Below are 205,948 nucleotides of genomic sequence, written 5' to 3'. Positions count from 1 at the left end.
AGGACTAGACCGTTGAAATTTGTTCAACAGTGCTCCGGCCAGCCCGAAATCCAGCCTGCTCGCATGCACCTAAAAAATAGCATTGAAATTTGCAGGGTTGTCCATGGGACATATTTTTCTATCCCGTCCCATCCTATCCCATGGCAATTTATGCCTGTCCCATCCCGTCCCATCCCATGGGACGTTTCCCATGGGATCCCTATGGTAATAACATCCCTATGGACAACACTGCTGGTACGGCCAAAACAGTTTTCGCACTTGCTTTTAGCAGTGGAAATCTATGTTCATTTTTCCAATAATTTACTTACGCAACTGCAAATTTCAGCGTAAATTTATTTTACAATATCAAGTATCGACTACCATGGGAAATACAAATGTGTGTTGTCCCATCCCATCCCATCCCATGGGACGTTTCCCATGGGATTCCCATTCCTATGGACAACACTGGAAATTTGTTTCCTGAAAGAACAATTCAAGCTGTATTTGAAACCAAAAAAGACTGTAATGAATTAGTTGCACGTTGCATACACTTGTGAACGAAGGTTTTAGCAGTCTCGGAAGTTTTCGACACATTCGTGAACACTGAAGTTTGTTGCCATCTATGTGACATTCGTTGGCGAGCGTGATCGCGTTCAGATACAATGTAGATCGCTGGCGAGGGTCTAAGCAGGGCAACGGTACAACACGTACTTGGCGCCAGTCTCACTGCACCGCCACCGACAGGCAATCGTTGTGTGCACATGTAAGCGAGACACTTGGGGACTTGGACCACTTAATGCGAATACATGATAAACGTCACTTGTCACCCAAAACTTAGCGCTGGCCTTCCAGCTCTTTAGTATGGGGATGGTAGATAACATCCTTTATATATAAAACATATGATGCTTAACTGTATAATGAACACTGAGTCTGTTAATATACAGGGGCAGTCGATATTTTGCAAGGCCAGAACGAAGACTGATACATTAATGTTTAAAGCCACTAAAGGACAGTTAAGGAAGGGGGAGAAGCGTGAGAGATGGGCAACTGGAGAGGAAGCGATATGAAAAAAGTGGGGAAAACGCATAAAGGAAAATAATTAGTTCTTCCCTCTTCTGTTCACAAACTGCACAGATTCCCCATTGAAAAAAAGTATAAATTCTATCAGGAGTGTTATTTTTTCCAAAGACTGGATATTATTTCCAGAAATCAGCATTAATTCCCCCTTTCAGGTTTTGAGACATGCTTACTAAAAGCAGTCTAACTCATGATATCAACGGCTCTCCCCTGATTTACTAATTAACATGTAATTACAGGTCACTCATGGGCTGTATCCTTTTCAACATAAGAGAAGTCCCTTTAAAATAATCAAACCAACAATTTCTGAACCTAAAAAATCCTCTTACCACTGCCATACAGATGTCTCACCAATCCGCAGTAAAAGTGATGTTACTGAATTCTACAACTTGTTATCCCTAAATATTTCAATAAATTCTGACTGAAATTTTCCTACTGAGGGAGTTCATAGCGAGACAACGCATTGCACGTCCACCCAGGGCTATGAGGACAACCCCTGATGTCAACTAGTTCTTACGTGTGCTGCTGTCAATCAGCAGAAATAAAAGGAGAGCCGAGTAATACCGTCAATATTTTAAAATTATTATTTATTTCTTATCATTCAGAGACTTTTTAATTTACCTGGCTACTTTTCAGAAGCAGGGTATCAATATGAGTAGTTGGAGTCTAGTGTTTGCAATCAAAACTATCCTAAGCTTTCTTTTATCCTTTTCTTTCATTTCTTTCCATTTTTTTCTTTCTTTCTTCAAGGGAAGTTTTTTTTTTTTCTTCAAAGGAATCTCCAAACCATCAATTTGTACTTTTGAGTTATTGAGAATAAATTACCACATTGTTATTTTAAAAAATAAATTGCCCCAAAATCGTTTTGGAAAATGACATGCTGGTCTCATAATTGCATAGTTTCCTACAGAGAAGAAATCAGCTTAAGGATGGGAACTGTCATGTTGCTGTGTATCAGGGCACATGTATTCAGACCACGATTTCTGCCTGTAAATTCCTTCTTGGTGTCCGGGTAAGTGTAGCCACTTCACGCTCGCCCGGAGAACAACCTGTGGTACGAACATTACTCACGCGCGTGGGTTAATTTATCCCACGTCATTGGTAATTTGCTCAGACTTCATTAACACACAATCTGTACACGGACGGACATAGCTGGGATATTAGTTCGTGATCTGTAGACTTCATGGAAACGTCTGGATTCTTGTGCCGAACGACACATTGTTCTCAAGCCAGTTGCTTACTTGTTTGTTTGTCTGAGACAGCTGATAGGAGCTGTAGTAAATGCGCTCTAACCTAAAATATAGTGATTGTTTAAAAATAGAATGACAGGTGTAAAAGTAGGTATCCTGTTGAGCAATCACTTCCAACACCTACAGAGAATCCATTTCGACATTGTATTTTGTCTATTCCGTGATCTCAGTGTCAGTCGTGTCTGAAAAGTTTGTCGGTTATGAGCAAAGTGTTTATAAACACATACATATCTTGCTTCGGAGATGTGAGGTACCGGCTGTGGTACGCCTGTTTGCAGAGGGCGTCCGGAGTAACCCTGTATCGGAAACATTTGAAGCATCCTGAAATTCTAAATACTTTAACCATGTGCTTAATCTCAAATTTTTAAAAAAAAGCCTGGTGGCCGTGAAAGTAAGTGGCTCAACGTGTTCAGGGCACGGCTTCATGTAATACCATCTTTAATTTCCCTGATAAAGCAGCCCTCATTTCTGGGTAACAGCTGCTTGGTAGACTTGATGGGAGCCATGAGCTGGAGTAGGCCTCGAACCGGCAACTTTTTTCCCCACAGATACAAGCACTAACCACCAATTTATATCCTCCAAATAGATATAATAAATAGATCAACTGATTTTAAACTTCTGCTGTGTCTTTACATTGTTGTGTAGTATTTTTGACAGCATCGTCATTAATGTTCCCCTCATTTTTTCCGTATATTTTGAGCCGCCTTGTCATCGTTGGAAGGTAGTTTTTGTCTGTGTGGTGCGAAGTTTGAACAATGATCAAAACACAGTTATCAAGATTTAAAATAACATTTACAACTCAACTTTGTTTACTTGCTGCTGAAACTGACATACTGATGATGACAGGATGAGTTGGATTGTGATGGGATGATGGGGTGGGGTGGGGTTTAGGGGAGATACATCACGACACTGAATATATGTCCGTCTATGACATCCGTTGCTCACTGCAGACTTCAGTATTACCCGTTACTCATACATTCTCATATTTTCCCACTTCAGTAACACAACTTTTCAAGCAAGGGTAGAAGGCGGGTCACGAAGTGCACCCTATTTGCTTGCGCCACCCGGTAATGTACCTCGCTTCCCTCCCTCGTCCGTTTTTAGTTTCAAGGAAGTTTTCTTTTCTCTAGTCTTGCTTGAAATCAACTTTGCTTCTATTCAAGGCGCTTAACCGGGTGGAATTAGTAACCAAATAAATGCAATTACTAATACGGAAGTGGATCAGATTTATAGGTGCACTGTGCAGTTAGAAATAGATATCGTTCATGTTATCAGTCATTCTTTGGACGACGATGTTGTGTGTTATGTCGCGTGCGTCCCTGTATGTGTGTTTTGTAAAGTGCCACGGGACTGTCCATAGGACAGGGATATGGAACTGTATAAAGTCACTGAATGATGATGATGATTGATGGATTGATGGATTGATTAAATGAATGATTGAATGATGATGATGATGATGATGGATGGATGGATGGATTGATGGATGGATGGATGGATTGATGATGATGAATGATGATGATGATGATGATGATGATGATGATGATTGATTGATTGATTAAATGAATGATTGAATGATGATTGATGATGATGATGGGTTTTAAGTTCAGAGGATGCACAAACTTATGCCACATATAGGATCACACACACACACACGCACTCACACACGCACGCATCTTGTTTACAAGATGACGAAAAAATTAACCAGGAAGAATGGGAAGATCATAAAATGAAAAAGAAGCATATCCTCGATGCTTAGGAAGCTTCGAGGGTGGAGAGAAGGATAATTAATGTATGTTTACAAGGTTTGTCTCACTGTGTGTCAGCCGTGCAGGTGGCGCAGTGTGTCGTGGAGAGCGGGTGGCAAGGAACGAGGACGATTGTGAAATGTGAACCACGACAGACACTCCCACAACCACGAAGCTGACTTTCGCGTATTTGCGTTGGTGTATCCGCCTGAGAGAGCGGTAGCCTGAGGCAACCTGATGATAAAAATAACAAAGATACAGAAAAACGTGTGTCAGCAGATACAGGTAGTCTCAGGTGACAAGGTAATATCAAGGTAACAATCGGCTCCGGTGAGGAAGACACCACCAAATTCTGCAGATGGGGGAGGAAAAAAAAAAAGAAAATGAAGAAATTAAATTGGGTATTTAGTTTTATATCAAGGCTATGTTTTAAATATTTTCTTTGCTTGGAAAAACACAAAATACACCCACAACGAAAGAAAAACAGAGGGCCAGTTAAAAAAAAAAAAAAACTGAATTGAAATGAAGGAAGAATTAAGGAAAGAAGGATGTTTTTCGATTGTGGACAACTCCATTTGTAGAAATAAACCTTTCAAGCACAGACAATGCGAAATTTCACAATCTTGTGAAGTATTAAAAACTCTATTATTAATTAGCAAATCCAAATAGGGAATAACTGTGCTTTTTAAAGCTTTAGTTGTAAACATTCTCATCCTCCTAACCAAGAAAAATCTGTCTTCAAAATTCCTTGATCGTCAACTTTCCTGATGAGACAGTCCTTTTGCGGACGGAAATTTTTGGTAGGACGTGGTAAGTTTGCTGAGTAGAATTACTCACCACTGACTATAATTTTTAAATATAGGATTTTTATTTTCACGAAGAACGGTCTAATAAACAGGGTACATTCCCTTTGTTAAAATTATACTTGTACGTAAAAAGAAAGAAATCCCCGTTAAACATTATTTAAATGAAAACATCGCTGAACACCTCTAAGTTGTTCAGCCTCAGCCTTTGGAGCAAGTCTGTGTAAACACATTTCAGAGGAACTTAGAGGTTTCAAGTCCCGTACCTTGACAGGGTCTCCACCGGGTGTTTATTTGCAAAAAATGATGGAAGTAAGTAGAAATTGAGAGGGTTTTTTTTTTTTTACAAACATTATTTTTGTGAATTTAGCAATTACAACAGCACTTCTTATGAAAGAATAAAAAAAATCAACGATGTCAGATCGTGTCTATGCAATAATGTCTAATGCTGCTAGGCGTTTGTCTATGATTATTATAATAATCTTTTACGCCGCTGTTTGTGTATTTAGTAAATCACTTAGACTACTGGCTGTTTGTCTAGTTTTTTTATTTGTCTTTGTGAATTTTACTTTTTTTCTCCTTTTCTGTTATTAACACTTTCTTCCACTGTTTCATTCATTTATTCATTTCTCGTTTTTTCCTGTCATGCGATAGAACTATTTTATTTCAATTATAAACCACACACACACACACACAAACAAACAAACAAACAAACAAACAAACACACACACGTCCTCTACTTCCTCGAGGCCTACCCCGCTTCCACCCCTGCACCCAGTTTATCGACTTTGTCGTCAGATTGGTCTGTTGATGATACTGATGTCGGGGGCAGTGGCTGTCGCTGACCTGTTGGATGCGGACGAGACCTTCTACCTGGACTCCAACCTGAGGAAGGCCTCCAGGAATGGAGTTCTGGCCAACAGGACCGTCCGTGGTGGGGAACGAAGCTCCGTCTTCTCCGGCCTCAGCTACTGCCCCTCCAGTGTGTATGGGCCACGAAAACAAGGTGACTGTCTAAACATCATCTCGCATTTCTTCTTTACTTTCATTTCTTTTTCTTATCGTTCTCTCTCTCTTTCTTCTCTTCACTATTTTTCCTTCTCTTTTTAATCTCTATATCTCTTTTTTTTATTTCATCATTTTTTTTATTCTCTTTCTTTTTTCTCGTCCTTTCTTCTCTTCTCCTGTTCTTTTTTCATGAAGCATATCGTATGTCTCTGTAAGTCCAGACTAGGAGAATTAATAGACGACAAAGAAGAAACAGTATACAGATACAGACATAAATATTTCTACAATATTTCTACAATATCGTGTTAGGTTACTACCGACAAGCTTTACAGATTTGTTTCCTTGTCAGAGAAAGAAAGATCAGTACTAAAAATAAAAGAGGAAGGAGATTAAAAACAGAACCTTGCATGTTTTGACGAAGTGACTGACTATACCCGAATAGCTGACCATGCAGTAAAACAACCGGGGTAGTAACTAAACCCGAACTTGATTAGTTCCTTACGTGATGCGGAAATGGAAAAGTGAGAAGAGATATTGCCACTGAAACCCATTTATTTAAAAAAAAAAATCATACAAAGACATTTATGCTACCCACTTTCCTTTTTCTTCTTCTTCCTCTTAGAGCTTGAGGCATAGTCATTTCATACTTGCGTTCGGTTTTCGAAGTTTGATTTTTGTAGCTACCATTAGTAGCAGCATTGCAACTAGAAAAATAGTCACGATCACGATATGACTGCCACTAACCCTGGTATTTTTTTTTTTTCAATCAAACCTCGCCATACTACAGGCACCACCTTTCCTGATGTTTTGTGTGCAGAGAGCATCATGGACGCACTCCCACGGACATCCTCGTGCCCCTGGCAGTGGACGCTGAACTACGACAGTGACAGACAGCCGTCCACCCTCCTGACCGCTACCTGTTCTTGTCACGATTGCCAGAACACTGCCTCAGGTTTCACCTGTTCGCCGGTCTTCTACTACCGGAGGGTGAAGTACATCGGGTCCAAGCAGAAGTACGGGGAAAAACTCTTTCCCATCAGTGTCGGGTGCACGTGCAACCGTTATTCTGTCCTCGGCAGTGGCTCCGCTCCGTAACAGTTAAAGCGCTGGGAGAGGCAGAAACAACATCCCGAGAAGTTGAACAATCCTCTGGGAAAACTTAAGCCACGACTTGAACTCGACAAGAACTGAAATAAGTCGAAAAATTTAATTGTTTGGAAAAATTTGCTATCTTCGTGCTTAGAGCCCTGCTAAATAATTAAATAATGTCTGCATGGTGTTCAGTCTCTTCCGGTGTGGTTGACTTTGCTCCGCGCTTGTGTCACGCACCAGCACCGGAGTATTTAATGATTGGGAAAGATGCAAGGGTATTTTATAAACCAACAAATGAAAAATGAATAAAGGAAAGGGGGGAATTTAAGAGACAAATTTAAACTCCTTCTTTATATTGAGAAGACGTTTTTCCGTTAAATACAAATTTCGTTTTGTGGTAGGAGGTATCTGCGCATGCGTGCTCTAAAGGCTTCTGTGGTTTTCTTCCTATTCTCCTCCCCTTCCCCCACAACCAGCTTCCTTCAGAACATGTATATTTTATTCTGCTCTTTTCCTTTTTGTTTGAATCCACCCTTTCATAACCCAGTCCCGCGGACTTGAAGCCGCTGGTTCCTGTAGGACAAAGATGTCTCAGTGTAGACCACATTGGTCACTGACAGCAGATCACCATCTCCATTTATTAACTTCTCGTTTATTATTTTTAAGTTTGTGGCTCGACTACTTCTTAGTCTGAAATAAATTTAGATTTTTTTGGACGTTCTTTATGAGCTTCATTTGCATAATCTCTCAACATTTCACTTCCTGATAGCGATTATTTTTAGTGGGGTGGGCGTGAGGGAGTACTTGCTCAACGCTGTGACTGCTTTTATTTCATGTCAGGTTTGCTAAGGTTTTCTCTTTACGATGTCATCTGTTCCTGTACATGAATAAATAATCAAAATTTGTAACATTGTGTGGTTTGTAATTTTTCTTTTGTTTGTTTACATAAAGATTTTTTTTTCAATTTGGAGCGTTTTGTGTACCTGTGTTCATGTGTTAACAACACAGGTGTGAACAGAACTGACATACTGTGTGAAAAAAATTCCTGCATGAAGTGAGGGGTCATGCGAACAGGCAGGCAGGCAGGCGGGTGGACGGACGGACGGACCAATGGGCGGGCGGGCAGCCGGGCAGGCAGGCAGAAAAAAGAAGAGAAAAAAGAAAGATGGATGCGTGCGGTGAAAACGCTATGCACATACACGTGCACATGCATTCGCATTTGTCGGGGAACTCGTACATACATAGATACATATGAAGTCTTTAAATTTTTGCATGATAGATAGGCAGGTAGATAGACAGATAGACTGAGAAGTTGAAAGTTGTAACTTCTGTTGTTCTCGGATGTTCACGCAATAAAATTAAGACATGAACCTAAAGCTGCAGACTTGGGTGGGGGTGCGATTGGAAGAAAACTCTACTTCCATCTACTGCAGTGAAGCCAGTCCATTGCCCATCGCCCCCCCCCCCCCCCCCATCGCCCCTCATCGCCCTAGCGCCGTCTCTGGCACAAAGTACATCGCAGGATTAACAATCAGCTATTTTACTCATTTATTTATTATTTTGAATGCAACTCGTGTCGTAAGCAACTTTATCAGCCACAGGTCAGGTCAGGTCAATCCCATGCCCGGTCCGGGCGTAGGGGGGACCGTCTGGCAGCAGCAACAGACAGAATTTTCCACCCGGTCCTGTCTTGAGCAGATGAGAGCAGGTCTGGCATCTCACGTTCGGTCCATTCTTTGATGTTGGTGACCCAGCTTTTCCTCGGACGACCACGACGACGGCTCCCTTCGAGGGTTCCTTGTAGGATCGTCTTGGACAGGGTGTTGTGGCGGGTGACGTGACCGAACCAGGCGAGCTTGCGCCGCTTCACTGTTGCCAGAAGGGGCTCATGTGGGCCCACGATGGAGGTTACGGTGCTCCGTACGTATGCGTTGGTCTTGTGTTCGCGGTACGAGATGCGGAGCAGCTTTCTCAGGCACTTGTTCTCAAAGGCCTGGAGCTTCTTTTCCGTTGCGGCAAGCAGCGTCCAAGTCTCGCAGCCGTAGAGAAGGATGGACACTACGAGGGACTTGTACAGCCTGTGCTTGGTACTGAAGCTGATTGAGTTGCTTCGCCAGATCCTCTCCAGCCTGGACATTGCGGATGTTGCCATACCAATCCTGATACGGATCTCTGCTGTACAGCAACCATCTCTAGTCAGGGTGGCACCCAAGTACTTGAAGCTGTTGACCTCCTCCAGTTTCTGGCCGTTCATGACGATGTTGCTGCTGTTGTCGGTGGTGGAAATAATCATTACTTTGCTTTTTTCTGAGCTTATTTCCATGCCATAGGCCCCGCTCGCCTGGAGAGTCTGTCCGTCAAATCCTGAAGTTCGTTGTTACTGCCTGCCATGAGGTCAATGTCATCTGCAAAGCGTAGGTTGCACAGGGGTCTGCCACCAATGGAGATTGAGGTAAGGTGGTTGTGGAGGGTTTCTTGCATGATTTTTTCAAGGAAGATGTTAAAAAGGATGGAGAGAGTAGGCACCCTTGACGGACCCGATCGTCATCGCGAAGAACTCGCCTAGCTGGTTGTTGAGAAGCACCGCGCTGGAGGCGTTCTTGTAGAGTGCTGCTACCATCTGGATCAGTCCCTCCTCTATGTTGAATGATCTCATGACCTGCCAGAGTCCATCGTGCCAGACACGATCAAAAGCTTTTTTGAAATCGATGAAGTTATGGTATAGTTCACGATGATGCTCCAGGTGTTTTTCTATCATAACACGGCAGTTAAAGATCTGTTCTACCGTGCTTCTTCCAGCCCTGAAGCCAGCCTGTTCTTCTGCCAGCAGTTCCTCTGCAATAGGTTTTAAGCGGTTGAGGATGATTCTGAGCATGACTTTGCTTGGGTGACTTATCAGACTGATGGTTCTGTAGTTCTGGCACTGCTTCAGGTTCCCTTTCTTAGGGAGTGGGATGATGATAGACTGAGCCCATTCTTCTGGCCATTTCTTCTCTTCCCATATCTTTTGACACAGTGTGGTGAAGGCCTTGGTTGTTGCGTCTCCTCCATGCTTCAGCAGCTCAGCGGGTACGTTGTCCACACCAGGTGACTTTCCTCCCTTCAGACTGTGCATAGCTTCTCTCACCTCATCAGTGAGGACTGGCAGGTCTTCAGTCTCTCTTGTCCCAGTCTGGTGATGCTGGAGAATGCTGGTGTCTGGTTCGATCTTGTAGTTGTACAAGTCTTGGCAGTATTCAGTCCAACGGCTCAGTACAGCAGCTTTCTCCGTAAGGAGCTGTCCGGTGCTGTCTTCGATGACTGTGGCTGGTCGCTGCTGAGTCTTGGTGAGGGCCTTCAATGTTTCATATGCCTTCTTGCTGTCTCCGCTTGCCATGCCTATTTCCACGCTGCAACACTGGTCTTCGATCCAATCTTCTTTTGCCTCCTTCATCCTTGTTCTGATCTTCTGGTTGACAAGTCTGTACTTGTCTGCTGTCGTCGGGTCTCGACCTCTCTCTTTCTTCAAGGCTCTCCTTACGTCGCAAAGATCAAGGATGTCGTCTGTTACCCAGGGTTGTTTGCGCTTCCTCTGCTTCCCCAGCACTTCGTCTGCAGTAGAGAGTAGCACTTCTTTGATACTTCCAGCAAGGGCGTCTATGTCGCAGTCTATAGTAGCCAGGGCTACTATAGCCACAGCGAATCAGCCACAGCGATTGCTAAAAAACAAAAAAAATTGTGTGTGTGTGTGTGTAGGGGCAGGGTATGTGTGTGTGTGTGGGTGTGAGTGTTTTGATGCTGAATGGGATTTTCTTTCGGCACGGATGAATGTTTGCAACACAGTGAGCGATGTTACCAGAATTAGAAACTCACCTAACCTAATGACGTCATGATGTCACAGGTGTATTTCTCTCACATTACTATCGTCACACACACACACACGTTCTTACACACACACGCTCACACACACACGCTCTCTCTCTCACACACACACACACGCGCGCGCTCTCTCTCTCACACACACATACGCTCACACACACACATGCTCACACACATACACGCTCACACACACACACAGGCTCACACACACATACACGCTCACACACACATACACGCTCACACACACACACACGCGCGCTCTCTCTCTCCTCACACACACACACACACACACACGCTCACACACACACACACGCTCACACACACACATACACGCTCACACACACACACACACACACACACACACACACACACACACACACACACACACACACACACACACACACTATATTTGGGTCTCGACTCGCTCAATGGCAAATCCACTACAAAGGAAGTATATCAGTCTCTTTCCCACGATCGTAACCGCCCCCTCAGTTTACCTGTCACGTCCAGCCGCAGATTATTTTCATCTTGTTTTTGTGTGAAACGGTCTCAGATGACGTCCAAGGAAAATCATGATCGTGAGATTAAAGTTTGTACTTTCTTTTAATTACATAATAATAATTAATGTAAAGGCTATTTCGACCATTCATGAATTAAGTGATTACCTCAACCGACCAACCAAAAAAAATCCTTAAGAAAATAAACTTCAGAAAACTAACAATGGAGGATGGTGGTGTGCGATTAAAAAGCAAAGAGCAAACAGCTCTTACATCATATAATGTTCTGTGTGTCTAAGCACTAGTCAGAGTAGGAATGTTTTAACTAATCTTAATGACTTTATTATTAACTTCATTCTCCTCATGACCTCGACCTGCTTTGTGTGCTAAGCTTTCACGGTTGAGAGACAGTCACGTGACCTGAGAGACCCACAGAGGGGCAAATGGCAGGCACAAAGCAAAAAGGATAAAGGGGTGCGTGAAAAAAATTGTTTAAATCCTAGAAATAGGAATAAATCTCTGAGTACAATATCACTATACTTTATCTATACTTGACAATTAAAAAAACCATTAAAATTATATTTTCATAACAGCAAATCTGTCCGAAAATAGGAACCGTGTTGCACTAAAACGGTGAAAAGAGAATATTAGCAACTTTTTACACAGAAAATTAAAGGTCTACGAACGACTGCATAAATCTAAAAGTAATGTCTGATTTTTCACCTGTCTTCTTGTAACAACATTGTGTGTCAACAGATGCTACAGTGGACAGTGAACAGTGATCAGTTTTTCAAGGCCATTGAATTACGGCTTTGACGAAAATGTCAACATCTCAAACATTGTCTCGAGAATCCAGATTAATGGTTCAGGCTCTTTCTAATCTGTTGCATTTGTTCTTTCTCTTGCTCGTTTTCGTCTAAATATCCGTCTGTCTCTTTTTTTTTTCTTTGATTATCTCTCTGTTAATAAATTCATTTGTAGATTTACTTAGTTCGTTCCTTTGTATATCCTTCTTTAATCCTTTCTTTCTATCAGTTTGGATTCCCCATCCCTTTTTCTGCGTTTCCATGATAAGTGATGTACCCGACTTACTGACACGTAATCGCTCAACGCCTGAACAGTAAAATCAAACTTGTGAAATGCAGGTAAGTCTTGTAAACAATTTTCCCCTTTTTGTCAACAACGGTCAGAGCGCGAAGGAGACTTTCCGCAAAGTGTACCAAGGGAGATAACGTCACAGGGGAGGATTGCGAGATTGTAGAACTTGGCAGGTGTCTTTCTTGAGAGAGATATATATATATATTTATTAATTTTCGTTCCGCTTTGGACTGTTGGTGTGAGGAATGTGTGCAATGCGAGGCAGGTAGTGTGTCCGTGACCGCCGTGTTTCTGTTTACATATAAACAAAATCTCATTAACACTGACAACACATTTCATTTATCCACAAACTTGTATTAATATACATGTCCGTGATTTATCACGTGACCCCGTACGTCAACGCAGCCTGCAGCAATTATTTCTGTCTGAGGATTTTCACGACTGATGCGTCTCTCCGTTTTCCCGCAGTAACCTTCGTGTTCTTCTACACTTCACAAGTCTTTTTAAGTGTTTTCATGTTCTCAGATTACAGAAGATTCCTTGTTCGTGTTTTTTTTTTTTAATAATCGAGATATACTTGGGTGGTTCGGAAAAGCACATTTTATTTTATGCTTCGCAGCTTTACAGTTGTTGATTTATTTTATTCACCGTTTGCTAAGATCCATCTGACTAAATCACAGTAATGCATAATAATGCATGTCCTGTTTTCATGATGTAAACTTTCAGCCAGAAGAACAAGACTAAATACAAAAAACAACAATAACAACACACACACATTTTATTGACTTAAAGTCATTCCACCAATTGTCATTTATACAAGGTGAGCCATCCTCTCACTCATCCACTCATCTAATCACCTACGCATTCATATCCATTTCATCCCTATCCCACATACTTACATTCTGTATTACACGCGATGTCCACTCTCCAATACCGACAATGTGATTCAAAACACACCTGACATGCATAGCAACATCAGCACATAATATTTATTATGGACAGGGGCTAGCAATCATGCTTCACAATATAGAGGTTCGGTTGTCGCCCTTCTTAAAACATTTGTGGACAAATCATTCTAGTTGTCTCGTTCTTCTTGTATTTCCTCGTGACACTACCTAAACAAGATACTGTTGTTCATTGCGTGGGTCGACATGTGTAAGATACTCTGGAGGAAAGGCTACCTATCTGGGAGAACAGAAAAGAACATGAGCTTCGACCTCTAAAATTTATGCAGAAAGGACATTTGTTTGTATCCGGTACAAAACAATTTTTGTGCTTATTTACATCACTATGTCATAAACAGAAGCGTATTAGAACATTCATGAAGTCTTTTTACTTTTTCATAATCAAAATACAACATTGGCATGAGAGTGGATTTATGAGCGGAAACTTCCGATGTGCCTCGTGTTCGCAACCCATGTTTGCTGAGTGACATCTATCAAAGTTTGAAAATAGAAACATTTTATGATTTTCTACTCATTGGTTTGACCATACCTGATTAAAACTCATAGATTCTAAGGCTATTCTCACTCCCTTTTTTTTTACCCATTTTATTTTGCCTTGTGATTCAAGATTAAATAATTGATACGCTTGCTTGGGCATATGCTTCATAGACAATTTTGTCAGTCGGAGCCAGAATTTGATATTTTATATAACGGCTGACCATGACTACAAATTATTAAAGTTCTCCATGTATCATATATAATGTTTTATGGATTCGTATACTTCTGACACAGTTAAAGATGTATGTTTGCGACATTTCGCTATCACCATGGAAGAGATACACAACTATATATTTTATATATATGACAATATAGACCACAAGCAACATGTGGTACATACACTGCATTTGTTTTGTCAGAGTATGATTAAGCTGGTAGGAAGCTTGTTTAGGTAATCAAAGGGTTGGCAATATGTGTTGTAGGAGTCCCACTTTGACCTTGTACACACTGGAGTCCGTTCTTTGGAGACTCGAGGGAAGGTTGTTCCAAAGAACACTGACAGAATATTTCAGGCTCTTCCTGAACAGGTCAACCCTTGGTATGGGAATATTGAGATTAAGAGACCCTCTTATTATGTTGATAGGGAAGATAGTAGAAGTCTGAGGCCTCACCCAAGCTCCAGTGGCTGAGTCCCACCGGGTGGAAGTGAACTCAATGGTCGACAGGATACAGGCTGTACAGAACAATTACCGAGTGAGGACTTAACGTGTTTAATTATCGAGAGGAAAGAAGTTTTCTGTGTTATAGTTTCGCTTGTGGGTAGGATATGTTGGGACCAAGACAAATTGTTGTCAATAGTAACACCTAGAATTTTACAGCTTTGAACTTCTGATACTTGCTGGGTAGGTAGATGGATTTGAGGAAATGGGGCTGCGAGCTTCTGTTTCTTCTGTCGTGTTGATATGACCATAAATTCTGTTTTGAGAGTGTCGAGTGTCATATGGTTTCATTCCATCCAGGACTGAAGCTCATCAGCACTTTGTTGTAGGAGAGCAGCCAGTGGCTCAGTTTGTTTGTGGCATGCATGTATTATTGTGTGGAGAGAGAGGAAATCACACATGAGGAAAAAAATCATCCAACAGGTTAGAGTTAATGAAAATAACGATGAAAGAAGTCCGACGAGTGATGATTTAAAAGCAGAAAAAGTCGAAGGCTATGATCAAATGAGGGATGATTACTACACGGTTACCTCTTTATACAACTTACAACAAACACAGAAATAGTGGCAGTCGGCACATTTTATTCTTGAAAATATATATTCCCAACAAAGGTGATCATCACTGCTGGCAAGAAATAATTCAATATGATCAATATGCGGAGATTGTTTTACTGAACTTGATTGTTCCAGGTCGGCATAAATGTGTGATATGTACAGCATCATTTGGGAAAACAAAAATAAACAATAACAAAAAATGCATCAAGTTTACAATCCACAAGACCATCTCTAAATCGTCTGACCATTATTTATACAATGACTAGGAATGTTAAAAATAAGCAATAATATTTGAACCAAGAAATCTGAACTAAAAAACAAAAGATTTATTGATTGTTAGGGGTGAAGTGATAATTCAACTTGCAGACATTACACCGATAATTTTAATATTAAAAAATTAAATTAAATCAAGATATAAGAAATAAACGCAAAGCATTCACGATACCAACAAACACTCTTCAGATAAGAATTTTTAAGGAAACAATTTTAAGCTAAAACTCCTGAGAACTAATATAAATCTGTACTATATGAGCAGATATTATTTCACATGTTTTAAATTATGTCACAGAAAAGTACAAATGATGACAGAACCGTTTGTACTCATGCCACCTCACTGTTTCATTTCCCTTCACATCAGTCTCACACGCGGACTTGTAAAGCCACCCATACACGCTCGCGCACGCGCACATACACATGAACTTTGTTACAAATGTTAGACAAGTGTTGTAAGGAACAAATACGAAGGAAGGGCTGACATTTTAAAAAGAAGGGTCTTTAAATCCAATCCAATGGGCTTCATATATCCGAATAATAATAGTAACAAAACAGATATAAAATGCTTGATAGTTATCCATATTATCTAATTTATAACCAGCAAAAAGTATTTACAAGCAAAGCAGTATGAACTTATTCAAAGTTCTTAAAATCCAAACAGCACCAGTTCATCACATGAAAGTCATTAGGAAGTTCCATTACACACTTTACAACCATGGTACAGCAGTGGTCCCCGAGTCTCCGAGAGACCACGATCAGCTAGCAGAGACTAACAAGGAAGATGAAATTAATAATTGCCAAATGGCAAACCAAACATCAATATGATGCAACCACTGGGGACGTACCTGTGACATCACACAAATACTTACACCCTCGTTACCAGAGAGGTTATGGATAACACCTGGGCTAATTTAAAACCGAACCGGAAGGGTTCATCATTTTCTCCCTTTGCAGTCACGTAGTTTGCGCATGCTCCGTGGAGAATTTCGTTGGTTTATCTTTGTGGTTAGGACATTCTGTTGAACTCATTTTGACTGTGTGCTCTTGCAAGCTTTGCCCCTTCGATTGCCCCCATCACGTGTAACGAACAGCTGATCGATACCTGTTCATACACCTGCAAGACAGAAAGAGATATGTAAGATACCACTATAAAAATGCTTGCCCTAAGGTAAGTACACTCTCCAAAACTGAGATCATGGAACTATTTTTAGTTCTCTTATAAATAGTTCACACACCACCATCTTCCCACACACAGTAAGTAATCAAGACTGTTGTTGTTTACCGGTTCATAGCTGTACACTCCAGTTTCTCTATCACAGTTGCCTTTCCTCAAGACCTTGGTGTAGTAGTAGACAGGTCTGCAGGTGAAACCAGTCATAGAACCCCGCTCGCACCGCTTGCACCTGGCCTCCACAAGGGTGTCCGGGAAGCGGTCAGAGTCGTAGTTGAACACCCAGGTGACAGGGCATGGGTCCTGGTTCCTTCCATCAGAGCAGTTCTTCCTGTGGATCATACAGCGTGACCAGCGTTTAGTCCCAAGCCACCTTCTTAATAGAACTCGTGTGGGTGTGTGAGTGGGTGTGTGTGGGGAATCGTGCTTATGGCATACGTGAAAAATCTGAACATCTGAACCTCAAACATATCTGGGAAATGCAATCAGATGTCGTACCCCTCATCATAGAAAGTGCTCAGTCTGGCCCGGTAGCCATCGCTGGACGTGTTGTAGGTCCTGACGGTCTTAAGGAGTTGCGGGAACTGATAAAAACTCTCCGGGAGGCTGGAACCTCCCGACAGGTACTGTGCCAGCTCCTGGTTGGATGGCTGCCTGCAGCTACTGTGTCTGGCCTCCGTCAGCGCCGTCAGCAGCAGGACCACCAGTCCACACATCACACGGGGAGAATGCTTCATCTGAAATCAGTCAAAAAGGTGTAGACGCTGACAATGGAGGTCTGGTAGGGTATTGGGGGATTTTCATGACAGCTGTTATATCTATATTCACCTTGAAACAAATTGCTGATACTTTTGAAATGTTTTCAAGTATCAAAATTTACACAGAAATTAAAAATTAAATGTCCTGGCTGTTTTCGTTAAAGGCAAGGCAGACAAAATAATATGAAAGAGAAAGTGGGCAACGATAGAGGATGAGTGAGTAAAAGAGAGACGGGGAGCTGTAGATCGTGACGAGAGAGAGAGAAAGGGAAAGGAGGGAATAATTGGATATACTGTATAGCTCCGACATTCAGGCCATGTTACAAGGAATGATTTTAAACATTATGTGCAAATGTACCAGAACTTATCACAGATTAATGTAATCACTTAAATCCCACATAGTTGTAACAAAACTTTTAAGGTATTTCAGTAGCTTGAGTCACCATTTGTGCGTGTTTGCGTGTTGGCGAGTGTGTTTAGAGTCTAGAATTTCCACACATCACTGTGCGAAGCATCTAGGCACTTTCTTAATTAGCAATCAGGATTAATGACACTGGAGTAGGGTTGAGTAGCTACAGAAGCAGTGTCAGGAGACTATTTTTCACACGCATTCTGAAACACATACCTGCAACTACTGCTGCTTCTACCACTGGTAGAAAAACAGTCATATTAATTTGTTATATTTCTAAGCAGTAAAATATCCTCCAGTTCCATAGATAATTGAAAACATTATTTGGTTATTGATGGGGATTTATAACTGACAATATACTGCTGCGAATAGAGAAATAAAGTTATCTTGTTGGCCTTTGCAATGTCTCTAGGGAGTGTACTTCTAGTATACACTAACATTCCCCCATACTTCTACAGTCGGGACAAGAGGACCTGTGTTTGGCTCAGTGTCGGTAGAGGGGATGCATTCTGATTACTACCTACATGAACATATTATCGCACTTCGTAAACAGTCTCTTGACAATGTTGTTAATACAAAAATGCTTCTGTTTAGTCAAACGATACCGTGTGTTTCCCTTCCTTTCCTAGCCTGCTACCATTAATGAGCAAAATCAAGAACGATTTATAATGTGCATGTAGATATAAGCAAGTTTTTTCCTCCACAATAAAAAAATAATCACACTAAACACTTGATTAATTTAATGTATAAAATCTAGTGGCGATGTTTCGCATACCTGTGGGTTTTAATGAATTATTACTAGACTTATGTGTGTATATGGTATATTACTTGCTTCTATGGGTGTTGCGTGAGCTGGCGATAATACAAATTATGAAAGTCTGAAAGGTAGTCATAGAAACGATTAGGAAATAACAATTAAATGTAGACAAGAGAACAAAATGTGCAAAAAGAGAAAAATACAAGATGAAATATAAATCAGTTTCAAGAGTCTACATCCTATTAGAATGTTTCACAAACTTACCATGGATGCTCTTCAAACAGAGAAAGGCTTGGGCGTCTGAAATCTGCGAATGAAAACTGTTGACTTGCTGACTTCGATTCTCTTCTGTTGTCTCTTATCACCACTTCTTGACGGTGAGCGCGTTCTTGCTGGCTACCAACAGGTTTCGTCAAGTGACAGCTGCTATGACCCTGGACCCCCAACTGTCTGGGGCTTATATAGCAAGCAATCTGCTCCTCCCGACTGCAGTTAATTAGTAATAGGCTTTCCCGATTCAGCAATGTACATGTACGACTGTAATTGACTTTCCCACTCAAAGGGGTAGCTAGCCGGTAGCAGGGTGGCTCGCCACTGGTTAGCCGGGTGCCGGAACAGGGAGACGGAAGTGTTCGTGTGGGTGGTCGGTGGGTTTTCTTGTGTTCAATTTTAGCTCACAGGCTGTGGTAGCTACCTCGATTCGACATATTTCTTCTCTCTATCGGTAATGTCGAGGCTGAAATCGGAACGCAGGAAAAGACAGCCCTGGGTAGGTACGCCCGATGAGGCGCACCAACACAGATACATGCACACACATTCGTGCACGCATTTGTTTATGTCTGCATCCAACACACACACACACACACACACAGAGTCTTGTGTACTTCAGTTGACATTCCCACGATAAAAGTGTGTACACAAGTTTATGAGGATGACACACGCACGTACGCACACATATACACACACGTACACTCACACGCACGCACGCACACTTACAAATAAAATAAAAAGAGAGAGAGAGAGAGTTCAGTATCGTGTGCAGGTAAAAGTAAGCCACAAGAAAAATTCCATTCAATTTTTTTTTAATCTTAAGCCGCATGGGGCACCTTACATAGGGCAGGGAGGTTTAGGGTGGAGAAAAGGTTTGGGGTAGGGGTGGCAAAAAAAAAAGGCATCCAGTAAAATTGCTTTCATTGCCTCAATGCCGACAGCCAGCGTGTCACTAAATTAAGGAAAACCTATCCTCTTCCTTTAAACATATTTTTTCCAGTGTTATTGTGTTGTCCCCGTCCACTTCGCTTCCCATTGGCCTGTAAAACTTCTCACTTTACACTCCACTCCTCATTGGTCCGCCTCCTCCTCCCCCTTACCGTCTCCGCTCACCCCACCGTTACAGCTGTACACATCCGCACCCCTGGCCCTGTCATCCCGCCCCACCCGCTGTACGACTCGACCCCTGCAATGTCTCGTGCGACTTCGCGGGCAGCAACAGCGACGTCGTGCCACGTGGCAGACGTAACTACACCTGCACCAGGAAGGAGGAGACGCTCCGTGTGATGGCTGTAGTTCACTTTCTCTGACTCGCTCCTACCTTCTATCGTGCAGCTAAATGCCACTGATCAACAAAACAGGGGACGGGGACATAATTTCCTAGGTGTAATCACCAATTCTACCTGTGATTTCCATTCCTATATTAAGCATCGAGCTCTACAGCAGTTTACTTCAAGACACCAATGTCGGACCTTCCTGTGATTCTTGTTTACATATCCTGGGAGGTTATTTATTTTCCTTCCAGTCATAGTACAGCTTGTCAACAGAGTAGTTCTTTGCTGTGCTCCTCAAAGGTAATATAGGAAGAAGAGTAAACAGAAGTCTGGTTATTTTATTATAGTTTTAAGTCCCCAAAATAAGGTTTTATATTTGTTACATAGGGACCATCCCGTTTCAGCACTCCTCAATCATAGTTTGTTTATACGTGTCATCTTTTTCACTCTTTCCAACTAGTCACCCTGGACAGAAGGGGATTCCATTTTTTTTTTTTTTTGCGCCTATCTCTCTTGCAACCCGTTGATGTCTCCTCCACTGTCATTGAATAGTGTGACCTATGATGAGTCTATAGTGTACACAAATCAAGTGATTGTTTAGTTCATTAAAAAAACAATTAGATCATTAGGAAGTGTTTACTGTAAACCGATCACCCCTATCCTCATTTATTGCGGTGACACTGAACGTATTCCAAATCTGTTTGAATGACTGTGACTTTGTTGTTGTTGTTGTTGTTGTTGTTGTTGTTTTTACCCCAGATGACAGAAATAAGCTTCTGATCAATCAGTTTACAAAGGACAGATGAAGGGTCTTCTAGTTCTGGATGAGGATGGAGGGTGCAGGCGAGGGGACGGTGGGAGTGGAGTAGCATTTAGACCCTCGAGCAGGGAGCGGGAATCGATGTTGGCCTAAAACTGATGTTCGTACCCGTCATGCAGATGAACGAAGCACAAACTGTACAGAGAGTACGAGGATTGTAGGGTGTCGGTTTGAACCTACTCGGGCACGAAATGTCGAAGTTGCGAGGTCACCCGTAGGTCAGATGAAAGCTTCTCTGTTCTTTGACGATTACGGGTGCGGGAAGAGGAGGAGTTGATGATAATCTCGATAAAACAACTTCATGAAAAGTTTCACTTGTCGTCATCACTCGGCCTTCCTTAGTGCAAGCAGAATTTCACTTGTGACATTTTTCACTTACATCCCGAAAATGCCTTTTTCTCCTTTCGGGGGCATTTTTGGCAAGAAAATAGGAATTTTGGGTTAATTTTGGCAAGTAGAATTTTAAGTATTCTATCTCAACACCATCTCTCTGCCTCACCTCTATCCCTCTCTCTCTATGTTTTATAAAATAGACATTTTTTCCCTTGCGTTTACATATAAGATAAATGTCGGGTTGCTAGAGAGATATAGAAGGAAGATAAAATATAAGCGTAAAAAAAACCCTTTCATTATTTCCCCCCTACTTCCACCTTTATGTTTTTATGAGCAGTCGAAATCTTTCAAATGGAGGGGAATCGACATTGCTGAAGACCAGGAACGTTAAGGTCAAAGTTGAGTCAAATCGAAACGACACAAGATCAACAAGTTTTATAAGTCTCGTTTGTTGACCTTCCTGCTTCGGTCTCAGCCCCTGTTTGAAAGGTCAGAAGAAAGAGGTCTACCCAGCGTAGCAGCTTTCTCAGCCTCGCACATCCCACAACAAGAAGTTACCCCAACATCGGCCTGATGACGTCACAGAAACAAGTTCATTGACTACCTTGGGTGGCGGCTTGAACGGTATCTTGTGTGATAAACGGGTGGATGAAAGGAGGATAGTGGCTGTGTCGCTTAAGGGATTTTGTAGAATATGTTCGAAGACGCAAGATTCTGTCTGATGTTGGAATCAATAAACGTCAATTTTCTTTCTTTTGTGAATTTGTGAATCGATGGTAGGAGGATTGACAGGAAGCAGCAGACTGTCAATGTGAGGGCAAAACACTGTGAAGTGAGATAGCTAGTCAGAGATTATCTTGAAGATTAGATTAGACATATCAGAAAAAAATCTCGTGAAGACATCCTCTTTTCGTGGTAAATTACTGGCCAGTACTCACGAATCCTCCTTCCATGTTGTCATCGAAATTATTAGCAGCTGCAAGAATGTGCGTGCATATAAAAAAAAATTGCGTATATATCTGTGTGCATGTTCAAAAATATATATAAAATAGTCGAGCGCATAGTAACCAGCTTTATCTACAAGCATGCAGATGACATCCTCGTCCATTTTCTAATTACTGAATACACGAGATCATATAATTAATTATTTACTACAAAGTTTTCTTTATTACACAGCCGTGACTTATTATGATACATAACAAGAAATTTTACGACTGCTAATCATTACTGCAATAATAACATCTTTGCAGATTTATAAGTCTGTAAGCTGCCAATATGGCATACGACATATATATATATACCTATATGGTTAACCGTGCTTGCATTGCTTTATAAACAGACTAAATGCCGTCTTGTGTAACAAGGCAGTTGAATAGGAAGCATAAATCGATTTCCACAGCAGATCCGAACCAGGTTCCCGGTCACTCTACAGGCAGTAGAAACTCCGTATCTAATTCTTGATGGTGTTTGAGTCAACAGATGTTGTGGTCAGTCCCAGGCCAGTTAAAGCTGTCGTTTCCCACGAACACGTGGACAGACTACTGGCTATAGTACCATCGGATTCTCCATTATCCGCTGCGCTGAGCTCCCCTGCTGCCACCGTCAGCAAAGCGAAAGTCCACCCCTCTACAGGCGCACCCCACGGTGATCGGCTCCCACACCTGCAACAGACAACACTAAGTTATTGCAAGCACGTGGGGGCTCACACACACACATACACACACATAGGCGCACACTCAAAGCTCAAACTCAAAGACAGACGGACGAGAGGAGCAACTACCTGGGTATAGTTGTATTTCCCGCTTTGGTCACAGTGACTGCGCCGCAGGACCTTGACATGATAACGGATGGGTTTGCAGTCAGCCAGGGTTTTCCCCATGCAGCCCCCTTGGCACTTCTTGCACTGCGCTTCCACCAGAACCTTGGGGCGACGGTGGTCGTCTACATTGAAGACCCATCTCAACGGACAGGGATCGAAGCTGGGCACTGCTGAGAAATCACGAGAGCAGCTGTTCCTGTAAAACAAAGAAGAATCTGTCGGCTTAGGTATGAGTTCTTTATTCAAACTACTTGGCGTACCTCAGTGCAGGATAGTGATGGTACTGCACCGCAGCTAGTCAATAACACCAATCTGCTCTAGAGATATAGGACTATCCAGACCATTCTGAAAAAAGGAGTCAGAAACAATCACACACACGCACACTCACGACATATGTACTTAGAATCATAACTGAAAGGGATAGACATTTATTGAGATGAAAGAAGGAATAAAAATCGCTTGAACAAAGGAAGCAGATAGCTGAGTAGAAAGAGGAATAACATACCCGTCGTCATATATCACAGAGTGCTTGATTTTCACTTGACGAGAATTGTTGGTCTTAAATGTCTCCAGGGTGGTTGACGTGTTCAGCAAGACCGGCAACTGGAAGAATGACTCGTGAAGCTGGCCAGGGGAGTTAAGCATAGCGTGGAGGACACTATCCGGGGGATCCTCGCACGTGAGGCTGTTGTTACCGTCGTTGAGGATGGAAGCAACAGCTGACGTGGCAAAGATCAGGAGGTAGACGATGAGTACATGTGTTCTGGAGGGCAACTCCTGAAACGAAAGTAGTCGTTGTTATTAGCTCTAAGATTAAGGATTTATTTCCCTTTGGAACATCTGTATGTACCAAAACGCGTTTAGGCGAAAAGATTTGTTCTAGAGAATACTTCCATTCAAAAACAGACATCGAACATATTTGCTATGCATTGGAAGTACTGCTGAGGTGAACAATAAGTGGAGAAAGGGGGAACCTCCAAATTTATTTAGTTTTAATTTTGTAGAGACACAACTTATAACTCGAGTCCTATACTTAAAACAGGGAATGTTTCTTTGCTGAAGCCATCAACCTTTACTGGCTGAAGATCTCAAAGCTTTGCATCAGCGCGATATCTGTACAGAAAACTATAGTAGAATAAAAAAACTCATGTATTTATAAACATGATAAACTGAACTAATGATTTTGTTTTGTATTTAAAGCACAGTACAAAGTTTTAAGAATTTACAAGTGTTTTACACACGTGTTAACACCAGTGATGGGGAAGTTATTGTATATAGAAATATATGTGTGGCTACCAGGGCTAGCACTTAATACAGATAGTACAGACAGCAGCACAACATTCTTTAAAGTTGATCTAACCGTAGGGAACTCGGATAAACTTCAATACAAAATTTAATTAAAAACCATCTTGATATGCCTTGACTTACCGAGGTAGCAAAATGTTTAGATGTCATTGTGCCGATGTAGTTTAGTGACGAACTAGCAGCAAGCAGCGAGAAGTGACTGTCGTGGACGTCAAGCAGGGGTACACTGGGGTCAAAAGGTCACTGGCTGTAGATAAGCTTGGGTCTGGTCGTTGTGACTGCAAAAGCTCTGAAGCTGTATTTCGTCTCTGATGATGTCTGTGCTTCTACGTTCCCATTTTATAAGATCATCATCGGAATGACTTCCCTTTGTCTTCCTCATGTGCCGAGACTTTCCTTTTCTTCTAATGACCATAATAAAGCCTAAAACGATTTTTCACAACGCATGAATATAGGTGTATATTTGGAAGTTCCGAAAAAAGAACCGAGCTACTTTTTTTTTCTGTCCGTGTCAGTCCAAAAGAATCTTTCCGATGTTACCGTTCTTCCTTTTTCTGCAGTTCCTTCCTACCCTCGTACCAAATATGAATTTATATGTAGCATACTTGTTATATAGGGACCATTGACACCGAGCCTATGAAAGTCTAGAGAAGGACTGGAATTAGGAAAAGATTTTGTAATGAGAAGCAGAGGTTAACAAAAACGAAAGAATTGTTAAATTGACAGGAGAGGCGCTAGATAACGAAAGAGATGGATCTTTAAAGGGTGTGACATAGGTCCATAGCGTAAACAATTTAACAAGCAGTTGTTCCGTTTTTTTCCCCAAAACGTTTAAATCATTGGGAAGTGTTTACTGGAAACAGATCATCATTATCCCCCTTTATTGCGGTGACAATGAATGTGTTCGATTCCCAATCTATTTAAATATTTTAAATACTATGACCTTTCTTTTTAACCCCGGATAACAGAGACAAGCTTCTGGTTGATCACTTCGGTTTTCAAAGGACAAAGGGTCTTCTAATATTATTGTGGATGAGGAGGGTACAGGCGAGGGGGGAAGGATAGGGTGGAGTAGCATAATTATAGACCCTTTAGCCGGGAGCGGAAATCGAAGTGATCCTAAAACTAATAATCGTACCCGTGATGTAGAGGAACGCAAAACAACTGGTTTCGGGAAGTGCGAGTATTGTAGGGCGTCTATTTAAACATACTCGTGCACAAAATATCGAAGTTGTGAGGTCACCGTAGGTTAGAGGTCACCCGTGGGTCAGAAAAAAACACTGTTTTTTTTTCTCTGGGTGCACCGTGACGATCACAATGAAAGCCTACAGTTCAAAGTAGTATCTCTGATGTGTGTTTCCTGATCACTATCATCATAAAGGGGCCGGGAGTTGATGATTATCGCGATTAAAAATATATCACAGAAAGTTTCGCTCGTCGTCACCACCCGAGCTTCCTTAGTGCATGCAGAATTTCTGTTGTGGTATTTTGCATACTTGCATACTGAAAATAGCTTATCTCTAGTGTCATAATGATTGGATTAGCATAATTATATATAAGAGTGTATATATACGAGTGTTACGGAGTGTATATAACAAACATGAAAAGCCTAAAAGCCGAGGTGAGTACAGGTCAAGGGGAGCTCTCTCTAGCGAAAGTAGAAGAAGCAGACGGCATTGGCTGACATGACAGTCGAAGGAAGCTAAAATGTTGATGATGATGATGATGATGATGATAATGATGATGATGATGATGATGATGATGATGATGATGTCGATTTGTAATGCGCAGGTATCCATTCAGAAGAATGCTCATTGCGCAGAAAAAACAAAAGAAGAAAAAATAAAGTGAACAAATTTATAAAACACCAGGAAAGTAAAAAATATAGACAGAAGTGTTTCTTGGTAGTTTAAGACTGGTTTGAAAGAAACAGATGGGTTTTCAGTCTTTTACGAAACGTGGTTGGTGAGGTGATGGTGGAGAGTGTGTGTTAACAGAAGCTTAGAATTCAGCGTCTAAGAAGTAATTCCTTTCATAGCCGAGGTAAGATACGTAAACCTATTTGCTATTTATTTTATTTCCGTTTTATTTTTAGCATTGCTAACGATTTAATATGTGGAGTAATAAACGAATAGATAAGACCTAGTAGGCCAAGTTAGAATAACGGATGCGTGATAGACAGAGAAAAGAAATAGAAAATTACTGGGGGTAAAGTTGTGAGGAGTTATTTAGGGGAGAACAAGGAGCTACTGCGTGTCCTGAAGCGAATGATGGCGAGAGACGCTCCAACCGTGTGAACAGATCAACTGTACATCCAGGCGTCGTCTCGTAACAAGTTCCTTCCCGTCAGCCCCCAGATGTCGTCGGCGTAGATCATAGGAGCTAGTAACCGAAGGTATTTACCAAGATTCGTACGGAATCCTCAAATACCGAGTGCCAAGGTGTTCTTCAAACGGACTACCTTCGGGAAGTAAGAGTCAGGTCGGAAGAATACTCCTCAGGGTGTAAACAAAACTTAAGGGGGAAGTAACTCTCGCTCGTTCAAGAATTCCCCAAGAATGTGCGTGTTGAAGCACAGAACTGAGTCGCTTCTCAGTATTAAATGCAATAACCCACGGACGGAGATCCGATAGCGACTAATTAATGACTTCATGTGCTTGGAATGAGATGAAAACATTTTGGCTGTGACTTTGGTCCACAGGACTCAGAGCCTAATACTTGAGAACGCGAGAAGTGTGAGAGAATATAAGATTGGGAATCTTTGTCTTTAAAGGTAGTTTACTCAATTGCAGAGGATATTTGTCACTATGTTATAAGTGGTTGATAGCACAATAGTCTGAATAGAGTCTGCAAGACAAAGTACAGTAAACACATCAATATTACGTATGGCAGTTCAGAGAAGATTGTCAGACGCAACTCTTGCTAAACAAGTGACAGCTGTCTGTCAGTCCACGAACTTATATCCCCTGGACAGCTCGCAGACGATTTTTTTCACTTAACTGCTAGAACGAGGCTCCAGACCACAAAACTTCCGGTTTTTCCACATTTCAGATTAACTACTAAAAAGTGGCAGGAAACGACATAGCTTCCGGTTTATTCACATTCTTTGTTACGGTTCGCCGAAACTAACAGCAGATCACTTCGCAAGAGGCCAAGAGTCTAGGCATACAGACATCAGTCCATAAATACACGTCCATGGTCAGTCTGCCTATTACGAGCTACGCAAGACCAGCGAAATCCATCACATTCTTTCTACACGCGCTACCAACATCTTGTCTGTGAGTTTGTTCTATCCAGACTTGATTACTGCAACTTCTTGCTTGCTGTCTGTCTTGCATTCATTCTTCACAAACTCCAGATAGTACAGAACTCCCCTGTTGCACGTTTGGTTCTTAGATCCAGGAAACCGGACCCTGTCACTTCTCTCCTTCGTTTTCTATCCATCTGTTCTGGCATCCAGTACAAACTCTCCGTACTGTGTTTTGATTTCTTTGCTGGCACCTGCCCTGATTATTCCTCTGAACTTAAATTTTCCTACATTTCAGCCAAACAACGCTTCTCCTCGTCTAATGATCGTCTCATTAATATTCCTGTTACCAGAATAATAACATATGCCCACAGGATTTTTAGTTTCTGTGGAGCGAAACGATGGAACTCTCTCCCTTTCCATATCCGCCACCTATACACTATTGAATCCTGTAAACGTGCACTGAAAACGCACTGAAAACATTAATGCGAAAATATTTTCCAGAATGCTAGTTGTTTTTCACACCCTTCTGTGCTCGTATTTTTGATGATTCTCTCAGTTCTTGTAATTTGGTTCCTCATTGCATTTTCTGTGTTTGTTTTTATTCATCATTAGTACTGTTGTTTATTCTTTTATAGTTATTCGTCATATGTTATTCGTTCGTTTTTCTGTCCCTCGCATGCTGTCGATGTCTCTTGTTCTTAGGCGCTAAGAGCATGCTTCTTAGAAGTGTAAGCATTCGCTTTACAAAGTTTGCATTTTTATTATATTATTATTATTATTATTATTATTATTATTATTATTACTATTATTACTATTATTACTATTATTATTATTATTATTATTATTATTGATTAAGAATGAAAAAGCAAAACAAGGAAGCTAAAAGAAACCGGAAAAAATAAACGCTAATCCAGTATTAGACAAATTTGACACCTTTACTGAAAACCCACAGGCAGATGTTTGTTGTATGTGGATTGAAAGAATGCGTGTCATTAGTGCCTGTGTCTAAGTCTGTGTGCCTTGACTCAGCTCATGCCCCTTTTTGCAAGGTCAGAAGAAAGATGTCTACCAAGCTTATATAGCAGCTTTCTCAGCATCGCACATCCCACATCAGGAAGGCAAAACACTTTCAAGTGGGATAGCTCGCGAGAGATTATCGTGAAGATAAGACATAATCATAAAAAAATCTCAAGTGAAGGCATCCTCTTTTCGTGGTAGATTACTGGTGATTACGCATGAATCGAAACTATTTGCAGCTGTACGAACGCATGCATGTATATTGTTTATAATCATGATGATGACCATTTATATAGTTTTTCCAAAGATTTGCTCAGAGCGCTTTATTTAATTCATAAATAGACTAAATCATCAACAACCATGCACCCACATTCGAATATAACAGACACGTTCACTTCTACAACATTCACTCATACACAAAGTAAATTACAGACACACGCTATGCATGCTAGATGGTCCGCAGGAGAACCCTTTGAAGTATGTCGAGAAGATTATTGATATGCGCATATATATGTGTGTGTGTGAAACAGTAAAGCACACAATAACCAATACCCATGGAGAAGCTAACAATGTTATCTTAGTTACCAGTTGTCTTCATTTTTTTTTTTCAATAAGTCGTGACTTATCATAATAGAGAATAAGATATTTGCAATTGCTAACAATTGCTTCAATAGGTTTATGTCTTTGAACTTCCAATATGGCGTACGACATACATGTATACCTACATGGTTAACCGTGTTTGCATACCTTCATGAACAGACTAAATGCCGTCTTGTTTAACAAGAAAGTTAAATAGGAAGTGTAAATCGATTTCACAGCAGATCTGAACCATATTCCCGGTTACTGTACAGACAGTAGAAGCTCTGTACTGGCTATACTGCCAGTGACGGTTCCGTCGGATCATCCATGCATTACTCCCTATTGGGGTGAGCTCGACCATTGTTGGCATTAGCAGTAACGGGAGAGGGCCCCGAAAAGGCGCATCCCACGGTAATTTGCTCCAACATCTGCAACAGACAACTATGTGAGGTCAATTCAAGAGTTAAGATTCTTTATTCCGTCACCCTCTAAGGTGCAATGAGATATTAAAAATATATCCATTCATGTTTACACACATTTCTATCTTTCTAAAGAATAGTATTTATTATTCACATACACACACTCACTGGTTGGTTTATGACAGATTATAAAAGAAACAAAAAGGCAAAAACAAACCAACAGCAGCAGCAACAACAACAAAAAGAAATAATAAGGAAAAAAGCCTCTTCGTGTATACCTGCGTATGTAGTCAAGTAAACTAAAGTATATGAACACATGCAAACAAATCGACACCAGTAAGAGCCTGTTAGGATCACGAATTACAGCCGAGAAGGGACTCTTTAGGAAGCAGGGTACATTTCCAGATGGATAGGAAAATGTGTCTACAGACAGTAGAATCGTGTGATCAGATCTTCCAAAAATATAAAAATGATGGATAGTTATTAGAGCACGGCCCTCTCAGACACATAGGCTGTGCGATTTAGCGTGGCGAAGCGAACTTTCCCCAGTTGACCCCCCTTTATGTGTGTACTTGACCCCACAGTTATGTGTGTACCTGAATATATAAGCTGTTATGTGTGTACCTGACACCGTTTTTATGTGTGTGCCTGACCCCCTCAGCATGCTGGGAAAGGCAGCGAGGGGGAGGAGAGGGATATCACTATAAAAATGCTTGCCCTGAGTTAAGTTATACTCTCCAAAAGTGAGGTCATGAAGCTACCTTTAGCTCTCTTATAAATAGCACACACCCCACCATCCTCCCAAACACGGTCAGTAAGTAATCAAGACTGTTGTTGTTGTTTACCTGTTTATAATTGTACACCCCAGTGATACTGTTACAGTCGCCTTTCCTCATGACCTTGGTGTAGTAGTAGACAGGTCTGCAGGTGAAAAGACCCCGCTCGCACGGCTTGCACTTGGCCTCCACAAGGGTGTCCGGGTAGCGGTCAGAGTCGTAGTTGAACATCCAGGTGACAGGACATGGGTCCGGGTTCCATTCATCAGAGCAGTTCTTCCTGTGGAGCATACAGAGTGACCCATGGAAATCTATCGGTGGACTGCTGTCTTTCTGCATAGATGATAGACAAACGCTTAGCTTCTTGTTAAGTTCTCGGCTGTTAGTCTCGGTGAGGCTAACATGAATGTGACTAAACCAGTAGCTTTGTACACACCAGCCTCGTTCTAGTCGCTAACTATAAACAATCGTCTGCAAACGGTCGATTTATACAAGTTTGTGGCGTGACCAGCGTTTAGTCAGAGAGGGTAGATATAGAGAGGCTGCACTCCTTCTTTGTTATTACTTGTTAAGAAAAGTTTCGTCCCTTTGAAACATGATGCTACTATAGTGCAGGCTCTCTGTATCTACCCTCTCTGGTTTAGTATTAACTCGACCTTTTCAACAGCACTCTGTGTGTGTGTGTGTTTGCACGCTAGTTAATAGTGTTTATGGCATACTTGTGTACATGTTTGTAGATATATATGTGCGCGTGCATGTTGGTATTATATGTGAAGTAGTTGGTAGTTAAAGAGGAAATATTAGGAGACAGGCATATACGTATAATTATATATTTACTTCTCGCATTTCTTGATCTCTCTTTCTCTAGTTATTTTTTGCACGTGTATGCGAGCGGGTGAGTGTGTTTGAGTGTGTCGTGGATTCACAACAGAGAGGAAGAAAGCGAAAAAAAAGGAAAAAGAATGCACAAATGAATTAATAAAAAAATGGAAGACACAAGAATGAATAAAGCAAATAGAAAAAAACCTTAAAAATATAAAATGAAAAATCCAGGTAACAGAAGAACATCAAATATAACTAGGGAGGGGAATCAGATGTCGTACCCCTCATCATAGAAAGTGCTCAGTCTGACCCGGTAGCCATTGCAGGACGAGTTGTAAATATTGTCTTTCGAGTGGAGTTCCGAGAGTTGATAAAAACTCTCCGGGAGGCTGGAACCTCCCGACAGGTACTGCGCCAGCTCCTGGTTGGATGGCTGCCTGCAGCTACTGTGTCTGGCCTCCGTCAGCGCCGTCAGCAGCAGGACCACCAGTCCACACATCACACGGGGAGAATGCTTCATCTGAAATCAGTCCAAAAGGTTGACAATGGATATCTGGTTGGGCATTGTGGGCATTTCATGAAGAGTGTAATTTATATATTCGTCTTCAAACAAATTGTTGGTGCTTCTGAAATATTTTCAAGGATTAAAATTTACACAGAAATTTAAAAATCTTATGGCCTGGCTGTTCTACACCTTTTTTTTCATTAAAGGCAAAGCGCACACACACAAAGAAAGAGAAAGAGGGGAACGCTAGAGAAGGAGTGAAAGAGAGACAGGAAGCGGTAGATCGGGACAAAGGACAGAGAGAAAATGGAATAGTAGTGAGGATGACAGGAGAAGAGAGGGAAAGGTAAACGAGGAAGTTATTTCATACGCTATATAGCTCAGACATTCAGGCCATGCTACAAAGAAAGATTTTAAACACTATGTACAAATATATTAGAACTCGTTACAGAAATCCAATGTAGTTGTGAATAACAAAACTTTTAAGGTATTTCAGTAGTTTGAGTCACCATTCGTACGTGCTTTGTTGTGTTTGCGTGTTGGCGAGTCTGTCTTGAATGTGTCACCAGTAGAGATCAGATGCTGCTGACGGATCTCCAAATTCAACCAGCAGGAATGTTGGTCTTCTGATCAGAATTTAGCGAACTGTTCATGAAATATATCCAGACCACAAAATCACCTTTCTTGAGTTCATTAGACATAAGGAAGCGTTATGCGAACGTGTATTAGACATAACCCATGTTATCACTGTGACAAAGATCGTGAACTTTGTAACAACAAGTGGGTTCAACCACCGGCAACTGATCTTGTTGTTGGAGGAAGTTAAAGCCGGTGGCTGAGCTTTGAAAAAGTTGTTAAGCGAGTTGTCGGCGAGCTTTGTGAACTCCGAGAAGAAATAATTCTGTTTTTAGATATGAAGGAAAAGACAAACACTGTCCCCGAGTATTGTGATCTCCAATAGCGCACAGGTCTTGACTTTCTTATTGACAACATGCACCATTTGAACAAACTCAGTGTGCCTCTGTAAGGTAAAAACATTCTTGTTCATGAGTTTGAACGGAAACTAATTCTTTTCAACCCAAAAGAAGGAAAGAGAATTTTAACACTTTCTTACCCTGAGCTCATTGAGACTGGGTGACTGCGAAGAAAGAAAATGCAGCAAGACTTTGAGTGCTCTGCGAGTGGAATTTTCGCGACATTTCGCGAATAAAAAAAATCAAACAAAAAAACTAACAATCAAACTGGAAAGTAAGCTGAAAATATTGTCAAATCCGTTTGCCGTTTATGTGTAGTGTCAGCCAGATAGTGTGTAACTTGAGCTGACTGATTTACAGTGAAACATGGTGTTGAAGGATTCTTTAAATGACCAAAACGCTGCTCTTCAAAGCGCCAGGTAAGGACACGTTTCCGAACATTAAACAAATTAACAAAAGAATGGTGGTGATGCTTGCATTGATGTATGTGTGTGAAAAGACTTTTTTGAATATGAAGCAGAGCAAGTCCGACCTTCATTCGCGGATAACAGACGAGCATTGGTCCGCAGTTCTGCTCGTGCGCGAATTTAAAAAGCTTCATTTTTCACATTAAATTTATTTAGTGAACACTACAATATACTATTTTGTCATTCCATTTACACGCGGTTTCTTGTATGTGAATTTGTTTGTTTGGTTTTTGGTCTGTTACCGGCCTGCCGCATAGTTTAGAATTTTGAGACACGCCCACAAAAAGCAAACTTTTGCCCACACCTGGTCCAGAGTCTAAAATTTCCACACATCAATGTGTGAAGCATCCAGGCACTTTTTTAATTAGCAAGTAGGAATAAGGGGACTGTGGTAGAGATGAGTAACTACAGAAATAGTTAGAAGAATGACTATTTTAAACACGCTTCCTGTAAAACCTGCTTACTTAACTACTACTCTGCTTCTGATACTGGTAGAAGGAACAGCCATATTTATTTACTGTATTTTCAAGCAGTAAACCATTTCTATATTCACAGCAGAATATTGTAAGTTAGAAATGTCCATAAATAAGCAAATACATTTTTATTTTCAGTTTTCTATGCAGCTTGAGCAACCTATGGGTTTAAATGAACTATTTATATACTTCTGTGCAAATATTGTATATGTATTTCTCTCTGTATTTCTCTCATATGTATTGCGTAAGCTGGCGAAAATACAATTTATTAAAGTGTGAAAGGCAACAACAGAAGATTACAATAGGAAATAACGATCGAATTTAGACAAGAAAAAATTATTTGCAAAATGGAAAAAAGAGAAGAAGAAAAAAAATTCACTTTCACGACTGACATGGAGTCACCGCCTAGTACAGTGTTTCAGAAACTTACCACAACTGCTCTTCAAACAGAATGGCTTGGATATCAGAAATCTGCAAAATGAAAACTGTTGACTTGCTCACTGTTCGATTTATCTCTGTTATCTCTTATCACCACTTCTTGACGATGAGTGGGTTCTTGATGGTTACTAACAGGTTTCGTCAAGTGACAGCTGCTTTGACCCTGGACCCCCAACTGTCTGGGGCTTATATAACTAACCATCTGCTCCTTCCGACTACAACTAATTAGTAATAGGTTTTTCCGATTCAGCACTGTGCATGTACGGCTGTAACTTACTTTCCCACTTGATGAGTGTGTGTCGTGGTGGTGGGGAGGGGCTAGTCGATAGCAGGGTGGCTCGCCACTGGTTAGCCGGGTGCCGGAGCAGCGAGACGGAAGTGTTCTTGTGGGTGGTCGGTGGGTTTTTGTGTGCTCAATGTTTTTCACGGGCTTTTATAGTTACCTCGATATCTGTTGACATATATCTTCTCCTTGCAGGAATTCAAGGAAAGACAACCATGGGTAAAGGAAGGTATGCCCGGAGGACGCGCACCATCAAGGGCATATGCCCACTCTTCGGTGCATGTCTGCATCCAAGACACACTTACACGGACTCTTGAGTACATCAGTTTACAGCACGATCATGTATGTGCACGATAAAAGTGTGTACAGAGATACCTCGGTTCTCGAACATAATTCGTTCCGGGAGGACGGTCGAGAACCAAATTGTTCGAGAACCGAAGCAATGAAACCCATAAGAAATGATGGAAACTGGATTAATTCGTTCCAAGCCCCAGAAAATGCCTATTTACTGGCCTAATTTGTATATAATATGTAGAAAAACATGAGTCTCAACAAGAAATAAGAAATAAAAGTATTTATTAAAACAAAAAACAAAAAAAATAAAATGTACTGTACAGTACAGTAAATTGTGTTTCATTTACTGTACCTGTACCAAACTTTATGGCAGGAAGGGGGGGGGGGGAAATTGGTGTTTTACGCCGTGTCAGCAACTAAGGCTATATTACGGCAAGCAGCCAGCCCTGTAAACAGATGCCACGTGCAGAGAAAGATCAGCGTGCCCGAGACGAGAAATGAACTCAGGGCAGCCAACCTTCACTGTATTGGTGACAGGCGCTAACAGTGCTAACCGTTGCGCCACCGGACCGCTCCTATGGCAGGAGGGAATGAATGTGGAGGGAGGAGGGAAGGGGGATGGTTATTGTTTTGAAGGGGAGTCCTCTTCAATAAAAGCAGAGGGTAACTGCTCTTCGGGTGTTTCTGTTCTCTGTATCTTTTGCTGAGGAGAATCAGAATCTTGCTCTGCAGTTGCTTGTCTGATTTCTTTACGGAAGAATTTGTCAATTGTTTGCTGTTTTTTTCTCCTTTACAAAATTTTGCGGAAAGTGGACAAAACATTGTCATTAAAAATGTTAACTGCTCTATTTGTTACCACTTTATCAGGGTGATGTTGTTCAACAAAATTTGCGATTTCTGCCCATTTTGCACACATTTCATGAATAAGGCCACTAGAAATATCCTCCACTCTCTCCTCTTCTTCAGAAGAAATTTCTTCCACCATATCCTTCTGCTGCTGTTGTTGTAGGTGCATCAGTTCCTCGGTCGTTAACTCAGCAGCGTGACCTTCCACAAGTTCGTTGATGTCATCTTGTTGAATGTCAAGGCCCATGGTCTTTCTTATGGCCACAATATCATCAACCACAGCAACATCTTCATCAACGACAGGAGCTGACTCAGGTTCTAAACCCTCACTGTCCCTTTCGGGCCAAAGTTTTCGCCATGCTGCATACAATGTGCGATGAGTGACATTACTCCAAGCAGTGTCAATCAAGTTTACACAATTCAGGATGTTGAAGTGTTCTTTCCAAAATTCCCTCAGAGTTAACTGTGTGTCATTTTTCACTTCAAAGCACTTCCGGAAGAGGGCCTTTGTGTACAATTTCTTGAAATTGGATATGACCTGTTGGTCCATGGGTTGCAGAATAGGGGTTGTATTGGGGGTAAGAATTTTACTTTGATGAAGCTATAGTCATCAACTAGATCTTCCTCTAAAGCTGGGGGGTGAGCAGGAGCATTGTCCATCACTAATAGACATTTTAAAGGCAATTTTTTTTCTGCCAGGTATTCCTTCACTCGAGGTGCAAAAACTTCACGCACCCACTCTGTAAAGAATTGTCTGGTAACCCAAGCTTTGGTGTTAGACCGCCACATCACAGCCAATTTACTCTTCATTACATTGTGCCTTTTGAATGGCCGGGGATTGTCTGAATGGTAGACAAGCAAGGGTTTTACCTTGCAATCACCACTTGCATTTGCACAAAACAAAAGAGTAAGCCTATCTTTCATAGGCTTGTGCCCTGGTAGTGCTTTTTCCTCTTTGGTTATGTAGGTGTTGGCTGGAATTTTTTTCCAGAATAATCCGGTCTCATCGCAGTTGAACACCTGCTCAGGAACAAACCCTTCTGCCTTGACATAGTCACAAAATTCTTTAATGAAGTTATTAGCAGCCTCCTGGTTTGCACTAGCTGCCTCCCCATGCCTAGTGACGCGATGTATGCCACTTCTAAGTCTGAAATTCTCAAACCAACCTCTGCTGGCTTTAAACGTGAAAGCACCTTCACCACTTGTACCAGGTGTTTCTTTGTTCAGATCACTGAATATTTGTAGTGCTTTCTCACAAATAACGACCTCATTGATGTTGTCACCTGCTAACTCTTTTTCTTTAATGAAAATAAGGAGCAGTTTCTCCATTTCCTCCATTATCTGAGGCCTTTGCTTAGTTATCAGTGTTACACCTTTGGCAACTTTGGAGGCCTTTATAACAGCTTTATTCCTAAGGAAAGTAGAGATGGTTGATTTTGGCATGCCATACTCAGCAGACAGATCCGAAACACGTGTGCCCTGTTCATATTTGGCAATGATTTCTTTCTTCAGCTCAATAGTTGTTCTCACAGCTTTCCGCTTACCTTTGTCTGCATTACCACTTCTGGCTTTCTTTGGACCCATGTCTAAGGGTTAAATTCAGTGTACAGTACAGTAATTTGCAATACAGTACAGTACACACATCTCATGACTCTCTCCACAAAAACGTCACTCTCTCTCTCTCTGCACTCACACTGATGACGCAAGCAAGGCGCGCTGGGCCGAATGAACGCCATTCGGCTCAACTCGGCTCATCTCGGACGTTCGGATGTTCGAGTTCCAAATATTTGTTCGGATTCCAAGACAAAATTTTCTCGAATTTCCTGATCGAATACCGATTTGGTCGAAAGTCAAGGCGTTCGAGAACCGAGGTATCACTGTACTTGGATTTGTTTATGAGAAGGACACGGACGTACGCACGCACACGCTGGCACGCACACGCATAAACACACACTCATGCCTCCATGCACATAAACGAATAAAAAAAGCGTGATAGGAATCTTTTATTTATCTCAGTACGGTATATGGGAAAAGGTAAACCACAAGAAAAATCCCGATGCATTTTTCGATCTTACGCCGCATTGAGCATTGCAAAACCACCGAGGCTCAGGGTGGAGTAAAGGTGTGGTGGGGGTGATAAAAGAAATCCAGTAAAATCGCTTTCTTTCCTTCAGTGCCGACAGCCGACGTGTCCACAAATTAAGGAAAACCTATTCTCTTCCTTTAAACATATTTTTTCCAGTGTTATTGTCTTGTCCCCGTCCACTTCGCTTCCCATTGGCCTGTGAAGTGCCCCACTTTACACTCCGCTACCCCTCTGTTCCCCTAGGGCCGATTCTACCGGTCGGCGAACTAGACAGTACCTAGGGAGCAGTCACCGGGAGGGGCGCAAAAATGGTCTGCTGTTTTTGTCTGTTTTTATTTGTTTTTTTAAGGGGGTGGGTGGGAGGAGGTGCGATTAATAACGTTAGGGTAAAATATCATTTTATAGAAGATATTTGCAGGACAACTTTCCTCTGCTCGTAGGCTGACTTATCAACGCAAGTTTCTCAGTATGTGCATTACAGAAAACCCCATTATCCGAGAATACATTTAATCTGACCAGCTAACCGTGAATATTTCTTAAATACTTAACTTTCTTTTTTAATCATAAAATTCGTATCATTATCGATTCAATGAGTGTATTACGATTAATTAGTTGTTAAATAGTAATGTTTATTTTTATTTATTTTTTGCTTTATCTAAGAGTGCATCTGTTTGTATGCAGTTTGAACGGATAGCTTGTATTCCTCTATTGAGGAATTTTTATAAATAGTAAGGGCTTATGCTAATGCACTTCTCTAGTTTTCAGCAAACTCTATCTCACGCACAAACAAACGGCCTCACTGTCTATTGGAATGTTTTAAGCAGCACCTGGACACCAACTTTACAATAGTAGGTAAATGAGTCGGCAGTCAGCTAAAGAAGGTTAAGTATATAGATAACTGATACACGTTTGTATGTCTACATGTCAGTATACGGCTTTTACTTTAGCCTATAAAGTTATTTTCCACACCTGTGTTTTTAAGCTCATTGATTTATTGCAAGCACGTTCCCGCTCAAGCACGCACAGACAAGCACACACACACCCTAAGTACCAAAAAGGTGCACACGCACAAACTCAAAGACATACAAACAGGCAAACAGACTGACAGAAGAGAGCAGCAACCTGGGTATAGTTGTATTTCCCGCTTCGGTGACAGTTACAGCTCCGCAGGACCTTCACATGGTAATGGATGGGTTTGCAGACCCATGGACACTTCTTGCACTGCGCTTCCACAGAACCTTGGGACGACGGTGGTCGTCTGCATTGAAGACCCATCTCAACGGACAGGGATCGAAGTTGGGCACTGCTAAGATATCACGGGGGTAATTGTTTCTGTGAAACAAAGAAGAATCTGTCGGCTTAGGTATGAGTTCTTTATTCAAATTACAAGGCGGATCTCAGTGCAAGATAGCGATAGTATTGAACCACATCTAGTTAACAGCCTCAGTCTATTCTAGGGATATAGGACTATACAGATCATCCTGAAAAGAGGAGTAAGAAACACTGACACACTCACGTCACAACAGATTCTGCTGACTTGTTTACCATTAACTGCTTTCGGAATCGATATGAATGCCAAGTCTCGACATTTCGCTTTATTGGTATGACATTCAACAATGTAACACTTGCACCTTTCCATTTTTTTCTCCTATACAAGTAATAAATAGAACCATTCAAGAAAAAAGGTGAAATAAAAAGAAAAAAATTACCTAAAGAATGTATATCTGGTGGTTTTGTCAAGGTCATAGCCGAGTCGAGAGTTTGAACGTCTGCTAATTAAGCTCATCATGGACGTTCGTGACATCTTGACTAACACCCTCCCACTCCTATTTTCCAGGATTTACATTTTTTTTAAATTTGCTGGACAAAAAGACAAAACAATTCTTTGCTATGCATTGGAAGTATTGCCGAGGTGAGCAATAAGTGCAGAAAGGAGGAGTTAAAAACGGACAAGTTTATGTGCTATTCGAAATGTTAACAAGTAAAAACATTATTTGAGGGACTTAGATATGACAACAAGTTACACGAAATTATTCAACACACACATAATACATGACAATAGTAAGCGTTGACCTCAATGTCCAAATCTAACAGAACAGCAAAAGGCGGGAAATAAGTAAAGGTATACTTAAGGTATAGAAAGCTGATGATGTGAGATTCTTTCTTTAAGAAAGAAAAGGTTACATTTAAATTTTTTTATTTTTAATTTTCGAATAAGGTATTTTATAGCGCGACTCCTACAGCCAAAGCAGTGAATATTTCTATGCTGAAGCCATTATTATTATAATTATTATTATAAGCCATTATGTGCACATGTGTGTGTGTGTATGTCGCCAGAATCTATTCCCTTTCATCTCTCACATAATTCTTCCCTCTAGTGTGCTGGCGAGTCATCATACCTATAATTGCCCTTGTGGATGAATAAAGTTGAATTGAATTGAATTGAAATTAAACTTTACTGCCCGATATTCTGAAGGCTTTACATCAGCGCGATATTTGTATAGAAAACTTTTTATTATTATTATTTTACGTTTAAAAGACAGTACCAAGTTTTAAGCATTTAAAAGTGTTTTACATACATGTTAACACCAGTGGAGGGAAAGTTATTGTATATAGAAATATATGAGTGGGCTAGCGCTTAAGACAGATAGTACAGACAGTAGCACAACATTCTTTAAAGTTGATCTAACCGTAGGGAACTCAGCTAAACTTTTATTATTTTAAAAACAAATTTTAATTAAACATTCTAATTAAAAACCATCTTGATATGCCTTGACTTACCGAGGTAGTGAAATGTTTAGATGTCATTGTGCCGATGTAGTTTAGATACAGACCAACTAGCAGCGAGAAGTGACTGTCGTGAACCTCAAGCAAGGGTACACTGGGGTCAAAAGGTCACTGGCTGTAGATGAGGTTGGGTCTGGTCGTTAGTAGTGACCGCAAAAGCTCTGAAGCTGTATTTCGTCTCTGATTGTGGCTGTGCCTCTTCGCTCGATTTTATAAGATCATCATCGGAATGACTTCCCTTTGTCTTCCTCATGTACCCAGACTGGAAAGTCTTTTAATGACCATAATAAAACATAATACGATTTTTCACACCGCACAAATGTTGTTGTATATTTGGAGGCTCCGGAAAAAAGAACCGAGATACATTTTTTTTTTTCGCCTCTGTCAGTCCAAAAGGATCTTTCCAATGTTGCCGTTCTTCCTTTTTCTGCAGTTTCTTTTCCTACCTTTGTACCAATTTTGAATTTATATCTCTCATACTTGTCATATAGGGACCATTGACACCGCGCCTATGAAAGTTTTTGTAATGAGCAGAGGTCAACAAAAACGAAAGAATTGTGAAATTGACAGGAGAGGCACCAGATGACGAAAGATCTACTGTCATTAAAGGGTGTGACATATGATAAGTCCATAGCGATTTAAACAAGTAAACAATGTAAACAATTTAAGAAGCACTTCTTCCGTAAATTTTTTTAAAACAGTTAAATCATTGGGAAATGTTTACTGGAAACAGATCATTATTATTCTCCTTTATTGCGGCGACAATGAATGTGTTCGATTCCCAATCTATTTAAATATTTTAAATACTATGACCTTTCTTTTTAACCCCGGATAACAGAGGCAAGCTTCTGGTTGATCACTTCGGTTTTCAAAGGACAAAGGGTCTTCTAATAATATTGTGGATGAGGAGGGTACAGGCGAGGGGGGAAGGATAGGGTGGAGTAGCATAATTGTAGACCCTCTAGCCGGGAGCGGAAATCGAAGTGATCCTAAAACTGATGTTCGTACCCGTGATGTAGAGGAACGGAAAACAACTGGTTTCGGGAAGTGCAAGTATTGTAGGGCGTCGATTTAAACGTACTCTTGCACAAAATGTCGAAGTTGATTCCTCTTTGTGTTTTCTGTATTTGATTTTAGTCTTTGTTAGTACTGCTGTTTATTCTTTTATAGTTCAGATGTTATTAGTTTGTTTTCTGTACTTTGTATGCTGTCCATGTTTCGTTCTTGTTCTTAAGCGCTAAGAGCACACTCCGGAGGAGTGTGGGAGTGTGGGTACAATATTTGTAAATTTTGCATTTATTTATCATCGTCGTCGTCGTCATCATCATCATCATCATCATCATCATCATCATTAAGTTGTAAGGTCACTCATGGGTAAGATGGATTTTTTTTTTACTTTGTGGGTGCACCTTTCCGATCACAATGAAAGCCTACAGTTCAAAGTAGTATCTCTGATGTGTCTTTCCTTATCGCTTTCATCACGGATCGGAGAAGGAGGAGTTAATGATTATCTCGATAAAAAAAAATATCACTGAAAGTTTCGCTCATTTCATCACCCGGTCTTACTTAGTGCATTCAGAGTTTTTCTTGTGATATTTTTTCACTTGTATCCCGAAAACGCCCTTTCTCTCGTGTCAGAATTCTTAGGTACTTATATCTCATTAAGATGAAAAGCACTAAAGCCGAGATGAATACAGGTCAAGGGGAGCTCACTCTAGCGAAAATAGAAGAAGCAGACGGCATTGGCTGACATGACAGTTGAAGGAAGCTAAAATATGTGTAAACAGAAGCTTACAATTCAGCATCTAAGAAGTAATTCCTTGCGTTGCCAACGTAACATTGGTAAACCTATTTGCTACATATTTTATTTCTGTTTTATTCTTAGTATTGTTAACGATTTAATATGTGGAGAAATCAACGAATAGATAAGACCTAGTAGACCATGTTAGAATGACGGATGCGTGATAGATAGTTAAGTGTGAAGCGAGGGAAAAGGAATAATAAAATTACTGGGGGTAAAGTTGTGAGGAGTTATTTAGGGGAGAACAAGGAGCTACTGCGTGTCCTGAAGCGAATGATGGCGAGAGACGCTCCAACCGTGTGAACAGATCAACTGTAGATCCAGGCGTCGTCTCGTAACAAGTTCCTTCCCGTCAGCCCCCAGCTGTCGTCAGCGTAGATCATAGGAGCTAGTAAGCGAAGATATTTACCAAGATTCGTGTGGGATCCTCAAATAGCGGGTGCCAAGGTGTTCTTCAAACGGACTACCTTTGGGAAGTAAGAGTCAGGTCGGAAGAATACTCCTCAGGGTGTAAACAAAACTCAAGGGGGAAGTAACCCTCGCTCGTTGACGACTTCCCTGAGCGTGTTGAAGCATAGAGCAGTGAGTCACTTCGTAGTATTAAATGCAATAACCCACAGACTGAGCTAAGGACTTAATTCGTTTGAACAGAGAAAAAACATTTTGGTTGAGACTTTGGTCCACAGGCCCTAGAACCTGATCGAGAGTTGAGAACGCGAGAAGTGTGAGAGAATAATATTAGGAATCTTTGTCTTTAAGCATCATTTACTCTATTGCAGAGGATATTTGTAATTATTAATGTTAAAAGTGGTTGTTGATAGCACGTTTTGTTTTGACAGTAGGCAGACTGACTCTTTGCTAAAGCTAAAGCCATCCGTCACATTCTCTCTATGCGCGCTACCAACATTCTTGTCTGTGAGTTTGTTCTATCCAGACTTGATTACTACAACTCCTTGCTTGCTAGCTGCCCTGAATATCTTCTTCTAAAACTATAGACAGTACAGAACTTTGCTGCACGTCTGGTGCTTAGAGCTAGGAAATGAGATCACGTCATTTCTCTCCTTCGTTTTCTGTACTAGCTACCCATCCGTTCTCGTTTCCAGTCCAAACTGTCCATGCTATGTTTTAATTTCTTTGCTTACACCTGCCCTGATTGTTTCTTTGAACTGTTTTCTCCCTTCATCAAAGCTAGACAGCACCGTTCCTTCTCTGCTGATAGTCTCCTTACTCTTCCTGTTGCCAGAACAACATATGACCACATAATTGTAAGTTATTTTGCAGCGAAACAATGAAACTGCCTCTTTTCCGTATCCGCCACCTACCCACTATTGAATCCTTTAAACGTGCATTGAGAACACATCTCTTCCATAAAAATTACTCCTAAACCCTTTCCCACAATGCTAGTCCTTTCCTGCTCTTCATCCTTTTGCAATATCATGATACTCTCAGTTCTTGTTATTTGATTCCTCTCTGCGTTTTCTGTACTTGTTTTTATTCATCGTTAGTATTGTTGTTTATTCTTTCAGAGTTCAGATGTTTTTCGTATGCTGTCTATGTCTCCCTCTTGTTCTTAAGCAGTTTACATTATTATTATTATTATTTAAAAAGCCTAAAAGGAAACTAAAAGAAACAGAAAAAATTAAGCATGAAGCCAGTATTAGACAAATTTAACACCTTTTAATCCAATTACTGAAAACCTACTGGCAGATGTTTGTTGTATGTGGATTGCAAGAACGCGTGTCATTAGTGCCTGTGTCTAAGTCTGTGTGCCTTGACTCAGCTCATGCCCCTTTTTTGCAAGGTCAGAAGAAAGATGTCTACCAGGCTTAGCAGCTTTCACAGCATCGCACATCCCACATCAGGAAGTTGAGCCAGACACATCGGCCTGATGACGTCACAGTCCTTCATCGACTGCCTTGGGCGGCAGCTTGAACGGTATCTTGTGTGATAAACGGGTGGATGACAGAAGATTGTGGCTGTGCTGCTTAAGGGATTTTGTAGAACACGTTCAAAGACTAAACGTTCTCCCTATTGTCTGCATCAGTTAACTTTTCGAGTTTCTTTTTTCTTTCTTTCGCGAATGGATGATAGGAGGATTGATAGGAAGCAACAGACTGTCAGTATTTTAAGGCAAAACACTTTCAAGTGGGATAGCTCGCGAGAGATTATCGTGAAGATTAGACACATAACAAAAAATCTCAAGTGAAGACATCCTCTTTCCGTGGTAGATTACTGGCGAGTACTCGCTAATCGAAACTAGTTGCAGCTGTAAGAATGCATGCGTGTATATATATGTTTATAATAATGATGATGGCGATTTATATAACATTTTCCCAAATATTTGCTCAGAGGGTTTTACTTAAGTCATACATACAGACACACCTTACTTCTACAACATAAACTCACTCATACACAAAGTCAATTACAGACACATTATGCACGCTCATAGTCAGGACAAAGTCACATTGAAGGCGTCGTTCTGAAAATATGTCTTAAATATGGACTTAAAAGTAATAGAATCAAAGTGTCGCAGGTTGACGGGTTCCAAGTTGATGGGACTTTGTAGGAGAAGGGCATCGGTCCATGCTTCTTTGTATTAGTTGGCCTCGCAGAAGCTTGGTGTCAAAAGATGAGCGAGGAGGCCATGCTGGTGTATAGATGGGAGTGAGTTCAAGAGAGATACCAAGGGCCAGTGCCAAAAACAACGGCTGAGTAAGTCAAAGTGGAAAGTTTGTAGGCTATATGGTCCACGTCTGGCAGCCAGTGAACAGAGCGAATGATAGGTGATGCATGTTTATATCTAGATGGTCTGCAAATGAGGCGATCAGCAGTATTCTGGATCCTTTGAAGTCTTAAGGCGATACTTAATGATATATATATATGTGTGTGTAACATAATAAAGCGGACAGTAACCAAAATACACACGAATATGCTAGCAGCTTTATCTACAGCCGAGTTGGCGATATTCTTGTCCTCTTTCTACTTATCAAATACACGAGATAATATAGTAAATGTTTACTCATCAGTTTTCTTTATTTTCTTAATAAACCGGGACTTGTTATAATACAAAACATTATATTTGTGACTTCTAACCATTACTTCAATATACTGATAAGTCCGTGAACTGCCAATATGGCATACGACATATATATATACCTATATGGTTAACCGTGTTTGCATTGCTTTATAAACAGACTAAATGCCTTGTGTAACAAGGCAGTTGAATAGGAAGCATAAATCGATTTCCACATCAGATTCGAACCAGGTTCCCGGTCACTCTACAGACAGTAGAAGCTCCGTCTGTCTTTCGTGATGACGTTTGAGTCAACAGATGTTGTGGTCAGTCCCAGCACAGTTAAAAGCTGTCGTTTCCCACGAAAATGAGAACAGACTACTGACTATACAACCAGTGACTTCTTCGTCGGATTCTCCATACATTACTTTTTGTTAGGCGGAACTGCCCTGCCGTTACTGGCCACCAAGCGATTGTTCGCCCCCCTCGAAGCGCACCCCACGGTAATTGGCTCCCACACCTGCAACAGACAACAAGGTGAGGTTAAGGGCGACACTAGTTAGAGGCTCTTAAGTCCACTTCAATCGTCAGAAGGGACTTTTCTTTAAAAAGCAGTGTACACATCCAGGTGGATAGGTAGATGTATATACAGACCGTAGAATGGTTCCACAGTGGTTGTGCGCGCGCGTGTGTGTGTGTGAGATTACTACCCTCCCTCCAAGCCTCCTCTTGTTCGAATTTCTTCCAAAAATAAAAAAAAAAATGGATAGTTATTAAGGCACGGGCCTCACAGAAGCTTTGGTTGTTCTATTCTAAAGTCTTTTTCCCAGTTGAACCCACTGTTATGCGTGTGCCTGACCCCCTCAGCACGCTAGGAAAGGTAAGACAGCAAGGGTGAGGAGGATACCTCCATATAAATGCTTGCCCTGAGCTAAACTACAGTCACCGACAGTGAAGTCATGGTAGCATGGAACTACCTTTAGCTCTCTTATATATAGCACACACCACATCATCTTCCCACAAATAGTAAGTACGTAATCAAGACTGTCGTTGCAAACCTGTTCATAGTTGTACACCCCAGTGTTATTGTTACAGCTGCCTTTCCTCATGACCTTGGTGTAGTAGTAGACAGGGCTGCAGATGATATTACCCCGCTCGCACGGCTTGCACTTGGCCTCCACAAGGGTGTCCGGGAAGCGGTCAGAGTTGTAGTTGAACATCCAGGTGACAGGGACATGGGTCCTTGAACTTTTCATCAGAGCAGTTCTTCCTGTGGACCATACAGCGTGACCCGCGTTTAGTCCCAAGCAGAATTAGTAATAGAACTCGTTTGGGTGTGAGAGCGGTGCTTACTTGTGAATCGTAATTTTTGTCATACTTGGATATGTATGTAGAATGTATGTGTGCGTGCTTGTCTGTATTATGTAAGTAAAGTAGGCGGCAGTTAAAGAGGAACTATTAGGAGACAGACATATCCGTAAAATAACTTTATTTACTTCCCGCATTTCTTTGTCTTTTTTTTTTCTCGTTATTTTTGCACGTGTGTGTGGTGCAGGAGAGTGTATTTGAGCGTGTGCGTGGAATTTCAACAGAGAGAGAGAAAGAAAGAGAAAAAGAAAAAAGAATGCATAAGTAAATTAATAAAACAATGGAAAACCCAAGATTGAATAAAGGAAATAGAAAAACCTAAAGATAGAAAATGAAAAATCCAAGTAACATCTGAACATCAAACATATCTGGGAAAGGCAATCAGATGTCGTACCCCTCATCATAGAAAGTGCTCAGTCTGGCCCGGTAGCCATCGCTGGACGTGTTGTAGGTCCTGACGGTCTGGCGGAGTTGCGGGAACTGATAAAAACTCTCCGGGAGGCTGGAACCTCCCGACAGGTACTGTGCCAGCTCCTGGTTGGATGGCTGCCTGCAGCTACTGTGTCTGGCCTCCGTCAGCGCCGTCAGCAGCAGGACCAGCAGTCCACACATCACACGGGGAGAATGCTTCATCTGAAAACAGTCAAAAAGGTGTAGACATTGACAATGGAGGTCTGGTAGGGTATTGTGGGATTTTCATGACAGCTGTTATATCTATATTCACCTTGAAACAAATTGCTGATACTTTTGAAATGTTTTCAAGCATTAAAATTTACACATAAATTAAAAGTCTTATGTCCTGGCTGTTTTACGCTTTTTGTTTTTTCGTTAAACACAATGAACACAAAATGATAAGAGAGAAAGAGGGGAACTATAGAGGATGAGTGAGTGAAAGTCAGACGGGGAGCGGTAGATCGTGACAAAGTAGAGAGAGAATGTTGGAGTAGTGATGAAGATGGAGAGAGAATGAGGGAAAGGAGGAAGCGATTAGATATATTGTAGATATTGTATAGCTCAGACATTCAGGTCATGTTACAGATGCTACTGATGGAGCTCCAAATTTAACCAGCAGATATGTTGGTCTTCTGATCAGAATTCAGAAAAATGTTCATGGAATATATCCAGACCACAAAGTCGCCTTCATTACATCTGACATAAGGAAGCGTTATGCAAACGTGTATTAGACATAACCCATGTTATCACTGTGACAAAGATCGTGAACTTTGTTAGAACAAGTGGGTTCAACCACCGGCAATTGATCTCGCTGCTGGAGGAAGCTGAAGCCGATGTCCGGTGGCTGAGCTTTGAAAAGTTGTTAAGCGAGTTGTCGGCGAGCTTTGTGAACTCCGAGAAGAAATAGTTCTGTTATTAGAAATGAAGGAAAAGACAAAACACTGTCCCCGAGTATTGTGATCTCCAATAGCGCACAGGTCTTGACTTTCTTGACAACATGCACCATTTGAACAAACTCAGTGTGCCTCTGTAAGGTAAAAACATTCTTGTTAAGGAGTTATATTTGCCGTGGACACGTTAGAACGGAAACAAATTCTTTGCAACCCAAAAGAAGGAAAGAAAATTTCAACACTTTCCTACCCTACTCTTTGAGCTCATTGAGATTGGGGGACTGGAAGAAAGAAAATTCAGCCAAAAGTTGAGTGCTCTGTGAGATGAATTTTCTCGACGTTTCTGGGATTTGAAAAAACAGCCAAACTGGAAAGTAAGTTTAAAATATTGTCAAATCCATTTGGCATTGACATGGAGTGTCCGCCAGATAGTCTGCAACTTGAACTGACTGATTTACAGTGCAACATGGTGTTGAAGGATTCATTTAATGCCTAGAACGTTGTCCTGTTCTTCAAATCGCTAAGTAAGGACACGTTTCCGAACTTTAAAAAAAAATTTCAAAAGAATGGTGGTGTTTGTTTTGACTTATGTGTGAGAACAGACTTTTTTGAATATGAAGCACAGCAAGTCCGACCTGCATTCGCGGTGACTGACGAGCATTGGTCCGCAGTTCTGCTCGTGAGGGAATTCAAAAAGCTTCATTTTTCACATGAAATCCGCTAAATGGACACTACAATGTAAGTATGCTTTTATCCCATTTTCACTAGGTTTGTTGTTTAGTCACGTGGCGTGTTTTGTTTTGTTCTGTGGTTTTGTTTGTTTGTTTGTTTTTTTTTTTTTGTTTGTTTGTTTGTTTTGTTTTTTTTTTTTTGGGGGGGGTGTTTTGGCATGTTACAGGTCCACAACATAGTTTAGAATTTTGAGACACCCCCACAAAAAGAAAACTTTGCCCACCCCAGGTCTAGGATCTAAAATTTCCGCACATCAATGTGTGAAGCATAAAGGCACTTTCTTAATTAGCAAGTAGGAATAAGGGGACTGTGGTAGAGATGAGTAACTACAGAAATAGTTAGAAGAATGACTATTTTGAACACGCTTTCTGTAACACTTGCCTACTACTACTGGTGCTTCTGATACTAGTAGAAGAAACAGCCGTATTTATTTAATGTATTTCCAAGCAGTTAGAAATGCCTATGAATAAGCAAACATATTTTTATTTTGAGTTTGAGGAACCTGTGGGTTTAAATTAATTATTAATATTCTTATAAGTGTATATGGTATATATTCTTGTCTCTGTGAGTGTTGCGTGAGCTTGAGAAAATACAAATTATTAAAGTATGAAAGGTAGCAATAGAAACGATTACAATAGGAAATAACGATTACATTTCTAAAGGAGAAAAAATGTGCAAAAAGGAAAAAATACAGGAAGAAGATAAATCAGTTTCACGACTGACAAAGAGTCTAGCGCCTATTACAGTGTTTTCAGAAACTTACCATGGCTACTCTTCAAACAGAGAAAGGCTTGGGCGTCTGAAATCTGCGAATGAAAACTGTTGACTTGCTGACTGTTCGATTCTCTTCTGTTGTCTCTTATCACCACTTCTTGACGGTGAGTGCGTTCTTGCTGGCTACCAACAGGTTTCGTCAAGTGACAGCTGCTTTGATCCTGGACCCCCAACTGTCTGGGGTTTATATAGCAAGCAATCTGCTCCTCCCGACTGCAATTAATTAGAAATACTTATTTCCTATTCAGCACTTTGCACGTACAAATGTAATTGACTTTCCCACTCAAAGGGGTGGCTAGCCGGTAGCAGGGTGGCTCGCCACTGGTTAGCCGGGTGCCGGAACAGTGAGACGGAAGTGTTCTTATGGGTGGTCGGTTAGGTTTTTTTGTGTTCAATTTTAGCTCACAGATTGTCATAGTTACCTCTACGTACATCAACATATTTCTTCTCCTTGCAGGAATTCAGGGGAAGACAACCCTGGGTAAAGGAAGGTACGCCCGGAAGACGCGCACCAGCACGGACATATGCATGCACATTCGTTCACGTCTGCCATCCAGAGACACATTTACACGAACTTGTGTACATCAGTTGACAGCCCCGACCATGCGCACGATAAACGTGTGTAAATGGTTTTGTTTATGAGGAGGACACGCACGTACGTATGCACACGCAGTCACGCACACATACGCACACGCAAGCCGCTACACACATATACAAATAAAAAGCGTGAGAAAGATCTTTCATTTATTTCAGTACGGTTTACGGGAAAAGGCAAACCACAAGAAAAATCCCGTTAATTTTATAAATCTTACGCCGCATTGAGCATTGTTAAACCAGCGAGGTTTAGGGTGGAGTAAAGGTGTGGTGTGGGGGTGACAAAAGAGGCATCCAGTAAAATCGCTTTCTTTCCTTCAATACCGACAGTCGTCGTGTCCCTAAACTAAGAAAAACCTATCCTCTTCCTTTAAACATATTTTTTCCAGTGTTATTGTCTTGTCCCCGTCCACTTCGCTTCCCATTGGCCTGTGAAGTGCCCCACTTTACACTCCGCTACCCCTTTGTTCCCCTAGGGCCGATCCTACCAGTCGGCGAACTAGACAGTACCTAGGGCGCAGTCACCGAGAGGGGCACAAAAATGGTCTGCTGGTTTGTTTTTGTTTTGTTTTTTTCTTAGGGATGCATATCGTTAGGGAAAAATATCCTTTTATAGAAGATATTTACATGGACACCTTTCCTCTGCTGATAGGTTGACTTCCCCACGTGAGTTTCTCAGTAGATGCACTACAGGAAAACTTCATCATCCGAGGACCCATTAGCAGTGACCAGCTAGCCTTGAATATTTCTTAAATATTTAACTATTTTTTATTATTATTGGTTCAATGGGTGCGTTACGATTAATTTAATAGTTAAATTGTAATGTTTATTTATTTTGATTAATTTGTTTTATCTAAGAGTGCATCTATTTGTACGCTGCTTGAACGGATAGTTTGTTACGCTCTATTGAGGAATATACTATATGAAGATATCTGTCAATGTCCTGCAAAATATATCTGTGAACTAATGTGCGGGGAAAAAATATTAGTTTCGTAGGAGCAAGGGATCAAGGGGTGAGGGGCAACCGTTCCCTCAAAAAAGATACTGAGGAGGGAGGCAAGAATGTGAACGTCGTTTACTGTCAGCATCGCATTTGACAACTCCCCTTCTCCACCACCATCTTCTTACGCCACTGTATATGTCGACTAGACTGTCCGACACAGAAAAGTGTGAACAAATTCAAGATTTAACAGAGGATACATCCATGGTCGCACAACCACGATCATGAGAGTATGTAAAGATACGTTTGCATGATTTTTATACACTGTCATATAGCTGTATATATTTTATTAACACGATTTGTCTTTCTACCGTAATTATATGTAGGAGGTCTGTAGGTGGGATGGCAACGGAAAAAAACCCAGAGTGGATAAGACTGCCACTGCCATTGTGTTGAAAGAAGAAATGTTACACGTAATGCACATTCACCTAGGTTATCCGTGGTAATTTCTCACCCAAAATCGTTCTTTACGGATCGATTGTCATTGTCTTTTGACCTCGCATAACTGCTCAATGTTTTGCTGCATGTGTGTTTGAGAATGCGAATCTGCTGAGTCCTGAGACAGGCCACGACAATTATGAAATGTAAGCTTAGGTCTGTTGCTTAAATTCTCAGTTAAGAAAATAGAGTTAAACCTAAACGTATAATCATTCCAATATTTTTTGTTGATAAAAGGTTCACTTTTGGGGGGATCTCGCATTTTTGTCTTTCGCCTAGGGAGCAGCACAGCCTTGTGTCGACCCTGCTTCCCCCATCCTTTCCGTGATATCCCCGCCACACACACGTACACACACCACTGCGTTACAGCTGTACACATCTGCACCCCTGGCCCTGTAAGCCCTTTTTTTTTTTGCGTATCTCTCTTGCATCTCGATGATCTCTACTTGTCACAGACAGCCGGAGGTGTAGTACACTGCGTGCACATAATTGGATAACACTTATGACTATAGACTTTAACATTCAACACTTCATTACATTTAAACAGGTTCATCCGCACAATAAATAAATATACATATATGTGTGTAAAACAACAACAACATTTTAATTAAAAGGAAATGTGCAATAAAACAGTACAGAAATAGTTTAAACAATTGTTTGAGATCTGTAAACTTAGCTTTCTGGCAGTCGTTGCATGATCGTGTCCGTAAGTCGCTCACTTTTAATTCCAGAGAGTGAGGACAGTTCACCGCCATAGATATTTAGAATCCATAGTCCATATGTGTATATAATCTAATATTGACTGGTTCATAACAACATAATGACACTTTTCTAACGAAACCCGGTGAACACCAATACTGCCGTCTGTTCCAGCAATCATCCCCGGGACGGACCCTCCTCTCGCAAGCGAGCGATTCGGAAAAGTTTTTTTTTTATTCGGAGACCAAGTTACCTCTTCCTGCGTGTAGTGTTCCTTGCCACCCTTTGTTGTTGGACCCTCCAGCCGGGAGCGGAAATCGAAGTCGTCCTAAAACTGATGCGCGTACCCGTGGTGCAGAGGAACGAAACACAAACTGGTTTCGGGAAGTGCGAGTATTGTAGGGTGTCGGTTTGAGCAAGCTCGTGTACAAAATGTCGAAGTTGCGAGGTCACTCATGGGTCCGACATCACCCGTGGGTCAGATGAAAACCTCTCTGTTCCCCCCCCCCCCCCCGTATCTGCTCATTGACGATCACAACAAAAGCCTACATTGCGAAGTAGTCTCTGTGACGTGTCTCTCCTTACTGCGCTCATCACGGGTGTGTGAGAGGGTAGGTGGGGGGGGGGAAGAGATAATAAAAATCGGGAGAAAAGATCACTGAAAGTTTCGCTCGTTGTTATCACGCGGTCTTCCTTAGTGCACGCAGAATTTCTCTCGTGATATTTTCCCACTTGCATCCCGAAAACGCTTTTCCCTCTGTCAGGGACATTTTGGGGAGCCAAACCGAAATTTGGGGTTAATTTTGGCAGCTAGGAGCTCGAGTATTCTGTCTCAACACCTTTTCTCTGCACCCACCTCCATCCCCTTCTCTCAATGTTTTTATAAAATGTACATTTTTTCTGTCCGCTTTCATATCATATAAATGTGCACTAATGTTGGTGTGCTCGCGATGGAGAAGAAATTAAAATACACAAGTAAAAATATCAAAGGTTAGAAGATAATTTTTCAAAATCGCTAAACGAGTAACCCACCCCCCCCTTTTGATGTCTAGCGCAGCCGAAATGTCTTCAAAGAGTATTTAGCAAAGTAGTCTGTCTTATTCAGAGACAAATGAATACATTATCCCACTTGTTTTAATCATTACACTTCTCGTTTTTTTTTTCTTTTTATTTGTGAGTGTACTGTTAAGTGGGATAGCTAGCGAGAGATTATCTTAAAGATTAGACACATAGAAAAAAATCTCAAGTGAAGATATTTTCTTTTCGTAGCAAATTACTGGTTAGTACGCATGAATCTCCATTCCATGCTGTCATCGAAATTATTTGCAGTTGCAAGAATATGTGTGTGTGTGGCGGGGGAGGGAGGGTATATAATTGTCCAGGTAGATATATATACAAGCGCACAGTAACCAAAACCCACAGAGAAGCTAACAGCTTTATCTACGAACATGATGACATCCTTGTCCATTTTCTAATCGCCGAATATACAAGATAATATAACTGTTTACTCACCAGTTTTCTTTATAACACGGCCGTGATTTATTATGATACATAACAACATATTTGCGACTGTTAACCATTACTTCAATAATAACATCTTTGTAAATTTATGTCTGTAAACTGCCAATATGGCATACGACATATATATATATACCTGTATGTTAAACCATGCTTGCATTGCTTTATAAACAGACTCAATGCCTTGTGTAACAAGGCAGTTGAATAGCAAACATAAATCGATTTCCACATCAGATCCGAACCAGGTTCCCAGTCACTCTACAGACAGTAGAAGCTCCGTATCTAGTTCGTTAGTTGTGACTGCAAAAGCTCTGAAGCCGTATTTCGTCTCTGATGATGTCTGTACTTCTGTGCTCGCATCTTATAAGATCGTCATCGGAATGACTTCCCTTTGTCTTCCTCATGTACCGAGACTTTTCTTTTAATTTCCATAATAAAAAAATAATACAATTTTTCATACTGCACAAATATCGGTGTATTTTTGGAGGTTCCGAAAAAAAGGAAAAAGAAACGAGGTACATATTTTTATAGTCCGTACCGGTCCACAATTATCTTTCTGTAGTTGGAGTGTTTCCTGATTCCTTACCTAATTGTTAATCTAAAAGGTGGGGTATATGTGGCATACTTGGCAAGTACAGAGAGGAGTTAATGATAATCGCGATAAAAGATCATTGAAAGTTTCACTCGTAGCTAGCACCCGGTCTTCCTTGTAATAATTTTTCCACTTGCATCACGAAAACGCCTTTCCTCCAGTCACGGACATTTTGGGAAACAAAATAAAATTTTCTGGACTTTTTTGACATCCCCTCTCTTCGTGTTTTACAAAATATCCATTTTTCTATATGTTTACATGTAAGATTACTGCATGTGAAAAAAAATGATGATTAAGGACTTTTTCAAAATCACTTATAGGGAGCACCTTTTATTATTTCCCCTTGAGGTACATAACAGCCGAAATCTCTTCAAAGCATCTGTAGCGAAATAGTCTCATTTCTTCAGAGACAAATTCTGTATCCCTAAAAGGTTATGGAGGTTAATTAATCTTTTTCTGAAGAACCATCAACAAGCTGTCTTTAAATGAAGGCATAGGATAACCTCAGCAGATATGTAGCGAATGTTTGGTGTTGTTATTATCTCGCCTTAGCGTCTTCCGCTTTGCTGTCATTGCGGGGCTCACAGGGAGGGGAAGACATTTAGTGAGGACCACGGACGTTCGGGTCAAGGTTATATCAAATCAAAACAACACAACATCAACACGTCTTATGGGTCTAGTTTGTTGACCTTCCTGCTTCGGTCTCAGCTCATGTCCCTCTGTTTTGTTTGCAAGGTCAGAAGAAAGAGGTCTACTACCAAGCTTAGCAGCTTTCTCAACCTCGCACATCCCACATCAGGAAGTGTATCCTCAAACATCGGCCTGATGACGTCACATTCCTTCATCGGCTACCCTGGGTGGCGGCTTGAACGGTATCTTGTATGATAAACGGGCGGATTAAAGGAGGATAGTGGCTGTGTCGCCTAAACGATTTTATAGAATATGTTCAGACTTAAGATTCTCCTATTGTCTGCATTAGAAAACTTCTCGAGTTTCTTTCTTTCGATTTTTGAATGGATGTTAAGAGAATTGACAGGAAGCAACAGTCAATATCTGAGGGCAAATTACTGTCAAGTGGGATAGCTCGCGAGAGATTATCGTGAAGATTAGACATAATCAGAAAAAATATCAAGTGAAGACATGTTCTTTTCATGGTAGATTACTGGCGAGCACTCATTAATCCCCCTTCCATGCTGTCATCAAAACTATTTGTAGCTGCAATAATAAATGCGTGCGTGCCTGCGTGTGTGTGTGTATATATCCTTGCGTAATATGCGTGCGTGTGTGTGTGTGTGTGTGATACAATATTAATGCGCACAGTAACCGTATCCTGGACAAGCTAACAGCTTTATCTACAATCATTGACGATATCCTTGTCCATTTTCTAATCACCGAACACACCATATAATATAACTAATAGTTTACTCTCCAGTTTTATTACACAGCCGTGACTTATTATGATACATAACAAGATATTTTACGACTGCTAATCATTACTTCAATAATAGCATCTTTGCAGATTTATAAGTCTGTAAACTGCCAATGTGGCATACGACATATATATATATACCTATATGGTTAACCGTGCTTGCATTGCTTTATAAACAGACTAAATGCTGTCTTGTGTAACAAGGCAGTTGAATAGGAAACATAAATCGATGTCCACAGCAGATCAGAACCAGGTCACAGGCAGTAGAAGCTCCGTATCTCACTCCTGATGATGTTTGAGTCAACAGATGTTTTGGTCAGTCCCAGGCCAGTTAAAGCTGTTGTTTCCCACGAAAATGAGAACAAACTTCTGGTTATACTGCAATCGGATTCTCCATGCATTACTTTTTGTTGGACGGTGCTCCCCTGCTTCCACTGGCATCAAAGCGATAGTCCACCCCTCTACAGGCGCACCCCACGGTGATCGGCTCCCACACCTGCAACAGACAACAAGGTGAGGTTAATGAGAGGCTCTTAAGTCCACGAACTTTAATCGCCTAGAAGGGACTTTTCTTTAAGAAGCAGGGTACTAATCCAGATGATAGGTAGATGCATATACAGACAGTAGAATGGTGTGATTACAGACACCCACATAAAGGTTCCACAGCAGGTTGTTGAAAAGGTGAGCGTGTACTTCACAAGACAGAATAAGATGGCTGCTGATGACTGTTTTGTAGGCAAAGAGTCAACATAGGACTAATATGCTTGAAAGGAAGATATGAGCAATAGTAGATAGAGCAGTAAATGAGTCGGCAGTCATCTAAAGAAGTTAAGTATATAGGAAACTGATATATTTTTGTTTGTCCAACATAGCAGTTTACAAATTTCCTTTCTTTAGCCGATAAGGGTTTGCAGATCTGAACACTCAAGCAACTACCTGGGTATAGTTGTATTTCCCGCTTTGGTCACAGTGACTGCGCCGCAGGACCTTGACATGGTAACGGATTGGCTTGCATTCAGCCTCGATTTCTTTCCCCATGCAGCCCCCGTGACACTTCTTGCACTGCGCTTCCACCAGAACCTTGGGGCGACGGTGGTCGTCTACATTGAAGACCCATCTCAACGGACAGGGATCGAAGTTGGGCACTGCTGAGTAATCACGAGAGCAACTGTTCCTGTAAAACAAAGAAGAATCTGTCGGCTTAGGTATGAGTTCTTTATTCAAACTACTTGGAGGATCTCAGTGCAGGATAGCGATGGTATTGCACCACATCTAGTCAATAACCTCAGTCTGTTGTAGAGATAAAGGACTGTAAAGATCACTGTGAAAAGAAAGACAAGTCAGAAACATTCACACACACACACACACACACACAGGCACACGCACACGAGATGCATACACGAATTTGTACGAAGAATTTTGATAGCAGAAAGGAATAAACATTTATTAGGAGAGATGACAGAAAGAATGACAAAGAGAGATAACAGAAAGAATTAAAAGTACTAGAAGGTGGCAGAGAGCTAAGAAGGAAGGGTGCTAACATACCCGTCGTCAAATATCACAGAGTGCTTGATTTTCACTTGACGAGAATTGTTGGTCTTAAATGTCTCCAGGGTGGTCGACATGTTCAGCAAGACCGGCAACTGGAAGAATGACTCGTGAACCTCGCCAGGGGAGTTAAGCATAGCGTGGAGGACATTATCCGGGGGATCCTCGCACATCAGATTGTTTTTGTTACCGTCGTTGAGGATGGAGGCAACAGCTGACGTGGCAAAGATCAGGAGGTAGACGATAAGTAGATATGTTTTGGAGGGTAACTCCTGAAACAAAAGTAGTCGTTATTATTAGCTCTATGGTAAAGGATTTATTTGTCTTTGGCACTGCATGTATCAAAACCATTAGAACATATAAAAGCATTTTCAGAGACGAGCTTGTTGCAGGAAGTAAACCAATTAATCACTAGAAAATAAACAAAATCAAAGTCTTCTACTAACAAACCAAACCACACCAAAATGTAAGCAATTTTAAGGATGATGTTACTCCTTGAGTGGGTTATCAATATGACTGACCTTCTATGTTTTAAGAATTATATTCCTAAATAGTTTGTACTCATGTTAAAAACAATTGATCCATTAAAACATTTTCTCCATCAAGATTGTAGTGAATGTTACAGTACGTCCGCTGATCGTAGATATATCACTCCCAGTTAAAAGAAAACTTAATTCGGTTTGGTTTCCCCTCCCCCTAAATTCTGGATAGAGTAGTACAATCGATCTCGTTAAGTCACAAGCAGCACCATTGACACAAAAACCTGAACGGAAAAGAAAATAAAAAATCGATCATTTACAAGTATTTTACATACGTGTTAACATAGTGGCATGAAAGTTATTGTATTTGGAAATACATGTGGGGGCTAGCACTTAATACAGATAGTACAGACAGTAGCACAACATTCTTTAAAGTTGATCTAACCGTTGGGAGACTCAGCTAAATTTCAATACAAAAATTAAATTAAAAACCAGCTTTATATGCCTTGACTTACCGAGGTAGTGAAATGTTTAGATGTCATTGTGCTGATGTAGTTTAGTCTACAGACCAACTAGCAGCGAGAAGTGACTGTCGTGGACGTCAAGCAGGGGTACACTGGGGTCAAAAGGTCACTGGTTGTAGATAAGCTTGGGTCGTTAGTTGTGACTGCAAAAGCTCTGAAGCCTTACTTCAGACTGCTTTGTTTCTGGTGCAGTTTGTGCTTCTACGCTCGCATTTTATACGGTCGCCATCGGAATTATTTTCCTTCCTCGTGTGCCTCGTCTTTCCTTGTCTTTTAATGCCCATATATAACGCACAAATGGTGGTGTATTTTTGGAGGTTCCGAAAAAAGAACCGAGATACATTCTTTTTTAGCCCTTGTCAGTCCAAAAGAATCTTTCCAGACTTGCAGCTCTTCCTGTTTCTGCAGTTCCTTCCCTACCCTCTTACTAATCTAAAAGGTGGGGTATATCTCGCGTACTTGCCAGGTACGGAGAGGAAGTCAATGTTGCGTGACCATTGACAGCGCACCTATGTAAGGCCAGAGCAGGAATGGAATTAGGAAAAGTTCTTGTAATGAGGGTTAAAGGTCAACAAAAAAGAAAGAATAGTTAATTGTGAAATTGACAGGAGGAGCAGCAGATTAAAACTTAGAACTTCATTTTCAGACAAAAGACTGGAAACGTTTGACTATGGTCAGTCAGCGCCCCTCTACAGAAAAGATGAATCAGAGTACCACATTATTTCCCCATTTTGGTACTCGATATTCTGCGACTTAATATGTTGTAGTTTTTCTCTTTACAAGTCTCTATTAAAATTCTCAAATTTTCCAGTATTTCACATTTTCTTTTTCTTGGTATTTTGCGTTGCCGTTTTTATTTCTCTGCAATATTGCAGGCTGTCTTTCATTTCTCTCCCCCCCCCCCTCTCTCTCTTTAGTAATTTGGCTCGTCTTTCACTCTAATCAAGTTTTATTTGTTTTGGATTATTCCTTAGCGTTATTGCTTTGCTTTGTTTCTGTTTGATATCTTCGATTAGTCACACCGTTTTCCTCTAGTCTTTAATTAACTGTAGTCATCTTACGCTGACAGAATTCCTTTAGACCTTTTCGACTACTTCGACTCTGTTCCACTTTTGTGCTTTTCCGCCAAACACTGATCGTTCACTGGTCCGTTATTCATATCTCTGTTGTATATTGACTGGCCCAGGATAACTTCCCTGAAAAGATCGCCAGAAAAAGCTCGTCTAGAACCACAACAGATAGCAGAACTCACGCAAACCATTCACCCATTCCAGAAAACCCAGGCTGCTCAAAGAAATTCAAATAGGAATGTAATTTGGGATTAATACAGGAAGTCCTGGAGCTTGTCGATAACATGTAGAAGACCAGACAAGGAAAATTTTAGTGATGATAAGATCAATCACACATGCGAGGATATGGGCAATTCTGAGTGCACATTACTTAGTGCAAAACATGCGTTGGACAGATGTTAGAAGCAAACTGGTCTACACATAGCAGACATCTAAATAAAAACAAGGTTCCTATGTGAAGAAGACTTGATGGACTAGACACTGAGTCCGATAGCTTGACGGACCAAAGGTGAATCAGCAGACCATCTGTTTTATTATTGTTCTTTTGTTCAGACTTATTTTATGAGATGCATGACTAAATTCTGAAAGGTGGTGCGCGCCGTCTGAGGTAGGGCAGCAGTGTAGAGTTGAGTGTCAGCTAAGACATAAGGCTAAACCAACAGAGATAAAGGTTTTGTGTACAAAATAAACAAAATTGGCCCCGATTCTGTCCTCAGAGGTCAAAGGGGAGACTGCTGAGAGCTGCCCTTCAACTACTACAGCCTGCATCCTACTCTAACAGGTAAGACTCAGACAACACTCATGTCACCAACCCTTCAAATATTCTAGTCAAGATCTGAGGACTTGTGTCTGTTCTCTGTGTGTCCTGGTGTCTGTGCGCACGTGTATCATCGTAGGTGTTTTTGTGTTCATGAATCATCGTCGTCGTAGTCGTCATCTTCTTTGTCTTCGTTTTCTACTCTAGTACTATATTTTTCCGTATAATATGATTAGGCATTATAGAATTATTTATATATTTTATCATGTTGTCAAACAGCTTGAACGATATTTTCTGTAGTAGCGACCTACAACCTGGCCACATGAAATACAAATGATATTATAATTCTTTGTACACTTAGTGTTGATCACTAGCTCCCACAGATAAAAAGAGAGTAATTCCTGGGCTCTGGGATGATGATTACAACCGCGTGCATGTAAAACGTGGGAAGGAACAAAATACATCGGCGGTACAGTTTCCTTTTTGGTGTTGAGGAATATTTTTATACAGGAGCCGCGACTAACGGGTGGGCTGGCTGCTAGTCTGATCTGCTATACAAATGATATGAAATGTCTCTGTGATGTTTCCTGTAACACTACATTTTATAATATATCGACAATCCATATAATATATACATGCATACACCATGGCACATGAAGAATGAGAGAAGGAAAAAGCTAACAAAAGACCAGGGCCATGCGTCTCAAACTTCTGTAGAAGTCGGAACATGGCGATACACAGACGATTATCCGCACCACTACAGTTATTTCCAGCACGAGGCCGAGTTTACCTAGTTTACCTGTGTGCACTCCTCAGTCACGCTTGAGTTGTTCGTGGCCACAACATCCGCCAAATCGCTTGTCCTGCTTCTCCTAAATTAGATTAGTGAGGAAATCAAGATTGTCGAGTCAGCAATAATTAAACCAGAAGGATCGGGGTATTGCCCTTTTATTTATGTCATACCCCCCCGCCAGATTGTTTGACAGCACGAGTTACCTTTCTTGTCCCTCTTACGGCCGTGACTGTGAGTGGCTAGACGTGGAGGTGACAAGTAATGGCTCTGCGGCTTGTGCAACGCTTGGAATTCAACCAGGCGTCTCATGATCACGGGACGTCGGCTCATATCGTCTTTCGCGTGCAGTGAACTTTTCTGCCAACACCCGTGTCACGGAAATATACCCGTGCTCTGTTACCCGTCTATTAAATCTCGTAGTCTGAGTAGACGTGGTCGTCTTGTCCTGCACGGATTAGTCACCACCCACCAGACTTGCCCTTGACGTCATCCGTTGTGATTCGTCTCTCTAAGCACGTCATCAGCATTCTGGACCAATCAGCACACGCCATCTGCTAGTTCGTTTGTCGGTTCGGAAGCTTAACTGTCCACTTACTCACACCTTCGTCGCACACACACACACTTGCGTCATTACTCGTGGCCACTGTCGTAGACTATCCATCCCATGAATAGGAATAGCCACAATCGTGTGTGTGAAACAGGTGAAAACGTAGGGGAATCACCCAGACACGTGACTGTGCCGAAGGCTAGCAGTGTGTTCCCTCTCCTACCCAAACACTACGCTTCCTGCACCACACCTTAGTCCGAGCTGCTCCTCCACCTCCTATCACCACTACTCATTCTCTCACCCAGCCACCCGTTGACCTGACACCCAAATCAAACTTGTTTTTTCCACAAGATACTGGACTTTTTTCTTACCAGCCATTTTCTGCCTCTTTCTTGAGTATTTTAGGTATTTTTTAGTGTTGCAAAATAATATCTCAATATTTCCGTACACACATTTAAAATATGGCGAAAATTAGGCAATCACCGAAATCACAAATGTCTAAGAAATTTATTTTTAGTTTATTCTTTCTCTTCCCCTGCATTATCCTCCGCGTCACCTTTGTTCCCCGTCCTCTTATTTTTTTTTCCTCTACTTTTTCCTCGCAATTTTGTTTTTTTGGTACCTCCTCGGTAAGCTTCTTGTTATATCTGTCATACTCTTTCTCTCATCCACTTTCTCGTGTTATTTTTCGTTACTTATTTTTCTCCCCTTCTTCTGTCTACTTCTCTTACTCTCCTTCTCTGTCTCCTTTTCTCTTCTTCTCTCACTATATCTCCTCTCACTTTTTCTTTCTCATCCTTCTCCTCTTTCTCTCCTTCTACGTATTTTTTTATCACTCCTATTTGTTTTCTCCACTATTTCTCCATTTGTTTCTTACTCTCCTGTTTTCCTTTATCTTCTCTTATTGTTTCATTCCCTTATTTTTTTTTCTCATCTTCTCTATTTTTCTCATTTTCCTCTTCATTTTCTTCGTTTTCACTTCCCCATCTCTTCGTTTCCCTGCTTTTCTTTATCAATGTCTCATGCCTGAAAAAATATTATTCATTAATATTTAATAATTGAGGATTATTTAATAACTATTTTAAATGATGCAATTAATTATTTTAAGATTTTTTTCGGGTATGAAAGATTTACTTGACAAGTACGTCGTCTCTTTTCGGAATTTCCGTTAAGTACATGAAGGTGGGAACAGAAATTTCGTAGCTCTGTGCCCCCCGACAAAATGTGAGTAGACAATGTGGCTTACCGTCGGAGGTCAAGCAGAACGCTCTATTTCTTCGTCGGTAGTGGGACAGCGGGGAGTCGGTAATTCGAGTAAATTGTTGTTATTTTCAAGATATAAGTAGAATTAGGCATTGCTTTGGTGTGATCCATATTTTTATAATCTGTCATCCCAACTCCTCTGTGTATCCCTCGCTTTTTGCTCTCTCTCTCTCTCTAACCCCGTCTCTAACACACACAAATGCTCACCCACTCGCTCTGTCCTCGTCACACTCTCTCTCTCTCTCACACACCTCCGTCTCTCACACTACTCGCACTACCCTCGTCATACAGCGCGCACACACGAAATACCCACCTACCTACCCACCCACTCACATAACCAACCCCTCACTCTGTATGAACGTACGTTACATCAAAGACTGGTGACTACAAGAGGAGACATTTGTTTCGACCAGTAGATCGATACCAGTCATTTACTACAACAAACAACAACAACAACAACAACAACAACAACAACAACCAGGACAACAATATAAAAGAACCACACTAATAAATGATAAAGCTGAGGTGCAAGTGTAGTTTGATTTGAACATTTTCAATTTCTTTCCTATTTCTGCACGCTCGGGTACTTGCGACTCGTTTGATTTTTGGGGATGATGTGAGCCAGGGCTGCTTAGTAAACTACAGTCATTCATTTATTGGTGCTGTTGTTGTTCTAGTGATGTAGCTGATCATATTACTGATCAAAACTGCTTTTCTCTACAATTTCTCGTATCATACTATACTAAACACACTAAACTAACACAAATGACACTAAATACTATGGTTACCAGAGTCGTACTCGCTAACGAACGAGTACAACAGGCGTTTCTTATACCTTGAACTCTCACGATGTAAAAACGTAGAAGGAAAATAGAGGTTTCTTATAACAAGAAGGTTGGAAGTCGCCTCCTATTAGACTCTCATTAAACACCAGCTCCACTCTGCTGTCTGTCGTTGCCAGCTGATTCTGTCATTTCGGTCTGTGTAGACAGAAGCTGTAGTCAAGCGGCGAGGTTTCTTTACACGAGACATAAAGAACGGAAAAAAAGAATAATTCACAACACATCCGACATTTCTTACCTCTTTATTCCTCGCTTGACCAAAAAAAAAAAAAATATTCGGAATAAAAACTTACCACTTACACCCTGTACCCGGCTCCAGTCACGTGGTCTCACAAGGGGCTTGAGATCTTCAAGTGTCTGGCGTAGGTGACGTAACACGACGAGTGCATGAGGGGAATTCCCCGGATGTCGACCTCCTTTTTACAGCAGGTTCAGGTCACGATATCAAGTTCGAGTGATTGAAAACCGATCTTCCTAGAGCCGCGTGTGTGTTGATGGACGACCGTGAGTTTGTGGTTGAAAGGTCATCTCGTGTTGTCTGACGAGCTCTGTCCCGAGGCGCACGACAAATGCGCGAGCGACATGTGACTTGCCTTGCTTCACATTCATATCTTGACTTTTTAAAATTCAAATTCACCTTTTTGCCTTTAGCGTGCATGTTGCGCATTAAAATAATATATTAACTAAACTGGTCCTTTTAAATTAATCTTCAAAACTTTGGGTTATTTAAAATGTATTTTGTTTTTCAATTTGGGTCTCACTATTTTTATTATACTACTTTGTTCAGATTTTGCTTGCAAACCACTCGGCTTTCCACTTTTCCAACATGAGGAGCAAAGTTTACTTCAAAATACTGTAGCTATTTCTTTCAATTAAACTAAAAATTGGAACATTTGTGTAATTCTATTACTGTGGACCTTTTCTCTACTCTGGAACAAGAGAGCTATTTAAAGAGATTGTAAAGGCAAAATAAAGCTGCTTACAATCTCGTAAAGAGTGGGATCAGTTTCTTTCGTACTCCGATGATGTCAACTCGACCCCAGTGTGAGCTGATGACAAATGGTCGGACATCTTGATTGTTATCACTAATATATATCACTAATCCAACTAATCAGACTCTTGAGTTCAAATCCTAACAAATTCCTCTAGTTGCGTGCCCATAAATTTACAACCTTCCAAGTGGATTATTGATATTTCGAGTCAGCTCTTCGGCCATTTGATTGGTTGATTGATTGATTTTAGTTTTACAGTCTTGTTATTCTTTCCTCCATCTTCACACATCAGCCCCATTTCATTTTCAAGATGTTTTCTCAGAGACAATCAACAATCAGGAATTTAATAAGTTTTGTTTTATTTCCTCGTTAAAATATCTTTCTGTAGGCAAATAGCTATTCTCAATCACATGGAAAGATTACAAGCATTGCATTTGTTCATTTCACAGAGGAAATATTTCGGTCTATTACAAACATCATTTGCATAAAAAGTATTTACAAATATGTTAGCATAAGAATGCTAAATACATTGTCATCAATATGATGGACTGGTAAACACACTATGTGAAAATGTGTTGTAGTGTTGTGTTTGACAAGCACCTTTGCCTTGGGTGATGTGTAATATCGCCTTCAAGATCACCCGACAACAAACTGCCAACAGAGTTTGCATACACCTTCACCTAGTAAACAGACAGTTAACATAAGCTTGGTCTGATAAACAGGCTCAGTGGTACATAAACATTCCATTTGGCATAAACAATCAAATAGGGCGAAAATATCATTATACCTGCATTACAATCTCGAGGATAGATAAATTCTGTAATTTACAAAAATTATCACTTGCTTGAAACATTATGCGTTATAACAGAAAACTTAAAGTAGTAAATGCAATGTCTAAATTTGGCAGCTTAGCTGAAAGTAAGTCATTTTATTCTCTTCCCCTCCACATCCTTTCCCGTCTGAAGGGCTTTGCCAGAGTGGTTGCCCTCCAGGCTTGGTATCGCACCGTTACAGTAGCTTAGATCAAAGGAATGAACACCAACGGCACGTTGACTAGACTGTGAACACGCTGTCACCAGCGGGCTAACCCTCATCACCGAACCTCGTATGAACACGTGCGCGCAGTGAACGAGTTAAATGTTAAGAAAGAACGCGAGGGGGAAGCAGGAGGAGAAGGATGTTTGATGATGACGTGGAAACATGGAAACCTTTACATCCTGCCATCAGCAGTTCAGTAAGCAGTCAGTCGCTTCTACAAAAATCCCTGCACAGGTAGTCACAGGTCCCCACGACTGGTCCAATCGTGACGTCAACGGGAGGTGGGGGGGGGGTAGAGTCGGTGTGCTTCTTGTGTCCGTGGGAGGGCACTGTGACCGCTCTAGTTCCTGTCGGTTTGCTGGTGGACACGCGAATGGTCTTCTCTGGAAGGCACCCCCTTCGGTAGCCTGCAGGCGCAGGTCAGAGTCAGCGGCTCGAGCACCGGCTCCCAGGTGTAGATGCCATCTTTGCACCCCGTCCTGCGGAGCACCCGTGTGTGGTGCACCAGGGGTTCGCATCTAAGGATGGTCTCAGCGTCTCCGCTGCTCTCATTTATCTGGCATTTCCGACATGAACAATTGGCCTCGAGAAGCGTGTCTGGGATGCGGTTGTCGTCGTAGTTGAGCACCTGGTGGGTGGACACATCGACTTATCCACCTCGGCGTCCCCGCCGGTCTTGCTGCTGTGCGGGAGGTCCATGCGCGCCCTGCGCACGTGCACAAACTGTTTGTCTACGTCTTTCCTCTGCTTGACCAGCCCCAGGAGGCTCGGGATGTAGAAGAAGGACTCGTGAAGACCGTTCAGTCCCCCTTTCAGAAACAAGTGAGACTCCAACTGCTCTCTGGGAGGGTCGTTACACCGCCCGATCTCCTCCGTGGGACGTGCTGGGCACCCGGTGTAGAGGGCGAATAAGATGACGACCACAACTCCACACTGAAAAACATGAAAGAAAACAGTGAGTGAAGCTTCTGCAGTAGGCGGTGGAAATGCATCTGCTTTTTTTTCCTTACTCGAGAACTATGCAAATAAAAATAAAAACAAAAACAACAACAATGCTCTCTATTACACATTACGAGACATGATTAAATAATGATAAAAGGGATAAAAGAGAATCTTCGGATGGAAAATGAAGGAGACTTTAAAAAAAAAACAGTTGCTAACGCACAGATTTGCGTAAAAACAATTAAACGTGTGTGTATGACAGATAGAGACAGAGAGTATATTATATTAGTTATATTAGTTCAGTAATAGCATTGTGGTAGTCTCTGTGACTTATCAATATTATCAATAATGCAAAACAGACAGACAGACAGACAAGCAAATTACGGTTGTTTAGTAACTCACGGAATTCATTGTCTTGATAGACTGGTTCTTAAATCGCTTGCTGATGAAAATCAAGCTGGTCGTAGGAAGGAAGACACCAGAGACTTCACAACAACTCGAGTTTTGCCTCAACTTCTACCACAAATCGTTCGATCCTTTCTGTTGTGCCGATTTGAAATCGTTCAATCTCAGGTGGCTGATCCTGGTGTGGCGAGGTGCAGGGTGTGAGTGTGTCCTTGCTAGGACTACTGACCAATTTTTATACTGGTCGTTACAACAACAAAAAAAAATTACTGATGTGTTGTCGCCATAACTTAAAAATCCCGATTTCTGCATCCAATCATGAAGCAGTATTTTTTGAAATCCTTTCTTCCTGTGCTAAAAATGGACTGGGTGTTGTGACACTGGGGATATCCACTGCCGCGTGTGTGCGTAAGCAGTGGACGCCACAATCACACCCGAGTTTTTTTTTTCCTTGAGTAGGAATGTTTATGAAAATTAATTGTTTGTGTGTGTACACGTGAGTGCATGCATGCGTGTGTGTGTGTGTGTGCGAGCAAGTAAAAAAAGAGAGGAGGGCGCGGTAATCCTAGCCCCCTCCTGTTCACCTTCTCTACTTCTCTTTTCAGACAGGAAGTAACGTATCATGTTTTACCTTATCGCCAACACATTCTCTAGCCCTCAGCCTTTAGAGTGCTTTACTTTTTTCTTTTTTTTTTTCTTTTTTTAAATCAGGTGTAAGTGGCGGGTGCACTGTGAGGTCACGTTAGATGGCGGCATGTTCACTTCAAGTTAACCTCAGTCACCAACCTGTTGCTTTTACCAAGCCCCCAAACCCTAAGATCTCTAGAACAGGTGTAATAACTCCAACGCACGTGTAACAACTCTAATAGTAAATGTAATAGGCATGTGTAGTAACTCTAACAGTGAGGCAAGAGTAAAAACTTAATTGTACACACACACACGTGTGTTCATACGCGGACATTGCTCCGAGAAAAACCTCTGTCGCTCTCTTTTCCTCTATTATCGTTGCTGTCTGTTACATATCCCAAGAGATAAATAAACAATGAAAAATGCAGATCCAGGAACATGGAAGAAAATAAGTAATGGAATAGATGATGATGATTTTAAAAAAATTGTGAACAGGGAGCAATCTCCTATCGTATGCAGACAAAGCCTTGGCTAGAGACCTATTTCCCTCCACCCTGTATGTTGTAGCCACAGCCTCCCGCTGACGTATCACGTGTCCACAGTACATTTCCTGCCATACCCATCTCTGTCCTCCTTAATTCCTTCCTCCAATCTAACTGGGCAGCGGATGAGGTTTATATTGCATCCGCTTGCAAACACACACACACATATACAAACACACACATATACAAACACACACTTATACAAACATACACAAAAACAAACACACAAACACATTTGCATGCCTGCGTGCGTGTACACAATGTCGCTCGCATGCTATGACCAAAAAGTTTATTTCCCGATCTTAAAAAATCTGGACTTATGTGAGCTTTATATTTAGGACGATGACAGCGTCTGTAACTAAACTTTGTCGGGTGTGCTTATTGTCCTCGTTGAAAAGAAATGATTTTAACTTTAAAATGTCTCCAGTCGAACTACAGTTTCTGTGAGGTTGGGAAGAGGAAGTGTAACAAGGAGTCATTCACATCAGACCAGCTGGGGAAAACTTTACTTACCCCTGCATTTGTTATTTTTTGTTTGACTATCGAGAGCCGCAATTCAGTGTTGGGGTGGCGCTGGGTCACAAGATAAGGTACCCGCCCCACCACACTCCACCCATCGATAAGTCAATCAAAAGCATTCTAAGTCAATACAGACGATACGAGCGATCATCGATCTTCTGCCATCTTTGTAACGACTCATATCAGGAATAATAAAGACAGGGGATATCATATTTTAATAGAGTAAAATACTGCTACATGTACTCATCTAAAACCATTAATATATGTATAGTGATACCTGTATCTACATCACTCATCGCTATACCCGAAACTATTCTATGTTTTAGATACTCATCAATAAGGCATGTGTGTGTGTGTGTTTTGTAGTTTTTCTGGTGACAAATTTAACGTCCGGTTTTTTTTTTTCCTTTTACATTCTAAATCATCTAACTACGGCAATCTTGTGTTTCTCCTCGAGCAGTTCGAGGAACTGCAGGATCATCTTTTTCTATTTTCAAAGTGCACGTGCATGCACACGCCCACGCGCAGTCACGACATTTACCTGTAACGGGCACGTGGGTGGAAGGGCTTCCTGCTGTCAGTGGCGAGGATGACGGTCAACGCCACAGCATCCGCGAGATTTCATGCATAAGGAGGCAACTCGCAAACCTCTCAGAGAGAAAAAGAGAGATACCCGGAGTTTCCGTCACAAGGTAGACACGTTTGTCACAACTGTGGGTGATTTTTATTTTTTGATGAGTTGCTTCTAGGTCACAGCCTTCCTGATGTTTCTGTCTTACACACGCTTTTTGTTCGCCAAGGATTTGGCCGAAACGACAATGAAGAAAAGAACCTCAACAAAATAGTGAGAAAAGGAAAGACAATAAAGTCTGAAGACAGAAAAAAATAAAGATGAAACAAGAAGAAAGCATTACGGGCAACAAGAACAGGAAAATAATAATAAAGAAAACAAAGTATGCTAGAAGAAAGTTTCAAAAAATAAAAGAAAGAGAAATAAAGGAAGAAAAGAGGTGGCTCCAGGCCAAGTACGGCAAGGTGAGACTTCCATGATTATTCGGAATGAGCGACACCCTGGCTGGTCCTCCACGGGTGACATTTAATTGCTGTACAACGCTGGCTGGCTGGCTGGCTGTCCAGATGTTATGACAAACTTACAATCAGCTTACAACTTTCTTCCGACAACTATTTCACGTGCTGGTCTATTTATCGCCACACTGCAACTTGCCTAAAGCCTACCTGGACTGAGGTTCCACCTGTCATCATTAACCACCCCGTTTCAGGTGGGCGTGCAGATGGTGGTGGTGGTGGGGTGGGGAGATCAAGTCGTGCACTTTAAAGACTGTTCTATTTTAGTGCTCTCTAGGTTGTTCTCTTTACCTTCATTTCCGGGTTACGCGGGGAATGTCGGCCCTACCCGTTCAATCAGGTTACTGGGAAGTGCGAATTTACAGCCGACGACCGACAGTTCGATTTGTGAGTAGATACAACGACTTGCGCTTTGTAACACCGTGAATATGTCACGTGTGATTAAAGACTAACCTAAGTCCAACAACAACAACAACAACAACAAAATTAACCTCAAGACTGCAGGCAACTGGATGCACTATAATCCTGTCATTAGGTTGTTACAAAAATGCATAGTAAGTTTTTTTTTCTAAAATTAGTTTCTAGAAAAGCCTTGGGTAAAAGTTTAACTACTGACGTCACTAACTGGATGCCCACAGCCAATATTAGAACTTCCAGAATATGTTAATGAGTTAATCAAGGTAATGTCCAATCAGCGACCCGACGTAGCGGAACCTTAGGTTTTAACTCCTTCTAAATCACAGGTGAGAACTGAGATCTTCAAAAGCTTGTGTGTAAATAGTTTTAACCTCAATATTTAAGAAATTAGCCGTTATTATAATCACCCTAATTATTAACCCCAACCACATCAATAACCTTTAATAGTCGACTTGTTTTGTGTGTGAGCGCAGCCGTTAGCACGTGAACGTTGAATCAGCTCAACCGTGACGCTCGTGACGTGGAGGATACGCCGTCTTGACGAGCGACTTGATTGCTCGTACAATCGTTCGTTCCACACGTTGCTTTCAACTACCCGAGGTGACAGCCTATAATAGATTAGAAGACGGAAGCGAAGTAATCTGAGCATTTCAAAACACCTACCGACCTGCTCAGGTAAAGTCCTGTAAGTAGACTAGAAGCTGATGTTTACTGTATACCTCTGAGGAGGTCTATATCCCTAAACAAAATGTCACGTGCCACAGGTGTATGTCGCCAGAGAGTCATACTTCCTCTTGTGCCCCTGTGTTTGTGATTTCGGAGATTTATTTTCTGCGTCACCTACTGTGCTGTGAAATCTCAAGACCTGTGTTCGTTTGTGTGATGAGTGTGTATTACTGTCTATCATCCACTCATGTCACAATACTCCCAGTCATTAGCGAGCCATGCGTCTACAAAGACAGAGGTTAGACAGAATAAACAGAAACAACCAAAGACAGAAAAGGCTGGGAGTTGAATAACGATGTTGTAAATCGGTCTTTTTTTATTCCTGAAATGAGAACCGCATTAACAACACACTGAAAGTCAGTGCGTGTACGTGTCATAAAATTTTACAACGTTGGGTGTATGCAGCAGGCTGGGCGTCGAACACGGTGACTCAAGGTTTTAATGTCATATTTTCGACAGAAGGGGCAATAAAATCCCTCTCTCATAAAAGAGGAGATTTTAAGAACGGTATCAAACCTAGACAGAACAAAAACAAAAACAAAAAAAATTATTTGTGTGCTTTTGTGTTTTTTCTTTCTTTCTCTCTCTCTCTCTCTCTCCTGTTTTCTCTTTCTTTTTTACTTTCTCTCTTTCTGTGTACAATTATACATACTTGAGATCGTGGACAAGAAGAGAGAAACTGAAAAATAAAAATATTTCACAAAAAAGAGAGAGGGTTGGTGTTGAGAGGAGGGAGAGATGGAGGTGGAAGGAAGCTAAGAACAGTAAGTTACTGTGGATGAGGGAGGGGACGAGGGTGGAGAAAGCGGAGGTTATGCATCACGACGGGCAAATCCCCCGAAGTTCCCGCATCCATTGGTCCGGAGTCGCCGGCCCTGACAGACATCCTCCAATGAATAATTAGCCGGAATCTCTTCACTTACTAACACTTATAGCACGACTGTCACATGTAACAACCTTTCTTCTTGTGGTCCCACACGAAGTCTAACTGCTCTTTCCACTATCACGCATAACTTGCATTTGCCACTTCCTTGACCGTTGAATACATTAATGTAACCGTCCTCACAATAATGGCCAGGACTCTCGATCTGGACAAAGAGGAAGGGCAACGGAGACGCCGACAGGGTCACAACTCTGACAACAAATACTCTCCAGCATTTACTCCTTCTCTCACCCAGCCACACTCTGACCAGATACTGGATTTTTTTCCTGACTAGTTATTTTTCTGCATTTCTGCACATTTACTGTGGAGGTATTTGTCAGTTTTGCTCAGAATATCTTAGTGTTTTTGTTTGTACATTTAAAAAATGGCGAAAGTTAGGCAAGGTAGATAAATGTTTGGGAAGGTTCTTCTTAATTTATTGTTTTCTATGTCATACTCTTTCTCTCCTCCTATTTTTCTCCTTCTTCCTCTCTTTCCTTTTTTCTTCTCTTTCTTTCCTCCTCGAACTCGCCTTTTCTTTATCTCTACTTTTCCTTTGTCTTTTTCTCCTCTTTTTTTCCTACCATTTTTTTCTTGTTTTCTTCTTCTCTTCCATTTTTTCCACTTCTTTTTCTCCTTAGATTTTTTCGCCTTTTTATTTCGTTCTCTGTTTTTCTTTCTCAACGTCGTCTTATGAATCACCAAAACATCACAAAAATTAATGACTATTTTATAATTATGTAAGAATTAGTTTTGGACTATTTAATATATATTTTAGAATATTGTTTTAGAATATTTAATAAATATGTCTTTTTTAGATTATATAATTAGTTATCTGACGAATGCTTTTTCGGATATAAACAGACATACGACATCTCTAATTACGAAATTTCCCTTTAGGTGCATGAAGGTGCGAACAGAAATTTCGTAGCTGTGCCTCCTGACAATAAGTGTGAGTAGACAGGCTTGTGGTACACACCTGTGGGCTTACCATCGGAGGTCAAGCAGAACGCTCCTAGCCACCTCCGCTCGTTTTCTTCTGTACTTTCTTTTAAACTAAGTCTTCAAGAGCAGCAAATGTATCGCGGTAGAGGAAGAACGAGGTTGGAAATTTGAGTAAATTATAATTATTTCCAAAATGTTTGTAGAAAGGAGTCATTGTTTGGTTATTATCCATATGATTCATTATTATGTATCATTCCTTCTCAATTGATCTCTCTCTCTCCCCCACACACACACCGTCTCACCCACACACCCATCCACCCACACATTCTACATTCGCTACTACATATCCACCTACCCCTACCCTCCCACCTCTCTACCCATCCACCTACCCCCGTAACCATCAACTCACATAACCACCCACACAATTTTCTCTTTTCACAGGCTCAGCGACACACTATCCACGCACTTACCCACCCACTTATATAAGCCCACTCACTGCATGTTTGTCAAAGACTAGTGACTACAAGACCAAATAAGACATTTGTTTCGTCACAAACGCTTGATTCTAGTCATGTACATAACAACAACAAGGATAACAATAACAAAATACCAACGAATAACAACGCTGAGGTGCAAGTGTAGTTTGATCTGAACATTTTCAATTTATTTTCTGATTTCTGCACGCTCGGGTACTTGCGACTTGTTTGCCTGATTTTCTGTGATGCCGTGAGCTCGAAATATTTCTTCCTCTTTCTCTTAGCAGCCAGGGCTGCCTTATAAACTACAGTCATTCGTTCATTTTGTTGTTGTTGTTGTTGTTGTTGTTGTTCTAGTGATCTAGCTGGCCGTACTATTGATTAAAAATTTTTTCTCTATAAATCTCGTATCATACTATGCTAGACACACTAAACTCACCCAAATGACACTAAATACCATGGTTACCAGAGTCGTACTCGCTAACAAACGGGTACAACAGGATTTTCATACCTTGAACTCTCACGATGTTAAAAAAAAAAAAAAAAAAAAAAAAAAAAAAAAAAAAATACAAGAAAATAGAGGTTTCTAATAACAAGAAGGTTGGAAGTCGCCTCCTATTAGACTCTCATTAAACACCAGCTCCACTCTGCTGTTCCGTCGTTGCCAGCTGATTCTGTCATTTCAGTCTGTGTAGACGAAGCTGTAGTCACCAGCGGCGAGGTTGTTTACACAAGACATAAAAAATGGAAAAAAAAAAAGAATAATTCACAACACGTTCGACACATTTCTTAACCTCTTTATTCCTCGGTTGATCAAAAAAAAAAAAAAAAAAAAAAAAACAGAAAGAATAAAAAACTAACCACTTACACCTGTACGCGGCTCCATGTCACGTGGTCTCACATGGGGCTTGAATCTTCAAGTGTCTGCGTATGGGTGAGCGTTAACACCGACGAGTGCTATGAGGAATCTTCCCGGATGTCGACTCGCTTCTTTACAGCAGGTTCAGGTCACGATATCAAGTCGAGTGATTGAAAACCGATCTTCCTAGAGCCGCGTGTTGTGTTATGGACGACCGTGAGTTTGTGGTTGAAGGTCATCTCGTGTGTCTGACGAGCTCTGTCCCGAGGCGCACGACAAATGCGCGAGCGACATGTGACTTGCCTTGCTGCACATTCATATCTTGACTTTTGAAAATTCAAATTCACCTTTTTGCCTTTAGCGTTTCAGTTTCTCCTTTTTGGCTTTACTTACTGAAGCTTTTCTTTATTAAAATTTGTTGTTCGTTCGTAGCGAGATTTCTCCTACTCTTGCCGCACTGTTTTGTTCAGATTTTGCTTTGTAACCACTCGACTATCCACTGTCCCAGCATGGGGAACTATCTTTACTGTTCCTGTATTATTTACAGTTACATTAAAAATTAGAGCCTTCTGTAATTCTGTTATTGCGGACCTTTTTTCTATTTTGGAACAAGATAGTTATTTAAGTATCTACCAGTCAGTGACAGACCGTGGTACAATAGCGTTTCCGAACACATCAGAGTAAGTATGGATTGAACTCTAATGTCTGTAAAGTTTGGTCTTCCTTCAGCTGGGTGTTTGTACATTTACAAGCTTCCAAGTGGTTTATCAGTATATCTTCAAGTATTTGGCCCTTGTGATATTGAACTATGATCGTAAACCTTGATTTTAATTTACATCCTGGATCTTCTTTCCTCGTCCCTCATCTTCACACAATCAGCATCATCTATTTTCATTTGTCAAGCTGTCTTTTCAGAGACATATTAACATATTTCACTGAATATGAATAACAGATATTTCTTTATATATCCTCTGTAAATACCTCCGCTTCTAGAGGCGTTATTATTTAAATTAAGTCTTATTCTCAATCACATGGAAAGATTATCTATCACGCATTGTCATTCTGTTCATCTTCTTGTGTACAAGAGGAAACTTATTTTGTCTATTATAAACACTCTCTAATTAAAATATAAAAAAGCTATTTGTACAGATTGTTAGCCATAGAATGTAAATCATTGTCAATCAATATCATGGACTTGGTGATAAAAACAACATTTATGGGGGTGGTATAGTGTAGTGTGTAGTGTTGTGCGCTTTTAGATCTAGGCACCTTTTGCCTTGGGTTCGGATGGTTAATACCGCTAAATCGACCCACAATTGTTTCAACCAAACTTGCCAACAGAGTTCGCATACACCTTCATCTAGTAAACAAGTATCTAACATAAGCTTATCTTCGTCTCCTATTATATTAAATGGCTCATGCTACCATAAAACATTGATCTTTGCATAAACGATAATATCAACCGCCTTGAACCACGATTCTAAATTTTGAGCAAATTTTGCTCCCAATTAAAATATTAAATGAGCTGCCCTGCATATAGGCAATCAGGCCGCCGCATTTCCATTTTTCTAGTATGTACATTCTTACAAGTCAGTAATACCTCAGTCCCTAATCTTCTGACGTTCATCCCATAATTTATCCGAAAACATACCTCAGTTTGTTTGGCGCAAAACATTGATGAGATGGCTATTTACAATGAGTAAAACACAACAGGTGTCCAGTGATTAAACAAGGATAAAAATAATTTCACCTGTTTGAAAAATTGTGCATTGTAACAGAAAACTTAAAACAGTAAATGCAATATCGAGGTTTGGAAGCTTCATTCTGAAAGTAATTCTCTTCTTCTTTCTCCTGTCTTCCGGGGTTGGTATCGGACCGTTACAGTCGTTCAGATCAAAGGAATGAGGAACACCAACGGCAGGTTGACTAGACTGTGAACACGCTGTCACCAGCGGGCCAACCCACATCACCGCACACTCAGGTGAGTGAGTGATTGAGTGAAATGTCCAGAGAGAAGGAGGGAGCAAGAAGGAGGAGGATGTTCAACCTCCTCACGAGATGACCGGGAAACCGTTACATCCTGTCATCAGCAGCTCAGTGTGCAGTCAGTCGCATTTACAAAAATCGCTGTACAGGTAGTCACAGGTACCCACGACTGGTCCAATTGTGACGTCAACGGGAGGTGGGGGGTAGTGTCGGTGTGCGTCGTGTATCCGCAGCGGGCGCTGCGGGCGGAGAGTCGGACTGTGGCCGCTCTACTTGCTGCCGGGATGCTGGTGGACCCGCGCACGCTTTCCTACGGCAGGCACCCCCTTCGGGTGCCTACAGACGCAGGTCAGAGTCAGCGGCTCCGAGCACCGGCTCCCAGGTGTAGATGCCGTCTTTGCACCCCGTCCTGCGGAGCACCCGTGTGTGGTGCACCAGGGGTTCGCATCCCAGGATGGTCGGAGCATCCTTATTGGCCTCATCTATCTGGCAGTTCCGGCATGAGCAATTGGCGTCGAGAAGCGTGTCTGGGATGCGGTTGTCGTCGTAGTTGAAGCACCTGGTGGGTGGGCACATCGACCTATCCACCTCCGCTCGTCCCGCGTACTTGCTGCGTATGCGGAGGTCCATGCGCGCCCTGCCACGTGCACAAACTGTTGTCTACGTCTTTCTCTGCTTGACCAGCCCAGGAGGCTCGGATGTAGAAGAAGGACTCGTGAAGACCGTTCAGTCCCCCTTTCAGAAACAGTAGCGACTCCAGCTGCTCTCTGGGAGTGTTACACCGCCCCGGTCTCCTCTTCTCTCGTGTAACGGTGATGAGCACCCGTGTAAGAGGGCGAATAAGATGACGACCACAACTCTACACTGAAAAACATGAAAGAAAAAAGTGAGTGAAGCTTCTGCAGTAGGCGGTCTAAATGCATTAGCTGTTTTTTTCGAGAAATATGCAAAAAAAACCAACCAACCAAACAACCAAACAAACAAACAAAAAAAAAACAACAAAAAAAAACAACTAAAACAACAACAAACACAATTGATGGAAGAGAATCTTCGGGTGCAAAATAAACGATATTTAACACATTTGTGATCACTAACGCACACATTTAAGTATAAAAAATAAATAAATGTGTGTGTGTATGTGTGTGTGAGTGCCAGAGAGCATAGTTGCCATACACGTTAGTGCAATAGAGTTGTAGTAGTCTCTGTAACTGATGTTGATAATACAAAACATACGAAGAGACCCGGAAAGGTTCAAACAGGTGTAACTGCCGTTGTCCGTTAATCTTTTGAGGAAGAGAATGTGAGAGAAGCACTTTCCTCGGGGACAGCTTTTTGGCGAGGACAGTGTCTCCCTCTTTTCGCTTCTTTACCCCCCACCCCAACCCTCTGTAAACTTAGGTACCCTGTACAGCTGGGTCGACAGGAGCGAAGGTTTGTTTGCACCACACGGGAATCGAACCAGTGGTCATCCGGGTGAAGAGACCAGTGGTCTAAGCCACTTCCCTATCCACCTCACCAGAGAAGGTATACAAGTAGAAAATAAGATGACAGGACGGACGAACGGACGGACGACGGACGGACGGACGGACGAAATAAAATTGTTTGGTAACTCACGGAATTCATTGTCTTGACAGACAGGTCCCTTCGATCACTTGCTGGCGAATATCAACCTCGTCCTAGGAGCGAAGAAATCCGAGAGGCGATAAGTGTGATTTAACAACACTTGAAGTTTAGCAACAACTTTTATCACAAATTGTTCGAGCCTTCCTGAGATCGAACTCCACTGTTGTGCAGAATTTATATCGTTCGATCGCAGAGCGCTGATCACTTGGCAAGTCACAGTGCAGGGTGTGAGTGTGTGAATGTGTCCTCGCTAGCACCTCCCTTTATACTGGTCATCTTCAACAAAAAATATGCGTCAACGGTATCGCTTAAAAATCCCGATTTCTGCAGCCAATCAGCAAACAGTGTTAGTGGAATCCTTTCTTCCTGTGCTAAAAATGGACTAGAGGACATGTCGCGACACTGGGGATATCCGCAGCCGCGTGTGTGGTAAGCGGGTGTAATCGTACCCGCCACTTGGCTCTCCCGTAGGAATGTTTGTGTAAGCGTACGAGAGACGTGTACGTGTGTGTGTGTGTGTGTTGTGATTCTGTGTGTGTGTGTGTATGTGTGTGCGTGTGTGTGTTTCGACTGTATTCACGATTTAATACTCTTACCTTACTGTCAGAGCTATTGCATGCGTATCATCATTAGAGTAACTATACTCACATCGTACACTTTTTTTTTTTTTTAGCGTACTTTAAAAATGTTATGGAAGCGTTTGGAAAATGGGTTTGGAAGGCGAGCGAGCGCGTGCACACACACACACGCACATTGTCCAGAGGAAGCGTTCTCTCTCTCTTTCTCTATTATCTTTGTTGTCTATTAAAGAAAAATAAACACTAAAAAATGCAGATCCGGAAACATGAAGTAAACTAAATAAAATGAGAGATTAAACAATGAAAAATCCAGATCCAGGAGCATGAAAAAAAAAAGGATTAGATGATGATGATTAATGATGATGATTTTTTTTTTAAAATCCGTGAACAGGGAACAATCTATTTCCCTCCACCCTGTATGTTGTAGCCACAGCCTCCCGCTGACGTATCACGTGTCCACAGTACATTTCCTGACATACCCATCTCTGTCCTCCTTAATTCCTTCCTCCAATCTAACTGGGCAGCGGATGAGTTTATATTGCATCCACTTGCAAACACACACACACAATATACACGTGATACAACACACACTGTATACAAACATACACAAAAACAAACACACAAAACACATTTGCATGCCTGCGTGCGTGTAACAATGCCGCGCGCATGCTATGACAAACAAGTTTATTTCCCGATCTTAAAAAATCTGGACTTATGTGAACTTATATTTAGGGACGATGACAGCGTCTGTAACTAAAACTTTGTCGGGTGTGCTTATTGTCCTCGTTGAAAAGAAATGATTTTAACTTTAAAAATGTCCAGTCGAACTACAGTTTCTGTGAGGTTGGGAGAGAAGTGTAACAAGGAGCCATTCACATCAGACCAGCTGGGGAAAACTTTACTTACCCCTGCATTTGTTATTTTGTGTTTGACTATCGAGAGCCGCAATTCAGTGTTGGGTGGCGCTGGGTCACAAGAATAAGTACCCGCCCCACACACTCCACCCATCGATAAGTCAATCAAAGGATTCAAAGTCAATACAGACGATACGAGGATCGTCGATCTTCTGCCATCTTTGTAACGACTCATATCAGGAATAATAAAGACAGGGGATATCATATTTTAGTAGAGTAAAATACTGCTACATGTACTCATCTAAAACCATTCAGATATGTATAGTGATACCTGTATCTACATCACTCATCCCTATACCCGTAACTATGTCTATGTTTTAGATACTCATCAATAAGGCATGTGAACTTGTGTGTGTGTGTGTTTTTTTTTCTTGTAATTTTCTAGTGACAAGTTTGACATCCTTTTTTTTTCCTTTTACACTGTAAATCATGTAACTATTAGAGCGGAAAGCTTGTATCTGTCCGTGACCACCTCGAGTGACTGCAGGATCACCTTTCTCTATTTTGGAAGCTGCCCGCCCCTGCAGACGCCCACACACAGGCACGAAGGACATTTACCTCCATCAAATAACGAAACAAAAATATTCCACAAAAAAGGAGAGAGGGTTAGTATTGAGGGGAGGGAGAGATGGAGGTGGAAGGAAGCTAAGAACAGTGAGTTACTGAGTTGGAGGAGGGGACTAGGGTGGAGAAAGCGGAGGTTATGCATCACGACGGGCAAATCCCCCGAAGTTCCCGCATCCATTGGTCCGGAGTCGCCGGCCCTGACAGACATCCTCCAATGAATAATTAGCCGGAATCTCTTCACTTACTAACACTTATAGCACGACTGTCACATGTAACAACCTTTCTTCTTGTGGTCCCACATCAAGTCTAACTGCTCTTTCCACTATCACGCATAACTTGCATTTGCCACTTCCTTGACCGTTGAATACATTAATGTAACCGTCCTCTCCTCTTAAAGAAAAATATTATCCTTGACATTTTAACATCCCGGACTCACACGTGATTCAGACGGTTTGCTCAGAGGCCTATTTGCGGGTAATTTTAGGGGGAAAATGTGACTTGCTATTGTGGTGAGGGTGCGTGTCTCGTGATAATGTGACTTTTTGTGATGTTAATGTCTTTCGTGGTTTCTCTGACTCCAAATTGAGCAGATATATGCGATGGAAACAGAAGGAAGCAAAAAAGTGAACATATGAAGAAAGCGAAATAAGATTTTAAAAATGTAAATATCAAGGAAGAAGATTATGCGAACATAAATGGCATAAAAGATTGCAGGTGGATAAGAATGTTTACACAAAACTGGCGGGTCTAATTGAGGGGAGTTCTTCAGGCTCTTTCGTCGGTGAGAATCATTTAGTGGTTCTGTGCCGCAGACTGTACCACCAGACTTGCTAATATGTCTAATTAACCTGATTAACGGGTGCGAGTCGCTTGCTAATTCAGGTATTTGAGAGCAGGACCTCGAAATGGTCTAGGACAATGGCACTACCTCCTTGACTGGTCACAGTATTTAAAGCGGCACAAGACTGTCTGGTTTGACCCTGTGACCCGACACAACTCGCTGTATGGCGACCTTAGGAAGAAAGGTGTTGACTGAGGAAATGGGGGCAAACAGAGCTGAGTAGACAGACTTTTTACTATGCTGCACCTCAATTAAGGCAAAATTTAGCTTAATGTTAATTAATTTAGCTTAATTAATGTGACTAGCTGAATCCATCCAGTCACTCACCTATCTCTGACTCAGTACAAGTCAACCAGTACATGTCAACCAGTCTGAGTCAAGGACCTGAGGAAATCAACTTAAGGTCATACCTTAGGCTGTATATTTTTTTTCGAAGGTAGATACCATCTGGCTCGAAATCGTACACCACACAAAAAAGGCTGCTACCGCAAATAAATAACACAATTTTAGGACAATAAATGATGAGATCTGGGAAAATAAGAAATGTCGGCAAAAAAGGAGAGGAGGAGATGTCAATACTGTTGCAACAATATGTAAACACGGATGTTGGGCTCTTAGCTGCAACATATTACAAACAGTGAGGGCTGAGAAATGGGATCAGGAAAGTTCAATATTTATCTTATACGATGTCGCAGGTTTGTATAAAAACTTATGCATGAGTGTAGCAACAGCTGCAAAGAATACTTAGCTGTGTGTGATGTATATAAACATAGATCAGCGTATTATGCATAAACCATTTTTTCATAACACGAAAGAAGGTACAATACTGTTTACAAAACGCTAAAATAATATTCTTATTAAATATTTTAGTGCAATTTTTTTTTCATTTACTCGCAAGCCACACATCTACCAATAAGCGACAATACACAAGACATTTAAAGCCTCTGCATGATCCAAAACCGCATAATACACTTGTCATTAGTTAGGTTGTCAAATATTCCGCATCAGCAAATCGTGACATTAGGAGGAGGATATGGATTTTATCCTCGAAAATTTAGCTGACGCAAACTGCTTCTTGTTTTATAAAGATTCATTCAATACGAGTATTTCTTTGCATACTTCTTCTAAACTCAATGAGGAAAAAATACAATCTCTGCGGTGTCACGAATTCGTTGGAATTGTATCTCACTGAAGGGCGGGATGAGGGTCTTTGTGTCAAGATGTTCTGTTATGTTCCTGGTGGCTACACGAAAATGTTCGAGCAGGAACGCAGGGTCATTTGCATCCCTTTTATGGCAGTAATTGTGAGTTGTTAATTAAAGCAGAAAATACCTGTTGGGAGAAAGCCCGGAGTTTTCTAGTCTTGTCAGCTTTAAGACACGATGATCTGTCTCGTAGTGTTTCCTTGAATGCCACGCTACCTTCAATCAGTTTTGTTTTCGACAATTAGTTCTCCTCGTGATCATCAACACCAAAGTAACTATGGTAACACTGCGTTCCAGACATCAGACATTTTTATCTAATCACCCCTTGAGGGGTATGGAGTTTTACACAGAATTATTCACCCGTAAAATTTTCTTTTATCAAATTTGAATAAATGTAAACTTGAATAAAAATAAAATATAAGACAGTCTTATATAAGAAAGCAATAATTAAATGTTATACTAAGCATGCAAAAGATGTTACTAATTTTTGTACTGCATTAACATGTCTGTCAGACTTCTAATTTTGTTATGAAGAATGCTACACTAAGTTTTGAAGTATTTGAATTGCAACAATTTCAAACATGAGCGACCGGCAGAAAAGGAAGAGGTGTTGATGGTGGGTGAGGTGGGTGAGGTGGGAGAGATGGGTGAGGTCGGTGAGCCTGCGTGACATTCAGCAGCAAGTTCTCAGGTAAAGAAAGCCGGAACTTTCACCAGTTTTTACCTGTCAGAACCTCGCCGAGAAAGAAGGATTGACGCAGGGTGTTTCGCTTCCGCTTTACAAAAATAATTTGCTACAACCACTGCCAGTGTCTGCTGTCATGTTATATGACATAATCTCATTTGGGTTTTGTGGGTATCAGAGATGGAATTCCTGTGGAGGTTCCATCCCACTTGCAGCAAACCAAGCCTGTGACCTCTGACCTGCTGTGTGGATTCCTGTATCTGTTACGGGTGCATCACTGTTGGTAGCCACAATGGAATCAACTCCATGCCAGGTCCTCGTGTCTACCCATCTTAAAAAGTGAAATAACGATTTAAAAAGTGGTTTATCGCTTATTTGCGTTAGGGTTCTGTTTCTTTTTTCTGTCACCATGAAAACTTTACTGATACCCTGCTGCTCATATCACATTTGTACAAAATACTATTTATGCAATATATGTTGTATATGTTACAGTTAAATAATGAAACAGTAATAAATATTTTACTATCGTAGTCCTGCAAGTACACATATTATATAAAAATATTTTATAACTCATTTAGCAGTAACAGGAAACTATTGCTACACATGAAAGGACTACTCCGATCATTTGATCATCCCATCATAGGTCAACGAATGTGAATAATAATGCAGTACAAGTAGTTAACCAGTCCGTGTTGGCTAAATTGCTACCTGTATACAGTTCTGAACAGATCGGGTAGGCACGTTCTGTGGAACTTTGTCATTTGCGATTTGCCATCACTGGCTCGAGTGAGCTTTGAACCCAACCCCTGACCTCAAGAAACAGATTTAGTCTAGTCTAGTCACGTGACGAGAAATATCCAGTTATGTTAATTTAAGCATGTTCAAATTAGCCTGACTAGGTGACCAGCGGAAGTCTGATGCCAAAAGTCCGTCAAGCGGCGAAAATGGTTTGGTTTGGTCAAGACGCTCGACACGACACCCGAGGTGGTCCTCCAGGAAGGTGTGGGGGGAGGTGGTAAGTGAAACTAAATGTGGCTGACAAACATCAAGAAGTGGTCAGGCCGCCAGATGGGGAAAAAAGGCGCAGACTAGGTCCTGCTGGAGGGCTTTCACCCTCATGTTCTCTCCCCCCAACACACACACACACCCTACGACTAGTTTCGGTTAAGAGAGGGGTGGGGACTATGACGACCAATGAGCAATCAACGTTCAAACTTGCGTAGATCCACCTCGATCTTAACAGATTGTGACTGTCCTCGTGTATCACATAAAAAACAAAGATAAAATCCTCTCATGCTGTTGGGTGGTTACGAAGCTTCCCCCACTTCATGTTATCGCGAACACAACTCTGTAGCCTCGCGAATCTCGACACCTTATCAGGTGCACGGTGATAGGCTTGCATGGGAGGGGAAGTGACCCAATCGCAGAAATCTTGATTTAGCCCTGTCGGGCTCTGCTCTTGAAAAAGGATTAAAGCGATAAATATAAATAAATGGTCACGGAACACTTCTTACTTCAAAATTTGAGCACGCATGCGTGCGCACACGTGCAGACCCTCGGGTATCTACAAACGTACTCCGACTCCGTACTCTTATACACACTTACATATTTAGTCTTGAAGGAGATAGGAGTGGATTAACTTCTTAATCCATTTCATTCCGCTGACTAGGTGTACGAGAATTTATTGTAACTGAAACGGATTATTCTGCGTGCGCGTGTATCTGAAAGAGTGCGGAGGGTTATATCTGTTTGTACTTTTTGTAAATGATTATCTTCCTAGTGAGTAGACCTCTGTAGTTGAGCTTTAGTTTGTTTGTTTCGATTTGATTTGTTTAAAAGTTACGTGATACACCAATTCCACAAGAACATCGCATCCCTACCTCACCCGCTTTCCGGTGTTGTCGTCATAACGGCTACCCTTTTGTAAACAAAGCAAACCGTCCTACATCGCACTAATTAAAGAGAGGGCACACCCCCAGCAGCTGTAATGTGTTTGTATAAGGACTGTTTTTTAACCCCACATATAAAATTTGCCGAATATTATCACATATTTGATATGTGTCTATGACCATGATCTCAAGTGGCTAGAGCTTTGTACTAAGGTTTTTCTTATCAGGAAAACTATGCACCAATTAAGTTTGGCAAAGATATATCATATTAAGAACAATAAAAGCTTTGTCGAACTAGGTCACACACTCGTATTTGCTCTGCTGGTTACAAGTTTGTTAATTAAAAGTTCTGCAGAAAAGTGCTTTGCACACTGGTTATGGTGTCTCCTGACCCAGACACCAAGTAGGCGATTCTCCTTTTTTATGACCATAATATGGTCTTTGTACTGACAGGCTTGAGCTCAGAAATTCAGTGACGTCCTGCAGAATTGCTACTGGCCCATAGAGTTCACGCTAAAAGGGTTTTGGTTCACACAAGTACAGAGGTTGGCAGCTTTGCATCCCTGAAGAATTAGTTCTTCGGTCTGCTTTGCTTCTCCCATGGGTACACGGGTAGAGGGGTGGCAAAAGACGGAGTTTTCTGTTCATATGATGTTTCAGTCTGTTGTGTCAAGTCTTGAGACTAAGTATTATGGTCCCTCTGTCTGGACAGCTGAGTGCCATGTGGTCGAGTGGTCCGTAAATGGGTTTAACTGTCATCTTTACATCCATCATACACCCAGCACTGTCTTCTTGCCGTGCTTCTACCATTTAGTTTGCTAGTCTGCTTTCTCGTCGTCAGCTTCTCGATCCACAGTGTGAGGGGATCCACTGAAGTACGATTCGCAAGCAGTTGAGATTTTGCAGTATTTGTTTGAATGGGTAGCTGTTTGTACATTTCGGTAAGGCAGGCGTCGAGTCAGCAAACTTAAAACTTCGTATGTGCGAGTTCTGTTCTAGACACCGATGTCCTGAGTGGAGAGCAAAGAGTGCGGTTGGCACAAATACAGGGCAAACACTTCTGGGAGTTAATACAAGTGCGCCTTTGCGTTCTGTTCTTCCTTGTTTACCATTTTTAGCCTTATGTTTATAGGCTTATTCATTGACGCATATCGTACTGGATCTTCCGTGTCTTTCCCGCTGAAGGCGCTATTTAACTGCACAAATGCAGACGAACGTTTGCCCAAGGCTGGTAAATCTTTATATAACCGTCATTAAAAATAAATTCTGGCAGACTTGGACAAACATCCTACAAAAGGGTCTATCAAACAGTTTTATTAAATAAGTCAATGTACGTGAAATACGATGTCTTTCCTAGCTTTTGTTCACTGTTGAAGCTTCTCCGTGAAAATACTGTAGCGCTTCGCTCCACTAATTCATCGCCGACCCAGGATTCTTAGTCGACAAAAGTCGACCTCACCCACGGGTGTGATGGTAAGGGAGACTACTCCTCTTTCACGCCCTTTGCGTCACCGGAGTTTTCGGAATATAATTAACTCGCTTTATCTGGCAACTGACTTCCGTCTTCTCTCCATACTCACTTCTCTCTATATATCTCTCTAACACACACAGAGCAATACTGAACGGGTTTCCTCTAGCGTCTGACACACGGGTGGTTTTCCTAATAACTTGAAGTGTCGACAATTATGTCAAAATTCTGTGTCCTGCATGCCAATCTTTTAAGGGTTTGAATGAGTGTGAAGGTCGGGTGAGTGTGAGAGGACAGGTGGTGGTGGTGGCGGCGGCGGTGGGGTAGTCAATGATTTACTTGCTACTTTTTGCTTGTGGGCAGATATTATCTTACTAGAAAGTTTACTATAGTACATGATAAAGAGTATTAGAGTACAAGTTAATGTCCATCTTAGTTTGGAATGAAGGAGTTTGCCGACGCAGAGCCGGACAAAGAAAGGACGACAGACTGCTATGATCTGTATATATGTAATAACATGTGTCTGTATATATGTAATAATAGGTAAATGTGTGGAAGTGACTACTGAGATTGAGCCAATGAGGGAAGACGCGGACAACTGTATCAAAGACATGGAAACTTGGGTATAACCAGCTAAAACCTAGGAACGGGGTTAGGCCCATTAATCGAAGAGAAGCTGAGAGTTGCCAAGAGGACAATGGAGAGACATTCATTGAAGAATCTGTTTGATGTCTCTCTATATTTTCTCTATATTTAGACTTTGAGAACAAAACTACACACAGAGGTTATAGCGGGTTAGTGCAACCTCCTTGTGGACAGGTGAACTCAAAACCTAGGGTACTCTCTTCATGACAACCACTTTTTCGTTCAGTCACCGAATCACCAACACGCACGCAAGCCCGCAGGCACACGCACAGAGAGAGAGAAACTCGTTCGAGTCACACACACACACAGAAACTCGTACTCGAACTTTTTATTGATTAAGCCTAGTCCAATTTGAAGGGAGGAAGTCAACAACAACAACAACAAATGACAAAGAAAACATGTTGTGGTATTTGTGTTTTTAAAGACTTGCATCTGACATCAAGTAAACACAGTCATGATTAAACTGACAGCACTGGTGCAATACAAGATACAAAATATCAACAACACCAATATCAATAGTCATTAATAGCAACAGTATTCATCCTCGTGGTTTTTACAGAGCCTATCAAGGAGTTACACAGTGACGTCACATCCTGCACTCGACCCAACGAGCGCTGACGTCACTGATCGTGGCTGACCAACGACAGTGAGTTACGCCCCTTGCACAGTAGGCCATAGCTAGGGTGCGATGTTTGACGAACAGCAGTAAACGTTTTAATGAAATCGCAAGGAGAGGAGGTTAAACTACTGGATTTTGCATTATTACATAATGTTTATGAACCTAACCATGCGTCTGTGTGACGTGTGTGTGTGTACGTGCGTTGCGTGCCCCGACATTACTCATTCTTTCCCTTGTGTCTCAATTTCTAGTACGGCTAAAAAAAACTTACTCTCAGCAGTTACGTGGCTTTTTCTAAAGGCCAATCCACAAAAGAGATTAAAAATGAGGTCGCTACCGGCTTGAAAAAAATATTTTTATGATGATCAAAGTGTACACGTATATGATACAGTATATGAATGATTTTGTAATCCAAGGACCTGCCAAGTAGTGAAGCACAAGATCACTTACTCCTACTTCAATCCTATCTCACAAAATCTTACTTCCTCTTATAGACCAGAGAACTTCATTTCGTAAATTTTTTAATTAACATGTTACCCATTTTAATGATCCCAAGATAACTTCTCACATATGTCCCAGAGCCCATGGAATGGACTGTGAAGAAGCAGCCCAAAGGTTTTGTAACCCTAATTTTCCTCCCAGCTCTTTTCAAGCTACAGTCAAAGAATTTTTCCAGAATTACCAAACTAGCAACAATAATAAAATAACTTCTCTTTGAACCCAACATCTTTTAAGTTTGTGAAACTTGTAATAAAATATATCATGAGTATATTTCTAAAGACATACTGATGCCTATTTTGTACTTTTACTGGATGTGTTAAAAATCTGCTTTTTCGGTCACTAATAATTGTATCACTTTGAGAGAGTTTATACTGTTCCTGGCTTCGAAAATGTGGGAACCTCCAAGAAGACGACACCAGTCGTATGTCGTATATTTTAGCCAACAAATGTTCTTACATCGCAGGTTCGCCTGTATATCCACAAGAGGTTAGAGACAAAAACATCTATCAGCATTATTAGAGAGAGGAGGGAGAGAGGGAGCGGGATGGGGAAGAGAGGGACAAAAACAGGTGGAAAAATCTGGTATGGCTGTGCCCGTAATTGAAGTAAAGGGACATAGCTTTTATTTCATGTAGATTGGCCTTTTCCGTAGTAGCTTCCCTTGCACCTTCCGCTCTCTGTTGGTTCTCGTGCACTTCTCCAGTTTGAACTCGGGCATACATCAAAAGAATGTGTAGAAAAATAAAAAACCCGGAGTGAATCGTGCGTCTCTTGTCTTTACAATATGAAGTCAGCACGCAGTGTTTTACAGAGATTCTTACTTACACTGGAAGGAAGCAGACTGCGCATTAGTCAGAGTGACGGCTTGTAAACTTGCCGGTTCGAAACCCGCGGGAGGCAGAGTACTACTGCACCCTATCCTCTTTTCTCTTGACTCATCTATGAAAATGGATAGATAGATAGGTTTAAGGAGGTTAAAGTAGGGAGGGAGTGAGGGTAAAGAGATGTGAACAAAGTGTGGACAGGCCTGACCGTGCTCTGTGGGTGTCAAGAAAAAGATATAAAGGTAAAGACTGAGAGAAAGTCTTCACCAGTGAGTACCAAGATTAAGGGAATGGTAAATGTTTTGTTAAAAACGACTTCAGGCACAACCTAGTCTGGGAGCTAAGGTGCCTCTCAGGGTACTCTCAGGTACGCCACCTCTATGGTTCTCTATCGTCTCTGCTCTCGTCAAAACTTCTTGTTGTTTATCTTATCCTCCAGGGAGTGAGCGGCAGGCTATCTAGAGACCCCTACCCCCCACCTTCCGGGTACACCGGGTTAGTATGACCTTTACGAAGAATGACGCTGCGCAACCGGACGTAACCTCTCCTGTTAAAGGAAAAAGCAAGGGAGATAGCTTTGGTTTAAATGATAGATATCCACGTTTCCGCTCAATGAATTGCGTTTCGAAAGAACTGTTTACTTATTACACTCGTGTCTATAACACAGCTACGCGCTAGTTTTTCGGTGGGCGCCATGTCTCCTACTCTTTCAGGATGAAAGACAAACTGACTCTATGGCGGTGCAATTTGACAAGAAGGGCAACTGTACTTCGATTAGCACTTACAGACTTCAGAGATCATGGAAGTCTATAGCACGACCCCAGGTGTACGGTGCCACCATTTCAACGACCTCGCTCAGAAAACGAAAAGTGAAGGCTTTCGCTCAATGGGTTGCATGAAGTCAGTCGAAAACAAAATGTGGCAGCCATCTTGTACCGTCCCCACGCTGTGTTTGCGATTTTAAGTAAACGATTGCAAACTGAAATTTTTAGCGGAAACGAGCAGAGCATCAGTACCTATTATTCAAGTCTCACTTGCAATTTAGTTGCCTTTTCCTTTAAGCCGAGTCTGTTGCGGGCCAAAAGACCAAAAAGAAAGGAAAACTGCAAATATTGCTTTTTCTATGGTTTGACCACATTTTTACTCCACTTCGGCAATCTTTGATGATTTGCTCAAGTTAAAGTTATTTGCAGGTTAATTAACAATAGTGATATGTGCTTACCGTCAGGCCATGTGTATCAGTGAGTGAAGGTAATGAATACACGAATCTGTTCAATTTTATCTGCTCCGAGTATCATCTGAACATGTCACAGTCATTGGTCGTGTGCTGTGGACTTTGCGGGTGGGAAATGAGCAATAAAGCTCTGTCCTCTATTGGACATCTTGAGTTTTCCAGGAAGCAGCGCAGTCATCAGAATGCTGTAGTAGTAGGAAGAGGGAGGAACCTTCAGTACCTGTAGAAAATCCCAACAGCCTATAAACGGATATCGCATCTAAAAAGAAGTGCGTATGTCCGAGATCTGAACCTAGGAATAACGGATTCTTAGTGGTCACAAGCAAGGGTTTTACCAAATGGATACCGAGCAAATCGATTGTGGAACTTCTTACACTAACTTAGAAATTTAACGATAATGCGCTTAGGACAGCAGATTACTAAAAAGAAAAAGAAGAAAAAAAAAAGTTCCGTAAGGAGTTGGCGACCCGTTAGGAAATGGGTATATACTATTTTCCTTGCGGTTTGATGACGGGTGAAATCACGAGGTTTTGTTGTTTTGGGTGGGTAAATGTATTAGCGATTTAACTAAAAATACTATTCATTTCTTCATAACACGACCATCTAAAAGAAAAAAAGAGTAATTTGAAACAGAAATGTACTTAACCTTCACTGAAACCGAAGTAACCTTCGGTTAATCATAACTTTTAAAGACTAATTTGACAATGATTGGGTCTGTTGAAAACTTCACTTTAATATTAAAAAAACGGTGACATGTATGAACATTAAAAGCGAGAAGGATTTTAAAAGGTGAAATAAAAATGCTTGGTATTCAAAAATGTTTCTTTAGTTTTGTTTGTCTCTTTCTTTGCATCCATCTTTCTTTATTTGACTCAGAGCATTTATGAATCAGACACCGGCTACCCTGTACAATATACGTTTGTTGTATCATGTGCACGGTAGCATATAAACTTACAACAAAATAGTAACACACATTAAATAAAATGTAAGAAAACACTGTGACACACATGTGACACAGGGTGTCCAGTCACTTAATCCCCTAGACTTTTAATCCTTAAGCACTTCATCCCCAGACACTTAATCCCCAAACCAAGCCCTTAACTATAAAAATTATGAAGTCAGCAAAAAATTCAATTGAAATTCAAATAATTATTTTCATATAAACATCACAATAAGTTTTACAATTAAAATAAATATTGAAATACATTAATAATATTTAAATCATGCTATTAACTTCAACGTCATTTGAGCATCTACGACATTAGTTAAAGTTCATATAAGCTAGTAAATTCAATGTTCTTCAAAATATGATATGAAAATTGTTCTTAAGTGCTCGCGAAGTAATTTTTGTTAATCAATATAAAGTCAGCGAAATATTTAATTGAAATTCAAATAATTATTTTCATATAAACATCACAATACATTTTATAGTTCAGGGCTTAGTTTAGGGATTAAGTGTCTGGGATTAAGTGCTTAGGGATTAAAAATCTCGGGGATTAAGTGTCGGGTATTAAGTGTCTGGGGATTAAGTGACTGGGAATCGTGACACAGACATGTCCACTGTTCTTCAAGTCTACTCAGCAAAGTCAATGATTTCGTAAAATTCCGTCCCTCGAAACACAATTTTTGAAGAAGTTTCAAAAGATTGTAAAGAGATCTTTGTGACAAGGAAGTTATAAAAGGAAAACGTGAACGCGAGAAACAGCTGTTGACAAATGACTTATCTGTGTTTATAAAAGATAAAAATGATTCAAGAAAACCATGCTCTAGGTATAAGGCCCCCACGCGCACACAACACCACATCTATCTGAGCTTACGCACAAAATGGTCAACCTGTTGATATTTATGGAAAATATTAGCTGTAAGTTAAGTTTGAAAGTTCCTTGTGCCTGAGAATCCCTCAGTGTACTGACAGGGAATTCCAAACTTCGGGTCCAAATACTTCAGAAAATATCATATCGCAGTGATAACATTTCGTCCGAAGTGTACATGAAGTACATTCACTTGGCTCCAGAAACCCCCCCAAAAAAAAAAAAATCATAAATCTTTCAACAACTGAAAATCTCTCTACAACAACGTTGAAAACTTTCTCTTTTTTTTTTTTTTACATTTAGTAAGTTCTAACACTATATTCTATAGTGGTCACGTGACCTTTGATTACTGCCCTCGTTAACGCTTAACGATACAGATAATCACTAGCGATGTGGTCACTCCTTAAGCAAAAGTCCATCTAACACCTCATTTATGTTCTCATGCAAGATAATACTTTCATTTAGCTGACTAAACTATTTTCAAATTCTTAGATCAGTGTATAAGATAATTAATTTCCTATCTTTTGAGGTCAGCCTTCAATGGATTGACTTCCTTCTTTTTCTCGAGTTCAGCTCGACAGTCGGCGATGAATTGTCTTCGTCATAGATGAGATCGAGGCGCTAACAGTGTCCTTATTGTTATCACCGCTCCTTTCTGGCTGTGGGTCCGGATTACGTTGGTGACTCACCTTCACTCCCGGTGACTCCCAGCAAATTTTTGTCTGTGGATTTTTTTGAGGGGAGGAGTGTAGTCTTTTTCTCTCATCGCTACGTGTCCCATTGATGAAGAGGAAGACGTCCGTCTTGTTAATGGATATAAAAGATGAAGACACTGATGATGCCTTTAGCAAAAACATCTTCGACATTTGGATCTTAAGCGAATTTGTGTTTCAACACTTTAGGCCACATTTACCTTTTTCATCGCCTTGGCACGGAGGTAAGGAACCTGTGTGTTATTTTATAGATTTGGTGAACGCCGTTGATATAGGAAATCATCTATAAAAAATTATGTATAAAACTACACAAGACAAATATACGAGGGAGAGTAAAAAATTAAAGAAAAACTCATTTAACAATGTTAATATGACAATGAAAGTATCACTTGTCCACATAGTTCCCATGCAGGACGAGGCATTTGTCGCATCGTTCAACAAGTTTCTGTATTCATGTGCAGAAGGTTTTAGGTGGCTACCGAAGCCAGGTGATCGCCACATCTTTTGCACACAAAAGTTTAGCACGATAGAGAGCATGCACTTGTTTATGTAAATGTCAAGACAGTCGGACAGATGTGCAGATTGATAGACGCGCAAGCAAACGATTTTCTCAGTATTTATTACGGATTTTTTTTTTATCTCGACACCAGGTCATCATCATGGCAACAGCAAACAATATCTTCACCCTTGGTGTCTACGACAACCTTGTCTTCAAAAGGTGGTTTCGGTTATTCACGACCGCCATCATCGCAGCGATGATGCTGGCCTCGTCAACGACGACAGCCATGCCAGCAGCAACAACAGAGCGGAGGAGCAGCTGCTACCAGAGGAGTACCTGGCCGCCCCTCGCCCTCCGCGACAGACATTCAAGTGATGATCTCCACAGACTGGGCGGCCGCCTGACCTGAGCAGCCTTTCTCACCTGTGCAGCTCGCCTTCTGAACAGCAGACCTGGTCAGTGGACATTTCTCTTCCTACCCCCTCTCTACCACACGCTTTTCTTTTAGGAGAGGTAGTTTTGAAGCTGAGTTTAAAATCATTGCCCCCGTGGCAACCTGGGGAAAATGCCAGCAAGTGTCTTCTGTCCGTAGTTATACAGCGGTGTCCACAACCTTTTTGACCCCTTGGGCTGCAGTCATAAATCAGTGTCGACGATGTCCTGTGGTAAAGTAACATAAGACAATATCCACGAGGTATGGACAATGATTTGTAACCACGGAGACAAGACACTTGCCGTTGATTTCCCCTACTTTAACCAGCGGTAACAATTAACCCTCACTTCATAATTACGGCCTCATGAGGTTTCGCTACGTTTTCTCTACGACCACTGTCAACATCTTTTTTTAAAAATTCTTCAATTAATATTTCCTCCGTTTATCTCACTGATGGTCGGTCTGTTCATCTGTCTGCATAAGCGAGGGTGAATGAGTTTAGGAAAGAGACATCCAATGATAATGACAATTCTTTATTACAGAGGATGATAGTATAAGCAAACAATGTGCTTTTACCCTGTAGAGCCTTCTCCCTGAAATCGGAAAATAAATTGTGTTTTCAACACATTTCACTACGCTCATTACAACTTATGTACATGAAAATTAATTGTTAAATAGAAATAGTAGCATAACAGCATGAAGCACCAAGGAAATGAAAGTTATAATATCGATGCACATTTATAAAAATTCATATTTATTAAGAAAGCGAGAACTTGAGGCTGTTAATCACATAAATAGTATCTAATAAATAAATAATCAAAACAGAGGACGCATTTGCTTTAATTTATATGGTCATCTGCCAACTTACCTAAATCTTATATTTTAATTACACATTTAAAGACAGAGTGATTTTCTTTTGAAGGCGTCCCAAGTGCAACTACTCGGCACCAACAGTGGAGAGCGATACTCCCCTGGAGGAGCGGAGCGCGTGCCGTTGGGACTACGTGATCGAGACGGACCCGCTGCGCATCCCCCAGCAGATACGTCACGCCAGGTGCAGCTGTTCCAATTGCCAGGTGAGCTACAGGTTGTCATGCCTCACTACATTTGTGCAGCTAGAATCCACTGATGAACTGCTGGACAGACCCTGTGCGCTGTAATACAACTTGCTGAAACCACCTCGGAACAAATAATTATTTGATAATTAAGCTGTCAAGTTAGGGACAAATATTAAGAGTACAAGTGATTCACCACTTCACTATCCCAATACTGACACCACACATGAAGAAGTTGAATCACGTGATCAAATGTTGACAATAATTTAAAAAAAAAAACAACAACAACGCCGTGAAGAGTTAAGCGGGAATTAATAACCCGGGCAAAGCAGGATACCCCGTGGTGTCACACCCCAATTGTTACGTATCTGTAGTTTTCAAATCAGAGAGCGAGGAGATGGAGATTATTGTGAAAATTTATTGCTCGGGTGTTCAGTTTGTTAGTATATGCACAAATAAGCTCGCATAACGGATTGAAAATAATTTTAATGATAACAGCGCATTGCTAGTGCTCGTGGATATTGTGACAAAGCAGTCAAATAACACTCCATACTCCACTATCCAATACTCCCGTTCGTACACAACCTATCATAACATTATATCTTAGATTTCAACCATTTTTTTTAAATGTTCAAAAATTGTTTCAGATGCAAAGGGTCAAAGCCCCCTTTTACAATGCCGGCTGTGAGGAGAAGTTTGCGACCTTTCCTGTGATTCGTTGCCAAGAAGCCGTGACGAGTGACAGCAGCCTCGACAGAAAGTGTCGGATGGTCATGCAGCGTGTTGCTGTCAGTTGTGTCTGTGCCTTTGTCAGGCCTCTTTGATGAACTTCTGGAACTCTATACTCACGACTCCATCGCCAGCCAGCAATACCGGATAATGACTCTTACAAACTGAAACGGGTTTACATATACAAAATAATTTATTTATGCAATAACTTATTTCACCTGAAAGCAACTCCACTTTTTTATTTTTGTGTCCCTGTAAAAAAAAAAATAATAAAATGCAGGATCTAATAATGATTCAGTAGAACTTGTGGCTACAGACTGATAGCTAAGTGCGCGTGGCTGTGTGTGTGTGTGAGAGAGAGAGGACCACCGACCTTTACCGTCTACAGACATTCCCACAATGCCTCTGCTAAGTGGCAAACTTCTGCTACAGGCAGAAAGAGAAATATGTGATTACAATACTGAAAAAAAGTTTTATTGGTTGCAAAAATGGTGACCTCATGCAGTACAGTAGGTGCACGAACAGACATACAATAACTTTAACAATTAAGTTATACTTATACGAATTTTGATTTTTTTTTTCTTGTGGGGGGGGGGTATTCTTTGTGAAAATGCAAGCACTTTTCCGAATATACTTGTCGATAAGTGTGAAGCACTTTATCAGGCATGCTAGCTACATTTAAACATTTATTAGAATGATTGTTGTCTTAGTGGGACTCGAAGATTGTTGTCAGAAGAGTTTTCAAAATTACAAAAAAAATCAGTAATCATGTCAAAATTTTATTCTGTGTCCATACATTTTAACTATGAACCCTGTGTTTGTCTTGCTTCATTATCAAAAGTCACAAAAGTTTTTCATTTGACAATTGTGATTGGTTAGTCGCGGCTCCTAACAATCCTAACGCCAATCAGTCCGTTACTCATTGTTGTTCCAGGGAAAAGGATGGAAGTCCGCAAAGAGAATTTTCCTCTAATTCTAGTTCTTACTCGTCGGGCAATCTAGTCTAGTCTAATATACCTCGCAATGTGTTCTTTTTTTCACTTGCTACTCTCGCATTTAGCCGACCTTGGAGTCTTCTCAAGACCCTGTTTTTTCCAAAGAAAAAGAAAAGATGCGTTCTCTTCGATGCGTTGCCCAGTTTCGGATCGGTTAGCTTCTCATTCTCCTCACGTTTCACAACTGTCTTACTTCGCTATTCTACCTTGCACGAGACAAAAGCTACATTCACCTAAGAAATATACGAGGTATATCTGAAAAGTCTCGAGACTGGTGTCACAAACAAATTATTTCGACTCTAAACAACAAACTTCGTGGTTTCCCTTCAACGTAACACCACGTAATGCCTGTCTCTACCTTTCTCCGTCATGCTTCTCTGAACTGCTGGAAAGATTCTTCTTAGATGCCCATTAGCTCTGTGGATACGACCCTCTGCTTCACCCCGACAATGCCCTGCTCACAGCCTCCTGAGCATCCGCCAGTTCCTGGCCCAGAAGAACATCGCCGTACTGGAAATTCACCTGATTCTATGTGACCTTTTTCTTTCCCCTTAGCCTAAGAGGATCATCAAAGAGGCGTCGAGGCCATGAAGATGGCAGTAACGACAAGTGCACTAGGACCTACATCACTACTTGAACATATAAACATATATGAGCGGTTAGTATAATAAAGAAAATTGACGATAAATGATCAAACTTGTAGTATACCACGGAAAAAATAATCCCCAGAGTGAGGAATCTTCCGTCAACTTTTCTTTAAGAGAAAAGGGAAAGATGGAAAAAAAATCCACTGACCAAGGCCGGGCCTCCCTGACAGCCTTGGGCCCGCATACACCCGGGTACCCTCTCGTCAGGCCTGACAGTGCAGTACTTCTCCGTACTCGAAATAAGGGGAAAATGAAGGGGAAAGGAGAGGAATTTTGAGGTACGTGAGCCACTTGACAACGGACCCAAACACGTACACGGTGCATAAGGTACTACCGTACTCAAAATAAAAAGAAACGACCTCCTCGCGCTACAGCGAACAGGATTCAGGCACTGCATTTTTCCGGCTGTTTATACACAAAAACTAGGGTGCTAGGTCACGACCTGCATATCTTGGAAAGGGGAGGAAGGAGGGATGTAGGGTTGAGGAACAACGCACTGTCAGCGGTACACGCTGCCATAAACAAGCGCTCCCGCTACAGTACATATAAAGAAACAATCTCGAAAGCATTAACATTGAGTTAGCACCATTGCATATCAGTAACTATGTCAGTGGATTACAATTATGACAATATGGAGTCTTTTAGTAAGTTGTGTCGATTTATCAGCCAGCGAAGTACCTGCATGTCAATTGAGGTATAGATTGTTCCACAGAATGTGGACCTTTACCTTTCACTGAAAAATCTCTTGTAAAACAGCTTTTAAAATGATACCACCTCACGGATAGCAAAAACAGCCGCTTAAATTAGTCTTGTTTTTGTTTACTCCAAGATAAAGCAAGTCGCTCACGCTCACATACAGTATCACACCTTACGAGCCTCATCGCCTTGATGCTGATGCTCTAGCAAGCGGAGATAACTCCACTGACTGCCTGACAGGCGTCGAAGTGATGTCCCCTAGCATACTATGGACCCGTCTGCTGGAGCTAAACAATCTCAATGCAGTTAGATTCGAAATGTAAGTATAAATAACAAGTAACAGTCCCAGTCGCACATGGCACTATTTTGCGGAAATTGTAGTAGGGACTGGCTATCAGGCCTCGCAGCCTATTTAACGTGCCCTAAAAACAAAAACACTTCTGTCCTGCTAGAAAGAAACACATCATATTATATGCATCCACTCTGGCTGATGCATCGCTGCATGAAAGGTTATCTGCAGACAACTCACTTTGCCCTACTAAGATCTCCGGCCTGTTGTAATATTTTGCATAGCTGTAACATTTCCTCCCTTCTTATCCAGTTTCATTAAAGTTGGGTACAAAAGTAACACATGAGCTTAGTATGTGTTTCAAAACTTCCTGCATTACAAGTAAGGCTTCAACAATTTAATTTGCTTCGTTGTTAAAAGCTTGTTAATTTCTGCTAAACAAAAGCAAGCATAATAGTAGTCTAAAGAAAAAAGTGCTCTTTATCTTTGAGTACATGTATATTCATAAATATTTATATTGTGTGCATACATTTTTATAGGCATTCTTTTGTTTGCGTTATTTGTGTATTTTGTACAAATGTATTTTAATGCAAGATTTTCTTGCATCTTAACTTCATGCAGATAACCTGGAAAACAGAACAATGTCACGTCTGCTGCCCAAATTCACTGTATTAAATAGACCATGGCGTGTTGCCGGTCGACCAGGTATGGCTGCATCCGTTCATCTAACTAACAGTCAATCAGAGGTCGCCAAATCAAATTTCAAGGCTGTAATATTTGATATGGGTGGCGTGTTAATACCTTCACCATTTGAAATATTTCGAGGTAAGTTCTCAGAAAGAGAGAGAGATAGTGTGTATGTACATGTAGATGTATGTGGAGGAAATTTAAGGAGGTGTATAAGCAATAGTACGAGCAGTAGCGTCTGCAAGTATGAGTGTGACTGTGATCAGTATTTGTCAAATAAGTGGCAACCATCATCAATTCAAATTCATAGCGTAATATCACTTGGCAAATAAATGCTTTCTTTTTCTCCTATGATGATTTTACTTGATGTGACTCTGAGCACTGATCAAAAAAAAAAACAAAACTATTGTATCAATCCAAGTAACATGGTGCAATAAAAAATAAATACGTTTATGACTGAGATCTGTTCAGCAGTCACCTGTACAGACGCTTGTAATGAAATGTAGTTTGTTAAAAGGATAGTAAGGATAGTAATACTAAAGAATAAAAGGATAGTAATACTCCGACACAGATACATGCTCAAAAGTGTGTGTGTGGACATAAACATACGTGCATGAATCTGCACACACAAACACATCCATAGTCTGCACTTTGTTGTGCATCTTTGTATTCTCTTTTTACTGCAAAAATAGCATAATTTAGAGGTGTACTTAGTGTGCACATTTTTTTAATATATATATATTGAAAGAGTGGGAGACATATAGAACTGTCTGTAACAAACCCACAGAATCATGCATATATGTATGGATGTCTGTGTTATTTACACATTTCTGTGTCATTAAAAATCTGTAAAACTGTGAAATACCACAAGAACTATCAGTATAGAAGCACTCTTTCTTTTTATTCAATTAATGTGAAAATAATCAGCTTCACAACAACCTCAGTAACCAAGGACTGATACAGATCATTACTCTGTGAAAGAGAGTTTACAAAATTTACAAACTCACGCTTGCTTCATGTCAATGTTTCCAAATAGGTGCATATGCACACACACACACACGTATACATACACACATGCATGCATGATGTCATGAACAGGTATAATTTCTGCACACATTTAATACATGTTATTAAATTTTCATTGTCATCTAGATTAATAACAGGTAATGAACACACTGTTAGACAATATGTTACACTGAGATCAAGTATTAGGCCATTATTTCAGCTTTCTTAACCAGTCCTCACAAGCCAAGTTTGGAAAGCATTAAATTCTCATAAAAAGACAGGTTGTGTACAGCAAGCAGGGGTCTTTGCCAGAAGATAAATAATATGGCATGCACAAGGTTTTCCTTTCAAAATCATGTGAAAAGGGGATAATGTCACAGCTGTCTTACAGCTCAAAAAATTTGTACTGCTGTCCTTTTCGTAAAAGTTACCGGCCTAAGAGGCCAGCACCTTGGTAGAGATATTCATTGCAGACATTTTATTATAACATAAAACATATTTGAATTAAAGCTAGGTTAAATATGTAAGCGCACTGTATACAAATAAGAGGAAAGCCAGCTGTTTTGCCTTGGAATAATATAAGCAGAAGTCTTCTGTTACATGTAAGAAGTGCAAGTACTGCACAGTCATGCATAATGTAAGCAGAAATTAGCCATTTGTTGGGATTTTTTTTAACCTTAGAATCCTGAGACTGATACAAGTTTTCCTCTCGCTGTGGCTTTCTTGGCATTCATTAAGCACTACACAAATGGCCTACAGGTGTGAGTGAGTTGAGAAATGCAAAACCAAAATTGTTATGGCCTTGTTCTCACAGATTTGCATGTTTTGAAGTAGATAACGCTTTTATTAAGTAAGGATCTGTTTTTGCTGTCTTTGTTTCCGCACTCATGAGTGTGTGTCACTTATATTGCAGTCTTCACATATCAGACTAGAATTACAGATACAGATACAGATTGTTACAGATACTTTCTACCTTCAGGTAACCATAGGTTGATTATTATAGAGTTCCATTCAAAATAAACCACCAATAACTCATAATTCACTGAGTGCATCTTTGCACTCACCTGTTAGCGCCCCCATGTGAAAAATTGTCAATGCAATTGATGATTGGTTAGTACAGCTGTTATCATCTGTGAAATTTCACCCTTTTGCACCAACACAAAGTTCTGGTCACTTGGTCAAAAAAGAAATGCTACGTAGTTTAGAAAATAATATCATATTCAAACTGTTACTGTTATGGTTGTTGTCATCAGTGTTATCACTACTGTGTCATACTGCAATGCCACTACTCATGTTCCCTGCCCTTTGTTCAATTGAGGGGACGTTTACAGAATTCCTATTTCCAAGTCCTGTTCTGATTAATCAAACGTCTCCTGCGGTGGCCGCGATGGCGCAATTGTTTAGCGCTATTCTTCAATTACATTATTACAGTGTCACGTGTTCTGGATTTTATACATGCTCTTCTTTTTCAGCATGAGGCATTCATTTGAGGGCTGACCGTTTTGTTGCTGGCTCGCGTGTAACACCACCTCTTATTTCCCCCATCCCCTTTCTCATACCCGCTATAATTTGGCGACAGACCCCTCCCCAACCTTCTTGTGACATGGACTGGCGACTCTTTCAGCCTTGCATGACTACACGTGAAGCCTGAGCACTGCTGATCAGTCGCAGTCGCAATCACACCCGAGTGCGGCGGTGAAGAGAGCGGTACCCGCATGTTGACATGGTCGGCAGGTGTCCCGCAGTTTGCACGTGGCCCCGTGCTGCTGCGGGCCCCGCTTGTCCCACACGGCCCTCCCTTGCTTGCGCTTCTCCATGGCGATGCGGACGGCCTTGTCCGACACGTCCAGGGTGGCGAGGTAGAAGCCTTTGCACACACGCACCCGCTTGCCGTCCACCAGAAAGGTGTACTCCCGTGAGCACTCGCGCGTGTGAGTCATGGTTTTGGCCGGCTTCTCGCGGATGCTGTGGCAGTAGTAGTGCAGGCGCTTGACGTAGGAGTCGAGGCGCCAGAAGTGTGTGAAGATGGCCAGGCGCTGGGCAGGGGAGACGTTCTGCGAGCAGTTGTAGCGACACTTGGAGCAGTCCTTCTCCCGGACCCTTCGTTCGGGGTAGATCCTCCCCGAAGGTGACGTGTACTCTTTGCCGAAGAGGCGCAGCTCTTTGCGCTTCTCCCGACTAGGCGGGCCAGAGGCGCCGTGGAGGCTTGCCTCAGGGGAATCCCCCTGGAGTGGAGTTTCGAGTGCGATGGAGTCTTGGGGTCGAGGGGAGGAGGGCTCCGCGGCGAACGTGGCGTCTCGTGGCACAGAGTCGCGAGCTCGCAGTTTGCGCACGGCCCCCGACACCCGGCCGGTGGCGTCATGGCGTGAAGTCATGACGTCACACATCTTTCGCAGGAGTTCGGACGCCGTGTAGTCCGCCTCCACCGCTGGCAAGGGTGTGTCTACCCGTCCCTGGCACAGTCTTTTCCTAGGACACGCCTGCTTTCGCGCCCTTTTGGCGACGGGATTTCGGTCACTGCCAGCATGGCGGTCGCTGGGCCTCGTGCTGCTGTCGTTCGAGGGCTGGCGAGGCTTTCTCGCGAGAATGAAGGAGCGTGTGGAGTTTGCCGGATCGTGCCCGAAGATGCCCGAGGATTTGGTGGAAGAGTCGTGGGGCTTTCCTCTCGACGGGGAGACCTTCTCCCTCTCCTGCAGCACCGAATGGAGAAACCTGATGCGCTTCCCAGGGTCACGAGGTCCTGCATATGGTGCATCACCGGCCGCCCTCATCGAGGACAGATCCATACTCACCCTACCACCAACAAGGCGTCAACAGGATGAATAGAAGAAAGGGTGGGGGAAATGGAGGTTGTCACGTGACTCAGTAGAAGATGTAGATTGCTACCAAAGTCGTGATCGTCAACACTCGTGCCACCACTGCACCACGATTCTGAAAAGAGAAAAACAAACCCCGAAGGGCATAATTAAATGCACTCAACAGAAAGAGAACGTGTGCACTATTTGAAAATTTTACCTTTTAGTTTCCTCCCTTTCTCAGTTATCGCTTCTCACCTTTGTACACTAAAATCAGCAGGACGCTTGATTTCTCAGTCGTACCTTCTCGTCAGACACCCTTAGCTTTGACAACAGAATATCTTTTCCTTAATGTCCTCTGAAATAATCTGCATACTAGACAGTAAGCTTTCACGTAATGTCTCACCTTGTGTCATATCGGATAACATATGGCTTTCAACAGGACAGCGCGCTTGGTGTATGTTTGAAAGAGTGTACTGAGTGCGCGCTAGTGCGTACGTGTATGTGGAAGCCACACACATGCACAAACACACACACACACTTGCCTCTGCCTACCTACACACAGAAGGGACACCTGCGAAAATATTAAACAACGGAATAAAAAAAATCAGTATCACACTAATATAATTTTTTTTAAAAAAAGGAAAGAAACGAAGCGCGTCAAATGTTATCAGAACTTAGCCAATGACTGAAGTGTTTATGACTAATTTCTAAAAGAGGTCAGTTTCGAGTCTTCGACGATAAACAGTCTGAGGCAGTTTCTTGCACATGCATTTGGGATGATGTAAGGCATAAGACATGCAAGACCTGTGTGAGAGAGAGATGGCAGCGCTCCAGAAGAAAGCAAAACGCCAGGAAAGAAGGGAAAGTAATGAACCACTGAAACGCAAAGTTGCAAGCCGTGTCTCCACCTGGCGCAGGAACGGTGATTTCTAGCCTCCCCCTGCTTTGTCCTCCACCCCGTCTCCACAGATGAGCGGAAGCAAGTGGAGCACACCAGTTCCACTGCTGTATGTGCCGCTGTCACGTGACCTGTTGCATAAAAGGCAGTGTTGTGTGATGCTGATTCGAATCTCCAAGAGTTCATACTGTAAAAAGCTACTTTTACTGCGCATGAGACAGAATGAGAATAACGAGTAAGCGAGCGAGAGAGAGAGAAGGAGGATTAAAAATCGCATCATCTTACAATGGGAAGCGAACCTGAGTCCTTTCCGAATTCTAAGTCTTGGCTAGATCGTCGACATTAAACTGTCGGCAACATGGAGGTCTTCGCCTTTCTCCTACTGATCTATCTTTGTCAGGTCTGCATTTTGTGGTTGTGTTATGATAACCTTCTCATAACTACCATTTTGTCAAAACAACGTGCTATCATTATTATTTAAATCAATGATTATGAAGTTAATTAGTTTCGCAGTCCGTCTTCCCTGCTGACGTTGGTTGGGCCGTTATCGTTCTCTCTCTCTCTCAAAGAAGAAGAAAAAAAGAACAGGTTGTTTAGGAGGCGGAGGCGGCGCTGTAGTTGTCTCAGATGCTGGTGTGAGAAAATGTAATGCTAGTCGTGGTGGTAGTGGCAGAACTCGGTCATCACATTTCCTCCTCCTCAACCACGACCTCTCCACGACTGTCAGCTGCCCGCGCATCGTGGTTCGCGTATCTTGGCAGCGTCGTCAGTCGCGTGCTCGCACACGTGAACCGGTTCCCTTGCCAATCGGCATTGGCCACCCTTTAATATACCCCTCCCATTACCCTGCTGTACTGTGGGTGTGTGACTAGATATTGCTCATTGTTTTCTCAATCAACCAAGCATTACAGTAGTATCTTCGAAATGCAGCCTCAGCGTTGTCTGATGTCACTCAGCCGGACAGTTTGAACTGAGTGAAATGCCTGTGGATTTGCCTTGTTTACCTGTTTATTCATTGGCTGAATAGACGGTCGAGAGATCACTCAACAAGAATACGAGTGATCGTTAGGCATGAGAGGAATGCTTGATACCCGACATGCTCGGTTTGATGATGGTGGAGAGAGAGAGAGAGTTACCGCAGCTCACCCGGAATAGGAACAGGTCGATCAGCTCTGACACCTGCTGGCAGTTCGAACACCCAAAATTTGCGCCTGGCACGCCTCGAGATCGTGACACCCAGGACAGCGCTCGGCAAGAGACAGCAGACCACTTTTACAGTCAGGTGTGTTCTCACACTGACGAACCTGGATCCCAGATCCCGGTTCTCTAGAACCTTCCCTTCTGATCTACCGAGTTGTCGGTAAATCACAGTCGATTGCCACATAAAAGATTTTTTCTCGGTAAGACACAGGTATGTTGGCATACTGCGCCAACAACAACATCAATCAATAAGGACAAATTTTAAAAAATGTTGCTAGTAGGAGTGTGGGGGTGTATTAGAAGGAAGACGAGTCTTCGGATGACCTTGTGAACTTTGGATCAGAACTTACCTTTGTCACATTCAAAGGTTGGATCGTCTGCTTCCAGTTTACCGCGACACCGTCATCCGTTCGTCCGTACGTGCGACTACACCTTGACCTTCGCTCGAGTCCGGATATGTGTCCCCTGTCGCATTTCCTCCCAAAGGTCACTTGTGAACGCGTGTGCACTGGCTTGACCGCAAGCGTCAACCACCAGGCCCACTACAACGACTACTAGGGTTGTTGTTGCACCCACCTCCACCCACCACGATTACCGCCTTCGCCTATATACCGAAGCCACCACCACTTGCTCTGCGACTCTGAATACCGAGTTGGATGCGGCTGGCTCGTGCAAATTGTTCCGTGCTGCTGCTGGTGTGGTTGCTGCTGCTGCTGCAGGCAGAGCTGGCGTGTTCACACACAAACTGCAACGGCAACCACAAGGCGAGTGCAGCAGGACACTTACGCCAAACAACTGGCGGGCAGTGAACCGCACGAAGACAGCATGCGTGTACAGGGAACGCGGAGTGCCACACACACACGTACCCACACACACGTGCGCGCGCGCACACACACACATACCACATTTACACAGGTACCCACACACGCGCGCACACACACGAACGCACGCGCACTCACACACATGCACAAGCGTGCAACATCACTTAAGCCCCCACAGACGCAGACGCAAACGGGCCTACAGCTAGGTTAGTAGGGTTAGTCGCGTGTGCGTGTCTGTGTGAGTGTGGCTTAGCCCAGTTCGATTCTGCTAGGGCTCAACTCGCCAGGGGGAGAGACCTGCGAAAAGTGACGCAGGTTGTGGCTGAGTGAGGAAGGGGGTGGCGCACGCGAGAGAGAGAGATGGGGGATGAGGAAAAAAGCGGTTTGCTGTAAGCAGCTGAAGGGCTCAACTCAGCGCACGCAGGCGCATGGGTGGTGAGGGGTGAGGTGGACGGAGTGGTGGAGGAGAGAAGAGCGGATGGACGGAAGGATGGGTTCAGGTGGTTTGAGGGAGACGCCATGCAGCCAGCGAGCTGGCTGCACACACCGGGCGGGAGAGGCAGTCATGCCGGCCACAGTAACTGCACCGCAGATGGTCGGTGCTCGTGAGGCGAGTTGTTGTAATGATAATGAGGTGGCGGCCAGTCCTCTCTTCCTTTCATTAGGCTTGTCATTATCTCCATGTTGGTGTGTCTGCCCACTAATAATACAGTTCCAGCTTATCTCGCCAAGCCCGCCTGTCGCCACCCTTTATGGCAGAATGGATTTCACCCAAAGTTACCCATAGTTGCAAATCAGATACCCTTTTTACATCACCACCTTTGCCCTAACGAACTGATGGTCCGATGGACTGATGGACTAACGCATGGCAATAATAATTTTTTTTTTAAGGAAAGAACAGAAAAAGAGGGATCAGTGTGTGTGTGTACATCTGCTCAAGAACTCATTTATATAAGTGGAAACAATGATCTAAGAGATTGGTAGGTATAGATGATAAAAGCTGAGCCTAGGGCAAAGTAATATGAAGAAGTGTCCCCAGGGACTGGGCATCACATTGTAACTACAGAAACAAGATGCTTTCGCTTGAGTTCTTGGCTTTGCCCAGGGGAAATGACTTGCTCTTACTTTATAATTACAGCCCTTTGTGACACACGTGCCGCTTCTGACTTCTCTTTCTCTACAGTAATTAAGTTTTTAATTCACGTATGTGTACAAATGATGCATGTAGGTGTATTAGTGTTGTTTACAGTCATTGGAAATGTTGGAGGCATGGATATGTAAATATATGTACATATAGGTGCATTTAAAAAAAAATTCATTATTATTTTCAGCCTTTGAACGCCAAGCGAAAGTGCCACCCGGGACATTGTCGCAGATAATTGTCAAGAGCGGCGATGATGGAGCCTGGCAACGTCTTGAGCAAGGGGCCATCACTCTCTCTGAATTTGCTGTTGTCTTCAGTAAGGAATGCAGCCAAAAGGTTCGATTCATGCTTGTTAACTCTGGGACCTGAGATGATTTAGACGAAGGTTTCAATAGGAGAAACGTCCTTTAGACTACCAAGTTTAGAGGCAGTGAAATGTAAGGGGTTTACTATTTAAAAAATGACTCGTGGAATGCACAGGTCAACCTTTTAATTCCACTGCCTTTCACCTTTAGGTATTGGGGTTTGGCACTGGGGAATTTTCTAGTCACAGGTCAGCTAGGCGAGCCCTGGGCCAGCAACTTTCTGCACCAGTGTTATATGCACTGACCACCTCGATACGGCTTTTCCAAACTGTAGCTCTAAAATATTACCAGCACAGATTATGAGGCATTTTTGTGTTTATAGATGCTGTGATATGCAACTTGCATCTGTTAAGATGTCAGTGCAGCAGCTTGCTTTTGTGTTTTATTTTAATTATATTTTCTCATCTTGGTCTTCTACCTTTTTTTCCCGACATTATCATTACGGCCCCTGTAACAAGACCCGATCGTGTCTGAGGCAGAACCAACGTCTCCTTAAAGTCTGTCCATGCGAAGGGATTTTAAAGATCAACCTGAAAGCTGTTTGCGTATTTTGCAGATATCGGTAGACATAGGCGATATAAACCTAACCTGTAAATTTCAAACCCATCCGTTCATTAATTATCCACTAGCGAAGTACGCGATTCGTACCTGCGATCAACAACGGATGACCCTAGCAGCATCGGAAACCATAAGCTCAAGGGGTCCACCAAGTTTGTCTTGATCCGACTGTGATACAGGGGGTCAGTCTATCGCAATGCTTGACTCGTCTGGCTTGGCGCTGTCAGCGCATGCGCACATAAGCCAAGCTCCACGCTCGCCGAGGCGAAACCAGAGTGTGGGAGATCATGCCCACATATAGGGTCGTGACCCCTAACAATGGCAATGACTCTTCGCCATGGCGTGCTACATACGACCACATGCGTGCAGGCAAAGCCGCCATTTTCAAATTTTTGAGTCTACACTTTTCCCAACAGAAAAGCTTCTCAAGCGGCCAATTTCTATACTGATACATGTGTTCGACGCTTCGATAACAGTACGTATAATTTTTATACTCTATATTAACATAGTTATTGAGATTTTAACTACAGAAATGTCCAAATTTAATGCAGAATATCATTCTAAGAGAAAAAAGATTAAGAGTACACATTAACGCAATAAATGCACAAGTTTTCCAGACAGAGGTAGAAATCGTGCTCAGCAGTTCTGAACGCTTGCATTTGATAATTCTTTAGCCGTTAGCAATGGAGAGAATTTGGAGCTGTCAGAATTTCCTCAAATTGCGATTACGAAAGTGGAACGTGACAGAGCTTCGACAGTTCCGTCTGTTTACTGGTACGATAGCGTTAAAATGCCAGGTTTCTTCGGGCAGTATAATATTTTTTTCTCTTATTTATTGTGGGTTTGTTTTTTTTTTTTTTTGTCTTGCAAGTCCTGGGCTGTGTGTGAACTATGCTGATTATTAGGCTCATAACCTTTCATGTTTATTTGTTCAAGAAGCAGTGTTTGTATGGTAAAGGATTTTTGGTGTAAAATGTACTTGCTTTGTCACATATTGCTGATAATGTTGACAGATTTGGTCCTTTGGACTCTTAACTCTGCCTCTCAATTTTATAACTTTTTAGGCTAGCTTAAACGACTTTTTCAAACACCAAACTTTCCACTGCAGCAGCTAATTAAGAATATTTGTCAAAGAACAGCATAAGGATTGTGTTCCCAGTGGTGAACCAAAAAAAACTTATATAGATAGCCCATTGACAACTGATTGTGACTGGAAGTATCATTTCAGACAACTTTAATGGTCTTTTTCAACAACAAATCATAATAACTGCATAATGGTCAATAATTTATTTTACTGTTATTCTAGATAGCTGGCTGCTGGCATTTTAAGATGAAAGTGGTCACAGGGTGTGCAACTTCCCACTACAATCTATTGAACCAGATGCAAGCTTCATTAATTAGAGCTATAAAGCTGATTCCTCATGTCCTATGCTTCAGTTCTCCTGCACAAGTCATTAAGTAAGTGCAATTTACTTTTTGATTCATAATATTCATAATCCTTGTGCAGAAAGAAAATTTATGAAGCATGTGACCATTAATGGTCAAAATGACTTCTATGTTATTGTGTGCTGCAGATTTAAGGAAGGAGAAAAGATAATACCTGAACTGTTTGAACACAGTCATTACACCACAGATAGTGTAGCTTTTGTTGTGATGCTGCACTATAAGAGTGTGTTATTATTATACTTTTGATCTTGATTTGTGAAATCTTATTTGCCTTCTATATTTATTTCCATGCAGGTAACTACCAAGAATCTAGCTGAATCTGCAAGGGACAAAAATGTCGGAGGTGGAGAGTGATGACAAAAATGCTCCCACTCAACCAAAAAGGATACGGATAACTCCGATTAGATTTCGGTCTGTTTTCATTTCCTCTGCTTAATTTTAGGGAATTTTTTTTGGTGGACATCATGTAGGGGCACAAGGCTGTGTCCTCTTTCTGGTAAAATAGCATACAGTGATAAACAAGTTTTGTACAATAACAATAAAATGTTCTTTAAAAAAATTTTAACAACCTATCAGCAGCTGACAGTTTTAAATGTACTAAGCTGAAAAAAGTTTATGCAAATGTATTCATTTGACACAGGGATGCACAGCTAACAGCGAAGAGAGAAGGATGCCGAGGAATCACTATATGCTGACCATTCAGTTATGCAGCAATGTCCACCACCATTGCCATACTCTTTGCCACTAGTGGTTGGCACCATCTCAAGGGTGTCCCCAAGTAGCAGCTTTCAAAAAAGGACTGTTTCACCTTTGCCTTCACACCCCAGCGCCTTCCGATTCCATTGTCTGGTTTTCAGCCTGCCAGCATAAAGACCCATAACCCCTTGGAAGGTAATTTAAAGCCATTTTGTTTATAATCATTTTAGCTTTTTTTCTTCTTACCCTTGGCCAAGAGTTATGAACAGTGCTTTTATGAGTTAAACTGGAAGCGGAAAATCCCAGCCTTTTGCCATAGTGAAAAAATTTGAAACAAATATGGATCACATATCAAATAGATATGACAAATGGTAAAGAGTAACCAAAATTAATGGTATTTTCCAGGCATTGTGAACTATAGCAAAGCTAGCAAAGATCAGTATTTTACATGTTTTCTGCTATTGTGTTCTTAGGTTAGAACTAAACTAGAGAAAGTTGGGATGCAACAACTGTCTCTTCTGGAAGAGATGAAGAATGATACAAACAACTTTAAAAGGATGTTTACATGGATGGAGGAACAAGAACAGGAAAGGCAAATGACACGGGAAATCTGCCAGAGGGGTTCCAGTCTCCCTTAACAATCAGCAGAAGATGTAGAGAGTCTTGAGGGAGATATGAAGACAGACCCATAAAAAAGGACATGCTTGGTATGTGCTTTATTCTGATTTGTTAGTAGGAGGAGTCAAATCTTTTATCTGATTCCCTTTAAAGGTTTCCATACCATAACATTCATTGTATAAAACTAATGACATGTTTGCAGTACTAAAAAGTAATAAAGGCATTGTTATGGTGGCATTGATTAGAGCAGATAGTAAATTTTCTGTACCCACTTTTGCTTGGTTGTATGAAACTTCCTGAATTGTTGCTGTCTTTTTTTTTGGGGGGGGTGTCTTTAAATACTAGTTGTCATAACAGGTATTATAATGTTGCCCACTGCAATTTTTTTATAAATGATGTGTATTTATTTTTGTCTGTTTTCAGGAATGCCATTCGGTGATGCGTCGGGCTTCACATTAAAGCATGTAGTGAGGGGCATTCTATCTGTGCTATTTTCAACTGAGTTGGCCTGATCTTACAACTTCAATGGGACTCAAGAACCACCCCTTCATTTTACAAACAGTTCAGGGTAAGGATTTAAATATTTGACTCTGTGTGTGTGTGTATACGGTACATTAATACATGCCTGTCATAAAATAGGACTGTTTAAATTGTTTCTTTATCTTTTAGTTATGAACCTTAACCTTTGACTCTGCTAGGTGCAGACAAGAATTTTCATGAGTCATAAAAAAAAAAAAACATGACAGGAAGATAAATCAGGCCTGGAGAACTGTCCCTACCTCATTTTATTGTGATTGAATTACATTGCCAAAATAAAATATGGACACATGTTTACGCAATTTCTAGTGACTGTAGTCCTTTAATCAGCTGGTTAACACTGTGTAGAAAGGAATTAAAATGACAGTTTATAGACATCTTTACAGTTCCCATGTATTGGGATTGTTTTTGAAATTAGAATTTCCAGAGTTTTTCTGCCTATAGAAATTCTAACTGAAATTCAAATGCAGTTCCACTTGTAGTTCCTTTCTGTTTATAACACTTTAAATTTTTATGCCACTTTACATATCAGTATAATTTGCTTGTACCTCTTTTTGTTTCACATTATATTCTGGATTTTAGGGTCAGTAACCTACAATTAAGTGATTACTTTTTTATGCAGACCTCATATTCTTATATTTGTTCTATTTTTAGATGCTGCAAGAAAAAGTTATCCTGAAGCTACGGATGCTGACTTGCATGCATCAACTTGGTTAGCTGGTGCTAGTGATCAAGAGAATGGCAGAAGGGAAAGGGCTGAGCACAGCCTATACGTCAGTTAATTGTTCTGGGGTGAAGGACGAGTAAAGCTGTGCAACTTTCTACCTACAGTTGTAAAATTCTTGTACATAAACCTGCATATACTAAATCTGGATTTATATAATTATATAAAACTGTGCTGTGATTATTATTTACTCTAACCCATTAATTTATCAATGAGGATATTTTCATCCGATCCAATAAGAGGTGTTGTGGTAAATTCAGAATCATTTATATGTTTACAGTTCTTTTCTTTGGTTTCCTTTTCTTAGTGATAAAGGTGCAATTTAAAATTTTAATCTGTTTTAAAAGATTGTAGTTAATACCATAAGCTGCAATCCAACCTAGAACCTTTTATAGTTAATTTCATGACTTTGATTTATTTTTAGAAATGTCTATTAAAGCATCACTCTTTTTTGACAGCAATTCAGTTCATACTTATCATTTGATATATTGTCATAGATCTTTGAACCTTTTCTTTGGGAAAATGTAATTAGTGTTAAGGAAACTGCAATTTAATTTTAATTGTTTTGTCAATGGATACATGGTTTTGCATCGTTCTACAACTTATAATTAAATAACGAATGTTGCATTAATATATCAAGAGGAAACATCTTTTATGTATGCAAACAGACAATGCTTTAAAAAAATTTTATATATTTTTAAAATTATTTTTTTTTTATCAGTTTGCTTTTTATCCTTATTTATGATAACATTTTTACCTTGATAAATGATAAATTGTTTATGTATACAAATGAGACAATGCTTTAAAAAAAATTGTATATTTTTAACATTATTTTTTATTAGTTTGCTTTTTATCCTTATTTGTGATAATATTTTTACCTTGATAAATGATAAATTGTTTATGTATACAAATGAGACAATGCTTTTAAAAAAAATTTTATATTAAAAAAATTTTTTAGTTTGCTTTTTATCCTTATTTTACCTCAATAAACGCCAATAAATGACAAATCATGTTTGTTTTTTTATAACATTTTGCACTTTTGTGCACTCTTTTGCTGCTTGTTATATATATAATTATTGCAAAATACACAAATTATTAATCCATTTGATATTGGTATTTTTTAGGAATTTTGGCATGTCTTGATTTAGAAATATGTAAATCAGGATATGCCGAAATCCCTAAAAATACCAATAATCTGAAGATATAAATAGTGGGATATATAAAAAAAAAAAAGATGGGACGTACCCATGAGCCATCAGGGTTGACTAGCGGTCACAAGGGGGAGAGAAGCGTCCCACGCTTGTTTCACAGGTAAAACCGACATGACCCCGTTGTTACGGCCCGGTTTCACTTTCGCTATGGGTCGGACGCCATTTTGCCACATGGCCCCCGGATACTCAAGACATGTGCCCCACCTGTAGCCAATATTCCTTTGCTGCTGGGGGAGTTTTGAGGCTGAAATTTACAGGTTAGGTTTATATCGCCTATATCTACCGATTTTTGAAAATAAAAATGCAAACCGTTCAGGTTGGTCTTTAAGATTTAGGCAGACACTGGGTCTTGGGTGTTGATGAATGGATATCTTCTAAGGAACAGGTGTCTGGATGGATTTGCAGACATTTTCGTGGCTTTATTTGTCGAAACCAACGCATAATAAAGCGTGAGTTGTATGTGCTTTGCCTTTTCATGCTATTTTAATTTTGTTCCTTGCTTCTCTTATTATTTTTTAATTTCTATACTTTTGTTTACTTTACACGTTTAGTTTGGTGTTGTTGTTGCTGTTGGAGACGAACAGACGCGCAGTGGACGTTTAGTGATTCTTTAGCAGACGATTTAACACTCACTCGCGCAGTGCTATCAAACGAAGAGTTAGCCAATGTGTTTCATCATTCTCAAACAGTCGATCAGACGCTCTTAAGCACAGTACAACCAGTTGCAGACGACAATTCACTTGCTATTATCGATCAGTGAAGAGAGCAGTCAGTGTACGCAGTCTTGTTCTTGTAGTCTGCAGACGTCGACCATACAGGAAATGACCCTTAACAACGGTCATGACCTGTGACCCCAAGTGCATGGTTTCCCGTTTCATATATATATCGTTCCAGTCATAGCAAACATATCGTGCCAGCTCCGAAAGTCAGATCCATCCAGACTCAAAAGACGAACAGATTTTCTATGATAGGAGTAGCTATATTAACGTTAAATATTATCTACAGAGCCATGCGTTTTCGAACAAGTTTAGGTCTATTGTACAAAAATGGCGGCTTTGCGATCCGCATTCGGAAAACAAATGACACAACAGCGCATAACACGATTTTCTTTGAAATCGGTTTTTTTTTTTCTTAACGGCCTTTGTCGTCATTATTATTTAATTTAGAGGCGCATATTAAATGTATCTGCAGACGTTTGGTCAAAATCTCGCAGTGGCGCATAAACGAGATTTAAATGAGTATTAATATTTGTTGTCATTCTTCTTTAGTTTGGAGGCGCATATTAAACTGTTAATATGAAACAGGTGTTCTCCTCGGGCATTCTTTTTGCCTGGGTCTGCTTGATTGGACTTTCGGTTTTAGGTCATGGTCCTTGGTTGAAATGATTGCCCCACACCACACATCAATCGTTATCCCTTTACTAGCTCACATCAGTCGATTATTGTGCTTCATTAGCTATCTTTTGCAGATGAAACGTTTCTGTAAAATTAGTGTGACCGCCTGTTTGTGCTTTATTGTGACATTTTTGCAAAAATCACGCTCAAGGTATGAATAAAACATTGTAAGAAAGTGTCTATGTCTGCCAGGGTACAAGTAGTAATCAATTGAACTTACCAGGACAGTTAATTCCCCATAAATCTTCAGTACAGCCTAACAATGGCAGAGCAAGCATGACCAAGTGAAAGTGAAAAAAACAAACAAACAAACAACCCCAAAACCTTAATGATATGCTTTTTAAGAGCATTATTTCACGACCCCACAAAGTTACAACCCAATTTGTGTGGTTGATTTTAGCAAGTCTTAACTGGGAGGTTTTAGTGTACAGAGAAAATAACATAATAAAAGGTTTTAATTTTGGTGGTGGTTGGGGGGGGGGGTCATGTAAAGGTGCATTTAATAATTTACTGTGCCAGTTTCAATTTGTATTATCATTTGTAAGCTTAACTGTTTTTGTATGAGTATGTCTGCATACATGCTATCATGTGAATATAATCATTGTTGGTTTAAAACATAATTGTCTCTCACAAAGAAGTGCAGAATAATGATAAAGAGCAATTATTGGCATTTAAAAAAAAGTAGGTAGATGTGTGTAGAAGGGCACAAGACAATAAAGCATACATAGTATGGAAGACAGGTGACAGATTGAGGAAAATCCACCAGCATTCTAGTTGTAAGAGAAGAAATGTTTTTAAACTTGAACTGTAGAATTGAAGATACATAATGAAAAGAGACTGTCAACGAATTCAACAGAAGTGAGTGATTGCCAGGTGTGTAAGAGTGAGTTGATGTGCATGCATACTTTTGTTTTTGCGTAGACAACTTAATTATGTCTAACATGAAACCATTGGCCTTTGGTTTCTTTTTCTTCAGGTTGGACGGGAGATAGATGTATCTCCTTTAGTTCAGGCTCTACAAGGCATTAGACAAACCAGACCCTTTCCAGAAATGGTTGCAGCGATCAAGACAATCAAGTCTGAAGGTCTGAAGACAGCACTTCTCACCAACAACTGGTTTACAGATGAGCAGAAGACACAATCGCTGATACCTTTGGATACAGCTTTGTTTGACGTGGTAAGACACTTTGTCTAAATTATTTGAAGTGGGACTTATAGAGGTATGAAGCAAATTACTGTTAGGTGTTTATATTTTTGCACTGCTGGCTCATAATTTATACGTATGTAAAATCTATATGTGCACATTGCATTCACAGGTATGATAAGTGTAGTCTTGAATTTATTGATTTCACTATCAAATTATGACAAACATTTTTAGGTGTGCTTATTAGTCAGTGTTGACATGATCAACAGAATAGAGACAGTGCATTAGAAGTTAGCACACAACTTGGTTGAGGGATGCTAATACTATTGTTCCACAGGTGACAGAGTCATGCCGTGTGAAATGGAGAAAACCTCAGCTTGAGATCTACAAGCATTGTCTGCACAGCCTGCAGGTGGCACCACAGGAGGCTATTTTGCTGGATGACCTTGGCATAAATCTGAAGGCCGCCAGGCAGCTGGGACTGCATACAATTAAAGTGAGTAGATTTTAAAGGGGAAAAACCCTCAAAAGTCTAATAACCAGACGATAAAGTGTGCTGAAATTGCAAGGAAAAGAAAGAAATAGAAAAGAAGTACAGTCCTTTGCAGTCATTCTCAAATTCATGTGTTTATGAACAGGTCTTCTGCTGTGATGTTTGTTGGAGACTGTATAATTGGAAGAGGAATCATTATCTTTAGATCTCAGTGCAGAGAGTGTGGATGGAGGTTAAAAAGGAAAGGTCAGCACTCATTGATTGTTCAGTGATTCACAAATTGCAGGTAGAGTCAGCAGCCCAGGCTGTGCAAGACTTGGAAAAGACTCTTGGACTGACTCTGGTGGGTAAAGTGGAAGGGACGACAGACGTGGCACCGCATCTCGCTTTACCTTTGTCAAGTCTGGCCAAATACCTTCAGTCCCTGCTTGGAGTGCAAGATACTGGCAAGTCCAAGTTTCTAGCCTGTATTGTCTGCTTTGTTTACAGTGATATTTAAAACATTTTCTTGGATTGATTTAATAGGGGCCGTGGTGTCTACAATTTTTTTCTTGCTGCACGTTTGTTAGCAATCAATTGTGATGAATTCAGCATGTTTATTGAGTTTCTTTTTGGCTCTAGGCACTAGAGTTTATTTCATTTCTGTTCCTGTGATAAAACTTCCTTTTTTGTTCTGTTTTCACCCTTTAACGCTCTTTCATAAGACTATTTTAAAAACAGTTGTCTCTTAGTTTGAACGTTTTAACCTTTTACAAGCCAGACTTTTGATAAGAAAATCCTGTGGGTCTGATTCTTTTGTGTTTCTCTGCTTCAGTGCTCCCCGAATGAGTCACAAATGGATGTGTTTTAACAGAATTTTTAGAACCTTGTTGTGCAGCTTATCTATGATACAAAAAATTTATTATAATAGAAATAAATAGAAATAGAATAATATACATATACATTTTCTATATGTTTCTGCAGATTTGTGTGTTTGTGGGCATATGCACTAATAAGTTATTCATTTTCATGAGTGAAGAAATCCTCTTTAAGTTGCTCATCGTTAGTTTTAATACTTTATTTCATATTTTTAAAGCTTTATTTTTCATGTTTTGCACAGGTGAGCCTCTTGTGCGTGCCTTTGAACATGGTCAGTCTAATCCCACCTATTATGTCAAGTTTGGAAACAGACAACTAGTCCTTAGAAAAAAACCAGTAAGAGACTTAGATCATAAGGATTTTCACACTCACTTCGGTACTAGTGTAACCTGCTGCTTTTTTTTTATTATTATTTTTTTGATGGTGTGTGCTTATAATTACTGGTAACACGGTAAAACCTTTTTATTCAGAACTTCCCTATTATGATCCTCTCTTAGTTATGACCTAAATGTGTTATGATATAGTTTTAAGAACTTTATTTCAACATTTAAATAAATGAACATAAATTTATAGGTGCTTAAAGTCATGGTTCATGAAGTGAAACCAGACTGGTTGATCTCCCTATCTTGAGCTCTCTCAGTGATGACCTGATTTTGGTAGATTTTAGCGAGTCTTAATAGGGAGGCTTTACTGTATTACCTAGCTGTCTGTATCCTGGGAATATATTACCTATCTAATCTAGTCCTTTATCTAATAATAGCCTGATAATAATATGTGTTACAATAGCCAGGTAATGTTGTTACATATGTATAGCCTGGAAAGCTGTTGCCATCAGCTCATGCTGTTGATAGAGAATTCCGAGTAATGACAGCGATGGCATCTCAGGGGGTTCCTGTTCCACCTATGCTTCATTTCTGTGATGATAGCAGGTCAGTTATTGTCTTATTTATTATGTATTAAATATTTTTTACTTGCAAAAAGCAAACAAGAAATTGAAACAAAGACTAGCTGCATGCTTGCTGGTCAGAGAACTGGAGAGCTCAAATATTACAAGATTTCATTTTGTGATGAGAAAGGGGAGAAAGCCGTAGTATCTGGAGAAATCTTCCAATAGTGGGAAGAGGTGTCACATACAGAGCCCTGAGACGAAATCTGAACCTGGGCCCTCTCAGATATGACAAGTGTTTTAACCACTACATACTGGACACTCTGAAACATGAAGATCTGAGTAATAAGAGAAAATAATTAACCAAGAAAATATAGATATTGTTGAAAATGTTGCACATATCTGTTAACATTTGTGTTATGAAAACTTTGATCCTGCAACAAAAAAGAATTGTACTCAGTGTCACAGTTATCCAAAGGATTGGATAGATCAAAATGGCACAGAAAAGAGACTTGAGCTCAGGATAGTGGAGACAGAAGGTTAGAATGTGTCTGATTATAAAGATCAAGTAAGAGAATTAGCTTTTGGAAATTTAGAGAGAGGGCCACTAATTTATTGTGCTACTACCCAAGAAGGGGTAATAATGGACACAGTTGCATCAATATGCCATGTATGGCTTCCAGATATTTCACAATAGCCTTGGCTCCATTTGTAGCTTAGTGTTTAAAATAACATTTCTTCACGGTTTTTGTTTAGCATTCTTGGAACCCCTTTCTATCTGATGGAGTATGTGAAAGGCCGCATTTTCAAAGACAGGCGACTTATTAACTTGCCTCATAACCAGCGATATTCACTATTTGAGTCCATGTGTGATATGCTGTGCAAAATACACTCAGTGGATATCAACAAGGCTGGCCTCTCAGATTATGGAAAGCAAGGTGAGGATTGTATCTTGCTCCTTTAGCTCTATGACTTTGAAGTGCAACCACAATTACATTTTTACATATGATTGTAGCTCTGTCAATAAAACAAGTCCTAGGTGATGGCCTACAGGAGACTCCAAAACCTACCACTTGATGCTATTGTAGTAGCTACTTCCCCACAAGCCTCAATCCACCTTCACCTCCCAACCAAGATGTAACGCTACATCAGCTCTATTGTTGTCAATAAGAGGCAGCTTGACATTATCAACTATAGATAGACTTTTCAAGACTTGCAAAATTTTCTTTTATATAAACTTTACAGAAAACACTGTGATAAATGCATTCTTCAGTCACATGAAAAATTGTGGTATAATGTATTGTTGTGCAGCCACAATGTTGTAGTATAATGATGTATTTCTATGCTGCCACAATAGCTTGTGGGATCTAATTTTTTGCCAGGTAACATGTGCATGACATTAGTCATGAAAACTTGCGATTTGTTTCTTTAATTTGTATTATTTCTTTAAAAAGTATGTACTGAAAAAAAAAAATTGATATGTAACCAGATAATAAGCTTCAAGGGAAATAATGGAGAGACTTGGTGAGGTCCAAAGAAGTGGATCTCTGCACGTAAGAGTAATTTCAAAAAAAAAAAAGAGATCTGATGTAATGGAGTCAATAGTTGGAATTTTATCTGCAGGAAAGTTTATGGAGAGAAACTTTGCCAGATGGGCCAAACAGTATGAAGCCAGCAAGACAAGAGAAATTCCTTCCATGACAAACCTTATGCAATGGATTTCCAAACATCTTCCACAGGATGAGAAAGTCACTGTAGTGCATGGAGACTACAGGTGAGAAAATATCATGACTTTATGGTAAGAAAGGTCTGTGACATGATTGCCCACTCAAAAGGCTTGCAAAAAGAAGTTGATATTTGATGAAAATAGCAGAAGTGATAAGATGCACATATGTTGTGCTTTTGAGATTTAAATTAAGTTGGAAAAGGGAAGTAACTTTGTAGCTTTTGAATTGCTGCCTAGCCATAACATACTAAGCTAGCACACATAAAAGTGAAGGAAACAACTAGCACAAAAGTGTATGTAGACTTTTTAAGACCTTTAAAAATATAGAAAGTAAGTCATTGGGTGTGTTTCAGTTTACAGTGGAACTTTTTTTTTTTTTTTAAGATGTATCAGTCTATGTACTAATTTCAAGCATACATGCATTACAAAGTATATGTTTAATATATCTGTTGACACATCTTTTAAGATACCTATTTCTTCATCACCAGGCTTGACAACCTTATCTATGCTGAGGATAGACCAGAAGTCCTTGCTGTGCTGGACTGGGAACTGTCAACACTGGGTGATCCTCTGACAGACCTCGCTACATGCTGCATGACATACTACATGCCTGATGACTCACCAATCAATCCAGGTTAGCCTCCCTTCAGTAAAAGCCTTTAAAATAGGACTTACTGATCCACACTTCTGTCTCAGAACTCTACGCACTTTATTTGTAATAATAACAGAATTTATAAATTGGATTTTTCTTTGTGCAGGCAAGTGCAATAGGTCATGCATACAATGGACAGCTTTCTTTTAGCAGTGTTATTGAAACTGGTGTTCTGTGGTATTATGACTTTGTTAAATGAAAACAGGTTGTCTCTGAATACTCGCCAGATAGCTATCACAGGATCAAAACTAATTTTAGATGTACAAAAGTTTTTTTTGTCAGCACAGAAGTAGCTGTTTACAATTTTCTGCACATACTTTGGGTAGGTCTCATTGAAGATTTTTAAGCATTTTTCTTTTCACCATTATTTAATCAACGGTTTATTCCTTTTGCTTATTTTGCAGAACTTATTCTGTCATTGAGTTCTGAATTCTTTTAATTTTTATTTCATTTGCTTGTATTTTCACCACTGACGTACTGACACACATCTGTTCCCACAGGATTTGGTTCTAACTTTGACTTTAAGGGTGAAAACATCCCAGATGTCAAAGAATTTGTTGCCATGTATTGTCAAAAATTGAACATTCCCCTCATTGATAACTGGGAGTTCTATGTTGCCTTCGTCCATTTTCGCATGGCTGCCATCTTGCAGGGAGTCTACAAACGTGCGATATCTGGTAAGAATATTCAGATTGACAGCATATGTTCCTAAAATTACCATTCTGAGGACACTGTGCAATAGATCTAGATTGTTCTGTGTTGTCTTACTATAATTATAGTAGATATGGTTTAATGCCTTATATTATCTCCCTTGAATTAGCTTCTTATTATTATAACATCTAGTTGAATAATTTACAAATGATGCGTTGTCCTTGTCTTGATAAGAAGTAATTTCTTTTTACAGCATTGTGTGCTCACAACCTTAATTTCTTCATAGTGTTGTATATATGAATGCTATATGCAGTTTTTAATTAATTTTTTTACACAAGTCTGATGCAAAAAAGAAGGTAACATCACCTAGCTCAATCTGAACTATTTCCCAAGAGACTTGCATTCCTTTACAAAAAGAAATTTCTTGTTTTTAAGTTATGGCTAAAGAAAATTGCATATGAACATGATCAGTTTCTTACTTGCTCATTAAAGTGCTAGAGATATTTGCATGCTAAAACTGCTTGCTAGAAGGTGTCATCAGACAGTAGTTGTTGATCAGATGGTTGTGCTTGGTGATAGGTCAAGGGAGCTCAGCAAAGGGAAAGATGGTGGGAGAGATGGTTGAGACTTTAGCAGAAAGGGGTTGGCAAGTAGCCTGCCAGAGTGGCCTTCATTCCATGGAGGCATTAGCAGCCATCAAAGGCAGCGGCATGGATTCTCAGAGACGAAATTTTTCCACTCAAGTCCACCCCACGCAGGTCATCATGAGTCACTTGGCCCGTCCGCTGTCCTCACATAGTCACTCTGAATCTGCAGGTGAGGCAATAACGACATCAAATTTTGGTGCAGTCTGACACCAGTATTTTAGTGCATGATCAAATCACTGTGTTGATCTTAGTAATGGATTTGACCCAGTGCTGTAATTTGTGTCAACATCAGCATTTTGAATGCTTGCACCACTTTAAATAAATTCTGCACAGTTGCAATTAATACAAAAAAAGATTCATGCTAATTAAAGAGAGCATTGATAGAAGCATAAAGTTCTTTCAATTTCTAGTACTTGGTTACATAAGACAACTTAAGGAGCAAGTGCAAAGTGTCTTGGCAAGGTACAATACTTGAAAACAAAAATCTTACTTATGCAGGCATAGTTTTCAGTAACATTTAACAGCGTTTTTTGCAGTGTCAGGGATTAAAAATGGTCCAGTGCTTTACTTCAGATCAAAGCATACCAAACATACTTTCTTACTACTTGCAGATCTTTTTCTTTGCCAATATTATGTTCTGTGCATCAGTAATAATTTATCCAATAGGTAACACATTTTCTTAACAATAGCTAAGTTTGTGTGAGCATTACAAAGTCAAGGTCTTTTGTTTCTTAATAATGCTCAGGTTTTTGATTTCTGAATGGAGCAGGTCTGATGCCAGTGACAGTGTCCGCCCTCTCCTCTCATGTACAAAACATACATCAGCGTGTAAGAGAGATAATAGATGAGCATGTCCTTCCTTTGGAGGCAGAGCTTCTTAAAATTGAGGACAGATGGTCTGTACATCCACGAGTGGAGGAACTAAAGGTAAGTGTAGGTCACTCAGTCAGTCGTCCCTTAACTGGCACCTGTCGTTGGGGGGAGTATATAGATAGAGTTTGTGGTCTGCCAGCGCCCACCACTCTTGTCTATTTTGGGCGATACCTTTTCCTGTACAAAATGACCTGTCCAGTCTTTGACATTCATAAGCCAGTTCTTTCTTTGGCCACTACCCTCCAAGGTGTCTTGAAGGGTAGTCTTTGACAGGTGTCTTGACAGGTCTTGTGGCCAAAGAAGACCAGCTTACGTCACCTGACTGTTGAAAGTAGAGGTTCCTGGTGTCCTATGAGTGTGGCCATCTTGTTTCATACTAAGCCGCTGGTTCTATGTTCTTTATATGAGATCCTGATCGAACAGCCTCATCAGGCACTTGTTCTTGAATGCTTGGATTCTTCTTTTTGTTTTGATGAGCAGAGTCCACGTGTCTCATCTGTACAGCAGGATCGTCACTACCAGGGATTTGTACAGCTTGTACTTGGTAGTGAACCTTATCTTACGGCTATGCCAGATCCTATCCTGTTGTGATCCTGATGCAGACATCTTTATAGGAGCTCCAATCCTTAGAGAGGATGTCTCCCAAGTACTTAGAAGCTGCTTACCTCTTCCTGCTGTACACCGTTAGTATAGATCTCTGCTTAGCTGCTCCTATTGATCATAACTTTGCTCTTTTCATTGCTGATCATGATTCCATATGCATTTGAACTGTCTGTCAGTCTGTTAGTGAGGTCTTGCAGTTCTTTGTTAGTGCCTATGTTGTCTGCAAAGTGAAACTTGCAGATTGGTCTTCCACAAATGGTTATTGAAGTATGATGGTAGTGGAGAGCTTCAAGCATGATGTTCTCCAAGAAGATATTAAACAGTACCAGTGATAGAGGATATTCTTGACGTAGGCCCACTGTGGTTTGAAAGTAAGCTCCTATTTAGTTCTTCAGCAGTACCGTACTTGTTGAACTATTGTATAGCACGTTTATGATGGAACGAGGCCTTCTTCGATATTTAATGTTAGCATGTCATAGTCCCTTGTGCCAGACTTTCAAATGTCTTTTAAAGTCAAGGAAGTTGTGTTAGAGGTTCCACTGGTGCTGAAGGTGCTTTTCTATAAGGATGCAACAGTTGAAGATCTGCTTTTCCTGCAGTTTCTTATTCCTCTGTCGCCCTAGAACTTCCCGGGATGTTGACAGTAGCACTTCTTTGATGTTTGCAGTGAGGATGTCTACATCACATTCCATCAGGTTTAGTGCGCCAGCTGTGCCCTTGAAGACTTCTGCCACATTTCAATCTCGTAGCTTCTCCAAATCAAAGCAATTTGGGGGTGAGGGGGTGTTTAAGAGTCGCTTTGCTTTCAGCTTCAGCTTTAGGTTCATGAGAATGTCATGGTTTCTACCTATGTCAGCGCCTGGGTATGTTCTTGTCTTGGCCTTGTTGATGCTGGATTTGAAGCATCTCAGCAGCAGGATATAGAATATTTTATTATGGACCAATCCATCTAGTGAGTGCCACATGGCCATCCTTGATTTCTTGTGGGGGATGTAAGGTATTGGCTAAGATGAGTCTCTGGCTCTGCGCAAATTCTAGAAGTCTGATGGCCCTGTTGTTGGGCTTCGCGAAGTCCAAATTTGCCTACTGTTCCTGTTGTACCTTTGTTCACTGGTGTAACGTGCAAATGTTCCATGTGTCAATGGATGTTTCCTCTCTCAGCTTAATTTCTGCTTTGGCTCTAGTTGCACACTTCTTGCTGACGATGATGATGATGATGAAGGAGTCTTATAACGCGCAAAATCCGAATCCTTGAGAAACGCTCAATGCGCCGAAATGTTACAGAATGCTGGAGCCTACTGATAGGGAGTGGGTGTTGATGATCCAGGCCTCAAACTGATCTGGCATGTTATCTCTTTTGCGGCGCGTATCCACGGTCCTAACATTGAGCATTATATGTTTGGTAGCACCCAACTCCTCTCCAAAAGAACCACAGCTGGTAGTCAGACTGGTCAAGCTTATGTAGGTGTCATTTATAACTCACACTTCCTGGGAAAAGGATTAATGATTATTCCATAATCTGTTTCTAGGCTTTAATTAATTTATTTTACTTTCACTTATTTGTTCTCTTTTCGGCCATGATTTTTATTTATTATTGGGCAACTTACAGCATTAAATGGTGATTTTGTTTTTGGTAATAGATCACAAACAGGATTATTAACATGTGTCCTTAGCTTTGAAATGTTGTCTGAGAATTAGTTGCACATGGCAAACACATTTCTTAAACATTAAATGTATTTGTAAGAGTCTGCTTAAAGATCATTTAAAAAAATGTGAAAGTAAGTCTGTTTGCTTTTTTTGGAATGTAGCTAGTTATATAGACATCTTAATAGATGAAACATATTTGATATGTAAAAATTCTTTCTGTAAAGGCCATGGCAAAAGCAGAGAAGCTGTGGAATCTCTTTCTTCCAATAGAGACAGATCCAGAGGGAAATATGGAGCAGGCCTCACAAATGTGGAGTATGCATTCATCTGTGAACAGATGGGCCGCTCTCTTCTTGCACCAGAGGTAAATACTAATGAAGCTATAGAGACCACGAAGAAGATTGTTAATCATCCTTATTTATAGCCTTTTTTAAATATAAATCCAACTGCTACCAGAAGTTACTGGTCATCACTGTGAGTGAATTAAACATTAGTTTTAAGTCATTTTGAGTTATTAAAAGTATCTTTTTCCTTTCTTTTTTGATATTGGGATATTCCTGGAACAGGATATTTACCACCCAGATTAGTTTTATCAATTTTTTATTTTTACAATATGAACAGATTTTTAACTGCAGTGCACCAGATACAGGAAACATGGAGGTACTGGTGAAATATGGTACAGAAGAGCAGAAATCAGAGTGGCTGACTCCACTGCTAGAAGGCAAGATTCGATCCTGCTTTGCAATGACAGAGCCAGCAGTAAGTCTCATTAAATGCATGAGAGTATGTAGACCAATAGGTACAAAGTTGTCCGTAACGCAGGTGTTTGTTTTAAATGGATTTTGAACAGAGAAGTAAATGTTGTTGGAAAGGTCTGTTTCATGTTGTTCTTTTCAGGTGGCCTCCTCTGATGCTACAAACATTCAGGCTTCAATACGACGTGATGGCAACCACTACATCTTAAATGGCCACAAATGGTGGACATCAGGTGAGACATACATTAGTCACTACTAAGTAGTAAGTCTGTTCAGTTGCTGCATATCTTCACTTGCTCCCCACTTGGCAGATCAGCATGACCAGTTGCTACCAGTCAAGGGATAAATGAATGATATTTATCTCAAAAACTAGAACATTAATTATGCACTTAAATTTCTTGATTGCAGTCATGCATGCAGACGAATTGTAAGGTAACTTACTGCCCAGCAGTAAAGAGAGAACTAAACAGTCTTGCTTATTAATTTAGGATTGGTTATGAGACTGTATGTCAGTCTCTTTCTTTTTGGAAATATGCATGTGAATGCAGTGCTTGTGCACATGTGTTTTCACACTTAGGTCATTTGAAGCATGTGGATGTTTAGTATAAGCTAAACTTTTGGACTGGATGAAATGAACTGAGACTAAATTTTGATGATTTGCATGTCTGTGGCAGTTCACTGCACTGTGACAGCCTACAGTAACAGTAGACTAAACTGTGGCCTACAGACCAGTAACAGTGCACTAACTGTACAGCAACCTGTGGCATGCAGACTAATAACAATACACTTAACTCTGTTGGTCTGCACACCAGTAAAAAAGCAGTAAACTGTGATGGCTTACATACTAGTAGCAATAAACTGTGATGCCCTGCAGACCAGCTGTAGAGCATTAAACTGTGACTGCCCACAGACCAGTGACAGCCTACAGACCATCAAAAGAAGCCTTTGATTGAGTATCACTTAACCATAACAGGAGCCATGGATCCAAGATGCAAGCTTTGCATTTTTATGGGCAAAACCGACACATCTGCAAGTCGTCATTTGCAGCAAAGCATGCTACTTGTTCCTATGGATAGCCCAGGGGTCAAGGTCATACGACCTTTGTCTGTCTTTGGTTACGATGATGCACCAAGTAGGTGGAAGACAAATTGCCGTTTTATTTCTGTTTTTATTTTGGAAATTAATGACAAATTTGTACCATTATTTTATCCCTTATTCACCATAAAAATTTTAACTATAATGTACTGATAAAACAACTATTTATGTTAAAGTGTCTTGGGGTGTCATTTTTTTTTGTTTGTTTGTTTCTCAAACCATTGAGCTTCACTAGCCCTGTTATATTTTTTTGCTGTTTCTTGGCCAGTCCAGCTAATCCTGTGTGCAAAGTTATTGAATTTTGACAAATCATTAATTAAAGAAAATAAAGACTAACTTAAATGCAACTTACTCCCCAAATCTGTTTCTTTGCACTAGATATCAAATGATGCTTGTTATGTCCGATATGCAGTGCTACTCAAGCTGATGTTTAAAATCATCTGCATTGCTTAAAGTCATAACTTTTTTTTTTTTTTTATTGTCAGGTGGACATGGAGAAGTGGTGTTTGAAAATGTACGTGTCCCAGTCACAAACCTACTACTAGGTGAGGGCCGAGGTTTTGAAATAGCCCAGGGACGACTGGGCCAGGTCGAATCCACCATTGCATGCGACTGATTGGCCATGCTGAGCGCAGTTTGGAGTTAATGCTGAACAGGGTAAGCAGTTCACAATCAAGCCTTTGTTTCACTAAATTTTTTTTCACCTCAGTGTATGTATATATACACATGCTGCTGGTTGGGGATCATACAGGCAGTTAAGCCTTGTGCTCACATGTGCTCTACAGAAGCACGGGATGCTTGGGTTTCCCTTTCCAGTCAAGTGCTTATGCTGGTACAGAATCACTGTTCACTTAGCAAGCAGGTCAAAGGTTCCAGGACTCTATAGCTTGGAGAAGACAGGCGAAAGTGATTCCCAGATGCAATGATATAATACCGAAGCATCTCTTTAAATGTCTGAAAGTACAAAAAGTATAGAAAAGGCATATAACTTTTTTGAAACAAAAGGCACCTTTCTGCATTTGATTTTTGACACCAAGCTATGTTTTCTGCTTGTCTCACAGACAACAACACGACAGGCATTTGGCAAGCCTCTGGCATCACAAGGAACCATCCAGGCTGCAGTTGCACAGTCAAGAGTTGATATTGAGCAAACTCGTCTTCTGGTCTTGAAAGCTGCTCATATGATGGATCTCTATGGCAACAAGGTCAGCCAGAAAGAAAAGACAGTAATGTATAATTTGCATATAAGCCAGGTCAACAAGTATATGCTTAAACAGATGGGTCTATCATGGTAGTACCTTTTGGTCAGTAGAAAAGTGTGTGTCATAGAAAAAGGCAACAGCACCTGCTAGTAATGCAGTCTTGATATCACAACAAAAAATCACTTCAATGCAGCTGCTCCAGTCATCTCCTACATGACCTTTGGTCACTTCATTTTCTTGCACTTGTGCTCAGAATTATTCAGTAAACACCTCAGGTGCGCAAAAATTCAGTGCTAAACATTAAAAACCCCTAGAAGTGGTTGGCAAGGCTCCTGATATCACAAACAACTATCAAGGTTGCAGTTGCACAGTCAAGAAATTAGACTGTGGTGACAATCATGCAGGGATACCTAAGGTTCAGTTTGTCACTACTACTACCGTTAGAGTGGTAGTGTGTGTAGCAGTCACAAATGATTTTACATGATTTTGCTTATGGTTTGTTCTTAGGTGAAAAGTTTATGACTGTATGACATTCTCTTTGTAAAACCTCTTTGTTCTTGTCTCTTTTATATTTTCAAGGTGTTCATTTGGTTGATTTCTTGAGTGCAGGTGGCAGCACCCGAGATTGCCATGATCAAAGTTGCAGCTCCCAGCATGGCGCTTCGTGTCATAGACAGGGCTATACAGGTAAGTCATCAACAGGTCTTGAAAAGCTTTTTATGCCTATTGCACAACCATGGTGTGCTGTGGTGCTTAGTCATATTACAATTATGTTAACCTTAACACCATTCTTCAGTATAAACAACATAACATTTAAATAACACATTTTTACAGCCTACATTTTTTACTGAAAAACAGTAAATTTGGTGTCAAAGAATGGTGTAGATGCATATAGGCTCAACATTGAAATTTGAACTCGATTTTGGATTTTATTTTTGTTGGGGTGGGAAATATATAGCACTGACAATGTGAAAACCTGTCTTTATATATATGTAGTGCATGTTGGGTGAGCTAGGACAAGCTGTTTTGTTTTGATTCACTTGCATAGATTAATCTAAGTTTGATACAAGTATTACAAATTAAAATGTAAAAATGAAAATCCATTGAATGTGCTTTAATTCCAAGATCATATATGGTGTAACAATTGGGATGAAGTTCCGTGGTAGCAGACTTTTGACTTGTGCAGCAATAAGAATCAGAAATGAGCGACATTCAGTTTTAATGTGGTGCCTTATAGCTACCTTTGTTATTAAAAGTTCATAGAATGTGATTATTAGGTCTGCTGTGTTGAATTTTATTTATTTTGCGCTGCTCTTAAATACACTGCTAACTGTTGCATTGCTTATGAAGTTGTATTTCATGTTAATCTAAACACAGCGAAATGTAGTTTATATGCAATTAGCATACATTCCCTCGATGGAGTTTGTACATATTTTAGAGGAATTAGATGTTAATCGATGGCTGGCTTAAAAGTTCAAGTGCTAGACTGGTTCATCTTTACAGGCACATGGGGGTGCTGGTCTCAACCATGACTTTCCAATGGCCCAGATGTACGCTTGGGCCCGCGTCTTGCGATTGGCAGATGGCCCAGATGAAGTCCACATGCAAGCCATTGCACGGAATGAATATGCCAAAATCACCAGAAGCAGATTGTAATGATCTGAACAGGTTATTCGATGTTTGGCATGTAAAGCTAAAAGTAGATGCTGTCTCAAAGCAGATTTCTGTTATCTCACAGAATTGCAACTCAGAAACGTGGAATTATCAAGCGTTGAACAGAACCTGTTTTATCTGTGTTCAGAAACAAAAAACAGTGGGGGCTGAGTTTTGCCTAGTAGAGCCAAGTGCTTGATTTTCTGAGTGAAATTATTTGTGATTTTCTACAAAATTGTAATCTTTGGACTATAAAAACGTTAGTACCTTAAATTTGAAGATTGGGATAAGTGCAGTTTGATGATGTTTGACTTTATTATTCAATAACACAAAAGTGCTACAAATGCACAAAGGATGGTAAAGCAAATGATGAAATTAGCTTGAAGCATTAATGTAGCTGTATTTCATCCTACATTATTTTCATCTTCATGTTATTTACTTTAAAAAGTATAATGATAATTTTTGTAATATTGTTCACATTGCTGGTAGTCTGCTCCAGACCAAAGTGCTTTCATGTTTAACACTGTTGCCTATAATACAAATTAAACAGAAAACAATGTTTTTATTTTATTTTGGTATAATGTATTTTGTACAAATTGTTTTTTTTTTTTTTTGCAAGATTTGTTAAAGCAGTATTTTTATTGTGGAATATGATCACCTTAATTTTAAGAGAAGTATTTTTAATAATAAAAATCCTCTTATTAACTGATTTTTGCAGTGTAGACCCCTTGGAGTGATGCCGAGTTGAATACTTCGTTGTTTCCTCTTTCCTTTTACAAAAAAGTGAACAGTGGCCAAATGTTACAAGTGAAAGAAGGGCAGACTAAGCAAATAGAACAAATGACTGGCTATAATAACTTCCAAGGATGGAGAATATGAACCTGCCCGACTTGATACTCGGGCTATCTCAGACCATCACTAGGGTAACCTGACTGGACTTGGAATCTGAGTTACACAAGTATCATGAATCTAGTATGACATTTCCTTTTACACAAAGTTGGGCTAGCGGCACAAGAAACAACACTGCAGAGTGTTTATGGAGACGGAGCTGGTTTATTTTAAAGTAGATTGTATTATGTAACAAATGTAATTTCCTGGTCAGTCAAAGCCTTACTCCTTTTTTTTTTTAACAAGTGATGCAAAATCTTAAGAAATCTCATGAAACAAAGACTTAAATGACTCGATGACTGAATCACAAAAGTACACATACTACTTCAAATTCTTTGGATGGTTAGTTTGGCAGGAAAGTGGTTCCACCTAGAGGCAATTTTGGACTATGAGAGGGATGGTGATGGGAGAGGAAACCAGAGAAAAACTCTGCCAGCCAGCCCTTCACCCACTCGCACACCCCACCAATAACTCTGACAACCTGGCCTTGATCAGTTAAAATGGAGCTTTGGACTCCTACCTCCACTTCAGTAAGGGAAAGCAGATATGAAGGGTTGAGTTCAACGGATAGTCAACCCCACTGTGGTCAGTGTTCTGCTGTCATTTAGAACAAACACTTCTTTACATGGTTCTTCTGGGGGAAGAAGGTTAGGGTAAGAAAATGCAGTACATAGAAAGGTTACAAAACACTATAAAATGAATGTAAAATCCATTTTTTTCCTCAATCATCAACATTCCAGTTACCTTCCCATAAGTGAGAAGGGCATGTCATCCATGGACATGCAGTAAGACAAAAGCAACTTGCAATCCTGGGATTAGTTTATTTTGACAAGTGTTCCATGATTGATGAAACATTGGCACCATCAAAAAATTAACAGACACATGGATGGACATTAGTGTGGCAAGAAGGTTGGGGAAGGGGGCATCCTACTTGAATAAAGTTATGGTTTCAAATTTCTGTTCATCTAACTCGAAAACACTGTTGTTGCTTACAACAAAATCTATAGTATTTAAATTTATAGAAGTAAAAACCACAAAGACATCACTGTGGTATACAGTAAGTTTTGCACTGATACTAAAATAGATATTTCACTCAATACGAACGTTCAACAGAAAACAACTTAGAATGGCTGTTATCAAGAGGGGTATGCCATTGCATTAAAGTCAGAATTGTGTTGAGATTTCTAAGATGGTACATATTAAGTTTCTGTGTGTAAAAACAAACATTTCCAGTTGTACATTCCAAATGATTTTATCACAAACCATTCCTTCCAAAGTTGTAAGGCTCTGATAAACTTTGGGCTTAACAATTACTGGGTAAATGGTCTGGTCTTGTGATAGATAAGGGGCATTTGGACTGTAAACATTTCTTGTGATCAATTTTTTTTTCACCATTCCTATAACATAAACCGCCAAACATTTGATGTACTAGAAAATGTTTAAAAATTATTTCAGAAATATCTAATTTACAATTTTTTTTTTAGGCTAAATATCTAACAAAACATACATATACAGCAGATGAGCAAAACAATCTTTGCAATAAAAATAACAAAAGATGAGATAGAAATGACTATGAATAGGCAGTTTAAAAAGCAAACATTTGTATTTGGTATTTTGAACAACTTACCTAACCTTTATTTTGGTAGGTCACCAAGGCAAAATATGACAGTTTGACCAACACCTGGAGAATTTAATGACTTACCAGAACAGAGTGAGGAATGATTGATTATGTGTACTACTACAAAGGTCTTAATGAAAAGAAAGTAAATAAGACGATGTCTAGAGTTTGCACATATTTTTTATCTTTGATTTGTCGTATTCTACAGTAAAGTATATTCAGTAAGGGTACCCTTCGAAAGAAAATAACTTACGACCTCCCTCAGAGGACAGCAACACAAATCTTCTACTATAATGATGTTGCTCATGTAAAAAAAAAGAAAGTGGAAAAGAAACTCAAATCACTTCATGGTGGAAGGGTGAAGCTCACATTGTTAGCTTTAGAAGTTCCTGTCGATGTACAAATTTCACCTTCCGTGAAAACCCTTCTATTCCTGCAAAGAACTGAAAAAGTCTTTCTAGTAGCAGGAAAAATACATACCATAAAGACTTTAAGCACGCAGTCTTCACCTTTCAGTTTAATGCATGGAAACATGATTGCAAAGATGATTCTTCAGCAATGCTCATGCCCTAATACAGTTTCAGTATAAAAGAATGCAAGACTTGCAAACAATTGCTTATATATGGTAATCTGTAATGCCACATGTAATGCCTTATTCATAAATATGAATCACTACAGAAATACCTGCTTGCCACACTGTTAATGTCAATAGTTTATGTAACATTTATTTACATTTGACCATCACAGTTACGGTTATGGAACTTTAAAAATTGAAGAGATGTGAACACCCCACCTTTCATAATGAAGATTGGGCTCTGTACAGACATCTAAAGATAATGGATTGAAATTAGAATATTTTTCCTGAACAGTTCATATCACGTTCTTTAAATAATGGTTCTAGCACAGTTGAATAATGGATACTCAAATTATGTTGCACCACACAACATTTGCAATATTTGAAACAAAATTCTCTGAGCGGATATGCTAGCATTTTCTGTAGTGCAAAGAGAGAAACTGCTCCAAGTGTTAGAAACAGTGCTGTATAGCTGCATATTGTTAATAACCAGTGGGCTCACAAAGCAGCACTAAATAGAGATGTATCAACTTCTCTGAAGTGCGACAGCTGTATTATGGTGTCTCTTGCAATTCACAGAAAATGTACATTATTAGAATAAATTGTACATCATTAAAAAAAATTATCTCCCTTCCCATTTTGCCCTGGAATTTCAAATGATGCATCACCAGTATGCACTACAATTTATCCACAACAGTAATATCAGACCACATTGATATATTGCACCTGTAGAACAATATCTGCTATAGTCATAATGTAAAGTTCCCAAAGTCAAGAGCTGGGAAAAAGCCTAAGGCTAAGCCAGAATCAAGAACAGCACTACCCTCAGCCTTTGCATCTTTTCATTTGACATAAGTGGTGGGCACTGGAAATGCCCAAAGTTGTTATCTTGCCTACATATATAAATTTAATGCCAGAAAGAGGTATTAATGCACACTTTTAAAAGCCATCAGGGATAAAGCACATTTAGCAACGATTATCTCAAATCAGAATGCTGAAGTAGTAAGTACTTGAAAGTGCAGAGGCATGTAGTTGGTCAGAAATGTGAGGAGACAGTCTGTGCACGTGTTCATACTATCCCCACTGTGGAAAAATTATTTTGTCAGCCACTAAAGCAGTGATGAGAACAATGACGAAACAAGAAAAAGACCAACAAGGCCTGGGGAAATCTGGGTATCGTAGCTAGCATCTGCACCAGCGAAGAGCTACTCCTGCTACCTACACCATCACAGCAAACAGTTTCAAGAAAGGAAAAGAACTTAAAGGTCTAGACAGGCCTTATATAAGAAAATCAAATTACTCCATCGCTGCGTTATGCCAAGCCATGACCAAGGAGAGCACACAGCACATCTTTGGTACAGATGAATGTGAACAAGACAAATGAAATTGCATAGGAGTCAGAAACTGCTGGTATCTTCCTGCATCTATTCTACTTGCACACACATGGGAGCTGAGGTCACTGTTGAAGTTATTATCAATAGTTTTTAGATAAGAAGCTGTATGTAGGGCATCTTCTGCAAAGTTTGCTTGAAATAAGATAAAACATACACAATGGTAATTGGAAATAAATAGCCCTTTCAAACTTGCTGTGTAAGTGCAGTTTTGTAACAATGGATATGGGTGTCTACACTTTTTTTTTGAAGTATCTATGATGTACTCGTGTTATCTGACACATTCTAATGCAGACATGTCTGAGGGTCCTCCAAGGGTCACATTTGTGCTGTCACGAGGGCCGCAAACGTGAACAGTGTCTTGTGAGGGGCTGCAAATGTGCTTGCAAAGGGCCATGTTTGACTTGCCTGCTCTAATGCCTCTTTTTTTTTAATGACCTAAACATTGATTAAATGACTCGCTGCCAGACGAGGGGAGAAAACTGATGGATAACTGTTTTGTGCATCTCTTTTGCTTCATACAACTTTCTCACCAGTATTACCTTTCTTTGCCTTAAGAGTTTACATGCTATTATGTACACAAGACAATCACTTGAACTTTTAGCATAAACCCACGGGTGGTTAGTTGTGTTTTACGCCGTGCCAGCAACTATGGCTATATCACGATGAATAATCACACGGAAAACCAGCCTTCTAACACAGACATGTGGTGTCCATGCTACATTCAAGTAATGATATCTCCAAACATCTCAAACAACTGTTAACATGCATCACACAATGTCATTTACCAACGTCGAAATTTTTATCCAACAGGTAAAGCAGCTCTATGTACAAATATTACTTCTTACAATGCTCAACATACCCATCTTCAAAATAAAATGAGATTTCTCTCTCTGGAAAAAACCCATGTACACCTTGTTAATGTCACTTTCTGAAAGTTTTCAATCTTTTCATTTATCCCACATTGGCTACAAACACTGGTATTTTTTCCCAAAAGAGACCAATATTTGCTACACCAGTATCCTTTACAAGATATTCCAGTACTACAAGAAAATCTTGGTTGTGCTTCATTCTTAACAAATCTCGTGGGAAGTAAGCCAGTTTTTGTGCTTATGCCACTGAGAGAGGATTTCTTTCTGCAAGCCTGTTTTATAGGTCACTCAATAAACCAGAAAATCATCTATGGATATAAAAACCTTGCCACTAGGCCACACTTTAATGTCCTGAAACTAAACTGAGCACTAAATAAATAAACTATATCACAAATTTTTCTATCAGGCACACCACAAAATAAACAAGCCAAAACTCCATTTGTAGACATTAATGAACTTAATGATCAGCTGCTTTTTCAAGGCCAGCAAAATAACTAGGTGAGCTTCCTCTTGATACTCATGCTGTGTGTTGAGCTGAAGTAGAGAGTAAACGTTTGTTCTCATCTCCTGACTGGCTGAATATGTCTGGTGTGTTGCCACTGCTGCTCAAGTAGCTCAGAATGGTAAGAATGTAAGATTGCACCACTACTAAAGTTACTATCATGTCTAATAAGTATGGTGTTTATGGGAAGGATTAAAAAATAAAAATAATGATAAAAATGGCTGATCGTAGTTTAATGGTAATTTCAATTAGGCAACATACTGCAGCAGTATCTTCACCAGAAAGGAAAAGAGTAATGATTTCTCTTCCACAATCAAAAAATAAAAATCATAAGCAAGAGCAGTAGGGGTTCCTGCCAAGTTTCTCCTGAGTCTGATCCTTGTAAGTTAGCAAACATGGCAAATTTGTTGTTTTAGACTAGCAGAACTCTCAGCTGAGACATCTGAAGCTAAAGTTATTGACAGTAAAGGCACCTCTATGTAGTTAACTTTCAGTGTCAATGTCCCTTTCAAAATCTGTTACAGTGCAAGCAAAGACTAGACAAACTGGACATCCTGAATGATCAGAAAAACTATGAAACACTTGCTGATTAGGTACCAATAGGATGTGACACTGTGTAATGGTAGTTCTCCGTAATGTTTATTTTTTTTAAAATAGAAAATTTGAGATTTCTAATGGCCCGCCCCTACAATCATGTGACTTTTGTTTTCCCTTTAACATAATTTTTATGCAACTACTTCTTTCCTAGTTTTTATCACTCTTAGTTTAAAAAAAAAAAAAATAATGTGTCTGTTCTTACTATACAAAATCATTAAAATCGGAAAATCCGTACAATCCTTTTCTCCTCTAGAAAATTCAAATGAAAAGTAGGATCTTTACTCAAATACACATGTGAGAAGTGTTTGGCTGAACTTTCACTTGACTCGCTGTTTTTAAAGACAGAATTCACGAGTGAAGAAGGCAAATGGAAAATTCTGAGGAAGAAAATGGCTGCTATTTCAGTCTGTTTACTATCTTCCAGGGGCCAACAGTTTTCTAGCACAGTCATCTAGTCTCTTATTTCAAACACTCTGTAAACTTTTGTATGATCTTCATCACCAAGATTTGCAACTGCTTAGTTGGCACCACTCCTATGACATCACTGTCAATTAAATGCCTTTTCTATGTTCGCGGTTCTCTCAACTCGAGACAGGGACACAACTCACATTATCTTCCAAATAACGCTACATGCTCTTTTAGCAAAGCATTCTTCCTTACGTTCCAACATTCTTGACAGTCATGTTTCTTTTAGCCAATTAAAAACACAATGGTGGACATGTGTCTTTCTGGATAGTCTTGCACTCTCCCACAGAATATCATTACAAAATCCATGCTCTTGACAAGGGACCATTTCAACCTGTCAGTGTACTACCTTGCAGGCTACCATGGGAGGTAATCTGATCCTGCTACCTGGTCTCCACTGAGGTGGGGGATGAAGTCATCACACCAAAAGATGTAGGAGCTTCAGGCCACAACAGCTAGACTTTGTTGACCTGCTGATGGGTCTACTAATGGACGAGCATGTATGTAGAAATGAAAGGGCGCATGGAGTGATACACGTGGGTAGTGTCCACATGCATGTTGGAAACTACAGCAACTATCAGGAACATGTTTCACACTGATGCACAACACTGGGTGACCCAAGATTACTTAATCTCCGCTCCACAGATTCTTTATCTGAAAATAAAATTAACATCTGTATAACAACATGCACCCTCTCAAGCACATCTCTCTCTCAAAACTAAGACAAAGAATACCAACATTTTCTGAAAAATACAAATTTGCAAAAAGTTTGTCTTAAACTGCATTTCTCTTGTTACTTTTCTCTAAACCACAGATAAGTGAATATGCTGCATGACATTAAAAAGGATGGTTATATATATCTAGATATAAATATGTTATAAAAAATGTTCCCCTGGGAAAAATCAGAATGGACTAAGGACACTGAAAAGACTTTACATACATTTGTTCAAGAGATGTCGATCCTTGACATTCTGTGTCTGTTGTGCTAGGCTGTGCAACAGAATCTGAGCCACAGTATATCGCCGGAAGCACTGCAATAATAGATGCATACTGTCAAAATCTATAATCAGAATGACTTGCTGGCAATCATGATGTTTAAGCGTAAAGGGATAATATTTAAAATAACTGTTTACTCAGCATGTCTCCTGTCTGAGCAGAACAAACTTTCTAATAATAAACCTGGGGAAAGAAGATACAATGTCTGGAAAAAAATAGATTAAATGTAATCACTAGTAATGTATCTGTTAACAGAAGAAGAGGTCAAAATGTGAGAGAAACTCAAGCAAAATTAAACAGATTAAAAAGGGAATACATGTGGTCTCTTTTGGCACATACAAAAATTTTTTTAGTTTAAACAAAACTGAAAGCAGAAAGTCAGCTAAACCTTCTGTGCTTACATTTTTGTAGCTCTGAACTATAGCAAACACCTACCTCTTTTGGGTTTCCAAACAGCTCGTCAAGTGCAGCAGACTGGCACTGAAAAACAGCAATGATATGGCATGGATCAGCAATGCAACATGAAAAGCCTTTGATAATAAAAGTATAGTATCATATGCTAAGATAGGATATGTGACAAAACATAAAGCAAAATGAATGGAAGGATGATGGCCTGAAGCTTTGTAAGTAAAACAGCATAAATGGGTGGTCTGAGAAAAAGATACTGAAACTGTTACCAAAACTTGTCTAGAAATAAGTATTGTTTTGCAGTTACTGCGTGACACAATCAGATAATGTTGACCCTCTATGATCTAGCAAAATGCAAGACAGAAAGCACACAAAGTTATACAAAATAGTTGGTATACATCCCCTACAATGACCCACTGTCTCCATAGGCACATTGTAACAGAGAATATGTTCCACTGTTTATGTCAGTCATAATGAATGAAATCAGGAATGAAAGGGAAAATAATGCTGTCTTAACATTTCAAGATTATTCTTTCAATTGCAGTGAAATCTTATACCATCAAGAATGTTTTATTTTTACCCCCTACTGTCCTCCTAGAACAGACGTGCATTCAAGACCCTAAAATAGCTACAAACAAAAGGGAATTTGTCTTAATGTAAAGCTTATTAATACCTGCTCCACAGCATAGTTGTAAATGAGCTTATCAGCTGTGTTGACGACCATCTGGGGAGTAAGTGGTGTCTTGCAGTTAGCCCCAAGCTTTTCATGGGTCACACGGCACTGGTTCATACAGTGCTGGTACAGCTCATTCATCTGCATCAACACTAAAAAACATACAAAAAAATACGTACATAAAAAACAACAATGTATGGTTACTAGGAGCTTCATAAATAACACAATGAGGCAGACACATTAGAAAACTAACATTTGTAAAATAAATGCATGGATGAATGTTTAAAACTGATGCAAAGAACTGAGCAATTCAATCTAGGAAATTTCTCACCACTATTAGTCACTCTCTAATTGCAACTTCCAACTAGTCAGCAAACATAAAAGACATAAAGTAAATCTGCATGTGGGTTAACTAATGACAAAATGTCAGCTGCTCACCTTTGCGCAAGGAGCTAGCACTCTGAAGGCGGTCCTGACGCAGCTCATTGTTGGCCAAGGAAATAGAGGATGACAGCAGGTGCAAAGAACGAATGTACAAAACAAGCTGCTCCAGGCGCCTACCACAAAAGCGACAAAACACATCTGACAATGCCTCAAGCACTGATACTGTCTGCAATGCTTAGCTTAGTGGTTCTTTGTCCCACAACCCTGCATTCCTTAATTTCATGGATCAATATTCTAATTGCCCCTGACCTTTAGAGGATCAATATTCTGTCCACTTGTACCTGACCTTTAGAGGATCAATATTTGTCCACTTGTACCTGACCTTTAGAGGATCAATATTCTGTCCACTTGTACCTGACCTTTAGAGGAGCAAGCTAACTTTCCCCCATTCAATTAACAGTGGAATTTACAGCTTTACCATGTATCACCCATTTGGCATTAACTTTGTCACCCTTAGATATGTAAGTTATGAACTCATCAGAGAAACAAGGATAATATTAAGCTATTTAGCATGGAATACATGAAATTATCATATTTTTAAAATAGTAAACAATGACAGCCATTAAATAAGCAAACTTATTTATGAAATAAGTAGAAATCAACTGTTCCTAACTAATCACTCCTTAACCTGCACTTTCATTTTTGTAAATCCAAAAGGAATAAGACATACCCAACAGAATTTTAAAAAAGTGTAGTACACGCAGTCACCCTCTGATAGTCAACCCTTGAAGGTAAGTAGACTTAAATTATAACACAGCACTGTAGTGAGGAACATGCATGACATATGATAATGAAAACTATCACAATGCTATGATAGAAATTTCTGAACTGCTGACCAAAGTCTCTCTTTCAAGATCTAACTGGGACAACTGTAATTGGAAATACTTTAAATAGCATTATTAGTGACTTTTCTGTTTTATATCCAAAATATCAGCGTATAATACCACATACCTCTGTGCCTCTGTAAATTTTGGAACTTGCTCAGCTGGCAAAACATCTGCCTAAAAAAAAGACAATGATTATAAGTATGGTGCATTTAGACACGCAGCAGTACTAATATCATACTATCTACAAATTATAAGAGTTGCTAGAACAAAAAATTGTGAAATGGAGTAAATTTGAGAAAATCCAGCAAAGATCATGGCTAACCTGCTTGGCGGAAACAGATTCTGCCAAAGGATTGCAGCCAGAACCACGGATTTCTGCCAGTTCTAAGATGCACTCCACAAGATCCAACACAAAGCTAAGTTTAGCCATTGTCAGGTTATGCTGCTCCTGTACACAAACAAAATTCACCTATGTTCAGTCTAGGCCTGAAAATGCCAAAACAGTCCTTTAAGTGATGAATATCAGCAGCAAGTCTCAGTTGCATGATTGAGAAACACTGAAAATCAGGTCTTTTATAGCACGAACAATTGTCAATATAAATTTCCTTCCTTGTCAATACAAAGAAAGGAAAAAAAAAAAACCAACCAACCAAACAAAACTGTCAAAACTATTTTAATTCTGAAATGTGGTAAAAGAAATGAAAAAGTTCAGGTACAAGATTTAAATTAAATCTATGAAGACTAATGTAAACATTACTGTAAACAATGGTGAACAGTAACCCAGGTAGCAATCTGTAGTCAGCATGAATTAAAAATATTTTTTGATGAAGTCACAATGAATTTGAAAAGAAATTTTGAAGATTACCAGCAAAATAACCTCACTTACATCCATTAATGTTTCTTCTGACAGCTCTGGTGCAACAAACATGATGGGACCCTCCATGTTGGGAGGAGATGCAGCAAACATGAGGGAGGAAGGAGGTGAAGTCTCCATCAGCATGCTGTTACGTCGTGGAGTTGCTGAAATCGCTCGCTCATGCTCTAAAGCAGACGGTGAGCCCCGCTCCTTGTCAGTGCCCAAAGAAACCAGTCTTTCACGGCTTCCTGACCAGGGAATGATAGTGCCCAGACCAGCTGTTGATATTATTATATACACATAAAGGTTTGCAGCAATAAAGGTTTCTCAGATACACATAACTAGCACTTTGTAATGTTTATTTACATCTATACAGCTCTCCAGGGCAGTGGAGGGGGGGGGGATTGGTGTTTTACGATGTCCCAGGGCAGTGGAAAAGATAAGGAAAAGGAGTAATGATAAAAAAAAAAAATAAAGCATGCAAGAAACAAAATGCAGCTCAGTTTCAAAACTGACGTCTCACTAAAACTCTTTCCTCCATAATTAGATCAATGTCCACCTCATTTACCACTTTTAACATTCTAAATCCAAGAAAACACACCATGAGGATGCTGGTGGGTGCTAAAGGCAGCCCGCAGCATGTGGTGATGATTGAAGGCTTGAGTAAGATCAGGTTCAGTGCCACAACGGTGGCATTGTTCTCGACCCATCTCTGCAATAGTAACAAGCATATTACAATAACAGTACAGTAAATGATAAGGAGAGACCAGCCTAGGTGTGCATATGAACTTATGTGTGTGCACCCTTGCCAATAAACAAACATGTACTTTGTGTATGTGTGTGTGCATGTTATTATCTGTGCACAGTACATACAATAAAACCAAAATAAAAATTTAAATGTTAAATTTATTATGTTTTTTTAAAACCTTTTTGCTATATGAAAACATTTTGCTCCTTTTGTCAAACTTGGCGAGCACTTAATTTAAATACAAATGTTAGGTTTAAAGGAAGGGACTTAAAAATATTCCCATTGCTTAGTTTAAAACAAAATTATAATGAATCATTACAATCAATAATGCTATGACACTAATTTATACAACCGCTTAAAGTATGAACAAAAATATCCCACATTTTTTCTATTCAGGTTGTAATATTATGGAAGTCAAATGTGTACAATAAACTATCCTATCTTCTGCTGCTGCTTTTCCAAAAACTAGGTGAGCTTCCACATGCCAAAGTAAAGAATAAATGTTGCATGTTGTTATCACCTAACTGACTGAATTCATCTGGTGTGTTGCCACTGCTGCTCAGAATGGTGAAAATATAAAATATAAAACATGCACCACAAATGCACAAAAGATGTTATTTTTAAGCAAAGTATCTATCTGGCATAAACAGCCAATGCTGAATATTCGTTATCAATTTAAAAATCAGCCTTCTTTTTTATATAAAGACCAGCAGAGTTCAGTCAGTTAAAATATGAATATGAATATGAAAGCCCCACAAGTCATGCCTTATGTAAATTAAGACATTCCCTGTAGTAAAACTGCAACGTGAACAATTATTTAAACTCAGCATAAGCAGTCAATTCAAAGCTTCATAAGAGTTAGCTGCTACACAGCAAAGGACTACCAGAAAGTTATTCAGGTGTCAGCAGTTTTGAAACGCATGGCATCTATGAATCTATTGATACATAGTACATCAGACTGCATATCAGCATCTACCATTTGTATCATTTCAATGTAGGACAATACCTGGATAGGTAACAACAGCAACGCAGTCTGGCACAGTGGGATATCGGTGAAAACCTGGTTTCTGCTCCAAATATGGGTCTTTGCCTGCAAAGTGGTGGTGGTGGTAGTGTGGGTGATGGAGGTGACAGGTGGGCAAATTTCTGGTAGGGGAGCCACTGATAGTGGGCAGAGAACTAGGGGCACCAGAAAAAGCTGAGGTGTAACGCGTGCCTGGGGAACAGCTTGCTGCAGAAAGAAATCAAGCCAGAGCAAAGTTTAAGAATTTCATTGTAAGGGGTGTTTTTACCTACCCAACTGTGAGATCAAAAACTTTTCTTCTTCATAAGAAGCTTGATTTGCAAAATTATTAATAAAGAAGCAAGCAAGCAGAAAAAGTTAAAGCGAAATCAATGAGGAAAATAATCTGTTATTTTGTTACTTGCCTGATCGACGAAGAGGTGAGCCTACGGGTGCCGAACCAACAGAAAAAAATTCTGCACGCGCTGAAATTGGTGATCCACCAATGCTACTGCGCTTCCAGTTGCTACCAGTTGTAGGTGGAGTGCCAATGGAAAACTGGACTGTGGGCAACAAAGCCATGGGTTACAAACAGGAAAGTCACACACAGCAAAAGAAAGTGTGCAAGTGCATGTATACATGCACCAACCTGCATACACACACAACCTGTGTAAATTTGCAAACATGCTTTACCACAACCAAGAGTGTCAGTAGAAAATATATGGAAAAGTTAACAGCTGAAATATTAATGAGCATTTGTGTGACATGCAGCAAGCAAGTTTTACTGACCTGAGGGTGGTGACATGGAACTGACATCTGGCCCTGACAATGTAGATTCTGGGACTTTTTTGGCCACAGCTTTGTCACTCTCCTGTAAATGCATGGACAAATTAAAAAAATGAAAACTTATTAAATACTGATAAAATGATTTTTTTTCTGGCCTTGTATCCTTCTGTCTAGTATAGTTATATTAAAAGAACAAAAGAATGTAGTAGGGGAAGGGAGGAGAATGGCCTTAAGAAAAATGTGGGTGTAAGAACATACTGTATAAATCTTCAAAATAAGAAAAGTGAGGGTTTTTTTTTTAAAACATTCAAACCAACAACAAAGAAGCAAAGAATTTTTTATCTGTCCAAAACAGAATACCTGAGATGAGTCGGCTGAAGTAGAGCGCTTCTTGGTCCCAGATCGCAAAGGAGATCCTGTGCCATCTCGTATCTGCTGTGACAACCGGGCAGGGGAGGGAACAGGGATTGGAGTAGATGATCCCAAGTGTTGAGAAGAATTCTGGCAGACAGGGGGTGATGGTGCTGGTGATGCAGGGCTCTGCTTAGGATGAGGAGGGAAGTGTGCAGTAGGACTTGGTGGCTTGGCGGTGGGGGAGGGCTTGCGATCATGCTCCTCCCTATGGAAGGTAGCCTTGCCTGCAGCAGCACTGAGATTCACAGGCCGAACTGACTGCTGGGTGCTCTCTCTGTTGTAGAATGATATGTAAACTCACTCAAGACATGAAACTGAGTGCAAATTTAAAAATATAGGCTACCCATAGACAGTCACTCTGCTGCAGCATGACACATGTGAGCTGCTTGCAGCAAATCAAAAAGGAAATCTATTGTTTCTCAAGCAACAATTTAACTTGTTTTTAAGTAAAATGTGTAAATAAGTGGTTTTAAATAGCTGCATGAAACAACGCATAAAATACTGTCTTTTCAGACAATTATTTTGTTTCTGATCATTCTCTAAATGGATACAAACAGCAAGTAAGTTTGCACTATCCACAAGTTCCCAAACAACAGTGATTATGACTTTAAAATTAGAATACTTCCTTGATTCTTGTGGATGGCATCATTTATGATGTGCATAACCATGATATTATAACAAAAAAATTATAAATCTGTAACCTAGAAACTTATCATGCTAAATGTATTTGGCAACAGCTTATGCCCAAAATACAACCAAAAACACATTCTCTGTTCAACCTTATAAGCCTAATGCCAATTATATTCTTGGTCATATTATCACTCTGATCCTCCACTTCGCTTCTTTATTTTCGTTTCATTAAATATACCTTTATATTCACATGTGCATGTTTATCATGAATGCAGTCTCTTATTATTAAAAAAATGATGGTCATCTACTCCATCAATAAAGTGACATTCCCCAACAAATCCTTTTCCATACTTTCTCAAATCCCTAATTAATAAAATGATGCTCACCCAAAAACATCGTACTCCTCTTCAGCTAGTGGGGCACGTAGGGTTTTGTTGGGCTTGCCACCTGTAACGTAAAATGGTTAAGAGCATGTGTTTAATGAAAAGTAATAAAACAGATTATACATAACTTTTAAATGGTCCCTTTACGTAAACAGGGTTCGTCAAAATTATAAAATTTAAATGGCAGAAACCACTGATTCACAAAACAAACATCATATGTGCAAGGCAATTTACAAGACGATGTCAACCTGTTTGCTACTACTTTCGCATGCTAAACTCTATGCCAATCTACTGAAAAAAAAAAAAAAAAATCAACTTAACCATGTCATAAAAAATCCTAATAAATATCACTTGCCTAAATTGTACATCTCACACTGTGTGAGCAGTGTAAATAACAATCAAGTGCCAACACCACAATCATTTCTATCAAACTTTACATTGACTAGACTGTATTTTCTGCCAAGATAAAAGCTTGTTTTTATAGCTGCAGAGCATTTCAGTCAGTAATCAAAATCTAAACACTTAAATTAAATGCAAATCTGTAACACAAAAATATATACAGATACATGTGCCATACCATTCTCTGGGATGTCAACTGCCAAGTTCTTCGGCACTAAAACAAAGTCCTGTGAAGGAAGAAGTTAAAGAGAATCTGTTATGCAGATCAGAAAACGATTTTTATCAAATAATAAGAAAAGCATTATACTATTCAAAAATAGAAGACTGTAAATATCAGGCAAATACAGTGGAACCTTGGCTAGGAAAGAGTCGGGTACCGACAAACTTTCCAGAACAGATTGTGGTTGTAAGCCAAGGTTCCACTGAACAATAATATAATATTATCCCCTTAATCAAGGTACCTCATTATGCCTTAAATAAAAGTAGTAAGACAACACCAATTACTTTTAAGTAGTTTTTTTATCCTTTAACCCCTCAAGAGTAAGTAGTCACAGAACTATGCAACTGTGGCTATTTTACATAAAAGTATGCAACACACTTTCCCCCACCCTGCAGTCTTGAAATATGCAACATGTATCGTGCTTTAATTTTTGGACACAATTTCTTATCAAATTCTTCATTACTGACATGGTAAAGTGTATTTAATAAATGGTTAACAAAATGCAATAGGAAATGATTCTAATCACTCACCTCTGCTGTAGGACTGTCTGGTCGGACAGCAGGTTTCTCAACCTTAGTAAACCCTGTATCCTGGCCATGAGAGTCGGTGAGGGTGCGTGTCATCTCCTCAACTTCCTCTGCCTTAGCCTACCCAAATTTAAACACATACACAAAATAGGGGAGAAGCTTTTTTTGCAATTTTTGCTTCCTTTAACATAAATTTTGTCCTAAGAATTCGGGGGAAAAAAACTTACAATGTTAGTTAATGTCAGTGTCCTTTTATGTAACATTACCGAGATTTAAAAATATGAAAACAACTAAGTGATCCAAACACAAAGCCGTACCACAGATGGAGAAGAGCCAGCAGTTTTGCTTGGTGTCGATCCCTCTGAGGACACACTTGGAGTTCGCCTTGGCACAGTGACTGGGGATGCTGGATACAGGGAACAAAGTAACAAGCAAGCATTAAAATCAGATATCTCTGGGAAAGAGATAGGGATAGTAGAGGAGCAATGTCAAGATAATACTAAATCTTATAGCCACAATTTTTGCAGAGAAATTACTTCCACCATTTTCAGCACAAAAAATTTAGCAGACATTATGTTTTTTCTCCACTAAATTATAGAAGACACCCTTAGCCCTTTGCAACAATTCTTTTTACACAAATTCATTGCTTGTTTTTGCACAACACTAGATGGCACTCACTCCTAAATTACTTACATGTTCTTTTCTTTGACACAGTCTTTGGCACAAGAGGTTTAGCTTTTTGCAAAAATGGGTGCACAAAAAAGTCCTCTGAAACAGTCACAAGTAAGGAAAATTAGTTGACATTAAAGAAAAAAAGAGAAGATAAGGGGAGGAGATGCTTCACATGCTACTAATCAATGGTATGACAATGTCACTTTAAATATAATGACAACAAAGAAGCCAGGACTCACCAAACTCAATTCTATCTTTAGCATTTCGTTTTAACAACCTCAGCAAAAGATCTCTGAGCTCTGGTGACGTTCCTTCTGGTATTCTGGAAACAAATAATACAAAATTTAAACTAAGGTACTCTGTGAGAAACAAATAACAAAGATATTTCAAAATAATTTTACAAAATGTTTTAAATGGTAAATACACTTAGGAAAGATTATTGTGAGCTGGCAAACTTACTTTGGCTGCAAGTCTGCATGTTTCTCATAGAACTGTTTAAGCTGCTGTGGGGTCTGTGCTTGGAAAGGGGCCTTTCCTGTCAGACACTGGAATACGATGGTGCCAATGCTCCACAAATCTGCCTTGGCATCGTATTGCAGAGACATGATCACCTCAGGAGCCTGGACAAAACAAAAACAAACAAATAAAAAAAACTAGTAACGCTTTTTTTCCTCTGTAAGCACCATACACTGACAATCCCTTTCCCTGTACAAAGATAGTACTATTCTGTTGAAAAGTGGCAAACCATTTTATTGTGCCTGCTTTGTAAATAGCATAAAACGATGTAAAATGACATTATTTTTGTTAGGTTACTTAAGTAAAACTCTGTTAAAACAGGCATGTGGATGCAATATAACAAAGTATTTACCATGTACATAGGGGAGCCACACAATGTAGCTGCCATTACACCATCTTGAAGGAATCGTGCAAATCCAAAATCAGCTATGGAAAGTGAAGAATAAACAGGCAAATGTTACATGTAATGCATCATACAAACTTATTACCAAAAACATTATCTCAAACAGAAATCAAGTCTATGGTACTTGTATACTTTTATATAAAGGGGACACACACAAAAATATCAGTGGTTTGTCTTTAGCATAAAAAAGAAAACCGTAACCACACAATGTTACATATAAACTAAAAAATAAAAATAAATATTTACCATATATCTTTAGATTTGATATTGCCCTCATAACTACAACATGAATGCAGTTCCTAAAAGGTTACCCAACCTCTTCAAATTGCTCACAAAATAAATGCCTTTCTATCCTATAGTTTACCTATTTTCAACTGCATCTGTGACGGTGGTGTAGTGGCTTTGGGTCCCTTGCAGCACAACAAAATATTTTGTGGTTTGAGATCTCTGTGCACGATACCTTTGGCATTCATGGCCTTCATGGCCCCAGCTGCAATGAAAAATCATAAGACCATGTTGAAGCCAGATAACAGAGATTAAATAAATCATTTATGTAATGGCCAAAGCCTACATGTATTCTTAAGTGGTCAGAGAAGTACAAGTTTCACTTCTGTTTTGTCTCAGGACATCACACAATGCTAAACTATTGGCCAAATAAAGAAAATGCAGAATGGTGACCTTCAAAAATAAATGCAAACAGAAAAGACTAACCTATCTGGCGTAAAAATGAAGACAAGGTGTCTTCAGTAAGGGTGCCTTGACCTGCAAAAACCAAAGGCACAATTATGAGAAAACGCAATTCCTTGGCTATCATTTCATTCTCAAGCATCTCAAATGCCTTCAAGACTTTTTGTAAGCCATAAATTATTCTCTAACTACACAGAAAGGAGAGAAAGCCAAAAGAAAGAAATTGCAGTAAGTCATTGAAAAAAAAACCACCCAAATACTTGTGATGACATAAAATTCTTGAAATATTTAAGATGAATAAATTTTTAATAACTTTCTAGTTTATAAGTATAAAACAAAATAAGACATACTTGCTAAATATTCTGCAAGATCCCCTCCATTGCAATACTGAAATAATAAAGGTTGTAAATATCAGTGTTTATCACTTTGAACATAATGTAATTCCCCCTCTTCCTTCAATTTCTTTGTCACCCCGAAACAGGAATATAGGCTTGCTTTAAATGAATATGCCAACAAAAATGCCACAGTTTAGTATGCACATGTTAATACCTGTGACCCAAAAGCATTTCACAAAAACTACAGATGAAATGAAAGGGAGGTTTAAAAAAAGACCGAAAGTATAAAAAATCTGCCTAATTCATGTCAATATCAATATGACACAATCGTGTGCACTCAAAAAAAAAAAAAAAATCACAATCTCTTGCCTCCATCCTCCCTCTTACCTCCATAACAAGGTAGACATGATTTGCTGTTTCCTGTTTGAAAGAAGAAAAAACACATAAAACCAAGTCATAAATGAGATACTACAAAATTTACTGTATGCATGTCAACTACAGTTTTAAAAACACACAAATCCCGACTCAAAACACACAGCTGACATTTAAGGGCTATGCATGACTATTTCAGCTGTCACTAAAACAGATGCAGTGATTGTGATTTATGAAACGAGTTTTCTCCCACCCTTGTTCACTTATAATTGTCCCAGGCAAAATATTTCTGAAGTTAAAGTCTTAAAGGGCATATCCCCGACCCAACAACCTCATCAGTTTGGTTAAATCCCAGGCCCACTACTTAATATCACAACATGAGACGGAGTAACCCATAAGAGCTAACTGATTCTCCCTTCTATGTTCTATTTTAGTAACTGACTCATGCCCTGCAAAGATATTTCCCAGCTTGTAAACAACAGATGTGGTGCAAGGGTCAAAGCAGTCCCCATGCAGAAACATAGCCACACCCAGAAAAATGTCATAAATCTAGATAGTGGACACAATTCTTGTATCTTCTTTGCACTCTATGACACAGCACAAAATGAGCTGCTGGGATAACACGGACTGTTTTGGGTGACAAGCAGTTTTATATTGCTTTCAAGGAGGAAAACAGTTACACAAATTTTCACTGTATGGTACTTTGTGCATTATTTTATGAAGAGTAACTTTTTATGAAACGAAAAAGTGAAGACAAGCACTTTTCAGTTTGCAGCCAACCTTTCTGACTAAACACAAAAATGCACCATTCATCAGATCCCTTACTCAAAACATTCTGTAATACGTTTGTGTTTAAAAGTGACCTGTTGCTATGCAGATGCTCCCACTCTCCAACATCTTTAAACACAAAACTCCTGCGTGCAGTTGAGCTGTAAAAACCTATGCAACATCAAGACAGCAGTAAATCAACCTAAAAACACACCCCCCCCCTCTTACATGTGTGCCAATGGGTCAAGTCACATGTACTACAGAAATCACGGTTACCGAGTTTCTCTATACTAATCCTGTCTATTATGACCTCTTTTTTCCCCTCTTCAGCAAATAGAAATGATGCCCACAGCACATGTCTACTGCAAAGGGGTATTAAAGTGAAAACAACAGCTGATGTTTTTAAGTTTATGAGTAGTTCTGTTATGTTTTACAAGCTGTCACTTGGCAGTGTCTTTCCTAGGCATGTCAAACGAAGCATTTGGTATTTTTTTTTATTCTTAAGAGGCTACATGGTTCTTGCTGCTTCTTTTCTCCCTGCTTAACTTCCAGCAGATGATTACCTACCCTTCAGGTTTCATTATGTCTTTAATTTTCCCCTTCAAACAATCACGCAGTTGCTTTGGTTACAACAGACAGTTGTAACCCTTGTGTGTCAGAATCTGGATCTCAGCCTAATACAGGTCTGTGCAAAAGGTATTTTTAGACTTTATTTGAAGAAAAGCTGACAAGCAAACTGATTTACTACCATGGTATGTGCCCTAAAATGACACTTCACTCATTACAGTTTCGAATTTTCTGGTCAAAAGACAAGTCTGTTTTTTTTCAACACTATATTTTCAACTGAATGATAAAATGCTTTTGGCTGAATAAGCTGAGGTTCAAATACTTTGACTGTATAAGAAGAGGAAGAGTTACAAACAGATCACCTCAATAAACAATATTAATAAATTATATTTGTTAAAATATACAGTATATATTATTTTGGATTTTAAACCTACAAGTATTATCAAAATAAATGTTTTTCTGTTTCAGACTGACAGTAAAGAGGTTACACGAAATCAATGATGCCTAACCTCTGTTGCACTGAATGACAGCCATAGATTATACAATTGACATTGCATGCAACACTTGCTCCAATGAAAACAAAGATTCTTAACCCTACCATAACCTTTATCATTGGTATTAAATAACACAGGGACCAATGCTACATAAAAGATGTCCTGACAAGCATCTTCTTGCGATAACATACAACCATCTCCTAACACAGGTATACTATATTTGAGCAAACTGTGGTCTGATACACTAGGACTGGGTCAAGGTTATCCTTTTCATTCTGTTCTCTCAATCAATAACTGAATCTGCTGTGGAGCTCCCAATCTGGCTGGCTGGCACCACCAGTGGATTGGGATAAAACAATGTCCCTATTATATCTGGAACTAGAGACTTACTCTGCAAATGCATGCCTGGAAAATTTTTTTCTAAACCACAAATCCAACAAAGCAAACACTATTAATGACAAAATTTTACACTACTACATATAATACCGATGCATACCCTTTTCCTCAGACAGGTCAATTGACCTTTATTGTTGTTTCTGGACACCATTTCTGACAGATTAAACAAAAGACTAACCAGACAGCAAAATGATTTTCAAAGAGCTAAGGTTAGGTTATGATGAGATATCAATTTCCAAAATGGAGGTGAACAGCTTTGATCTCTTTGAATTCTTCACCTCCTACTAGTTACAGATGGAAACTGTACCCTTTCCAATTTCAGGTCCGTGCAAACAGCTTTTAGCAGACTTATTTTACTCCGATAAGACAGATAAGAAATGCTTATAGAAGTATCTTTATTATTTTTATAGAAGAAGAAATAATTTATTTTACTAGTGACATTGCAAGAGGGATATGTCTTGATGATGGCCATCACTTACTTGACAAATACCAAGCACACACAACACTCACCGAAGCCACCTCTCACACTATTATATGTACACACCCAAGAAATCAAGAGAGAAATGAAAATTCTTCTCCTTGCACCCACACAAAAAGCACTCCTTCCACATACACAAACAAAAAAATGTGAATGAAAATAAACATATAAAAACACTCTTTCTCGTAACACATAATGTGTCTGTCCCTATCATCAGGTCTTTTTATCCATTTTATCTGCTCAAGAAACTCTTGAACTTGAACTTTCATTACATTGTTAAGAAACAAATTGTAAATGCCACCTTAACAAACACTAATAAAGAACTACACCTGTGACACAACTTGAAATATATTTGAAAAAAAAATGCAACATATAAAGACAAAAAAGGCAAATGATGAAGGCATAACAGCAAAGCATAGGAAAGCACCTACCTTACAGTCAAGTAGGGCCACCACGTTTTCATGCTTCAGAGTTGACAGCTCCTAAATAAAAAAAATGGTTGTCAAAAATTATATTACACAAATAATTTTTATTGTACAGATGTAAATTTAAAATTTTAAAAATCTAATCTATCCCTTGCTCTCTAATGATTTTTTTCCTCAAGGGAAGAGGAAAGTTGGCAGACTTAGAAAAGAACAGTAGAGAGCGAGGCACAGGACATCGGAACCACCTAGTCCCAACTGAAGGAGGCTGCCCAAAACCGGGTCTGCTGGCGAGGTGTTGTTGCGGCCCTATGCTCCTCAAAGGAGCAACAAGGAATAAACTAATCTATCCCTCACCTGAAGCTTCTGAGACTTAATCCATCCTGTCTAAAATTTCAAAAACAAAAAAGAAAGAAAATAACCCTAAAAAAAACAAAACTGCATTATCCACTGAAGGTTTAATAATAAAACAGAGAAAATTATGAAGCTGAGTTGCAGACTATATCCTAAAACTGAATCAGGTAAGACAACAGCAACCAGACATGATGATAACAACACATTTAAAGTAAACCCAACAGTTTAATAGCAGGATGATAGATATAGTTTAAATAATTTTCTCCTTTACACATGGTGTATTTTGGCCGAAGAGAAGCCTGTAAAAAACAATACGACCAAAAAAACTGCTTTTCTGCCATTCCTGTTGTGATCTGGTCATTTTATATGAAATATTACAGGGCTTCTGCTTACGCAAAAATTTGCGTACAGTACGCATTAAAAGTTCGGAGGACCCCTCCACTTTTCGTCAATGGGGTCCCCTTCAAATTTGGGCGAAGAACAGGGACCCCTTAAAAATCTGAAGAAGGGGTCCCTGGGACCCCAAAGAATTTAGCCTTAGCAGAAGCCCTGTATTAGTCTTATTGTAACCATTCCATAAGAGTTATAATCCTTTATCCACTTACAGAGAGGATTTTTATCTCTTTGCTTAGCAGCTGCTGGGACTTGGCAATGTTTTTCTTTGTGATGCATTTCACTGCCACTGGTACAGAGGTGTTCTGCAAAACAATGCAATTGTGTAAAACTACAGCTTAAGGCTCTTTAACAATTACAAATCTAAAGCTCACACTGGCTAGTAATAATCCTACACGACCATAATCTAGATTAAGAAAGCGTTATTATACTGTCTTAAGTTTTGTAAATAAGAAAAATACATGTAATATTTTCTAAATGCTGTTATTACTAAAAAAAAAAATAAATAAATAAAATCGAAAAAAGATTCCCAACTGACTTTCATTTACTTTTTAAAAATTTTTAGACTATCCTGTCACTGGGGGAAAAAAAAAATCAGAGCTCAAGTAAGTAGTCAATGCACTCCAAGTTTTGTTGATCTGAACTTGTGTCCTAGTTTTGAACCTGATTTATAATTAGACATGACACATGGGAAGGGTGTATCTTGGACATCTTTATGACAACTTATTATTCTTAAGCATTAAATCAAAGAGAATAAATTTTGCGTAAAATAAGCTGACCAGACATTTCGGGAGTGAAAGTGGGATACACACTGATCTTGGTGTCATCACCTACAGTGAGCGCTGAAAAAAGCGAAAAGCAGGGAGAGGGACCCTGATAGGCGGTAAACTAGGAGACAATTTTGAAATTATTAATCAAACAGCTATAGGCAAAAGCCAAAACCAAAGGCAAAGATACAAATCAATGTACGGTTATCAGATTTTAAAATATAAACGGGACATTGATCGACTTTTAAGAAGAAAGCGGGATATTTTATGAGCAGCCAGGACATGCGATCAACGACGGTACTGTCCCGGCTAAATCGGGACGTCTGGTAACCTTACGTAAAATTACTTTATTTGTTTTAAATCAGTTAAAAGACAGGTTACTGGAGGCCTCTGGCATCAACAATCACTAAAGCATAAACTCATTTTGCCAACCCAGCACCTTTGAGAATTCTTACAAAAATTAAGCACCCACTCTGGCGAAGACCTTTTTGGGACAGCAGTGAAGGAAAAGCTGAATGCTAGCTTCCACATCTAGCTGGTATTTACTTCTTACCTCCTTTTTCATTTGGTTTTATTTTTGTGAGGGGATAAAATATAGGGGATTTTATCGGAAATATGTACAATCTTATTAAAATGAAGTTTACTCGAAAATTCTTAAGTAAAAGTCTATTAAGCCTACAGCTCTTTGAGCATTAGTTATGTATGAAAAATGGAAAAGTTAAACCACTTTTGAACAAAGCACAGGCCATGATTGCAGCCTGGGTGCCAAGAAAAATGTGTGCACAGACCAAATTCATCAGCTTATCTGTACTTTAGTACTGGACCTTTGTCCTAAAAATTCCTGTATGGTACGGGGAAAAGGTACATGAAAGAATGTTGGTTCATAACTTTGCTATGGACCATAGAGGCTATTGTCTATAACCTCTTTTAGAATTGTAGACTCTCCACATTATCACAACGAAAAATGGTGCAACAGTAGTACCAGCTAAGTGACAATCAAATTGACACAAACGACAAGTCACAAGAAAAAGCGCACCCTCACAAAAGGAACATGGATGATGAAATGTGTTTAGCATGTTTTCCTTGTGTTATAACCAGTTCTTTTCGACAGACTATACTTTGTAATACTAATAAGCTTTTTTATGACTGCAGTCATGGTACGGTGTTGCTGAGTATCTCAACCACTAGCACCATAAAAGGATAGGAAAGAATGAAGAATACAAGACCTCAGTGGTTCGATCTTCACTAGTCTCTTTACATTAGAAAAGAACAATTTGCTTACCTCTTTCTTTCTCCCTTTGAACACAATAGCAAAGGCTCCATGCCCAAGTATCTCTTTTCTATTATACTCATAGTCACCAATGACATCCATTTTGTAGCGTGTTGTCATGTCAACAAAAAGGACTTTCAAATACTTCAAGTATCTTCACATGTTCCATCTTTCTCCGGACACAGAACGATTGTTAATCAAACATAATTTACGTTTGATGTTACCATTATGCTGTACATACACATCTGAGACTCTAGTATTGCACAAACAGAGGAAATGACGATCAAACGAATGAAATGGAGTAATAAGACTTCTCTGTACACAAGTTTCGGTCCTGCTTGGGATTGCTGTACATCCACCATCCATAAAGCCTCACCACCTGATTATGTTTGGGTTTGTGCCTTCTCACGCTCTACTTACATCCGACTAAATATAGTTCAAACTATTATCTATATATTTATCAATACTATGACTATTTTACGCGATCATCTGAAAGAAAAATTTCTTTTTAATTCTTTCCATTGATAATTCAATCTTTATATAAGGAACATCAACATGTTGTATCACACAACAATGAAATAATCATAATTCATGATTCGAGGCTCATGCGCGACCTTGAAAGTAGTCCATGAAGGTCTGCAGCATCTCGCGAGACTGACGAGAGAAACCTAACGCACATAGAAGACCACGTGGTGCGAAGGTGAGAATGTCTTGAATTATTACAGTAACCAGACTGGTGGTCTGCCAGGGGCTTGGGGGCAACTAATTCTTATGTGACGCTTTGTAATTTAAGAAATGGCCTTCAAAAATATGTACTGCATATAAACACATGGAACAGTTTCTGTTTTACATTCGATATTGATAATCACTCGATAGACATCAAATTATGCAGAAACGAAAATGGAAGCAAAACAAACGCAATAAATTGTCAGGTTTTTTTTTTTAGAACTGTGTACATCTAGAACTGTTAACGTTTGCTTTTAACAATGCATTGAACGCGTTTTTAACTTTTCAGTTTTGCTTAATGGCACCTTAGATTTTCAATACATTTTAGAAGTTTGATGCCACATGTGCCAGTGACATACGGACTTTGTCATTTTATGAGTAGGGAATATCTCCAAACCTTTGATGATTAAAGCACTCACGATACTAATACTTTTGTCTGTGTACAAGTAGTAACGTAACGACCATTGTAACGTGCACAATTCAGAAAGTTGATTTTGCTTCACACTTCACTGGTCAGCGACACTGAGTAGTTTCACCTTTTTGTACACTACGTTTGTGACAAAAGGTAATAAGTCTCACTAGTTGATAAATTCAGCGTTTTTATTCATGTTAACCATATTGTTTACATTCTGTATATTCATGTAAAAGTCACAATAAGCCATGAAAAGTAATTTTTATAACGTGGAGTAAAGCGGATCCTACAAACCAAACATAACGGGCATAACAGGACTGTGCATCACACAGGCTGGTGTCAAGCTGACTAGTGTGTACTTTCATGTTTGTATGCTGTTGGTCTAACAGCTAGGCTACCCCCTAGGAGTAATGAGTAATGGCTTGAATGCTCTTGTCTGTATTGTCGCCAGTAGAGGTCAAGTTTTGCAAAAGTTTCAATATTTTTGTATGCATCATTTGAGATGAAAGTGTTACATCAGTCTTGGATGGCCTTTAGTGACATCAGTGTCCATTCTTATGAATAAAAGTTCCATATATCTTTCCATCTCTGTTGCAGGTGTCCTGATACCTTGAGAGATGAGACAGTATTTAAGATAACACCATGCATAGTGACATGCGCATAGTTTTGGCCTTCACTGTCCCAGCAGTAGCAGCATTGCTCGGCCTGCTGTGGGTGCTCAACAACAAAAGGCGTCCAAAGGGGGGTAAATCTGATCCAGCTGTTAAAGATGCAAAATTGTCATCCAAATCAAAAGACATTTCAACAGTGTCTGAGCCTGTGGAAAGTTCTCTTCTGAAGAAAAATACAGTGTCTAAGGCATTCAAAGAGAGCCCACAAGAATCCTCTGAAATAGTCAGCCATGATGCAACTTGTTATGAAGGAGGAAAGAATTCTTGTTTGGGTATGATGAATCTTCAGCATGTTCATAACAGACATTTAGATAGCCAAGATATTTTATCATCGATAAATGTTACTGTAACACCAACAAACAGCATAGTCAAGCTGACGAATAGTGGGACATGCTTGCCCCTCCAAATTATAGAGTTGTCAGAAACTGGTTGTTCAAGCAAAAATGAAGTGAAGCTTAGTGAATCTCATGAGCTGAGTGGTAAATCTGTTGAGGAGCCCTCTTTTTCTGTGGGGTCAAGTTTTTCTTTTTCTGAGGATGTTACAGGTCCTTTGAAATCAAACACCCCTGCTATTGCAGTTGAAAAAACAAAAAGTGGAGATGCAGAAGCTTCGGCTCTGAAACAGGAATCTTCCATGGAATCTTGGAATGTTGCACAGTCACCATCATCTGTGACAGATTTGATGATAACTAATGAGGTTGATGTCTCTGAAATGAACAAAGGTTACCCTAGTGACATAGCTGTTGACAGTGACATAAGTCTCTGTCATCAGCAAATGGAAGCAACTTCTGAGGTGATGTGCTTTGGTCCTCTTGATTTGGGAGAAGAAAAGAAAGAGGATGTTGGAGAGGTAGACAGTGTTGTGCAGTCATTCCCAACATCTCCCCATCTTTATAATATTGAAAGTGATTTCAGTGAGAACACTTGTTCAGTTGGTCATATTGCTCCATCCAGCATTGAAACACCTAAACAATCAATCGATGCTTTAGATAGCAACGCCTCATGTGATACAAACACGAATATTGAAACTATGGAAAATACTCAGGAAAAACTTGGGCCATCACTACTTTTAACTTGCAAAAAGTGTGACACTTCACTGGGCATTGAAGATGAGAGGACAAGCATTTCAGAGACATTTCAAGATCTTTCACATGGATGCACTTCTAAAGATGTTGAAAAGTCTGATTGTGGCATGGGCCTTTGTCAGACTGGTGTTAAAGAATTGATGGCGACCACTAACAGTAGTGACCCATCAGTCTCTAGATTTTCATTTATGTTCAGGAACACTGCTTTGTCCCATGATGCTGAAATCACTCAGACTGACATCAGCAACAGTCAACAGGATCAGGCCAGCATAGAAGGAACTGATTGTTCCAGAACATGCTGTGACTTCACATGTACTTCTACAAATGATGTAGTCATTTCTGGAGATGATGTGTCCAGAACTGATACTTCTACAGGTCACATATCTGTCATTACGACAACAGAATCCCCAGCCACAGAAAGCATTGGTAACTATTTTCCCATGGGTGAAAATTCCTGTAAAAGGGAAGTAAATGACACAGATACCATTGTGAATGCTAACTTCAGTGTTTACAATGAAGATGTTACTGTAGCTGATCATCTACTTCTTTCACAAAAACAATTTGTTTCTAACAAAAGCTCATCTCCTCTTGAAAGTAAAGAGAGAGAAGAGATTGTATCAGCAACACCGCCTGAGGATATTACAGCACAGATAACTGGACATTCTGAATGGCAGCAAGATTTTTTATTCTCCTGCACCGTTGATTCATTGGTTTCTAATGAAAGTGCTTCAGCCACTGAAAATAACTTGGGGGCTGGCTGTAAAAATGATGACTTCACTCTTCTAGAAACCAAAGTTTTGCCCCCTGACCCTTTCCATTTTACCGAAAACTCCAGTTTTACATGTTTGGAAAACATTGTTTCAGAGAATGATCTTCCGTTGTCAGAAATACAAGCATCCAGTAGTTTGAAAGAAGCACCAGAGGCCATGTTAAATGACATCTTTGGGACACAATTACACACATCTAGCTCATATGTCGCTGAGGGGTCAGATTCAGATTGTACTACAGAATTGCCTTTAAACGATGAGCTTTTGCACAGGAGAGAATGTGCCAACAATGGACCAGTGCTCTCAATATTTAAAGAAGCATCCTCTGTTCCTGCTAAAACTGTCTCAAGCCACATTATTTCATTAGAACCTGGTGATGTAAACAGCAGTGAAAATAATTTGGATGCATTTAACCAGCTGAGTTCACTCTCTCGTGAGGAGCCTTATTCTGATGATTTATTGAATATTTACCAAGATCGACCATTCATGGATGTTGAAACCAATTTGGAGGAGACTGTTCTGGACACATCTAAACAATTGGTTGCTGATATTTGCGAGACTGAATCAAAGCAGACTGTAACAGATGTAGCTGAACAGGCAGATGCTTATGTTTGTGAAACTAAGTTCGAGCAGACTGTAGCAGACACAGGTGAACAGGCAGTCTGTGATAGTTGTGAAGCTGGACTGGAGCAAACTGTAACAGATGAACAGGTAGTCACAGATGTTTGTGTAGCTGAGTTGGAGCAGGATGTCAGAGACATACAACGACAGATAGTCACAAATGTTTGTGAAGCTAAGCTTGTGCAAATCATAGCTGACACACCTAAACAGGTTGTCACTGACGTTTGTGAAACCAAACTAGAGGAGACTGTCGTGGATACATACAAACAGGTAGCTGCTGCTATTTGTGAACCTGACTATCAACAGACTGTAACAAAGATAGCTGAACAGGATCATGCTAATGTTTGTGAAATCCAGTTGGAGCAGGCTATAATAGACATGAATGGACAGGTCACTGATGTTTGTGAAACTAAGTCTGAGCAGATTGAAACAGATGCAACTGAACAGGTGGTCATCGATGTTTGTAGGAACAGGTTGGAGGAGAATGTTCTGGACACACATGAAAAGCTAGCTTCTGCTACTAGTGAAACTAAATTACAGCAGAGTACAACAGGTACACATGAACAGATAGTCACCTTGGTTTGCGAAACCGCATTAGAGCAGACTAAAACAGACACATGTAAACAGACAGTCTCTGATGCTCATAAAGCTTGCTTGGGGCAGACAGGAATAGGTGAACAAGTTACCGATATTTGTGAAACTAAACTGGATCAGACTGTAACAGACGCATATAAACAGGTAGTCACTGGAACCAAGTGTGAACCGATTGTAACAAATACACCTGAACAAGTGGTCGCTAGTGTTTGTGAAACCAATTTGGAGAAGACTGATCAGGACACATCTAAACAGTTGGTTGCTGATATTTGTGAAACTGAATTAAAACAGACTGTAACAGATGTAGCTGAACAGGCAGAAGCTTATGTTTGTGAAACTGAGTTTGAGCAAACTGTAGCAGACACAGGTGAACAGGCAGTCTGTGATAGTTGTGAAGCTAGACTGGAGCAAACTGTAACAGATGAACAGGTAGCCACTGATGTTTGTGTAGCTGCGTTGGAGCAGGATGTCAGAGACAAACAACGACAGATTGTCACAAATGTTTGTGAAGCTAAGCTTGTGCAAATCATAGCTGACACACCTAAACAGGTTGTCACTGATGTTTGTGAAACCAATTTTGAGGATATTGTAAAAGATGTAGCTGAACAGGATAATGCTAGTGTTTGTGCAACAGCATTTGAGCAGACTGAAATAGACACGTGTGAACAAACAGTCTCTGATACTCATGAAGCTTGCTTGGAGCAAACAGGAACAGTTGAACAAGTTGTTACTGATATTTGTGAAATGAAGTTGAAGTTTGTTTCAGATTCATCTGAACAGACAGTCCCATTTGTTTGCAAAGCTGACTTGGGCTGTTCTCTAACAGACATGCCTGAACAAGAAGTCACTGATACTTTTGACAACCAGGAGAAACAAGAAGCCACAGATATTTGCGAATCATACTCAGAGCAGACTGCCATCAACAAAACTGATGAACAGTCTGTTGTCGACAAACAGGATGAGCAGGCAGCTGTGGATTTTTGCAAATCTGGCTTGAAGCAATCTGTCACATACAAACAAGATGAAAATGTGGTCATGGGTGTACCTGAATCGAAAAAGCCACTTTTAAGCAAACAGAATGATCACGACGTCTTCAGTGTTTATGAATCTAACTTTCTGCAGTCAGAAAAGTTGAATGAAAAGACAGGTGTGGGTATTGCAGAGTCCAGAATGTCCATTATGCTCAGAGAAGATGAACAGACTGTGAAGAGTTGTGAAATAAAGCAGTCTGCAACGGACATATCTGATGGACAAACTGTTTTAGAACCTGACACCATCCAGCTTGCTCTAAAAAACCATCAGCAAGACAAAGGTTTCCAGCAGTCCTTGACAGACACACAAGATAAATGGGTAGTCTTTGCTGTCAGCGAATCTGTTGGACAGCACCACACAACAGATGAAAAAGATGAGCACACAGCTTTAACCATTGATATGTCATTTAAGTTTCATGAACCAAACTGTCCATTTCCCACCTCACCTGACAAGATGAACAGTCTGATAAATCCTCTTGCTGATGGTAATTCTAGCAGTTCAGTAGGTGTACAAGAGTCTAAGCAGCAGACTGTCACAGAGATCGTGAGTGAACATGCTTCTGTGGTTGATGGACCATCATCTTTACAGAGTCTTCTCACAAATTCCTCTTGGCTTTCGAATGATCATTCTCATCCTGAGGGTGATGACAGTCAAGACCAAGGGAATAGTAGTTGGCTTATGGTTGAATCTGAAATCAAAATGGATGTGGAAGCTGATTTGTTGTCTGTAAAAACCAGATCGAAAGATAATCTTTCATCTGGCTTATCACAGCACAAAATGGCAAACAATCAGAGAAAGTCTCAGAAAAAGAAGGCTGCTGGTGCTAGGAACCCCAAGCCTTCTGACCCACACACAGAATACAAAATCACTGGTGGCATCTCATCACCTGTTAGCAAGAGGAAAAAAGCAAAGTCCTCTACAAAGCTGGAGAAAAGCCTTAAAAACTCATCTGAATCTCTCAAAAGTAATGTGTATTCCTCAAGTTCTTCCCCTGGATCTGATCTCAAAGACAGGGTACATAAGGCATCTCTGATGCTGGAAAATAGTCTTCAACCTTTCTCAGGATTTGATAGGAACAATCAGGTGGGTACCTTCTGAGTTACCTTATGATTCCTAATGCCAGTGGTATGTGTATTGCATGACTATAATCAGGATTGTCGGCCTCATCAAATGTTATAAACAAAACAATGTTTTGTTGATAGCTGCATAGTCTCCCCCCACCCACCTCTCCAGTTCCTATTGTGCATTAGTAACATTTTAAAAATTATTGAATGATGTCTTGTTTGTTTTTCAATGGCTTTGATGGTGTCTGTAATGTGTTTTGATCTCTCGGGTGAAGTTAGGCTTTTTCTTTGTTGTAGCATTTAGAAAAAGATGACAGTGAAAATGAATCTCAATCACCTAAGGACAGCATGCAGACAGAGTGCAGCGTTCAATTGTGCAATGGCAACAAACAAACTGACCACTGTTTTCAAGAAGTTCAAGAGGAGCTTAGCGAACAAGACTGGATTGGTGTACAGATCTCTAATGGCTCTGAGCACATGGAGCTCACTGCCACAAACATGGCCTCTTCCAGCTCACTAGTAGCAGCTAGCCTGGTAACTGTCGAGTTCAATTTCCCAACAGATTTATGTGGACGACTAATAGGACGCAATGGGCGAAATGTGCAACATATCAAAGAGCAGTCAGGCGCATCCGTTATTATAACCAGCAACCCTGTTTCTCCAGATTTCCAGTTATGCCGTGTGCAAGGTAGGAACTGATGCTGCTATGATACATTTCCATTTAGCTCAACAGAGAGTAAGCAATTGTACATATGTTGATATTTTTTTAATCATGCTATCTGAAGTATTTAATCAGAAATCCTAGTATTGATTAAAAGTTTGACCTCTAGCAAGCTGTTGCTGGAGATGCAAGGTCTTTGGATAGATAAAACATTACAGTAAACACTAACAAATTTTATGTGATTTGTTTTAGGTCTGCATTCATGTGTGCATGAAGCTCTCATGATGATCAAAAAGAAATTTCCTCAAGTGGATGTCCAGCCAATTCTTGCACCTAATTTAAATCCTCTTATTATGCCAGATATGATCAAGGTGAGCTGGATTGAATGTGCTACACCATTATTCTGTTTGTGCTGGCTTTCGTGATAGCAGACTGATTTCTGGTGATTTCAAGATCAAAATCAAATCAAATCAAAACAGACTTTATTGTCTGCCCAGGAGGACAGAAATTTGTCTTTGCTCACATACCCATACAGACATTTAACAAACAGTTAGGAGTAAAAGTGAGAAAAATAGTGTTGATTGCACCAGTCCATCAAGGCAGTGTATGTTTATCCTAACAACAAACCTTGGGTGACCAAGGGCCTAAAAGCACTGCTGAACAAAAAGAAACATTTGTTCATCACGGGCAGAAGCCCACGACAGAAGATTAGTACATAGAGAGGACCATGATGCTATCCGTTGGGTGGGCAGAGGCTCTACGAGCATACTAGTTAGTCCGCTTTCAGTAGTTTGCCGGTGGACCAACGAGTGTCGACGAGATTGAAACAGAGGTCGAGTTAGCTCTCGCCATAAACCCGATGTGTCAGAATGCGGCTCGTGGTTACATCTTGAGCTCGCTGGAGGGACCTGCCAGACGTCGAGTGTTGATGCTTCCGCATGACGCAAGAGATACGCCGAGAAAGATCTTGGGTGTCCTAGTGGAGGCGTACGGCGAACGGAAGGATGTCGACATCAGTGCCACAGCAACGTGATGAGGTGGTCGACGAATAAGCTCCAGAATTTAAGCAGGCGAGGTAGAAGGCGGCGCAGAGCGTCGAAGTGGCGGCGATTGACACCATCTCGGAGGACTGCAGCCCGACCGGTCAGGGAAAGTGACTGCCCCCGTCGTCCGTAACAGGATGACAGGGAAATAAAGTGTAGCTGGCCTGACTGGAAAGTGTCCGACGGCGGAGGTTGTCATTTATGGCAGTTGAGTGATGGCGTTGCTCGACACCGGCAGTGAGGTAACGACGGTCACTGACGAGTGGGCACGAGGGCACATACAGGACTTACAGCTAAAACAAACTCAGGAGTGGCGGTGGTGGACATGTTTACGGCCAGCGTCTGAGGACGTTCCTATCCTGGTGGTCAAGGACCTGGTCGATGTGGTCACAAGTGAGCGCAGGAGGCGCGTGTCGCTTCTACTAGGGAAGAACGTCCTTGATCAGATAATGGACTCTACCGAAGATGTGGCGCAGGCAGTACAGGCAGCCGTGCATGAAGCTCATCTTGAGAAGACATTGTCAACAAAAGGACTGGCTAGGGCCGCTGGCAACACGCCGTTCCAGGATGCCAATGGGTCTGACGTCCACACCAGCCACTTTCCAGAGGTTAATGCAGACCACCATGCCGAACTGTTTAATTTCAGTCCTTCTTGTGTACCTAGACGATCATTTGGTATACTCCAAGATAAAGGACATTCAACTGCGGGAGGCGCCATACCTTCAGGATGACGACAGTGAAGAGGAAACGCCAGGGTGGTATGCTACTCTTCCAAACCATCACCACAGAACTCTTGTGACAATGCCTGTGGTGCCAGAAGTAACAGTGTCTGTGGTGTCAGATGACAGTACCAGAAATGAGTCCCTATCGTGTCCGAACCGCGCAGATCGCAGCGACTTACCGCGAGACAGGCAACAAACTCGCACAAAGTGTAGGATGAAACAGTTCGTGCGACGCTATGCCATGGCAATATGAATACCATGGATATATTTTTTAGTTGCGGTGATCGGTGACACCGTAGATGACACGTACGCATTGATCAGTTGTTTATTTTGCTAATTGTTCATTTTTCTTCAACTTTACCGCGGCTGCGTCCAGAAAATGTCATTGACAAGAATGACACACGAGGTGATGGCTGACAATAGATGTCAGCACTCACTCTTCTTCAGTCTCTGTTTGATTCCTCCTGAGTCCTTGTGCCTTTATTTAGGATGGTGATGGCTGCTGGCACGAAGGACCTCTGGTAGGCAGCTTTCCTTATGCGTGGTACCTTATAGCGCCTGCCTGAGGGCAGCAGCTGGAAGCTAGTGTGGAGAGGGTGTTTCAGGTCCGAAATGATGTTATGTGCCATCCTTCTGACTGCATGAAGGTACAAGTCAGAAAGTGGCAGCTGTGCTTGACCAATAATTTTATTTGCCTGGTGGATGATTCTGGCCAGCCTTGCCTTGTCTTTGACTAGTAGATGACCATACCAGGCAGCGATGTTGAATGAGAGGATGCTCTCAACAAGAGACCTGTACACAGTCTCCAGCACCCCAGAGCTGACGTCGAAGCTGCGAAGTCTCCTCAGAAGGTACAGCCGTTGCTGGGCCTTTTTGTACACTTGGTTCACGTGATCACTAAATGAGAGCTTTCCGTCGATCACTGTACCAAGGTACCTAAACACAGCAGCCCTCTGCACCTGCTGTCCCTTGATTTGGAGTGGTGGGGAGAGAGGGGTTGTGCCATCTCTTCCTTCGTAGGCTCTTCCAAAGGCCATCTCCTCCGTTTTTTCAACGTTCAGATCCAGAAAGCTGCGGTCAAACCACTCCTCCAGCTCCCCCACACAGGCCAGGTACTGTGACAGGGACTGCTCGTCTTTCAGGCAGCCCACAAGGGCCATGTCATCTGCATATTTAACAAGTTTGAGAATAGCACTGTTAATACTAATCCCATTTGTATATACAGAGAACAGGATGGGGGAAAGCACACATCCCTGAGGGGTACCCGTGTTGAGGATCTGCTCATCTGACAGAATCATTCCATCCACTGACAAATAAACTCCGTCAGACGAGCTGCTGGACCCTATAGTACCTGTCGGTGGAACTCTGAGACCCACCCTCTGTGGTCGGTCCTTCAGGAATGATCTGATCCATAGAACTAGGCCAGTGTTGACATCCAGGTCTAGTAGGCGCTGTACAAGAAGGTGTGGCTGGACCGTGTTGAAGGCGCTGGAAAAGTCCATGAACAGGACCCGAACATAGGTGCCAGAAGTGTCCAAGTGTTGTAGGATAGTATTGAAAAGCGTGAGAGTTGCATCAGACCCCCCTGCGTGGCTTGTAGGCAAACTGCAAAGGATCCAGGCGATCAGCCATGGTGGGGATTAACAATCTTCCCACAACTCTCTCCAAACATTTGGCCACAACAGACGTGAGAGCCACAGGTCGAAAGTCTTTCAAGTTGGTAGCATGAGGCTTCTTTGGCACTGGTATTATTGTGGATGTTCTCCACACGCGGGGACACTATGAGAGTCAAGGGAGAGCTGAAAAAGTCTGGTAAAAACACCACTCAGCTGACTAGCACACTCTTTGAGTATTTTGCCTCTCACGTGGTCAGGTCCAGGGCTTTACGTGGGTTCACATGAGAGAGAATTCTGACAACATCTCCCTCACAGATGGTGACAGTGGCTGCCGACAGTGAAGAAGAAAGATATTTTCTGCTTCATTGCTGAAGTCTCTCACATCAAACCGCGCGTAGAAAGTGTTGAGCTCATTAACAAATGACACTGGGTCATCACACTTTACTCTTTGTGTCTTGCGTTCTCTACCCATCATGGTGTCCAGGCCCTTCCAAGCATCTCTTGCGTTGCCCTCAATTAATTGCTTTTCTACCTTCTTTCTGTATTCCACCCTAGCCGTTCTTGCCTTTGCCCTGAACTCCTTCTCCTTTTCTTTCACTTTCTGTTTGTCTCCTTGCATAAAAGCTATCTTCTTTTCATTGAGACAGTGCTTCAGTCCTTTACCTAGCCATGGTTTGTTATTTGGATAGCTGCAGATCTGCTTGGTAGGGATGACAGACTCTTCACAGAAAGTAATGTAAGAGGTGATTGTGTCTGCCAGACAGTCCAGGTCGTCTCCACAGGTAGTGAAGAACAGATCCCAGTCAGTGACCTCTAGGCAGTCTCTGAGCATCTCAGTTGCTTCATTTGTCCAGGTCCTAATACATAGTGTTGTCGGCTTTTCACGTTTAAGGAGCTGTCTGTATGTGGGTAGCAGATGAACAATGTTGTGGTCCGATCTGCCCAGCGGCGGCCGGCACTTGGAAACATAAGCGGCCGGCACATTACCGAAACACCTGTCTAGCGTTCTGTCGAGGCGGGTGGGACACGTGACGTATTGATGGAGACAGGGGAGCAGCTGACAGACATCACAGCGGTTGAAGTCGCCGAGCAAAAACACAGGCTGATCAACTGATCTTGTTGTCGCTCGATTATATGTGTCTGCAATGTGCTCAGCTGCAAGGTTGAAGTCTGGGCCGGGCACATAGACGAGGACCACAGTGATTTGGCCGAATTCACGAGGTAAATAATGCGGCCTGAAGGACACTGTCAGTATCTCATAATGGGGGGTACTAGTCTGTTCTCGTACTGTGTAGTTCGTGGCCCATTTCTCATTTGCAAGCATACACAAGCCTCCCCCTACATGCTTGTTTGTCGCTTGTGCATTCCTGTCAAATCGAATCGTTGTGTATCCTTCAAGTCCGAATGTCTCCTCCTCTGTTAGCCATGTTTCAGTGAAACAGAAGAGGTCACAGCGTCGGTAGTCTCCATCGAATTTAATGAGCGCAGAGAGCTCATCCTGTTTGTTGTGGAGAGAGCGCACATTCGACAGGGTGATGGCTGGCAGTGGATGTCGGCACCCTCTCCTCTTCAGTCTGTGTCTGACTCCTCCTCTAGTTCCTCTCAGTTTCTTTTTTCTTTGCCCGCCCTGTGTCGGAATGTCACTGAAATTCACAACAGGGGCCTGTGTGGCCTTCTGCCGCAGCGATAGCAGAAAGTCCCGACTGTAGATCAGCATGACTGTGTCGCCACTCTAACACATCGAAGTGTGAAAGTCTGCCGTACAGGCACACACGCATAGACTACACTACACTGCTCATAGCACGATCATGGCAGATCTATCACCGATTCAACTAGGTATTGGGATTGTAATAGATCTACCTGGTAGGGACGATACTCAGTCACTGAAGGGAGTGTTATCAGCCAGATAGTCCCGATTGGCCGCACATGTAGTCCGTTTCAGTCCGTTTCTGACTATCTATAGATCTAACCAACGGTCACAAAATGGACGCGGTATTGGTAAAAGAAATTTCTCCCGTACAGGGACACTCACACGCAGCAATACGGTGCTCCTCACAGTCAGACGTATTGAAGTAACACTTATAACCATTCATGCACAAGCTTGAGTAAGCGAAATTCCCGTAGAATTCAAACACGTCAAAAAACGTAGAGAATGATTGTGAGCCGGGGTCAAGCCACAGAGTAGCGCCCCCTTATATTCTTAATGCTTAAGATGCTTAAGAACTATGGCAATGTGGTATATTTCCCAGTCGTACTAGCATATGCCTGTTTTGTGCATGTCTGGCCATTTCTGTTTATTGTTTTGGGATGATGGTGATTTTTCTTTTGCTTGCTATTTCATTCTGTATCCAACATGATTTTGCACTCTCAGTATAATGAACTGAAGTAGGGAGCAAGCAAGCCCTGATTTTTGTTGCTTCTCTCTTTGCAGCTGAACCTGCCAGATGGGGTGTCTGTCAAGTTGGTGGTCTCCAACATTGTCAATGCTGGCCACATTTTTGTTCAGCTACCCAACCATCCCACCTTTGCATCACTAGACCGTCTTTGTCATTGCATGAATTCATGCTACACTAAAAATCAAGGTGTTCCTCCTTTGCCACGACCTGTAGAGAGTGAGTCAGTGACTTTACAATTAGGAATAGGAGAGAGGGAGTGCGAGTGTGTGCAGTCTATACGGCTGTGATGTCAGCATTCCTTGCACAGTTGCAGACTGGTGGCTCCCAGGGCTATGAAGACCAGTGCCTTGCTAACCACTTTTACTTGCAATGCTAAACCAAAATTATGCTTACAAAACAGTATTCTAGTGCAAGTATTCACCAAAAATTTTTTTGAAATTATTCAAGCAGTTCACGGATGAAATCGTGAAAGCTTTGTTTTAAAGGAAAAGCAACTACAAAATTAATTTTACTATTTTGCAGCGGGTGTTATCTGTGCAGCAGAGTCAGGAGGCTGCTGGTTCAGAGTAGAGATTATTGGTGTTTATCCAGAAACAGATGAATGTGATTTAGCTTACGTCGACTATGGGGGCTACGACCGTGTAGCCTTGTCCTCCCTAAGGCAAATCAGGTGAGAATGTGTAGAGTTTGCTTGAATAGCTCAAAATCAAGTCAAACAGGCAAGTTTCTTTTGCTGTATATGTCACAATGGCTACTTAAAAAAAGTCACAGTAAGTTATAGAAAATGAGAAACAGTGAGCAGACTTTAGCCACATTCATTTACTAAAGGGCAATCAGCGTAGATTGAACATTAAAGACATTTTGGAAGCTCTTCAGAAAACGATTAGTGAGATAGGAAAATGCGAACTACTGACGTTCGTGAACAAGAACAAAGGGTGATCATCACTGGAGTTGATTCACTTGAGATCACTGCTGCAGGAAAACTGTTTTTTGATGATTAACCTTAAAATATGAAACCTTTAACTACATAAGCTATAGATATTGGGATGGTTCAGGGATGAAAGGAATTGTTCAAATAGTATGTATAAAACGGTATATGAATGCATGTACGTTTTTCTACAAAAGCTAAAGATTTGGTGTTTGTGTGCTTAACAGGAGTGACTTCATGACTCTACCTTTCCAGGCTATTGAATGTTACATGGCCAACATCACACCCCTGCAGGGTAAAGTGCATAATTATCTTTACAATTATATGTAAAATTTTCTTACTCAGATTTGTCTACTCAGTGTTTGTTGTTTCTAATACTTGCTGTGTAAACTAATTTTTCTAAGAAAACCATTGATGCTTGGCTACTAATCTAATTTTCTGGAAATGAAATGTGTTGCTGTATGCCAAACAGTATGGGGTTCTTCTGTGTATATTGAGGGTTGTCATTACTGCATTTAGAAATATAGTATAGGGTGGTTTTGGCAAGGATCATTCTACAGAAACTTTGCGCATAGTCCAATAGTAAAGTGCAGCAGTTGCTTAATATTCTTTTTTTTTTTTTTTTTTCAGATGAGGAATATTTCAGTGAAAATGCAAGCAGTGTTCTGCATGAGCTGACAGCAGGCAAACTTCTTGATGGCCAGGTGATCACACGGGAAGGTTCAATTCCTTACATACACCTTTACCAGATATCTACACGTGGTGTAAGTACCCAGAACACATTCCTAAAGAATAACATAGCCTCATTTCACTTCATCCTTACTCTGCTCCTTCAGTGCTGTCAGATTGCCAATACCTCTAAAGGAGCTATTAAATTTAATAATATATCACTTGTACACAAACTTTGCTTACACTGTTCGGTTTATCTGTAGTAAGAGGTGATCATATGCAGGCTGTTTGTATAGAATGTCTAATAAAAGCCATTGTTTAAGATGGTCGAATTTTTGTGTGTATGAGAATGGAAATGAGTCTGTTTTTCAAAAGTGGCTTATTTTTGTTTCAGGCTTTGCTAGTCAACCGTGAAATGGTAAACAGAGAAGTGGTGCGATGGATTGAAATTTTTTGAAAGTAACAAGAATTTTCAAGCTGAGAAAATCTGTTTACTGTTGTTAACCAAAACATAGATCATGATGGAGGAACTGGCATTGTCAGGGAATTAAAGCCTGACGTTGCTGTGCAGAGGCGTTAAATCGTATGCACATTTCAAAATGTAATTTAGCTGGAGAGGGAAACCTTGTAGGTGATTTTAAAAGCACTTCCTGCTCCAAAAACTGATTATTGTGATTTGGATTTGCAGTCTTATTTTGGTAACTTCCTAAAGGTTAAGGAATGCAGCATCTTACTGCAGCAGTGACAGTGTTTTTCTTTTTTTAACTGCATTAATAAAAAGAAACTGACATAAATTTGATTACACTTGCACATGTACAATTTATCATGTGTGATGCTACCAATGCAATTTTTTAAATGTTTGCTTTTGTTAAATAGCAGTTTTTGAAGATGGTGACTGCATTCACCCCTTCCCCCCAAGAAGAATCTTTTTTATAATTAAAACGTTTCAGTTTTGTCTATTATTTTTCCAGTATTTTAAAATTCTTTCTTGCACACATTTTTGTTTTGTCATGCGGAATCTAAACTTAAAATCCTGACAGCTTGAGATGATTCAGTTGAATGTGACAATAGTAAACATAGCTACCAGCACGAGTTTATTGGTGTAGATAGGAACTTTGCTTAGCTTTTCTTAAACAAGAAAAAAAAAACCCAGCACACATACTTATTTTTAAAAGGTAATGTTCTCACTTTAATCTACATTCTAACACTTTTGCAGGCGTTGACTCTTTGCTGTCAAGTCAAACATATAGTTGAACTGTAAAGAATTAAAGTTGTAGTTGATATATACTATAGGAATCTGCTGCTGCACTTGCATAAAGACTATTTAGAGATTAAAAAATAATTGGGACTGCTTGTATTTTTTTATATTTTTGTACCAATTTTTAAAAATAGCAATTGAACATGCTTAATTGGTGGAATCGTGTGAAGTGCATTTTATTGCAAGCATTGATTGGTTTTCTTGCCTTGAGAAAACATTTTTTTCTTTTTAAAAGCCATGTAGCATATTGCTGCCAGAAAATGTCAAGTAAAACTGAAGCATATTACCTCTTTTCATAACTTCAAAATTTTTTTCATAACATGCTGGCTTTGGCTATCCACCCATGTGATGTGGCCTTTGGTCTACTGTCCATTAATGCAGAGGTATATTATGCAGTGGTGCAGCGTGGTAAAATACATTTTCAGTGATTTGCAGTCTTGTGGTTTTGCTCTCCAGTTTACAAAGGTTGTTGGAGGAAAAAAAACTTACTAGTTCTAATAGCATTTATTCATGAAGAGATCTTAATCAGGGCACACTGAGAGTGGCAGCAGATCAAAGTTATTTTTTTTTTTTTTTTTATATTTATGTGTGAATTGATAAAACTTGTACATTCTGAATCCCATTTGTTGCTTTTTTAAAAGCTATATACAGTCATTCAAAACTTACAGTGTTTTCTAATTTACAGATGTTTTTTCTTTTATCATCACATTTACTACTAAATCTTATTCACAGTGATTTATTGACAAGCTCAGGAGGTGGACAATGGCGGTAAACATAATATTAGTACCATCACCTCTTAATGCCGTCTCTACAAGCACACATTTTTGTTTCTTTAGTAATGTAAATTGAGAAAATTGTGCAGTTTTGTTTTTGGGTAGATTAAAAGGCGGTGAAATCTTTTAGGGATCCAATCTTGGTTATCCATGGAAAAATGCAGTGATTGCATTTTATGTCAAAGTTTGTCCCTGTTGAAAGTGTTTGGCCATAATATATACAAATCATGTTCCTTTCCCCATTATTAGGGTGGAAATGATATCACATTTAAAAACCAGACAAATTGGTGCACAAACATTCAGAAATGTACATAAGTATTTAGCAGATTGAATTTATTCTCACTGCCAGCTTGGCCAAGAAAGAATTTTGTTGGTCTTTGTTTAGGTTGCAATAGAGGTTCCTAATAGAGATGCATGCTTTTATGTTGTGTGCTCACGAGCAATGTCATGGAAACGTCCATATTTTTGCTGCTTAACTTTTACTGCTTAATTTGTTTAATTTCTTTGATCGGTTTTGTGTTTTAGCATCCCTCATGTTTGTTAGTGACTATCAACTGAAAAAATGCTAAAGAATTGAGGGGAAGGTGTGAGTTCTAAATTTATATCACTTTATAAAGAAAACCATAACTGATTGGAATGCATATTTATTTTTGTTACATCTATTCATCCGCATTGTGTTTTATATATTTGTAATTGTGATACAAATTGTGAGTGTTACCTGAAAGCTGTAGCTAAAAAACCCGAAAGGATATTTTGGAATGTAAATCAATGTTGTTCGCATGCTTTGGAGCTTTTTTTTTTAAAAAATCCGGTGTTTTTATGAGCGAATCTCCTGTTCGAAGCTTATCTGTATTTGGAGATAAGAGACCTTTCATTTACGTTGTTAAATTTCTAGTTCCATTTGGTGTAGGCTTTGCATAAATACACTTTTTTACTTCTTGCCAGTAGTAGATTTTCTTCCCTTGTGACTGCCTTACCTTAGTGTAAAGTTAGTGAATCTGTTTATAGTAGTTATTTAACTTTAACGTCCAGATTGTAATAAACGATCATAATGAACAGATTACTTGGGGGAGTGTATTTGGAATACATCTAGAGAAGTGTACCAGGGGAAAGAAACCACCTCAAGTAAATATTATATGTAAATACTATAAGAAGTGATTTATACATATGTAAATACAAAATGATTCACACAGACCCATGAGTGCACATATAAATCCTTGGTAAAAGTGGAAGTTGGTATTAATAAAGTACATGTTTGCTAGAACTTCCTTAGGTTATTAGTAATCATTCTTTAAAAAAAACGGCTTTTGGAAAAAAAAAAAAAGCTTGAGAGAATGCAGGGTATCATTATTTCAGAACAAAACCAGTTCTCATCCCAGGTGGATTTGAATAAGCCCAGTAGATTAGGTGTAACATATATTTATTTTTTTCAAGTTTTTATTTCATTTTAATGCACAGCTGCCACTTTGGAGAAAAACATGTTTTCAGTGTTTGAGAAAAACTTGCGGACTTCTACAGCTGGTGGAGACCGTTGTGCTGCCAGGCAGGAACTGGGGATGCAATATGGTCAAGTACATTTACTCACCATATGAAGGTCCAGCTTATTGCTACTATAGTCAGAATTATATTCTTAAGTTAATATCTTGTCTTAGCACACATTTTTCTCTGGATGTGACAACCTGATAACATCATTTGGAGGGAAGGGAAATTTTTGTCTGCCATCCTTTTGTGACCTGTTTCCCCAGTGTTGTGAAATCACTATTAAGTGAAAAGGTTTTCCTTTTAAAATAGCACCTTTCACTCCTTTGTTCTTTTTTCATCTCCTAGAAGACATCTAAACAGTGAAAAATTGCTGATCTAATCTGAAGACATAGTGGTGGCAGATGAAACTGTGGACCAGTGTGCAATAAAATGCCAATAATTTAAACTTTCTTTTTTTTCCCTACTATAAAAGAAAGCTCTACCTACTCACATTATTTAAATGCACACTACATCAATCCTCTGTTCCTAATTCTGTTAGTCATCAAATTTCCATTCTAGAAATATTCTGCATTCCTTTTCAGCTGGCTTTTTATGTATGGCAAAGCATTCCTTTTTGGTTTATTTTGCCTGTCCCTCCTCTCTCCACCCCTGCTTTCCTGCAGGGCAAGATGTAGGCAGAAGAGAGGTGGTGTTCGGTGCTTGCATGCCATTGACAGTTATGCTTCTACTTGATAATCTACTGTTTTGTGTGCTACAAAGGTGCATAATCAAAAAAGGCATGAGCAAATTATTTTTCATATATTTTGAATTGTGAGCAATGTGTGTTTACTTTAATTAAAAAGTGTTAAAAATTGAATCCTGTGCTGTGACTGTTGTTTGGTACCGGTAGTTCCTGCATATTGTGAGCATAAAAATGCTGCACCTTATATCTTCTGTTGTGGCATAATTTAGGACTTATCCATTTGGCAAAGTAATGATTGTGAAAAAAAATTACAGTGTTTTAATTAAATACTGCTGATAAATTCACCCATTCCTCTGTTGTCTTTTTTGCCTGTGAAAGACTTGTGAGAAGCCAGTTGTGCAATAATGATTAGAAAGGAACAACAATGTCCAGGATCGACAGTGATGGAGGTACATGTTATACAACTGGCATTCTGCTATAAGAACACGATTAACATTAGTGGACATGATTTACTCGGTTAACAGGGAACTTCTAAACATTCCGACATTATAGCTGGGTGGAATGTCTTACTTCCGGGTAGCAATGCCTGTATGTGAAAATAAAAGAAGTGATATTCCAACTGGTTTTGCACTAGGAGCGAGCGAAGCAAAAAGTGCCCCTGACCTCCTCTCCTTGCCCCTGGTCACCATCAGTTAAAATACTTGCTGTTCTGTGGACTATAAATCAGTAAGGACTTTAAATGTCTAGTGGGGTGAATTTTATTTTGTTAAAGTTCAATGCAAGGTAACAGTTTCCAAAATAAGGGTAAATCCCCCGCCCCTTGGGTTCTCGAGGTACCTGTCTGCTAACATCAACATGCGCAGACATGTCAGGATGGGACATGGAAACATTGGCGTTGTTAAGGCTATAGTCGGGACCATATGCCAGCTAGGCGTGGCTACATAAACCTTTTAATAAACATACTTGTTGACAGCAGGCTTCAGACCAGGTAAAAGGACAGTTGAGATATGCAACTTCTGAAACAACTTCATCTTCGGGACCTCCATCACAACTTCATTGACTTTAGAAAAGGTTTTGAGTGTAGCACGAGGGCTGTGGCATGTGATTTTCAACATGGAAGACTTACTCGTCATGTGAAGTGCTGTGTAAGAGTTCAACTCAATATTTCTGGATGACCAAATAGCAGCTTTCCTCCACACGACAGTAGGCGTCTGTCAAGATTGCCCCCTATTACCTTCACTCCACGACCATCATACTTCCATTTCCGTCCATGGGAAACCTATATGCATCACATGCCCTGCAGACGATATCCATCTGGTAGGAGGCACCAACAAAGATCTTACCAACAGACAGTTTGAGCTCATGGAATGGAGAACAACACTGACAAAAGTCATGGCCATTGGTTAGAAAGCAAAGAACTATTTGAACAGTGGCTCGAAGAGGTAAACAGCTGTAGGTAGCAGGGTGCCACTTCTCCAAAAAAAGACATCGCCACGACAGATATCGGCATCGGGTACCAGTCAAGGGTGGAATGACTGAACATTGTAACCCCAGTCTTACACTTTGGCATGTAGCATGTTCGTGAGGTGAAAACACTGCCATCATCAGTTCATTAGCAGGCTCTTAAAAAATTAATTTAGTTTTACTCGCTATTTGACGACAGAAATAATTTGACCCAAAGACGATCTTTGCCATATTTCGTGTTTATTAAAACTGGAGAGTACAGTCTTTAAATATATATAATATCAAATTATAGACATGTATATAATTGTGTGGCATTAGACCTGACGGCTTAGTTGTGTGTATAAGCGGAGCAGCAAGTCGTTGGTGGAAACTTGTTCATTCATACTAGTGGCAGTAACTTTAGTTAAGAAGAGAATACCATAGACGATGTACTTGTCCATCTTAACTGAATAGTAGAAAAGTATAGGTAATCTTCTGTTTTTTAGGAGTTAGGTGGTAGAGACTATAATTCTTTTCTCTCTTTTTATTATGGCATTGTTCATCTCCTCTTTTTCGCCTTTCCTTCCCTAAGTTTATCATAGGGTCATATGTTGCTATGACATAGGGTCATGTCCCCTCATTGAACAGCCGGGGGGACTGAGGGAAGTATGCTGCGCCACTTCGGGTATCGAACCTGCTGATGGGTGTTGGTGGTCTAATTCCTCGGTTATCCATTTCGATTCATAGAGGGAACAGACAAATAAATCATGGCTTAAGTAGTTCATGAAAACTTCGCTACTTACCTACTCATAACAAGCATAACAACTCTCTCTGTAGCTGCTGGTCGCCCCTCTTCCCACGCTCCGTACATAAGCACTAAATCCTCACCCCAGCCCCACCATAACCCTAGCCTATCCATAATATCCCCCATCCGGGAAAACAAGACCATAACACCTTGACATCTTGGAGCTGCGGCAAGTACACGCATTACCTGCTGCGTTTACCTGGCACGGTTCCTGTATCTTGGCGCCCGCGCCCACCTGCCCCATGCCTACCTTTGTGTTTCTCACAAGACCGAGCCACATACCCGCTTACGATAAAGTCGTTAGACCAGAGAAACAACAGACGACGGCGGCCATCTAGGAGCCTGGGCACCGCAGGTAAGACAGCTTTCTGTTGCTGGGCCATGTTTTGTGCAGGCTGTGGGTTTTCTGTGGTTTGTGACTTGTCTTGGCTGCCATCTTTTGACTGATTTCTGAGTAAAGAGTCGATCCTGCCTTCCCTAAGTGTTTGTTGACGCTAACTCATTGAGATGTAACTGCTTTGAAAGCTTCTTGATGCTAATTAAACTGGGCTGGATGTCTCTGAGGGAGAGAGAGAGGGGTGGAGAGAGAGAGAGTAGGCTATGAATAGTAACTGATTCTTCTCAGTAATTACAGGTAAACACTGGCGGCAAACTATCTTTTAAATCGTTTGCACCGAGAACGTCAGTTGACGAGATGGTTCGTACTGGCAAAACTCCATCCACCACCACGACAACCCCACCAACACTACATATCTGACATGTTTTTCTTACTGTCAGTTGATGTTATAATCTCGCCTTCTGACACCTCCTTGAAAGTTGAAGGCTTTTTTGAGTTCTGAGAGTTCAGTTTTATATATGTTTATGTCTGTTTAGTTTGGTGTTGAACTCGTTGGGTAAATGAAGAAAATATTTTCAATATTTTTAATAATTATTTTTGACAGTTTAGATGGTGTAGAATTTTTTGCCCGACATGAAGATAAAAGATTCGACAGACTAAAGGGATGAAGATTGGAAGGCGTGAGAAAGTTATTTTAAATCGGTACTATCGTGCAAGTAGTACGTTTATTGATAAAATCAGTAAATAAAGAATAGTCCCTTAATGTTGAAGATGATATGCACACACTCGCACACACATGCACTCAGGGGTATGTCAAGGGTGGTACTACGCTTGCTCGAGCGTCTGGCCAAGACTTGAAAGCACGTGACTACGTGAGCACGCGCAAGATGTGTCGACTGCGAATGACGTAAAGGAAACTGTCGCAGCGCACGCGCGGGTGGTGTGCGTATAGGGGTAGGTGGGTAGGGGATAACTGGAGGAGCACGCTGCTGTTGAGATAAGCATGCTCTTGGCTGGCGAACCCTTGACGATGCAAGGTACACGTAAGCAAGGATAAACAAGGGAACACGTAAGCAAGGATAAACAAGGGTACATGAGGTGTGTGATAGAGCGACAGCCACGAGAAGGCGTATGGCCCACCCTGACATCACCTGACTACGATTAGTAGCGCGTTCTTGATGTGAGTAGCAGGAATCGTCATTCCCCAGCAAGTGGAAAGGACAAAGTAGGTTTTTTCTTTTTTTGTTTGTTTAGTTTTTCGTCTGTTCTCATCTTCGGCAAAGTTCTCTCCCTGCATACCCAGGTGAAGTGATCTTTTACCCGCAAGACAAGTTCTTCTGCTCTGGAAACGGTACCCGCCGATACATCGAGAGATTGTGACGTCAGCACAAGCACGAGCTTTGCCAAAGAGGTCGCGTGCTTGTTGGCCACGTGTAGAGACTGGAACTGCCAGTCAGAGTCATGTTTCTTCTCTCCACACTCCATCATTTCTAGCACCCAGTTCGGGACTTGAGCCAGTCCTGCTACAGCCACTTGTTCCCCACATGGCTGAGTGTTTCATGCACGTGGGGACCTTCGCCGCCATCCTTCCTGCAGTGACAATGGGTGGAGTGACGGTCGGGTGGATGGCGAGAGTAAGACTTTTGAGATAAAGTAGATACATCTCAATTTAGAATTCACAGCGTTTGTGAGTTTGGGATGAATACCACCTGCCGTTGTGCCGTTGCGAGACATCTCCCTGCGCGCGCATGCGCGTTTGTGCGTAACGTCCAACACGTGATCAGAGCATCTTTGTACTATGGGACTAAATTTCCTCTTCTCTTTGACTTCTACCTGGTTGAGATAGTGTGAAGGTGGTGTAGAGTTGGTCTTCCTTGATCCCACCAGCAAGTTGATTCCTCGAGATACCCACACCCTACTCCGTCTGGGTTACGAGTCCATTACGTTGTTTTCCGTGATCATAACGTAGGTAAAAGCACCAAGCTAAACTGGGATGTAAAACAAACCTTGATTACAGGATTTATCAGGTGTAGAACGACCTACGCGCACAAGACAATGATTTCATCATCACATGATCATCAGCTTACGGCGCAGCTCATGCTGTTTGCAGCTGTGCATCCCCCCCAGTGACTGAGCGCGCTGACCTCTGGGAACGCTACCCGTCCTTTTATCCTGTTTACCTCAGGTGTTTGGTTGTAGGCGCCCGTGGCAAAGCTGTTCCAACAGAGATGGGATGGATCGAGCAGATGTGTTGAGCTTGCTCACTTGGACAGTTAAAGGTGTATTGGAGTGCAGTTTTTGAATGACTGGGTAAATCTCAGTGCAATATACGAATTGCCTAAATGCAGGTAAATACAAACCCCTATTGTTCTCGAAACATATGATTTCAAACAACACCATGCACAGAAAGAGGTCAAACTCGTGCCACAACATCTGTGGATGTGTATCTCGAGGACAGAAATAGAGTATTTAGCCAGATTTTTGGAAACACTATCGTGCACTGAAAAGTTAATCATTCGCAAAAAAAAACAACAAAAAAACAACAAAAAAAACAAAAACAAAACAAAACAAAAACACAACATCAACAACAACAACAAAAACAAACAAACAAACAAACAAACAAACAAACAAAGCATTTCACTAGACCTTTTAAATTTTTATGATGCATTTGACAACTTTAGGCCTTGTAAAACACCTGATGTTGAAATATTCATATCAATGTTAGCTCAAGATTTTTAAAATGTTTTATCAAACTCCAAAGTTTAAATATTTTAGTTTTAAATTAGTTTGGGCTGATAGAGAGATTTTGCGATCTCCAGCAAGTGCTTTGTCTTATTTCTTTTAAACGGCTTCTGATCTTCGACCTAAACATTAAATTGGAAATAAAAGTTTTTGTTATTCATTATCATGTGACATTGAACAGTCACGAAAACTTGAAAATAGTCTATGAACTATGACCCAAACATCTGTATTCATTAATGAATATTCAATATACGCTGCATTTTCGCTGATAAAAGTAATAAATAGACAACTAAAGTATATTACTAGCAGGGAAGTAATTCTTCGTTCCTCAGGTCAACCTTTTCACAGAGTAAGGTGTATCGGAAGAGGCGCTGGGTGAGCACGATGTCTCTGACAGACGTGATGGACGATGTGGACTACGAGCGCCAAAACTTCACCCAAAACGAGGCTCTGACGCAACATCCGCTGTGGCTGACCGAGTCTCACTTCGTCTACCACCTGCAGCGCAACGCAGACGGCCACCTCACCTTCAAGAGAGATTTCGATGGGGAACCCATCTGCTCACCCAGGTAGGTGAAAGGTCGACTACACGAGCCATGGGTCCGATGCAGGTTGTAATTTCTTGTCCGCGAAGTAAATGAGTTGAGTTGCCCGTGGGGATGAACTAAGGCTGAAAAGGTCATTAGACAGATGAACTTTGTCATAACTTCGTAAAGGTGAGCCAGAGTCAAATATGAAGGGGGAATACCCGATATTTTTTGTTTTTAAAGACCGCTAAAAGAACTCAGCATGCAGAACATGGTCGCGAAGCCAGGACGCATGGAGTGCCTTAAGGTCCACGAAATGCCCTCTGACCTTTACCCTGCTCTCCTGACAGAGGCCATCTTTCAGAGATCGCTACAGGTGAGCCTTTCCTTGCCATTCCTTGGGTAGTGTTATGGGCTGTCCGTTCATACTCTCTGCTTTCTGCAAACCCCGTTCATCTGAGGATAGATGTCGGGTAGTCGCCAACTTTGAATCATGCATTGAAAGTATTTAATTCATTAATTTTGGGGGGGGATTAAATTTCTCGAATATTTGGAGCTTTGCCGATCTCAGCTATGCCCACGAAAGTATAGTTATAACTACCCTTGAACATCACGTATTTAGACTGCTGCCATTTTCCATTTCGTCAGACTGTGTCTCACCTGGTGTCCACCTGGCCACACCCGGTTCTAGACGTGCGAGGGGTGTTGCCGCCGGAGGAAATATTTCGCTGCGAGCACCTGACCATGCCATTCGACTGCCAGGATAATCTGTCCCTGATGGACTCCCTCATGATCGGTCTGCTAAACCTCAAGCCTCACTCCAGGCTAAAGCTCGTCAACTTTACTGGCTTCAAACATGGTCAGTCTGTTTCGTTTCTCCACCCTGCTCCAGTGTCCCAGGTAGGTGAATGGTATACGCAGTTACCCTTTCGCTGGTCACAGTTACACAGACCTCTGTGTCTTTTATTCTCTACATCGGTCTGTCGTTCTCTTGCCTGTCCTGTCTAGAGTCTGGCATGAGGTTGTAGAAGCCGTCTGTTAATCACTCGGTCACAAGTCTTTGCATTAAGAAACCTTCTCTACACAGGACTAGAACTGTGTGTTGTTGTGTGGGCGGAAATCAAATCAGAAGTGCAGATATTTTGTGCAGATTTCACAGTATACTGATATTTCTCCTAACCACGTGCATGCTTCTTCTTTACTCTTCCTAGACCGGAAGATGGTGCGGGAGTTGGCCAGGCTACCGATCCTCTGGATGAAACCGAGCGACAGACAACCCGGATACATTCACAGTCTACTGCGCCAGACAATAGGTGAGTGAACCACACAGCTACCTGTCTTCGTGTTTGTCTGGTATGGTATGGCTCTCTCTTAGTCTCCTCCGTTTTTCTCGGTGCTAAAGAATCAAAGATAAGAAGAATGGCAAGAGAGAGTGAAGGATAAAGAAACAATGTTGCTTACTGAGACAACGTAAAGACTTTGTGTAAATATTCTGAAAAAAAAAATCAAACAGAGAAGTAGAACATGAAAGTACAAAATAAGAAAAAGCTGCATTCCAATCTTTAGAAAAACTATTTTTGTTTGTTTTATTTTTCAGTCATCAGCAAAGACAAGGTCCAACGTTACGTAAACCGTATCGCTTGTATCTACGCCAACATCGACCTCCAGGTCCGGCATGGACACACGATAGGTATTGTATGGCAGAGTCGATGAGCCATACTTTAAAATATATAGAAATAGTCTCTTTCTCTCTTTATATATATATATTCTTTCTGGTATTCCCTCCTGGGGCAGTTGTAATAAAGTGTGCTTCCTCAGGGAAAAATCGGGAACTGAAGCTAAAATGTCTTGTTAATAATAATAATAATATCGTCATCATCAACAACAGCGCAGTAATAGCAGTAATATGAGAAATGCGAGCCATCAACAAATCTCCTCTTTCAACACTTACACTGTCCTCGACAGAGAAAGAGAGAGGACTATGCGATATGCTTAGTTACAAATGCTCTTGTGCTTCTGTACGCAGGTCCCATCACTATCATGTTCGATTGCAAAATCATGTTTGACGATGTCCCGATCGGCCTGGCCTTGCAGTTCGAGACTCCCTTCAGATACATCTGTCAGAGAGTGTGGACGGAGCCTATAGTGGATGTGACTCTTCCCCTGGCGGTGATGCAGAAAGTTTTGAACCCCAGGGTGAGTTGACGAGAAGGCGATTTGCTCCCTGGAATGATTTGATGAATTTGAAACAGTTCTGAGAATGAGTTCCTGTACTTAACATTACCACACAACATTCTTTGTTTCTTCTCTTCAGTGCATTTCGCACCTGGAAATCGAGGATCCCGACATTTGTTCTGATCTGACCCGCTGGGACAGCCTGTTGGAGGCGCTGCTGCTGCTGCCCAGCCTGCGTGCACTCAGTCTACCCAACACCGTGCACGCGGACCGTCACGTGAATGCCGCGTACGAGCTGAACCAGGTGCTGCGTCCATTGCGCGCGCTGCAGCGCCTCAACCTGGCCTCCTGCAACCTGCGAGACTGCGTGGAGCAGCTGCTGCACAACCTGGACCAGGACCTGAGCTACCTGAGTCTCCGTGACTGCCGTCTGAGCGAGTTGGACATCCAGGCATTGATACAGGTGAGGTATCCTTGGGGATATTTTAAACAGAGTATAAATCTTATTGTCCACCACACCAAGTTCAAAAGGACAGAAACAGAGAGTTATGTGTGGAACGTGAGCTGCATGGAGATTTCAATCAATAATTATACAATTAAAACAACAAGAAATAAAATTTAAGGTACAGTTATCCTGTTCCAAACAAAATTGCTTACTTACAAATGTGCTTAATAGAGATGTTCGCCGTTTTTCGGAAGCTGAAATACAGAAAGCATTGTCAATGTCTAATTGCAAATTACTTATGTTTTCGTTTTCCTAACATTTATTTTGGTTTTGTTGGCAGTGGCCTCTTATCGACGGATTGCGGGAATTGAACCTCAGTCGCAACAACCTTAAAACTTTTGCTGTCCTTGTGGTTGGGCTTCTTCACAAGATGGCCGCCACCATCGTCTGCTTCTCTGTATCGTTTTGCTCTCTCTCCCTCGTCGGGCTGCAGCAGACGGTTCAAAAGTGCAAGGAGTGTCTTCGTCTGAAAATTCTGGGTATCCAGTCGTTCACTCCACCCCCACTGACGGAAATGCGAGAGATCATTGAGGACTGTGCAGACATTGCCACGCTGCAGCGGTGCATTTTGCTCCCAGAAGCCTATGCGTTTCCGGGAAGTCAAATCTCGCAGCGGGCGGCGAATCGCGAGACTATCGCGTTGATGTGTCGCGAGATTCTTGTGCAGCTGGGCAGAGCAGATGTTCAGCTAGAATGACATCATCTCTTAGACGAGGGTTCAGAGGGGAAGAAGATTATTCCCCGGATGCATCGGGGTATCGAGGGTATCACCTTTTTTCCTGTCTTCGTCTCGAAGGCTGAATACAAAATTTGATCGATTGTGATCTCTTTTTCCATAAATTATCTTATTTTTCCCACGTGAAGTATCCCCTTGGTGTGTCAGTCCTGAGGTTAAAGAAGAGGAGACAGTGACCTTTGCTTGTTTGTGGATGTTGACATTTGTTGGCTCTGACATGCTGAAGGTGTTTAGCAGGGTGCTGTGACTGGATGAGGGTTGGCTGGGTTGCTAAGAAACTGTTGTGTGTATGCCTCTATATCTACATGTGTAGATGAGTCACGTGTGGGTGTATGGCGGGGGAGAAGCTGAGCGAGTGTAAAAGTGCTGTGAGTGATGAGGGTAAGAATTTGGAAACTATTTTGTGTAAAATATTTTCAATATGCTGAATGCCACTGAAGAAGAAAAGAGAAAAGTAATAGAAGATTGCAAAAGAAGGATAATAAAATTTATTGACGAAGCGAAGAATACTTGAGAGAATAAAAATAAAAGAGAAAAATTCACGATTGGAAAGACAGAGAGATATTTTTGTAAAAGATTATTAGGAAAGTTTTTCTGTGTGTCTTCCCTTCTCTGTCCACATTCAGTCTACTTCGTGCGTTCCTTCCTTCTCTTCATTTACCCTTGTCACGTGCACACATACACACGTACGCGCTCGTACAAACATGAAATCTGTAAATTAATAACTTTAATGCTTTACTGTATTTCAGACAATACGAGTCAAGTTCTTTACTTGGGTTGTTCAGGAAAACTTGAAAAAGCAGAACTTTCAACGACTGTGTTTGTTCCGCCTATAGAACTACACTCCTGTCTGCCAGACTGTCAGCACTCAGAATGTGAAGCTTTTTTGTCTGTGGTAATTTAAGATAATGCAAGGATATGCTCTTCATCACAATATGAGGTTTATATGCTCACATGCTTTATACGCCCTCACGTGCGCTTACATCTACAACAGAAACAACAAGACAAGAAATAGGAATACAGTTACAACCCGCTTGGCCAGGAGATAATTTGTAAACTTACAGAAATATTTTACAGAAGCTCATGAAAGTTCATAGGGAGTACAGCTCTGAAAGAAATCTGTTTGGAAAATACTTTTGCTAACTTTAGACAAGATTTTTCATTGATGTTGATATCTATAACAGAACTAAGACAGGTCACTTGCAGAACCCAGAGGTTGTAAACAGTCGACAGTTGTCTAATTATGCTGACATATTTTCCTTCTTTCGAAAGCCTAATCCATTATGTTTACTGACAAAAATTGTAAAATAGTCACATTCAGACCCATTTCAGACACTGTCCTTGATATCCACTGAATAAAATGGAAGACGATACACCTGACAATCACCAATTCGTAAAATAATATCAATTATATATCTACCATTGGAAGGTAGATGGGGACTCACACTATTACAATTAACCAAAAGCTGGACCAGAGTAAAAGTCGACATTGTGCAACTCAAGAGAATAACTGTTGATGCAGATTAGAACACACTGAGAAACACAAAGGAAGGATAATCTGTAAAAAAAAACCAAACCATTCAGTGGTTGTCGATCTTTGCTTACTGCCTGGGTTTCCTGGACTTTCTGCAGCCTGCCAGAGGGCTTTGTGAACAAGTTTATCATTTTTCCACTAATCTTTCGGATGCTGATTTTATCCGAATTCTCTTTTGTGTTTTGAGTTTTGTATTTGCCTAACAGGTAAGTGTTAGAACCAATCAGGTATAAAAAGATTGAACACATCAGGGAACTTTGGTTTTTCCACCGTTGATACCGGTGAACAAACATATATATTTTTACACCTTGAAAAAAAAAACAACCAACCGCTATATTAGATGCCTCGCCGGATTGCAGACAAAACTTTGTGGTGTATGACAGGTATTTAGTGTTTTCTGTGGTCTTACTCTATAGCCAGGCGATCACCTAGTAATGGACCTTGCTTGGCCATGTTACGGGTATGTTTCGGAGGAAATTATCAAGAGGAAATCGTTGCATATGTATTATGCTTATTAGGTATCACTTATTGACTGATGCCTTGAATACAACAATCTTGATTGTGAATTCAATGTTTTCTACTCCTCCATGGTGGTCTGTGTTTTCTTAAACTCAACAGTTTGATAGACGATGAAAAGCTGTCAACGATGTGAGTCTTCAAACTTAAATTGACTGCTACAGCTGAATTGATGAAAGTTATTTTCCTGTGATATAATTTATTATTCTTCCTTAAAACCACATATCTTTCACTAAACAATCATATATACATATATGTGTGCGTGCGCGCGTATGTCATCCACACACCCATGAGTAGGATCTAGTCATCAAAATAATTTCTTGTGAAAAAATCAAAACTACAAAACAAAAATACTTCAAATACAGGTATCTGTGAGTTAAAGCTAATACATTTGCTACATGATCATACTTCCTGTCTATTAGTTTAACAAGAACTTTCCACTTCACGATTCGTTGCACTGAGTTTTACAAACTGTCCTTGTCTTTGGAAGATGAGAAATAAAATGAGTTTTTACATCCCGACTGAGGATTGGTGGATGAGGTCTGACATCATTGTCCGATGTTGTCTGGAGCACTCTTCTTCCATAAGGTGAATCCTCCCTGTCACGAGAAAAATAAAACGAACTATTATTGGTGACGTATTGAGTAATTGATTGATCTGTTCGCTTTGGTTTTGTGTTAACTGGCTGGTTAGTTGGTTACATTTGTTTGGTTTGTCATAGTTGTTTGTTTGTTTGTTTGTGTGTTTGTTTGTGTGTTTGTTTGTGTGTTTGTTTGTGTGTTTGTTTGTGTGTTTGTGTGTGTGTTTGTTTGTTTGTTTGTTTGTTGTTTGTTTGTTTGTTTATCTGCCACCTTACGTGGTAGAGGGACACGTCCTTAGCGCCGCAGAGCTTGGAGGCGAAGAGCAAGGTGCACGAGGACATTCCAGAGTTGCAGTAGCAGACGACAGGCTTCTCCAAGTCTACTCCAGCACCTTGCAGAGCTAGACACGAAGCAGAGATAGGAAAACACGTGTCAGAATATTCAAGCAGACATGGCAGAGATATTCAACACATAAGAAAGAGATATCTAAGCACACAGGACAAAGATATGTAAATAGTATGACAGAGATGTAAACAGAGATGGCAAAGATTTGGATACAGGGCAAAATTTGTTTAAACAGATGGCAGAGATATGGAAAACTCATCTGAAAAAAAAATTAAACCAAGTGTTTGTCAAGAACCAGGGCTAGCGCCTTTGCCTGTGTGTGTGCGTGTGGAGGTTTTGTTGTTGTTGTTGTTGTTGTTGTTTGAAAGAACACTTATGGTCGCAGCTTCTGCATCTGTTCTACTTGTATCCCTGACAATGTTCCCCAAAAAATGAAGACACAGAAAGTGGATGTTCTAAGCAATACAAATATTACCAGCTCTGATTTCGCTGACCGACTTCATTGTCTTGGTCTCTTCATCAATCAGGTCGGAGTAGGGTAGGTTGCGCGCGCCCGGCACGTGACCTTAACCAAAACGTACGAGAACGTAAAATACGGTTTGAAATGCACTTTTCATCCCTGAAACCACATTCATTCATCCGTCCACCCACTTTCCTCAACAAGTACATCTGCACACATTGAAAGTTCTCTCCTGGTCTCTCATTGTTTCTTTTCCCTCGAGTTTTGCTTGTAGGACAAGAAGAAACTTGATGACAGTCCAAGATGTCAACAGCTTAGACTACAGGCACGTCCATTAGTTGTGTGCGCATGCGCAGTAGCAAATTATCCTAATGTTAATAGAAACTATTTTAGTCAAAAAGAATTGTGTATTTACACCTAGAAAATGGGTTGATCAACGCCGGAATGAACATACAAAGACGGAGTCGCTGGTCTCGATGAAATGCGGGTGCATGCTGGATCACGTAACTTGAATTAACGATCCTTTAGACAGGTAAGTTTGTGATCATGAGTCAACCAGTCTGATGTCTTACCTTGCTTGTAAAGCTCTTGTGGGCGGGAGTCTAGGATGATGGTGTCTGTACCTACTACTGAGGACGCCTGATCAAAGGTGCAGTAATAGTCCTTCTGGAATCTGGCTGTGAAGTTACCTGGCTACAAGCAACATTTGTCTTTGACATTAAATTAAATACAAATTGGAAACAAAATTACCCCATCTTTTCTTATTTTTCTGTCTATAGGGCTCGGCATCGCAATCTTATTTATCTATGATACATTGGCTGTATATAGATATAACATATAGCATCTCAACTCTTTTTACAGCCAACACCGCATTTTGAGACAGAACTTATTTCTGGAAACATTGAAGAAACACCTGGCACAGAGGTTGTGAAATTATCTTGTTTCAGGAACAAAAAAAGACTACAGACGGGCTACCATAACTGATTTATATTATCTTCTCAGGCTTTGGTGGTTGCCGACTGCATTAGTACCAGACGGCACTCGGCTGAACCTGATGATAGCCACCTGATTATCACACCTGAAAATAGTAGATGTTTGACATCCTACACTCATAAACTCCTGTAGTAATTGTTTATGTCTGAAATGTGACTTTGCCCTGAGATAACTTATGTCTCACTTACCTGAACATCAGTCACACCGGAGACGGTGGGATAGCCGAGACTCAGCCACTTCTGGAGTCCTCCATCCAGAATCGACACAGTCTGTGCTCCGAATATCTGAAGAGGTTTGAAACAAGAAAAATTACATTTTGTTGTCTCTGACTATAGAAATGCAGAATTATGCAACTTATGTAAGAGTTTATGATGGGCAGTCGCTAAAGATCACAACTGAACAATGAATTTGAAATATTTATTTGCATGTTGGTGCTGAATATTAATTTGACCAACATATTTGACATTTAAAATACTCTTCGTAATCGGTTGGAAAGACGATAATACAATTCATTTCATGCACAAAAATACTGAACACAACTTTTTGCTGATTTTCTTTTTTTTCTGTCTATCCTCTCTTCTTCCTTCTATTTCTACCTGTCTTCCTTTCCTGATATTTAGATAATCTATTTTTTCATAATACCTTGAATGTCCACCACGCCCTGCCAGAGACGAAAAAGCCGTATTTGTCAGAGTTGCTGTAGACGATCACGTGAGAGTTGTCGTTCACCCCGACAGCACGCGCGTTCTTCTGAAATACATCCTGCTGTGGAATGTTGCGTGGAAACGAGTCTGAGTGAGGACCAATGAGGACATTGAGGTACGCTGCCCCTGGAATGTGTCGCCTTGCAAAAGAGACAGATATAGGCGTGTACTTTTTAATCTGATTAACAGTCTGAATAAATCAGTTCTATGCTTGGCGGTCTTGTCTGTCTGTCTGTCTGTCTGTCTGTCTGTCTGTCTGTCTCAGTAACAGCATGTCTGTCCACGATCTCCAAACACTGCACACTACTTACTGCTTGTAGTCCTCATACAAGTCCTTGTCGCTGGACCAGGTCACATCCAGCACCACGATGTTCCCTGTGTCCCCGGATGTTACCTTATCCTGCAGCCACTCGCAGGACACAAGCAGGGTCTCGTTTCCTCCATCCGCCATTTCACTGTTGGTTCACACAACAACTTTAAACATAAATATTGTCAGTGACTTGTTTTAATTATAGGAGCAGAGTGTGACCAGGAGCAGTCAATAAAAAAACGATTCTAACGATCGGTGGATGAGATGTGGATGAATGACCTGCTGAGGAGATTGTTCCCTGACACAAATCACAAGCACAGGGCGAGTGTAACACCTGAAGCTGTCAGTCATACACCAATATCTTTTCCGAAACTCGAGAATTCGTTTCACTATTTGCCCTCCTGTCCTGCTCCCTGTCAGGAGTGCTACCTGACCCGACCTACATCAGGGTGCACCTTGACCTCACAACCCAACGAACTGTAAAGTTCACCAAAGTCAGCGAAACAAAGGCCCTACCGACTCCCCAAACACACCAGAGCAGTTGGTCTCTGTCAGTATCAACATAAATCAGAACATTTTATCATCGACCGTTGTAATTGTCAGACGGTTTTAGTCCATCGCCACAAATAAATCATAAAGTATGACGACACAGACTAGTAGAGTGGCACACTGTGTCAAAGTACGATGTCACAAAGACAACACACTGTGTCACAGATGTGAGTGGTACGGCTACGTGTGTCGGGGATTAGACACAGCACTAGACTCACCTCCACAGGTGTGTTGACCTGACAGTCCTGATGTACGAGTTCACACCTGCCGGCGGATAACGGTTTTCAGACAGGTCGAGTACCTGCCAATGAGGACAGGAAGAGGATGAGGTCGACCGAAGCAGGTGACAGTGATATTTCTAGGTCAGTTACTGTTTGACCTGTATAACAACGTGTTGTTACCTAATCTGTCAATTTAAAGGGCAGACTAAGCACAGTAGCAGCGATGCTGGCGATTAGTCTCCCCTGCACAAACATTTTCAATAAAGATGTTCATGACGGGTGGAGGATAAAAGGTGTTATTTCACCTGTAAAAATTTAATTTATATGAGCTGTTAATTTTCTTGGAAAATTGTTCTCTGTCCTGTTTTTGTTTGATTGCTTTTTGGTCCTTTTTTTTAAATGGCAACTTAAGTTCGTTAATGTGGAGGTGAAAGCGTGAGGGATTTGGATTCCCTACTCGCAAAGTTTAAACACAAAACTATAATTTCAAATAATTGCAACAATAGTTGTCTGGTGAATTACCTTTTTTGTTTTCAAAAGATGTTTTACATATTATGTTCATTTTTATGAATTAATCACTTCCTCTTGATGCAGATGAATAGTTTCAGCTCAGAACTCCATTTATTAAAGGGCTGATGGGTGCAAAACTTCTTCCAATGATTGGGTAGAGCTCAGTGCAAGATATTTCCCCAAATCTGTGCAAATCCTCCCTTTCCGTTTCTTGAGATAAGGCCTACAGCCATCGCCATACACTGAATAAAAGTCAGCAAAACAAACAGCATTGTAAATGTATACATTTATGATATCAAGGTTTCAGCCAATGGGAGAGCTGGGATGGTCTGTTAATGAGGCATGTCTGTGTACAAAGGTGACGTAGCGATTGGGACTTTTTCTGTGCTTGGCGATGTTTGTAGGTGTGTATATCGAGTACGAAGAAGATGAGTGGTACTCACCTACATTTGTGGATCTTGCACTAAACATTAGACAGTCTATCTGTCTAGCGCGCTCTCGTATGTGAGTGTGTGAGAGAGAGAGAGAGACAGACAGACAAACAGAGACAGAGAGAGTGAGAGAGAGAGAGGGATGTGTTTTTGCGTTCGTACCTGCATATACTTACCTGCATGCACGTGACTGCGCCCACTGATGACGTCTTCAAGCGCCGCATTTTTGACCTGCACCATGGTCGTGGTGTCTGTGGTTTGCACCTCTGTTCCAGCCCGCTCACACCTTTGTGCCAAAGACCTGCATGTTTCGCATCCCGATTTTCCGCTGCGTCTGCTTGATGTCAAACACGACTCCACACACTTCAAACACACGTATTCTGGATGTTTTTCAAAGTCAACTCGCACCTTATCCCCCCAACACACACACACACTTCCTCCTGACAAAGGGCAGTTGATACTGAGTGCAGGTCAGCAGTTTTGCCCATCCTTGTTACATCAGCTTTCGCGAGTCGCATGCAGCTTAGATGAAGCGCATATTTCCAAATTTGTAACCACGAAGAGCAAACAAGAGATGGCATATAAATGTAGGTAAAGGTGCTACAGATGAGTGTGCAGGTGGACAGGGACAAGGGCAGACCACCGTGTTGCCCACCTGTTTTGTTTTGCTGTTACAGTCACAACACTTAACATCTGGCGGGATCTTGAACACTGTGAGTATTGTTGTCTCAAACAGTGAGGTCTTTACATTTATTTCAAAGAGCAAGAAAAGTCTGCATTTTCATACAACAGCTAATCACTTTATTTTAGTTTTATATTTCCCTCAAAGCAGTTGATGAGCGTTAAAAAAAAAATAAACACCAAATAGAAATGTAAACTATGGATGAAATCTCTTCGCATGAGATTGTGTTTTCATAGCATTGAACCTTGTCCTATTTTTTTTATAACATTTCTGGATCCTTTCTGTTATGTCTGCATTCTCTTCCTATTGTTTATCCAATTCTTTCTTTATGTTTTCAGCTGCAACATGTGTAACATGGCGTCTTTGATCTTTCTGGCATTGGCTGGGTTCATGATGAGCCTGCCAGGATGCGAACCTCATGCTCTATCAGGTACAGTTTATATGTCAAAGATTGTTGTAGTGTTAGCTGATGTGAACCAACAAAACTGACAACACTGACTCTCTTGCTACTAATTCTACGGTTGCTACCACCACCACCACTAAGCGAAAAATTGCACTGTTGCCATTTTACGATTGTAGTAAATGTCGTAGAAATTTTTTTTAAGAAAATGTTGCAGAGGGCGAGGAACCAGCAAGATTACAGAAGCGTGGGGTACCCAGCAATACCATTTTCAGACCACCTCCTCCCGTCATCCAGTCTCCTCAGCCTAAAAGGACGCATGAAAACTCCAGAGTCTTTCCACAGCCCGGTGATACAAACGTGTTTGTCCATGTAGAGCAGCCACCCAGACCTGGTCACCCGCCACCCAGACCTGGTCAACAGCCACCCAGACCTGGTCAACAGCCTCACAGACCTGGTCAGGGGCCATGGGCCGGCAACTCGAAGACCCATGCACCAGGTGCACCGAAGGGGAACAAACCCAACACGCAGGGGACAGGCAGAGGCTGTTCATGCAGGGAGAAGTCCTGTCCCTCGCATCCTTGCAAACAAGGCGGGGTTCTGGAGGTAGTCAAGATCAAGACCTGGCAGAACAAACCAAAGTCTCCAGCAAGTAACAGATGTCCCTGCTGGGACCGCAACTGTCCATCTCACCCTTGCAAAAACCCTCATCAGAGACCCGTGGCCGAACCATGGGACTAAGTCAACCGGCACATTGCAAGGACATGTCTTTCTTCGTCCACTCCGAGCTTTCTTGATTTCTGTATCAAAGTGTAGACATGGCTTTACCTATGCTTATATTACATGGGCATATCCTTCTCTAGCCCGCTTCAACCTCTTTATAAATGTATAACGACTCTATCATTGCTTAGTGCACGCTTCTGTCTCCAAAAAGAATGTTTAGATGAAGCAGCTTGGAAGTCTATCTTTAAATTTTATTTTATTCCAAAGCCCATCTCTCTCTGTTTGTGTTTGTAGCAGAGCATCATTTACACCAACTATTATTACTTTAGCTTCCTAGACATGTTGTGTACTGATGATTTGATGACCATGACACTCTCATTATACTTGAGATGTCATTTCTGCAGTAAATTAAGTAAAATATTATTGGAAGAGTAATGTCTGCTCTTGACGGAGCGAACCGTTAACACAATCATTAAAGAAAGTTCACACAGATAAAGTGAGGATAGACCTGCTGATGTTCACAGTCATGGCTAAAATAGCTAAAAATGTCATTAAATTGCTGAAATTGTACATTAAATCTTATTAAAACAAAGCAGTTGAGATATGGTGAACCAGTTTAGTTAACACGTCTGTTTACTTTTTGTTGTGTTGTACTCGTTGTTGATGTTTGTCTTCGGTGCCAGGGAATACAGCTACAGCCACACACAAGTTACGAGGTTAACTTTAAACAGAGAATAAACATGCTATCATGATGAAAATGAGACTTTGGGAGTTTTGTAGTAAGAAAAGAAGCATGGTGAAAGACTGTGAATGTTGGGATTTTTTGGTTGGTTGTTTGATTAATTTTGTTTTCTGTCTTTCTCTCTATATTTTTACACTTCTTATTAACACAACAATTACCAACCCTTCTGTGATACCTGCAATGTTGTGGTAAAAGGGTTTCATCGCTAATAAGCAGAGTTCGCTTCTCAGAGTGGACACGGTAAAACAGTGAACATAACACAACCTGATTCCTTTTGTTCAACCTTTTCTTTTTCTTGTCTTTTCTATCCTCATTTTGCATCTACATTGACAACCTTTCATTTTTGTTGGAATGAAGTGTACGGGATTAATTAAAAAAAGGTTAGGTCTACTACACTAACAAATTATGCGATTTTGTATTAATTCAACAGAAGTACTCTCATCTGAAGGTTGATATCGTTTTGTTTCAGGTGTATTTAAACCGTTGACATAACTGGCGGTAATGATGGTGCCTTAGGCCAGGGGCATAAAGTCTAGTAAGATTCTTGGAATTTAAAAAATACAATTGTCGGCAACAGATGATTTTTGTAGATAACAGTTTATTGCTTGAGGTAAACAGAAGAAGCTTAATTACTAGCGCTGAGACTTTGCTTCTACCCCGGATGTACTCTCTAGTGTCTAGACTGCTAGCGGCAGACCGATATCAACTCTATGAATGATTTGTCAGGTAATATCCGACTGCGATACAATTGCTAGTTATTACTTACCATTAGTTAATTGCTATCTTTTTTTAACAAAAGCTGTTGACCACCCCTTCCCACGACTCAGAGCCAATAAACACAGCTTGAGCTCATGTTTCTGTCAGCACCACTCGCATCGTCTGATTTTCTTCTTTCTGTCGATTTTTGAACCGGAAGTTAATTCGACTAGTGATCTTCTAGAAGCTAATGCTTAAAATTCGTCTGAAAGCCGTTCTGGGATATAGGTCCGTGCCTCGGCTGACTTACTCAGGTTTACATAGTAGATGGAGATGTAGATGAACAAGACGATGATCTTGGTCTCGAGACCAATGTCTTCAGAACAACTTCAGTCGCTTAACAGCTAACAGTATTCATGTCGGATCAGTTTCTATTTTCGTTAATTTTTTGTATAAAGCTGCTCGTCCAAGCCGCCAAGTTCAAGAGACTTCCAAATCACCCCATGAGAAACAGACTGGCCCAGCCGATGAAGGGAAGGTTGAAAAGGGGAAGTTTCATCCACCAGGCGAGGATCCTTGAACGAAAACACCAAGATATCCTGGAACACGACCCCAGAGAGATCCCCCTGTGCCGGACAAACCCAGCATGGAATGAAACTGCTTTCCCCCTGATTCACTGCAGCATCCCTGGTGTCGGCAAGAAAGACTCCCAAGACGGCGCTGTGAAGAAGTCCTGTACTATGGAGTATATCCACAAGATCAGTGGACTCACGTGTTCACTGACGGGCCAGCTGAACAAGCCGTGAAGAATGGTGGCGCCGGAATCTACATCCGGTACCCAGAAGGAAGAGAAGACCGTCTTTCCCTTGCAACCGGCCTCTACTCCACCAACTTCAAGGCTGAAGCAGTTGCCATTCAGACCGGTGCCACCCACGTTGAGAACAGCCCAGACACCTCCAACAACGTCGTCTTCTTTACAGATGCACTGTCTGTTCTGCAGGCCTTACAGACTGGTGGATGAAACTTCCCCTTTTCACGTAATTTCGCGTAATTTCTCGTATTTTCTTTTATTTTCCGGTATTTTCGCGTAATTTCCGGTATTTTCCGGTAATTTCTTGTATTTTCTGGTATTTTCGCGTAATTTCCCGTATTTTCTTGTATTTTCGCGTAATTTCCCGTATTTTCTGGTATTTTCCAATATTTTCGCGTATTTTCGCGTAATTTCCGGTATTTTCCAGTAATTTCGCGTAATTTCGCGTAATTTCCCGTATTTTCCCGTATTTTCTTGTATTTTCGCGTAATTTCCCTTATTTTCCCGTATTTCCTTGTATTTTCTTGTATTTTCGCGTAATTTCCCGTATTTTCTTGTATTTTCTTGTATTTTCTTGTTTTTCCCGTAATTTCCCGTATTTTCTTGTATTTTCCCGTAATTTCTCGTATTTTCTTTTATTTTCCGGTATTTTCGCGTAATTTCCAGTATTTTCCAGTAATTTCGCGTAATTTTGCGTAATTTCACGTATTTTCTTGTATTTTCCCGTAATTTCTCGTATTTTCTTTTATATTCCGGTATTTTCGCGTAATTTCCGGTATTTTCCGGTAATTTCCCGTATTTTCTCGTATTTTTCCATAATTACGCTTAATTTCCCGTAATTTCCCGTATTTTCCCGTATTTTTTTGTATTTTCCCATAATTTCTCGTATTTTCTTTTATTTTCCGGTATTTTCGCGTAATTTCCGGTATTTTCCGGTAATTTCTTGTATTTTCTGGTATTTTCGCGTAATTTCCCGTATTTTCGCGTAATTTCCCGTATTTTCTGGTATTTTCCGATATTTTCGCCTAATTCCCCGTAATTTCTTTTATTTTCCGGTATTTTCGCGTAATTTCCGGTATTTTCCGGTAATTTCTTGTATTTTCTGGTATTTTCGCGTATTTCCCGTATATTCTTGTATTTTCGCGTAATTTCCGGTATTTTCCGGTAATTTCCCGTATTTTCTCGTATTTTTCCATAATTACGCGTAATTTCCCGTAATTTCCCGTATTTTCCCGTATTTTCTTGTATTTTCCCATAATTTCTCGTATTTTCTTTTATTTTCCGGTATTTTCGCGTAATTTCCGGTATTTTCCCGTATTTTCTTGTATTTTCGCATAATTTCCCTTATTTTCCCGTATTTTCTGGTATTTTCTTGTATTTTCCCGTAATTCCCCGTAATTTCCCGTATTTTCTTGTATTTTTTAGTAATTTCGCGTAATTTCCCGTATTTTCTTGTATTTTCCCGTAATTTCTCGTATTTTCTTTTATTTTCCGGTATTTTCGCGTAATTTCCGGTATTTTCTTGTATTTTCCGATATTTTCGCGTAATTTCCCGTATTTACTTGTATTTTCCGATATTTTTACCGTAATTTCCCGTATTTTCTGGTATTATCTTGTATTTTCGCGTAATTTCCGGTATTTTCTTGTATTTTCCGGTATTTTCGCGTAATTTCCCGTATTTTCTTGTATTTTCCGATATTTTCTATTAATTTCCCGTATTTTCTTGTATTTTCCCGTAATTTCTCGTATTTTCTTTTATTTTTCGGTATTTTTGCGTAATTTCTGGTATTTTCCAGTAATTTCGCGTATTTTCTTGTATTTTCCCGTAATTTCTCGTATTTTCTTTTATTTTCCGATATTTTCGCGTAATTTCCCGTATTTTCTTGTATTTTCCGATATTTTCCCGTAATTTCTTGTATTTTCTTTTATTGTCCGGTATTTTCGCGTAATTTCCGGTATTTTCCAGTAATTTCGCGTAATTTCCCGTATTTTCTCGTATTTTCTTGAATTTTCCCGTAATTTCCCGTATTTTCTTGTATTTTCCCATAATTTCTCGTATTTTCTTTTATTTTCCGGTATTTTCTTGTATTTTCTCGTAATTTCCAGTTTTTTTCTTGTATTTTCCGATATTTTCCCGTAATTTCTTGTATTTTCTTTTATTGTCCGGTATTTTCACGTAATTTCCGGTATTTTCCAGTAATTTCGCGTAATTTCCCGTATTTTCTCGTATTTTCTTGTATTTTCCCATAATTTCTCGTATTTTCTTTTATTTTCCGGTATTTTCTTGTATTTTCTCGTAATTTCTCGTATTTTCTATTATTTTCCGGTATTTTCGTGTAATTTCCTGTATTTCTCAGTAATCTCGCGTAGTTTCGCGTAATTTCCGGTATTTTCTTGTATTTTCTGGTATTTTCTCGTAATTTCCCGTATTTTCTTGTATTTTCCGATATTTTTACCGTAATTTCCCGTATTTTCTGGTATTTTCGCGTAATTTCCCGTAATTTCTCGTATTTTCTTTTATTTTCCGGTATTTTCTTTATTTTCTGGTGTTTTCGCGTAATTTCCCGTATTTTCTTGTATTTTCTGGTATTTTCGCGTAATTTCCCGTAATTTCCCGTATTTTCGCAAAATTTCCCGTATTTTCTGGTATTTTCTTGTATTTTCCCGTAATTTCCCGTATTTTCTGGTATTTTTCCCGTAATTTCTCGTATTTTCTTTTATTTTCCGGTATTTTTGCGTAATTTCCGGTATTTTCCAGTAATTTCGCGTAATCTCCCGTATTTTCTTGTATTTTCCCGTAATTTCTCGTATTTTCTGTTATTTTCCGGTATTTTCGCGTAATTTCCGGTATTTTCTTGTATTTTCCGATATTTTCGCGTAATTTCCAGTATTTTTTTGTATTTTTCAGTATTTTCGCGTAATTCCCCTTATTTTCTTGTATTTTCCGATATTTTCTATTAATTTCCCGTATTTTCTTGTATTTTCCCGTAATTTCTCGTATTTTCTTTTATTTTTCGGTATTTTTGCGTAATTTCTGGTATTTTCCAGTAATTTCGCGTATTTTCTTGTATTTTCCCGTAATTTCTCGTATTTTCTTTTATTTTCCGATATTTTCGCGTAATTTCCCGTATTTTCTTGTATTTTCCGATATTTTCCTGTAATTTCTTGTATTTTCTTTTATTGTCCGGTATTTTCGCGTAATTTCCGGTATTTTCCAGTAATTTCGCGTAATTTCCCGTATTTTCTCGTATTTTCTTGTATTTTCCCGTAATTTCCCGTATTTTCTTGTATTTTCCCATAATTTCTCATATTTTCTTTTATTTTCCGGTATTTTCTTGTATTTTCTCGTAATTTCCAGTTTTTTTCTTGTATTTTCCGATATTTTCCCGTAATTTCTTGTATTTTCTTTTATTGTCCGGTATTTTCTCGTATTTTCTTGTATTTTCCCGTAATTTCCCGTATTTTCTTGTATTTTCCCATAATTTCTCGTATTTTCTTTTATTTTCCGGTATTATCTTGTATTTTCGCGTAATTTCCGGTATTTTCTTGTATTTTCCGTCCTTATTTTCGCCGTAATTTCCCCGTATCTTTCTTGTATTTTCTTCTTGTAATTTTCTAATTTCCCGTATTTTCTTGTATTTTCCCCCGTAATTCTCGTATTTCTTTTATTTTCGGTATTTTGCCCGTAATTTCTGGTTTTCCAGTAATTTCGCGTATTTTCTTCGTATTTTTTCTAATTTCTCGTATTTTCTTTTATTTTCCGATATTTTCGCGTATTTTCCCGTATTTTCTTGTATTTTTTTAATTTTGTGTATTTATTTTCGGTATTTCGCCGATAATTCCGTATTTTCCAGTAATTTCTGCGTAATTTCCCGTATTTTCTCGGTTCTTCAGTCTTTCATCTTTCTATTGAATTTTATTTTACATTCCCCAATAATTTCACGTATTTTCTTATTTCCGTCTATTGTATTCTGTATTTTCTCGTAATTTCCATTTTTTTTTCGTTGTAATTTCCGATATTAATTTTCTTTGTATATTTTTACTGTTTATTGTCCCGTAATTTCACGTAATTCCCGGTATTTTCCCGTTTTTTTCGCATTTCCCCATAATTTTCTCGTATTTTCTTTTATTGTTAGTTTCCGTAATTTTCTTGTATTCCTCGTAATTTTCCTCGTATTTTCTATTAATTTTCCCGGTATTTTTCGTTAATTTCCTGTATTCTCCACACACTCAATAATCTCTGGCGTAGTTTCGCGTAATTTCCGGGGGTATTTTCTTGTATTTTCAGCGGTTATTTTCGTAATTTCCCGTATTTTCTTGTATTTCCGATATTTTTACCGTAAATTTCCCGTATTTTCTTGTATTTTCGCGTAATTTCCCGTAATTTCTCGTATTTCTTTTATTTTTCAGTTAGTGCTTTTTTCTGGTGTTTTCGCGTAATTCCCGTATTTTCCTTGTATTTTCATTTTCCCGCGTAATTTCCCGTACATTTTGCCCGTAATTTTTCCCGCGTATTTTCTTTGGTATTTTCTATGTACTATTTCCCCGTAATTTCCCGTATTTCTGGTATCCCGATTTTCCGTTAATTTTTCGTATTTCTTTTTATTCCGGTATTTTTGCCGTAATTTCCTTCTTCCAAGTAACTTTTCGCGTAATTTCCCGTATTTTCAAGTAAGTTTTCTTGCGTAATTTCCCGATTTCTTGATTCTCCGTATTTTCTCGTATTTTTTTATTTGCGTAATTCCCCAATCGGTATCTGTCTATTTTCCGAATATTTTCGCGTAATTTCCAGTATTTTATGTATTTTTCAAGTATTTTCGCCGTAATTCCCCTTATTTCCTTGTATTTGGACCTATTTATCTACTTAATTTCCCGTATTTCCTTGTATTTTCCCGTAATTTTCGTATTTTCATTGTTGCGTAATTTCTGTATTTTTCAGTAATTTCCGCGTATTTTCTGGTGTATATTCCCGTAATTTCCTCGTATTTTCTCTTTGTTTTTCCGATATTTCGGCGTACTTTCCCCGTAAGTTTCCGATATTTTCCTGTAATTTATTCGATGTATTTTCTTTTAATGTCCGATATTTCGCGTAAATTTCCAGTAATTCCGCGTAATTTTCCCGTATTTTCTCGTTTTCTTGTCATTTTCCCTAATTCCGGATTAATTTTGTATTTTCCCCATAATTCTCATATTTTCTTATCCGGTATTTCTTGTTATTTCTCGTATTCCGTTTTTTCTTGTATTTTTCCGATTTCGTCATTCTCTTGTATTTCTCAATTTATTGTCCGGTATTTCTCGTATTTCCTTGTATGTTTCCCGTAATTTTCCGTATTTCGAATTTCCCATAATTTCTCGTATTTTCTTTTATTTTCCGGTATGTATTTGTCTCCCTTCGTTCTCGTATTTTCTTTATTTTCCGGTATTTTGTGTAATATTCCTGTATTTTTCAGTAATTTCCCGTATTCCGTATTTCTGGTATTTTCGTAATTCTCGTATTTTCTTATTTTCCGGTACGTTTTGCGGTAATTTCGGTTTTTACAGTAATTCGCGGTAATTCCCGTATTTTTCTTGTATTTCCCGTAATTTTCTGTATTGTCTGTTAATTTTCGCGTAATTTCCGGTATTCTTCTGTATTTTCGATATTTTTCGCGTATTTTCCAGTATTTTTTGATATTTTTCAAGTATTTTCGCGTAAATATTTCTTGTATTTTCCCGATATTTTCTAATTATTTCCCGTATTTTCTTGTATTTTTCCCGTAATTTTCTTCGTATTTCTTTTATTTTTCGGTATTTTGCGTAATTCTCTGGTATTTTCCCAGTAATTTCGCCCAAACCGTATTTCCTTGTATTTCCCGTAATTTCTCGATTTTCTTTATTTTCCGATATTTTCGCGTAATTTCCCGTATTTCTTGTATTTTCCGATATTTCCGTAACTTCTTGTATTTTCCTTTTATTGTCCGCGTATCTTTCGCGGCGTAATTTCGGTACTTTTCCAGAAATTTCGCTAATTTCCCGTATTTTCTCGTATTTTTCTTGTCATATTTTCCCGTAATTTCCCGTATTTCTTGTATTTTCCCATAATTTCTCGTATTTTCTTTTATTTTCCGGTATTTTCTTTGTATTCCTCGTAAATTCTCCAGTTTTCTTCTTGTATTTCCGATATTTTCCCGTAACTTTCTTGTATTTTCTTTATTGTCCGGTATTCTCGTATTTTCTTGTATTTCCCGCCCGTAATTTCCCCGTATTTTTGGTATTTTCCCCCATAATTCTCGATATTCTTCTTTATTTTCGCCGCGGTATTTCCATTTCTTGTATTTTCTCTCACGTAATTTCACGTATTTCGTTACTTTATTTTTCCGGTATTTTCTCGTTTTTTTTTGTAATTTCCGTAATTCCCGTATTTTCTGGCTAGTAATTTCTCGCATATTTTTTTATTTTCCCGGTATTTTTGCGTAAATTTCGGTATATTCCGCATGCTAATTCGCGCGTTCCCTAGTCCTCGTATTATACTATTTTCCTGTCTAATTATTATTAACATCTGTATATTTTCAGTTATTCTTTGCGATTATTTTCGATATTTTCTATTAATCCACCAGTTTAATTTCTCGTATTTTCTTGTATTTCCCCCGTAATTTCTTGATTTTCTGTATTAATTTCCCGTTATCTATGGTATAATTTCTGTGTTTATTTTCTTTTATTGTCCGCGTATTTTTCTGCGTAATTTCCAGTATTTCGCTTTCCCCCGTTTTCTCGATTTCTTGTATTTTCGCGTAATATTTTCCAGCTATTTTTCATTCCTTAGTATTTTTCCGCTTATTTCCCCTTATTTTTTATTCGCGTAATTCCCCCCTTATTTTCTTGTATTTTCCGATGATTTTCTTTAATTTCTCCTCCGTATTTTCCTTGTATTTTCTCCCCCGCGTAATTTCTCGTATTTTCTTTTATTTTTCGGTATTTTTGCGGTAATTTCTGGGTATTTTCCAGGTAATTTCGCGTATTTCTTGTATTTTCCCCGTAATTTCTGGTATTTTTCTTTTATTTTCTCAGATATTTCGCGTAATTCCGATTTTCTTGTATTTCCCCGATATTTCCTGTATTTTTGTATTTTCTTTTATTGTCCGGTATTTTTCGCGAATTTCCGGGTATTTTCCAGTAATTTCGCCGTAATTTCCCGTTTTCTCGTATTTCTTGTATTTCCCGTAATTTCCCCCGTATTTTTCCTTGTATTTCCGTCATAATTTTCTCGTATTTTTCTTTTTATTTATAACGGTATTTTCTTGTATTTTCCCTCGTCAATTTCCAGTTTTTTTTTCCTTTCTTGTATTTTCCGATGCATTTTCCCGTAATTTTCTTTTGTATTTCATAAATATGTCCGGTATTTCTCGTATTCTTGTATTTTTCCCCCCGAATTCTCTGTATTTTCTTTTATTTTCCGGTATTTCCCGCGTTAATTTCCCGGTATTTCTTCGTATTCTGGTATTCTCCTCCTAATTTATTTCCTGTATTTTTTCCATATTTAACCGTAATTCCCCGTATTTTCTGGTATTTTCCGCGTAATTCCCCGTAATTTCTAGTTTTTCTTTTATTTTCCGATTTTTTCTTCTTTATTTCTGGTGTTTTCGCCGTAATTTCATCGAGTATTTCTTGTATTTTCTCTGTATTTCTCCTATATTTGCATATATTACGTCGTAAATTTCGGCGTAATTTCGCGAATTCCGTAATTCTCTTGTATTCCGGTATTTTCCCGTAATGTCCTTCCGATTTCCCGTATTTTCGCAAAAATTTCCCGTATTTTCTCTGGTATATCTTGTATTTTCTCCCGCCCCCGTAATTTCCTGTATTCCTGGTATTTTTCCCGTAATTCTCGTATTTTCTGTTACTTTCCGGTATTTTCCGCGTAATTTTCCGTATTTTCTTGTATTTTCCCGGTTATTTCGCGTATTCCCGTATTTTCTTGTATTTTCCGAATATTTTTCTATTAATTTCTCCCGTATTCTTTGTATTTTCTCTCCTCCACCCCGTAATTTCTCGTTTTTCTTTTATTTTCGGTTTTTTGCGCTAATTTCCGGTATTTTTTCGCCGTAAATTTCGCGTATTTTCTTGTATTTTCTCCGTAATTTCTCGTATTTTTCTTTATTTTCCCGGATATTTCGCGTATTCCCCGTATTTTTCTTTTATTTTCCCGAGTATTTTTCCCCGTATTTCCTTGTATTTTTTCTTTTTTTGTCCGGTATTTCGCGTAATTGTCCGGTATTTACCGTATTTCGCGTAATTTCCCGTTTTTTCCCAGTAAATCTCGCGTATTTCGCGTTAATTTCCCGTATTTCTTGTATTTTCTTCCCGTAATTCCTCAGTATTTTCCTTTTATTTTTCCGGTATTATTTCGCGTAATTTTTCCGGTAATTTTTCCGTAATTCTTGTATTTTGCCCTGGTATTTTTCGGCGTAATTTTTGTATTTTCGCCATAATTTCTCGGCTATTTTCTTTTTCATTTTCCGGTAATTTTCCTCGTATTTTCTCGTAATTTCTCCTCTATTTCTTTTATTTTCCGGTATTTTCGTGTAATTTCCTGTGATTTCGCGTAATTGCGTAATTTCCCGCGATTTTCTTCCTTGTCATTTCCTCCCCTCCCTCCCCCACGTATTCTCGTATTCTTTATTTCCGGATTTTCCGCGTATTTTCCGGTATTTTCGTTGTATTCTTTGGTTATTTTCTCGTAATTAGCACCGAATTTTCTTTGTATTTCCGCGTATTTTCCGCGTAATTTCCCGTATTTTTCTGTATTTCCCCGAATATTTCTATTAATTTCCGTATTTCTTTGTATTTTCCCCGTAATTTCTTTCTCGATTTTTCTTTTTTTTCGGTATTTTGCGGTAATTTTTCTGGCTAATTGTTCGCGTATTTGTCGCGTATTTTTCTTGGTATTTTCTCTCCCTCCCCTTCCGGTAATTCTCTATTTTCTTTTAAGTTTTCCGAGAATTCGCGTAATTTCCGTTTTTCTTGTATTTTTCCGATATTTTCCCACCCCGTCATTTCTTGTATTTTCTTTATTGTCCGGTATTTTTTCGCGTATTTCCGGTAATTTCCTGTATTTTCGCGTATTTCCGTATTTTCCAGTCATTTCGGTAATTTCCGCGTAATTTTTCCCCGTATTTTCTTGTATTTTCCCGTATTTTCTCGTCATTTTCTCTTTTATTTTCCCTCGGTATTTCGCGTAATTTCCGTATCTTTCCGGTAATTTCTTGTATTTTTCTGGCCTTTTTTCTTGGTATTTTCGCTAATTTCTTGTATTTCCCCCCATAATTGTCTCGTATTTTCTTTTATTTTTCCCGGTATTTTCTCGTATTTTCCTCGTAATTTCTTCCTATTTTTCTTTATTTTCCGTATTTTCGTGTAATTTCCTGTATTCGGCGTAATTTTCGCGTAATTCCCTAGCCATTTTCTTGTATTTTCTCCCCCCGTAATTCTTACGTATTTGTCTTTATTTTTCCGGTATTTCGCGCTGTATTTCCGGTATTTCTTGTATTTCTGGTATTTTCGTCGTAATTAGGGCCCGTTAATTTTTGTAGTTGCCCGGTATTTTCTTCGCGTAATTTCCCCCGTATTTTCTCCTTGTATTTTTCCGATATTCTTCTATTAATTTCCGTAATTTTCTTGTATTTTCCCCGTAATTTCTCGTATTTTCTTTATTTTCTCGGATTTTGCGTACTTTCTGTATTTGTTTCGCGTAATTTGCGTATTTTCTGATTTTCCCGTATTCTCCTTCTCGTATTTTCTTTTATTTTCCGATATTTTCCCGCGTAAGTTTCCTCGTATTTTCCTTGTGATTTCTTTCTCCCATATTTTCCTTCCCGTAATTTCTTGTATTTTCTTTTATTGTCCGTATTTTCCGGCCGCGTAATTTTCCGGTAATTTTTCCCGTATTTTCCCCCGCGTAATTCCCGTATTTTCCATAATTTGCTAATTTCCCGCGTAATTCCCAGTATTTCTTGTATTTTCCGTAATTCTCCCGTATTTTCTGTTTATTTTGCCGGTATTTTCGCGTAATTTTCCGGTATTTTTCCGTAATTTCTGTTGTATTTTCTGGTATTTTCGCGTAATTTCTTGTATTTTCCCATAATTTCTCGTATTTTCTTTTATTTTCCGGTATTTTCTCGTATTTTCTCGTAATTTCTCCTATTTTCTTTTATTTTCCGGTATTTTCGTGTAATTTCCTGTATTTTCGCGTAATTTCGCGTAATTTCCCGCATTTTCTTGTATTTTCCCGTAATTTCTCGTATTTTTCTTTTATTTTCCCGGTTATTTTCGCGTATTTTCCGGGTATTTTCTTGTATTTTCTGGTATTTTCTCGATAGCACCCGTAATTCTTGTTTTCCGATATTTTAACCGAGTTTTCCCGTTTTTCTGGTATTTTCGCGTAATTTCCCGTAATTCGTGCTCGTATTGTTCTTTTATTTCCCCGGTATTTTCTTTATTCTGTGTTTTCGCGTAATTCACTGTTTTCTTGTATTTTCTCGTATTTTCTGGTATTGTTTTGCTGACCATAATTACCAACGTAATGTTCGCGTTCAATTTCGCGTAATTTCCGTTATTTCTGTATTTCGTGGTATCCCCCGTAATTTCGCCGTCTTTTCTTGTATTTTCCGATATTTGCGTATTCTGTATTGTCTGTATTTTCCGGCGTAATTGTCCCGTAATGTCCTCGTATTTTCTTTTATTTTCCGTGTATTTTGGCGTAATTTCGCGGGATATTTTCCAGTAATTTCGCGTGATTTTCCTTGTATTTTCCCCTTTCCCGTAATTTCTAGTATTTTTCCTGTTATTTTCCGATATTTCCCGCGTATTTTCCCGCTATTTTTTTGTATTTTTCCTCTCGATATTTTCCCGTAAGTTTCTTGTATTTTCTTTTTATTGTCCGGGATTTTCCCACGCGTAATTTCCGGTAATTTCCCTGTATTTTCGCGTAATTTCCGTATTTTTCCCTCCAAGTAATTTCGGTAATTTCGCTGTATTTTCCCCGTTTTTCCTTGTATTTCCCGTAATTCTCGTCATTTTCTTTTATTTTTCCGGTATTTCGCGTAATCCGGTATTTTCCGGTAATTTCTTTTATTTTCCCGGTATTTTTCTCGTGAATTTCCTCGTAATTTCTCTCTATGTTCTTTATTTTCCGGTATTTCTGATTGTCCTGTAATTTCGCTAAATTTCGCGTAATGTTCCCCGCATTTTCTTGTATTTCCCGTAATTTTCGTAATTTTCTTTTATTTCCGCGGTTTTTTCCCCGCGTAATTTCCGGTATTTTCTCTTCTTGTATTTTCCTGGTATTTCTGTAATTAGCAGCCCGTATTTTCATTGTATTTTTCCGATGATTTTTCCGTAATTTTTCCCGTATTTTCCTGGTATTTTCGCGTATTCCCGTCAATTTCTCGTATTTTCTTTTATTTTCGGTATTTCTTTATTTCTGGTGTTTTCCGCGGTAATGTCCACGTATATTTTCTTGTATTTTCTCGGTATTTTTCTCGTATTTTTTGCCTAATTAACGCGTAATTTCGCGTAAATTTCGCGTAATTTCCCGTTTTTTCTGTATTTTCTGGTAGTTTCACCGTAATTTCCCGTATTTCTTGTATGTTCCGATATTTTCGGCGTATTTCTGTATTGTCTGGTATTTTTCGCGTAATGTTCCCGTAATTTCTCGTATTTCTTTTTTCCGGTATTTTTGCGTAATTTCCCGTATTTTCCAGAATTTTCGCGTATTTTCCTTGTATTTTCTCCGTAATTTCTCGTATTTTCTTTTATTTTCGATATTTTCGCGGTATTTCCCGTATTTCTTGTTTTCCATATTTTCCCCCGTAATTTCTTGTATTTTCTTTTATGTCGCGGTATTTTTCGCGGTAACTTTCCGGTAATTTTCCCGTATTTTTCGCGTAATTCCCCGTATTTTCCAGTTAAATTTTCGCGAATTTTGCTGAATTTCCCCGTATTTTCTTGTATTTTTCCCGTATTTCCTCGTATTTTCTTTTAATTTCCGGTATTTCGCGTAATTTCCGTATTTTCCCGGTATTTCTTTGTATTTTCTGGTATTTCCCGCGTAATTCTTGTATTTTCCCATAGATTTCTCGTATTTCTTCCTATTTTTCCCGGTATTTTCCTCGTATTTTCTCGGTAATTTCTCCTTTTCCTTTTACCCAAACACATTTCCGGTATTGTTTCGGTAATTTTTTTTCTGTATTTCGCTAATCTCGCGTAATTTCCCGCATTTTTTTCTTGTATTTCCTCCCGTATTTCTCGTATTTCTTTGTATTTCCGGTATTTTCCGCGTATTTTCCGGTATTTTTCTTGTATTTTCCTGGTATTTTCTCGTAATTGCCTCGTATTTTCTCGTTATTTCCCCCATATTGTTTAATCATTACCGGTAGTTTCCCGTATTTTCTGGTATCTTCGCGTAATTTTTCCCGTAATTTCTCGTATTTTCTTTATTTTCCGGTATTTTCTTTATTTCCTCTGGTGGTTGTTCGGCGTAATTTCACGCGTGTTTTCTCTGTTTTCTCGGTCTTTTCCTCGTATTTTTGCCATAATTATAGCAACGTAATTTTCGCGTAATTCGCGTAATTTCCCGTTATTTTCCCCTGGTAATTTTTCGGTATTTTCCCAGTAATTTCGCCGTATTTTCTTGTATTTTCCGATATTTTCTGCGTATTTCTGTTGTCTGGTATTGTTCCGCTTAATATTTTCACCCAGCGGTAGTCTGATAAGCCTCACCCAGTTTAAGCGCATGC

The 205,948-nt window shown here is 40.1% G+C and overlaps 13 protein-coding genes and 3 long non-coding RNA genes across 24 annotated transcripts; 6 read left to right on the top strand and 10 right to left on the bottom strand.

The window, feature by feature from the left end:
* The first annotated feature begins 4,868 nt into the window (after positions 1-4,868).
* On the top strand, positions 4,869-7,804 carry LOC112562681. Its single transcript, XM_025236081.1, has 3 exons — positions 4,869-5,166; positions 5,653-5,860; positions 6,680-7,804. Exons 1-3 carry the CDS (start codon positions 5,158-5,160, stop codon positions 6,955-6,957), a joined length of 495 nt encoding a protein of 164 aa, XP_025091866.1. The 5' UTR covers positions 4,869-5,157; the 3' UTR covers positions 6,958-7,804.
* A 7,197-nt stretch (positions 7,805-15,001) lies between these two features.
* Positions 15,002-18,917, bottom strand: LOC112562661. The gene is made up of 4 exons (XM_025236053.1): positions 18,755-18,917; positions 17,065-17,303; positions 16,678-16,897; positions 15,002-16,509 (listed from the first exon to the last, which is right to left on the bottom strand). The coding sequence occupies exons 1-4, from the start codon at positions 18,755-18,757 to the stop codon at positions 16,402-16,404; spliced, it is 570 nt and encodes a 189-aa protein (XP_025091838.1). The 5' UTR covers positions 18,758-18,917; the 3' UTR covers positions 15,002-16,401.
* Positions 18,918-22,413: 3,496 nt separating this feature from the next.
* Positions 22,414-24,607, bottom strand: LOC112562747. Its single transcript, XM_025236210.1, has 4 exons — positions 24,435-24,607; positions 23,512-23,783; positions 22,968-23,202; positions 22,414-22,848 (listed from the first exon to the last, which is right to left on the bottom strand). Exons 1-4 carry the CDS (start codon positions 24,459-24,461, stop codon positions 22,756-22,758), a joined length of 627 nt encoding a protein of 208 aa, XP_025091995.1. The 5' UTR covers positions 24,462-24,607; the 3' UTR covers positions 22,414-22,755.
* Positions 24,608-29,995: 5,388 nt separating this feature from the next.
* On the bottom strand, positions 29,996-34,712 carry LOC112562748. Of its 2 annotated transcripts, none has more exons than XM_025236212.1 (3): positions 34,309-34,712; positions 31,456-31,694; positions 29,996-30,632 (listed from the first exon to the last, which is right to left on the bottom strand). In XM_025236212.1, exons 2-3 carry the CDS (start codon positions 31,692-31,694, stop codon positions 30,326-30,328), a joined length of 546 nt encoding a protein of 181 aa, XP_025091997.1. In that variant the 5' UTR covers positions 34,309-34,712; the 3' UTR covers positions 29,996-30,325. The 2 variants fall into 2 exon arrangements, with proteins under 2 accessions (XP_025091997.1, XP_025091996.1); XM_025236211.1 differs by lacking the exon at positions 34,309-34,712 and adding an exon at positions 34,024-34,092.
* A 695-nt stretch (positions 34,713-35,407) lies between these two features.
* Positions 35,408-37,179, bottom strand: LOC112562746 (tigger transposable element-derived protein 1-like). The gene is made up of 2 exons (XM_025236209.1): positions 36,391-37,179; positions 35,408-36,350 (listed from the first exon to the last, which is right to left on the bottom strand). Exons 1-2 carry the CDS (start codon positions 37,036-37,038, stop codon positions 36,321-36,323), a joined length of 678 nt encoding a protein of 225 aa, XP_025091994.1. The 5' UTR covers positions 37,039-37,179; the 3' UTR covers positions 35,408-36,320.
* Positions 37,180-44,385: 7,206 nt separating this feature from the next.
* Positions 44,386-49,478, bottom strand: LOC112562750. Its single transcript, XR_003098919.1, has 3 exons — positions 49,348-49,478; positions 46,904-47,142; positions 44,386-46,411 (listed from the first exon to the last, which is right to left on the bottom strand). It is a non-coding gene; the product is annotated as an uncharacterized LOC112562750 (long non-coding RNA).
* Positions 49,479-55,507: 6,029 nt separating this feature from the next.
* Positions 55,508-58,197, bottom strand: LOC112562509. The gene is made up of 4 exons (XM_025235789.1): positions 58,171-58,197; positions 57,174-57,448; positions 56,565-56,802; positions 55,508-56,124 (listed from the first exon to the last, which is right to left on the bottom strand). The coding sequence occupies exons 1-4, from the start codon at positions 58,195-58,197 to the stop codon at positions 56,029-56,031; spliced, it is 636 nt and encodes a 211-aa protein (XP_025091574.1). The 3' UTR covers positions 55,508-56,028.
* A 7,671-nt stretch (positions 58,198-65,868) lies between these two features.
* Positions 65,869-78,260, bottom strand: LOC112562749. 2 transcript variants are annotated; one of them, XM_025236216.1, is made up of 2 exons: positions 77,548-78,260; positions 65,869-66,414 (listed from the first exon to the last, which is right to left on the bottom strand). In XM_025236216.1, exons 1-2 carry the CDS (start codon positions 77,554-77,556, stop codon positions 66,034-66,036), a joined length of 390 nt encoding a protein of 129 aa, XP_025092001.1. In that variant the 5' UTR covers positions 77,557-78,260; the 3' UTR covers positions 65,869-66,033. The 2 variants fall into 2 exon arrangements, with proteins under 2 accessions (XP_025092001.1, XP_025092000.1); XM_025236215.1 differs by lacking the exon at positions 77,548-78,260 and adding an exon at positions 66,826-67,027.
* On the top strand, positions 68,994-73,862 carry LOC112562751. The gene is made up of 3 exons (XR_003098920.1): positions 68,994-69,208; positions 70,493-70,694; positions 72,568-73,862. It is a non-coding gene; the product is annotated as an uncharacterized LOC112562751 (long non-coding RNA).
* Positions 78,261-91,050: 12,790 nt separating the features above from the next.
* LOC112562385 lies at positions 91,051-96,078 on the top strand. The gene is made up of 4 exons (XR_003098854.1): positions 91,051-92,274; positions 92,701-93,004; positions 93,905-94,058; positions 94,685-96,078. It is a non-coding gene; the product is annotated as an uncharacterized LOC112562385 (long non-coding RNA).
* A 1,263-nt stretch (positions 96,079-97,341) lies between these two features.
* On the top strand, positions 97,342-134,425 carry LOC112561472 (acyl-CoA dehydrogenase family member 10-like). The gene is given in 24 exon segments (XM_025233994.1): positions 97,342-97,423; positions 98,015-98,218; positions 106,134-106,282; positions 114,472-114,672; positions 114,977-115,135; positions 115,419-115,578; positions 116,232-116,326; positions 116,804-116,919; positions 117,633-117,814; positions 118,500-118,650; positions 119,091-119,236; positions 119,755-119,931; positions 120,485-120,721; positions 121,322-121,479; positions 123,900-123,957; positions 123,960-124,039; positions 124,297-124,434; positions 124,573-124,663; positions 125,404-125,562; positions 126,011-126,103; positions 126,106-126,182; positions 126,587-126,730; positions 127,337-127,414; positions 128,231-134,425. Coding segments are annotated over 24 exon segments (3,225 nt in total). The 5' UTR covers positions 97,342-97,404; the 3' UTR covers positions 128,384-134,425.
* On the bottom strand, positions 99,751-104,970 carry LOC112561474. Of its 2 annotated transcripts, XM_025234000.1 has the most exons (3): positions 104,332-104,970; positions 102,792-102,912; positions 99,751-102,016 (listed from the first exon to the last, which is right to left on the bottom strand). In XM_025234000.1, the coding sequence occupies exon 3, from the start codon at positions 101,869-101,871 to the stop codon at positions 100,747-100,749; it is 1,125 nt and encodes a 374-aa protein (XP_025089785.1). In that variant the 5' UTR covers positions 101,872-102,016; positions 102,792-102,912; positions 104,332-104,970; the 3' UTR covers positions 99,751-100,746. The 2 variants fall into 2 exon arrangements, with proteins under 2 accessions (XP_025089785.1, XP_025089783.1); XM_025233998.1 differs by lacking the exon at positions 102,792-102,912.
* LOC112561473 (serine/threonine-protein kinase unc-51-like) lies at positions 130,070-153,903 on the bottom strand. 3 transcript variants are annotated; one of them, XM_025233995.1, is made up of 28 exons: positions 153,508-153,903; positions 151,671-151,763; positions 150,721-150,771; positions 147,602-147,634; positions 147,230-147,266; positions 146,904-146,954; positions 146,557-146,682; positions 146,142-146,215; positions 145,733-145,893; positions 145,513-145,595; positions 145,295-145,369; positions 144,919-145,007; positions 144,605-144,721; positions 144,033-144,081; positions 143,459-143,519; positions 142,389-142,716; positions 142,032-142,113; positions 141,668-141,805; positions 141,246-141,470; positions 140,093-140,203; positions 139,522-139,769; positions 138,958-139,083; positions 138,760-138,809; positions 137,803-137,921; positions 137,365-137,516; positions 136,719-136,763; positions 136,228-136,318; positions 130,070-135,941 (listed from the first exon to the last, which is right to left on the bottom strand). In XM_025233995.1, exons 1-28 carry the CDS (start codon positions 153,613-153,615, stop codon positions 135,865-135,867), a joined length of 3,000 nt encoding a protein of 999 aa, XP_025089780.1. In that variant the 5' UTR covers positions 153,616-153,903; the 3' UTR covers positions 130,070-135,864. The 3 variants fall into 3 exon arrangements, with proteins under 3 accessions (XP_025089780.1, XP_025089781.1, XP_025089782.1); XM_025233996.1 differs by lacking the exon at positions 141,246-141,470; XM_025233997.1 differs by lacking the exons at positions 150,721-150,771; positions 151,671-151,763; positions 153,508-153,903 and adding an exon at positions 147,840-147,861.
* A 238-nt stretch (positions 153,904-154,141) lies between these two features.
* On the top strand, positions 154,142-173,041 carry LOC112561957. 2 transcript variants are annotated; one of them, XM_025234830.1, is made up of 9 exons: positions 154,142-154,195; positions 155,231-160,486; positions 160,765-161,155; positions 161,381-161,499; positions 166,941-167,121; positions 167,428-167,575; positions 168,061-168,128; positions 168,464-168,597; positions 168,897-173,041. In XM_025234830.1, the coding sequence occupies exons 2-9, from the start codon at positions 155,276-155,278 to the stop codon at positions 168,957-168,959; spliced, it is 6,315 nt and encodes a 2,104-aa protein (XP_025090615.1). In that variant the 5' UTR covers positions 154,142-154,195; positions 155,231-155,275; the 3' UTR covers positions 168,960-173,041. The 2 variants fall into 2 exon arrangements, with proteins under 2 accessions (XP_025090615.1, XP_025090616.1); XM_025234831.1 differs by lacking the exon at positions 154,142-154,195 and adding an exon at positions 154,248-154,786.
* Positions 173,042-174,679: 1,638 nt separating this feature from the next.
* Positions 174,680-182,576, top strand: LOC112562798. Of its 2 annotated transcripts, none has more exons than XM_025236293.1 (9): positions 174,680-175,300; positions 178,357-178,593; positions 178,795-178,927; positions 179,200-179,410; positions 179,763-179,864; positions 180,149-180,241; positions 180,578-180,747; positions 180,866-181,189; positions 181,512-182,576. In XM_025236293.1, exons 2-9 carry the CDS (start codon positions 178,409-178,411, stop codon positions 181,926-181,928), a joined length of 1,635 nt encoding a protein of 544 aa, XP_025092078.1. In that variant the 5' UTR covers positions 174,680-175,300; positions 178,357-178,408; the 3' UTR covers positions 181,929-182,576. The 2 variants fall into 2 exon arrangements, with proteins under 2 accessions (XP_025092078.1, XP_025092080.1); XM_025236295.1 differs by lacking the exon at positions 174,680-175,300 and adding an exon at positions 176,102-177,630.
* A 101-nt stretch (positions 182,577-182,677) lies between these two features.
* On the bottom strand, positions 182,678-188,329 carry LOC112562799 (thiosulfate sulfurtransferase-like). Of its 2 annotated transcripts, XM_025236296.1 has the most exons (8): positions 188,178-188,329; positions 187,412-187,555; positions 187,039-187,240; positions 186,585-186,680; positions 185,976-186,096; positions 185,419-185,508; positions 184,874-184,998; positions 182,678-184,616 (listed from the first exon to the last, which is right to left on the bottom strand). In XM_025236296.1, exons 2-8 carry the CDS (start codon positions 187,549-187,551, stop codon positions 184,566-184,568), a joined length of 825 nt encoding a protein of 274 aa, XP_025092081.1. In that variant the 5' UTR covers positions 187,552-187,555; positions 188,178-188,329; the 3' UTR covers positions 182,678-184,565. The 2 variants fall into 2 exon arrangements, with proteins under 2 accessions (XP_025092081.1, XP_025092082.1); XM_025236297.1 differs by lacking the exon at positions 188,178-188,329 and having other exon boundaries at positions 187,412-188,100.
* Between the last annotated feature and the right edge of the window lie 17,619 nt (positions 188,330-205,948).

This window comes from Pomacea canaliculata, linkage group LG4 (assembly GCF_003073045.1).
Source record: "Pomacea canaliculata isolate SZHN2017 linkage group LG4, ASM307304v1, whole genome shotgun sequence".
Taxonomy (NCBI): Eukaryota; Metazoa; Mollusca; class Gastropoda; order Architaenioglossa; family Ampullariidae; genus Pomacea; species Pomacea canaliculata.
The sequence above is the reverse complement of the archived record's forward strand: the minus strand, read 5'-3'. Positions and strand labels throughout refer to the sequence as shown.

Excerpts from the sequence above, each read along its gene's own strand:
- LOC112562681 (XM_025236081.1), top strand. Across the intron at positions 5,861-6,679 it reads GTATGGGCCACGAAAACAAG|AGAGCATCATGGACGCACTC; the intron begins GTGACTGTCTAA and ends TTTTGTGTGCAG.
- LOC112562661 (XM_025236053.1), bottom strand. Across the intron at positions 16,898-17,064 it reads AGCACTTTCTATGATGAGGG|GAAGAACTGCTCTGATGGAA; the intron begins GTACGACATCTG and ends TATGATCCACAG. Across the intron at positions 16,510-16,677 it reads GAGTGTACAGCTATGAACCG|GTGTATGAACAGGTATCGAT; the intron begins GTAAACAACAAC and ends TCTGTCTTGCAG.
- LOC112562747 (XM_025236210.1), bottom strand. The coding sequence starts at position 24,461 with ATGACATCTAAACATTTTGCTACCTCG. Across the intron at positions 23,203-23,511 it reads TCTGTGATATATGACGACGG|GAACAGCTGCTCTCGTGATT; the intron begins GTATGTTATTCC and ends TTTGTTTTACAG. Across the intron at positions 22,849-22,967 it reads GGAAATACAACTATACCCAG|GTGTGGGAGCCGATCACCGT; the intron begins GTAGTTGCTCCT and ends TGTCTGTTGCAG.
- LOC112562748 (XM_025236212.1), bottom strand. The coding sequence starts at position 31,694 with ATGAAGCATTCTCCCCGTGTGATGTGTGGACTGGTGGTCCTGCTGCTG. Across the intron at positions 30,633-31,455 it reads AGCACTTTCTATGATGAGGG|GAAGAACTGCTCTGATGAAT; the intron begins GTACGACATCTG and ends TATGCTCCACAG.
- LOC112562746 (XM_025236209.1), bottom strand. The coding sequence starts at position 37,038 with ATGGGTCCAAAGAAAGCCAGAAGTGGTAATGCAGACAAAGGTAAGCGG. Across the intron at positions 36,351-36,390 it reads AAGAGGAAAAAGCACTACCA|GTGCAAATGCAAGTGGTGAT; the intron begins GGGCACAAGCCT and ends CTCTTTTGTTTT.
- LOC112562509 (XM_025235789.1), bottom strand. The coding sequence starts at position 58,197 with ATGACATCTAAACATTTCACTACCTCG. Across the intron at positions 56,803-57,173 it reads TCTGTGATATTTGACGACGG|GAACAGTTGCTCTCGTGATT; the intron begins GTATGTTAGCAC and ends TTTGTTTTACAG. Across the intron at positions 56,125-56,564 it reads GGAAATACAACTATACCCAG|GTGTGGGAGCCGATCACCGT; the intron begins GTAGTTGCTTGA and ends TGTCTGTTGCAG.
- LOC112561474 (XM_025234000.1), bottom strand. The coding sequence starts at position 101,871 with ATGGATCTGTCCTCGATGAGGGCGGCCGGTGATGCACCATATGCAGGA.
- LOC112561473 (XM_025233995.1), bottom strand. The coding sequence starts at position 153,615 with ATGACAACACGCTACAAAATGGATGTCATTGGTGACTATGAGTATAAT. Across the intron at positions 146,216-146,556 it reads ACAGATGCAGTTGAAAATAG|CTGATTTTGGATTTGCACGA; the intron begins GTAAACTATAGG and ends CACTTTCCATAG. Across the intron at positions 136,319-136,718 it reads TGTTTGGAAACCCAAAAGAG|TGCTTCCGGCGATATACTGT; the intron begins GTAGGTGTTTGC and ends CTATTATTGCAG.
- LOC112561957 (XM_025234830.1), top strand. The coding sequence starts at position 155,276 with ATGCATAGTGACATGCGCATAGTTTTGGCCTTCACTGTCCCAGCAGTA. Across the intron at positions 168,129-168,463 it reads CAACATCACACCCCTGCAGG|ATGAGGAATATTTCAGTGAA; the intron begins GTAAAGTGCATA and ends TTTTTTTTTCAG. Across the intron at positions 168,598-168,896 it reads ACCAGATATCTACACGTGGT|GCTTTGCTAGTCAACCGTGA; the intron begins GTAAGTACCCAG and ends TTTTTGTTTCAG.
- LOC112562798 (XM_025236293.1), top strand. The coding sequence starts at position 178,409 with ATGTCTCTGACAGACGTGATGGACGATGTGGACTACGAGCGCCAAAAC. Across the intron at positions 178,928-179,199 it reads TCTTTCAGAGATCGCTACAG|ACTGTGTCTCACCTGGTGTC; the intron begins GTGAGCCTTTCC and ends CCATTTCGTCAG. Across the intron at positions 179,411-179,762 it reads CTTTACTGGCTTCAAACATG|ACCGGAAGATGGTGCGGGAG; the intron begins GTCAGTCTGTTT and ends TACTCTTCCTAG.
- LOC112562799 (XM_025236296.1), bottom strand. The coding sequence starts at position 187,551 with ATGGCGGATGGAGGAAACGAGACCCTGCTTGTGTCCTGCGAGTGGCTG. Across the intron at positions 185,509-185,975 it reads ACAAGAGCTTTACAAGCAAG|GTCACGTGCCGGGCGCGCGC; the intron begins GTAAGACATCAG and ends GTTTTGGTTAAG. Across the intron at positions 184,999-185,418 it reads GGTCAGCGAAATCAGAGCTG|CTCTGCAAGGTGCTGGAGTA; the intron begins GTAATATTTGTA and ends CTTCGTGTCTAG.